This window comes from Lagopus muta, chromosome 12 (genome assembly GCF_023343835.1).
Source record: "Lagopus muta isolate bLagMut1 chromosome 12, bLagMut1 primary, whole genome shotgun sequence".
Taxonomy (NCBI): domain Eukaryota; kingdom Metazoa; phylum Chordata; class Aves; order Galliformes; family Phasianidae; genus Lagopus; species Lagopus muta.
In genome coordinates this window covers 4,718,714-5,007,071 of record NC_064444.1, presented here as the reverse complement: position 1 = coordinate 5,007,071, position 288,358 = coordinate 4,718,714, and the positions used below count along the sequence as shown (strand labels likewise).

Here is a 288,358-nt window from a genome sequence, read left to right as displayed (position 1 = left end):
TCGTCTTGATCTTCTTTTCATTGCTGTGGCATTTCCCCAGGCCACATTTCCTTCTGACCCATGAAGCGTGGCTCATCAGTTCTGAATTAATCATCCCCCTCTCTAAAAACATGCTTCTATTAACAGCAACAGGGTTGTTCTGGGAGTAATGACCCAGATGATACCACTCCACCAATATATGAAGCTCAGACATACTTGATATGATCACAAGAGCTTGTCCTTAAAAAATAATCAGTTTCTATAAAAATGTGGGGGAAACCCACATTTATCTTCAATACACTAACCTGTGTTCTGAACTGGATTTTTAAAGTTTTGCTACAATAAACAAAGCCATTTTTGTCAGAACATTCTAGGAATTTCCTCATCAAGGTTTTGTATGATTGAAAAGGAACTTCTCATCCAAGGCCAAACATTTTTCAAAAATATTTCAAGCAGTGTAAACAGTAAATGCAGTTTTATATATATATACAGATACAGGTCCAACATAATGATAGATTAGTATGTTGAGCTATCATTGGTCTGTGATACTACAATCTCTTAAAAGCTTGTAGCATTTTAATAAGAAGAGAGGCCCAATTCAAAGTAAAGAAAAAACCTTTAAGCTCAGAGTAGACATATATAAACTGACAGACTGACTGTATTATCTGAACTGCTGTTTTATAGCTGTATTATGCACTCAATCTAAAAAAAAAAAAAAATAAAAAAAAAAAGTTAACATAAAAAATGCATAAAGATAAGGCAGTATTGAGGGGTGGAGTTGTGTTTTTTTCATTAGATACATTCTTTGATTTCCCTGCCTAAAATGCTGCAGTCAGCAGTAGCTTAATTCTAAGTTATAATTAGGGTTATGCATTACACCAGGACTCTTGAGCATGTCTAACCTAAAGAAGTTCAATGCATAAATGAAAAACAGACCTGTGGCTGGCTGACTTGGCATCAGCCAGGATACCAATATATAGCAACAGAATAAATTTAAAATGAAAATTAAATGTGGTCATTATAGCTTAAATTGATGTCACATTTGCCAACTGTTTATGAAAGAAAAAATTAAAGATAAGCATGATTCTGGAGGAGGCAGTGTGCCCTGATACACAGCAGCTTGCTGGGGCTTGGGGTGCATTCTAAAGTAACTTAACACTGATTTTGCTGCCTTCAAAAATGATGAAAACTTCTGAGTTGTTTTTTTTTTTTCCTATATTAGTTTGTTCCAAACTGCACATGGTGCTTAAGCACACAACTGCAGAGTACATTTTTGCTAATGAAAGGCTCCTTTTAATTTTGAGAAATTTGGTTGCTTAACAGCACTGGCTATTAACACCAGCAGGTCAAAGACTCAAACACAATTCAGATCTCCAAAAGACCTGAAAGCCTTATGAAATTAAGTGAAGACATCCTGATCAATCTCCGCCTTCTATTTATTCTATTTTCTATTCCTGGTATAAAAGGTGGAAAGCCTTGTATCTTTAAGGACAATTTCCTCCAAAAAAAATGAACAAGGTAGTGAGTGAATGGTGCAGAATACCTTTCAATTTTCTGCATTACAGCAAATAATTCAATTGGTGGGAAACATATTATTTTTGTGTGCTTCTAAGCCTTTTTCGGGAATTATGTTGTTTAGCAACAGAATGCATTTTACAAGCATGCAGCTTAATCCCATGCAAATCAAGTATTAGAGTATGTAATCGGCATGTTAATAAAACCAGATTCACGGAAGGGCAAAACTGGATGCAATCCGTGGCTGAGTATAACTTGCATGCACCTCACAACTTGGGGATACACCTCTCCATCTCAACTGCCTCTCCAAGTGTTTCAGCATATGATGGGAAGAAATCCCATAGCCTTGATTTTATCCGCTCATGGTGAAGAATCATAGAATCACAGAATGGGCTGGCTTGATAAGGGCCACAACGATCATCTAGTTTCAACCCCCCTGGTTTGTTCAGGGTCACCAACCACCAGACCAGGGTGCTCAGAGCCACATCCAGCCTGGCTTTGAATGCCTCCAGGGATGGGGCATCCACAACCTCACTGGGTAACCTGTTCCAGTGCTGTGCATGTTCATATTCAATGAAGGCATCACAGGAGAGGCTGAGAGCAGAAAGGAGAGGAGCACCCCTCCTCTGGCCTCAGTGTTATAGCTCCTATCACACATTTCTCCAAGCATTTAAAGGGTTGGAAAGAAGTGTGAATTTCTGCGTTCCTGTGCAAAGTGGACACAAACCAACAATGGAAACATTATTTAGAAAAGGTGGAGTCTTCCGCTGTGATTTCTTTTTTCTTTATGATTCTATTTGCTCAGTGAAGAAACAAAGTGCTGCTCTCTGGCAGAGGCCCAACCATTTCTACATGGCTTATTCGAATATATAACATAGTGTTTAAGCATGAGCTTAATTTTAAGCAAAAGAAGTCTCTCTGAAGTCATACCGTAACAAGTCACGCACCAAATGTTAAAACACATATTTAAGTGCTTTCCTGGACTGGAGCCAGAACGCCTAGCTTGCTGGATCCAGCCTTCAATATGTAGGTTTAGATCTTAATTTACAGACTTGATCTTAAGGAATAAGATTGTGCAAAACTGAAAAAACTTGCTTTGTTATCGCAGCCATTAACCTCCTGAGTCCTTTGGAAACACATCCCCTGCAATAAGCCCTGTGGACATGCCTTTATACACACGGGTGTTGCAACCACACTGAAAAGTTGGCCAAACTTCAAAGAATATAAGTTTGATTTTATGTATATATATTTGCATGCGTATATATATATATACATATGTGTGTGTGTACATATCTATGTCATGTATATGTATCAGCTGAAGAGGCAATGAATTAGAGTTAAACATTTGTTTTTGTAAGTCATATTGATTGCATCAGTGATGTTTCCTAAATAATTAAAGGTTTGCTTTGATCTTTGATTGTAGGCTTGAGTTTATGACAGTTAATGTAAGTATCTTTAAATGAAGCCATCCCACACTTAGCTATTATACAGCCTCGCATAGGATCACTGGCGTTCATCTGACTAAAATGAGTGAATTCAGGAAGCAAAACTATTATGAAACTATTCAGCCAAGGAGGCAGGGCGGGATTGGGTTTCCTGATAGCTTAAATCTCTGTAATGAATCACAGTAAGGTCTAACCACCCTCCCTGACACCAGGGAAGCCACCTAGGCGCAGGGATGGGAGCAAGTGAAGGGTGCAAGAGAGCCTTCCCTCTTGTCTTCCCTTTCTTGAATCAAATACTTAAGGAAAAGAAGACTAAACAGAACTCTTATGTAAAATAACAACTTTCCTTGGCATGCTCTTTTTTTTCCAGATAAGATTTCTAGTTAAAGAGATGGGAGAAGAGGTTAATCATCCACGGAACTGACTGCTAGCAGCCTACCAAATAAGCAGGGATGAGCCCAGAGGACCTCAGCTCATGTAAATCAGCATCGTTTCATCAAGCTCGGAGCTTACGCCATCATGCACTCACTGAGGATCTAAAACCCAAATCTGTAAATGAAAATGATGCTAATTACAGTTCACCACCGAGCAACTGCCTTAATTTTAAGGAAATGAAGGGAACGGGCTTGCTACATGACAGTCGATATCATATTGCTATACAACTAACTTGAAGTTGTATAAGTTAGATTATAACTTTTGAAGAAGCAATTATGATTTTATTGCACCCACTCTGCTGATGATTAATGCAGAGAGCCTAGGGGAAAATGCATCCTATCATTTGCTAACATGCACTATAATTATGCATACCTCTCCAGGTACTGTAATTTAGGACTTAAAAAGCAACATTCTGAACGAGGACTGCTGCACTTGTAAAACATTACAGATGTGTTATCATATAAATGAGGTAGCTTTGACATGATAGTGTTCTAATAAATCCTCAGCTCAGATTTGGAGACAAGATATGTCAAAAGCAAAATCCAAACTGTCTCTTAATCTTCTACATAAACTGTTTATTTTTTCTGAGACCTACAATAATACATGTGTCAAGAAGGCTTTGATGGCTTCTAGATTAAAGTACTGTTGGGTTGGAGTTTTCTCCCCCATTGCAGGTCATCTTAAGAAGGCTCATTTTAGTTAAATTAACTCAGCTATTTGCAGGTTTTAAACGCAGAGCAAAATAAAACTGTTTTCACCAAATTGGGGACTTGTAAGATGAACTTCATAAATAACAAACTGATTTCGCTCCATTTCGGTGGAAGTTTTTAAATAGCGAATGCTGAATGATCTTCTGTCAGCTGGAGAGCTTCCTTTCACACCATTTGCAACAAATCCAGGAAAAAAAAAATTAAAAAAGCCAAATACTTTGTATTCAGGGAGATGAATTTATGAACCACCCCCAAACTCAGCTTACCACCATTCTGTGTATTTTTTATGTTGTAGCACTGACCTGATGCCTCTTGCAGGTTTGGGCCCTGATCTGCGACATGGCAGAGTGGAAAGGGGCTTTCCAACCCCCTGCACAGTTTGGTTTAAAGTCCAGCCTGTCCAGACAGAAACTTGGGAAGACAAATAGTAAAGAAAAAGAGGCAACAGTGCAGGCCCATTGGCAGCTGGGAAGCTAAAACTAAAACCTGTATTTGTTCAATCAGCATTTAGTCATGATACTTCTCCGTGCTCCTGATGCTGGCCACTTCTACATTCCTCATCACCAGCAAAAATTGAGCTTTCTTTTTATGAAAATACACTGTAGAGAATAGATCACACACACACAGACACTCGGAGCTGCTCGTGGAAAAAGCAGTGTGTGCTTTTGGGGTTTTAGTGGAGCATCTCTCCCAGCTGTCTCGGTAAGTGGTAGGGAAGGAAGAAAAAACAAATGAAAAAACAGAAAAGGCAGCGTTTCTACACAATAATGCGTGAACAGCAGTTGCATGTTACGCCAGCATCTGCTCTAATTATGCTATATGAGTGGTTCGACAGCATTTTGTGGTTGACTGTGCTGAAAGCCTCCCATAAGTTTGGGTTGGTAGAATTCAAGATTTATTGCTATTCCAAATCAACGGCTAAAATCAACATATATCTGTAGTTATTGATTCCAACTTGCATTGTCAGCCGTTATTTTTCATCAATTTCATTTTTTTTTTGGCCAAAACAAAAACATAAACTTAAAAGCTTTTTAACAACTTGACCACAGGAAAAAAAATCTGAGCGAGATATTTTATTTGATATATTACAGACAGTCCCTCTCCTAAAAGCAGATTATTTTCAGGTGTATCCCACAGAAATTATCTTTCAGGAGCTGGCAGAAAGACATGCACTTTTCTTCCATGAAAGTTAGCTAACTTCTTGCTTTGAGCTCTGATTTTTGAGGCAGCAAATCAGAAGTTTTCATTATATGCTCTTCAAAATGAAGCTAAAGAAGGAACTTTTTGTAATTCTTATTTCTTTCTTTTTTATTTTTTTATTTTTTTTTATTATAATCAAAATTATTTATCACAATCATTTTGATAATAATTTCCCATTTGCCCAATCTTGTCTGAAAAAGCTTGGATAAAGACCTTTTCTGTGACTGCTGGAATCTTTATTCTTGCAATTGCTCAAGTTGCAGGCAATGTCTTTGTGGAAGTAAAGCACTTGCAGCTGTCTAAGGTGCTTATAAAAAACACAGAATTCTGTCCTCAGCTTTCTAAAGCTGGGTATACACTCAACATCCCCACACATCTCCAACTCAGATAGTTCTGCTAAGGCCAGGAGTATCAGGCTCTGAAATTGACTGCTGCTCATTTTGCCAGAAATGCAGCAGTCTCTTTGTACCGTGGTATTCTTCTTGTCAGGCACAAATTAAAGCCAGCCTCAGTTTTCGCATATTCACATTAAATACATTTTATGGGTCTCTTTTAAATATCCTGTCTTGCAGAAACTGATCTGTTGGTAGATATTTTTACAAAGGAACTCCTCAGGAGAATTTTATATTCGTAATCATTTCAATATTTGTCTCCAGAACTGTAAAGCTATAACCCATCACTTCCTATTTGATGTCACTTGGACGATGTTGGTCTTCAGTTTCCTTCGACAAGAAAAATTAGAGTTTGTAGCAGTATTGTTAATGGCACTGTTGCACACTTCTCTCGTTAGGGGAAAGACTGACCTCAAACCTTTGTGACTTTTGCAATATTCCAGAAAAAATAAAAAAAGAAAGAAAAAAACAAAGCCTTCCAAGAAAATGGGAAGGAATTTGCAATGGGCAATAGTGCACTTGAAAGGGACCCTTAGCAGCTGACCCTGCAAACATCACTGGAGTAGCTGACTTCCTCAGACCAAGCTGAATCCCTTCAGATTTACCAAAAACCCCAAAGTAAGAAATTCCACTGCAGTAGAAGTTGACCTTATACACTCTCAGCGTGTGAACTTGCTGCAGGAAGCCTCTCCAGCTCTGGACCACCACCAACAGAGAAAACTAAATGGGTAAATACTTCACAAGTTAGTTCTTATGCAGTTATTATTTGAGACAAATGTGCAAATTACTGACTTGCAAGTAGAATTAGATGTTCTCATACTGCAGAGCATGCACTAAAATATGTGCACGCGCCATCACAAGATTTGCTTCATTACAAATATGGCTGAACTTGTTTCCATAATGGTTTGCATTTGTTCTTTTCCCTCTTCACATTTAGTTGATGTAAATTGCAGGTTTCGTGTGCTCTGAAATGATGTTCGCCTTATCAGCATTTCAGCTCTATTTTATCTGTATATAAAGATCCAGCATCTTCACCCCAACACTCTTCTTTACATTTTTTACCTCAGATCCTTTATGCTTTGTGCAACGCTCTTCTAGAGACTTCCTCCTATGACTCATCCCCGCAAACCAGCACAGCAATTTGGTGTACCACTCAAGCAGGTTTTGCACATGCCTGATGTTACATCACTCCCTGTTGGATGATTTAACAGCACAGCACTGCAAGGTAACCGAGATCATCATGACAACGTCTTGAAAGAAAAGGAGAAGCACATAACCTTGCATGTAGTTACCACATCTCTTCAAGCTAAAGAAATGTATCTACCAATATTTATCAATTTTAATAGCAATCCACTCTGAAGACGCTAAATAACAGAAATACTGTCCTTATTTTGTGAGTTAAAGAATTATTCTCTCATGCTGTAACGGCTTCCGACCTCGGCCTGCCTGGGTAGATGTAAATTGGCCTGAATGACCTGCTGAGGATCAGTGAAGTGCAAAGTTGACCTGGCCACAATTGTGTTGAATGCTTTGTGGCTGTAATTCAATGCAAGACTGTATCTCCTCTTAGTGGATGGGTCATGTCCTCAGGACTGCTCTCATGATTGATGCAGACTTCTCTCAGCAGATAATGCCAAAATGTCTGACATAGTCAACATTCACGACCATGAAATTGCACAGAAGTCACAAAGTGAGCAAACTGTATTTCTCATGCAAGGTGAGATATTACACCGCTGTTAATCCTTCGGAAGCATCTGCAGGGATTTTTCCAGCTAAAGCCAAGAATTTCATAGCACGAGTAAAGAAGATAATTTTACACTGCTGTTAGCATCAAAGCAGCTCTGTATCTATCTTGCTTGAAATTGGCCTTTGGAATTCTCCAATAAAAAGAAGAATGAAAAATTGAGAAATATTGATTAATGGGACCACAGAGTGAGTGGGACTTCAGATCAGTTCAGTTCAATTTATTAGTCAATTCAAGCACTGTGTTCATATTAGATTTACATTTAAGGTGCTGGGCAATCAGAAACAGCTTAAGCTTCACATGAAGATGCTCAAAAATGTGTCAGTAGTGACTTGCTTTATTTCCCCTACACCTGCAATGCCAAAGTCTCAATTGAAATTTCTCCTTCCAGAAACAGAACAGGAATGTCTTTGGGACAAGATATTATTTTCACTTAGATGGCAAGAAATATGAATATACACTTATATCCATTAAGCAGAGATTGGTTTTTCACTGATTGCTTGAGATGGCAAAGAGAGGACTAGAGTTTTGAGCCAGAAACTCCCCTTTGCCACAGAGAAGAAAATACTGCATTGGATGTTACAGAAACATCCCATGTGACTATTTGGACATGAAGTGATAATTCAAACAGACAGCTTTCCCCATTAGGCAAAAAACAAAAGCTATGTGTTCTTGAAAATACGCACCCTGAGACTGCCCTAAGTAAGACCAAGTATGAAGTATCTCACCTGGACAGAGGTCTGTTTCATAAATAGATCTGTAAACAGACACCACAGGATGCTGTGTGAACATGTTTAGTAAGGCAATACTCCTGAAAACCCAGAAAAATATCCCCAGTGTTCAGTGCAGTGAATGTGCATTAGGGCATTTTCATTCTAGTTTTCTCAGAAGAGAAAATTTAAGCAGGCAGCACGAGCAAAGGCATGTGGGAGCACAGAGTACACATACACCACTGTGCTACCAAAGTTACAGCAGCTCAGCCCACTGTCTGAGTTGCCAACCCGCTTTTACATCTCTGGGCAGAAGTGTATTGAAAGAACAAAAGCACTGTGATATTTTGCAACTTAATCTTTAAAAAAAGAAGCCCAATCAAGCTAAGGAAATACCCCATCAGATATCAAAAGGTTACTTGACAATAACTTCAATTCTCACTCTGGCACACCAGCCATTCCCAGTCCTCCAGGAATCTGCTGTATTGCTCTTTGGAGAGTTCTCAGAGTCCCAGCACACCAATGGAAGGTGGTTAAGTTACACAAAAATCTCTGCAGTGTTGCTTAGGAGCCAATCTTTGCAGTCTATAATGAAAATCAACATCTGTGCATTCCAGAGACTTTGAACTTCAGGTGTTTCACACTTCCTGCTACTCAATTTATGGAAAATGCAAATGAAAGTAAAGCAGATAAATGTTCCTTAACAACAGGAGGGTTTTGTCACGTTTGATATCGCATTGTTCTGAAGGAGTGGATTAATTTAGCCACTACCCAGGATATCAAAGGTTATGCTTGTAGTGGAGACAAAATAGAACCTGCACATATTTTGATAAGGTTACATCATCAGGACTGTAACAATAAAACCAGCTTGCCATTTCTGTACAGTCCAATTTTCAAGCAGGAGGTGCCTTGTGCTCCCCCTTATAATGAATCAGGCTGACTGACATTTGAAATGGCAATAATTTCCCCAGGAGATGCAGCTGCAATCTTAGTATTTTCTGTTCTTGCTCTCAATCTGATTTCTCTTATCCACAGTATGAGGCAGCTGAGTATAATGCAAGAAGCATTATCAGCAACAATGCTACAATTAATGCTGAAAGAAAATGAATATTTGTCTACCAAATAATAGATTTTAGAATACCTAGGGGAACTACTGTACTTTGAAAATGAAGCCATTTTGTGTGTTTATTGAAATGTACTCATATTTCCATGGCTATACTCTGACTAGTTAACCATATCAAGGTAATAAGTGCATAGACAGTTTTTACTGTCCTGTGTTAACGCTGTTTACAGAATGCTAAGTAGTCCAGTACTACCCACAAAAAACAGTCTATTTTGGCTGTAATCCATCTGTATGTCTCCACACCTCACTTCTTCCATTATTAAATCCAAGGACTAGAAAGGTCATGGCAATATCTCTGTGATTCAGAGTTCTAATGGCAGAGGACATCTCAACATGGAAACTAACAGAAACGGAGTTGTGTGCTCTGTTATTGGTGGATGTGGAGGCAGACAGATAACAGTTTCCCATCTTTACTTTCTCAGGATGTCTTTTCTTTTTCTAGTGTTTAAATGCCAGAGTCATACAACTGTCCCTTTCAGCTCCCTGGTGAAAATGGGAGAAAGGAACACAAGCTATTGGAACATTCAAGCTTGCAACCAAAGCCCAAACTAAAAGGTGCTATTAATAGAGTGAAACAAGCAGCTAGACTTCAAACAACTCTGGATACAATAAGGCTTTGCAGTAAGCTAATGCCCCCTTGACCATCTGCATATCATCAATCAGGTCATCCAAGAAAAAGATCTATAAATAACCTATCTGACCAACTCTGAAAAGGCTTTTGATACAATCCTTCATAAGTGCAAATGGCAGCATTTAGACTACCTTATTTGTGAGCACAAGAGTCATTTGTCCCTAGCTGGTCAAAAAATCAGTTATGCTTCCATTTGATTGTATCCACAGAACGTTTCAAACAACAAATTACAGTGAGGCAGCTGAAATCCTTCCCTGAGACCTGCTAGTACCAACAGAAGAGCAGAAGTCTTAACCCAGAAGGTCCACGCATTCAGCTGGACTGAGGTAACTTGCCTCATTGCTCAAATGCAATAGAGTCACATACATTTCCTATCAGTCTCCTTACTTTGTTAATCAGGGCGCATCATTTAAACAATGCCTTTCCAAAAAAATAGCAAGCATGTGAAGCATGAGAAAGCTCCCAAGCTCATCAGCCAATAGGGCATAAATTAAGAAATACCCATTCACTTCTTTAAGAGTTGCCAGGGTGAGCAGAGAGATGCTAACTTGGGAAATCTCTTTGTCCTGAGACATTAATGGAGGAAAGGCACTCAGGGAAGAACCAAGGCTGAATTCCAATAGAAACGATGGCATAAGAATCTATTGGATTGTAACTTCTCACTCCTGCTCAGGACTGCACTGCATATACGTTCCATGCTATAGGCCTGCCTGCTGGCTCCAGGTCATCGATGGGCCAGCACTGAACTCTGAGGTTCACCTCATCCCTTCTTCCCTGGACCTCACAGCCCCAGGTCTCTCAGCAGTTACGCTTCCACCTGCAAACCTGGAGCTGTGCACCTGCACCGGCAATCCGAAAACTGCTCAGGGCCTTGGTGTACAAGAACATGAGCAAAATCCTCTTTGACATGCCTAAGCTGGTCTTTAATAACGTAGCTTACAGGTTAAATATTATATTTGATGAACTTGGCGTGGTTATTTATTATTAATTTACTTCTATGCAAGAAATGCAGGTCATCCACCGAATCAGGCACTGTCACAATCATTTCGAACTCACCTAGAAACAAGTTCTTATTTATTGGAAATGTTCATAATCCCATTGGCTTCAATAGAGTTTCATGAGCCAAAGTCACCAACTAATCCATATCATATTTACTGACTGATGATCCCTTAAAGCAATTAAAGCTTTGTCCCTCAGATGACACGTTGTTTGTTACAAGTAATTCGGTCGAGATGGGGGATCGATCACTTCTCAAAGTGTTATGATAATAAAATTCTGAGAACATTCCCTTCATACAGAATTATTTTGTTTTCAGTCTCTAAGAAAGCCTAACCATACACAGTCTTCCTAGAACATCTATTTCTTCTCTGACAGCACCACCATTTTTATTTTTAGTTGATTTCTGTGGATTTATTTTGGTCCACCAGTGTACTCCTTATGGATCTGCTCAATGAAGTCAATTACAGTTTGGTGGATGGGTTTTCTTTCTTATTTGTTACTCCTCTTTTATGTTCATGAGCTATAATAATAATGAAACTCTACTTAATGCTCGTATTATCTCCCAAAGACTACTTTTCACTGAATTAAATGTAGGGATGGATTTTTTTTAATGAAATAATACTGTTTATTACAAAAAAATATTTAATCATAATTACATTAGGAAACATACATAAAAGGTAAGTAATAAAATAAAATTAGTCGGAGAAAACAAAAGGAAAAAAAAAGACAGAAAGGATTAAGTAGAGTCATACAAGGAATAGATTCTATTTAATGAAAATTTCCACAGTGTTCAACATTTTTATTATGGTTAATAGCACTGTGCTTCATTTTTGTCTGCAGTAATTGTGTATTCTTAATGAATGGGCACTCTTATTTCCCCATTGAGCACTGACAGAAATTAATAAACCTAATTCTGTAGGTTTAAGTTTAATTCTAGTGAAATATATAAAGCAGTTACATTTTCACTTAGCTACTAACTGGAATAGAAATGGGTTTAAGCTTTTCAGCAGCTTAATAGGGAACAAATTGGGTTTTCTTTTATTTCTTTTTTTCCCCTCGTTCAGCACTTGGGTCTATTTTTGTTGCTACATGCAAGAAAGGACATGTCATGGCTGGTGAGGCCGAACCGAGCCTACAGTGACAGTTGTTAATTTTTTTTTTAAATACAATTACCAGACTTAGCCCTTTATGCCAGCCTTGCTGTTAATGATTGGTAAAGATGATCTCCTTGGTTTGTACTTTGATAGAGACTGCAAGCAATAGCAGACTTCAGACTGAAAACTCAGCCATCATAGTACTCAGAAGACAAATTATCAGGTTTTTATTTATTTTTGTCTCATTATGGAAAGTAAAAAGCAAAGAAACAGCCTAAAGCTGAGCAAGAACTGAGTGATATCGGATATAATTACAGATGGTGTTTTTCTTAGAAGAAAAACAGGATGCCTCATGAAATTTCAAAAAAAATTGAAGTGCATCTCAAATGCTGTAAGTTGAGTGCACACATACACACTGCATGAACAAAATCAATACATCTTCCTACTACAACATAAGAGACACGGACCAAGTATAAAATAAGTAATAATTTCATATGAGTTATAAGTAGACTGCCTTGGCCCCGTAATGTAAAGCCTTTGTTAATCGCTCTTCTAGCAGGAGGGCAGGTTGAACAGTTCAAACTTAAAACCAGAGTGAGTTTGGAGGTAGGTAAATAACTCAAAACCACAAAATGGAATTTAAGGCAGAATCTGACTGTGAGTCACTAAACTCCAAGGTACAGTGTTCTGTGGCTGCTGAGACCTAGGCAGTGAAACAAATGTGGGCTTTGTGTCTTTTTGGATTTACAGTTTTTAAGAGAAACTCCAGGTGCTGAAGGGAGCCATTTTAAGAGCCACCACTGAGTGCCTTAAGGACTTGGCATGTTCACTTTGGGAAGAACCAATATTGTGACCACAGGTGGGCAATAATGAGACAATCACTTTCTAAAACACATTATTTTAAAAACAAGAATAGAAACATCAGTCTGGCATCATGACAAAAGTGCTCTTTTGGGAATAATTATATGGATTCTTCCTATCCTATAGTTTTATTTTAGAGTGGGCCAAATCCCCAGCTGGTTTAGATCAGCAGCTGATTTACTCCAGCTAAAGACCTGGCCTTCTATTTCATTTCTATTATTACCTTATCTTTTACAGTCCCCACTGTCCTAATTTATCATCTGTGTTGGAAATTCCAGGAGCACACTAAGGGGCAACCATGAACAAAGAAGAAAGAAAAGGAAAACCTATCAGAAAGATTAGAGCCGAGCCACGTCACGAGCTTGTTTGCACACCCACCCGTTCATTTTGCTAAATCACGAGACTGTAATATAGTTGAATTGTATTTAGAGAACTGAAGACAGAGGAGATGGTGAGAAGACAGAGTCAATAATCAGACACAAGGAGGGCTCTGAAGTACTTAAAAGCAAGAAATGTAGGAGGGCAGCAGGAGAGAAGACAGAGCTATTAGTAGAGGACGTGTGGATGGTGCAGAAGCGAAGGACAAAAGGGAGTCAGCAACCTGAGAGATGCTGCAGGGCAAAGGCATGCAGAGGGGAAGGACACACAGCTTCAGCCTCCATTGTTGGACTCATGTGAGGAGTGGGCAGCGTCTGTCTGTGAGCTGGGAAACTCCTCTGTTCCTGCTTTCACTTTGGGTTTGGAAAGCCACGCTTACCCCACTGGGAATCCAAAGCAATACCACCTAACTTTGGGTGAGCAAAGCAAAAACAATTGCAAAGGAAATTAAAGAACAACAGGATCTCCTCATTCTCCTTACACTATAGCACACTGATCTGGAATAGACTCCCGGTTCAGGAGTAGCTCCAGAGATAAACAAAATGAAGTAATATGCTATTGTATGCCTTCCCAAAAGTAGCCTTTTCTCATGCTTCCCCCAGGGAAAGGGCAACCACAGCTGAGAAGCCTAACCTGAGCTGGCTCTGCCAGTTTCTCTCAATTCTGTAAGTCCCCAAGGTTTTTAAGTTAAACATTTTGTGAGGGATTAGTGTTGAAAAGAAGTGAACGCTTACTAAGCAGCAACAGGTAACACTCTTTGAGGCAATGCAGAAGGATTTCTTAAAACCATATGGCTTGTGCCTCAACCACCCCACGCAAATTAGCTCTGAGCAGCATGGCCCACACATAGCACATACTATAGGCTGTGTTACTTCTGGAAAAAAAAAAAAAAGAAATAAGGCAGGAATTGCATACATAATGAAACAAAGCAGAATTGCCCCTCTTCAGGGCAATTCAGGATCTCTTGCTACCTGGTACCAGGTGGTGGATGATGTACACTTAGTAGCTTAGGCCCTGGACCACTAGAGGATGATAATGGCAAGATCCAGTCATCTCACATGCCCATCAGCTTGTATCTGAGTGCTGAAGTGAACACGTCAGGCATTTAGCCAAAGATTCAGCTCATAGGATACGCTGCTCTGTAGGAGTTGCAAGAACTAAGCAGCAAGAAAGGCTTGTAGCAACATCTTTCTCACCAAAACCACGCAGAAGAAAATTTACTCTACCCAAACAGTTTCTGTTGTCTAGAGGAACACATTTTAGGTTTTAGGCATCAATTTTCTCAGCCATTTTCACACCACGACAATTTAATTCTTTTTCCCAGATCATCTAAATAACCATTTGGTTAATGACAAGTAGCTAACAGCTTCACTATAATAATCCATGTATGAAATTTGAGGTTACATCTTTCAGTTAGTCATAGAAATGCATTTTCCTGCCCTGGTTCCCATCACTGCTCCCATTAGTAGCAGACTAATAAAGATGCCCTGCAGCACCAGCCACCCAGTTAAGTAACAGGGAGAAATCTCCACCCATTTTTTTCTAGTGGAAGACTAGCAGGCAAACACCTCTGCTGCTTACCGCCTCTATAGGTGTCCCAAAGGACATACAAGTGTTTAATTTGTAGATCAGATGCACCCAAGTCATTATTATAAGCCGCAGTTTCATACTTATTTAAATTTCATTTTTGATTTAAGTGTATCATTTCTGAAAGTTGCCTTTAAAAAAAGAAACCTAACCCACCACGTTCTATTTAGAGCAATGAGGGAACAGCACAGGTGCAATGGAGACTGGATCTACCAGCTGAAATTCAAGTTTGTCCACTGTGATTGATTTGCTGTCACTGACAGGACCTAACAAAGAAAACATTGGCTCCTGTTTGAGAGTTGCACCTACTAAATATCTATGCAATTTTACGAAATTAATATCTCTTCATTTCTTTGGAGAAAACTATTGTTTTCCCAAGGCTGCATTTCATCACGTGTCCTACACATTTCCCAGGCAATGGAATATTGTCATGTGAATCTGACAGGCATACTCCTTGGTATGCTACTTATTAAATCTGCCCCTACATGTTGAAGATCAAATTCCACCACCTAATACACAGTTTTAGCCCTTTTGATTACATCAACACCCAGAAACTCCAGGAGATGCAGCTCTCCTGCAGCCACAGGGCTCTCTCCATGAACTATCAGGTGAATGGTACACCACCTCCTGTCCCCCTGACTTTTTAACTTAGCTTCAATCGTGGCAAAACTCTTGGGCATGCCTGTTGGCAATGCTGTGAAGCTGTATGGGAGTATTTGCCAGAGGAAACCGCACACAGTAGTGGTGCTACAAGTAAAATCTGAGGGCACTCGAATACAAGCAGAGCCAATGTCCAGCTCCAAATGATTGTCTTTATTCTCTTTTTGGACTTTTTGTTCTTATTTTTTTCACTGAATCTAAAAAGAAATTGATGTTTAACTCTAGGAGCACTTGAGGACATGTCAGGAAGGCTATAGTTTGCTACTGTCCCCAGAACAACGTATTTCAAGGAGGTAATAAAGCAATCAATGAAGCAGCATGACATGGGACAGTCTAGAGGCTCCAAACTTGGTTTAGTGTTCACGACAACAATAATTAGCCAGGATTAATCATCATAATTGTTTTTAAAATTTAACTTCAAAGTGGAAACCAGTTAGATCAGGAATTTTGCCACTAGAATTCTAGCTCCAGTGCAGTCCACAGTCATTACAGCTAAAAGCCTCAACTCTTTTATTAATCTTCAACCATTTAAATAAAATTAATTGATGGGACATAAGTGATTCGTAACAGATCGGTATCCATAGAATGCAAATGAATTTATCAGAATGAGAATATCCACCAAAATCACAGGTTGGATTGAAAACTAAGTCTTTTCTTCAGCCATATTGGAAACTCATTAAATGAAGACCTTGGTACGTGTGTCTTCAGACATACAAAGCCCTTAATTAAGAGAAAAGATTCTGAAAGCTCTCACAACTGATAATCTGAGAATCAAAGTCATGCAAGTACATGAAAAGAAAAGCAAGTCCAGACTCCAGACATACATCCTGCTTTGACCCTGCAACATGAAACAGCCTTGGTTGTCTCCAATGAATGTAGCATCCATCAGTTAAATAAAACTTAACATGATATCTATACAAGGTACGCATTAAGTGATTTATATAGCCAGGGAACCAAGATCAAAGTATCAAAAGGAAGTAAGTGATAAATACTTCCCATTTGTTTTCATATCTTTGTGGAGATTACATGCAGACACTATCTGGGTTTTATACAGAAGCACATGTAGCTTTTGGTGCCCAGCATCACACTATTCGTCTTGTTAGGAGAGTTTGCTGAAGAAAAGCCCCTGTGGATATGGGGTATAGAAGTGCCTAGAAATCATTTTTTCCAGTGATTTTTCCCAAATTAACCTATTAAACATGGTGCACAACAGGCATAGGCTGAGCAGAAATCACTTTTAACTTCACGACCTGAGTACAAATGATGAAGAAAAAATCAGACCATAATAACATCAGCTTTTACATAAGAGACTAGAGCAGAAAAGCAACAAATGCAAGATGATAAAGCAGCAAAAATGAGGGCAACTTCTGCCTTTGAACAATTCCTTGCCTGAATAGGGAAGAACTTGAACAGGACCACAAGTTACTTTAAGTCACTTGGGCAGTACTTCAAAATTTACTTCACTTCCAATATTTAGATCGGTTTCAGCTGATAAAACCAAACCTTGTAAAAAGTTCTGCTTTTTCCCCTTATCTGTTAAATAAGCATGTAAAAAGAAATGTAAAGAAAGGACTCAAATAACTGATTTTTCATGTGATAGGTTATTTCACCAAGGAACAGTTAGGTTTCATAACTGAGAACACCCAAGTACCCCTCACAAATTCACACGAGCAAACAGCAAAGTAACAGCTGAGATTTGTTCCTGTGAGTCTTCAAAGCCGAAGCTGCAGCCGGCTGTGTTGCCAACAAAGTACAGGTGTAGACCATATGAGCTGACAAAAACAGGATTCTTGGGCACACAGTCACTTTTATGTGCACAACACAGCCATGCCACGGCGTGCTTGAGCATCTGGAATTCACCACTTGGTTCTGGAGTGCTTTTTAACTAATTTCTGAGAGATTTAAGCTGCCAGATAGCTACCAGTAAAGCTGCTATAATGAGTTCTAGAGGATTTGAATGCCACTGAAATGCATGGGCATGCAGCTGCAGTGAGTCAGTTAAGAGGCTTTAGTGATAAAAGTGAGGGTGGCTGGCTGCAAATTGTCGGAGGTACAGAATTGGATGGGATCTCTGCTCAGTGGTTTGGATAATCCTTTCACTCCTGTACTTCAGGGAGCATCAGGGAGAGAGGACGCAGTCATGAACCGAATGGCAGCGTAAAGAAGCTATTGCCCATGGGATGGAATCAACACCATGCATCTGCTCAAGTCACCCTCGGCCATGAAAGCCTCTTTCCCGACATGGAAATATCCAAATTCTGTCCGTGTTGACACTGAAACTAGACATGAGGTTTGGTATAACACAGCAGGCGCCTGCTTTCAAGTACGCCATTGGTTTCTACATCACCCAGTGCAAATCTGGGTCAGGCATGAATACACATGACTAACTGAATTTTTGTCAGGAGGCCAGAGCATTTCACCAGTTCAGGTTGTGGAATATCCAAAAGAGAGATTATTTTCCTGAACAGCACAGCTAAATGAGATTGTGCTCCACTGGAAGCCACAAGGTCAAACCAGTGGCTGCACAAGACCAAAGGTACTGGTGGTGCCATGTCCCATATACAGCCCTTGTGAGCAGGAGCCCAGGGCAAGCAGATGCTGATACCTCCCCAAGGCCTCCTCCACCCTCTTCTTTCCTGGCCCAAAGGTGCTGACCTCTTACAGGTAGATTTCTCCTTCTTGACCATGTCCAGTTTCTGTATGTTTCTCTTCCAGGGCACATACAGGTAGCACAAGAGCATGTGAGCTCTTGTGCACATCCCAAGCAGCTGGTGGAAGGGCACTCCCTTCCTTCAGCTAAAGTAAGTGACCTCTCTTTTATTCACCACGACCCCATTTTTATTCCTGCCACCAAATGCTCATTTTATTAAAGCAGGAGAAGAAATATCCAGGCCCTCTCTACCAGGGGACTACTCCACATAAAAGGGAAAAGGATGGGGGTTTATTTTAACTCTTATTTGAAACAACAATCTTTCAGGTATAAACACAGCTGTCTGTGCTAACACAGAAATTCACTTAGATTAGATTAAACAAATAGTCAAGATCAACCACTACTAGGCGCTTCAAGCCTGAGCAAGTAATCTCTTATTTAAATGAATCACTAGGTCATTTTAATCAGTTAAGTGGCTTAGCACAGGAATGCCTGCCATTCCCGCAGGTTCCAAGAGCTTCCTTACCTGCGCTCACGGCTACCAAAATAATCGCTCCACTCCACCCAGCTATTAAGCTCCAATTCATCAAAATCGATGAACCAAAAAGTGAACTCTCCGTGGCTGAGATGCCCCTTTAAAACTGAAGGATGACTCATAGATGTAACCATCTGCTTCTGGCTTTTTACTCTTGGTCATTGCTAGGCAATTTAAATGAGGTGGATGAAAGTTACTGATAGCACGGAATAAGACTCAGTAAATTGCTGATGCGTTGCACTGGCACTTTCCTAGTAATAAAAAATAAATAACTTAAAAATAGAACAAATGTATTTGAAGCACCACAGGCTCATTAATTCACTGGCTGCTACTTTATCTTACCATGGGATAAGCTGGAGCAGAGGTGTAAGGAGTAATCTCAGCTTCTGTTATTAAACTGTCTGGAAGTGGAAATGTCCCAGGAGTTGAGAGCATGTTCCCCACACACACTTATGTATACACACACATTATGTGGCTTGTGTTCAAGGCCTCTCTATCTCTGTTTACAACCCGGATGTTGGCACAACTGTAAAGGTTTGGCCTCCTCCTGATTCAGGTCATTTTATTTGTATGTCCCTTAAACTTGTAAAGGTCCTTGCAGCAGCTGGGAGGAGTTCTGGAGAAAGGGACACAAGGGAGCTCCAGAACAAAAGCAATCAGGTGAGGGCTGAAGCAAACAAAACACAAACACGCTGAGAATAGCAAGGCATGGTTGCAAAAGGATGTGCTCTTCTGCATGTAGAGTTACATGAAGGATTTTATTTTGTCCCTAATTTTTAGCTGTATCAGATCTGACTGTAAACTGCTCATCCTGAAAGACTATTGAAAACACAACAGATAGAGAACAAAAAGTATGAATTATCATATAAGACACATGCAAGCACTTCTTTTAGGGTTAGAAGATCATAAGGAGCTTTAAAGTAAATGAATTTCAAAAATATCTCCCACTGCTCTTCCCCAAACCTAAGCTAAGGTTTTTACCACCACTATTCCCAGTGATGGCAAAGGATTCATTGTGCACACAAGCATTCAGAGGGGGATGAATCTCTGCAAGAGCATGACTACTGATATCTTAGATAACAGAAGAGGTTCTAGAAGTAGATTGTTAGAACTAGACTGTTTTCAACTGTAAAAATGCACAAAGAAGAAAAAAACAGAAGAAAAAAAAAAGTGAGGTTTCTGTCTGAGAATTCTGTCTAAGACCTGATGGAAGTTGCTGATTTCCTGCATGGCTCCAGACAAGATACTCAGTTTCCCATCACTGAAACCAAAGGAAAGGCATAAGAGAAGTGAGAATTCTTCAGCCATTATCACTTGTTAAGTTTGATGTTTTTCTTTTTGAGGAATAAGTGAACTACAGAAAAGCTCATAAAGAAAGATAAATTTCAAGAAGGAAGGAAGGAAGGAAGGAAGGAAGGAAGGAAGGAAGGAAGGAAGGAAGGAAGGAAGGAAGGAAGGAAGGAAGGAAGGAAGGAAGGAAGGAAGGAAGGAAGGAAGGAAGGAAGGAAGGAAGGAAGGAAGGAAGGAAGGAAGGAAGGAAGGAAAAAGAAGGAAAGAAGAAGAGAAGGAAAAAGAAGGAAAGAAGAAGAGAAGGGAAAAGGCAGGAGGGCTATCTATTCAGTGTATCTATCCAACAAAAAACAATTGTCTTACAAGGGCAATTGAAAATCAAAGTGAAAGAGTATTTATAGCAACTGAACTGTTTAAAAAAACAAACTGAAACTGCAACAGCAACGACTTCACAAAATCATATTCCTGAAGAAGGGGAAAAAAAGATCAAAGATCTGCAAGCAGCCAGCTCTGCATACAAGTGGCTTTATCAGCTCTTGGCTGTGCTAAAGAGAGTCAGGCATTCTGAAAGAAAAAACATTTAATGAGGTGATGAACAACACTTTCTTGGCCTTAATTATAAGGATAGGACTAAGCAACAATAATTGCAGGATAAATTATTGTCAAGAGATATTTCCAAACAACAACAAAAAACCCATGTCATTATCAAACAATTATTTTAAGTCTCATTTACATATAAAAAAGAATAAATGGAATAGTCCTCTTTTTCTTTTCCATTTGTGGGGGTGGTGGAAATTTTCAGGGTGGTGCATGGGAATTAGATGCACTACACCCAATATTGCTAATGACAGATTAATTCTCTGCAGATCACTCTGGGAATTGTACATTTGTATCCAAGGGCACAATTCAATCCAACAAAAACTCAAACCTCTGTGAAGTGCCCCCAAAGAGTCACACATAGTTAATAAAAGGAACAGAAGACCGATTTCCTCACAAAGCATCATTTCAAATAAACAGCAGAAAAGTTCCATTTAGGACAGAGAGAATTAAGCTTTAGGTACGACAAAGTAGATATGCAATAAGCTAATCAGACCTTATCAGATGAGCCTTTAAAAGCTCACATGAAAGAAATGAGATGTATACAGTAGCCTTGAGTCAAATAGGATTTCAGGAGCCAACAAGTGTATGTCATACAAATGGAGACAAAATGAGATCATGGCAATTGCTCTCAGGCATTTATCTCAACACTACTTTGTGCCTACAGATCCCAAGCAGTGGAAGACCAGTAGGCTTTTGGCATTAGAAGAGGTGCAGAGCTGCACTGTTTATTTTCCCACATTAGCAAACGGAGCAAAATACAAGGCAGATTTTCAATGTGGTTCCTGCTGAAATATTAAAGTAAATAGTCATGTTTTCGGAAGAACTCAGCAGCTCAGAAGAACACTAGGTGCCACTGGTTTCTGAGCTTTTATTTTTAAATCCAGCTACTTCTGGCTTATATTTGCCATTATCATCTTAGTGAATCGGGGTGGTTAAACCAGAGATTTTTTTTCCAGAAGTTGAGTGTGTTTGTCTCCTTGAATGCAAAGTCTCCTAATTTTTATTTGTTAGTTATCCCTCCAAAACACAATAGTACTGAAAAATGGGTTGCTTGGCAAAAAAGTCTCATGCATATGTATATGAATATATACTCTGTTTTGAATACAGTACCTACAAGGAAATGCGATAAAACATAGCGATGGTCTCTGAATGTCTTTCCTGTGTGCAGATATTTTGGCAAGTAACTTACCCACAGTGACCATCAGTTATGCTTAGAACAGATCAGGCACATTATCATAGGAATAAGCACAATATGAATCTCATGAAATAAAGCTGGGTGCTCTCAACACTTTTCTTTAGTTTCATCCAGAACATAGGGGCAGTGATAAGTACTATTGTTTGAACAGATTTTCAATCAGAATAAAGGCAAATACATTTTAGACCTTTCACCCCTTCACTCACAAAGTGTAAATCCATTGCATAAATTAGACAAGCAGTTTTCAGCTTGTATTTCGGAAGTATTATGAAGTCCATAGGATACCTCAAAGCAATCTAAACAGAAAGTTGCCAAGTCTAGCATTCTGTAGGCTTACATTTGCTTACTTGTTAAGTCCATCAGATCTCTTCTAGTACACGGAACGCTCCATTAATTCAAAAAACTCATTGGCTATATTGTCCCAGCTCACAGCACACACAAATGAGTGCATAAGGTGCAAACAGTTGAGAAGAAAGTCCTGAGATTATATAAATACATATAGAGCTACAAGGAAACACGAGACAGGCAGCTTAATCAAAAGTTTAATAAATTCCCAGATTCTGGCCAAATCAGTGGGATATGAATCAGACCCTAGATACTAACTTCTTAAGACTGGGATTACATTAGTGACAAGGACAGAATAGAAATGTGTTTCCTTCTACTACTTTGCTTAGTGACATGAGACAGCACACTAGCGGCTTCCTTTCTGCCCTTACTGCACTTATTGTAAATTAAAGCCTCAGCTCGCAAAATTCAGAGAAAAGCACAGTTTCTTATTTCAAAAGCTCCCTCTAGCTTTTCCCAACTGTTTGTTACCAGAATTTTCCTGATGATCTGCTAGAAGAAGCAGCTTAGAGTCAAAGGTGGTCTCATCAGTCTTAGAGAAACACAAGCATATATTGTATAACCAATTTCAAGTAGGTTTTTAATTTGTAAAAGCCGCACAGTTAAGACGATGCTGAAAAGCCCACCCCTTTCCTTTGATTTAAGATCAAAGAGATTGTTAGAAAAGTGACATAACCCTTAGCTGTCCCAGAAAACCACATCTGCCACAATTAAGCAGTCTCGGCCTCCAAGCCTCGTGCTCGTGGAGCAGCACGTCGGGATCAGAGGGGTTGTGTTGAAGTTGTGGGCATGTTTGCAATAAACAAGCACAGGTCAGGCTCCCCGCAGCTTCGTCCCAGCCTACAGTAAGCAGGGCACACAAAGGGAGCTGGGGCTTTGGGGCTGTGTGGGACACTGCTTTTTGGGTACAAATGCCGAAATCCAGTTCTGCTTATGTGGGTATGTGCATGGGAAAGGCTGTGGCCACTCAGAAAGCATATATGAAATCATCTGTAGTACATACTTTCCTCACTACAGATACTACATCAGATAAAGACATGTAAACTCCAGCAGGCACTATTGAGTGCTCAAGCATCACTCAGAGACTGGCTAGAAACACAGATACCTTCAGGAGTAAATTGAAGTGAGGGGGAATTTCAGTCACTTTGCAGATCAACGTTGGATAAACCGTAGCCCACATCTTGTGAAATGCTGATATAGAGGACCAGAAAATGATGCATAATCTTGTATATTCTTTCCATATGTTTTAACTCTATCCTACCTTTACACATATTTTCAGAGATTTATAATTTCCCAACATTAAAGTACTCCATGTGCTATAGGAAGGGATAAAAAGACACATTATAAGCTTAAAAACTGAGAATTTCATGAGAATTAATATTGTCACCAAGGGCACACCAGAAAGAATTACTGCATTTCTCAGGCTGCTCTAACATTAAAGGATTAAATCAGAAAAGCAAAGTCTTTTATAAACTGAAGCAAACGTACAATGTCAAAGCTATTTGGCCACAAATTGGAGCCATCATTTCCACTTTGAAGGCTTGCACAAGAAGCTATTCTGCACTGCAACTGCCAAAAAAATTGAAGGGAGAAAATGAATGGGATAAGGCAAGTATGGACATTCAATTCTGAAACAATATGAAGTGCTATGTAGAAGCCATATTTATATGAGCCACTGGAATGCTGAAGATTTTAATACTGCCTGTCATGGCTGCACTTGTCACACATATATAAGAACATAAGTGAATTTCATCGTCCTCTGCAGAATTAAACTGTTTTTCCCATACAGAACATCTTAACTCCTCTTCATTAACACTGGAATGATCTCAAACTCTCTGCCCAGATTCCAGTCTGTACTTGTGGCTATGGACACATCCATGACAGGGACCCTTACCTAATAAAGTCAGCAATAAAGCAGAAATTACAGAACCACTAAGTCTTTATTCCACAATATGCAGTGGTCCAATAGTGGACCAACACTCAAAGCACATGTGACAGCACAAAATCTATTTTTTTTTTAATTTGTAAACTGTTCTGTTTAGAAATTTGTTCCAAGATTACCTGCTAGCTCAAGTTCCATGGGAAAGAAAGCTGAGATACCTAACAGAGAAAGTTTCAGATCTTCACTTTTTGCAAGATGTTCACTGTCAGCTACACACATCCATTTATTTCAGTGTTCACTGTATTCATAGTAACTTCAACCACAGAATCATAGAATGCCTTAGGTTGCAGGGGACCTTAAAGATCATCCAGTTCCAACCCACCTGCTGTAGGCAAGGCTGTCAACCACTAGATGAAACCATCTCACATGGTTTTGTCCCAGTATACTACATTTACTATTGTAATTAATTACAATAATCCATAACTGTGAAGACAGAGAAAGCTCTGATCGAATTGAGAAGCCAGAAGCAGATAAGAAAATGTTCCTCTTGCAAGCTCAATAGAATTGCTAAGCATCAGCTATAAGAGTGCCACTGCGTGGGCCATTAGCAGGTGTAAAAAGCCATGAAGCCGTGGAGCTATGGCACCAGACAGCAATGCTCCATATGAAAACCAGCTGTACACACACACAAATATCCACCAAACTCTGAACTAAAGAAAGCAATGGGTCCACCTGAATGACTGCATTCCCTAGAAGTCTCCCATGGTTGCATTTTGCTGTATTCCTTTCTAAGGACATTTGTTGCATGTATATGTTTCTATTTTCCTTGAGATTTCAAAAGAGTTGGCATTTTTAGAGTATTGCTAGTTAATTGTTGGCGAGAAAAGACAAATTATGAGCAGGGGAACTGTTCGGGGAGGATTTAGTGTATTTGAATAATTTAGACCCCTGCTGCCAACGTGACAGGATTGTTTTTCTCTTGCAGTAGCCTGCTGCTGCAAGAATTAAAACTGTCGTGGCAGGCTATAGCCCACGCTAGGCCTTAGTAATGAGCTTTATCAGTCAATAAATGATTTTATGCAGCAAATTAAACTGTAAATTTGGTTTAGGTGGTAAATATTTAGAGAATAAAGATATCCGGCTAATGAGGAGGACTGGGTGGGGAGAGCATGTAATGCAAATGTCAATCCTTTAAATCTCTGGGAGGCTCGGGCTTTGCAGAAAGTGTAGTGCTAGCCTTTTTTTCTAACTTTTGTGAAGAGCAGGGAACACTATCTCTGCTGTATTTGCAGTGCTAAAGAAGGAGCGAAGACCATTGCAGGGTTCTGTGGAAGCCACAGGCCCATGGACACATTTGGCGCTCAGACCAAGGCATCAAATGGGCTCACGCTGAGAGCAGAAATACTGGAGTGTTGCACTCACAGCAGCCAAGCACAGTAAGTCTGATAGGAGCCGAGTTCCCAAAGGATCAGGGAAGCTGGGAGCCTGTTCCTGGCTCAAGTCTGTACCTCTACACACAGCTCACGTGAAAAGATCTGCCTGGTCCTCAACTTGTAGCAAGGAGAGAAGCAGCCCTTAACAGAGGCAACTGATTTAAAACCTTTCCCTCTCAAACAGGAGACTACTTCTTACACCATGACCTTTCAGCTCTGGAGCTGCTTCTCCCTTAAGGCTCACCCAAACCCCACGCTGCTCTGCTGCCCACCCTTGAGGGCACGTACATGGAAAGGGATTCTGAGAACGTGTTTTTAGAAGGCACATCTGGATTAACATGGATGAAAGGACCCCGAACAAATAAGTCGCATTTGTTCAAAGGTCAGGTGATTAGCAATATGCTGCTTCAAAAGCAGATGGGGAAGCATTCTACCAAAGCTGGTTTCCAGGATGAGTCCTTGACTTCCAGCTATGCTCCAAGGACTATTCTTTCTCCAGGGAAGGCCTGGAAAACTTATTAATCTTGGCAAGGGCATTTACAATGAAGATGAAAATTTTGCATTGAAGTTTTTTACTGTGGCCAAAAAGTCAGCTTTCAGAGGAAAAAAGTATGGGATAAAAATGTCAGTCAGCTCCATAAAGAATTGCTGGAACTCTTCCTAAAGCTAGAAGTGTTAACCTTGCTTTCCTTTAACAGTAGTAGCATTTTTTTTCGTGCGTGATTTCTGCTGGATATATTATTCTATATTTTCTGACAAGGAAAATATACACAACCCTTGATAGGATAAGTGAAACAATGGCTTTATTTATGCCTTCCAGGTGACACTGCCAGATGGTAAAACCTCACACAAACAAAACCAGAAGTGCCTGTATGCAGCATAGAGCTAACAAAGAGCCTACTCCAAGGTGGGGAAACCATCTCCTTTTGTGAGAAACACAAACCAACCAAGAATCCATGCCAAAAAGTCCTCTTTGAGCCAGTTCCAGACTCAGATGCAGCACGGCTCACAGTGACAACACATGGAGAACTCCAGCTATGCAGAGAGCTGTGTGGACAGGGATGTCCCTACTGGGGTGACCCTAGTTGTGCGAGCTTCTTGCTGGTACTCAGGTCAAGGTCAGCTTTGACATTCTAGGCAAAGAGTGACGCAGTCAGCTATGAAAGGCTTTAGAGCGAAATTTGAAAAGGACACAGTTACATATTGAAAGGAAATTGAGCCACAGAATATCCCAGTAAAACTCGGTTGGACCCACACATTGTACGCTCCAAACAATGTGCTATTAAGTGCAATAAGTCCAAACGGCACTCTAGAGATTTGTTTGGGAGATCAGAATATATAGTATAGATATGCTATGGAAGTCTGTTTTAAACACGAAATCTATTCAGTTGCAAGCTGTTGATGTTAACCATTTCTTGAAAGACCCAATACACTAATGCAGTTTATTTACATGGCAGAGAATGAAACTTCATGTATCACCTTCTCCAAGCCTTTCTTTGATTAGATTGCCTCAGTTTAATTACCAAAGTCTGTTAAAGGACTTTCAGCACAAATGTAATTTCATGCAGGTGTTATCTGGTGTAATGAAACCAGATGTTTCTATCGGAATAGGCCTACCTCATTTGAAATGTGTTGCTGCAATAGCCTGATATGTATATCCATAAGTTCAAACCAAAGAAGGAAAAGAGCGGTTGGGGATGTTAGGTAAGTTCACATTTTGAGTACAGAATGGGAAGTGCCACCTGTTGTCTTCTCTTTTCCAATTGTACGTAACTTCACTTTTAAATATCCCTATTGTCCCAACTTTGATTAATTCAGCAGGCTGGCCAGCTCTGCAAAGCATTAGGAGCATAATGAACACAGGCACAGACTTGCACATGAAAAAGACAAGGCTGTTCTTCACCGGGCACAGTCTTTTTACTGTCATCTTATCCTTGTGCACGTCATATAATCCATGAAGCTCTCTAACCAGTTTCTGCAGAGAACTAGAAAGTTCTTGTCAGGTTAACAAAACATATTTATTGAGGCATATCAGCAGCAATTTAATAAAAATAAAATCAAAACTAAAAACACTTTCAGTTTTCATTGTACCTTTGAAAAGCTTTTGAATATCCATGGGTTTCTAGTAGTACCAGAATAATATACTTAGTACTAGAAAATAACTAGGAAGTTATTTTATAGGTGTTTTTAGAGCTGGTAAAATGGCATAGAATAGCATGAGTAGTCATAATGATATTCATGGAAACTGCATGGTCAGACCTGTAGTTTAACTAACACTTTGGACACACAGTTTGTTTTTCATGTTATAATACCCAGTAAACTATAGTAAGCTGGCTGCTGTTGTGAATACAAAGGAAGTACATATTCCTTGCATGAGACAGTCTCCTCATTTTCCATCACAGACATAATCATTAGTGCTGCTAATTTTATCTTCATTATCGTAAAATCTTGACTGGCCAAATGATAAACTAAAGGCTTAACGCAAGAAGAAGAACCAAGACCACACCATGCCTAAGCTAACAGCAATGGGGGCTAGTTTCTATAGCATCCAAATTTTGAATCACTTTTCTGATTAACCCAGTTCATCACCCACATAATGGACACAGAAATTGTACACATCAGCCAGTACTGTCTGACACTGGAGAAAAACTCCTCAGCACGGTGCAGAGAATAAAAATGGGGGAATTTGATAAAGAAGCCTCTGCCAGTTTCAAACTCACACAAAAGGAGCTGTGATGAAATGTTCACATTTCAACCCAAAAGGAGCAAACCCAGCCCCAGCTGGCCAGCTAAATGACTCCAATCGGCCATTCAAACATGAGCCTGAGTCAGAACCCTTTCACATTTCTCCCCATTGTTCTGTCAAGCCCTGATGCTGCACAGACGACACAAACCCAGCCCTGGGACTCAAACTCAGGGGACTGCAGTGCTCTGAACAATGCAGAACAAAGGGCCTATGGGCATTAACAGAAAGTTCACAAGTAACAGCTAACAAGCAGTGGCACACAAGGCTTGCCAACCAGACAGCTCCAAACAACCAATGCACCCATTCTCTGTGTTAATTCTTTTAACGTTAAAAACAAACAAATACAGAAGATCAAAATATGAGTAAATCACACTGCCCTCTCCTACTCCTCCACCTGTATCTCACACTAACCTTCAATCCGCTTGGAAAGCACACAAGCACTGTGGTAGCAAAATGAATGGGAACTTGCAAGGTGGGGTCTTGAACTGCACATACAACAAACAGGCAGAGTACACGAACATACACAAGTGAGCTCATGCACACGCACACACAGATATTGTACATTAACAGCTTCCAAACCTCTGCCTTTACAATCACCTTCTCGAAGGAATTCATTTTTATTTTGTGTTGTTTTCAGGTTTACTTGGGGGGGAGGTGTGAGGAATGGGGAGATGTAGGTAAGTCAACTAAACTACTGTCTGCCCTCATTATTTCAATTCAGGGACTGACAGTACAAGACTTAATATTACAATAAAGCAAAACTGGTGTCAGCAAAAAAAAAAGTTTCGATGACACACTGATATGGAACACTATGATACACTGGTAAAAACTATGTGAAAACCAGAAACACATAAGACTGCAATTTAATCTTTTTATTTGAAATATAAATATTGTTACTATCAAGCTTGACAGTATAGAAAATGTGTGCCCTGCAGCCTTCTGACAAAACAAAATTTATATTTAAAACTTCCTGAAATAATGCCTTTCATATGTGGAGTTTTGTCACATTGCAGCGGCTCTGAGCCTACCTTATGGTCCTGCACCTTTAATTATTTTATGCCTAGAAGACACATTTTAAATAGAAGAGGCGGGTTACAAGAGTTTTGACAGCTGTGGATGATTAAAATACTGACAACATGCACTATATAAAATTCCCTGAGGTTTTAGCTGGGTACTCACACGAAAGTTAGCGATTAGATTCCCTCCCCCACATCCCACCAGCATGAAATGCTCTTAGCACCAGTCTGCTACCCCCTCCTTTTTAGTCAATGCAAGTCCTCCCACCCCCCCCCACCTCTTTTTTGTTTAATATCTCAAGGCCACATACTTGAAAATTGGTCAACAAATTTGATTTAGTAATCTGTTCCCATTTTACAAATATGCAGCCAGGTTTCATGACCAGCTGTTCTGTATCATTGCATGAATGGAGGAAGGGAAACCATTTAAAATGTATGAATGGTTTTAGGTTTTGTTTCCACCTACCCCTCCTTTTACAAGAGTGTAACAGCTTGTACTGATTTTCTGGCCTTTCGACCTATGTGTTTTGGTTGTGCAAAATATTATATTATGATGGGAAAAAAGTGCTCCCCAGTTCAGGAAACCACTGATATACATTCTTAACTCTGCTAGCAGCCTCCTGACTTGGTACACTTCAGTAAGGGACATATGTATGGACTTCGGTTAAACTGGGACTCTACCTTCTTCACATTAAAGGCTACATATGAAATAACAATAATTACAGTGACATCGAGCTGTGGCTATCACCATGTCAGTCTGTCTCTCACTTTATAACACTACTGTCTAAGAAACCCTAGAAGAAGCAAACTAACTTCAAAAATACATGAGTAATAGCAGAGTCAGACTACCAGGATGTGGATCTTAAAAGTACTGCTTTAAATTCAGTACTTAAAAGTACTTAAAAGTACTGAATTAAAGTATCTTTAATTCATTTTAATTAGACACTTCAAAATGCACGGAAGACAAAGAAATAATCACTCATTTGGATGCTCCTCGACCGCAGAAGAAGGAGCATTGAGAAGGCAAAGATGGATCTGGGATGAGCCAGTTTCTGCACTGACAATAGAAACATTATCCCTCAGTCTCACGAAGCAATCTGACACAGGTGAAGAGTTAGGATGGCCAGGAATGAACAGACTCCAAACTCCATATAAAGCAGAGATGACCCAGAGAGACGTGCAAGCCAGGAAGCAAGATTAGCAGTAAGATTAATGTCATGGAAAATGCAGACAGAGAACCTTGAGAATAAGAACAAAACCCACACGGCCGGGTGGGACTAGAGCTGGGTTGAGTCCTGGCTGGGGCAAGGACAAGATCAAATCTGTGGCACACAGGATGCAGCACACCCACCCTGTAGTTTAGATGCAGCTATTGGTACCTCTGTATGAAGAAATGTCTATTTTACCACTCAAGAAACCTCTAATAGGTTTGATGCACACTCCTTGCCATTCTTTGGGAGCAACAAAAGGTGAGGCTTTGCTGTACAGAACACAGTCGTTTAGTTTTCAAGCTTCTGCTGTCCCAGAAGGTGAATGGTATACCTGCAACTGTGCAACTGTTATTGTAGGGCTATGTAGTGTGTATAGATTAAATAACTCTGATATTAACAAAGACAGGGATTGGAGAAGGTTCTTCTCCTTACAGCCAGTGCACGTTATTGATGCAGAACTAAAACTGTAGAAACAGAAGCCAAAAACAGTTGAAATATTTGTTTAAAGAAGTACAATCAAATTATTATGTTTGGCCAAGATACAAAATACTCTTTTAATCTTCAATGTTTTTAAATACAGTGTCATAAATATATACATATATTTTAGATTAGAAATAAGGAAGGATTTTTCCTTCCTTGAAAAATCACAATTCCACCAGTTACATTCGCCAGGAATGAGCCACAACAGCAGAACTTCATACAGCAGTACTTTACTTCCTATGAAAGATTACTTACAGCAAAGTGTTTGGAAGATGAGGCCAATAACAAGTGCTTTCAGCCACAGGCAGTGGGGACTTCAAAGTGCATCAGAGAAGCAAATAGGATCTTCTTCCCTCACATTCTTTTTCCAGATATGTGTAGGCCCTGTGCATTCCTCACCCAGTTCCCCATACTTTGAGTGAGCAGAGTCTGTTCATAGCCATGTTTGCCACTAAAAATCTATGGTTTGGTATATAAGATGGAAAATTCAAGACTTTAGCCAAAAAGTGTTTTATATAATAAATTCAGGATACAATCACACTGAGCCCCTAATGAAGTCTAAGTACTACAGATGCCAGGCTGATTCCGCAGACAATGTGGTTTTGTAGAACAAACATGAATCATATAAAAATACAGCTGAGAATTCATCTCACCAGGGTGTAAAGGCAAACTCAGCCAAAGGCCAGAGACAATTTGCTGGTTTGCCTTGCTGTGGCTGGTGTTTTGCAGGGTAGCTCTATCCATGTTGGAGTTCTCAGTACAGCGCATGTAAGCACAGCACCACACACATCTTTTTAAGCCCCAAAAGAAAAAGTCTTAAGCAGTGAATAGCAAATTGCTACAGCTGTGTGAAGGACTCTGAGCACCTGGCCATTTTGAGACAGGAAAAAACAAGCCATTCTGAACATCCTTACAAGTAATTGGAAACGCATCGTTCTCTATCTGTATGGTCACCAGAGTCAAATATTGACAACAGCTCTATGATGAGCATAACCTGAACAAACACAGGTGGTAATAAATGGCAGAGGCTGCTCACTCCTGTAAATATACCATAAACAGAAGTACGCAAGGGAACTGCTCAAATCTCGGGTCGTCCACCGCAGAATAAGATAAGAGAGCACAAATCTCTGCAAGGTGGAAGCAAGGATCAATGATATGCTGTGCCACTGAAGATGAAAATTGTACACAGCAAACACAGGAGTTTTCAGCCTCTTCAAAGAAAACAACAGAGTGCAGGACCATACAGAATGAGTCCTACTGGGGGCCTCACACGAACAGTTGGAAATGACTATGGTGTACCACTGTGGTCTGAAACTGAAATACTTTGAGTACCTGACAGCCATCTGCTGACATCATCCAGCATTTTAACCTTAAAAGCCAATGAGAAATAAACCACAGATCCAGTGCCAAGGAACCAGTTGTGCAAAAGACAGTCATCTGTGCACCTTAATTATCTTGTCTATGCTGTGCTGTTGTGAACCCAGGCCAAGCTGAAAGTAGGGAAGATGGGTGCTCCTCCACCCCTTTTCCACCACTCAGTCATCGCTGTGCAATCAACAGCATCTGCTCATTTCCAGATCCTAGGCAAAAGACAAACAGCACTGAAAATCACTGCCCTTCAGCTAGCCAGCACCCAACTTGCAAGCTGAAATCCTCAGGGCTGGGGACTGTGAGAGAAGTGCCTGAGAATGAAAAAAAAAAACAAAAAAACAGAAATCTGGGAGTATGTCTTTTCTTAAAAGACTCAGGGAATATTTCAACTATCCCCACCACCCCACCCTTGGGAAAATGAGTTATTAAAAATGCTGGAATGCAATCTGTGTCAAAGGAGACATTACATCAGTCACTTGTTCGCCTGCTTTTTGTTGTTGTTGAAGTTCTCAGTAAAGCAAGAGAATGAAATACATAACCTAGTGTCCTTGTCCTCAAACCTTCATTGTTATATATAGGATATTGCTGAGTATTTTATGGCTACTGCTGTTTCCTCACTAGAAACTATCCAATACAGATGTTCAAGCATTGGTCTGTAAAACACAGCATCTATTAGAGCAGTTAAGCCACACAGCTCAGCTCTTTCTAGCTTCCCAGTTCGTTACATATATCATACTGTACATTATTGGTTGAATCATCACTTTCCAACTGATTTTGGAGTTTCACAGTGCTCAGCGTCTAACACACACGCTGATGGGCTCAGAGTGTCTCTCATCTTTCTTCGCACAAGCAGTTACAGCTTAGCATTTTTGTATCCAATTATGAAGAAAGATGAGAACGAAATGGGAAATAAAAAAGTGACAGGTAGAATTACAGAACAAAATGGTATTGTATGCTTTACTTGATGCTAATTGGTTTTCTTAACTGTTTGAAATCTGTGGCTTAGCATACAATAACCCAATGGGAGTGGCCTGCCAGCCATTTCAGACATGTTTTTTGTCAATTTAATTTATTTAGAGGCAGCTCTAATGCTTTTTGGCTGCTGGGCAACTCAACAGACATAACGAGGACGATCTTTATGGCACACAAAATGTGGGGGGGGGATTAAACAGGAAACATGTTTCTATCAAAAAAAACAAGATGTTTTGGATTAGCTGAAGTCTCCTTTAAAAAAAAAAAACAAAAAACAAACTTTAAAAAGTGCAATATTTTATTGTTTAATGAGCTAAATGGTCAACATTTCCGAGCTCTACCATCACAAAAAAATATACTATACTTCCTTTCACGTACTTCTGATTCTTTCTACTGATAGAACTTTTTTAGTCAAGTCAGCTGAGACTGCAGATCGGTCACTGCTGATGAGCAAGCGGAAATGTGAACAGCCAAGTGACAGCAGACCAAAGTAATATCCTACACCTGAGTAACTCATCAGTACGCGCTGCCTGGCTGTGATTATGAGAGTACCTCACAGATTCATCAAGAGTAATCAAGAACTGTTGAAATCTCTGCTGAAATTTGGATACTGCAGTCCTTCTGCTGTTGGCATGGGGAGGCAGAGGTGAGTGGCGGGTCCCTTCATCTGAGGATATACGTCATTTCACACGCTGAAATTACTGCATATTTGGATAGGTATCTGAAATTATACTTTCTCCTGGCACTACATATGCATATGATCTATAAAAATGCAGGGGAAATGTGTCCACTTCTGAAAATGTAGATTGTATATGGCTGAGGTGTAACAAAAAAGGATTGGCTAACGCCTGGTGACATTCAGTGAAAGCTGGGCTCAGAGGCCAGCACTGCTGGTCTTTTTTCTTTATTGACACCAAAGTGATGGAAGGCAAAGGGGGCAGGGGAAGAATCAGAATAAACTTTCAAGTGACTTCAGACATATAACCAGATTTCCAGTTTGGGCTCTGAAAGCAAGATGGATAATAAATTTAACATTTTCTCTGGATGGTGATGTTATTAAATAATAGGCATAAAATCAATAACTACCACATTCTTTGGAACTTTGTGAAACTTACCTTGTTCAAATTTGAAAGCGCTCTCAGATCTAAACAGCCAAATGCTGTAGAAAAGCAAGGTACATTTAAAATTGAACATTTTGGGCTTACTTTATGCTCCCAGCTACAGCTTTTGGGATTCTGCACATTAGCTCTACTTATTGTTTTTCATATTTGTAAGAAAAATGGGCCTCAAAAGATAATGGATAGCATGCCTTACCAGAAAATATACAAGGGCTTCTAAAAATGGCACACTTGTAAATTGGTATAGATATTTATACTTGCTCTGATCCTCTGAGATGTACATTGAAATCTGTAATATAAACAGCAAAGGGTTTTCCAAGACAAGCAAATTAAAATGAATTCTGCATCATTCTCTCCTGTCCTATTATTATAAGTTCTCAGGAGGCCTACAAACATTTGTACGTGAATTAAAACTGCATGTGAGTCTAGTAAAAGTTACTTTAAAAGAATCTAATCTTTTATTAGATCACAATGTAATTGATGTTTAAAATAAGAAGTTAGGCCCATTATCAGAACGTTTAAATAGGCTGTGATAGTCTATCATTACTATGCTATGACTTTAAAACATTTCACATTGTTTTCTATAGATCTAGAAATCACCATCAATTTATAATGACCAAACTTTTTTATTTAGAAAGTAATACCATCCCCACCTCTAAGAGCAAGCTATTTATCACCATCTGATAAGAGCACGATCCATTCCTATTCTCTTGGCAGCAGCTTTTCTCTTGGGCTGCTCTTCACAGTTAATAACATAGGCCAGGATAGGACCTCCCCAGCCTTTGAATCATTAGTAATGCCAGACTCCCCCCCTTAACATCTGTCTGCCCTGTTCTGGAAACCCTCTGATGAAGTCTGCATCATTACTCAATTCCCCTTATGGTTAGAAAGTTTTCCTCCCAGTCATCCTAATGCATCTTGGCTGAAAATTAAATTGGTTTCTTTTGAATTCCCTCAAGTGGAAAGAGAACAATAAGCACCATCCTTTGCACAACGTTCTCATATTGAAAAGACCATCCTGATGATTTCTCTACAGTCTTATCAGTTCCCACAACTTTTCTTCATAGGTCATCTACTATAAATCACAGATTTTCTTGTCACACTCCTCTCAATTTAACATGCCTTCTTAATTTCTAAATAAGGTGTCCAATGCAGTTCTTCAGCTGTGCATTCTCTATTGGAATTTTTTTTCCTACCTTTTCACAAGGACATCATATGAGACAAAAACAGAAGCTGAAATCATGATATTTCAGCAACATCCTTCCCCCTTGCCCCGGCAAGTTGTTCTTTCAGAGAAAGAAATCGTATGGATTTGCTGAGAACAAATCACTTCAATCTTATCCTATCTTTTACAACCTCCTTATCATTTGAATGGCTAGAAAAACATTTTTTAAAGATTTGTCCCAATGAATTTCCAGGGATAACTGTTGGGCTGACTGGCTTATGAATTCCTGGTCCCTTCTTTTTCTCCCTTTAAAAAGGTAGGCATAACATTTAATCTTCTCCCACACTTCGGGGCTTTCTTTGTCTTCTATATTATCAAATAATTCTGTATCTTCAGCATCATTTAGTATACGCTTAACAAATTGCATGCTGCTACTTCCTTTCTAATAAATTGATTAAATTCACTCTGAGACATTCCTGGAAAACTAAACTGGAGATCAGCTGAACATTCTTAAAAGACCAGTTTGAATACACAAAGCAGCCTGACATGCAACCCCAAGCACAAGGTTTCCCCTTATAGGTGAGGTAGTGTTCCACACACTTGGTCAGATATGGCTGGCTCTGCACATCCAATTAAAGAATTATCAAATTCAGGGAGCTACATTTGCAGAAAACTAAGTACGGAAAAAATACTTTTCTGCACATCCCAGAGTAGCTGTGCAGTAGTGCAGGTGTAATATAAACAGCAGGAGAAGCCAATGAGACCAATATGATGGAGAAGCTGGGCCACTCCTTTGCAGCAGCCCTTGGTTTTGCTATAAAGTGATTTCTCATCAAAATAAAAGGAATGCACTACCAAATCCTGGCTTACTCTCAGCAACAAAAAAGGGAAAACTTCCAAGCCAAAGAAAACCAAGAGTCCAGATCACAAAAGTTTTATCTTTTAGGTTCATTGCTGCAATGATCCATGACAGTTCATCTCTTCACCAACTCACTGCCATGGGGTTCCAACAAATGGCTTTGATCCTTTTTACTCTTTAGCCTTCTCCTGTCCCAGCTCTATAAAGTGCCCAAAGCTACTGCTTGCTCTGCATGCTTGCTGAGACAACCCTTCCCACACACTGCCACCTGAAGTAATGGGTCAGAAACATTGCTGCAGTTTCTCCTGTGCTCAGTTAGGCATGCAAGCACAGGGTTTGCAGGAGGAAGTTTGCAACTGAGCTTGGTCAGTTTAATACTGGAAGGCAAGAAACATGAAACCTTCAGCAAGCACTAAATGCTCTTAATAAAGCAGAGAAAGAAATTGCTCTCTTTGTATGCTGCCCTGTGTGAATATTTTTAACATAACATGTGAAAAACGAGTCTTTCTGAAGAGTTGATCCATGCATTATGTCACTTGTGAATTAAATACTATGTTATCTTCTGAAAGTACAGAAAGGAGGAGATATTTTTAGTAATTGCTGGCTACTCAAGCCACCAAAAGAAAGCATGTTTCTCTGGGTACAACTGATTCTGTTTGTGGTTTCAGAAACCACTGCCAATATTTCAATAATGTATGCATTACGAACTGCTACAGCTGGCAAGGTGTATCTGTGTTGTCTCTTCCAGGGAAGGATTTTGCTGCCTATTCAAAATGAATAGATTCAGAAGTGGAATCCAGCATGGAAAATGAAGGAAGGTCAGAGGAAGGGTAATATTTAAAGAAGATTGAACATTTTAACATGCTACTGGCTTCAGGATCTGCAGTCCCTAAAAATACTGGGTTTTATGCACTGGAATTCTGAGCAGCCTGAGTACAACTATAGCGCTTCTTTGAGTGCTCAGAAGGACAGTTGTTCAGTATTCAAAAAAGAAAGGAAAGAGAACTTTTTCATTTTTATGACACTCTGAAGCATAAACACTTTATCCAAATAAGCAACCCAAAAAAGGGATTTTCAATCGACCAGAGCAAAGCTCTCTGAAATATCTTGATCCTGGCAGTTAGTAAAGCAGATGCAGTACCTGGCCTCTTCTCCCTGCTTCAAGCAGGAAGTTGCAACATTCTGAAATGTTTGTGTGGTGGGGGACTGGAGTGCAGGGAGGATTGAAAGATGGGTCTGAAGGTTTGGGAGAGGTGGGGAAGGTACCTGAGAAATCGAGAATTGCCAACCATTACGAAGATGCAGATAAACAGTGAGAGTTAAAACTCCATGGCTGAATTAATTGCTTGGAAACACATGGCAAGCTGAAGGATGTGGGAGAACTATTCACTGCCAAGTTCAAATTAGATATGCAACAGGACTATAAAAAAATCTTATCCTTGCATGACCATTCATTGATCTAATGACCAGCCTGAGTACACCCCGCCTATAAGCATATAAACATCTTTCCACGTTGGTAAGGAGATGTGTATGGTCAAAGACTGCATAGGCCATGAATGCTACACAACATCTAAATCTAACATTCTAAATCTACAGAGCCATTTTGATAGGAAGGAGAACACAAGTCCTGTAAACAAAGAAATATGGAAAATTGTCCTTATTGGTAAGCAGGTGAAAATAATTCCCATAGTTTCCAATCTCGTATTTTTAAGCATTGAATTCAGAGGGTGGGAGAGAGAGAGGAAAAAGCACAATAAAATAAAAATAGTAACTGTAAAAATAACCTTGCAGAATGAAAGGAAACCCATGCACTGAGTAACAGTGAATCAGAATTAAGAGGCATATATACATATATATTTAAACATTTGCTCAACATCTGTTCCAAAGAGTTCCTACTAATATCATAAATTACACACAGAAAATACTCAGTATTTCACACTACCAACTAAGACATGATTTTTCTCTTGGTTAATTCAATGACCAAACTTGAGTTTGCTTCAGTTGGAGCACACTGGACCTCTGACTTCTCAGATTTATTTTCATGTGCCTGGGAGCAAAATTCTAGTTATATATCTACACTCAGGCATAACTTTGCTCTCATCAAGAAACCTCTCTGAGCAAGAAATGAGCACTGCTCCAAGACTCAAGGATACACTGGTAGCTCCTACACCCTGCTCTGTTTCTATGCACGTTTTTTTCTTTTTTTTTTTGCTTTAGTATAAGCTGACTTATAGGAAGCTTCCAGTAGAGGAAAGCTGTAACTCATCTGAAAAGAATCTGTGCTTTAAGAAACTGGCACCTTCTTACTGGATCTTAAATAATACATCACATAATGCAATTATTCTATGTCTCCTGGTCATCACATGGTCTGAGGAAATCATAGGCAGGTTTTTAATATTGGGAATGTAAGAATCCTGTGGAGTTACAGTATACATACAACCCCATTTTCTCTTTCTGTAGTGTAAACTCATATTGGAATAAGTATTTTTCTAAGTATCTATTCTCCATTTCATACATACATACCTAATTATAACACGTAATAAATGTGCTTTGGGATGGTTACTTACCCAAAGTATGTCAGACAGTTACACTCTATGGTGTTTCACTTGGAAACTCCCTCTCTCAAAACGTCCTGTCTGAAATGTGTGACACTCCTCTGCACTCCACTGCCAAAGTTGTGTTGTATTACAATCACATCTCATTTTAAGAACGCAGCCATTTTTTCCTAGATCAGACACCTGCTATCAATTTGAATGGTATCTGACTGAATATTTGTGCAGGAAGGACAAGAATCAATTATTCATGAGTACTAAACAATAGACTGTACAAACACAGTTCATGAACCTGAATCCTTTACAACCTAGCTTATCTTCGATACATTTATAAGGGCAGCCCCATCTTTCAAACAACTGACACATTTATGGTACAAAAAAGGGGGAACAAAGAGGAAACAAATGTTTTTGTTTAAAAAAAAAAAAAAAAAGTGAAATGTTTTGGATGATGTGGAATTTCTTCTTTCACTTATAAAAGTGATAATATTTAACCATTTAACAGAACTTAACCAGGCATCTCATGTGACAGCCCTTTCCCTGAGACTTCTAGCTCAGATTCTGCTGACCCAGGCTGTTTGGGTAATCCACACAAACACAGAAATACATGCGACTTTTGGATGCTTACCCAGGAGTGTTGTGTGAGTTTTGGACTCCTACCTGTTCTTGGCAACTTACCAGAACAAAACATTTTGAGGTTCTCTTGTCGCTAGGTCTTCTTCACTGCAGGAACCTGTGCTCTTTCCCTGGCAGCCTCTTCACTTTCAGCTTTTAAGTGCAATTCAATCAAACTCTGCCAGGTCTGCAGTGTTGATCTCCCTCTAAGTACTGCATTCTGTAATCCTTCCCCATTTCAAACAGGGTTGTGAATGCTGCTGTTGTATTGTACACATTCTAAGGTAGACTCTTTCTATTATCTTATAGCAATGGTTTAAATTCCGGTACAAATGTTTAAAGCATGTGGCATTCTGAAATTACAGTATCCATATCTGAAGTGTCACCACTGGTGACACTTCATCCCAGTGGTGAGTGCCCAATCTATTGTGAAACATAATTTGAATTAAAATCAATCCTTCAGTTGACTTTAAAGAGGCACCCAGCGCTGTTTATTTGTTTCCATGGAAAATAATACAGGAAATTAATTTCTTTCATACCTTAAAGTGTTTGAGTTACAGAAGCCTGTAATGTAACATGGCATGCTTGATGAATAACATTTGCAGTGATTTAGTTTAGAGCAAGTGATTGGCAGTCAGTGATTTTGATAACAACTTGCTGCCTGACACGCAAAGGGCAACTCAGCTGTACAGCCAGTTCAGTGAGAACAGACGCAGGGGGAAAAGAATTTCTACCGTGTTACATTTTATGATGGGGATTCAGAGGGAAGGAGGACGTAATTCTTTCCGAGATCTAGTAGCTGCTGCTTTAAGAGAAGAAATGACAAGGTTATGGGCTCTCCCTCTGCCATGCATCTCCTTCATAAATTTTAGCATTAAATTATAAATAAAACATATGAGGACTCAGCTCGATGAGAAATATGTCTGGACTTTGGCACTGTATAGGTCTGCACAGATCCATACAAGCTGCTTAACATTGATTTTCTTTGGCGTCTTTTGCAGCCCTATGCGGGCTACACAGTGCAGAAGGCAGACATGCCTTTTATTGTATCAGGCCCTTTGCCATTAATTACAGACATGCCTTTCCTTAATGACGGGGCACCACTGGCCTGCTGATTCCCAGACTGGATCACCAGAAGATGCAATCAGCAGAACGGAGCAGGGTTGCCAACCATGGGCTCTTCCTGGCCTCCTGTTCTCCCCATCCTCCATTCCCTTTGCAACTGAATCTTTGAGGCCACTGAGCATTCCCATCACACGTACCATGCCCCAATGGCTGAGTTCTGCTTGTTCAACTATTCTTCTGTACCCATTGCCAAAGAACCCAACATACATCTCCACTCCCCTTCACGCAGAGTTCACAGTTGAGAAAGCAAGAGGGAAGAGTCATCTTCCATACACCTAGAAGTGCAAAACTCCACAGCAGAGCCAATATTATACTCTTGCTCAACATGGAAAGCTAACCAAATCTCCTGAGTCTGCAAAACGGAGTGGAAAAATTGCAAAAAACAAATTTTGCCTGTGGTATTTTCACATCTTTTCTCTGGCCCTGGCTAGAAAAGTAAATGGTCTCAGTGGTTAGTGCACAGGGCCAGAAGTGAGGAGCCCTGGGCTCTGTTCATACCTCTGCTACTGACTCACTGCAGCAAAGTGTTTGGACAAAATTCTTGAAAAGCACTCGCTAATTTTGGGAGCCAATTTTTTTTGCATAAACAAGTAGAGACATGTAGGCGCACCGTACCTACCGCTTCTCATAAGGCCCGAGGGAGAGTCTGGCACACAGCACATCACTGTCAGCCATCCAGACCAGGATCTGGACCTTCGTTTAGGAAGACACAAAGCACTCTTCCATCTGAGTCAGAAAGCTGAGAGCTCCTCCTGGGCCCAGCGGATGCTATTCCAGAGATGCCAGGCTCAGCATTTAATCACAGCACCTAAAATTACTGGATACACTAGCTTGAGCACTCCCTGTTTCTCCCATCTGCTAAATGGGCATTATACATGTGTCATAATAGTCCTCTGACCTCCTATTATGGTGTGTCACAAAACCCAGCAATCCCACAAGATGAGATCTGTTTCAGAATATCAGAATATCACAGTAATATTACCTTAGAAGAAGGTTTCGCTTAGATTTGTGCTTCTTGCAAAAGCCAAATTGCTGTTGGAGGATGATTTTAATTTTTCCAGATTAGTTTACCCACAGTAATATTCCCTTGTGTATGAAGGATTTGTTAAGTTGCTTTTCTTAATAAACCTTTCATATCAATTTCATCCTAATGGGTAGATTTTGCCACTTTAGCAAGACCTACTAAAATATGTATCTGATTAGGAAAAAAAAAATAAAATACAAATGTTCATATTAATTCCTTTTTTTTTTTTTTTAACTTTGACATATTTCCTAGAAGATCTACCACTAACAGTTAATCCCTGCAATCGGCCCACGTAAATAATAACTGCTGAGCACGTAAAACAAATTGGGCAAGACCCTGCCCTAAGAGCAAAATCAATTCTCTCCCAGATCTAAAGGGTCATTCATAATTATGCACATGTATCTAAGAACAAGATTTCCCTTATTGAAAGATGTTGCTGCTTCACTTGCAATAATGTAAACGGTAAAAAGACAGGATTAAATGAGACATCCTTGCTGTTGTTGTACCAAGTGAATGTCGTGTTTCTGTCCACAATTCACCTTCTATTGAACTGCCTGCTTGCAGCATTTCAAAACTTGATGCATTTTCTTTGCCCAGGGCAGTTTATACATGGCATGTTTCTCCCCTCAACCAACTTTACAATTCTTGAGCTCCCAGAGAATTCTCACCCAGGTGTATTCAGATTGCATGGGAATTCTGTCATTAATCAAAGAAAAACAAAGTATTTGAATATTAAAGTATAGATGGGAAGTCCTGAGTCTCTTGTTGAAATGCTTGTTCAGTGGATCTGCCTGCTCTGTTACAGTGCTAATGGATCCCCCACTGTCACATTGCTGATCCCGGATGGAAAGCCTTTATCTCTAGGGGACTAAGGTATTTCACCTCCCCTACTTCTTTCCACACCTCTGAGCAGATCATTAAGAGAAAAAAAAGAAAGGCAAAGGGATGCTATCACTCTGTGAACAGGTTACAATCAGTGACATTGTTACAATTTACAGTTTAAGTCCAAGAGAAATATGTTTAGAGGAAAAAAACAAACAAACAAAAAACAACACAGAAATGAGAAAATCTAATCAACCATGTCTTAAAATGCATAGTGAACACATCCCCTGCCTTATGTCCCTTATGGAAATTGTGCTTATACAACAGATAACTCAGCAATGCAGTCAATAACTGCAAACTCGATACTTCCAAAGGCACTAAAGGGGAATGTCAACCAGCACTGATGAGCAGCTTTGAACCCTTGGCATTTCAGATGCAGACTGACAAGTTAACAGGCCTTTCTTCCTCTGAAGGGAAGAGGGTTTTCATAGCCTGATTCCTTTGAATAAAATTCAGTCCAAAAGTGCTGGGCACGTGCCACATTTCTTAAAAGGGCAACGTTACCAGCCACTCTTGATAGACTGGGGGAGGCCAATGGACGTTTGCACTCAGCACGGTTTTTCCAGTGAAAAAAAAGGAACAAAAATATGCACAGAATATCTTACACCTGGGTAAGTACATCCATTTGGCGGGGAAACAAAATGGAGTCCACTTCAGCTAATTTCTCCTCACTCACTTATATTTAGCCCTGCTATAATGGTCCTGCAGCTCCCATCCTGCAAAGGCTCAGCTTTGCCTCTTGAAATTAGAATGCTGCTGGATAACAACTCCAAGAGCTTTCTACGTGTGACTCTGATGAGGGGAATCCCTTTATTTTTTTACAAAGCAAGCAATGACAAAATACAAAGGGTTCTGTTAGGCTGCATAGTCAGTGAGATTAAATGAAACCCATGGGTTAGTCAGTGTTAACTGAGGGGAAGTGAGGTGTTTATCCCTTTGGTCTGAGCAGCGCTGATGAGCTCCTGCAGAAGCAGCAATCCCAGGGTGAGCAGGCACATAAGGACCATGCCTGCTGCTTGGCTTGGTTTATCTCTGCATCCAATGCCTGCAAGATCCTTCTCTGCACACGTTTAACTACTTAGAGAAATGTCCATAATGCACTGCTTGAAAAAGCCCTGTAAGGCATCAAGGTAAGCTTAAGAAATGAGACAATGCTTTTAACTCTCCCAGGCACCAATTGTACAGCTCTGATTTCTCTTTTTCTTGGGTTATCTGATGTTTCCATAGCTATAAATGTTAACTGTGGTCAGAAATTATCCTGCCCTCTTTTTATCCCCATATCTCACACACATCGTTTGAATTTTAAATTTAATTCTAAGGATCCTGTGAATACTTTTTTGTTCATAAAACCAGTATTTCCATCATGTCATTAAAAAAAAACCTAAATATTTTCAATTTTTGGAAGTAAAAAGCTGAAGCATAGGCTGAGTAACTTTGAGAAGTGCAGTTCAGTGGTGCTTGGTATGGGATCCCTCAGAATGTGTTCTTTAGCAACTCTGTTGTTTGTACTGAGATATCTGGTAAGGTCTTTTGGGAAAACATACCGCATATCTCTTTAAGGTCCAACCAAAATATCATCTATCCTGCCCTCAGTACAACGGCCTTACTGAGATAAACAGTTCAGGGGAAAAAAAGACTTCCACTGTAAATCATACTAACCAAACAGTGGTGGGCCAAATTCCCTACCCTCCACTCCAGCAAGATGCTGTTTGCTCAACAGGGAGTCTGATTATTTGACAAAATTTAGGAGGTTAAAATTAAGACAACATAACTGTGGTCCTCTAAGAAGTTATTCTGTTCTTATTTTCTTGCCTCTCTTTTTCTTGGCACCAAGGGACTTCAGGTCAGAGCTAAAAAGCTTATGAACTCATTTCCTAAAATTTTCAGTCTCCCAAAAGCTTGCTTTCCTTGGATTATTTTTAATTCAGTCAATTTGTAACACATATTCAGCCGGTATCCTCCATAATATTTTATGATAAATCCCATTCAATTTCACATGTACGGTTGCAAGCTTTATTGCTTAACAAACATTTCATCTTCTCTCCCATAATTTATATCTGAATGAGTTTATTATAGACATAGCATTTCATTCATTGTGCAGTTAATTCTGTAACATGCTGCCTGTTTTCTGTATGGCCGCTCTACCATTATGTGCTTTCAGTACAATTGAATTTTTCCTTGGGAGCTTTATAAAATGGTTTATGAATATGTAATACAAATTGTATTAACAAGGCAAATGTACTCTTTATTCCTTTTGTGAACATTTCCACTCAATGACTAGTAAGAGAATGAGCATGGTAGCATGCATCTCCCTCAACTCCTATTCACTAGGGCTACCCATGCAATATTATTTTTTAAAGCCTCATCACTTCAAAAACAAAGGCGTTTTAAAATCTTGGTTGATGCTGCAGTCAGCTCCATGGAGGAGAAGATGAGAAAGCTTTGCAAGACACAATCTTTTATGACATTCATTTCAGGCAGCCTTATTACCTTGATTACTATTACATATTTGTCTCACTTTAACACCTAGAAATACCAGTCCTTCTGAATTACATGCCTACAGGCATACATGACAAAGAGGTGATCCCTGCCTTAGAGCCATCACTGACCATACTTCTCTAATGAGACAAGAACTGGATCACAGAATGGCAATAAGAACAGGGTTAGAAAAGGTTATGACATACAAGAGGAACTGTATGTAGGAGGCATCATTTTCAGAGCAACCGACATAGATGACATATTCAGTGTGTGCAGCAGCTGCTGGGGGGAATATATCACGCAGGGGGTAGTGACAGATGATGCTTAACAGCCACACAACATTCTAAGGGAGCTCCCAGCATGACTTTCACTGTATGCATATACTTGCAAAACAAGAAGCAACATGTTTCTTTACCTCAATTAGCTTGCTTCCAGTAGACAGAAGACAATTAGCACACCAAGAAAGGAAGGTAGGCCCCTGGCCCCCAGGAACACTCAAAGTTTTGGTATAAAGAAGCTTATTTTACACCACAGCCTCAAAGCTCACCACAACACCCTTGTTAAAGCTCACAAGGAGATTTGTTTGTGCCACTTACTTGCTAACTTCCTTATCTTCTGCTCTGTCTCTGATTTCACCTCCTACATACACCTCCTATTAAAATCTCCATCCTTCCATTCACTATTTTGGCCATTTGGCCTTTCTAGAACTGATCTGTGCCATTGTTCTGGCTGATGGCTATTGGCTTGCCATGTGTTCTTAGTTACAGCATGGGGAGCCATTCCTCGGTGATGCGACGGAAAGCCTAGAGCCTTCGATAGGAAATAACGTGGTACTGACAGAAGAAGGACAAAACAGAAAAAGTCTGAATATATTTCTGTTCAACTGTACTGATTACAAGGGATGGAGCAAAAATTTGCTGCTGGAATTCAGATTCTTTTGATGTCTACCCACAGGCTCAAGAACTTCTATACTGTCTATACTGGGAGGCAAGTAATATTTAGCAGGCTGCTTTACTACCCATGTTGGATAGAATTACAATAAGACGATCTATAGAGTAGGGTTTGGCTAGCTTCGTCTCTCAGATCCTCAGATGGATATGTGGAAGAAAATCCCCTGGTGTCATTCTAGATTCCTAGAGCTATTCTGGATTTGATGAATAGAGAAATCATCATGAATTAAGAGCAAGCCAATAAACAAGAAGGGACTTTCACATTTCATGAAACGTGCTTGTAGAAGCATTCCCATTTTAGGAGAGGAAATAGCCCTGCTTTTAAAGAAGGGATCTTCTTATCTGCCCTCTCTATATTTGCATATGCAAAGTGGGGTTCAGTAATACCACTCAAGCAGAGAGTCTCATGATTTTCCAGATAAGATTCATGAAAGGACTCAGAACTAGCAGCATTGCTGAGCCATACCCACTCCTTATTAAATTCCTCCAATGACGATTTTACTGGAGTTTTATATTAGTGTTAACAAAGGACCTGAATAAGATATAAGTAAGAGATGTTATATTTTAAATAAAAGTCCAGGTAATGTGCCACTGGGGACCTCAGAATCAAATGAGCTTTTATATTTTTATGTAGAATATAATCACTTTTTTCATGATTGTGGTTGCTACATTACTGTTATTAAAGAGCTTATTATCCTTTGGGGGATACTGCTCTTCGGAATTACATGCTTGCAGACCAGAAGAGATAGTGTAGCTTCATCCACTGATCCACTATACAGCATGGGACAACAGAACAGCAGCATACTGGGATTGGCATCGCATGGTACCAAGCCTAATCCCACTGGTACTGCAGGGAGTCAGAGTGAGATGCAATGGAAACTGGAAAGTCATTGTTATATGGTTATTCTGTTTGCAATCCTGTAGTACATAATGAGTCTCAAGCTTTTCAGGGAAATTGGCCAAAATGTAACACGTAAAGAGAGGGCAAATAGGAAAAAAAAAAAAAAAAAAAAAAAAAAAGGCAAGATATTACAAGAAATGGAAAATTACCTAACAGACCAATTATCCCCCTTCAAACTTTGGAAAATCTTAGCACATCTTCCTAGACTATTATATATCTATCATTTATTACCAAGTCGACCTTTATCCCTCTCTCTACCTTGGCAGCATTATGCTTTCACGGGAATTACTTTTTAACAGAGTATTCAATCTATCAGAAGACCCATTCAGGACCCACTTTCGAATCAAAGGGGTCAATACCCTCTTCCTGCTGATCCGTTTTTCAGCAAGTGCTATGGTGAATGTTACAAAGAAAACAGTGCCAGCTCCTGGGACAACCCTACTGCCTCCTTGCACCCTAAATACATCTTCTTCCGTCTCAATTTCAGACTGCACTCCAAGGATCATCATTAGGAAACGGGCTCATCCCACTAGATTGGAGCTTCTATGCCTCCCATAGATTCCAGACTAACAATATACTTAAATGCATACATCTCAGAAAGCAAACATTACTACTTAAGTTTCCTCATTATGACTCTGGTGATGTAAACACATGGGTGGTGCTATTTTTTGATATTCTGCTTGTTTTCAAGGGGGAAGATAGCTATATGATATGTTTACACTGGAACGTGAATATCTGAAGGCAAATCAAATATATTAAGTGCATCCATATCATTACCTGTTGCTTCACTGAGACAAGGAAGGAATCTCTTCATGAAAGATGAACAGGAATGTATTACCACAGCATCTTAAGAAAAACAAGTGATCCACAGTGCCCAAAAAGGTTACAGGAGGTGACACCTTTCTCTTTCTCTCACCACTAGGAACATCTCCTTGCTTCATTTCCCATGAAAAGCTGTCAAGCAAACACCTATCTAGAACATAAGAGGAAACAACTCATCATTTCCACATACAGTGGCTGCTTACGTCTCCATGTCACACTGCTAGTAGTGGTTCTGAGCACACAAAATTCATAAATATCAGCAAAACGTGTGAAAAACGATATTCTGGAACATATATACTCATGTGGGTATTATCCATGGTATCTGCTGTCATCATTTATCAAATTTGTCTTTCAAAGATATTAGACTTCACGTCAAGGAGAAATGATATCCAGGACAGGATCATCAATACTACCATGCTGTCTACTACCATGCTGTCTACAGCGGAGGAATTAAATTAAATTGCTATTTTCAATCTCAATCAAACAGAACTGAGACCTGGAGACTTGCCCCAGGTGTCAGTGTAAGGGAGAACAAGGAGGCACAAGCAGTACAAAGCCTAACAGACACGTCATGGTAGCATCTCACTGAACACAGGGTGGAGAGTCCTGGTTACCTTGTTTTAAGATGACCCCACCCTCTTCCACTGTGAATTAGTAAGCAACTTCCCCTCAACCTGTTGTTATTCAGTATCACCACAAATACTTAGGAGTACACAGAATGCAGTATCCCACATCAGCACTGGTACAAGTGCTTTTGCAGGAGAGAAGGGATGCCCCGTGCCCAGAGCATGACCACATTGGCGTCTTCCAATAAATAGGATAACCTAGTAACATATTCTCAGCTCCTGCTGTGCTTTAACCATGCATTCCATTTAGCCTCTCAGGCAAGGACAGGGAAGTAGCGAGCAGTTTCTTGACTCTCCAGAGTTAAGATTTATGCTCACCCATACAGCATGTACACAAAATGAAATCAGCCTTTATACAGCCCCCCAAGTGGGAGGCACCCCGTCCTTGTATACCCATTCACACACCACATATCATGTAGCTCATAAACCATGTCACACATTAATGAGATCCAAATAATGCAGAATCTACAAAGTAGTAACATCTGTAGTTACACTACTTAGTTTAAGTCACAAGGATTAACAGTCCCCATGGTACTAGAAATACACTAATCACTTGCAAGGATCACAGAAGAATTGTTGCCATCTTGTGTTGCCTGGCTGGCCAAGTGATTTTAATCTTCTTTTGAGATAGATACTGGATCTTATAAACCACTGGTCTGCTGCTTTAAATAAAGAAAGAATTCTACAGCCTCTGTCCACCCATTATGTCCTTTTTGTGTAAGAGGCAGGAAAATCATGTTGTAATGTGAAAAATTTAGTACTGAAGAAAGAAAAAAAGCAAAAAGCTTGCAACCAAAGTGAAAGAGCTTTGGTTTTCATGTTAATGACTCTTCCACAGCCTTATTTAAGAAAATGCTACAAGTAGGAGATAATCTAACAAATCCATGCATACCTAAAAACCCAGTGTTGAAAATAGATTGCAAAACCTTTTCCAACCCTCTTTAAGTAACAAAAATGAAAAAGAAAAAAAAAAAAAAGAAAGAAAAAGAAGAAAGCTTAAAATTCTGGATGAGTTTTTCATTTTTTTTTAAATTAGAAATTTGATAATTAAATAGCATCTTTTAAAATCCTTTCTATAATACTGTATTTGCAATATGTATATAGATATGTGTACTGAAATGTAATAGATACATTATTTCACTACCACTTTTTTAAGGAGCAACCAGAAATGATAGCATTCTTTTCACTGACTTGTACAGGCACCCAGAGATCATCCAAAAGAATGACACAGAAGAACAGCATTTGAATAATCCGTACTTTGAGTAATAGTTTGAACATAAAAGATTACTGTGCTGATGGCAGCCAGTGGACATATTTCATACTACTACAGTAACTTTCTTTCTTATCACTTTATTTAGTGATATCATCTCTCTTGAAAAAATAATGCTGCATGATATTTCTGTCTCCTGGAGTCGAGATGAGCATAACGATTCTATCAGGTTTAATACATGATAGCACTCCTACATCAGTTCTCCGTGAAAATCCAAAGGATTTCAAGGAAACAAACCTATATACCATGTTTGTCCTGTGTATGTTTGGCTTTGTTCTTTTCTGCAGTCTTTTCGTTATTGCCAGTGTGCTGGCCGAACCCTTTCTATTGCAAGAATAATCGTAAATCTGCATGAAGTTCATGATGATTAGTTTCTCCTGGAGTTGGGCCAAAGAATAAGCCTTTCTCCAATACAGCCTTCACATGCAGGCTCAGTCAAGAATTCGTTTATTAATCCTATCAAGCCTGGATTAAGCCACCCAGAGGCCCCAGTGACATCAAGTAACTCTGCGCCTTGAGATAGGCCTCCCAATCGAAAGATCTCCAAAACAGCAAGTTAGAGGTTAGCCCTGAACACAGACCACGCTGTATCTCTACTTAATCCCAAAGTGCTGGATCAGGACACCCACATCGAGGCATCTGTCTCCCCACTGCAAGCACTAATAGCCTGTGCTCCAGTTTAGGACACAAAACGCAAGCGTGCTGCATGCTAAAGGATATAGGAATATTTAAAAGACAGAATGTGTTCTAAAGGATATCGTAACTGAAGATGAGAAGATAAAGTCTAAGCAACCCAGTAGCCAACCTAAGAATTTCTTTACTCATACCCTTTTATTCCATAAGCACATTGGTGAAAAGATTTCAGCAGACATTTCATGCATCAAAATCTTCTACAAGTTTACTTATCCATACACAGTATTATTTTGGTATCAAGAGCAATCATACCTTGATTCAAATAGTCTTTCTACAAGCTGTATTAAAACTATCACTCCATTTCCTGAGAGCTCAGCTGGCTCTTTCTTGGCTTCCCAGTTTCCTAGCTTAAATTCTTCATCTTTCATTTTAAAATGCAGATTTTGAGGTTGATACTCTACTTCAGAAGCAAGATTGGGCTAAAAACCTGATTTCCGCCTTCTTTTATCTATTTGGCCATTTCATGTCAAGAGCATAAGCACAATTTTCCTACTGCAAAACTCCCACCTGGTCAGCCTTGTTAGAAATGTCTGTGCCTCCTCTCAAACAGATCCTCTCCCCCCCTTCCTACCACATCCCCCTCTCAATCCAGGCGAGATTTGTTACAAATATTTCACAGAGCCCTAACGTTGTGTGAACTCTTGCTGAATTATTGTTGTTCCAGGAGTGTCCTGGGGGGATTTTCAGAGCTGCTGTGAGACAGTGATATTCCTTGTGGAGGACTAATAGATTGTCACTGCTTCCACTGGGAACAATGAAGGTCAGATGTGCTAGCTAACCTATGTTAACACGCAACTTCCTTGCTCTGCTCAGGAACAGCATTGAAAATAATACCATGCTTAGGTATCCCTCATTGCCATTTCACATACTGAATCAGTCCTAGCAATGCAGGGCTTTTGGCTTCAGCCTGACCCCTGGCAAATCAACTCACTAATCCCACAGGATCCACTACTTCACCTGAACCAACAGAGCGAATCTCAAAAGGCAGAAAGGAAGAAAAATGACAGGCGGAGAAGTCATCTGCTCAAAGCATCTCCCCCAGGCAGCTCAGCCCTGAGCCCTTCCCTCCTCCTGCAGCACACTCCTACTTATCATCACACACACCTGGATTAATCTCTAAAAACTGTTGTGCTTTCTTTTTAACCAACCCACCCTACTTTTGTTTTGTGTTTTTGTGTTCCTTTTCTTACCTGTCACTTGGGGCTCTTCCAGAAGAAACAGACTGCACATTCACAACCTGAGAGGCTGGTAGATGAATTCCTCACCCTCTGGATCTGGACATTTCTTCCGGGTCCTGCAGAAGCTGTAGCCTTCTTGCCCATCTGGTGCCTTATAAAAGACAAAGGTTTTGTTTTGAGCATGTATGTTCACTATTCAGTGTTGTCCTTTAACACATCTGCATGCATGCATCTGTTGATCTTCTGTTTATCAATACGATCCAGTCCAGCGTTTTATGACATTCTGAAAAACTTAGGAGCAAATGAAAGCCTGGGCAGGAAAGGTGCATTCAGAAGTTTTGAAAGAAAATCTAATTCATAAATATTAGAACTACAAGGGAAAATGAGCCACAGCTTGATCACACAACAAGAATAGCAATTAGGAACAATTGTTGAATTTAGTTTAGGTATGCAGCATACGTAGGTAAATACACTGAATGCTAATGGTTTTATAATAGTCTTATTAATTCACACACATAGTTAATGTTTAAGATAAACTCCCCATCTTTAGAGTAATTTATGCATTCCACTTTTATAGAATTCCAATTGAATGAATATGAACATAATCATTTTGCACAAATGTTCTCTAAGGAGTGTGCAGAGAGTCTGAGGCAATGCTGAGGCTCCCCACAGCTTTATTCATAATGGATCAGTCTATTCATTCCTTATTAATTTAATGGAGTACAACTGAGCAGTCTAGCAGCTTGAGCTTATGAGTGTTTCACAAATGGGGCTTTTTGCCTGTAATCGCTTAATCCTACTGGCTAGGCCTCATAAATTGAATAAAGGAGTGAACTAGGTTTTAATTAAGTCTAAGGAATGAGCTTGTCTGAAAGATACTACAGCCTCTTAAGATCACAGTGGTGAAGTGTGTTTGTCCAGAAGCCTGGCGGGGGCAAGCAGCCTGGGTTAGTTAGGGTAGAGACCAGTTGCTTTGATGTGAGGTATTTGTTAATACCTTTTCTTTTTAATTAAAAATCCATTTTCCACTGTCAGTACCATCCAAAAGCATAAGCGAGAGAACTGCAGCAAACCTGACTGGTTTGGGGAAGCAAAAGTGCTTTGGGATTCATTCTTTCTGACTCCATAAAGTAGCTTACAGCCTGATGCTGGCAACCAAAGAACAAATCATTTGGCCAAGCGGTTCTGAGCTATTCTGTGTCAGGGTCCATTGCCTCGGGTTGAGCCAAATGCATGCAGAACTCAGGAGCAAAAGCACAAAATGGGGAGTTGGGCTCTCACCCCTTCGAGGGGTCCTATGCATCAGGTCAGAGGTAGCAGGCTCACAGCCACCTGCCTGCTCCACTGCAGAGCACAGCTTTCTGCCCCAAGCATCTCCACACACCAGCTCGGGAGGAACAACTCAGTGCTGGTTTCTGACCAAATCTGAGCAAGACACAGGAATTAAAGCTCCTCTCCCGTGCTCTCCAAGGCCCCGTCCTGCCAGCCTCTTCTGAGAGAAACACAAACAGAGAATCACTCCTGCAGCAAAATGTATTTGCAGCCACTTTCTTTTACTGTTCAGCTGCTGGAGAAGCAATTCTGTCCCAGGCTGCAAACCAGCCTGGCTCTCAGCTCGGTTAGAAAGAGGGGCCTTCAGCTCCCTGCCTCTCCACAACAGCCTCCAGGGACCAAAATTCACCTTCTACACTCCTCCAAACTACCCAATGAGGATATATCCTATGCAACAAGGATTTTGAGATTCATGGTGATGTAAAAGCTTTACTGATGAACATTTTCCATCTCCTCCTCTGGTGGGTTCTTTAAGTTAGCCGTATTGGATACAGAATAGATGCGAGGCACTGAGCTCAGGTGCCCTCCTCCTCCCTGGGACCAAGGCTAGAATGTAAACAGCACTGCATTCTGTTATAAAACTATCAGTTTGGTAAATCATCATTCAGGATGCAGGATTTTCTTTTTGTAAATAGAGATAAAGGACAGGATTCTGGGGAATCTGTCAGTTGCTTTGCAGTGTAATGAAGGGAGACAATGTACTGATCCTACTGTGATTTGCAGTTCCAGTGCAAAGTATCTGAAAGTAGTCTGTAACCCAGGTATGGTTTTCACACATCCATGCAACAGCACACTGCAGTCCCAACAACAGTCAGACTCTTTTTGCTGAGAGTATGTACATACATGGCAGAGGGAGCCCCCGACCCCAGACTCCCACCTACGGGCAGTATTTCACAGGCTTGGCATTCATTTGTCATTTTCCTTCCATACTCACAAATAAGAAATGGGGAACTGTAGGGCTGGTGAAAGGAAGGCTAATTTGCCTAGCTTGCTTCTTGTGGGTTTTACTGAATTATGCTGCTGCCCCTGAGTCATGCTTTGGTATTAGGTTTTAGCTGTAGGTTTAAGTTATGCCAAAGGCAGGAAGGAGATGAATTTTAATTAGGCACCCATCTCTTGATGAATTCTCCTAGGATGCTTTGAAAATCCAGGCCCTAGAGCTGTCGTGTGTGTGCATGCTTGTTCCTGGGCATGTTGTATATATCTGTGCATACACAAATCTACATAAATAAATAAAGCGACACGATCAGATGTTCAAAGGCATTCAATCCTGAGCAGCACCCTGTTGTTCTTAACAAGGGTTGGTGCCTGCTGAGCTCCTCTGAAAAGCCAGTCCAGGTCTCTGACTGCAGGGAACGCTGAACTTTATACAGCTGAGATGAACGTACACCATTTCTGATGAGAATTAAGTTTTAATTGCTTTGCAAGATCTGGATCTGAGTGGGGTAGAACACTGCATCTCTCTAATCGTTTGGCGTTTCAGTTTCAACCCACCTCTCCCAGCCTGGTGATGACTTCAGGCACCATGGCAGCTTGAGTCCAAAGGCTCCTGTCATGGCAGTGGCAGAATTCAGAACGCCTGCTGCAGATGGGGTGAAAAAGGATTAAACAAATACCAGAAGTGCATGTTAAAATGTAAATGCAAGCTGTATTTATTTAAAGGGCTGTTATGATTGCTTAATTAGAGTTCTTAAAACCTAAAAAACTGTCTTTTAGTCCTCTAAACAGCTTGTGTTCTACACACAGCTAGAAAGGCAGGCCAGGCTCATCTCAGAGTGATGGACATACAGTGGACATCATTTTCAAACAAGTATTATTCAGGATCTGAGATTATTTTCTGTTTTGATTAAATTTTCTAAACTACTGAAAACTCTTTTTTAATTATTCATACAAGCAACAAACAAGTGGGCTCTGGTATGTGAATATGAAGGAGTGGAGGCCTCTAGATGTGCTTTTGAGAGCGCTCCTCATGTCAGCACACTCACTGGAGTTCATCTCCCCAGGGTCTGAAAGGCAGACTGCATTGAAAAGGAATCAGAACCATGAAGTTGCAAAACCACAAAATCTGACAAAGACAGAGGACTCAAATGATATCTCTCTCCATTAAAAAAAAAAAAAAAAAGACTTGACTCCATTAGCAAGAATTCAGTGAGGGGCAAAGAGCTGGTTGGAGCAATTCAGCATCTGTACTTTGCAGACGAAAAAACTGCACCACAGAAGATGAAGTGCCAATGGAGTCTGACAGCCATGTGTGACCCTGAAATGCCAAAGTGGACATTAGAGCCGGTCCTCGGACTCACAGATCCCTCGGCAGGGATCCCAAGCAGCCTCCCATGGTAGCCAACACATCTATACAGCTCAACCCTTCCCCTCCCACCCCATAATAAGATCAGAGCCCCTCCATTTGGCTTGCCTCTTGGGTTGCTGTAGCTCAGCAAAACAGACGATTCATGTATGAAGAAAATCTGTGGAGCTGCTGGAACATCCCATAGAGTGAGCAAGTCAAAAGGATCATTCTATATCCTTGCTTTTTCAGTGTAAGTAGTTAATGGGGAAATACCTCAGAAGTACATTTATACTTAATAAGTGGAAGACTGCAGGTACCTACCGTGTCAGCAGTCTGCTGCATAAATGCATAAAGCCATCTGTATCAAAAGTACTACTGATCTGTTTTTAAAAATGGTTAATTATTCTCACATTTTAAACCAATGGCACTTAAAAGAGATAGCATATAATAGACTGCAACATTTTCCAAACTAGTGCAATTTTTAAGGTGCTGCTAACACAGATCTATTGACTGATTTGCACTAATTACTTACAAAAGATGCTCCAGGGCAAATCGCACACTCTCACTCAATTTACAAAGGAGGTCTTTCAGCAATTGACAAGGTGTGCCCCTCCACTTGAACAGCTGTTGGATTGGAAGGAAAATAAATACTGAACTCCGAGAAAATGGAGAGAAAATGTTGTCAAGCTAACACAGAATTCTCTTCATGTTGTTAATTGTTAACACAAAATTCCCCTGGTTTTCATCATCCTGCAAAGGAGAAATGCACAACTGCCACAAATGTTAAATCTGTGTAAGAATTGGTCCTAACGTGCTAATTTGTTAATCTCCTTGTAAAGTATTTTTCAAATTTCTGTGCACACAGCACTTAGGACCGGACAGGAACCAAGGCAGGTAACTTCCTAGGAGGAATACATCCAAGGAAAGCACAAGGGGCCATCCCTTTACTTTTTTTTGTGCATGGGAACAAGGAAATTGTACCTAGCTATCTGCACTAGGCCCAATCAGCCCAATGGGCTCTAGAAAGAGGCTGTGGCCAAAAGCATCCAGCAGGCTGCTTATCAGCAGCATCTGGACAAAGCTGGATGCAGTCCCTCACAGTGCCCACCAAGCTTCCTGACTCACCATTTCTAATTACACATTAGAAAGCTGCACAGACAGGTGAGACAGAATGGCGGACAAGTTAGGAGTCTTTTTCACATTCCCACACTATGGTAGAATATATACACAATCAAAAAGCAATTTAAGTGAGCATTAATGGTGAAAAACAGGATGCCAGCATTGTCTACCACAACAGCTGTTCAGCATCTGAATGAAATACTGCATCCAGCGTTCACCCATCTCATAACATCCTTTTTGTAAGTCTCCGAGGTCACCTAAACACATTTATTGACTTCATTATTTTTATATAGGGGGAAAAAATGGATGCTGCTGCAGAGCTGAGCAAATATCTCACAATAAAATCTTTATTCAGTATATTTCATCTTTTTTTTTTTTTTACTGTTCTTGCAACACAGTGAAATTCTTACATTTACCGATTATCTAAAATCACTATCTGAGAATTTCTGCAGTAAATTTTTTTATGCTACAAGATGTTCTTGGAAAGTTCAGGGTGAATATTTACCATTAAGTCCGTGCTTGTTATTTAGATAAACCATGCAGCACTGTTTCTGTTCTCCAGTTGACTTATGTAATTGATAGGACAGCACAACTTGTGAATTTTAGTGGTGAGCATACATGACAAATCCACTAACAGTTGCTTAGAGTAGCTCAGATTCTAGGACATGACAATAATTAATTGCTTGAGGAATAAAATTAAAAAGCAACTTAAAGGATCACATGCCAGGTGTCCTATCCAGAAGAAACAGAACCAGAAAATGTGATAGCAATGCACAAATCAGAGGTTGATTAGTTGTACATATTGTGAAATGAAACTCCCAGTGCCACATTACATGAGAGTGTGGGTAAACTTTTTTTCCTGTTTTTTCTTCTTTTTTTTTCAAAAAAAAAAGCATTTTTAAAATGTATTTAAGAAGACTACTTAATTCCACTGAGTTCCCATTTCACTCATGGCCTGAATCAAAGACAGCCAGATCCTCAGATGCTACCAGTCACCCCGTGTCCTGTCGACATGTTGATGAACTTTTCATTTGCATGGAAAGTGTAGCTCACAATGTTCTCAGGTGAGATATATTAATAGGAATCCAGATGAACCCTAGATCGTTCAGGATATGATGATACTAACTCCTGCTGATACAGATGGATACTGATTTCACAATATAGAGTTCTGAAAAGTAGATTTGCTTCAGCGAGCTCATATTTGGATCTTGTTTTGAAGCATGCTAAGGAATTCAGACATCCTCAGGTACACATATATATAATTTTAGAGTGCTCTTAGCAATGAGTCTCTTCAAACTGAATGAGGTCTGAAATTTGCTTGACCCATCCCTATTAAAACAAATGAACCAACAAGTGAAGTACATAGCTCATTATGAGTATAAAAATAATTCAAAGCAAGCCCCCCACTGGCTCAGCACAAAGGGATGGCTCCTTGGTTGGTTGCTCAGGGCATAAGTAGCAATGACACAGATGCAAATTGTATTGGGGGAACAATGATGCAGAGCTATGTATGTGGGGAAAAGTTTCATCCTTTAACTGCACACAGGGGATCGTTCAGACGTCTGTTCAAAGGAAATTAAGCCACGAGCTCTGAACAAAAATGTCTCTTCTATGATGGGCAGACAGGGTGCCACAATTTCTAATGAGCCAAGTTTTATCCAAATGTTTTCTGAATGTTTGTGTATTTTTCACCAAAATAATTTTATTTAATTAGTACAGGAAATCCAAGTAAAGCATTAATGGATTTCTATAATTGCCAGAAACACATCAAAAGTAACAGAAGTCTTGATATGATGGCACGAGATTGACACTAAGAGGTACCACGTTCTCTTGGTTTTGGACTCCTTATCTTTCCACCAGTGTGCAAGTCAGTAAGTCACAGTTAAGTTCCAAAACCTGTCTTCATTAATACACAAATACAGGTCTAGCTCTATGCTAAATGTTTTTTATGACATTGTCTGCAAAAGAAGACAGTGTAAAAACTGCTGAAAGAGATTATGGTCACTTCATGTGCCCTGCATACACTGTACAGGAATGGCAAGGAAAAGCTCTGAGGCAGCTGCCTGACATTCAAGTTCCAACCATGCTGGTACAACTGAAATAAAGGCATTAGGACACTGCCAATCTCCCTTTCTTTTTAGTACTGCAAGTGATGTTTCAGATGATCACTCACCAGAGGTTCAGCAGCGATGCCCATGCTGACACCCAAGTTAATGCAAAAGACCAAAAGGAACATATCCCTCCAATGAGCTCCTCTAGATCTGACATAGGTGACATTCACAGTGTGGTCTCATCTTGACTTCCAGTAGTCACATGTATCTCTCAGTTGCCCAGCCTTTGGGACTAGTCCATCTGTGGGCAATCTCAAAACGGGAAATGACTGACACGAAACACATGGAGTAGCTTGCTGTCTTCTAGAGTCTGTTGTGATAGGACAAGGGGAAATGGTTCCAAACTAAAAGTGAAGATATTTCCAGTGATTGGATATATGGAAAAAGCTATTTATAATAAAGGTTGCCCAGAGAGGTGGTGGATGCCCTGTGCCTTAAGACATTCAAGGTCAGACTGGACCAGGCTGTGAGCAACCTGATGGAGCTGTAGATGTCACTGTACATTGCGAGGCAGTTGGACTAGATGGCCTTTAAGAGCCCTTTCCAACACAATTCTATGATTCTGTTCTATGATTTTATTTGGTGATTCTTTCAACAAAACTCCAGAGGTGACACAAAGAGGACAAAATCCTTATCCTCCTGAAAACAGTGCGATCTTTGCCATTTACTCCAGGGGGAACCAGGATTCCTTTTCAAGATGCATTGAAAAAAAGATTGCAGTCTCATTCTGAAGTATTAACTTCTGTATCTTCAATAGCTGCTGATTTACACTTCCTGAGAATCTGACCTTTCAATGTTACAGGGAGCTTGGACTCGCTCTACTGCTTGCTGGCATTGCTACTCACCAGCCCAACCCTGTGCCGTGGATAACAAGAGAGCTTTAATCCCCAGCACTCTCAATCAACACCTTTCACCAGTGTCGAATTCACATTTTGTTTTGTTTCCTTAATGGAAGCTCACAGAAGACCAAAACTGATAAACTCCCTCTTGCTCAGACTGCAGGAGCACAGGATAATATACAAGTTAAATGAAACATTAGGAGGAATAGAAAGCACTTTAGAAAACATGCACTGCCTCTTTAACATTTCAAATTTTTCTTTTAACATAAAATTACAGCATAATATGAGAAAGGAATTCAGCGAGATGCTCTATCACAATACTTGGGCAACTTTAACTCATCTCAAGTGTTATTATAAGAAATAGAATTTACTGGTATGGACTTATATTCAATAGCACTCCTTCCCTTTTTAATGAAATGTCATTATTCCAATACAAATCCTTTCATTCTGCAACCCGCTCCCCCCTTCATCTCACTATATTTCATTTCCTGCAGTTACGTGATATTATTGCCTTTTTTTTCCACAGCTATTGATTTAGGTGTATATGGTTATTACAATGCAAAATAAAACAGTTCCCCCATCCATTCTACCTTGTACCGTTGAACATTAACTTAATTTGTTTCAAATCTGCATTTGATTTGGCAAGGAAACCATTTATCTTTATGAAGAAAGCCCTCATAAAGTAGGGACTTCAGGAGATCACTGCTTTAAAAATTTAATAGCCTTGTGTCTTATACACTAGAAAAATGAATTAAACCTTCAAATATTATATGTCTCAATGTAACCTTTTTGCATTTCATACTATGTTTAATTTATTATATCCCAGGAAGAAAAAAAAACCAAGACAGATAAAGTCTCATTAGATTTAGGGTGGTAGTTGGTTCTCAGTTTTGTTTTGGCTTGGGTTGGGTTCTTTACATTCCAGGACTAAAAGTCTATCAACTTGATATTAGCAGTGGGATGTAGCTGAATGTGGTCAGGCTGGTGGTGGTTCTTCTATGTTTGATTTTGCTTGATTTGGTTCTCAGTACTGACGAGAATCACTCAGCTCTGAAGCCACCTACAAAGTTGACCTTCCAAACCATATGTAACATGCAGTGTCTCTAAGAATGATTTCTGTGGAATGAGCACAGGACAAGCTTTCAGAGTCCACAGCAATCACAAATCAAAATAATTTATGCATTCTCACTAAAACCAGAATGTTTGGATTGCAATGTAGTGTGTGATAACTTTGGCGTGACTGGTGAAAGAATGAGGTAGGAAGAAGAAACATCCGTGACTGTAATGGAAAGGTTCTGCTTTAAAGAGCCAGTCACTTGTATGACTAGGCCGATGAACAATCTTAGCCAAAGAAAAGAAAACATCGTGTTTCCAAGACTGATTCTTGGGAAGGCCAATGTCACAAATGCAACCCTTGGTAACAGTATACTTATTCTTACTCTGAGGATAGACAGCTCATATGGCTTGGTCTGGGTGAATATGACATCAAGTTTAACCCCTAATTAGCAAAGTAGAAACACATTGACAGGTCCTCTAAGCCTAGAACTAAAAGCAAATGAAACTGTGAGCAAAAAATCAGAGCACTTATTTAGATGACAAATTATAAAGGTAATATCTAACTTTAGGACATGAAAGACAGAATTTTAATATATTTTAATATAGTGCTCAAAATAATTTGTTACCACTCCCAGTAGTGAAAAAATCATTGTCAAAAGATACCTTGAAAGAAGAAAGAGCTTCAAGCAGAGAGGCATCAAGAAAGAACCACAGTACACTTAAGCAGAAGTAAAAGCATCTCAAAGGACTCCCTTTGGGAAGCCAAGAAAGAGAAGGGAAGGTGGCCATGAAAGAGCTAAAAGTTGTGTAAGCAGGGAAAGAAGGAAGCTCATAATGCTCAAATGTAAAATAAATTCACCATCAGGACAACTTCCATCAGCATGCACCGCCACATTACTGAGCTATATTATTTGGTGCACCTAAGTTTTATTGATTTTACAACCATAAAGTAAACAACAGACACTAGAAATGCATTGAATTGGTCTCATTACAAATCTCCCTGCCTGTATCTTATAACATTCTTAAGCTGCATTTAGCAAGCAACCTGGAAAGAGCTGATATACTGTGTAAACACATTAGAAACATGACTGTATTTGCCTATTTCTTCCCAGTAGGTAAAAAAGGGCTATTTTCATTGGATGATCTCCAGAAGTGAAATCAGAGCACAGCATTGTGATTAGTCAGCTCATACACTGAATTCCCAGTTTCAGTAAGAATAAGTAACATTCTAATTTAAAGCTGATATTTGACACCGTATGAGAGGGAAGGGGTTTGCTTTCCATTTTCTCCATGGACAACAGCAGTAAACTGCAAAACTCCCTGCTAAAGTGTATGATCTTTGGAGAATGCTAATTGACCTACTAAAGTTGGCTTATTTTATTCGATGAAATTTGCTTATCACAGGCCTCTAGGTGCTTTACACAAACAATATAAATGAAAATAATGAATAAACCAAATACCTAAGTGACAACGGGGACCACATCAATAGCTATCTGCCCAACAGAATATGGCTCAAAAGAAACTATATTATAGCATCCGATCATCTCCAAAGAGGGAACTCTCCCCCCTTCTGAGGTTTGCTTTATTTCTAAGCACAGGGGGATTTGTTAGTTTGAGGCAGATCAGGTATATCCGCCCCTTGCAGACTGCAGAGCACGGCAGTTCTGTGAATAAGAGCACGCATGCAGAATTGATGCCATCCCGTGGGTGTAGAAAGTGGATATACAGGGAGTGCAGATAGTGATGAGAGCTCCTGCACTGCCAGGACAGAATTCCTCAGTGCGGTGGCTGGGCTGAGCTTACAGCACAAAGCTGCACAGCTCTCAGGCACCCTCCTGTTGGTCCCCTGCTCTCATGCAGCCTGCGGGGCAGGCACAACAGCAGAAAAGCTTATCTCTGATTTTAGGCATTTTCTGAAGTACAGAGTTCCTCATAAAAAATCCTGTAATCATTTTTTTGTTTACCTCTTTCTCTTTGCTTTGATTACATTCTATTTTGTTGCTATTTCTGCGTGTTAGTTTCCTGCTCAGGATGAAGGGAGCAGCTCTCACGGAAAGGCTCAGCCAGCTCCCATGTTCTCTCGAGATCAACCAGGTCAGAAAAAAGCCTGGTGTAGGAACCTGGGCAGGATCTGAGAGCACAGCCATCACCTGGTGTGAGTCACAGCAATGCTAGAGGGATACAAATTATGAGAGTGTAAATGTAATATTGAATTAACCAGACTAGGCTCATGCCAGCTAGCTAACCAAACAAAGCTCAGCATGCCTTAATTCACCTGTCTGTCTGGGCAGCTCTGCTGCTTGCTCTGAACTTGTCGGTCTAAGGCTGCCGGAGTCTTTGGTATCTGAGAGCCCACTGTCCCAGCACTAAAGACCATGCTCTGTGTCAGGGTCCTAGCACTGCCTGCCACACACGTGTGTCCTGCTGTCGCCACTGCCTGCAACGAAGGGTTCAGGCTACGACAGGAACTGACCAGCTGCAGAAGTGCAACACACCTTTCGCTACATTCATGATTCCCAAGAACTATGCAACTGACCTCCTTTAAAGGTATCCACTGATTCTTTGGCTACTGACAGTAAAGCACACCATAATACTGTTCTTCACTTATTCCATCCCACTTAACAGCAGGTATGTGGAGAAACATAGCTCTTCTTCATAGATTTAAAAGTTCACATGGGAAGAAGCTTCATTCAGTCTTCTGCTAACATGAGATACACTTCACAGCTGTAATTTCCTGCAGCATCTAAATGTTTCCTGTTAATATTTTCCATGTTGTTGCTGTTTTTATGAAAAAAAAAAAAAGCCTTCTAAATATTAACATCTTTAGATGGCAGAATGGAAAAAGCTAACATAACTCTTAGAGACACCACATACAAATCCAGAAACAGATCTGAAGCCAGATTTCTCAGCACTCTCTAAATTGTGTCACAGAGGACAGACCAAAAATCCAGTCCAACTTTCTGCTTTTCCTCACACAGTGCTCCAATGTTGTAATTTGACGTCAGTTGCAGCCAGAAGACAAGCCCCATTTCTGTGCTGTAACACAGATCGTGCACCTTTATTTTCTCATTTATCCACATTCATTCTTCTGCTGCCTCCTCCTCACATTGCCATGGCACATAATAATCACACCGCTGCTTATAATGCTTGGAGGAGAAGCTTAGGCTCCTTTTCTTGGAGAAAAAAAGAAGTTAGTAACTATTAGGACAGCTGCTCTGTGCTCTTGGACTGGAAGTTTTTAACTCAATGGGAGATTTGAAAGATAGGGAACGCTAAACACAATAATAATACAAAGTTGCCAAAAACAAAAACTAAAATTAAAAAACACAAAAAATTGGATTTTAGTCCTCTAGTGGTTCTTGGCCATACTCACAAATTCCATTTTATGCCTTAATGACTGTCATACTGTGAGCAGCTAAAGGATGGGGATGTCTACCAAGACAGAAGAGCAGAACTTCTCCAGAAGTGTGCCCAGCATTTGCCAGGAGTTTTATTGCCCCCAAGAAAACTGGAAAACGCCTTACCCTGGTAGAGAGCAGCAACATACCAGTAAACAACTTCTGTTGTTATGTTGTTCCTTTGTTTGTGCTGCCTGGAAGGCAGAACCAGTTTTGATGGTACGAGCATTTCTTGGGCTATGCTGGCTGCCCAGCCCAACAGCTCAGCAAAAAGCACTGGGCTCCTTCCTCCCCTGGTACCTGCAACCCACAGGTGTCAGCCTTCCCCAGTTCTTACTTCTTCTCTTACTTCTTCTTGCTTACTTCTTGCTCTTGCAATTAGTGTCAGCTGAGCTGACACAGAACACACGTCTCGCTACACACAGGTCTTGCTAGATCTCACGTATCTCTAATTTCAGAATACTTTGCTACAAACTGGCCTAGATCGTGGTCTGTAGGAGCAGTGAGAAAAGCTCGCTCTGCTGGAGCCACGCTCAGGATCAGACAGCTCGGATCAGACACTGCTCAGCTGACTGAAATACAGCTTTTGAAGATCTTTGCAAGCTTTCTGATTAACATTAGAAACAAAAGTGTGCTTATCATTTCAAATAAGAAACTCCTTCTTTGAGAAAATGCATGCACTGTGGCTTTGTCATAAATCTGTGAAATTTCTAGCCAGAATTCTGTTAAAAAGTGAACAGAAGGCCAGTTCCTCCAGTCATACTGAGCCAGAGCTACAGTGCCTGGCAAAGCCTTGCTTTAACAGGAGCCAAGCGTGACCCTGTGGGTTGCTCTGACTCTAGCACCATCCTCCACATATTAAGTCAATTAAACCAATGAGATTGCATGTGGACACAAGTGAACCTCAGCAACCATCCCCTGACATGGCACTCTTTATCTGTTTGCCTTTTTCCATAGGTCTGCATGTGTTTCTGCCAATTGAATGTACAGCAAAGCATGGGGCCCACGACTGTTTGTACATCGATCTTTTCGAGTGCCATTTCTGTCTTCTCCTGTGTGAGATCACACAACCACACTCTCCTAGCTCTCTCATTCAGCATGTTGATTATTTGTATGCAAATCCATATTTTAAACACACGTGAGCAAAAAATAAAGCGCACAGAGTCTTTGCAAGTGTCCATGACATGAAAGACTTCCAGTGACTTAAGCTATTTTCCTTGCTGCCATGCTGTCAGATGATTTTCCTGCCATTAACACATGCCTATACAAGCCAAACTAATGCTTACCTATTGGGAGATACATGAGGAAATAAATGCAATTACGAGCTAGATGTAATCACAATTGCCTAACTATTAAAGCTGCTGTATGCTCTCATGGTTTAGTTAACAATATATGCAGAAGAGTGGAATTGCTTGATGTTCCCAGAAAAGGGGAAAAGAAGGAAAAAAAGATAAATATGGCCTCTTTCATTTATATCTGTGAAAACACAACATTTAAATGCAGAATTTGACTTTCCAAATATCACATCAAAAACCTTTTAACAAAAACAGCAGGAAGAGAAAGCTCTTTAAACCATGATATTCCATGAAGGATTATGAAAATAGAGGTCATTGCAAGAAAGAGAATTGCAAATACAACTTGAAAAGCTTCTCACATTTGTAAATACATCGAAGAGAATTTATTCCTCTCTGGTTTTGCTACCAGAGGATATTTACAGGTTCCCAGGGAAAAAGGAAGGAAAAAAAAAGGACATCAAATTTGATATACTCTGTGTGGTGCAACATGCTGATGTGTCGTAGTAACACTCAACTGAGCTTCAAAGGAAATGAGTTTTTGAGGCTGGAGTTACACATTATGGGCCTGATCCTGACAGCACACTGAGTGTTCCCTGTGAGCCTCTGCCTGCCCTCAGCTCCCACTGAATTCCGAGACAGCTTTTGATTTTGTTTGGTGCAGAAGTAATGAGGCAACATTGCAGTGTGCTTCACAAGAGCCAAACTGCATCTGCTCACAGAGCCCAACTCTCTGGGGCCTGGTTCCTTCATTAAGGTTCGAGAGTATAAAACAGTAATAATTATGGCAGCAGTAATAAAGTAGGTCTTTGTCCCTGACTCTGTGCAGGGATGTTTCTTACCCAGCTGGCACAAAATACAGCTGGGTGCTTTCACATGTGCTTTGGCTTATCATGGGCCCCCAAGCTTGTGTTCCTCAGCCTTTGCCTGACAGGCACTGCTTGCAGCTTTCAGACCTGGCTCAGCAAGGTCCGATTTTCATCACACCCCAAGTATTGGCATTCTTAAAGATATAACTCTTGAAAGCATAGGCTTTCCTATTTCCAAGCACAAACCTGCTACCACTAGCAGGTGATGTGCACACAGCCCTTTGGGCTCCAGCCCTGGGAGGTGCTGATTTGGGCAGATCACACCTTTCAGTCCATTATGGAGGAATGGCTCCCACAAAGTCCAGCTCAGCTCCGCTGGTACACGCACTCACAGATGAACAAGGCATAAAACTCCTTCTGACTTAAGCCAGATTACCTGAAACTCCAGATATTTCTATGGCTGCACCATGAAAACAGACTAGAATCAAGCGAGACAGGAGAAGCAGCTTTCCTGGACCAAACTTGTGGTGAATCAAAGCTGGAAAAGATCTGCTTCTGTAGTCTGCAGCACAGTTGAGGTCGTAGTTACCCATACTGGAAAACAAGTCCAACCAGTGCTGCTCCATGCAAAATGCTGTATGTTTGCCTTTTCCAATCAGGCTGTCCAGCTTTGCTTGAACTTCATGGCTGCAAGGTGAACACTGATGGCTGAAACTAATGGCAAAGCCTTCAGAGGTTTTAGTAGAACCAAGACTTCACCTTATGATTTCCTTCTGTTAAAGCAAATCAAGCAGAGACACAGCTCAACTTCTCACTGCCCAGACATCTGATATCAATAAGACTTTTTTACTCTGTCCAAAACTATATTTAAATTGCATTTCTGGCAGGTTTTGAGATGTGTGATATAGATCTCCTGCTATCACATCAGATGTAGTTTCCTTCAGAACTGTTGAACCAGATGTAAAATGTGAGAGATGTAAAAAGTAAAATAAAAACCCTGCTCAGAGTAAAGTGTTTCTGGCATGTGGCTATTATAAATGGGAGTTTTAGATGTCTATCTGCACTCCAGCCATTTAAGAGGGTACACAGTACCATAACTCTCTTGGAGCTGATTAGTGCCAGCTACTTGTGATCAGTAGGAATTTAAAAACCAAGGGCTGCCAAACACTAACAATTTAAAAACTGTATGCCAGCAATGTGCTGCAACTGAATATTCTGTAGTGCACTTAATTTCAAAGTAGAGCCATATTTAGAACACTGGGGGGGAAAGCTAATTTATCACGTCAATATTTGCTTTTCAGCACTTAGAACTATGCATGTGCTGTTTCTTACTGACAAAGAGAACTGGAGGCACAGAGAGAAAGGAATTCTTGCGAGTATGTCAAGCATCAGTGCACTTACACAGACAACAGGTAGAGCTGTAAAGTACTTCTCCCTTTGCGAGCACAAAATTGTCTCGTTTGAATCTCAGTTGCAAATGTGTGCAGGTATAGAACTGAGTTACAAATGGAGAAAGGTGAACAAATACTTCGGCAGCAAAGGTGAGTAAAAGCACGGTGACAGTGAGGGAGAAACAGCTGCACCCCAGCACATTCGCATCCTGGCTCTATCCTGCACAGCACAGACTGAACAATCGCTTCCTTGCATGACATTCAGCACCACCTGAGCAATGAGGGGATTTAACCAACTGTGTGTTCCACAGAGATGGGCAGTAATTCTCCTGTCACTGTTTTTATCTCTTTGCAACCTCTTTTTATTCCAAAGAAATCACTCCTGATTTATTGTACAGAGTGAAGAATTAGGCTGAGTCTGTTTCATCACAAGACCACAAAGGCAGGGATTCCCACCTCACAGGGACTCAGTTTTTGCCTCCCTTGGAGAGTATGTATCTATTAGCACCCCAGAGACAGTGTGCTGCTCAGAGCCTTCAGTTAGCTACTGCAGCTTGAGCCATGCTAAAAAGTGAATGTAATTGCATCTAGTGGCCAAACCAAGAGAAAAGAGAAGAAAAAAGAAAAGCCATGAAACCATTTCCTTCGATCATCAGGAAATAAAAAGTGTTTCCAAGAAATAAAATCTGATGAGAGGAAAGTTCTGCCTTGTCCCAGGGGAAAGGCGATGGCTTTGTTGTGAGCAGCACCCTGACACCAGCTCAGAGATGCAGGGATGGGTGCTGCTGACAGTGGCCACAAAGGACTGAATCTGCTGTGAAGAAGGCTCCTTCCATCACTCTTGATCTTGAAAAATCCCCAAGGGATTTTCCTTTTCTTCTTTTATTTTTTTTTTAGCACGAAAGACTTTCATAGTTTATCAGGCCAAAAAGCCTTACTGAATTGAACTGAGTTAGAAGCACCGCCAGAGTAATAAAAATGATCCACAGTCCTTGTAGTTAGTCTGTATCTACACCATGTTTTCTGTTAGTACCTAAACCCCCTTAAGTAAACACGATATATTGAAAACTCTGTGCTTAGCCAAGCTCCTTCACCAGTGTGAGCAACTTGTAGGAGTTCAAGAAAGGCAAATGCTAACAGCTCTTTGACAAGCTGGTTTCCTCCTGCCAGGCATGGGGCAGAGGAACCAAGAGAACAGCCCCTGCATCACTGCAGAGCAAAGAATGTGCTAATTCCTGGCCTTGCTGACTTCTGGCAAGGGCTGCCTGGATCTTTTAACATCACTGCAATTTGTAATTGTTCAAACTGATGGCATCCTAGTTAAAATGAACAATAAAAAACATGCATGAGATGAGGCTCAAGGTTTGAAGACATGGTGGTAGGATGGAGAGCAGGGATTTGGGCGAGGGGAGTTAAAGAGGTCTCTATGTTCCATACAGAGGGGCTAAAACAGGGCCTGCACTCCAGCTGTGTGGATGCAGAGATCTGTGACCGTTCCTAATTGGGAACAGTGCACGTCCCGTGGAAGACCAAACACACTGTGCTTGCAGGGAGCTGCCATCCACCCTGCTGTAGCCAGAGGGCCTGAACAGAAGCTGTGGAGTTATGAACCTACTTGTGATGACAAACGCAGAGATTCCTCAATCAGTATTTTAATTTGTGATCCTGCACTGAATTACTGCACCTCACTCATGCACACACAGAATCTTAGATACGGCCAATGCTTCACTAGCTGGAAATCCAGGTCTTCTCACTGCACTGGAAAGATCACTACAGATTATGTTTGGTAGATGCCCACTATGAATTCTCACATATTCTTAAAGAAATTCTGTAATTCTAAAAAAACCCAACACCTTGATTCTAATGGTAAGTGACATTTTAGCTCAGTCGCAATTACAGTCAACGTGACTTACTCTTCACTGTAGTAGCAGGATATGATCCTGAAGTTCATACAGGGTTAAGTTTGTTATCCTCAGAGATTTCTTAATGACTCTTGTTATCTAAGCCTCATAATGGTGACTGTGTATTATGTTTTCAGTGCACATCCTCAGACATATTAGGACATGAAGTGAACCTGACAGGGAGGAGAATATTTCCTTTCTCCTCTGAAGTGCCCCAGGAGGGCTTTCTGCAGGTGACCTCCTCAGACCCTGGCTCTACATTAGAGTTATTGTCCTGAGAGAAGATTCAGTTAAAACACCCAATTCATTTCATATAGTGCTCTTGAGTTTATTCTTAGTGGCAGCTAACTTGTAAAATTTTATTATGGATTCTTCTTTGGTTTGCTTGATGGAAAACAATTGTTCTATCATCACATCTAAATGCTGTTGTGTGTGTTTCTTATATACCTTGGTGGAGCAAGCAGTTTTCTTTCCATTCCTTTTTTCAGATAAAATGCTAATTTTGGTTAAAAAGAAATTCAAAATATCCATCCTGGGATGATATTATCAGTATCTTAATTTAGATTTCACACTTCTATATAGCTGTGTTCAAGTTGGTCTGCCAGCCTAAAATAAGCCTTGTGGCTTGTGAACACAACCTGTGGACCAAGTAACGTTATTATTAGTAGTAGTATTAGTATTAGTATTATAGCACCATGTTGATTTCTTTTAGAAGGGCAGAGCTCACTGGTTAGGCATCACACAAATGCTTGGTAGGCTTCATCTACACTCAGAAGTGCTCCTGCTGTTCACAGACAGAAGACACAGTGCCAGTGAGTCGTAGCCCAGCAAGGGGAGCTGAAGCACAGAAAAAAATGCATGTTCTGCAGAAACAAAAAGCAATCTCTGAAGAAGCAGATCTCTACCAGCTGCACTGGGACAGCCAGCAGCAGAGCCCTGTCGGACTGCAGTGCTTTACCAGCTCTGCTTCTGAATGCACTGACACAGCCATGCTACATACGAAGACAGTCTATCTAGAAGTAATTCAGGGACCACTGCACGTAATTGTGGAGGACAGGAGTACCCCATGTTCCCCCCATGGGGCTCAGGAGGTGTGGGAAGAGCTGTGCTGCCACTTAGAACCAAGACAATGTCAATGACAAGAGCTAAACCTGTACAATTCATTTACATGGATGTTTTGAGAGGATTGTAGAGCAAAACTTACTTTGAAATATACTGCTCTACATATGACTTTGGCAGTGAGCTATTCCTTACCCTACAATAAAGTGCTTGGTGCCATGACATCATCCAGTTCAGCCCACCAAGATGGGCACAAAGATGAGCTACACCTCTCCCTTCCCTTAGCAACATGTTCTCTACAATCAGAGAAATAAAAATGGACAATGAATATCACTGGAACCTTTTAAAACTTGCCTGAAATTGCAGGGGGAAACAAAAGCCAACAGCTTGCAAAGTGCAGGAGGTGCCTTCCCTCCAAGTCAAAGATGCCTTTGGAAAAGCACAGCTTTGAGTTGGATGGGAGGTGCTATGTGCCCTCCCTTCCATAGGGATACACACATTAGAAGTCTGATAGAAATTTAAAAATAATGCAACATTGCCATTGTTTTCTGTGGTTTCAGGTGAGGACAGTCAGAGCGCACAGGAGGTCGAACCTGAAATATTTGCAACGTTGTGCTGCCCATATATCAAGCCTTTTCTCTTAAATCTCTGGGCAACGGGCATTTAAATCGAGGCTCAGCACTTATCCTAAAAAATTGCTGTTTGTAAGATGCAGTTTCTAGTAGAATTTTCTCTTGCAAAACCATTTGCTATCTACTGAAAAATTCACAGATCCTTACAGAGCCATTATTCACATATTTGGTACATATCAAGTGAAAAATACAAGCCACCAGAAATATTATACAGTTTCTTCAGTGCTCAACAGTCCAATTGCTCTGATGAGGTGGCAGATGCAATCTAGGAAATTAAAGTCAAGCGAGTGCTGCAGGGTTGTATTTAGAATCTGGCTGAAAGCACAAGGACCATTTGAAGCAGCTCTGTGCAAAACCTGTTCACAGGGAGGAATCTTGTTTCATAGCAAGAACCATGGTGGGGTTAAAGCCTTTAAAAAAACCCACGAACAAACAGGTCTCCTAGAAAAGGTATGCAATGTGATTTTAGTTAAGGCTTAATAGAAACTCCTAGGAGATCACCCAGTGTTTTTCATGCTTGCATATGCACTTGAACATCATTTTAGAGGTATGTAGAATTATGCAATACCATGGATATTAACATGGTAATGAATATTAACATGATAATTAATAATATACTTAAGTGTATGTCATGCAGCTGAGTGAGCCAAGAATGAACCAAATGTATTGTACCAACTAACCCCCCACAGTTACAAGACAGAAATGAACAGCATTTTGTAATTATACACAGTGACATATTTTCTCATATCTACTGCCAAAAAAAATATCACTTTCTGGAATTAAAAGAGAGAGCAGCAAATAGAAACAGCTATGTCATCAGCAATTGCAAACATGTTTTCAGCTCCAGCTTCTGATAACTATCCAAAGACGTTCTTTTAATTGGTTAAATTGACAACTGTCCAAAAATGCAGGGCTGTGTTCACTCCTAACAAGTCAAACAGAAATCAGAGTGCCAGAGAAGTTTTGCAAGGAGACAGGAATTAGCAAATGGGTAGCACAACCCAAAAGTGAATGGTGCTGCTTGTAAAGGAGCATCTTAGATATTGCAAGACTCTATTAACTTTGCCCCATGGGGCCTGATCAAATTGCCCATGAGAGACAGATGACAGACTGACTTACTGTATTTAAAATATAGCCTCCTCTCACAGGAACACTAAGAGGATTGCTTAAGACAAGTCTTCTTAACACAGGAGCTCTCTAGTATGCCATAAAACAAGCTGGTGAAATTCAGAGCAACCTTTCAGCTGACACAGATTCAGAGAACTAGGTTCCAGCACTTTACAACTAAAAGATGTCTTTGTAGGGCATCATCGTGAGGTGCAGGTGAGATTTCAGTCTGAGATGATGTCTCAAATGCCCCAGCAGCAGCGGGAGAAGCAGACGATGCATAAATGCTCACCCCACTCAGAGGTAAATTGGCTGGTGTAAATGGGATCTACAAAATGATCCAAAAGCAGGCAGAGGGAGGCTCTGCCAGATCTCCTCTGCAGCCAAAGAGATATTTCACCAGCCTGATCATGTTTGAACATTAATATTACTAACAAGGATTACTGCTTGATAACATCACAGGCCAGCAGGAAAGCAAGGTCTCTGCTCTGAAGTTTCTTATCCAAAGAAATTTTGTCTTTCAATAACAAACTCTATCCATATTGAACACTGAAGCCAGAAGAAGACCACAGATTCTGGTACTCCTGAAGGACACTGAATACTTTCAATATTCAGAATCTAGGCAGCCCAGAAACCCAAAATACCTACAGATCATAGATGACATATACAGGTAACAAAAAATAAAACTAAAAAAGACAGTGGTAATAGTTTTAGTGCAAATAAATTCCAGTCAGAACTGACTCATGCGAGTAGTCAGCAAAAATAAGTGTTTATTCACCTGCTTGAACAACCAGGTATTAAAAGCCTACATGATCTAGAAACTTCTGTCCACAAATCACAGATTTCTTACATCTCTTACCATATTTTGCCATTTGCTACTAAAGGTTGTGGGTGTAGTAAGTTGCAAGTAACTTTACAAGTCCTAATCATTACATTCAAAGACACTGTCATGTTCTTGCTCCTTGAAATCAGCATTTCTCCCTATGATTAGCTGCCTCCTGTCTCCTCGTGGTGATTAAACTATTAAAAATACTGTACTACAAGAATGCTGAACAAAGCTTTTGTGGCCCAAGTGTTACCATAGAGAAAGGTTTGTGTACATCTTAAAGTATGTGCCAATATGTATTTGGACAGTTGTTAAAAACATGTACAAACACTGCAGCTCCTTCCAAACAGTATAGTTTAATGGCATAATGCACATTTAAAGATTTTTAATAGCCTGTTTTATTTATGGTTATTTACTCAATAGAGTATATCAAGCCTTCACAACCTTTGTGGACAGTTGTGCAACCGAAGTGAGCATTCACACAGCTTTAAAGAACGTGTCCTTTATGCAGTGCATGGATCTGCAGAAATCATTACAGTCAGACACTGCACTCAATACATGAGGGTTGGGTTACCTGAGGAGAGCTACAGCAGTACTGCTACACCCAGAAGGTGCAATTCTGCCTTCAGGATGCCAGTGTAAATTCAAAACCTTTCCAGCGCTCTTACTCTGGATTTTTCTGTCTTGAAAGAAAAGGAGGAGGAAGATTTCCAACAATTCAATTTAAAATACTGTAGAAGCAAGCCTTTAGTAAATAAACTATTACAATTCTCTGTTTTAGCTGGCCTCTTCCACGTCAAACTTGACCCGAAATTTACTTTCTCAAGTTTTATAACATGCTCAATTCAAACGTGGTGATACAATTGGTAAAGAAAGAATCCAACAAGTAGCACACCACAAGCTATTTAAACATAAATTATTTTGAGGCATGCTCCCCGTTGAGTAGATCAGTCACAAATACCTAGTTCCTAGCTCAGGACTGGGTATTTCACTCCTCTGTTGGCAGTTCCCAGGCCATCTCATAGCTCACCTCTGTTCCTCCCCTATGAACCCCTTTGCAATTTGTTCTGAGATAGAACAATGAAAAGAGTTCTCTGAAAACAGTTATGATTTTTTTTTTGGCATTGTTACTGTTGTTAAGCAAAGTTCTTTACATGCTCAAGCTTCTCTTCTTTCTTGTGCAGATCCTACTACAATAGCATCCCAGATACTATTGCATTACAAACGAAACTGGAAAATACTCAGAGCACTTAAGAGATTTGCAGAGACTCAGATTGAAGAGTGTAAAGTGCTTCAAACAATTTCTCACAGGCCTATCTATAAATCACAGATATCAAATTCAACTTTGAATGTGAGAAAGGAAAAAATGAGAGCTGAAATTCATATACTGTAATTAAATGGAAAACACATGCAGAAAAATAATGGAAACATGAATCGTGTATATTGCATCTGTCTCTTATTATGGTAGGAGTGGCAATGATTAGTAGAAATAGGGTTGCAAAATGATTTCTTATATAATATCACTTCCTGTGCCCACAGGGTAGCTGTAATAAAGACAATTCACCCTTAGGCAAGGGCAAAGGCAGAAGACACAGACCTTTCTGCAGAAAACAGAAGCACTCAGTTGCACAAAAACCTTGCCAGCCAAAGGAGGTGCTGCTTTCTCATCCTTTGAAGATAGCAGCAAGCAGTCTTGGAACTCACCTGAGAGAGCAATACTGCTGCCAGGCATCTACAGCCCAGATGATCCAGGTCAACAAGAATCTGCCTCACAGTTGTCAAGCACAAGGGATGAACACTAAGAATGCTCTAAAAGCCTTAAAATGATGACTTTTCTGGACAGTACTATGCAAATTCAATGAATGGTACAAAAATCTGTACTTTTAGATATACACTGGGAACTTGCCATTGTATGCACATGTATGAATGGCTCCAGTGACTGCAGCAACAATATTCCCATCCTCAGCACTGCTCATCGGTGCTGTCTGTACTTTTTAAGGAATCAAGAGTAAAACACCTCAGCTGATGTACAGGTGTGAGAGTCTATCAGGGCATGTATACTCTCCAAGTAACGTGACTTCAGTAGGTAGCAGTTGGCCATAAATACATAATTGTGATGTTCTGCACTTTTCCTTTAAGATTGTAACCCTGAGGTCTTCCAGAAGCAGAACACATTGCCTAACACCACAAGATAAAGCAGTGGCAAGCTTGAGCTGGCAATCTGGGTGGATGATCTCCCCTTCCACCCAAGCCTGACTCACTGCAGCTCCCTGCAGTCAAAATAGGAAGGGGCAAGATCTTTGTTGCCTGTTGACGCCAGCAATCCGTTTGGCTGCCTTTATGCGCTGCAGTGCCCAGCAGTTCAGTCCTTCCGTATTCACTGCTATGAGCACTACTGCATTAACTTTACTAATTTACACCCTCCTGAACTTCCATCCAGTGTGCTGAGTTCGAGTTTGCAAGGTGCAGGGAAGAGGGCATTACTCTGCAAACACATAATTTTCTTAAGAGTAGTCACCTTTTGCTATTACAAATACAAGAGCAACAAGAACACATAGAGGCCTGAGTAATAACAGAGATTCTGGCAGATATTTTTTTCCCTATCATAAGCACACTAGTCCTATAGCAAGTTTTTCCTTTATTAAATAAAGAAAATTGAAAGGTAGGGAGAAAAAAAAATCCTGCATCGCTTCTCAAATTACATAACTTGCTAAACATTTGGGATATTCTTTACCACAAACAACTCAAACGGATGAGGATGAGGTTTGTCTCCTTGACAGTTCACATCCTCTTGTGGCCAATCTTGCTCCTCTGGAATCTCACTGAAGTCAATGATCTAGAAGCAGGGATGACAGACGAAGCTCAAGATCCATGTTTTAGAGGTACCTACCCACCGTTCATACAGATCAGCTCAAGATTAAGATGCAAGTGAAGGCTCTGCAGGCTCAGGTTGATGAGATGACTAAGACAGTTAGCAGAAGCAATCTGAAATCTTTGGAAATGTGTGTTTAATTCCACTTCCAGACTTTTGGCTAGAAGGGACAGGCTTGAACTATATAACAGTAACTAACATTGTTTTTCAGTATCTGCTTAGAATGGCTTGTATTTCTGACTCTTTTTTTTACCAGTTATGGTACTGAGTGGCAACCCTGCATTCTCACTGCATGGCTGGCTATCTTCGTTGTAAAGAGCAACGTGACAAGTAAAGGTCAGCCAGCAACAGGTCCTACCTTTGCAAATCATCAATCCAACACAATTTTTATGTCCTTCAGAGCTCCAAGAAAACCTCTCCAGCATTTTGAACTGAGAATAGGAAATCTGCATTTGATAACAGGCACGAGATGAAGCAGCTCAAGCAATCTGAGATCATCAGAAACCAGGAAAGAAGCCATAGCTGTAACCATCCACTCAAAATCAACCTATCGGCTCTCAAGAAAATAACTGCTATGTTAAAAGCTTTATCATGTTAGGTGACTTGTTCTCATAATAATTAAAATACAATACTGTAATATAAGAGTTTAATTTATATTTTGATAGTCAGGTTGGCACTTAACTTGATTTGGGGCTGTTCTCAATTAAGAACTGTTTATGGTCTCCAAAATCCCTTCTTGGATGCTCCTGAGGCCCTGCACCACACAGAGGAGGGGAAAACTGGCAAATCGTAGTAGTGATGTGAGAACTGTGCTAGGGAAACAGGCAGCAACCTCGTGGAATTTGGATTCCAAACCCAACCAAAGCCAAGCTGTGCTGAAATGTAAACAGTTTGGCCAACTTCCTAAATTCTAGTATTACAATTTTCATTTATATATATTTTATTATTTTCCAGCACGTATGGACTTGACTTTGGGTAGAACACTCCGTTTCTAAGACAAATTTTCAATTTGCAAAGTTTTCACCTGCACTTTCCCACTCCTACCTACCAGACTGAAACTCCTGCATCCTGCCCATGGTGGGCCAGACCCCTAGATTGAACAGGGACCCATTGCCACAGCTCTGTCAGCACAGCAAGGATGAGCAGTGCTGTCACAGCCCCCAGCACCCAGCCTGTGCTCACTGCAGGGCCTCTCTATCTCACGACATCTCTACAGCAGGGCAGAGCATGGTGCACACCCTCTTATATCACTCTGCTCTGCAACAGAGGAAAGGTGAGGACATGACAAAGAAGCAACCATTCCTCCTTACTTCAAAAGACACCGTGGTGCCACTAGTAATTCTTCCAACTTAAGTAACAGCCTGCTTTATAAACAGTAATTACAGATGCCTTCTGGTGTACCTGCAAAGGAAACACTGTTTTTATTCTCCACAAGGACCACATTTTCTTAAGTGACTTTTCATTAACGAAGTCAACCTTGAGCACAAAAGACTTAATTGTCTGAGGGACAAGCAGTTACATGTCCTGTTGTATAACCTCTAACAATGCCTCCTAACATCAGCTAAAAGTTAAAGCTTGAGATTTCAAACGGAAAACCCCACAGTCTTTCATCTCCAACCTTCTACATGCTGCTAATCAGCAACACTGCAAAAGAGGAAGGACTCCTAGAGCAAAGCAGTGTGAGATCTGTTAATTATTTTTACAAAAACCTCGTGTAGTCCTCTGACATTTATTGGAGTAAACATACCAGGGGATGAATTAAACCGGCATTCAGAAGTTCACAAAGTGCCCGTACTCCTCTTTTAATTTTCAATCTCAGAACTGCTCGGAGCTCGCTCCAAGCACCACTGACTGTCCAAAAATTAAGCCTTCTCTGAGTGCTTGCTAGGAGTGAAAACTGGTGCCAGTCACAGCCCTGCCTGCTCAGAAAGCCCAGCCTGGGTGAGCCCAGAGACGCAAAGTCACTGCTCTGCCTAATTACAAACCCGAGGCAGATTAACCTTTGATGACTAAATTAATCTTCTAAATAAAATGAATATGCATCAGCCTGCAAATTAGGATTAAATGCTTAGTAGAATCTTTATGTGATCAAGCAGGTTTTGTGGTGCAGATGTTAACCATTAACATGAAGCAATAAAATCATTCTTTTTTCTTATAATAACACCTAACAATTCTAAAGACACCTTTCATCTGAGAATCTCAAAGGGTTTCATAAACATAATTAATTAACCCTCTCAGCATCCAAGACAAGAGCATAATAACATCCTCATTCAACAGCTGAAGAAACAGAGGCCCGGAATAGTCCTAGACCACGTGCACTGGGTGGTGTGTAATGGGGATGTTGGGTGCTTTGATGAACTGACAAGGTTCACACTGGCTTCTCCTCTCACGTAGCCTTTCTGCAGCACTGCAGGGTGGTTTCTGACCAGCACAGCCACACTGACCTGCCCAGCAATCTTGTCCCCAGCCTTCAAGTGCAGGCACAGCCCCAGTTCACCACTGGAAGACAGCTCATGTTTTAAACTGGGTACTGCGTCCTTGGCATATCTGTTCCTTGCACGTAGCAATAACAGAAGTGCAGTCACAGGAAGACACAGATTACAGCAATACCACTTCTTTTTGACTGCTGGTGGAGCAGTTGCCTGTAAGGGAATTCCTACATCTATGTGGAGTAGAAGTTTGCATGAAGGCAGGAGGGGGAGTTGTGGACATGTATGGTTGAAACTAGTGATCTCAGAGGTCCTTCTCAACCCAGGCCATTCCATATGATTCTATGATTCTTTCTTTTCTCCTGGAAGATGAAATAGTTTCAGGGAAGCAAGGAAACCTTCTGCTGAGGTCCCCTTCCTGCACTCCTTCATCCAATGGGATATGAAACCCATTTCCAAGTGTTTTGATTTTTCAGCCTTACTTTCCTGATTTTAACCTATTAGTTTCCAACATTATGAGCAACAAAACGGTAAAATTAAGTTTCAATTTTAACTATTTTTAACTATACATCGAATCAAAACCAACGTAAAGCTTCACTGAGTTAAGGACAGGCACATGAGAATTCATACTAATAATGACCTGGTCTGTTGCTGAGCTTTGTTGACTGAATGCATCAGCTTCTCCTAGTAGGTAAATTTTTCTTCTGATGTGAACTGATCTGATGGTGTAAATGGCTGTTACTGCCAAGATGTATTTTTCAAAGAGTATCAGGTAAGTTCTTCAGGTCAACTAAAATTTCTTGGCTTCTAAAAGGAAGCTTACACTAGAAATGTGTGGTTATTTAAGAATACTGACATCACATGTACAGTTATAATACACAAGAAACTTTAACAGCGCTGTAAGTCAGACATGTAAAGGCATTTGTTGTTTCGGGGCAATGGCTGCTAAACTTCATGGAAAGAATCCAAGGACTTTAATAAGCTTTAGATTGGCCACATTATTCCTATGACTGTAATTCTTGATTCCTCCTGTAACATCTCAGGCCATGTGAGAAACTCAGGAAAAGCAATTAACATTCCAACATTCACTTTTGTATTTACATTTTAAATTTACCACTTAAGACTTTAATTCTCCATAAAACTGCTTAAATATACATAACTTCAGTGTTATTTAAATGCTTTATGATCTTCATGAAATGATTAGCTAATTAAAATCACTTATCTAATTTAGTACCTAAAATTTACCTTCATTTATTTGGGAGGAATTGGATTTAATGTGCAGCTTTGGTCTGTTTTCTTTGTCAGAAAATCTTAATTTAGAAGGAAAATTGTGATTAAATACTGGGGGAGGGGAACACGTCTTCTAAGGCTGCAAACTTAAACTAGTGGTAATCATTAGCTACCATGTATGACACGGTGAATATAATTAAGAAATAAATTTATTATAGGAACCTGGAATTATCAATTAAAAAGTAGTCAGTGCAGTCCCACAAGGTCCAACTTGATTACTCACGTTATCTGGGCTGTCACTTCCAATGCTGGTTTGAATCTCAAAGACCTCTGAGGGGTGCTCTGTGTGTCAAGTTAAATAAGTGAGACAACCTTAGTGGAAAAATGCAGTGATACAAGCGGGTGCAAACGCAACTCTTTTAGAGGAAAATAAAGATGTCAGCTTCAGCTTGAATATTATTGGCAAACTGTTTTTCCTTCCTGCTGTACTTCTAAGTTGACTGACAGAACAAGTCAATCTGCGGCTGAATCACTGCCCGTGTGTTGGGTTAGGAGGGGAAGAACCACAGGGGCATTGGAGGACACTGCAGCCTGTTATATTTTTTCTTAATTATTACCTTTGCAGACTTTGATTTTTCCCTCTTAAGAGATTTCTCAGTTCAGAAAAGACCATTAAATTAGCCAGTTTGACCTTGTATACATGCTAGGACAGTAGGCTACACTCACTGACCCACCCTCCATGCACTGTCCTCCTCCTTTCTCCAGGCCATCTCTCATAATACTGACCTACAGGTCTATCTCAAGTATGAGGCAACAAATCAGTGCCAAAAAGTTCATAGCTTCTTCTATCAGCCCTTCTCTCTAAAATCCCAGCTGCAGCAAAATGATTCTGATGCTCACTCTAAATCAGAATGAAAAAATTGGCAGGCACTGAAGAGCCAGGTTTTGTTTCTTGTGTTGAGTGTCTCACATCTCTATTGCTCTGGGCTCTAGCTCAGAGTAGAAATAAAATTAATAGAAAATGTCACCTTATCATATATTTGACCTGATGGGTGTAGATGGACCTTAAATATTTCATACTCAGCTGTGGAGGCCAGGTACACCTATTTATGAATTCAGAACAGAGTTAAAGCATAAGTTGTTTATCCACGGGCTCACAATAAAATCCTAATCTTTTCTAGCACTACACAACTTTTTCAGACCAGCATACATCAAAAGACCTAACACCTTCCTCACAACTCCAGAATCTGTCTATGCAGGAAAAATTCTGGCATTTACCCCAAACAAGGGGAAAAAATAACCGTACACAATTAACTATACTGTCATGTAGAGTACAATTTGAAGACTTTATTTTGGCTCTGAATCTAAGACCACTGTAGACACAGGAATACTGACAGATAGTGATAGTCTCCTCTTTTAATACTAAGCTGACAGCATCAACACCGTTCTTCAACTTGGTATCAAGGAGTGTCAGGAAGAGTGAAATACAGTTTACCTTGTCACATCATGCAAAATGTAGCATCTCTGTGTTTCCCTAGATTCACTCCCCCACCAGTGTTCCAAAACGTGCACAACAAAACCTCATGAAACTCAGATGATTTCAGATCGTGTTACAAAGTCAAAACACAGAACAGATTCACTGGAAGATTTGCTAAGGTTCACCAACCTGTTGAGTGAACCTGGGCCCAGTTCCAGGCAAATCTGGATTGATTAATGTTTTCTTTAAATCAACATCACCTGACATTGTTTGCTGCTGAAGTGAATCTCAGCTTTTTCTTTTCTCTTTGAATTTTGGATCAGTTTAAGTACGGAGCTGAAAATAGCACGTGGAAAACAGATCTGTCCAATACTAAATAAAGAGCATGTAGAATTGTTTCCTGCAAAGCAATGAAATGCTGCAAAACCTGCACCCTACCAACTTCATCAGCATTTCACAGTGTTGTTAGCCTTTTGGTGAGGATCAGGCATAGGGCTTTTTTCAAACTGTAAACACATTTACAAACAGAACAATACACAAGCTTTTCAAACATGGGACCAAACTGATACTCAGCTATACAGAATGGCACCTCTTTCTGCTAATGAACCCCCTGACATCAATGGAAATACATATGCAGTGATATACCACTACCCGTTGTGAATAAGAGCTACTGTAAATAAGCTCTGGAAACCATATTCCAGCTGCAGTTGTGCTTGGTGGCTTGCTGCATTCCAGCACTTGCTAAATACAAATAAATGAAATAAAGTGGGAGATAGCAATACTCTGATTTCTGTCAGCACCAGCTATACATTTGTTCCAAGTGTCTGAGCAATCATAAGACTACATAAATACCTTACCATGCCTGTGGCATCCCATGCTAAGTTATAATCCATCACTGAAGCAGGCAGCAGCTCTTGAAGACATACTAAAGCATTTCTGAGGTTGAATGTAATTCACTGCTACACTCTCTGGTTGCATGTTTATTTCATGTCATAGGAAGAAGTGGCTACCTGTGGAGTGCTTGTATGCTGTAAATTTCACTTAAAATTTGTGTCATATTAAACAATTATTGACCAAAGGCTCTGTAATTCACCAGCTGATTTATTTTACTCCTTTCTATAAGAACTCTTTGACAATAATCTTTACATTCTGTAGGACTACCCTGACACTCAGCTTAGCTGTATTCCTATCATTACTTGAAAACTGCAGGACTAAGCCATGTAAAACCATTCAGACAAAACAAAAATCTGCTATATTCTGTCCTTTCTACACAGATGTATGTGTTTATAAATATATATATATATACACACATCACATGATTGCTTTGTTTATTTGGTTCATTTCTGACAAACAAAAAAACTAAGGAAAATGTTAAAGAACTGCCAAAGTTTCTGTTGAAATGGAAAAGGAAAGGAATATTGTAAGACAGACTGCTCCCTCAGTCTCTTCTGGCCAATTTGTAGTCCCAGTGGACTCACACAAGCTTTGAACAAGCACAAAGGCCTGGCAGTGTTGACATGAGCTGAACTGCACTAGCCTTGTGAAATTCAACCACTGCAACTTCAGGATCAGCTTTGGCAAAATGCAGATATCAGCCCCAAAGAAAAGAGATTTAAAACCAACCAGATTCTGAAAGAGAATTTTTGTCAGCAACTGAAGAAGTCCCCAAAGTTCCCCATCAGGGAATGTTCTAGCAGCTTAATTTTCCCCTTATTTGTTTGTATTGCACTGAAGTCCATCCAAGTGTCCCCCCTTTTTCTCATTACTACTGATTTAATTGTTGGTATCCACTCAGGATTCAAAAAAAAGGAATCTTTAATGTTCAGGCTGTAAATACACCACTGGGTCCCGACAGTCTAGGGATGTCAAAGGCATGAAATGATGACCATGAAAGGGAACTCTGCATCTGTGTTTGCTTAGTGGAACTGCAGGGCTGACCTGCGGACTGATGTGGCTGTTTAATATGGTCTCTGCAAACTGTTCAATAACAGCAGAACTGCAGTTTAATCCTCTTACCATTACCATTGACATTATTTCACGTCCCACTAACTCCAACCTGTCTGCAGGAGAAATACTTACCTCTCTGGCAAGATGACAGAGAGGGCCAAATTTTTTAAAAGGCTGCCACAATCTTTCAGAATTTTAATATTTTTTTTCCCATGGTAACATTTTTGCAAAGCACCACAGTCTAAGTTTCATATCAGTTCTATTCCTGTAGTCGGGGTAAAGGTAATGCATGATGAGGATCAGGGCCTAAAGCTCTATGAAATTGAATTTTTTGAAGCAGATACACAAGGATATTCTGAGACCATATATTCAAAGGATCAGATGCAAAAACCTCAATTATTTGACTTTCAGGAGAACAAAAAAATATATTCAAACTAGAAGGAGACAAGAGTGAGATTTGAAAAGCTTCAAAAGTGCCTGTAATCCTGCTTTGCAAATTCTTGTTCAGTTTTTGCAAGGTTCTTCCATTTCAGTTGAATTCCCTATGAAGAGTTCACATGACATGACCAAGCTTTTGACACAGTGATTCCCAATTCAGTGCCCAACATTATAAAACTGACTAAAAATTACTGGGGAAAAAAAAAAAAAAGGAAATGATTTCACAATAACATTAATCATTCTTATTGGTTCTCCCATATATTTTAAGAGCATCACAAAGAGTGCCAAACCTTGAAGGTGAAGGATTAGAGAGAGTGAAAACCTGCTGGCTTTGGAATGAAACACTTTTGATGCTGTATGATCATTCTTACCTCTCCCTGCAACCTTTGGGGAGTCACAGTCTGTCCGTGGAGAATCACTTATTGAATGGAGCAGTAAGAGCTCTGTGCTACCATGTGTGTCATGTCACTGTCTTCTGGCGGAGGACGCAAGTGAGTCTGAAACCAAAGCAGACACCTAGTGTGAATGAACTGCAAAAAAATCCCAGCATATTACAAAATCTGGAAGACTGGTTAGCAGCACTGTCCTACTCAGAGTATATACACCACAGAAACGGGTTGAGGGAAGAATGTTTCTATATACAACACACTCAGGCTCCCACTATCACTTAATCCCTCTTCCATCTATGCTAAATTCCAGCTGCAGGCTGTACTCGCCTCTGAAGAATCACAGCTAATAGCAAAGTAACAGTCATATCTATTGGCTCTTTCACCATCATTTCACAACAGATATCACATGATTAGGTGCTAAGTGGGACTATTTGCACTTTTGCATATAGCACATGTGATTATGTAATTCTGTGTAATGCCAAAATGGCTATTTAAGTAGCAGCTACACAAAACAGAGATACTGGTGGACAGCACAGAAAATACAATCTTAAATAAAACTATCACAGTGAAAGTACACAAATGCATAAACATGTTTGTGTACTTATGCACCTTCCATAGAATGTTTTCCAAATGTGGACACATTGAGTGTTTTTTCCCAAAAAGACTGAGTTAACGGTTCTAAAGCAAGACTCTGCCTCTCTTTCTCCCCAGAAAAGTTGTGCTTCCTTACAATACAACTTGTGGTTTGACAGATCCTTAAAACCTAATGGATGAAATCCTTTGAGTTTGTGATCTCATCTGTCAGCTGCTGCTGATGTTTGTCACCATCTGGCTGGCACTAGATGGCTCTGTCAGTTTTAGGTGAGGTAGCACTGCACGTATTTGAGCACCGAGTTTGCCAGCGGTTTAAAAGCTCTATCTGGACAGGCACTTATGGGTAGCTAAGTGGGATGTGTGCAGACACACTGCATAGAGTCACCCTCTGTCAAGTTCCTCATATGGAACTGGATGAGTAACTTTCCTTGCCCTACAATAATACACAGGAATCCCGTTCACATTTATTACTTTTCAGAGGAGATACAACCTATTTTCATGGCATAGGAGCAGAGCTTCTATGGGCTTTGATTCAGCATACCACAAAGTATCAAGGTTAGTTAGAAATGCTGCTATATTTCAAAATACGTCCCTCTAAGTGTATGGGGTAAGGATAGGAGTTTGCCACCGAGGTGCTCCACAGAGGTCAAAAGAAGATCACCATTTGTTTAATTTAAATAAATCAATTTGTTAAACAAGGAGCTGCTGAGATTATACAGTTAGAGGGGGGAGAGCAAAGAAAGATAATTATTTTTGTTTGCATAAATCATTTTCTTATTACTTGGGGATCAGGGTGGTATTGTTTGGGTTTGAGAAAGGAGGGCAAAAGAAGATAAGTATATCAATTTGCTGATCAGGGTTACATGGGATTTTGCCTTTGGGCTTGGCTAAAGGAAAGAAGATCATTACTTTTATTTAAATAAATCAATTTGTTGTGATCAAGGATCACATGGGGTTGTGCAGTTTGCAAGGAAGGCACAGGAAATTCTCTTATGGATAGTTTGGTGTAGAACAAATATTCAAACAGTCCTCTGATAGAAGGAGAAAGGACCAAAAAAAAAAACAACAACCAACTTCAGGACCCCAAAGCTATGTTTGGATTTTGTTCTTTTTTAAGATCCCATCTTTGCTATCTTGTGATGGTCTCCATTTTGATTTACACTTTTAACAAATTGACTTATAGATTATGTACATAAAACACATATTTAGATAATGCAGATAGATAAGCAGACAGACAGAAAGACAGCAGCTAATAGGACCTGATCCTGCAAAAGCTCTCATTGCTGTAACTAACGGGAAAGCTGTAATTGCCTTCCCAGGAGGTAGGACCAGTCTTCCACTGAGGAATATTCACTGAAATCAATGGCCATTCTGTGCACAGACACTTTGAGGGCCTGATATTTGTTGCTTCTTTTCTGAGGCGATTAATGAAGCTCTGTGTGTAATTTTAAAGGCTCTTCATGAACTAACTGGAAATCTACAGCACTGAACATCAGCGAACTCATATCCAAAACTAATAGGCTCAGTATTACTGCCAAAAATTGACTAAGCGCTCTTTGTGCCTGCAAATAGGGTTCTGTAGGCAGTATCCTTCTATCTGCCTTCAAGGGATAATCTCCTCTTACAAATAAAACAATTGTTTCATTTGCTCATTGCAATGGTTGAATGAGGCTGCAGAAATGAATGTCACTGGTTTTGAATGTTCCAAAGTCAAACAGGGGAGAACTTGGGGAGTGGGGTTGCATTCAGTTAACATGTATTGCTCTATTCTAAGCTAATTTAAAAATGCATTTTCACAGGTTTGAAAGCAATTCATGCAAACTAATGAGCAAACCATTCTTAGACACATATTATAGATTCATAGAAGGTCTTAGGTTGGAAGGGACCTCAGGGTCCCCATCCAACCTGGTTCTGAACGTCCCCAAGGATGGGGAATCCACACCTTCTGTGGACAACCTGTTCCCAGTACCTCACCACCCTCTATGTCACCAGTGCCACTCAGGTTGGTGTCATCAGCAAACCTGCTGAAGGTATACCCAGTCCCACTGTTTAGGTCATTGACAAAGATGTTAAACACCAGTCCACAAGATGGAACCCTGATAGACACTTGTCACTGGCCTCCCCTTGGACATAGAGCCATTGACCACAACCCTCTGGCTGCAACCATCCAACTAACTCTTTATCCAATGGATAGTCCAGCCTTCAAATCCATATTTCTCCAATTTATAGATAAGAATGTGGTGCAGAACCATGTCAAAGGCCTTGTACAAGTCCAAGTTCTTCTCACTATATCAAATAAAAAATGGCCCAAATGTACCACTTAAGTAAAATGTCCGTATAAGCAGGAACAAGGTGTAGCATACACTACCTTGGAGTAAAAAGAATGAACAATCTAGTTAGCTCTTTAACAAATTAAACAACGTTAGAGTAATTACAGAAAATAGTGGGCCTTAACCATCCCTTGGGTGATTTCAGAGCCAATGGTGCAGTCCAGGGGATGAATTTGCATTTATAACAAGAATGATAAATCTAACTAAACATCTTTATTTTTACAGTACGTTAAAGAAGCATTTTTATTTAGTGCAGTCATATATCTCCACATTATTTTGAAGTATGCTCCTTTATTGCTTTTATGTCTTCAGAATTGCCTGAGGAAAGCATCCTTTTCTCCCTGTGTTTCATTGTTGCTACCCTTGTAGAGCATAACATGCACAAACTTGATTATGATTAATTGAGGGCTCTGGCAAATTATGTTTTTATTCATTTCCATCTAAGTCTTCCATCTGCTCAAGGAAAAAGAAGGAAATTTTACATTTATAAGGACACTTAGGGCTTTGTGAGTAAAACATCAGAACAACATGTTCGGTAGTAATGGCTACAAGTGAAGACAGCCTTTCTTCACTTGCACTCTTACTCTTAGATCATCAACACAATGCATCCCCATCCTACAGGGAAGGCTGACGATAACTAGTCAAACCGCATTTGATCCAAAATCCTCCTGCAGAGCTGGAATTTCAAACTGAATTAAACAAGTTTAGAGTATTGCTCAATTAGATCCTACCACCAAAGAATCACTTAAAGGAGTTAAGTACTAGGTCTGTAAATATAAACACCTGTGTCCTTCGGCACAATGCATGTAACATCAGGCATGCTATTTATAAGAGGCTCTGATGAAGTTCTTACCCAAGGTGATGCAGCTGCATAGACCAGCCCCATTAGGCCTGGTGTACCACATCAGATAAGGCCCTTCCTTCAGGGTTTATGATTCAGCTATACATGCTTGCCATCCCTGGAAATTGGCAAATGAGGTTTCACTTGGCAGTCTGGACTTTGCTTAATAGGATGAATGACAGAAACAAGAAGTCGTGTTTAACTTGTATGAATGCAGGGAGGAAAAGGCAGGGCTTCTTCATTTAAAGACAGTCTTGTTCTTCAGCCTTGTTGATGCACAGCATGGAGTGGTGCTGCTGGCTAATGAATGAGCTAAACTATTTAGAGATCTGCTTCTCCAAGACCAGGGACTTGAAATAGCAAAACAAAACAACAACAACAAAAATTTCAGCAAAAAAATACAGACATGTTCTGCCAATTGCAAGCCACATCAGACACAGCTTGTGCCAGATGGCTAGCAAGGATGTTACTTCAGTGCTTCTGCATACAGGTGGACAGAGGGGAGGCTAAGTATCAAAACCAAGTTGTCCGTGGTCCAAGCAAACCAGGGCACATTTACGGTAGATACAGAAGCTACAATTCCTTTGCAAAGGTTTGCAAAAATCCTTGTAGTACATGTACTGACAGCAATGCTGTAAAACCTCTCAGCAGTACGCTGAAAGTTATTTTCTCTGGTAGCCTCAAAGTAGATGAAGAAACCACGTTTTCTAACTGACATGGTTTGTGCAGTACAGCCGTCTCTGTGGGAAGGTTTTTGGGTCAGGCCTCCTCCAGGATGAGTGAACCAAGTACAGGGCGGCAGATGAAGGCCACAGTCACTGCCAGGTCTACAGGGAACATAACCAGCAGTCTGTACTTAGCAAGGAAGGATGTTCTTTTAAGTCCAAAAGGGTTTCAGTCCCAGCTGAGTTGGCCAAGTCACTTAAGCATTTTGGTTTCTGGGCTCACAAAACAGAGAGGCTGCACTTACCCACTGCAATGACACAGTTGCACTGGAACTGAGAGATGCCCGATGGCTTTACCAAGAAGCAAACACACCTCCAGGCTCAAACAGGACATCACACAGAAGATGTGGGGAAATAAAGTAATTTGATGACAAAGCTACTGGAATGTGGACTCAGACGCCACTGGAAATGTTGTTCCAGCTGGCTCAGGGTGCAACACAAGCATCTCGCTGCTGCAGTCCCCGTTCCCTTGCACATGGTGCACACACAAGGGCACAGGAGTTCATCCAGTCAGTGTGTGAAGCTCTGCATGAAGCCTCTTTAATTGGGCTTTGTGTGCATGTGTGAATATCATCCCGGTACTTACAGGGTACTTGGGGAAACATAAGAATGGCAGCACAGCAGAAACGGAAAATGTATTATCATTCAAATAATACATTTGATACCCACCATCCCCCTTTTTATTTGTGATTGTATGTGAAATTAATTTCTGAAGAGTTTAGCTAATAATTAGTGGTGACAAGATGCTGTCAGTCCCTCTAGAAAACAGGAAATGGTTGTGGCTGACAGTGGGTCACGTGAGCGCTCCACTGCTCTGAGTTAATAAATATTAATCTCTGTGTCTTTTAGGAGTATTGTGCAATATCTGTGATTTGACATGGGAAATGATCAGTACATGCCAAAACTATTCCTGTTATATAAAAAGGCAAATTTTCCTTATTTACATTCAAGATGATATTTTTCAAATTAAAATGAATACACACAGAGATTAGATCTTCTCTTACACAAATCTATGCAGGATGCTATTTAGGGTGTGCCTTTTCTCCTAACAACAAATTCTTCCAACATCAGATAAAACAGATTTATCATCATACTCCTATTTTATCTTCTAACTTTCACTCAGTGGGAAAGCATAAAAGAGACAGGTGATCTTCCAGAAAAAAAAAAATCTGCAGAAAATGGATTTAAATCAAGGCAAAAACCCACAAGATTGCTTGGGAGTTGCCAACTTTGCCAAAGATTTTGCCTTGAGCAAACTATTTTCCTTTTCTGTGCCTCAGTTTCCCAGCTGGAAAGCAGAAGGTGAAGGAAGGTATCACAGTGCTTTCCCTTCCTCTTTCTATCTTGTCTGCTCCCCCTGCAAGCTCTCTGCACAAGCCTCATTATGCTTATAGCAGATGGGGGCTCCAAACTCAGCTGGAGCCTTCAGGCATTGCTATAGTATAAATAACAGTAATGATGATAGAGTGTTAAAACAGACAGAACGTGCTCTTTGTTCTCTGAGATGGGATTCAAACTGTGGCTGGACTCTTATTTAACACTACCAGCCAGTTTATTTATGAGAGGATTTATCAGAAGTGGTCCAGTTTAATTTTCTCTAATTCACACTGCATGAAAAATGGCAACTGTCTGATTTTAATCTATAACCTGACGATAGGGCTTCCCAGAACTAACAAAAATACCACATTCGAGGTATCCAACAGCACAGGTTGATTATGCCTGCTGCCTCACACCTCTGCTCCGTCCCGTCTCTGCCTCATCTCTTCCAATAGGATCTGCGAAGGCCAGAACCACTGAAACAGCACATCAATTATTAATGGTAATTAAAAAATCTCAGGCATTCAGGATCCTTCCTGGGCATGCTGACTCACAGAAAGAGTTAATCTTCTGTTCTTACACAAGTCTTTTTATTTTTTAACCAAGTGGATCTGTGTTTGTTAAACTAGATCTGTGTTTGTTAAGCTGGCTTCTTCCTAAGGAGGAAGGAGGAGGGAGAGATGGTGAAAAAATGCTGTCATTTTCAAATGGAACAAATGCATGAAGTTAAATCCAAGTGTGCATTGACAAGCTCACAGATTATCGTGCGGTGAAAAATAATAATATAAAAAAGATGGAATCTACAAACCAAAGAAAACTGAAGAAAGATTCAAAAGCAGGGCAATCAATACCACCCTGAGATCAACAGGAAATGCTAAGAATAACTGTATATCATGTGTGGCTTCAAATTTATAACCAGGACATATAATCCCATTGTAAGAAGAGAGTCAAGTTCAAGAACTTAGCCTCTACAGTAAAGCTCTCATTTTAACTAAAGAAGCTGAGGTCGACGGCCTCTCAAATGAAACAGATAAGGCGACATAGGGTTCTTGTCAGAAACAAATGTTATGTCTCTCCCTACTGAAAAGCTTAAAGATATTATCAGCAAAAGCCTAGTTGGGCCTGAAATGGGTCCCAGAGAAGTAATATTAACCAGGCTCCTGGCAGATCATTTATTTATCTCAAGCTAAATTCAATAAAGAGAGCCATATATAAGTGAGGGAAAATAATGCAGCTGCTAGTAATTTATCATTGGATGGAAAGTCATTGTTATCCTTATCTCTCCAATGATGTTCTATTTCCAACTGGTAATGAATTATGGGGCTTGCCACATCTTTACTATGTGACAGGTCAACACTACCTCATGGGTACTGTACTGTATTTATGCAATCAATAGGGAGTTTGCACAGAAAATATTGGCAACCATTTTGTGAGTGACCTGGAGCAGTACGGATCAGACCTTATGATCGTTGCTGGTGGTCAGTGGCCATAACAGCATTTCTGTAAGCCTTTAAAACAAAGGCTTATCTGAATGCTTTAAAAGTATTTTTTCACTCTGCTCTCTGTAAAGCCGTGCATGTAAAGTGAGCCGCTGGACTGTTAATTGTAAAACATTCTGTTCACTTAAGATGGCTCAGCCACTAAAGAGATCTTTTCTGTTCTTTTGTTGCACTTATCAGAAGGATTTATGAAATCAAACTTCAGTACAGACTTCTCAAAAATTCTTTGTGGCACAGCAAAGCACAAGGAGCAGAGGTCTGGCCAGGCTGCTGCTAAGATATAAGGGCAGGCTAATGAGCAGTGCTGGGTGCCCCACAGCTCACCAATTCCCAGCAGTTTTGAGGGAGTGATGCAATTCAACACTGTGTTTGCCTTCCCCAAGTCAGCTGTGAGGGACCCTGCAAGAAGAGCAGTGGAAAACAGAGCTACCTGATGGATGGCTCCAGGAGGAACATCCCCAACGCTGGCACACCTTGCAAGGACACTGCTTCTGAAAGAGTCCCTCCCTGGCTCTGCTCTTCTCTAGTTCTCTGCATTCTGAAGTTGGTTTTCATTACACAAAATAAGATATTGTGTGATCTGAAAAGTTTGGTTTTATACTAAAAAATGAGAAACACACTTTCTGAGTTCTACATGGGTTTGAGAGGTGAGATAGTTTCCCCTTGAGCCTCCTTCCCCACTGAGAAACGAGAGATAATCCATTCGTGACCTCAAGAGATGAACAACCCAGAAAACCCCATTTGGCTACAATTTTTTTTTTAGTTAAAATTTCTAAAAATAGAAAAACACAGCTCCTCCAAAGCATGGCAGGAACGTGTTCTGAAAACCAAAGGGAATGAGCTTCACTGAAGAGAAGCAGCAGCCACGTTGATGGGAAAAGTTCTCACAACCATTAACTTAGTGATTTGAAGCCACGCAGTGGGATGTCCAGGGTAGTGGGGTCACCGAGACTGATCTCACCAACATTTCTAAAAGAGCACAACAGGACAGGATCGTCCCTGTGACACATCCAGTTGGGGCAACAAGAGGAAAAGTAAAGCTGTCGTTTCCCATTGTTATGGGAAAAGGAAATTGGGATGCACTGGCCAGCTACAGTTCACTTAAATAATGAATTAGGTCACCTAAGTGATATTAGGTAAAGTGGCTCAGATTAATTCAGATGAGAAACAAAGGTGAAGAGCTCTGGCCATTGTTATGTACCAGGCGTGCTTCCTGGTTGCAGAGATTCAGCGTGCCTGCTGGCATGCAGGCATGTGCAAATGCGCCTCTTTGGCTCTGCATGCTTAGGAAAGTCTTAGTAATGGAAAAACAAGGGTGTTGGAGGTGAAGCCTGAAGTCCTTTGGCAGAGCAGCGTGTGCAAGAGTTTGACCAGAGCCTGCTGGCTCGTGCGCTGGCCCAGCCTGTGCTGTCGGCCTGTCAGCTCTGCCAGCGCTAACACTCATTCACAAAGATTCAGAAAGTCAATGAGAGCATTTCCATATCCTGGAATAAGTAACGTCGCTTTCCCATATACCGACAGAGATATAAATTCCATATGGTTTGGCTACACAAGGAGGGGTCTTTCCCAGCTCACATTAACACATGAAAACATGATAGTTTCCTATCAAGAAACTCAAGGGGTCATCCAGCTGATGCCCTTTCTTTTAATTGCTGAGAAAGTGCAATGGATTTTTACAATTTAAACCAGTAATGTAAATAGCGAAATCTAGGTGTCATATCTCATGTAAACCGAGATAATCCAGAGAAATAAACTCCCAGAAATCAACTATTGATTTCTGAGTCTATCAGAGCCAGCAAGGAGTCTGCTACTCATCAGATACTCTTTCTCATATAGTTTTAAACACACTGTCAGAATCGTGTACAGTTTCTAGCTCCCAGGACTTTGACTTACATACCAATCACTCAATTCACTTTTTAATTTCCATTGTTTGGTGTCCTATCCTAAAAAATAAATAAATAAATAAATAAAAATTAAAGAAAAAAAACCAACAAAACCTAAAATATTGACTTAAAACTACTTAGGTTTACAGAGGTACACTCCGGTAAGAATGATGTATGTGTTTAATAATATGTTCCCTGGCTAATAAAATACTAGATTATTTTTGGACTACAGAATTTAAATGGAAGGAAGTTTAACCATTAGGAACCTGTTTACTATTACCAAGGGAATGACTAGTTGGCAGGTCAATAGCTATCAGCAGAAATAAAGAACCACAGCAGCCACCTGTGCTTACAGCTTGTCGCTGTTAGGAAAAAAATAAATGAAAGAGCAAAAACAAAGAAGTAAAGCTATGGCATAATGATTTTTTCAGGTTAGGAAAAAAACAAAGAGAAGACACTGCTCTGGGACTACTGGTTTCAGTTTAGTAGAAATGATAGCCAGCTCTTCCGTGCTGTTTAAGATAAAATAGGCAGCAAATACCTCTGTGAAACTTTTTCTCTAGATGAAGAGTTGAATCTGAAACACACTGCAATATCTCAGACAGGTTCTTTGTGGCATGGGTATTAGTTGTAAAAGGAAGTGTGCATGCAGGGAAGTTTCCCCTTACTATGTGAATAGTCCCACCATGTAGCCAGTTGGAGACTGGCCACCGAGAGTTGAAAAGGCCAGAAGACACCTGCTTCAAGAGCATCCTTCCTCTCTACCAGATGGAAATATTTGGAGCCTTGAGAAAGTTCTCACTTATTGTCATTTGAATGGGTCAGAGACAATCACATCTGCAGAAGAGCTGCACTGTGTCCCCCGGGCCAACAGACACTGGGCTGAATCATAGTTCCACTGGTGTCAATGGGACTTCTTTTGTGAAACTTGAGGATAAGGCTATCTATTGCCAGCAGTGAACATTTTGAGAGGCAGTGAAATCTTGCTCCTACCCAAGACAAACTTCAGTCCTGAAATAAAATGCAAAGGAGAGGTTTGGTTTTGGTATTTTTTTTCCTCTGATTTTTTATTTCCACATGAAGAGGATTTTTCTCTCCTTTACCAGTCAGTTGTGGTAAACACACTTTTCACTGTGTATATATACGTGTGTTTGTATGCACTGTGTTGACATTTACATTTCATTAAAAATGAATTAGCATCATTTGTTGATTCAGATATTCTGTACTATAATCATAGCCATCAACTGTATTAGAAAGTGAAAGCATGGTAATGGCAAGTACCCTACATAATATGTACAACATTGTTTACTAAAAACACAGATGATAGTACCAGTATCACCTAATGCTGAAATATTCAATATCTAGGTGATAAGATGAAACTACAGAGGAACTGATTTATTTCGTTTATTTCTTGCCAATGAAACTCAAAGAAACTTGAAGTGCTGAAATTTGGACAGTTTCAAGAAGTTGCACTTTTCAGAAAGGAACAATTCTTCACTTAGTAAAAACCAGAGTCAGAAAGCAGAGAACAGGCTTATACTTCCCAAAGTCATTATGATTGATCCAGTCAAAATGAGGCCTGTGGACGGGGTTTTTTCCAGATAATTCTCTATAATCACAAATTTTCTATGATTTTGCATGTCTGCACCTGCAGAACACTCCCGTGCTCCCACCCACCTCCTGGTGTCAGCTCCTAGAGGTCTGTTGAAGTCAAATGGCACTTGGCCAGGTTTATACCAGTTATCCCATCTACAAGTTCACAGTGGTTTAGCAGCTGTTACAGATATTAATGGCAAATCAATTGCTATTGATACAATCATTGTCCTGATCCACAAGCAAAACCTTAAATAAATGGACAAATACTAACTTAGGCTCCAGGGGATGAGGACTTTTTCAGCACACTTGTTAGTACAAGCTTCCCTTTGAACTTCGATAAGACACAGAAGAAAAAAAGAAGGAAAAGATCAAGGAAAATGGTTGCTGCTATGGACAACCTGCATTTCACCATCCCAGGTTCTTAACTTTGACTGTCCAATGCTGCCCATTTTTGGTGCCTTGCTCCCTGTTTGCATAGATGAAAGATGACCGCAATGCCAGCTTGCTCTCATGGCTCAGAGCCAGCAAATGGCCAAGGAGCCCTTCATTATGTGAGCCAAAGAACACTTCTACAATAGTCTAAATTAATAGGCAAGGCAAAGTGTCGTGTTACCTGAAGCTTGCCACTTGCCAAAATGCTATTGCTAATGAGTAAGCAAAGGCTGAGAGCGCTGCTCTGCAGCATGGTGCCATGTGCTCCTGTACTGAGCAAACAAGTGCACGGCAAGGCATGAAATCTGCATCCTGGGGCCTCATTTCTCAACAAAGAAATGAGAGCAATGGCTTCAGCAAACTTTCAGAAGAATAAGCTCACAAGCTTTGACCACTGCAGTCCCAGGGAACTGCACAGATCTAACTAACAGAGGTTGACTGCAGCACAACCAATGTAGCTCCAAGATGCCTTTTCAGCTTGCACAATCTACATCTTTATTGTTAACTTCTAGTTTTGTGTTGGCTTGCTAAACAGCATTAATATCTTTCAACCTCACCATTTCCCAGGTTGAGGCCTCCAAGAATGAAAAGAAATACTTCAAGTGCCAAAAAGCTACGTCATTGCATAGCATATAGGAACTTCATTGCAAATACTTAGAAGAAAAAAAAAAAATCCTGCAGTGTGCATTGTTTTAATGCACAATTTCTTAAATTCTGAAAACATTTGTGTGCTGATTTGTAAACAAAACATCTCAACATTTGCAGTCCTTAGTTCTGCCTGAGGTAATATGGGAACTGTGGAGAGAGACATTAGATTTTGCTTCCTCTTCCCATAGGGCTCAGGTTCTGTAAGCCAGGTAGTTGATCCATAGAAACAAGCCACAGTCAGTAGTAAACTATCCAGGACAAACTCCTAATCACAGGAGTCTTTAAATCAAGGTCAAACATAGTGCTAAACTATGTGCTCTAGCTCTACCACAATGCTGGGATCACCAACTGAAATCCTCTGGAATCAGCCAAGATGATTAAAATGATTCCCGCTGGCATAAAAATCTGTAATATAGGTGAAACAGAAACTAGGGGTGAAATTTGTCCAAATGCAAAGCCCTGTGATAAAACTTTGAACAGAATTCCAGCCAAAGTGCTTAGAAAGTTCTGGCCCACCCTGCATCCAGTGAAATTTTTAGGGAAAACCCCCTGAACTACAGATGGAGCAGAACTGCTATATCAAGTCTGATTAAGGTTTTGTTTTGCATATGTGAGAGGAAATAAAAAGCACTGCCTTCTGCCCCAGGGTCGCTGCTGGAAGAGAAAGACCAGCTGGGACCTCTGGTGGAATGCAGAGGAAGCTTAACCTTTATCTGCCTGCTCTCCTTGGTATTTGGTGGAGGAGCACTTAAAACATGCATCTCCAAGGGAAAAAAAACCTCGAAGGAGGCTCTTTTGACCTAGCAGCAGGTTTCAGAAGGGCTGCAGCCAGCAGTGGAACTGCTGCATGTCCTCTGGGCTCCACCAGGCCCTGGTGAGTAAGGCAAAGGCGCCAGCGTAGGACGCGCACGTCAGATGTGGGATGTGAGAAACTGGTCTGGGAGCCCAGCAACTTCTCTGCTTCAGTAATGTCTATTGTAGAATAAGATTTATCGAGGGAAATGCTGACTCCACAACACACTAACAGAAATAGTTTGTTGAAGGGCAAAACACATGCAACTGTGGTTTGGGAAGCACATGGTTTTAGCAATCCTCATTTGGCCAAATCATATTTTTGGCTCCCAGAATGGGCAGGTGTCCTCTGCTGCTTCTTCACCAGTACACAGCACCAGGCAAGTGGGCAGAAAGCAGCCACAAACTGCACAGGGGTGTTAGCAAACACACAGATTCCCCCACAAAGGGATTATACCGCTCTTCCCTGTAGTCTGGAATGCACATTATGTTACCAAACAAAGGAAATTATGCAAAGATAGCCCCAGAGGCAGAATAACCATGATCCGCTCATACTTGTGAATACTGGGCAAATATTTACTAGCCACAACTAATTACCTGTCTCTGCTCATTTTGTTAAATGATCAAAGTAATCCATCCACTCACTGCGTGTGAATGTGACTATTTCTACGAAATCACATCCATTTAGTAGTGCTGCAGGCCCAGATCCTGCAGTGTATATCACTATTCACATACAACTGATCTTATTGAGGGAATTGCTTCTAATCACTTAGTAAACACCAGGACTGCAGGATGCAGCCTGACTCCTGCAATATTAAGGTGAGAAGGATGTATAGCAGAGCAAGGGTAGGATTAATTGTTCTTAGGTTTCTTCTCTTGCTCATCAGCCCACCTGACACACATGAAATATTTGTGAAATCAATTTCAGAATGACCAGACAAAGCACAGGAAGTACCACAGTCAGTTCATCAGCTGGCTCTTCCAGGAACACTTCAGGAATTAGGATGGGAGCACATTACTCCCTTTCCCACCGGAGAACTGCAGTGCATACAACAGTAACCCTTGTTCTCAGAGATGCTACCTTGCACACTGCCTCACTCACTCGATGAAATGAACATCGTTTGCCCCCTTTCAGCAGCTGCTGCGCAGACCATTCTAAAAGCTTAAACTTTCTTTTTCTCCCAGTTTCCTCAGCGCAGTGCAGTATTTTGTGTCAGCACTCACTCATGCTGAGGTCCTTCCAAATAAGTTCTCTTGAATCCATTACTCTCATACAATGGCATTTACCCCTTCAGAGCGTGTCAAGTCAGTTCACCTCCTGCACAGTGCAGCAAGAACTGGAGACCTCATTTCTGAGTTTGGCTGTCTGCAATGAGAACTGTGCTCTCAGCTCACCTGGAGCAACAAGGACATCAACAAGGCCTGATTCTTGCGCCACTCCTCAGGTACTTTTCTCCTGCCCAAAACAGGTTTTGGAGGCAGACATTCCCATCAAAGGCTGTCCAGTCTGTGTTTGCTTCGAGTATGCAGCACTTTCAAAGCCCATGGTTTCCCTCTCCTAAGGAGAGCTCCACATACGCTCTCCTGGCACAAAAAACAGGACAGCTTTGCAATAAAGGTACAGAACAGGGTTCACTGCGATTTTTTGATAAAGTGCATACAAAAGGAACTCTACTTATTTATTTATGAAGTTTCCCTTTATTTCAGGAATTGTTTGTTGCTCTATTTGATCACAGTACTTTGCAAGCTCCTAATACTTTAGCATAATGTTCTTGCCTTCATTTGTAATCACTCTTTATTCGGTGTGGAAGATGGATTTTTCCAATTTTGTGCTATTATATACCTTAGCGTGGAAAGGATTAGATGGGTTTTTCTTTTTCCTTTTAGTCCTTATTTAACTGCTTGTGCGCTTCAGGGATTTATATCCCAGTAGGTCTAATTCCAGGATTATAGGTATCTAGATATCCAGTAAATCATTTAGCAGCATATAGGCTTAAGGCAACTCCAAATAACCCCTCCAGCTAGCTCTCCAAGTTAACTACAAGTACTAGATTTGCATGAGAGTTATAAAGTAATGTAGAATCACCAATTTAGAGTCTGAATCCACTTCCTCCGAAGTCACTCATAAAATTTATACCCACTTCAGTGCAAATATGGCAAGGCCTTCAAGTCCTGTTGTTTTAGAAGCTTTCCTTCCTCCTAGTCAAATACTAATCAAAGTCTCCTCCTCCTCAGATTTAGGGTTCAGCTCTCATTCCCATAATGTTATATGTTTATTTAGATAAATACTGTCAGGTTGAGTTGACCTGAAATTTAGATTTATTAAAAATTAAATAAAATGAGTAACAGAAAGTGTTCTGTACTTGTTTTTCTAAATTCCAGTGAAAGCAGCTTCTTGGTTTGGACTTCAGTTTTCCTTGGCATCATCTACAGCCTGAACATTGCTGCACTGTGCTCATACGTGAAAACAAATAGAGGACAGACAAAAGTGAAATTAAGTTCCAGGTTTTTTTTCTTGTTTCAGCTTAGTGAAAAGTAAACATGTGGTGCTAAACATCAAAAGCTAATTTGGTTTCCGAGGATCTATTATTCAGAATAAGCAGAAGGAAGACTCACAGAAAAGATGAGGAAATCAGTGCTTTTAACTGTGTCTTTTAACTTGCTCGTATCCCTTTAAACATGGCAAAGGGAGTGAGAAAGACTGCCCTGGCAGAGTGCTAAGCAAAACTATGATCTGTGCCAGTTCTCACCAGGCGTGCCTGCAGATTTGTCATTCTGTGTTTTGGGTTAGGTATTGTTCCACTGGCAACTACACCAGAAACTCTGGAGAGGTACAGGTGTTTCAAGGTCAGCTTTCTGGTTTGGTTTGAGACGTGTGAGGATGTTAAGTACATGACTAAAGATACTTGCAGCATTGGCTGATGCTCGTTGACATGTGAGAGAAGGTGCACTGTACCTGACCATCTTCTTGCAGCACAGATCATGGAACAAGAGGCTGCTAAGAAGAGAAACAACAGCATGGCCCTCACCACACAAGAGGAAAGACCCTGGTTCTCTAGCAGGCCCTGGGGGAAGCCAGGACTGCATCTGGGGCGCGGTAAGGTGATAAACCAGAGCACCCCTCCCACCCCTAGGGTAAGTGCTTGTTTCAGCTCTCTTTATATTGGGTGTGTCAGAGGTGTGGGCCTAGAGGAACTGCCATAGCCAGAATTAATACGTGTTCTTCTGCAACACAGAAATGAAAAGTCCTTTCTAGACAGAGGCTTTTCACCTCCATGAGTGTCAACACAGAGTTCATTTGAGGTGAATTCTGTGGTGAGGAGAAAGGTAAGGTTAGGTGAGAAGCCTTCCCATCAAAGCAAACTTGACGGAAGGCCAGGACTGCAGGGCTGGATTAGGACTGGGCACATCCCTCCACACAGGGCTGTGAGTAAGCTGCATCAGCTCAAGCAGCCATGGAGCTGTGGGAGCGCACCTTGCATTTGCAGTTCCGTTCCTCACAGAGGATAGGAAGGGGAGATTACTAATATTAGTAGTTCGCTAATTTTTGGTGCACCAACTACCCTAGAATCAGAGAATCATTAAGGTTGGAAAAGACCACTAAGATTATCTAATTCAACCACAGAAGCCATCACCATCACGCCCATTAAGCCATCCTGTGCCCTGGCTCAGGGTGAGCAGTCACAGCTCCGCCTCCAGCAATGTAATCATGCAGGCAGAACTGGTCATTATTACATGATCCTGGTAGCCAGCAAAGGGGACAATGGAGAGTTCAGTACATTTTTCTGTCTCCCATGCAAGAGAGAAATGAAGTTATCGCGTAACCTTCCTTTTCTGACCACTCAAGCTTCTTGCAAATCATTCCCGACCTGTGGCGATAGCATGTTCAGTTCAATCCTTTTAAACTGGCTTGAGAGAGCTGATCTAGAAATGAACAAACACTGAATATGGAGAAATAATGCACTCCCTTGGTGCCACATCATCCTGGTCTATCACCCATAACATTCCATGTTCGTGTTGGCCTTGTCAACAGATCTGCCTCAAAGGCTGTGCAGGATCAGCAGGCTGCAGATTCAGAAACAGGCAACATCTAAATTCACCGCCAATTCAGTCACATCTCTGCCTGAATATGATAGATAAGGATTTCAGGAAGGGATGTCAAAGATAAAAAGAAAGCTACCCTTTGCTCTTGTTTAATTTCCCTTCCAATTTCCTAAAAGGTCTGTTGCAGGAATGACTGTCACCAGAAAGATACAGGGCCCAATTTACAGCCATAGTACAGAAGTGCAATAAGCAGTTGCAGTCTATAATTTTCAAGTAACACCACATTTATGAAAACTGCAACAATCCCTTTTTGCTGTGATTTGTGGACTCGGATGCCAGAAAAGCCAATTCCTCTCTTGTAGCAGAAAGTAAGAAGAGAGAAAGTGAGAGGAAGATGAAGAAAAACAAACTGGCTGCTGCCTCAGCACACAGACTGCAAAATAAATAAAAAACAGTCTTAAAAAGTGTTAATAAAATATCCGCTAAGAGTAGAAGGGAAGATTAGATCTGACAAGTTGGCCATAGGGCCCTCTTCAGGCTCTTCCCGTTAGAACTGCGACAAGATGACAAGTTGAAAAATTGAACTGTGTTGACATGGCCTGCATTTTCATAAATTTCCTGCTCCTTTTTTTATATTAATAAAAAAAATCTATAAAATAATAAGGATAGAATTCAACCTTAGGCCTGTAATACTTTGCAGTTCTCCTAAGCATCTTGTACCAAGCTTTGGAACAAATGTAAAAGTAAATGAAAGACCTGTAACAGATAATGCGTTGTATTTACTAAATAATCAGCTGCAATTTTTTTCTCCAAGGATCCTATTTGAGTGGAAAGACTTCAGCATGAGTTGGATGAGGTCCCAGATCATCCTGTAATATTTAGGGAGAGCAGCATTTCTACCATAAGAATGATCCAGAAAATAAAGTGATTAGAGCTCATTATCTTCTGCTTTTTTTTCAAAATCCTACCAAAATCAGCAGAAGAACATTAATTAGGTCTAATTCTAAAAGCCACTTAAATTCTTTCTAAATAAGGATAAAAATTCTGGGATTTGGGAAACATTCATGAAAAAAGTAGGAATACTGTTATAAATGGCTGAAGCAAGAGTTTACTTCCCTTATATCCACAAGGAATCAAACCCACAGTTCTATGTTATCACTATTTAGCTCTGTCCGTGCTTCAGGCAACTTCCACATTTAAAATCTGAACTGTCTCATTTTTTTCCTCAAAGAATCAGCCTCATAATTAAATAAATAAGAACTATACTTTTAGTTTTTCTGTCTGGGAATTTGTTTCCCAATCCATCTTTGGGATGGGACTCCCAACCCAACTCAAAGTTTTTCTCCGAATTGCTAATACTAAGTAAATGTAACATGAGAGATTTTCCTGTTACATCACTTTATTTTTATCATCATCATGATTATGGCAATCTTTTCTTTGTCATTTTCATCACTGCCTCACCAACATGCAGAGCTGCATGGCACACAGTCTGCTTTCACATCTCAAATGAGCACAGCTGTGCAGAGATTAAAGGTGCAACAAAGAGTTTATCAGAAGTGCATCTAGTATTGTTTCTAATCAGTGAACTGAACAACACCAAGTACAAAGGCTAGCAGGTTACAGAGGTGTACCTCACACAGTGAGTTCAGTAATAAGCATGCTTCAGAAGGAGAGAATGAGCTTTTATCAGCTTCAGTCATGCATTCAGTTGTGTTGCTGTCTTGAGGGGCACTGCACCTTCTTTGAGGGGTTGCAGAAGAAGCAAATCTTGATCCCCCAGCACAGATGATGTCCAGACAGACGGCAAACATTTGTCTTACACAAAGGAGGTATTCTCACTGCTGTGACATTAGAGATGTCAAGGGGCAGGCCTGCAGCAAGCTTAGGCAGCACGGCATCAGCAAGAGACCAGACAACACCAGGACAGTGAAAGCTCTCTTGCTCACTGGTTGTAGTCATCTTCTTGCCCAAACAGCAGGTGGGACTCATAATGAAAGACGTTATGTAAGAGCAGAAAGTTTGATTCACCAAGCTGCCACACTGGCAGCACATTTACACAACTTCTCCACCCAAAATCAGGAGGTTTAACTGTAGGGATAATTGCACCCCTTTGGCAAGGGCGGTAGAGTACACTTAAAAGGGCAATCAGAGGAAAAGGGAAAGGAACACCATTTTGAATAATTGGAGCAAAGAGGTTAATACATATCTCAGTGTCACAGCAGAGACTGGCCAAGGTAATATGCACTTGTTCTTATCAGAATTGTATTTATCAAAGTAAACCATGTTTGAGCTAAAAGGGAACACATAAATCTTCTCTCATTGTCGTCTTGAAACTTACAGCAGCTGTTAATTATATTATAGATCTTCCAGAAGGATGTACAGTAATTAACAGTTTCAGCCACGTTATTAGACTTACAGATATATTTTGCATTTTGCAAGCCTGACAGGAGCAAAGGGTCACACAAAAATGGTGTAAATCAGCACAGAATCAAGAAACCAAATGGGAGTCCCCAACTGTACTGGATGAGCTCTGATTTGCACTGGATGAAGGCATAACCTTTAAGATGTTCACTGGCTGAACTCTCATTTTGGCTCACTCACTTAAGCTACAAGTCACTTCAGGCTTTTCCATGTTGCAAGTTATCATCAGGGTCTGACCTGGCCCCTCTCAGTATGTTGGAATTGGTGACAGCTTATGTTCTTTACGTCTTATAATCTATCAGAAAGAAAAATTATGTTGTTATCCTTAAAGCTGGAGTACGTTCAATGCCTCTGGAGTTCTCATGAGATCCTTGATACTGCATCCACCTGTGGATGAATTTGTCAATTATATAAAGAGGTAAAAATAAAATTTAGCTAACTAACCAGGGTGTGGTTATGCTAACCACTTTCTCCATGTAGCACAGCTGAAGATAAAAAGTGCTACAGGGCATAAATGTAAGTATTGTTTATATGTAAGTGTATACATGGGAAAAACAACTTGTATTACTAATTTGTTCTATTTGTCTGATTTTCATATCAACTGACAACCAGACGAATACAGTACTGAGTGAAATCAGTACTGTGCTGAGTACTGAGTGAAGGTCTTGAACCAAAAGGAAGTATGTGGGTAAAAGACCAAAGGGCTGGCAAGGTGGAGTTTTCAAAAGCATTACGTGACTTATGAGCTGAACTTCCCATATGAAGCTTTGTTCTGATAGCGTGCTCTTAAGTCTTGCATACAAAAACACAGAGGCACTAATATGCGGGGGCTGTTCTGAAAGCAGTAGCTCCTATCTTATTCTGTTGATCCATGACGTCAGAGGCAGATGGTGGTGGTATGGCAGTAGATGTTGAACCCTCCCACCAATACTGCATTCCATTTTGTTGCCGTGTGACAGATGGCAGCAGAGGGAGAGTCTGACAAAATGGCATCTGACATGGAAGTGTGTATGAAGCAAAGATGTGTCACTGAATTCCTCCATGCAAAAAAAAAATGCACCCATTGCCACTTGCTGACACCAAACACTGGATATGAGCAAAGTGAGTGGTGGGTGCTGCGTTTCAGCAGTGGCAACAGCAACAGTGGATCACCTCTGCTGGTGCAGATTTTTATGAGTGCAGCATGCAGCTCTTGTTCATTCAGGGCAAAAATGCAAAGCCAGTGGTGTTGACCATGTTGAAAAATTGTGTTTTGTAGGTGAGAATTTGCTTTGTCAAACAGTATCTTTGCACTCTTTGGGTGTGTTGTTTCCATGGAAATTAATAAGAGGCATTACTTTTGGAGCGACCTACATATATTCTCTCAGAAGCAAACTTTCTTATATATTACAAACCCATATGGAATGATTATTCAGATCTCTGATTCTTCAAGAAGGTGTTAGAAATTCAACAATGCCTAAAAGAGTAGAGAAGCGATTAATATATTCTGTAAGGCCAGCTGGGGCATTGAAATATCATAATCTCTTCCCACCTCAACAACAGCCTTACAATCTTAACAGCAAGATAGAAGTACGTACTTTTTTGTGAGTTATGATTTGAAAAACATTACTGGATAGGTTTGATGTGAGCACAAAGCTGTAATTTCAATGAGAATAAGCCATGAAGGTCTTCTGCTGCTTCAGTGTCTACCCTTGCAAAGCGATGCGTTTCCTCTATTCTCATTGTGATTAAGAGTTAAAATAAAAGTGGAAAACTTTCTTCTGTGCCCAGCTGGACGGGCAAGGTTTAATGTGAGACATCCTCCATGGGAAAAGAATCTAGAGTTTCAAGATTAATATCCAATTTCCAGGCTTTTACACTACTCGGCAATCACTCAAATCTAACAGTGAAGCAAGGAAAAGATTAAAAAGCCAAAGGCCACAAACCTGTTTAAACTTGTACAGCGGGTTCAAAGTTTCCTCTGAGATCTCGAGCTATAGTTTTCAGATATCACAGAAGTACAAATCCTAGACAGTCCCACAGATAAGTTCCTATTTACTCTAGATGAACTGAAGAAATATAACGAATCACACTTTGGACCTTGTTCTTAGCTATAACTAATACCTGGTTATTTTGGTCACTCGCTGAGAAGTGACTTTCAGAAGCGTTTAGGAGTAAAGTGAGCTCCAAAAAAGGGAAGCTGTTGCTACTGGAGAGAAGGATGGTGGGAAAATACTTGTGGACCCTTGCCAAAGTGGGAATGCATTACAGTCCCTGCAACTGCTGATGGTCCTGTTGCTGAAAACTTAGTTGGAATCCCACTGACTTTGGAGACAGCAGGCAGGAATGCTGGCAAACAAAAGTATACATGTGAAACAAAGCAGAGGGAAGAATGAAGCAATAATGCATAGTCCTTATTTACCTACATTTGCCATCTACAGTCCTCTGGTTACTACACTGCCTTGTCATAGGTTTTAGTTCTGCTAATCAACGTGAACCAGAGCCTTCTGCTCAGCATGCAATCTGGGAATGCTAATAAGAATCTTTCCTCTCTTTCCAACCATCTTACAAGAACAGATATGGCCCATTTTGATGAGAGCAAGCCATTTAACTGTTCCTTCACATAATGCACAGCAGAAATCTATCTTACCATTCTACAACTGAAGGTACTGAGTCTAATAATGAAGTTATATTCTCCTCCCATGAAGAAGGGAGGAGAATATAACCAGTACTTATTATGTTCCAATAGCAACATTAGTTATATGGCTGCTACTCCCACATACCAGGTACTGAACAGAGGTCGGGGTCTGTTACTACACTCCAGAGCACGGTCTGAACAGACAAGAACTAGCAGGAAAGGGGACAGAAGACAAAGAAGTTAAAATCAGCAATTTTAAAAATCAGCTTCATCCTCGAATGGCAAAATGTAGACTTTTTCCTTTTAGAAGTTATCTGATGTCCTCAGATGATCTGCTGAAATCCTACTTTGCAGGTTTACCAAGATCTAGGCTATGGCACCTTTTGTCAAATTCCTTTTCCCTTGTCAGCAAGCCCTTTCCTACAAAAGAGAACTACACTAACCTTGTTGATAGCTAAGGAAACCCAGATGCTTTCAGCATATATGAAAGAATCTTATATTGGAAGACAAATATCTGTCCTTTGCAGTGAGGTTCACAGGAACTCATCTCTTGGCAGCTGATAAACAGTTGTCACAGCTGGGCAGGCTCAAATTCTGAAAAATATCCATGGAGCTTGAATACGATGACTCTAAGGTCATCAAGAAACCGGTTCAAAACAGGAAACAACTCTAACCCCATGGATTATAAAGACTCCATATAACTGTAACAGGTGCTTACAGTAAATTCCATTATAAGGAACCTCCGCCAATAGCTAGAGCCGTCAGCTCTTAAAGATGGGGTGTATCACTCGATCCATGGCATCAAGGACATGTTTTAAATAACAAATCAAGATGAGCAAACTGAAGGAAGGAGAGGAAGAACGACAAGTTGTCCATTATTTTAGCAGGGTCTCATCTTTTTATAGCATTTTAACATCAAGTCAGATTTTATTCTGTTGAGTCCCACTGCACCATCTTGGAAGAAACAGCTGTCATCAGTTCTACAGGTTGGTATTTCATTCTGTATTCTCAGAGGGTTGTCACTGACCTGTCCTTCCTGGTCCCACTGAGCAATGCAGGTAAACAGCCATTGCCTTTTGCTGTGAGTGGCTGTTGCTGGCAACTACTCCCAGTTCTGGAAAACAAATTGCAGACCATTATCAGCTCTTCTGGTAATTGCTGCTGGATGGAAACTGAGAGTGCAATAAATCACAACATCATTATACTAAGGCCCAAATGGTCTGGAATATTTTAGCTTGGGATAGTTAATATAGAAGTGATATAGACTGCAATGGTAGATAAAAATATACTATGTTGACTAGCTAATATGTAGGTTTTTCTGTATATTTTAAATTAAAAGCAAATAAACTTTAAAAAAAGAAACCACTGCAACTTATCTTCAGCTACAACTTTAACATTTTGCTTCTTAACCTGATGGGAAGGAAAATCTCTTAGACTTCAAATATGTGAGCCTTGAACTCTGCACAAGGCATTATATTTATGACAGAGATACCACACATAATGATTGTAGGCTAAAGGTTGGTGTATTTTCATTGTTTGTATTCTCTCTTTAAGGTAAATGTCTATCATCCCATTATATCTCAGTATTCTCGTGAACACAACAGTTTCCAGCAGACTTACGCTCAGGCAAAATGGAATTGCTTGGTTTGAAGCAAAGTTCTCCAAAGTCCAATAAAATAAATGTACTTCAAAACTCAAATGTTAAAAGAAAGAAGCTGTAAAACCAGGCAGTTTCATACAAGCACTGAGTCATGTGAACAGAAGAAGTTTGACAGGATCTCCCTTGGGATATTCCACGAACATGTACAGTCCCAGGCACGGAGCCAAAAGATCCAGGCGTATCAGTTAGGTGCAAGATAGGGAGGAGTTAGCAGTCATGTTCGAAAATATGCATTTAATGTTCAGCCAACAAGCGATATTAACAGCCCTTGTATATTTGTATATTTGCCCAGAGAAAAGTGTAAGGATGGAGTGGAGTGAAAGGAAATAAATAAAGCTGGAGAGGGAGTATCATCTCTAAGAGAATTTTGTTTCTCCGTCTGGTTCCAGACCAGCTCATCAAAGCCGAAAGGTAATTCCACTCATTGCAGTGTCTTCCATCTTGTTCAGATTTCATCCATGAATAAGCAACTGGATTTCTACCAGACAACTGGAAGCCTACCAAAAGCACAATCCTCTGACGTGCTAGCAAAGCTGGAATTAGATAAAACATTCATGAGCAAGACCCACAGATTTAGTGGATGTGACTCTCATAAATGCTGATGTTCAGAAAGAGCAGCTTTATAGAAAACATTTGCCCTTAGTTTAAAAAGTCTGTGCTGAAATGAGTTAAACTACCTCATTATCAACTGGGGTTTTTTTGTTCCTTTTTGATGATGGCATTGTTATTAGTTTCATTCAGTTAAAAAAAAATACAAGGCTCTGCAGGGCTTGTATTAAATTGTTTAGGATTATTATAATCAAATTTTGATTGAAACACTATTAATGATCTATCTTGGGAATTTAAAGCATCATTTTGGGGTTGATAGCATCTTTGTGATGGAAAGCGTATTTTTTTAATTGGATTCTTGGAGAAAGTACTGTAAGGCTTGTTCAGTTTATGTTTTAATCCAGACTGCCCTGTACACATGTACAAGGTTGCAAATATTCATTTATGTTCATGGCTATGTTAGACACACTTCACAAGAAGAAAGAAACAGACCAAGCAGCAGAGGAGGCAACCTGCCTCTTTTCAGCTGAGATCATGAAAATGCTGCTTGATGCCACCAAGAACAACAGCAAGCTTGAGTCTCATCAGTGCCAGACAGTCGTCCCTCAAATCTGCGACCATGGTGAACCAGGCTGCACTTCAGCCAGGAGTATTTCCTCTGACCTCTGTACAGCAATAGATCTCCCCTGGAGAAAGAAAACATGAAACGTTCTCTCTCCTCTTAATATTCACAAGTTTGTGTGCTGAAAACAACTGGTGCAAGCAGAATGTTCTGAGCAGCACTGCCTGCATCCAGGAGCTGCCTTGGCACTAAAAACAATGGGCTCACTTATCTAAAAGGTTGGGCAAATACTGTCATGGAGTGATCCCTGCATAACTGAGAGCTGACAGCTATTTACATCACCAAGGATTTGGCTGCACTGTAACTGCTCTAGTGACAAGCCATGAAGCTTTGAACGCTGGACTGTTTGCTTCCAAATCTTTTACACCTTGACAGTCTCCCTAATCATTCAGCAAATAAATGGTGGAAGTTCCTGAGCAGCATTTTCAAAAATGACAGCTTTATTGCTACCATCTTCACATCAGCTACTGTAGGGTGACTATTATTTCTGGAGATGTTGGGGGTTTACTTAAAGAAAGGAAGAAGAAAGAAACCATGCTGCTGCTAGCACTACTAACCCAATGAGCACTGCCTATCAAACCCAAATGGTGCAAAACTTCTATTATGGAACAGTCAGTACTGGTGGCTCCTTTGCTACCACCTACCTGTAAATGCAAATTCTGCTAGTGGTGAAGCCTAAGATTACATAGTCAAATGCAAACTACTACTTGCCAACACTTTCAAATTACTTCATTGCTATCAAATTGCTGCACACTAGTCATAGCAGAGCAAAATGTCACATCCAGTCCGAATTTATATCAGTGTGCCTCTTATGGTGATCATTCTTACCCCTCCTGATATTGCTGAGTACGAACTTGTGACAACACTCAGCTAAAATCAGCAGTGTCTTTTCATATTTGGGCTGCAGATGAGGTAGAACTTCCTCAATCCACTCATACTCTTCAGCTATGCGCCCAATCCCACTTTAGGCCAAAATCCAAAAGCACCTCCGACCTAATCTTCTTACTCATTTTATTGTGGGAAGGCATCCAGGTGTGTGTGCTGGAAGGAATTTCCGTGGATGCCTGTGGTGCTCAGATCCCAGCATACCACCACTTGTGCAGCTGTGCAGTTCTCACCACGGCCTCAGCGATGAGGGCTGCAGGAGGAGCAGGGCACACAGCACCAATCACACTGTTACTGCAGCTGAGGCACTGGAAGGGCTGAGGACACTCTAGCTGCCATACAGTCCCACTGTGTCCCCAGAGCAGGACTGCTGTCCACAGCATCAGCCCAACCACGGTGTTGTTGTCGACCTCCACCCTCCTTGGAAGGAGGCTCCAGCCATCCTCCCCCAAATGCACCAGGACACAGGAGAAGTTGGGTGGTTCAGCAGTGCTTGTTGGACCAGGCTTCTAAGACACAACCCAAATGCATATACTTAGAATTGTAATCAACTAATAAAAGATTTCTTATCTCTGTGCTGCACAAGAGGCATGATATTCCATTGACAACGACTGAAGAATTTATCACTTTATCACTTGTTTTCGTCGCTGAAGAGAGTCACTTATCAGCAATGTCACCTGGAGAAGGGTGGGTGTTGTCTGGGAACCAAGGTCCAGCACTGGGGTGTGTAACAAACGTTAACCACTTCATCTCACCTCACGGGGCACTATTTTAATTTCATCTTTATTGAGCTTAATTATCAGTTTACAACACTTGTACGTTATAGAAGACATAAACCTAGATCACCTCCTACAGGCCAAAGAGAAGTCCTTTCTCCTTGCCATGAACAGTGCTGTTCCTGACCTGCTGGGCTTTTGAAGAGTCAAGCAGACTGCTCCAGCAATGCTGAACTGCGCTTATTAATGTCAGCATTAGATCATTATGGAAGATTATGGCAACCCTGCCCATGGCAGGGAGTTGGAACTAGATGATCTTCGAGGTCCCTTCCAGACCAAGCCATTCTATGATTCTATGATTTTATGATTCTCTTCTAGCACTCTGAATTTTGGGGTTAGTAGCAAGCTTCCCCATATATTGCATATCAAACTGTACAATAGAATGCTTTAGGAAATCAAACAGACTCATTAGTGCCTGACACTTAATGCAACCAGAAACAACCTTTGCACTTGAATCCAGACTTTTTCTATTCCTTGGAATTCTTTCCTGCAAAATGGGGTTTCTGCAGACTGTCATAAAATACTGTGAGAGAAAGAGTAATAAGCAAAATTTGTTCTTGTTACTAGTGACAATTTGAGAGTTAAAGTGTGTTTGAAATGCTGTGTTTTGCAATCTAGTCTATGTGATAAGTGATAAGTTATATAGCTGTAATAAACAGTAGCGATACGTAAAATGTCTTACATTCTGTACAGACCCATTTGCATTGCAAAAAATCTCCATTTAGATTACAATGAACTCTAAATTATAGAATAAACAAGTTTTGGCTACATCTCGAGGCCCAGCAGGGAGGAAGGCATCGTTTGCCACCACAGCAGAGGAATGCTGTTTACATCCAACAGAACTGCGCAAGGAGACTTTGCAGCTTTAACACACAGGGACTGTGACCAGGCCTCCTCAGTGTCTTTGCTTTGTGGTTTTCATTGGATGGCTGTAGGCTCTCTACTTACTACCAGAAGCATTGAGCAGTGCTTTACTTTTCCCAGAGCGGTTAGGCCTCGGGGGATCAAGCTGAATATAGCCAACCTTTGAGCCTGCTTGCTGTGTAGCAAGCCACTGAAATGAAGCACTATTGTGTGCTCTCCTTAAGAAACAAGGGTGTAATTTCATCTGGGACTAGTAACAGGTAAATGACAATAGGATATTTGCTTTAAATGTTGCCTTGTCTTCCCCCTGCTGAAAATGACTCTCAGCCTTCCAGGGGCTCAGCTAACCTTGCCCTCTGTCAGTCTGTGCCAGCACAGGCACTGCACTGGCTGTGCCAATTGTGATGGTTGATGATCTCTGAGAGAGTGGTATCAGGAAAATACAGATGTTCACACTCAGATATCCAAACCTTAGCAAGTCACATGTATCTACCTGACACCATTATCAATTCTTCTGCACCCTAAATTGGTCTTTTACAAACTTCCAGCTTGATGCTTCCTTTCATTAAATGCGTATGCAATGCTATTAGGAGATAATATCAATCCCAATGATGTCAGATGAAAATTGTGTCTTTCTTTGACCTTGCAGGGTAAGATCATGTCTGAAAGTGTGACAGATTGTGAAAAGCAACCAGGGAGGGCTCACGTTATCTGCTCCAGATATTGGAAACTGGTTGCCACCTGGTTTCACAACTGACAGAACTCGATAAGATCCCCAGTTCATTCCGGAGATCCCACCTCCCACAGCTTTTATTCATTTGTCTAGACCAAGAATGACATAAGATCTTTCCTGTTGGCTACCACAACTCACGTTTCACACAATGATCTCTTGGGAGTCGCATCCTGAAGTCATCCTGGAGGTTGTGCAAAAGGCATCAGTTCTCTTTTCAGCCACAGGTCCTTTTGTAGACCTTAACAGTACCAAAGCAGCAACTTCACACCTGCAGCACACAGCGGTGTGAAGTTTTGCCTGTCTGTGGGCCCCAGCACTTAATACTCATTTCAAGCTCCAGCCCACTCTAATTAAGACTGGGAACCTGTCATTTGAGATATCTGAAAGAGGGAGTTGATTCTCTCTCCTTTATCCAAAGTACTTCAAAATACTTATTATTCCAGATGTGCTCAGATTTCCCTTTCTGGAGGAAAGAAAAAGAGGCAAAGGCATCTTCTGAAGAATACAAGCTGTTTGGATAATTTTTGTTGTTGTTTTCTTTGGTGTATTCCACTGATAAGACTGCTGCTTTCTGTGCTAAACTGGGCTTCCAGTACTTGTCATAAATCATACCATATAATTAAGATTTAGGAGACTAACATTCAATTTTCATTTTTTTCTACAAAACTTGAGACAAAACTTGAGAGATCAGCTATGAGTCTTTTCTTAGGAATGAAGTAGAACACTCCACATCTCACGCATGCACTCATGGTGGCTTCGCATTTTCTTCTGCATCCTCCCATTTACTGCTTGTATTGGGATCTGAAGTGCAGAAGAAGCCCGAGTACATGAACACAACCAGTTTTTTAAAAAGCACAAAACAAAACAAAATAGGTTTGGTGCACAAGCTGAGGTGTGCCTATGCAATAAGCAGGCATCAGAATCTTATGGTTCAGGTGACAACAGAACAAGGAAAACAACTTGTTAAAACATTACCTGGAGCAGAAGTTCCTAACTCTGCGCCAGGTGTGGCACATGCTTGAGCAACTCCTTTCAATTAAGCTATCATCTTGGAGATCCCTCGTGGGTGGTACGGCTCCGGCCTGTCCCTTGTGTGGGTTGGATGCTTTACCACATGACTTTGTGCTAATTATTATCTTTGCAGTCATATGTGCTCACCAAGAAGCCATGCTCGTCACCACAGCTCCTGCGAGGCAGGTGCTCGGTGGGCACTGTGCAGCTGGATGCCTTGGTGGCATGAGCAGCCAAAGCAGGCATGGGCTTCTCTTCTAAATTTGCCAAAGGCTCAAGACTCTCTCATGAAGCAGACATGTGCCACCAGTGATTTTTATGAAACAGCAGTTCCCAATTTAAAAAACAATGTTCTATGCATTAGGTTTGTAAAGTTGAGGACAGAATTACTTAGCGACTCCTGTCCTGCCTGGCTGCCATTTCCCCATCCACTAAAGAAAGTGGTGAAGCAACACATCGATTTGTCCTGGAAAAAAGGAAGACTTCCTGGCTGAAAGAGCTTTTCTCTGCTGTCTCTAAAAACAAATCTCTCCAAAATATCAGCAACAAATCAATTTTACTTCTTTTCAGTAGAAAGCAAGGAATTACCTTTTTTGATTTCAACCTTATTCCCACGTCACAAACCCATCAGACCAACTAATTTTAGCAGAATTTACCATGTGTTCATATTGGAACCCAAAAATGGGTTTATTTCTGTTCAGTCTTTGTCCAAAGCCACAGAATGAAGTTTGTGTTCAAGGTTCCTGAAGCTGGAACCTCCCAACATTTGAAGAGTTTAGGTCTCTGTTTTCTGTTCCACTTCTAGTAAAAATAAATAAATTTAGAAGTAAGGATTAACGATTTATGGGGTAGTAATCTATAAAAAGCTCTGCATTCAAGGTATTAGGAGGCAATATAAATTCTTTTGTGGAAATGTAAACGGGTATTTAAATGTAAGTAGGTGTTATACCCAGTTGGTTAGATGGGGACAGGGAGAGGTCTCCAACTGGCTTGTCTGGGAATCAGATAGGTCCCTAAATCATTAACTTAGTATTAAATCATCTTAAAGATATAAATAAATTGAAAGACTTATTCAGGGATGTCTTGCAGAACTGAAGTAGTTTCTAGGTGAATGACTCATAAGATCAAAGTCAAGGAAGACACCCATTTAATTAGGGAAGAAAGTCTTGGCAAACCGTAACACCTTTGCCAGGGACAAAACTTCTCTGTGCTCCAGTTTCATCCAGCTGTTCTGGAACAGAACTGCCCCCAGACTATCCTACGAACACTGAAATGAAACTGGGAAGCAGCTGATCTAGTAAGGCTCCTATTAATTCCAGAACAGTGCTACACCAATAAATATTCAGGTTCTTCTGCAGCACAAATTATCCAACAGAACAGGTTTGTGATCACAGTCCAGCCTTACGCAAGTCTGCCTTCAAATTCCATGGCGACTTCAACATCTTCCCTCTTTGGCTGACGCAGTTCACTGGGTAACTGCATGGTTGCTTTGCATCACAGATGATCTCTGTCTGGCACAGTTCATTTTCTCATGACATAATCAATCATGCCATTAAGGAACAACTCATCCTTGATGGCTTATTGAGAGCTAAGCAGAAACCACAAAATTCTTTTGCCATTCAAAGTATGCAGCGCTTTCTTTCCTCTCCAGACACCGATGTGTTTTAGCTGATACTTGATGCAGGGCACTTAGTTTCACTTTCCAGTGGATTTTCAGAATTAATTTTTTTTTAAAGTATCCGTTCTTCAAGTCAGCACCAAAAAACACAACAAAACAAGACAAAAACCAACAGAACCACCAACCCTTTGTGCTTCTCTATTTACATGAAGTAGGAAGTCTGGTATGACAGTAAGGAGAAAAAATTATTCACTCTATTAATTAATCTTGTGGTAGTAGTGAATTTGGCAGGTGTGCCTCCATTATGGAGTGGAAAAGTCATAGTCTTACACACTTTACTTTTACATCAGCTGCTTATAAAAGCACATCAAAGTCACTGTTAGTGCTGGTTTTAGTATCATGGTAATTGAAAAGTGATTGTCCTCCCTGCTGAGTTCTCTGGGTGTACATCGTCCGTGTTCACTCCTCATTGCAACTCAAGATCTTGCTTTCCTGCTCCCCCTGCATCCATGCTGGACTGTCCCCAAGTCCTTTCCAGGGAACAGCCAGATTCTGTCTAAATCTCTGCACTGGTTTGCTTCCTTAGTCTAGCCAGAATACAGAAGAGCGAAGAGCAGAGTTGCTATGCTGCACTGCTTCGTAAGTTCTACTGGATATCACTAAATTCATGTAAGAAGAAGCTGAAGTTCAACAGTTAATTGCAATGTGTCAGCATTTAGTTCATGATTGCTTATAAAAGAATGATCTTCCTCGGATTTGGCCGCTAGCTACTTTGGAATCATTGTAATATGAAGAAAACACTAATGCAACATTGTGATACTTTTCTATAGGCCAATTACTTTCATCAAGCAATATACAAAGTTTTGTTTCCTTAATGCTGCAGAAATTCAATCATGCCAGATATGGTACATGTGGTCAAATTTTCAAGCCCTTTTCCAGGCAACACGTAGCTCAAAAACTCTCAGTAATAATGACAAAGAGACGTGCAATAAGAAATAACTTGAGACACACATGGTACAGCAGAAAGGATCATTATTTCTGCTCAGCCTGGGGAAATCACAGACAGCTGTATGTCTTCTCTCCTTCTCCACTCACTTTGACCAGCGCTCTTTCATGCAGGAAACGTGCAAGTTACCCTCATCTGAAAACTGCCGAACGTGAAAACCTTCTGCACTGTCTTTTCCTTTAAAAATATCGTTTACCGCAGTGCCTCCCCATCCCTCAGCAGAAAAGTGGATCTGGGGGTTTTTAGACAAGTCACAGGCTGAAGCCTTGCGACAAAATTATGGTGCAGTGTTAATGTCTGATCTGAGCATGTGTTCCTTCATTGCCACTGCTCCCAGCACTGGTAGAGTGGAAGCATCTCAGCAGAATGTAAGACGGCGTGATGAAGACAGCTGAGATAGGATGTGAACAGTCTGTGCCATGTTTGGATATAGACTGCCGTGATCTTTTCCAAGCACATTTTCAGTCCTCATCTCTCTCTATTGTAAAATATGAAGAAATAAAAGTAATAAAAGCAGGAGAACAAAAGATAGGCATTTTGGGGAATGCGGGAAACAAGAAAGGAGTGCAAAGAAAACAGAATCTCAGGAAAAAAAGGACGCATCAATGAAAGTAATTACACCTTTTTTTTCCCCTGTAGTTATCTAATATGTTCCTCTGCTTTTTTATGCTTACTTAAAACAAAGGTATGACTATTCTGATCATTTACTTTCCTATTACTGCTTGCTCTCAATTTTCTAGTTAAAATCAAGAAAATACATATACATGCCTATCGGAAATCACTTAGGCAGAATAGATTTGCCATTTACCACATTGTACATGAAAGCCTGGCATTCCACAAATAGAGAAAAGAAAATAGTTATCTGTTAGGCTTATTTAAGGTGTGCAATTAGTAAAGCTGTAATGCAAACACTCTCTGCTCAAACCACTGTGGGTGTATATATGTATGACATATCTAATATGAAGCTGAACATCTAGCCACTAAGATGCTCCCATAAGCTGTACCACAATCCTCTTAAGGATTTAGGGAAATCAGAGGCTCAGCTTTGCCATCTGTGGTTTAATAAATATTTTCTTCACAGGCTTTGTGCCTTGTTTTAGGGACCAAGAAAACAGTCATGCAGTAACTTCTCAGTTATGGCATTACTACAGAGCTCCTTTTCCTCTTTCCTCTCCTCCACGTTCAACATCTCTTTCCTCAACAACACATTCCCAACTAGACAACCTGTGGTGGGCTGGCATGTGACCCAGCAAGGCTTCACTAGACCAAGGGCTTCTGTGCAATCTGGATCCCATCACTGGGAGAAAACCATCAAAAGATTCTCACTGCAAGGGTCCTCTGAGTCCCTGACTGACTTACTTGTAGTCCCATAGCAAGGCAGAGTGATTTCTGAGGGGCAACTCGACACAGATCTCACATCCTCAGCTCTTACAAATGTGATGCATCACAGCTCATCGTGCAAAAATTTTGGTATATGACTCAAAAGAGCAAAAATAATCCCTTCCATTTTTGCTCAAAGGCGATAGAAGCACTATTTTTACCAGTACTATTTAAGCAGCATCAGAAGATAGTTTTGTAGTTCCTTTATCACACTCAGTGGTGGAGCTCCATCCAGCACTAACACCTCTGAGGAATTTGATTTTTTTCATGCTCTAACTGTGCTAGCAGTATCCTCAAGCTCTAAAGCTTCCAAGCTCTCCAAATCTAACTTAGAACAAAGGAAATCAGAAGAAGTCGGGCAACTTCTAAGAGAAGGACAAATTAAGGAAATAAAGATGAATAGTATTTCCCTCTAGAGCCTTAGATGAAGATAAAGAGGGCTTGCACGGGCCAAAGGATGTTAGTACAAAAGGTGCTGAGTTTTAAGTGGATATAAAAAAGCTTCCTTCTAGGGAATTCAAAGAATAAGTTAAATGATTCTGGATGTTTTCACAAGAATCTGTGAAAAGAAAGAGAGAGACACAGAAATCAATATAAATAAAGTATGGAAACAATGTATTATTCTATTGGTGTAGGGACAAGGGTAGAAGGTGGAGAGCTAGAAAACCTGGCTCCCAGAGCCATCATTGCCACTGACTGGGTGCATGGTACGCCCAGTGTCTGAGATTGGCAAAATTACTCCCTCTTTCTGAGCCACAGATTTCCTTCACACACGCATTTCAGACATAATCATCCTGAAGAGTCTCTCCTTTTACTCACGTTTCATATTTTTAGGGATTTCCATTTCCGCTGCAGGCTGCAGCTCTTAAGGTACAATATAAAAATAAAAGCAGAGCAGAATGGAAACTATAAAATGTAGTTCAGTGGGTTGTTTGGATTCTGTAACTGCCTCAAAAGCAACAGTAGTCAAACAATTGCTCTGTTTGCAGAGTCAGATCCTGGACTTATACAGCCCGTAGATTTTGCATGTAATTTCAACAGAGCACAATGTATGAGGATGCTATATGTTAACTTGAAAACAGACTGTGGATGGTGTTTCAGTGCACTGCACTTAGCACATGCAAATCTTAACAAGCACGCTCACAACTGTTTCAGAGATGTTTTGTGAGTAGAACTGCACGTGAATGAAATGCTGCCCATAGGATATTTCAAAAGTCTTTTCTGAAAAGCCGTGTCCTGGATTCCTTTGTACTACCTTACATCAAAGGGGAGAATAAAAAAAAAAAAAGGAATCCCTTTGAATAATTTGTTCTAGGAGAAGATCTGTCCTTGTCAAATGAATGCACCTCCGTCTGTAGCTATTAATTTCAAGCAATGATTGAGACATGCCACTTATTTAAATTGAAACGTGTACTTTGCTCTGGAAAGCAGGCCCCACGCAGGAGCCCATTTGCACAGCAGCCAGCTGAACCCACGCATGCAAACCACAGCAGCTTTCCCACTTTGCATAAGGCAGCGGACAATCCTGATGGGCTTTATGTGCGGTTACATCAACTGCACACGTAATCATGGTAATTGCATGCAGAATTTGAATGCAAACTGCACAGCTAATTTGTTTTTTAAAAGGGGGTAATCTTGCCACACTGTATACAAAGGAGTCAAACAGTAATTACAACATGCTTTTCAAACCTCTTAGAACAAACTCAGTGTTTCCATGAAGCTGTGCTAAAATATTTTCCAGCTGCCACTGCGCCTGCACACTGATAGGAAGAAACTTTGTAAAAATCACTGGGAGAGATGGATGAATTTCATTTGTTTGACAGAATGTCTGTATAGTATTTCTTAACAAACAGTATCAACATCAGCTTATATTGCTGGGATAAGGAGAGTGGGTCTGTGGCAGAGCTCTTATCAGATCCATAAATGCATTAGAGAGCGTGGCGAGAAGTCAATGGAGTCAGAGCAGTTTGGAGGAAGGCCTCAGCTGAGACTGGGCATTTTGCCTGGGATGGCAAACTGAGGATTAAGGGCTTTATGGGACATGTGAACTCCACTCAAATGCAAACATAAGCATGATTAAAATTTAGCAAACTATGATGTGCAAGCCCTTGGGCAAAATCCAGTAGACACAGCTGTATTTATAGGTTGATACAAAGAAGATCTGTTAGGCTTAACAGCAATTCAGCAGCACAGTGAACAGAGAGGAGACTGAGATCTCTCCCAGCTAAGCAGGGCTATGAGTCTCGATCTAATGCAGCATAGCTTTCCCTTAACTACTCCCTCTGGCAGCTCTGACCATACTGTTTCTAAGCAGGACCATTTTTCCTATGGATCAATGCATTAGCAACTATAATTAGACTCATAGGAGAAAACTACATCATTCTTTCAAAGACCAGGTGTCTGCACAGCTATTGCGATCATTTCAGGATCTTGGCTGAGGGCTGCACTTCATTGGTCTGCACTGATAATTGGAACAAAAGAAATTTGGAAACAATAAGAAAGATTAATGGATAGGAAGGCTCTACAATCTAGATGGGCTGCAGAGCATCACATACAATGAAGCACTTCACCAGGAATGAAAGCACTGGAATCACTGGAAATGAGGCATTAGAGTCACACACGAAAATCAGAACTTCTGCCAGCAGTTCTCTGCAGCAGGGAGAAAGGATAACTCAGAGTGAGGGGGGAAAACACTTGGGATATGCTGGTTATGAGATCTGCACGTGCCATGCTGCTGTTTCTCCTTTTGAGTGACAAAGGTGAGCAGGAAAAGGGCTGTTATTCTGATTTGGGCATTATCAGTCCTCAGCATCTCAGTGTAAAACAGCAACTGCGGAAGTACCTATGCCTCCTGCTGAGCCTCAGATAGCAGCGACAAGTCACCTGTGCTGCAGTGGCACTAGGAAACAGATATCTTCTCGTGACAGAGAGCTGCGAGACCCTGGATTACATGCTTGTCATCACTGCTTATTGGCTTTTGTTCTTCTCACGCAGGCAGGCAGCAGGGAGTGGGGTGTCACAGGGCTGTGCTGGGATCACAGAGGACATCTCAGTATTATTCTCCCCTTCTGGTATAAGGAAATCTCAGGTTAAGGAAAGACTTTACTCTAAAACAGAGTCCTGTGTATAAGCAGTGAGCCTGAGAAGCCCATGTCCTTGTAGCCAGGATGCAGCACTCACCTTTCCACTGAAAGGGCAAATTCTTATCTGTTCCAGGGCTCCCACACTGTGGGCTTCTGCAGTGCTCTCAGCCCCCCAAACCCCCACCAGGCTGAGTCCCAATCTTTCTAGAAAGCAGATACGTGTTGCTCTAATGCATGTAATTGTTGCTGCATCTTACACACAGGCATTTTGTCATGCAGTTTTTATAGGGCTTCATTCCGTATTCTTTCATTCTATTCATTTGCGCGTTGGTTTTTAAATATTTTGAATAAGCTTCAGAGGCTGACTTATTTGCAAGGAAAACAGAGCCAAAGAGACTCTCCCTCTCCAGTTTCAGTGTGAGCCAGATGGCCACACTTTAACCATTTCCCTTAAATCAAACAAACAATTGCTAGTCAAGAAACACTGGGACAGCCATGGAGGCAGGCAAATTTACAGTGGGCGAGCCGCTCCTCCTACCCTGTGTTGCAATATCTGGGGATTTTACTGAGCCTTGCAATAGCTAATGTTTTTTTGAAGTGTGGCTTAAATCAAGAGAGTGCATGAGAACCGAAGCTTGGGTGGCTGATTTTTGCATTGGCATTTTCTTAAGCTTGAATTTCTAGTCCACATGGCTGTAGAAAAGCTGGAAAACGTTAGGTGAGCACTATGATGGAAAAAGAGCCATCAGTGTTAAACAAATCTCAAAATCATTACTCTTAATATTCCCTGTGTGTTTTTTATTTGGGAAAAGAGTTTGTTCAAACTGAACAAATAATAGAGAAAACTTTAAGAACATGTTCCTAACTCTCTGAAACGAGCAAAGCTGAAAAGGTGTTGAAGCTGGCAAAGCAGGGCCTGAGGTGAAAGTTGAGGGCAGCATCACTACAGTTAGCAGCACTGCAAGGAGGTGAGGGTGTAGCAGTAGGACATGTCCTTCTTTTAATAAAGGAAGAGAACATTTCTCATGTGTTTCACAAAGTTTGTGTTACCTTCTTGTCCTGGTACTTGTGCTGTGCAGTGGGATAAGGGCAGGCAGGTGTTCTACTTAATGTTTGCAGCTTCTTAAATCCCAGCAAGACCTAAATACCATCAAATTAAGAATGGGACAGGATTTGACAACTGATTTCTTAAAATGCATAGGAGCTGCAAGAAAACATGACTGGATGGTTCTGCTCATAAGCTCTCTTGCAGGAACAATGCTTCTCCTAAGATCTGGAGTTCCCCAGGCAGTGATCACCTCTTTTCCTTCTTGTTGTTTGTACCCCTTCTCACTGGCAGTAGAGAAACTTATGCATTATCAAGGACTGGAGATCGAACTACTCATGTAATTCAAATGCAGTATGTCAATAAAGGATGAAATTCGCTCATATGCACAAACTGGGAGTACATTCCAAACCTATCAACATAACACATCAAGGGTTGAAAGAGAAATTTGCTCTCTTCCAGCTTGAAACCCTTTTCAGAACACAAAGCAAAAATGGTAGAAAATCCTGCTCCTTTGTCCCCTAAAATTACACAGAGCATAACAAAAAAGTGATGTGCAATCAGCCTCTTGATGTTTCTAAAATAGTAGCAGGAATTGATACTGCCCAGAGCAGCAATGAGCTTCTGCATCCCACACGTGGTAAGAGAAACTGAAACAAGGGGTGTATGGAAAATCCATTACCAGAAACCTATGTGGAGACAAAACATTTTGGTTTTTGCCAGATCTCGAGAGGTCCAAGCACAGCAAGCGGATGTTTGTGATACAAGTCAGTCAGTCTGCAAGCTTATGTTATTTTGTTTTGCTAAAAGAATATGAGATGTTAGAATAAAGACTGGTGTTTTTACTGACTAGCTCTCCCTAGTAGCTCCTCTTATGCGTAGCTGGTTTTAATTTGTAGAATGAGGGTGGGCACAGCTTAACGTTTCTAAAACTCTAATTGAGAGCATTTCCCTAGCAGAGAACAATAACATGACATTTATTTCTTAGAAGTTTTTAAATTAGATGCTTGGATTTTACTTGGCAAATTTCTGGACTGTTATTATTCTTTTTTCCTAAGTCCTTTGCTTTTACAGTATGACTAAATCCAAAATGTTTGTACCATTCAGATGACAGATGACATGGCCCAAAGGCAAACACACAGATCATCTATCAGGTGCATGGCTCTGCTGCTGGTTTGCCGTGTGCTTTGCCAGCAAGTCTGAGCCCTTGTGCACTTCTGTTCCTTACCTGTAACACTGAGATAATGACGCTTTACTCTCTTTCCCAAAAGCTCTGACATCTTTTGTATATAGAAGTGCTACACAAGACTAAAATACTAATGTAAATGCCTAGATAACCCTATCTCAGTAGAAATAAAGAAGAGTTGATAGGGAGGGAAATAGTAACCTTTGTCTCAAGGGATCTGGGTTGTTTTTGGTTTCTAGTCTCTACACATTTCTTTCTGTCTTCCAGAATTGTCTGAAACATCTGCTGAATTGGCACAATTCGAAGGGAGAGATTTCACCTCATCCTAATTTTGTCCTGATGCAGAACTGTCAATGTCTGGTGTTTTCAAAGGAAACAATTTTTTCTGAGAGCGGTGCCAGGAATAATCTCTGCTCTTTGACTCAGTCTGTAAGCCCACAGGGTTATGTATTTATTTACTTATTTATTCTGATGTTTCCAAAAAATTAATGCATGTTGCTCTACCAGACTGCACGCTGTAAAACAGCGAAAGCAAATAAACTGCAATTGTTAATGTTAATTGGACTTACTTTACCATGTCATTTCCAATTTTTTTCAAAACGGAGATTAAAAAGGGTTGGAGAAAAAGCTGTGATTTTGTCATAAGCAATCCAGTTAGCGGAGTGAACTGAAGGGATTTGATTGTTCGGAGCCCTGCACAACCAGTGAACCACATAAATTCACATTAATCTGTCCGTCCACACCCCTCAGACTTGTCTGCACGGCCCTGTGTTTCTGCACACAGCAGCCCTGTAGGTCTCAGGCTCCACAACCGCATGCAGAAGGGCCACGGCTTTTCGGTGCATTTTGCACTGCTCACTTACTGCACACATCTCTGAAAACAGGAGTGCTGAAATTTCTGTAAGCACATAACTGAGGCCTCAGAATGTTTCACCCAAACGGCAAACAAAATCTTGATGTCTCACTGACGGTTGACATGGGGCTTGCTCAGTGGAAAACCCTGTAGCACCATATCTTGCAGACTGGAGAAGTTCACCCAATATAAAAAGCAGTCCCTCACCCAGCCTTCAGCACAGCAGCAGAACTGCACCCTGCTGATGGCATTCCCCAAACTGAATTTAAAAGACCGAGGGGAGAGCGCTCCAGCCTAAATGATCTCATTCATTCAGGACGTTTTCAATAATATCCTGCTTCAATTTTCCAGTTGATAGTTTCAGTTGTATTATTCTTAGCACTCCCTTAATAAAACCCTGTATCTTTTTTTCCCAACGTCATGGTGCCTATGCCTTTTGCATTCCTACGCACTCTGTCTCTACTCATTCACACTCGTGCCCTCAGTTCCAGTGATTGTCAGAGATGGAGCTACTGCCATTTACTTGCACATGAACACATTCCCACATGCACACAGAAATGTGCAAGTTTTCTCCGAATTTCCACTGTAGTGTAGTCCTGAGGTGCCCAGAACGAAGCACACTATGCTGGGCAATGCCTTACCAGAGTCTCTAGTCCTGCTTCTGTTTCCCATTTCACATGGCACTTTCTTGCTGCCATGTCATACAACCATAGAAACATAGAATGCCTTGGGTTGAAGGGACCTTAAAGATCATCCAGTTCCAATCCCCATGCCATGGGCTGGTTGCCACCCACCAGATCAGGCTGCCAGTGCCCATCCAGCCTGGCCTTAGGCACCTCCAGGAATGGGGCATCCACAGCTCTCTGGGCAGTCTATGCCAGGGCCTCACTGCCCCCCAAATAAGGAATTTCTTCCTTGTGTCACTAACACACATTTAATGAGCTGTCATCAAGCACTTCAGTTCTCTGTAAGTAAAATGCTCTTCTCGCTTTTCTCCCCAGAATGAGGCTTTCCTGATGAATTAACATCACATATTCTGTCTCATATTGTGTTGTGTTCTGCCCATTTTCTGTGGGTCTGTTTGCACACATGAGCAGCTTCACTGTCCACCCAACCTCCCACATCACTGTCATCTAAAGATTGTATTACCACAGCTTTCTTTCAAGTCAATACCAGTAGCCAGGAATCACCATAAATCCCATCTTGATGCTAAAGACATCCCAATACACCTTGTGTTTGTTTTGTTTTTTTTTGCTGTTAATAATTATCCTTCAGCCTGTTTGCAGACCTTACAATACAATGTGTATACACACAAACTAGCCCGTAAACTTATTTTGCAAATAGGAATGTAATGAGAAACCACACCAAATATATTACTAAGACCTAAATCATCAGTATATCCAGCAAATTGCCTTTTATTAAATTATTTTGTAATTTTGTTTTTTTAAAGAAGTTTGGAAACTTTATTTTCTATTCTTTCCTTGCTACAAAGGCACATCTTTTCCTATTAAAAAAATTCATAGTTGTTCCTTTTTTCCATTCCTGTGCTTTTTCTCAAGCTTTCCCAAGACCTCTCACTAATTAGCTAGAAAGACAAGATTTGTCATAGTTTACCCCGTATCACAAAAGCTGATGATAAATTCACTATTTGGTGCAGCTGCGGAGCAGATGTGGGCCTCAAACTCTGAGATTTTTGTTCCCTCTGTGTAATATGATTCAGAACTTTAGTGTATGTGCCAGCACTTATCAGAATACAATACCTGAAATGCCTCAGTATTTGTCTTTTGGGGGCAACATGATTTAGCTACGAAGTCTCAGATGGCAGAACGTGACACAGGAAGGGAATTCTACCATTTGCTCTTGCTGATGTCTGGAAGTCATGTCACAGAGTGGTTTAGGCTCAGATCCAGCACTAGAGTCCAGCACTGGACACCAGCTTCCTCAGAAGTGAAAATGGCTTCTGGCATGGATGGGATGAACGTCAGACAACGCAAAGGCACCCTGAGCTCACAAGGCAGTAGGCACGGACTGCATTGGGAAGAGCGAGTTACCGACAGGCTGAATTCCTTCAGGTCCAAACACAGAGCTGGAGACTTGTTACAAACCTCCCAAGTGATGATAGGATTGCAGAAGCAAAACTGTCAGAGATTACCCATTCAGATCATTCAAGACCACATATTTTGTCCTATTTAATGGAAAAAATAACTTGTGATTACATGAGAGGAGGAGAATAGGTAGGAAAGTTGTCAGGTCTGCAACTGGGTACAGCAAAGGTTACATGTTCTGCCAGGGAAGACTCCTGCTCCCAAACCCACTACAATAAAATTTACTGCACCTTAGAAATAAGCATGGAAATCAAATACAGAGAAGTGGAAAAAGGATATGCACAGACGGCTTGTTCATATGGCCAACATATGGAAATCAAATGGAACAGCTACTGCTTTCTAAGTTTCACAGAACAATGAACTGAAGAAAAGCAAAAGTCTCCTTTCTCATTCCATTGATTTCCCTCAATACCCCACTGCCTTCCAGCCCTCACAGCATGTACAGCACTTACCCTGTCTTTCAGATATTTGCCGTTTATCTTGGAAGCCTCAGATTGTTCCATAAGTACTCTCACTCCTTTACTATAGTAAAGTAAACCACATAAAGAAGTAGCAGATGAAAGGTAACAGAAGGATTGGCAGGCAGCTACCTACAAAAATCTCCGCAGCCTCCTCACCATCAACACTGGGCTCATTCCCACAGCTCAGTGGAAAGAGCAGCATATGAGCATCACTGTACACACACACACAATGTGTTTATTTAACCACACACGTGTAAAACCCTGCTGAAATCAAAACACGTCTTAATTCTAGGCAAAACTTCTTAATTAAAGAAAACATATTTTCCTCATTAATACATTGTATGATGTACCAACAACCATGACATACTCCTATGGCATGTTTTTTTCTTCTCATTGTGTGAACATCTGTACATTTCCCCAGAAGCTGAATTTGACACATGTGATGCAGGAACAGAAACGCTTTTTCAGTGGAAGGAGAGAGCTAACAGATGTGTACAGCATCTGCCAACAAGTTACAGGGAAGTTGCTTCTGCTTCAGGACATAATAACCTATGCACCTCTGCTTAGAAGAATGCTTGTCTTCTGTAGAAAAGGCAACTCCATACTCTGAGATGTACTTCATTGTGTGGGAAGTACAGGATCGTGGGTTTGCAAGAAGACTTCCAAGGGTTTCTAGGCAACCCCTGTGCTCCAGCAGGGTCAGGTTGCTCAGAAGCGCATCCAGAGGGGCTCTGCTTATCTCCAAGGATGGAGACTCCACACTCTCTGGGTAACCTGCTGAAGTGCTTCACCACCCTCACACCAATAGAAATAGATATTTATGTTTAAACTGAACTTTCTGTATTCCAATTTCGGCAGTACTGAGAGGAGTTCAGCTCTGTCGCCTTTACTCCCCATCATCAGACACGTGTCAGACTCTCCTATCCCTTACTCACCTCCACAGCCCTATACTGGACCCTCTCCAGTACACTCCTGTGCTCACAGCTGGATGCAGCACCCTGGATATGTCTCACAAGTGCTGAGCAAAGGAGAATAATTAGTTCCCTCAAACGTCTGGCAATGCTGCTTCTACTTCAGGCTGGGATGCTGTTGGCTTTCTTTTTTGCAGATTCATAAAGCTGACTCGTGTTCAGTGTGCCATCTACCAGAAACCCCAGGCCCTTTTGTCAGACTTCTGGCTTCTGGGTAGCTCTGGTAGACATGGACTTCATTTTCAAACCTGCGTATCTAGTCCCAGGCACATAAATCCACAACGAGCATCAAAATAAAAGCAGGTTGCTATTCCAAGGCACTATGTACCTACAGCTCCCAATGGAGAAAAGTGGAAGAGTTATGATTAAAGCCCTATTTCATGTTTCCAGGTTGCCTGCAGCAGAGCCTTCATCATCAAATTTTGTATAAACAGAGCCCCTGTAAGATGCTACATTTCAGCTAAGCTCTAACAAGAACCACTCAAGAGAAAAGTGCATTTCCTTCTAGTTTATTCCTTTGGTTTCAATTGTGATAAGTTACAAATCTATTGTAAGATAGATACCATGCAACACAGGGGCATGCAGCTCGAAGACAACTCATCGTAAAACAGTGATCTATGTGGAAGGTTAGATAATGCTGCATAATGCATGAGGATACAAGATTCTCTATGAACAGACCCCCACTGCCATGTGCTGGGAGATATGAATTAGACATGATGAACAGAATAAAGCCAAGATGTCTGTGTTTAGGATATCTTTTTATAAAGCACTTGCCTGTCCTTGCAGTCAGAATAGGTAGCTGCATCCATTCCCTCATTAACCATTACAGACCTTCATTTTGGAACTCTCTTGTTAAGGTGAATAGCAAAAAAAGGAAAAATAAGATCTTACTGCTAAAGCCCAATTCCTGGCCCCGAGGGTGCCTAGTTGTACAAAATGGTTGCAGAATGTAAATGCTGAAATGAGCACTACAGAAATGCTTATGGATGAAGAAACAATATCATGAATTGTGTTATGTCAAGTGAGACCCAATTTATAAACAGACAAAAAGCTTCTTGATGTGTAAGTAAGTGATGGGAGGCAGGAGATTGTTCATTGTACAAATGAGTGCAAAATATGATAAAAAGGAACTGCAGGGCTCTCAGGAAGAGTAATGTACTTACCATTATCACTTTGACACTAGCACATTCAATGGTGTGGAGCTGCAGTGAATCTGTGCCTATCATTTGTGAACTCAGTGGAAGGCTCTACACCTGGTATGCTTTTGGGGTTGGTCTCTGGAACATCTGGAGTTTCTCACTAACAGCACCATCAAAGTCAGGGGCTTCTGTGTGCCAAGGGAGGATAACAAAACACGAGTCCTGATTTGGAAGTGCCAGCTCTTGCTCTCCACATGGCAGAGATGTTTACATGCTCAAGTTGCCTTGAAAGCCGCGGCTGGAAGGGCACAAAAAGGCAGGAGGCGGACAGTGGGCAGTGTTTCAGAGAGCAGCAGCAGCTCAAGCAAGTTATGTGGAGCTATTTGCATACAAACAAAAAAGGCAGAGACTGAATAGAAGATGCCCGTTGTTTCTCCAGTGGTCTTTAACATTGCTTCTTTTATCCCTTTAGCAAATGCAGTGATGTGCCATAGTGATCCTTTATTCATTTTCTTTCTACTGCCTTCATGCAGTCGCACCTTGGACAAGCTCCTTGAAAGGGAAGCATTCAACCAAAGCTGTCTGTTTACAAACGTGTAAACCAAGTACCAGCTCTCAAGATGAGACAGCAAGGTGCAAGACAGCGTCTAGCTTCAGTTTCGACTCTGCAGAGTCTATGTTGCAAACCTCAATTTGCTGAGAGCAGTGTGGCAAAGTTGGCTAGATGCTGCCATAGCAATTGTTCACAGAACTGCGGTGATGGTGTTTTCTGGCACCAGACATTATAGCCTAAACTCTACATAAAGCCCCAGTGCTTAAGGAAAGCTAATTAGTTCTGTTCTATTGAATGAGATAGGTGTTACAGTGACTATACACCTTCACACTGCCAAGGTGCAGCTGTGTTTTAGAGGCTGAAAAACACTAGCAGAGGGAGGAAATAACCAAGATAGAATCAAAGTCAGTTTACTCTGACAGACTACAGTGCCCTCACGTCTGCTGTACAACACCTACACATCAAGTTTAACATTTCCAAGGGCATCGATGGGACTTGGAAATCCAATCCCATTCAAAATGTACACTGCAGGAAGTTAGTGCTGCACCGACCACTGCAGACGAGATGTAAACAAGGGACACTGGGTAAGACGCTGAATTTGCAATGCTAAATATATTGGTTGCTCTCTGTCACCGCTTTAATACGAGCCACTATAAAGGTGGTGTTCAGAGTCAGATTTTTTCCTGTTGCACTTTCCTAACCTTGCCAATCTCGGAGTTGGGGCTTAGAGCAGTGAGTAGTTATCTCTTCTGAAGAAGTAACAAAATGCCATGGCTTTCAGACCTCTTATCTCATAGACCCTTATCTTTTTTACTTCCAATTGTGCCTGGGGAAAGGATGAGGAGCAGATGAACACTCAGGAATTTAGCACATTGTTAGTATTTTTTTAACCTAGGGGCAAGGAAGAAAACCAGTGAGCTAAGTGCTGTGAAGCACGGCGCTTAACTTTGCCTCCTGATCTCTGAATCCTGCACATTAAAGGCTGGTGCTGCCGTTTGATACCTGCTGCTGCTAAGAGAATGCATAATGATAAAACCACCAGCTAAGCTCTTACATCATTTTACAATCAGGCATCTCAAAAACTGTTTATCTGATCAGCACCAAATTCTGTCAGAGCATTGACATGTGCATTTCTAAATAATTTCAGTATGTCAACCTGAATAGACACACAGAATCAGAGAGTTAATTATCTTTGACAACTTTGCCAGCTAATTTCCTATTTATATGTACCAAACTAGGGGCCTCTTTTATCCTTCCTTGTCACAAAGAGTTTATCAATCAAATCAAGGCCTAAAATTGGCTGCCAAGGCGGTCTGCCATCCCAAAGGGGAGTTTATCTGTTTGAAATCTTTCTGACTACTTCATGACAGCAACATTGACGTGGAACATAACAGGCACTGTTTTCTGTTGTTCCTTCTTCCTCCTCCCTTCCCCTTACACCCAAGCACACCCTGTATCTCTGGGACAAGACGCAGTTCCAGCCTCACTCCTGCCCTCCCACCGCTCCCAGCTTCCCAACGATGGATGCAGCTGTCAGGACCTGGTTGGAGACACACACAGTTCACCTCAGGATGTGAGATGACAGGACCTGCCCGTGTCGGCTCCATCCTTGTCTCTGCCAATTCAAGCACGTTCGCTGAGGAATATGAACAGCATTAAACACTGCCCGTTCCCGCTGACAGGCATTAGATGGCGGAGCTTTCCGTGCATGTTGTCACTACTTTTCCCTGACAGGCAGTTATGTTTTACTCTAATAGCCATATAGCTCCTCTCGAGTTCCCTCAAACTGGGTGGGATTTCACAAGGATACCACTGGGCTGTCACTCTGTGCACAGCGGAGTCAGCCTTCATCGGGGAGCTCCCCATAACATGAACCACGTCAAAACACAGCCACATCCCACGGCAAAGAAGCACTGTCTTTCTCTTCAGTGATACATGTATACATCCAATTCCAGTGTTGGGACTGCCTGCCTCACCACAGGTGGGGAAAAATGGGCTGAATCCCACTGTCCAGGTGACACCACAGAGATCATTTCTCTAGCAAAGTTATGACAGAGAAGGATCTTCCTCTGAGATCAGAATGGCACAGCAGCCCCTCTCAAGTACAGATTAAAGTGGTGAGATTCATCACACATATTGCTGGCCAATCATATCACCCTTAGGTGTTAAAAATAAATTAATTAAAATTATAGAACTCTCTACAAACTTTGAGTTCTTGCTTAAGAGACCCACTACTCCCAGTCTAAGTCACACAGGGAAAATTTATTAAGTGAGAAAAGGACAAAAACGTGGTGCTGTTTGCCTTCTTAGGGATGGGGCTGTTTCTTCCCCATCAGTGTCCAATACAGCCACGATGACTAAAAGTGGAAGATGCTCACTGCTCTACTTTGCATATATGCTGTTCACTGCAGATGCAAAGCAGATAAAATGTCTCCCTGACCTCTGAGGCTCAAGGTTCCTCCCCAAGAAGTCAGCCAGTTACAATCACAGTTTTTTAACACCCCAATAACCTCTTAAATCTGAAGGTGTCTTCCATTTTCAGAGAATGGCTCCACTGCTAGTCACAACCTTTCATCCCAAAGGCTCTCCCTTCTGTCCATTGCAGTTTGAGAACATGGTGGGCAACATGTAAACCAGTCCCCTTGGCTAAAAGAATACCTGAGTTGCATTCTTTCTGTAGATAAGGTAAACAATTGAGATATGCATCCTATCCATTGCAGGATGAGGTCTCACAGAAAGTACAAAGCATCTGGAGTGAAATGCTTCATCGTAATGAGTTCTTGAAAGCAGATTTTGTTATTTTATTACTTATTATCTAAAGGAAGAGGCAAGAGGGGGAAAAAATGACTGGCAGATTCTTTAATGTCACCCAAAAGCCTCAAGAGCCCAATTAATCAGGAAATGTTTGGCTTTTGGACTTCAGTTGCCCATTCCCTGAGGCTTCTGCAGTGCGGGGGCTGGACATATGTTACTTGCTCACGCTCTATGAAATTATATTTGCATGGGGAGTGATACCTGCTAGTCCAGAATTAAGATGTCAAGACCTTCTCTCATTCAAATGCCAGCGCTCTCAGCTGGAATGTGTCTGGAGAGGGCCCACGATCCAGTAGAACAGCTTGGTTCATAACCTTCGCCATTCCCACGAGAGTCTGTGTGAAGATCCAGCTGTTTGGATAGCACAGTGGAATAGGAAATAGGAGAACGTGCATACTTACACCCTCCTAGATTCCGGCTGAAGAGTATAAGGCAACTCATCACCAAATAACTTAGATAATAAGAAAAAATATTTCATGAACTCATGAATCTGATGCTGATTCAAAGCCTTCAAACCTTCTGAACCAATGGGAAAACTCCTTTCTCTTTTGAAATCAGTGATAAAATTACAGCAGGAAAAAGTAATTCATCCAAAACACAAGCCAGGAACGGCCTTAAGCAGCTAAAATTGAGCTGGTTTCTTTGGAAACAATTAACATCACTTAAAAGTTCTCACCTGCATTGCTTGAAGATATGCAGCTTTTCGAAGGTGCCAACAAAAACTAGTCACCATAGCACCATTCAAGGCCAGTTTGTATTCACAGAAAATACTCCAGAAGCCTTAAAGTACCTTTTGCTTACTTATTCTAGGATGCACAAATAAACTTGCAGTCTGCTCCCTGGTCGAAGGAACATATAATTTAATTGGTAAGCCCTCATGACTGCGGGATTGAGTTGATCTGCGGAGGGATCACAGCAAATCCCCACTCTGAGCTCCCACTGCCTACAGAATGGTGTGTTTTCAGCAGGAGTGGCCGAGGGCCAGGCATACACAGACGCAGGTATATTCAGACACATTCGCTGCGCTCTGGGAGACTTACAGTGACAGATCTCACACTAACTCCAGCAGCAGAAAAAATGGCTCATGACACAGCTCGGGGAGTGATAATGTGGGTTAATGTTGTCTTGTGCAATGGCTATTATTTTTATTTCCCTGTCTCTGGAAGATGAACACTCAAAAATATTTTTAAATATGGAGTGAAACGACCATGTCCGGGCCCCAGAGAACAATCCTGTGTGATTAATACTGACGCCCTGGTTGCCAGTAGCCCTGTTAGTGCTGTAAGGGCTCCTCACCGTTAGTGAAGGATTGCTAGGGCTTCAGTGAACACACACAAAAGTTGCTGGGCAGGAAACAATGAAAAGTGAAATTTTCATCTTTCCACTGCATTAATAAAGCCACTGTAGCAATAGCGCAGGGTCTCGTGCACCAGAGAGCCAACTCTCAGCAGGGAACTCACATAAAAAGAGGAGATTACTTCTGGATGCTGTCTTAGCCGACTCCCAGTATAGCCCATGGGTGCTGCAGGTGCTTATCCAGTAGAAGCCAGGCAGAGATCAGCAATTCTTTTCACATTAGCTGGTATTGAACATCAGTCATTACAACCGGCACGGTCCAGATTTGAGCCAGTGACCTACGGGTGAAAGGCTGCAGCTTCCCCAGCCACTAATCATTACGTTTTGACACAACCAATTATTCAAAAACAGTCACTCGGAGCTCAATTAAAATTTCGGCAACTTAACCTTTTCTTTGCTTCTCCTTTGTCTCCTGCATGCTGTGTTCCTCAATCTAAACAAACCACATGGAATAACTGCATTCAACGAGCCAGCATCTCCTGCGGTCAACCTCTGCCACCACTCCACCAGCCCTCCTGTGTGCTCACAAGCCTCCAAGCACATGTGCTGAGGCAAACTCCTTGCAAAAGGAAGCAAAAAACCAAAGAGGTGTACAGATGGGTTGAGTTACCTTGCTGGTGTGTAGATGTTATAATTAACTCTGCCTAATGCTGAAAAGCTATTGTTAAGTTTCATGGCCTTTGAAGATTCACATTTGTAACAGCAAACCTCTCAAATGAACGCATTTAGCAATGACTGCATTTTTCAGTGATTTCTTAATGTTGCCAAACAGAAGCGCTGAATATTTATAGAGTTACTGTCAAAAAATTACACGTATCATTGCTTGTTTTTGCTTTGATCTAGAATGTATTGTCTATGAAGTAAAAAAAGACAGAGCACTCCCCCTGCACACCTCCAATGTGCGCTGACTGCTGGAGGCACTGCGTCAAGCAGGTCACCTCCGGCTCCAGAGCAAACCTAATTAAATTAATGCCACCTCTTGGACAACGCAGGATCATTACTGCTGCAACCATTCTAACATTTATCACATCTCTGCGGTCATCAATCAGAAGCTAAATGCTTAGTCTCCCACTCTGTGCTCCCCCACAGTGCATCCAGCTGCATTCCTTCTCTCCAGCCGCAGAAAATTATCACAGACTGAGCCCTGGTTTGATTACAAGCCGTGTGTCCAGCTCCCATGCTGTCAGCAGGGGCTGCTTTGCAGTGCAACAGGTAGGTGCTCTGGCCCTGGAAGCTTCAACATCTACTCCAGCCCTTAGGGAGCGGTAAGAAGCATGGAGGGCTATGGGTTCTTGGGGCTGCCACCAAAGGTGGGATGCATGGCTGGGAAAATTATCAGCTTGAGGCAGGAGGACTCAGCTCCACATTACACGGGGAAGAAACACAAACAGCAGCTAAAAAGAGGGTAGAATCTGATGTCTCCATTTACAGCTGCTTCTGCTTCTACCAAGCGGGGTCCCTCAGACATTCCAACCAACATGTAATTTGTAGCACCTCAGATTTCACCTCAGATTTGGCCCAGTGGGTAACTTCCTAACAGGGTCACAGGTTTCTCTCTTTTCTACGAATGCGTGGGGATAACACAAATCTCAGTGCACAACACGCTCTTCACACTGCTGTTTCTGAAAGGCAGACCTTATGAGACTGTCTCTAAATAATACTGTCAGTACTGCCATATCTATTGCCTAAACAGCTGCTCCTTCCACTTCTCTCTGGAAACATGGATGCAATCAGTTATTCTGGATTTCCACCTGCCAGGATAATGATAACGGACTCAACGAAAGGGCTCCAAAGGCCATGTCTGTTGCCAGACTGTGCACAGCTGAGCAGGATTTTGGTCTTTCAGGCAGACACAGCTCAGCAATCACAACTTTCCTAACTCCACGTTGCAGAAGTGTTTTAGCATCAGCAGGACGCAGCAGAAACAATGATGCAACTGACAACTTTCATTCTGCGATCTCAGAAATAAAGGGGAAAAAAAAACCTGCAGTTGGAATTTACTTCCCACCCCCTGTCATTACCATTGTGCGTTCGGATCTTTTCCATGATTAACTTCACAATACTCCCATCTTCATCAGCTCTGCAGGCGAACTCAGATTTTTAATCACTGCAGTGCCTGAAACAAAGGCTCAGCCATCCTGCCTTGGGGAGATGACGGTCTGGCATTTTAAACACTTTGACCACACACTCCACGTATTTCCTATAGAGCTATCTAGAGTACGAGCAGAAAGGATAATCAGAATTATCTTTCTTCTTTTATTATAATGATCTTTTCTTTAATCCTGCAATTGATTTTACATGAAATCCTGTCAGTACTCTTTTAGCAGAAAACAATCTATGAGGGTTTGTTGTAATAATTATTATAGTCCTCTGGCCTGTCCTACACACAGAACACACTGGTTCTGATGAAATACAGCCCAAGATTGATGTCAGAGTTGACACACTGATCTGTGTTCTGGACAGGTGAGGGCTGTCCCTGTGTTTGCCAACGTGGTTCTGGAGCTGAACGCACCATATTGCCACAGTAAGTACTGCACTGTGTTTTTGCTGAGAAGTATTTCTTTGGGGGTTTATTCTGCAACTTGCTCATAAACATTTGCTGGAAGTTTGGTGCAGAAGCTGTAGAGAACATTAATTTTAGATAATAATAATAATAAAGCACTTGAGCTCCTTTAAACTACTGGAGTATTAAGAAAACACGAGTTAAGCAGTTTATGAAGCTTAAATTTTTATAACTGTTCTGGGGTATTGGTATAATACTTAAAGTTCTTCTTTCAATGTACATTTCTGTAAAATGCATAACAATACCTGCTTAAATTCAAATTTACCCAGGAGACCAGAACATCTTTGAATTGCTCATCTGCTTTATCATGCAAATTTTTTATTTATCCTACAAACATTGTTAGGGATAAATAATATAAGTTTTAAAATGGTATATTATACTTTAAATATACGTGCAAAGTTAGAGAGAATGAAGACTGTGGATTAGTCTTTCTGGACCAGTGTAAACTGAAAGGCTTCCTTCACTCCAGTAACACTTTCTCAGATGTGGCATCTCCAAATACAATGGTGAATTCTTTACAGATTATGGCACAAGCGTTCATTATATCCTTTCTAGCACGCAACTTATTGATATTCACTGCATTCAGTCTGAAAATGTTGCATTAAAACTTGATGTTCTTTATAGTTCTGAGCCTCAGAAGTAACTGGAGCGGTGACCACCAGCAGTGCCTGCTTCCTAACACAGTCTGACACGTGGGTGCCCCTGAGACAAAAAGATTCCTTGTGGAGCCTACAGATGCCCAGTCCACAGCCTGCTGGTGCAGAGTGCCCCTTAGAAGACATACTGCAGTGTATCCCAACATCTGGTTTTGATATGGAAAATCTCTTAGCATTTGTTATCTAGTATTTAGTCATTTTCTGAGATGCTTGCTGCTGTGTATGTCTGAAATAAGATATTCTGCTGCTCCATCTCCTGCTTTCACCTTTGCATACAGAGAACTTTTTATTTGGTGAAGAGGCATCATTTGTTCTTTAGGTTATTGAGATGTACAATGAAAATGTAGTGAGTTCAAATGCTACAGAAAGCTAACACAGACAGTAAGTTAAGTACACTTTTGGAGAAGTAGAATTAATTCTTCACCTCCAGAAATACAGGCTTGTCCCATTTGATAAAGGCAGATATAGAGGCAAAAGGAAAGGAAAAGATATCAAGCTAGCCTGGAAGCCACAGAACAGACAAGTGCCTTGGAGAATGTAAAGTGACTCAGAGACTTAATTGTTTGCTTGAAACAGCCTTCCAAGCCGCTTCTCACTAATGCAGACTTTTAACTCCTTGCAACCTTTGGAACCAAAGTGGTTTCTTTTTAATAATAATAACCACCAGCAATAAAAAACACTGCTCCCCATCCCGACTCCCAGATGACCAACAACAAATACAACCGTAAAATTGAACTTCAGGAACGTTTCAAATCACATCTTCAGCTGCCATAAGTCAGAAGAGTTCTATATCCACCAAGAGAGTTGCACTGATTTTTATCACCTAAGAATCTGATCGCTGTAATACAATATACAGAGAGGAAATCTAATGTTATATCAGATAAGTAGTTAACCAGCCCTTTGTTTTTCTCTCTGATATCCTGCCTCTTCAATTGCTGCAAGCAATTAAGTGCCCACCACTTGTTTGAACAACCAAACCAAAATAATTACAAATGCATGTTGCACTACAACAATTGCATATTAACAAAGGCTTGGGGCCAATTAATCATTACACCGTCAATATCTAATTTGCATAAAACTATTCTCTTTAAAGACTCCATGTTTGGGGTGACAGGGTTACCTCATTGATTATGTAAATGCCCCATCAAGATTTGCAGAAGCAGTCAAAAGAAATAAAAAGGCTTGTCTATTTCCAGCCAAGTCCACATCTCACAGCTCCGAGGCAAAGCAAAGTGGAAAGGGAAAAGGGAAAACAGGAAAGGGGAAAGGATAAAGGGAAAGGAAAGGGGAAATAGGGAAAAAGGAGAAGAAAGATAAAAAGGAAAGAAAAGCAACAGCATAGGCCAGGTTACAGCATAATTATGAGCATAAGGCTGCAAAGAGAAAACTCAGAGCACGCTAATCAACCAGGCACAGGTGGATTGAATTCTTTACAGCCCTGTCATCTTGCAAACCCCACTAAAACAGCTCAAAACCAGTGTTAACATTTTCTGTTTTACCTAGAGCTTCCTCAAAGGTACATCCCTCAGAGGAGAAATGCCTCTTGAGACAAACTGAAGTCCCACAGATAAACCCACCAACAAAACGATGCATTCCCCTTATGATGTAGAATATTCATTTTCCTGGCAGTTTTCTCTGGCTTCTTAAATTAGCAATTTTCTCATGGAGCTATGAGAAGAGTTCTCACACTGACTGTGGCTGACATTAATAATTGCAATATTTTTCTTCACGCAAACTTGTCCAATTAGGCTGCAAATTCAGCAGGCCGTGAGCTCAATGACAGCAGCATGGCTCTGTTCTCCTCCATGCCCCAAAGACAGGGCCATGGCAGAGCCTGATGTCAGCTGCAGGACAGAGTAGAAGGAGCAAAGCACTGCCTGCTTCCATTCATCCCACCTGCATTGAAACAAGGCATCTCCTGACTCCAGTTGCAGGTTAACCTTGCATTAATAAGAGTTGCCTATTTTTGCCAGGCACGTGCAAAGCAGGAAGCGCTGTGTGTTATCTTCGAGGAATCTTTTTCCCCTCTGAGTGGTAACTAATAGTCATGAAATGATATAAACAAGCTTCCTAAAGGATAATTAAATGCTTTTCCTATGGTAAAAGAAAGCACAGCAGATAGATTCTTCTTGCCCCAGAGTTACAGAATGAGTGTCTAACATGAAAACAGAAAACCCTCGCCTCTAAAAGCTAGCAATAACTGTGGTTGCATGCTTTTAGTGCTGCAGTGTGGTGGAGAACAAGGTATAAAACAGCTAGGCCAGGTTTCACACTATCCAAAGTACACACACCTACAGAAGAGACCAAATATTTGGAAATTCCAAATAGTAGGAGTCCAAACAAGACCACCGAGTAGGGTAAGCAGAAGACTTCCTATGGCACATACTGCAAAAAGGCATCAGGGGGTAACATATATCATACCTGCAACACACTTCATGCTCTATTCTCCATGGAGGGCTTTTCAACACCAAAACGGGGGACAAGGTGAAGAGAGGGGAGTTTAAAGTGCAAGCTGCACTCTCTGCTCCAAAAAGCACACTATGCTGATTCAAAAAAAACATTTTCAAAAATGCCTGTGGGTAAATTTGAGCTGCCCACAGCTCCCCAGGGGCAGCCGAACTTGCTGTCGAGCCATTTATGTGGATTTCAGTCAAATTCTAATTTTAGTGTTCATTAAACATGGGTAATTCCCAAGCCAATCCCTGCATCACCTAGTATACATAATACCTCTACAATATAGGTCATCCTCACTTAGAAAACGTATACAGACATCAAAGTACCACTATTTCATTATAAGTATTAACTTTATAAATAATTATGAACTTCATAATTCTTTACAAGATGCTGTATAATCATAAATGTTTAAAAACCATTCCAGTAGGTAGAGGGGAGGATGGATGTGGTTTATAGGTATGTATACGTCTATAACCCCCACACATACACATAGATGAGAAAAAGGAAAAAGGTCTGAATACTCACGCACGTACTTCAGGCAGAAGGATGTTCTCCTGACATGTAGGCTACTGGGGAGACATTCTGGCCTCTACTTCAACTAAAAAGAAAGCTCTGAACCTGTTGTCCTACTGGGGGTTCTCAGGACAGCTCTTCTATGCAGGGAGGTCCTGACCAGTCCAGACATCAGCTCCTGAGGTAGGACCTGGCAGCAAGGCATCAAATTTGAGTGCTCTCCACAGAGATATATGAGGTGGCTTTCTCCTGACCCTATCTCCATCCATGTGACACAGATGTTGCCAGGCAGATGCTCCAGTCTGCCTGTATCACACTTCTTTTTCATGTTGCTAAAGAAGCACACACGTTTGTATATACTTTTTGCATGCTGTAACTGAGGAATACAGAGACTCATGCTTCAAGAGGCTGCCCTGAATTTGATTGATAGGGCAGCTGGACATGGCATTGCTGCTGTAGAGGGGATCACTCCATGCACAGCCCCTACATCACACAGCTGCCCCACTCCTAGCACCAGGCCCTACTGTGTCCCACCTGTAGTAGCACGCCTGGCTACTACCTGGCAGGAACACACACCAATCTGCTGCTGCACACACAGTGCTTAGGCCCAGCTGGCTCCTTCAGTTGGCTTCAAAGAAGCCCCTTCCAAAAGAACTTCCAAAAGCCACTTATTGGCTCCTTTGAGCAGCCCTGTTACTAATCTAACAGTAGCATTTTAAATATGCACCCTTGCACTGCATTAACGTGAGAAAGTGGATTAAATATAGTATGACCGCTTGCATTTTAACAGCTCCATAGCTAATGTTGTTATAGGCTGCTGGGTTTCTTTTTATTAATTTATATTGATTTGAAGCACTCAGAAAGGCAGAGCCTGGCAGAAGGAGTGAGGCCCAGCCCAGAGCAGCAGCAGGCACACATCCCCACACCACACTGCAGGGGAAATCATTTGCAGCGAACAACACTCCTACTGCTTGCTGCCAGCCCCACTAACATGAGCCTGTTTCTCCAGCCAGAGCACACATTACTTTTCCAAAAAGTGAGCCAGCAGCATCCTGGAGATCCTAGAGAACCCCTAGGCTGGGGTTACCCTGCTTCTCTTAGCTCTGGTTGAATCTAAGGGCGTTTTTAGCTCTGCTTGCAAGAGCTCAGCTATGCATATTTGTGAGAACCAACACAGAAATATGAGGGTCCCAATTTGAGAAACAAACAAGCAGGGGGAAAAAGAAAAGAAGATAAATTACTGAGCAAGGATCTGCCTTTCCATTCACAGAAGTTTCCATACTGACCGCATGATGAGCTGATTCGTGTGCATTTTGCATAGATACAACTCACAGCTATCTACTTTCTACCACAAGAAATGCATACAGGCCATCAGTCCATCCCGTCCCTCCAGGTCTGTGTTCAGCTTAAATAACCTCCCCATTCCTAGGAAACTCAGGTAAACCTGGCTAATGACTGCTGCTTGTACAGCTGACTTATCCCTCTCCAATCTCACTTAGGAAACTGCAGTGGGATTGATTATTTGGGATGGGATTTCAACCCCTCATGCTCCCCGCTGGGTCACATGTTGTGGTGTATTTATATCTACCTCAGTCATCCTAAGGACAAGTGGAAATTTGTCAGTCATCAACATGGGGCATTCACAGAAAGTAAGAGCAGAATCAAATGTAGAGGACATCTTCAGGTTTCTTTCTGTCCTGGCCCTGAATCTGGCTGGTTTGGCACAGTTATTGGCTAAAGCAATCTTGTCACCTACACCAGTACTCAGAGTATAAACAGAAAGTTGTGATTGATACCAGCAGCATTACTAATTAGCTCAGAAATACAGAATTACTAAAGAAGGATCCAGTGGGTAAAATGAAGAAGTGAAAGAAAAGCAGTTACTCACAAGTAACAAATATGTATAAATAGAATAGATAACAAATGGGGGAGGAAAGAGAAAGAGAACTGAAAACTATGGATAAAAATGAGAAACTGAGAATTGTGGAAAACTGATATGAGAGTGAGAGGATGTAAGGGTCAGCAGAACTAATGGCAATAAGAAGAATTTATTAGTAGTATGTTAAAAACATATGGAATCCTAAGAATGAAATGGAAAGATGCCAAGGAAGGCAGATACGTTCACTAACAGTAACAAGCTTTGTTCAGGGCTGCAGGAAGCACAAATATTGGCCAACTGACAAATATTTACCAAAAAAAAATCACTTGCTAAGTGAAAAAAGTGTGTAATTGTGGAAAGGAGTATGTGTGGAAATGCCACCTTCCGCGCGCACAGCAGGCTGGGGCTGAGCAGCTCTGCTCACATGCGGTATGCGCTGATCTGCTCAGGTTCTGTGTGGAAACCATCACCATACAGCCATGTGCTAATAGGGATGCAGCACTGCTGTGAGAGGCATTTTAGCCAGCTCTAACAGAACACATGAAATATAAATCACAGAATCACAGAATCGTAGGGGTTGGAAGGGACCTCCAGAGATCATCGAGTCCAACCCCCTGCCAAAGCAGGTTCCCTACACCAGGTCACACAAGTAGGCATCCCAGGCAGGTCTTGAACATCTCCACAGAAGGAGACTCCACCACCTCCCTGGGCAACCTGTCAAATCTATCGCGAAACTCAGAGTACCTTTCTGATCTGGTTGTGTCATTGCACACAGCTCATTCTGCCTCTCAGCTTCCCAGTTTGTAAAATGAGTGAAATAAAAATCCTGTCTGCCATGTTCCTAAAGCTAAGGAATCAGCAGAGATGCCCTGTGACTGGCACTTTTGAGCATTTTGTAGGATGTGATACATTATCTACATCACCCTTCTAAAGGAAGAAAGATTTGCCCACCACCTCTGAGCTCCACACATTTCACAGCATTTGAAGGACAAAAGGAAGGTAGGAAAAAGGATCCACTGAGGCCATTTCAATTTTCCAGCAAACCAAGAAAGGGTGCCCCGCAGCCCCTGTCAGTTGGAAGTGGGAACCTACCTCCCTTTGAAAAGCTCAGCTTAAATATTTCTTGGTTTTGACTCAGTAAGTTCTGCACAAAAATGAATACCTCACTTCAGTTCCTATCATTTCTGCGTCCCTTCCTTGCTGGCAGGCAAATATTGAATTCATTAAATTTTATTAAAATATACATCTGGTTCCTGCTTTTACAAGGCTATGAAATCTGCGGGTCTTTACAGAGCAAAATCAGCTGTTCCCTGTTTAATATGGCTTTTATTGCACATGGATGCTAGAGCTGAGTTACAAGATCCCCTTACCCAGCTGGCAGCCAGCGGTTCCTGTGCACAACAGCAAGCTCACATAGAGACTGTGGAAGATTAAGGCTGGCTTAATGATGATGAAGCTTGGTGCTCTGGTACGTGCAGCTCTAGAAGCCTACAAACTCCCATAGGACACCCTGAACGTTCAGAGGTAGAAACCGATTCCACGTCAATGGGATCCAAAATGCAATTTGGTTCGATAAATGGCAATCGTGAGAAGCCCAAGTGGAAACAAAATACTTAATTTGCTTTCCCCGGTGGAGGATGAATATTTTCTGACAATAATGAAATTTCATTGCAGAAAATTCCCTAAATCATGCTTTTTATCAAAAGAAAATTTAGAAAAATCTGTGGTAGAAAGTTGCAGCAGCAATCGGATGCCTCGCGGGATGCTGCACACACTGGCCTATATTGCACACACTCTCAGATGCACGTAACTGAAGTGCATTGCACTAACACTGACAAACGCTCCTTTGGCAGCTCCAAAATGCATCATTTTGATTTAAGAAAACGTCTGCTAGGATACGTTCACAGGGAATTTGCATTCCATCTGAAGGCTGTGGGAACGTGCTGACTTCTCTTTGCTTTCTCTGAGAGCAAATGGTGTAGGATCTCATCTCAGATGTGGAAGATTCAAGTTGAATTCCCACTTCTGCAAGAATCACAGTAAAACTCACCTTACAGTAGGCTGTTACTCACCCTACAATAGACTGTTAACCACAGCACGCTTCCCAGGCCAGAGTCTGGAAGAATCTCTTTTAATACTAATGAAACAACTCCAGTTCATTGAAACAGCAAGTGTACAATGCATAAAACTACTGCAGTTTTATCAGGTGCATGTACAGATCCCACTATAAAGTGATGTAAAATGCTATAAGTACCACATAATGGTTTGGGTTGGAAGGGACCTTAAAATCATCTGGTGCTACCCGCCCTACATAATAATGCTGGAATCGGATTCTCCCTCACCCATGTAATGCAAAGAAACGTAGGAAGCTATTCTTACCCTGAAAATGCAAAGATTACTACAAGAGTTTTAAAAAATAAGCACTTAACCTTATTTGCAAAAGCTACAAAATCCCTAGAATAGCACAACCCCACTGAACACACACACACACAAGCACTGCCACCACCAGCAAATCCCACAGACTTCTCCTTGGAGTCAGCAAAAGGTCATGCATTTCAAAGTTGCTGTTCCTTCCTTACACTAACAATGGCTATTTTCCACCTCCTGCGACCTTGAGAAGCTGTTCCCTCCCGGCATGCCAATAGTTGTAAAACAGGGAGTGCAGCAGGAAACGGATATGGATAGAGCGAAAGTGATTCTGTTGTCCTTCTGCACACCCTCCGTGAGATGTTGAATGCGTTTGAATGTGATCCATCAAGACATCGATCCCTTGGGGAAGTGGGGATGTGTAAGGAAACTTCAAGTGCTTTCTAACTAGACCTACCTACAGGAGGATGTACTGAGCAGTACAGTAAGAAGATACATTATTATCAATAGTTCCATGTCATGGGACAAGTCACAGCAGAGGTGAGGGGAAATCAGATGTGTTCTGGGGCTCTAGAGGTTATACACTCACTCGAAACAATTTCTCCTTGAAAAGTAACGAGCAGACTGCTCTCTGTTGTGGTCTCTCAAGCTACACTGTGTTAAAATCAGCTGCAGAGAAACAGAAATGCAATACAGAACAATGCTTTTTAATAGAACATTTTACAGGTAACACTGCAGAGATGGCATTATATTTAAAGCTGCCAAACTCTATAATTAAAAGATAAATGTATGATTGAGAATTTTCTGCTTATGCTTAAGACCCAAAGAATTAAATCAAAATCCTTAAAAGCTATTGCTAAATGAAGGAAATGCACGAGCTGGCCCTAGCAGCGAAGTCTGTCACCAACACAGGCTTTACCCAGCCTAAGCCACTTCATTCTTTGATCAGAAAAGAGTGGCTCGAGTGAGTATTTTAGCAGACTGGCAAGCATCTCCAGCAGGACAGCTGCATGCTCTGAGCTCAGCTCAGGAGTGAGCATGCCTCCCCTTCGCCCCCACCCAGACACCAGGTCCAGACCTGCGCACCCATCCTTGGGGCAGCGCATGGGCAGCGTGAGAACAGAGCTGGCAAAGCCACTGCTGCTGCACTGCCACTACAAGATCCAGAGAGATGAAGGGTGTAGAAGAGTTTCTCACTTGGTGCTAGGCCAGGCTAAAAGGCTCAGCTAGCCATGCCAGCAATACACAACATCTCAGAGTGTAGCCTTAACAGGATTAGCCAGAGTGCTGAGTAAGTTGCAGAATCAGGCTTAATTGTCATAATTGTATTACAGGGCCAAGGACCAAAGCCTGCTGGAGGCTGCTCTCTCTTATCTGCACTGGTATGCTCTGTGGGCTGAGGGAATGGAGAGGAACTTTTGCATCTAACCCCAGACATCAATGGCAAACCTCTTCAATCTTAATGGTGACAGAGCAGAACCTCTTCACCTAGGAAGAGGTGCCTGTAGGACCATGTGTTCAGCTTCTGTCTTCTAACATGAAGCCAAACAGCCCACATAGGTGCTCTGCATGTTTACTTTCCCAAGGTTTAACTTTTTGCAGTGGTTGTTATTCTTGGTAATGCAGGTCTTCAGTGATAGAGCTTTGGAAGTAATTCAGATCTAAATTACATTGGATAATTCATCAGTTAGGTTTCTGGAGAACCTGGAGACCCATGGAGCCCCTAACCATGAAAAATGTGACTCTGCTCTTTGATTACCAGCTGGGATCTCCGAGCTCTTTTGGCCTACAAAGCGACAGTTTTTCAAAATATACACCAACTAATATTTCATTTCAGCTGGCAGGACTCCATAAAACGGTTTGGACCTTACAGTGCACTTAAACCTTTTGATAAACAGACTGTATAGATTGAGCAGATGGCGGTTCAGGAGTTCAAAATGCTCAGGTTTCCAGCTGAACATACAATAACCTGTAGGCAGAAGCAGAATAACATCTGAACAGGTTGGAACTATAGGATGGTCTGTTCTTTAAAGCTGAGGGAGAGCTGGTCTGAAGCAGGCACACAGAATTGGTTGGGATAATCCTTTTCTGTGGGAGAAAGCAGTCAGTCCCTTGAAGCCACAGGCAGCTGTGTCATTGCACAGCCTTTTTACAAGCCAGCCTAGTTTCATCAGAACAGCAGTTGGCTACTGTGACCCCATCACTTCATTTGGAAAGCTGTATGAGAACCTAATTGCTTTAAGGGACAAATACTGACATTTAATCTACCTTTTAAGAGAATTTACATTGAAACTGAAGCTTTAGCCTGTCCTCTTCACCTTTCAGAGGGGAGGTCTGTGGGAAGATAAGACACAGTCAAGAGTGAAAGAGCCAAGACCGGCTTTTCAGCTGAGGTGCAGAGATATTAAAAAGTAATTCAAATTCTGTATGCTGCCACTGTTGCATGTGCACAGACTGAGCTGCAGCTCCCACAGAGCCTACAACTCCAAGGTTTCCCAGAGTACAGAGTTCAAACGCGCTTCGTGCTGACATGAGAGCTCTGCAAGACTCACCTCAAGCACGCTCCTCCAATGTTTTCCCATTCCAGGATATCTCGGAAAACTTGGCGGGCTGGGTAGAACACAGGTGCAGAGCTGTTTCTTTGTGCGAGTCACATTTTCCTCCTGGGATTCTAGTGCCCCAGACTGAGCTCCTCCTGCAGGAAACTACCAAGTGGAAGGCCAGGAGCTGCCCATTTCCAGCAGGAAAAGCCAAAGCCCTACACATGGCAGGATCCTCCAAGCCCTTACTCTTATGCACTGTCTTTGCTGAGTCAATGGACCTGCTAATCTGAGTGCACATCACTACAGGAATAAGGAATACCAATTCTGATTATAACTTAGCAGCAGCAGTTGCAATGGAGAAGGAAAATTAAGACCTTCTCTGCGCCAAATATTAAATATCCCAATGCATGAACACTTTTCTCTTTACAGAGCTGGATTTTGACTAGTAGTTACACCTGTAATAGAGCCCAACAGAAAAGCAGCCTGGTGCTCTTTTAAAAATGGGGAGTAAAAAAGGATCTACATCATATGTGCACATCTAGTGAGTCCTGCGACCTGACTTGGAAATGACTCCTAGGATGCTGAAAAACCCATATCTGAGATCTGCTCCTTGCAGTTGAGTTTCAAGACATTCAATGAGATAGACGTGTTAAATCGTTTGCTTTTTCCACAAACAGAGGCATGCTGTGGTGTTCTGGCACCCCTCTCACATCCAATGCTCTCCATGATTTAGGTCCTCAGTGAAGCCCAAAAAATCAGCATCTAATGGCTGATGCACAGGTAGCAAAGGTCTGCTGCCGGCCCTGGTAGAGCTCGGGCCATTGACTAAAGCAGAAATAGTAGAGTGGGCCTTTGATTTTACAAACAAACAAAAAAGGAAGGGTGTTTCCAGCAGTCCTTCTTTCTCTCTTTAAATCAGCCAATATGAAAGTCAGGCTTTTTGTCTTCTCTACTTTAAAAAAAAAAAAAAAAAAGAAGAAGAGTAGGGAAAACGAATGTTTCCAGAAATTAAATGGCAAGTTGTGTTATTTTTAGGGGGTTAGATGACAGGAGGCATCACATTTGAAAGTACTCACTTGATCAAAGAGCCCTAAAAGGATTCAGCAGCACTGAGAACTATATATCAAATAGGATTATGACAGAATTAAGGGACTGAGCCATTTATAACTTAGGGCAGTCTCCCTCTTTGAAGCCTGCCTTGGTAATTGATCCATTTTTCTATAAACCAGAACCATAGCATTGCATTAAAAATCTGTATCTATTCCAAAACTATTAGCTTTGTACAAGATAATCAGGGGAAAAGGTAACATTTGTATGTGACACTAGAATTTTCACTTGAAAAAGAAAATAGTCATGACATCTAAATAGAGAGAACATTTTTCTATCAGTATTACCGTGTCCAACAAATTCTCTTCTGCAGCATGTCAAAGCACTAGCTGTGCATTATGGAAACACAAACCACACAATAGATGTGGAAATCATTGTTTTTGTTTTACACAAATAATTGAAAATCATATGAATTCACCAGTGGCATTTATTTTACCTCTTGGGACATTCAAATAGTGCTGAGATGAAATCTGAAGACATCCACCGATCAATGCTTGTGCTCTTACTCATGCAAGTAACCTTTCTTTGTGTGATCTCCCTCCTCAGGTAAAATGCTGTAATGCTGTCCCTGTTCAGGTCAACAGCAAAACTCCACCAGCTTCAAGAGCACCTACAGATGTCAGTGGGATGTGTGACACCCCGGCTCCTTACAACAGGGAGGAATTTGAGTGCTCTAGACCTCAGACTTGAGGCACACACGTAGGCTTGATGCTGTATTTTTTATCATTTTGGCCCACGCTCACTCATCACTTGAACGCAGCAAAAAAGAATGCTGCCAGCCTCTAGATGCACTGCAAAAGGCTGCGCTAAACTGCAAAGCAGTGCGTGGGAACCAGCAGTAGAAGTAAGATATTTATCCGTGTCATTACTGTAAGAGAGGCAGGCAGAAATTATTAGAAAATAATAAATTCCAAAGCTTCTGATAACTGATGTCTGCCAACCTGATGCCATTAGCACATGGTCTGGCTTTCTAAAAGGATTCAGCAAGCTCAAATTCCGAGTCAAAATGAACTCGTGTAAAGATGGGTTTGTTGTGCCATCACTGTGCAGATTCTAAACCGGGCAGCCCACAAGCCACACAGACAAACCCACAAGGACTTGAAGACAGGGTATTAGATCACCCTTCCCTCCATCCCACCCTGTCATTGGACGTTCTAAAAACATTTGTTACATCTCCTTATGGAAGATTTGAAAATAATAATAAAAAAATCTTCAGCTATCACTGGAAAAAACATCCTGTGGTACAGAACTGAAGCACTTTTTGACCACAACCAGCCTGGTAGGCGGCAAGCTAAATGTACACGAGAATTTAAATTCAAAATTAAAAGGCTTGTTTGGCATTAAGATATCCTTTTACTTCTTCATTTATTAGATGCATTAGAGTAACTGAAAAGAAGGACTAATTCCAAAGTGCAGATTCCAAAAGCCACGGCACTTATTAAAGCACTTCGCTCAGTCAAACCAGGGTTTTACTGAACTGAGTGGATGAAAGCACTGCCGTGTGTCTATCTCACCCCACAGCAGACAGACCCTACCTTTTCAGATGCTGCAGACATAAATAGACCAATGTTAGCATGCCTGAAATTCAGAGAATATTTTCACCACCTAAAATAGCTGCTTGTAGAAGAGGTAAGAGCCGGACTTGACTGTAACAAGAACCTCGGAAACCAAAGTTCAGAGCGAGTGACAAATGCCAGCTCCTCTCCCTCTGCACATGGCTTCTTCTTGGGAAGTCACCTCTGCAGCTGAACCCTGCGTATTGTCTGGGTAAGTGGCTTTGTGTACACACTTACAAACACGGGAGACACAGCCGTCAGCTCTTTCACTGCGTTGTGCCTTCACTTAAATTCAAGTTCACTTGAATTTTCACTTTTATTGACTACCCTTGGTATGATTTAGCCCATTATATGGGAGCGTCTCACAGCTCCATTACGTACAGCAAGCAGAGGCTGTGCTGGAGGAGAATATCCTCTCCTGCTATTAATAGAAGGTGCACCTGGTAAATTCTTAGCTGCTTCTACACATATTTTATGCACACACACATACACACACAGAAGAATCTTTACTATAAACATTATTGGAGGTGGTGAGGGTGTATGTAGACAAATCCATACATGAATGGCAACTGCAGATTATCTGCTGCTTTGGATCCCACCTTTCCACATTAATCTGTAATGTACTATTTTTGGAGCTCAACTGCTCACCCACTATCAAATATTGTGAGAATCTTCTCTGCCAATTCAAATGGGTGCAGAAGGAAGATGTTGGGCAGCAGCTAAGGATCAGCTCAGCGTGTATCCAGGCTGAGACAGAGGCAAAAATTTGCCTTATGTTTCAGGGCCCCTTCCAGAATAAAAATGCTCCTCTTGCTTTTGAATTGGCAAAATTAGAAACACATACTTTAAATTTATTTAAATATGAGTAACTCTGTGGCACTCCAATGAGTTAAATGTTCCCATTTTGAATAATAAAAAGGAAATTCTGAACCTGAATATTCCATCCAGGCATTTCTAAACTTGTGGAAAATAGAGGCTTTTGCTCACACACCATACAAAATAATCATTGACTACTTATTATCCACTTGGGTTCCCAGCCAAATTCACCCTGAATGTCAGCAAAACCCACTCAGCTTCATAGACTTACACTGCAAATAAATTTGTCACTCCTGCCTACTCTGGGGGCAAACAAACACCATTTGACCTCGTATTGATTTCTTTGATTAATCTCCCATTTAAGCCCCATTCTGAGGAGTTTAAATGGGATGTATGAGAGCCGTGCAGTTTGTGCCATGATAAACTGAGTTGGCTGTCTCTCCTATTGCACACTGGAACACCAAATTACAAAAACTATCAGTTGTCAACCATTCACTTCAGACACAAGGACCATAGGCTCCACCCATAGCTGGTTGGGTTCCTCTGGCAGATTCCATGTAAATCAGAAAAGCCCAAACTACATTTTACATTTTCTCTGTGTTCTTCCCATTTAAAAACATTTACATAAGCTTAGATTTCAGCATTATTTACAGTTACAAAATACCATTTTCTGCCAGGACAGCTCATCCCAGGCTATGCAATGCTGTTCAAAATGTCACTGAAAACGTATGGCAAAGTTTAGCTTGCTCATTCTGTGTTCTGTTTGCTTCTCTTAGAATCAAGTGAAACTTTACCTGTTTGTTTTGCACAAAGGCTTTGAAAACATCCCTGATACTTAGGGGAAAATCCATTGGGAAAATCACTTTCTCTAAACTTCTTTCCTCAAAGCTGTGTGTAGCAGCATCAGTCCTGTTGTGCAGGGATGAGTGGGCCCTGCATGGAGATGCAAGCATTGCTGCAGCAGCCTGATGCAGTAACAAAGCTGGTGGCAGGGCACAGGGAAACACTGTCATTACACCACACACAATTACACTATCACCCAGATTCTCCAATTAACAGTACAGTCTCATTGTACAACCCTTGCTTCAAAGGGAGCCTGATCTAAAAGACAAGGCAGGTAACTGAAGCCTTAGGTTATACACCGTACAACTAAGAAATGAGGCAAAAGTAATTAAGTGACTTGACCAGGATCATACAGGAAATCTTTGGCTGAACCAAACCCTGAGTCCCATTCTGCTCCCCTGCCTGGAGCCATAATTACAGCAGCATTCTTCTGCCCTGACCTCAGCCTTGCTGCAGGCGCATGCACACGTCGCAGGCATGGCTCCAGTTCCTTCACCCTGCAAACCTGCTCTGCAGGCACCAGGGAGCCCCAAGGAGGGGACGATGGCTTCCAGGTGTGTCACCCCTGCCTCACTGCCCCAGTGCAGGACTCGAGGTCCCCCTCACCATCCCAGGGCTCTGGGTGCTGTACCCAGCCTGGCCAACTTACAGCAGCCATAAGCTAACCTGGCAGTTGTAGTGTGCTAAAATCACTGTGTTTAAGATGTGGTGGCTCCAAGAAGATATGATTTTTTTGTTTGTTTTTGAGGCTTTTTGTTTGTTTGCTTGTTTTTGCATTTCTTTAGTGATTAGATTGTCACAGGAAGTCTACTAAAAATTATTAGCAGTGAATTGGATAAATGCAGCCCTGAAAACATTAACCAAAGCTCGGAGCTGCCAACATTGCAAATGATCAGGATGGTCTATAATTTCAAGGAAAAAAAAAGCTATATAGCTGGGGATTTCAGTAAGTGTACTTTCTTTTCTTATAAGGATGACATTAGGATGTACCTGACATATTTCTTGCACCAGTTTTATCTCCTAGTGCAGTCTATGATGACGCTAAATAAACTTAATTGAAGAATATAAATACTTTTCTCTCTTTTCCTCTTCCTTTCTGCAAGCACTACTGGCAAAATGCTCCTGGATACAGTTTATTGTTGTAATTAATATGAAACAGTCCAGTCTAAAATCAGGCAGCATCAGCTCACCAGCACCTACAGACAGCCACACTTCCACTAATGCTCAGTGTGGCTGAGCTCTCCCCCAAAATGTCTGAAAAAATACCATCAAACCAGACGTGGAAAACTCGCCCACACAAGCAGCAAGGGCACTGTAACTCTCAGTTCCTATGCACTCTTTCCTTTTCCTGATTGATTTTTATAAGAGCAGATAGAATGCAAGTCCCTGGGTCAGGAGGCTGACAGAGATCCACCAGCAGATAAGTGTTTTTAGCTTCACTCTGGAGGAATTAATTCACAAATTAATTCCTCTGATATATTTGATTGAAACAGAAGTCTGCTGCCTCGAGTGGGGATCTCCATACCTTTTAATTTCAGGCAGTATTTCCTCTCTTGGCGAGCGTTCACTAGCAAATGAAGTCCTGTTAACTGGCAGGATGTTGCACACAATTTTATGGCTGAGGTAGTCAGGAAGAAACCAGCTCTGCAATGTGTTACACCGCTGCAAAGCACTATGGGGTTAACCATGATAATCTAACATCACAGTATATCTTTCCCCACATCTACACTGACAGAAAACTGTGTTGAAAACTGCTGATGACAACATGTCCTCCAGGCTGGGTTTGAACACATTAATTTGCTTGAGTTGGTGAGGAGCAGTGAAACAGAGAACCCGTTTTTGCCCAGGCTCTTCCCGTTGAGATACAGTTCTCATATATCCTTTTCCTTTGGGCTGGGCAAACTTCAGCACACTGGAAGGCTCTGATAACACAGATCAACCATGAGCCCCATTCTGGAAACCCCAAGCACACGGTATCATGACTTCACCTTCCACCAGGTCTCGATATCTGTGACACCATAAAGAAATACATAGATCAAAAATAGACACCTCGAGGATTTACATTAAGATGCCACCTAAGATGCATTATATTTTTTTTAAGCGAGTGAGTAAGTCATCATGAATGAAAGGCAGAGACTGCAGATTAATTATCCAACTTGCTCTTCAACTGCTTAGCAAGATTATGACTGCGACTCTCACAGAAAGGGGACACTGCAGTTTAATTGTCTTAAAAGCTCTCTGTAGCTTAGTGAGATTTCGGCTGTAAGTGCGACAAATCTGCACTAGGAGAAGCAGAGCAGGTCCCACCAAGCCCAGGAAGCACTGCCTCACCGCCCTCCCTGATGCAGCATCAGCACGGAACAGGACTAAGACGGAGAGATCCTACAGTGATATCCATTCTGCATGTTGAAGGCAAAGCCAGGCTGACTGATTATGTTGCTGATTTAACCTTAGCAGGCAGACTGAGCATATTTCAGGGCTATCCTTTACTCAAGCTTCTGAAAGCAGGAACTGCATAAAAATGTTCACATTTTTCTAGCAGGCAATTCTTCTAAGATTTATAGTGACATTACAGTTTGTTTATCGATTGATTCATAAAGGAACGGAAATTAACACATCACTTCCCCCCACACCTATGCCCTGTGCCAGGTTAATCCTTTGACGTGCCAACAGGTGAGCTGAGAGCATAAATTCCATACTGAAAACAAGCAGCACTGCCTCTGAATTTTTATATTAATGTTACCTGCAACAGGGACAATTGCTGAATTTCTTTGGAGATCGGTACGTAATGCTGCCATTCTGGTCCTAACCACAGGAGAGAAGAGGCTCTCATACTCCCAAGTCACTCTGCTGCTGCTTTGCTGGGCTTTGCTCATGACAAAGGAACATACTTTAATTGTTTTAGTACACTCCTGTTATTACAATCATTTCAATTAGAAATACGGTGTAATTAATCCAGGTAAAGCAGCTGAGAAAATCATGCAAGCTTTATATCTCCTCCAGATTACAGTCCAGATTCATCAAGTAATAGCATATGATTTACAACATACAGCCTCTGCTACATACTCGAGAAGCAAATGGAATCTCTCCATCTACACAGCCTTTCAGTTATTGACCCAAGTGTTAGTAGGGCCAAAAAGACAGCGACAGCAGCGAGTAAAAAAGGGATTGAACAACATTCATTGACAGAATTCAGCAGTCCCCACGGACTGGCTGCAATTGGCAGCAACTTCTCGTTTTCAGTGTCCAAATATAGTAAGGTAAGCACAGAGCTGATGCATCCGCTGTCCAGGCACCACTTATCAGCAACTTTTTCTTTCCTTTTCTCTTTTACCTTTGAGATTTAAAAGCGTAACACAGAGAAGAGTTCAGGGGCAGAAATTTTAAAGAGAAACAAGAAGGAAAAAGAAAGGGGGAAGATTAATACAAACAATAGCGATGGAGATTTTACTTATAAAGAAGAGGAAATAAATGCCTTACTTAAGCACCCTGAAGTCACAGAAAAGATTCCTGTTGACCTCTCAGGGGAACAGATTGGGTTCTTAAAGATGTTACTAAATGCCTAAGGAAATGCTTCAAATCTTTTACGATACAGCCTTGTCCTAAAGAGAGCTTATGCAGAAAAAGCTCCTGTGTTGTCTAGGTGGAACTCCTATTCTAGCTGCAAATCAAATGTCATCTTCAAAAGTCCTAAGGAGCCTCTCTCAGGCTGCACTGAGTTACTACAGATACCTCTTTATCCAGAATAAAATCACAGTCACAAGCTTGTTTGCTGTACCAGTCAATACCATCTTCCAAGAGCAAGGCCTGACGCTGGTCGGTCTGTAGGACCTTGCCATCACACACTGCCCGGACGTGAGTTCTTCCAAGACCCACTTATAAGGAGTAAGAAAACATCTATTGCATATGTCGTGTGCACGAAAAGTACAGGGCCAAGTGTTTTTCTTACAAGAATCACAGACCTCAGTGGTAGTACAGGCTTTTATCCTACTTCTGGCGTAACAGCCTCACTTCATGTCTCACGTACCATGGAGTCAGATCTCAAAATGATTTCATTTCTAAATGCAGTAATAAAAAAAAGGGAGAAAAACTTTCTAAAGCCTGTCATTTTCCCTTTGCTGCCTCTCACACACATGGAAACAATCCCTTTACAACGCAGACACACTCCTCCCAAATGTAGGTTTCTCTCCTCCCCATCCAATCTTCGAGCAGTAATAAAGTAGTAGTGCAGGATTTCCACTTTGCTGTAAAATACATGGAAATAAAAGAATCCCAAAGTATCAAGTAGAGACAAAAATAGGTAACGCTTTAACAGGGCTGTCATGCTTTTCTGTGGGCATACTTCTTCAGATTGCATGAAAGACAGGTTGTTGGATTATTCTAAACCAGTGCCACGACGCACACGTAATTAACAGCACTGCTGCCGCTAAAGTGGCTGTCGAGAAATTGCAGGAGATGTCATGGACTTCTGAAAGTCCTCAGCAAAATCCCTGTGCCCAAAATAACTTCTCAGAAAGTAGCTGGCGGTACTGAAGGAGGAAGAGGGGCATTTGGTTTCACTATGGGTAAGTTAGTTTGGGAACATTCACTGGGAATTCCGTGTCTTTCAACATTTGTATTTGTTACCATTTATCTTTAGGTTTTAAATTCTACTCTTCTTAATGTTTTCTCTTTCTTTTTTTTCTTTTTTTCTTTTTTTTCTTGAAGCTGCTTCAGAAGCAACACGCACCCGAACGAGAGAAAAGTAAACTTCAGACAGAGTAACTCTGCGTGGGTCTATTTTATTAAGGCTGTAGAAATGCAGGTGCATTCTTCAGCATTTTGTCTAATCACAGCCTCCTATATAGCCACGATCGCCTGCATCCACGCTATGAGAAAGGTTTCTCAAACCCGTTTGAGGCTCTAAGCCATGGTTAGCAATTAAAACTCTCACGGCAGTTTCATGTTGCTCCCCATGCAGCAGTGGGCAGACGGCCTCATTAGGGATGCACACGACCTCTGTGCCACGGAGCTGCCGCGCTGCAGGGAAGGCGCAGCCACGGTTGGGTTTCTGCTTCCGTCCCAATCTTTAAACGTTGGCTACTGCTGCTTTAAATATTTATAGCAGATGCAGGAAGTGCGGCTTGAATGTAATAGAAGGGGAGAGATGGTGAGAAACTCGTTCTCTCCAACTTTTGTTTCACTTTAATCCCTGGTTGCTAGAAGTCAAGAATTCTGATGCGGTATGGTAGTGCTAAGGGCGGGGGCTGCAGACTGAGCAGACTCCTGGCCCCTTAGCATAGGGTAAAAGTCAAAAGCAGAGGAAGAAGCTGTCTGTGGTGAATGTGAATTAAGTTTTCTTTCTTTCTCACTTTGCATGAGAAAAACCATCACCAGCAAAAGCAGAAATTTCTGTAGCGCTATGTTATACCATATAAAGTCTGCTTCAAGACACTATAGGGCATAATCGTCACTCCTGTGCTGCAGCACTGCCTGTGAATCAAGTCCAGTGGCATCAGACACACTGTCTTGACTTCAAGTTCTTTGCTTAAAATCTCAACCTGTCTTTCATCATTTATCCCCCTCTCATTCTGGCCTTGCCATACATAAATAAAGCATTATTAATTACATTAATCAATTACAATGCATCCTGTTCTTATAATTAAACCCATTTGTTGCACTGGAATAATCACATACATACGCTACAAGGCAGTTCAGCCAGTTAGTCCCGGCCAATAACAACATTAATCGGGAATAACACATCCCCCTCCTTACCAAGGGAGCATCTTTATTCTGTGAGCTCCAGCTCACATTGGCAAAGGAGCTCCCAGCTATTCCCAGGGAGGAAAGCACAAGATTAGAGCTATGATGGGCAGGAATCACAACCTGCACTGTCCAGGCTGGGGAATTGAGGCACGGGGAGGTAGTGAGAACCCAATGGAACGTGCTGTCATGAGTGCTTGCAGTCAAAGTGCATCTTCCTGTTGTAGCAATAGGACAAAATCCCACATCTTACGTTTTTTTTTCTGAAAACAAACATACCCTCACTAGACCTGACTCCAACAAGGCTGTGTTACATTATGATGACAGCGAAGCTTAGTGAACAGCAAATAAGGAGCTGGTTGAGCTTGAAAAGTTTAGCTTGAAAAGAAAGAAGTGGAGATGTCTTCACCCCTATTTGTCAGAGGATTTGACAGGATCAAGAACAAATGGATATAATTGATGGCTTCTGAAGATAAGGACTTCAATTGCCAGCATTCTAGATATAGATATGAGGGTCTTTGTCTCTGGAAGTCTCATCAGATGACAATTCAGAGATATCAGTTAGGAAGGGCAGCACACAGGGGAACGCTGCTTTCTGTGGGTATTGGAGCAGATCCCATGGTTCTATCTGCTGCTGACTGCTTTCAGATATAGAAGATGGGGCTCAGGCTTGATTCCATGGCTCACCGTTGCCTCAGGGAAGACCCTGCCTCGGAATTCTTCAGGCCACATCCACAGCTAAAAGACCAAGCTGTGCCTTGGCTGATAACATTTAACCTTGACATCCCATGGTCTGTCAAATGTTGTGACACAGGCCTCAAAACTCAAGCCACTGGGAAGGGAAGCAACAGGCACACGCACACTAACCTGTATGCACAGATTATTTCTCTGGGCAGCCTGGTCTGGTGGTTGGCAACCCTGCACATAGCAGGGGGGTTGAAACTCAATGATCACTGTGGTCCTTTTCAACCCAGGCTATTCTATGATTCTATGTTAAACAGAGTGATGAACATGCTCTTAGGAAGCCAAGACATAAAGAAAAGAAAATGATAAAAGTGCACAGGTAATAAAAGAAGAAGGAAAACTAAATACTGAAAACTCAAAGTTTCATAGCAGCGGCTGCAGTTGTTTCATAGAAAAATTCCAGCCTTATTTCACAGCACTAAACTTTGCAAATACACATAGAGGGAAATGATCTGAAACCCTACTTGTGCTCAGGCCTTCTCTAAATGTTTTTTTTTTCACTCACAAAGAGCAGTCCAGTTTGCAATGACAAGAAAATAAGTACATGAGGTTATCATCTGCCTTTGTTCTGCATGGGGAAATTCCACAGAAGATGGAGCTGCTGGTTGTTTCTATCCTCTAATTAAGACACATAACAATTCTGTTTGGCCTGAAGTACACACTAAAGTATAGACATGCCAGAACTATGAAAGGGAAGAACTCTTCTTCAAAAGGGGTTTTCTAAAATCCTCCACAACAATACAGAGAAGAGCACTCTGGTCCTCTCTGACCCAGCACTGAGCTGCTATACATGTATGCAAAGCTTGATCCAAGTTCACTGCTGTCACTCAGAGTCCTCAACACACTCAGCTTGGATGCAAAACAGAAGGCATCCACCACACAGGTTCATTTGCTTTCCCCTTTTGGCCATTTTGCTGCATGCAACTGCTTGTACAAAGCCTAGCAAAACTGGAACATCACACAAGTGGGTCATGAAGTGCCTGCATCAGATAAATTACTGAGCCTGTCACCTGAACACAAAGCAGAGCTCCAGGGGTCTGGGCTAACAAGATTATAAAAGCTGATGATGTATAAGGATGGTGAATGTTCCTGCAAATGCTTAATGATGTGAGTAACCTAACTTACACATGGCAATCCTTTGAACAGCATAAGAAGTTGCAGCTGGGCCCGTGTAGCATTTGCAATTCTTGGGCAGCATCTTGCATTGTTAATTTTAACTGAAGAGATGTCCATCGGTGTTCTAGGCCATTTAGCAAAGGAAAATTAGATGATAAATCCAAGCTCTTTGGGACTGCAGCTCTGAGGGATTTCTCAAGGATTTCAAGGAGAACAGAATCTGAGTTCATACCTGGGGTACAGCAATCAGGCCTTGAAAAGTGCAAATATCCAGAGTGCTGAATTCCAGCCCAACAAGTGGTGCTGCTTGATGAGGAAGGTGAGGGACACCTCGATCTGCTGGGGACACAGCTGGGACAGGACACTGCATGGTCACACGCATGCTGCTGTAACACGTGATGCTGCCCAGAGCAGCACTATCAGAGGGGATTTGTATTCTGCTTTTCTTACAGCCAAATCATTTACATTAATTACCAAGGAGACAACAAACACAACTCCACTAAATTCCATCTTGATGGGGGTCTGGTACAGCCTGATTTAGTAGCTGATTGAGCGGATGGTAACCCTGCCTACAGCAGAAGGTTGGAAATGGGTGATCTTTGAGGTCTCTTCCAACCCACAACATTCTATGACTCTTTAAATCTCCGTGCATAACCTGAGCACAACTAACACAGAGCCCTTTTTAAAACCTCAGCCAGCCAGAGGTCTCCTCACCTTAAAATCCCAAGGTGGAGTTGTTCAGCTTTCCCCATACACACACCTGAAAGTATGAGATAAATTTTTCCTCTTGAAAAACAAAACAAAACAAACAAAAAACCATATTTGGAAAGGAAGGTGAAAAAAAATTATAAGTTAGCTCTGCACCTTTGTCACACATTTTAGAAGAGAAGGTATTTAATTAAAGACAACTGCTCACCTCCAGAGAATCTTAGCTTTCAGCTCCCTTGGGTACAGAGATTCGGAGGGGGAAAAATTACGAGTGGTGCTTAGAAATGTGAGAGTGAAACAGAACTACATTTATTATTTCTGTTGTCATTCAATCTGCTGTTCTTTGAGCATTTGGGGTTGGCAATATTGCTTCCCTGATGGGCAGAACTGCTCATTAATATATGTGATACATCTGCTCTTCATGTTGTACAGAGAGCAAGCAAAATCAATCCTGGTTTTTAGTCTGAGCTGGGAGACATAATGGGGGCTGTACCAGACAGTCTAAGCCCAATTTCTCCATTTCATAAAAAACATACGTTTTGAGATCATTAAGATGTGGTCTCTTCTTCCATTCCTGTCTGCTCGAATATTACAGGTAAACAGAGAGCTTTTTAACTGAAAATTCTGCACCTGCTTCTCTCCAAGTGATTTGTAGCTGTTCACACCTACCTTTGCTTCACTTGGGATGCCCAACCAGTGGCATGGCCAACCAGCCTGCAGTGAGGGCTGCTTCATGGCACACTGCTGTTTAATCACAGTCACCAATGTCTCACAGTGTGATGTGCACCTCGTCAAAGCACCACAACTATTTTTTCAGCATAATGTAAGTAAATTTATACTTCAGTTATTCTAGCATCCATCACAGAACAAGATGCCTTGATTATTTAGATACCTCCAGTCTGCTGGTGTATCAGTTTATCTGAACAGCATTCACCAGGACAAAAAGAGGAACATCTTCAGTAATAGTGCTGCATCAGTTATCTGGTGCTTGTAAACCTGCCTTCCCGACCTCTTGACAACCAGGGAAATCAGACATTTTCACAGCAGTGGAAGAACTTATACAATTCTGTTTTATGTAGAACTCCATTTCAGGCCCTAAGGAACTGCCTTTTCATTCTATTGTTGCCCTCTTCTCTTCACCCCGACCTGCCTCTGTATTCCCAAGTTGCTCAGCCTTTATCTTTGCATAAAGAGGGCAGAAGCATGCTATGTTGTGCACTATTCTGAGGGGGGATTCCTGTCACATGAACACTCCAGCACTGCTACAGTTTGACAGCCATATCTCTTTGAAATATTATTACTGAGCACTCGCTACATATTAAAATGCACTAAATGATATGTTATCTGCAGAGGAGAGAGAAAACGAATAAAGGTCAATAAATAAATTTTGAAAAGCCCGTAGCCTACAGGTTTCCATTTATGCCTATTATAGCTTCAAAAATGGTTTAGGAATCACAGGTTGCTGTTACTTAGAGTAAAAAAGAACTCTGAATGTGTACATGTGCAAAACCACGAGACCAAACACGTAACGCTGCTCACAGCACATCGAAAACAAAGACAGCCCCAGAACTTTGGGACAACACACTTGGATTCAAGTAAACTTCTTCATGTTCAGTGTTTGAAAAGCAAAATGACCCCAAAAAAAGATCAGCTCCTGGGAGCAATTACTGCAAGGAGTTAGTTCAGCCATCCACCTACACATCCAGCCTTCCTATGCTTGTAACGTAGGTCTAAACTGCTTGCATTGACAGATTTAAAGCTTTTTATAATTTTATGTATGAAATAGTTAGCTGGGCAGGAGAGCAGATATCTCACTAGTCTGACAAAACAATACTCTGCAATAGCATGTCAAATCAGCTATGGATCTCCTCTCCCACTTCTGCAGAGGGTTGGGTGCTCCTCTTTTTTTGCCACTCATCCTCAGTGCTGCTGCAGTGCCACGTATTGCTGGCAGAACTGTTCTGCATTTGCAGCACAGCCCCTACTGGAAATAAAACCAGCACCAATCGTTCTGCTCACCCAGCAGACTCTGGAAACATGCACTCCATGTCCTTACCATGGGATCAATGGGAAATCTCCGAAGACCTTCACCAAATGCACACCTGCACCCATTTAATTCTGTACCTTCCAGGCCTAACCCATGCACAAACACACAACAGCCAGCACATAAACACCTCACAGCATCATCATGGCCCAGTGTCATAAGTCATTCCTTTTACATAAATAGGATCCTAAATACCAACTGATTGTTAAAAGGGCATTTACCAAGGTTTACTAAGTACATAGAACATAAATCCATTTGGCATGTAATTAATTCAAAATTACATGAGCACTAAATGTGCAATTAACTCTGCAAGGAATGTTTAGGCCTTTAGCTGGCATTTACAAAGGAAGTTACAAGTTTATTAGCTAGCAATTTATTGCTAAAATACTAGCAATTCATGAGTATGTTGATTGAAATCTAACTTACTATCAGTATATCGTTACAGGGCAATTAAAGGTCTAAACAGCTCTTTAAGTAAATTAAGAAACAATGCAAGTTTTATGCATTAATAATAATGCTGTTAACCACACAACTAACAGGTCTCTTATGCAAGCACAACAAGTGAGCTTCCCACCAGCTGGGAGAACCTTTTCAAATGCACTCAACTGCCTCACGACGCGCTCCTGAACACCAGGGAGCTACTAGGAATGCTGGGGCAAAATCCTACTGGTGGGATAGAATCACAGAATCATTAAGGTTGGTAAAAATCACCTAGTTCTGAGTCCAACCATCAACCCACCCCACCACGCTCACTAGCCATGTCACTCAGTGCCACATCTCCACATTTTTTTTAACCCCTCCAGGGTCAGTGACTCCACCACCTCCCTGTGCAGCCTGTGCCGATGCATCACCACTCCTTCTGAAAAGAAATTGTTCCTAATATCCAACCTGAACCTCCCCTGATGCAATTTAAAGCTATTACCTCTTCGATCCCATCGCTAGTTACCTGGGAAAGGAGCTGACCCCCACCTAGCTACAACCTCCTTTCAAGTAACTGTAGTTCAGGATGCCGGTGCCTCTATAGGCACCTTGCATACCCCACAGATACTCCCTACCTGCCCCACACGTATCCCGTTTGTACCCATGAGCAGGAGTGCTTCTGGAGGCATCGCCGGGCTTTGCTTCTCACTTTCTTTAAGAACCATCACAATCATCACAGCTCCAGCTCAAAACAAAAACAACGGTTTTCAAATCTGCTAAATCTGGCAAAAGTTTGGATCCGAGCCCAAGCGCACGGCCTGGAACTCTTTTTGATGAAGAACTAAATACTGAATCTGAGAATCCACACATTTCTTGAAAATACATACTTAATATGAACTTGGAGACTAACCCCATTGTCCAAGTCTATTACTCAAGTCCATGGACTCCTCTGGCAGGACATCCAGTTTATGATTACTCTTTTATCTCTGTGAAACATAATCTGGCCATAGCACTGTCAACAGACAGCCATCTGCAGCACATATTTTGCTTCCACTTATAGCCTCCACCCTATGATTCTCTTCATCTAAACTAATAATCAGCTCCCATGTGTCAGTACTTTATTGGAGGAAAATGAGAGGTTAGGAAAAAAATAAATAAAAAAGGAGAAAAAAGCACTGCAATTGATATATAAGGCAGGCAGCACATCCCTGAGATGCCAAGTTCTAAGATACTCTGGGCAGTTTCCCTACAAAAGGATCCACGGGTGTACAGCATTCAGAGTCTGCAGAGCAAAGAGCTAACACTGAAGGATCTGAGCACAGAGCGCTCCAACTGGAGCTGTTATACTTCCAATCTTAACGTACATTCTTCCCTCCTACACACATTCACAATTAAACCCAAAACTGAGGAAGAGCAAGGCAAAAAAGGAAATGCCTTTGTTGATTTTTGTTATTTTCCTTTTGTTCCTGTATTTTGAAAGGGGCTTGCTTGCTTGCTTTTTGAAGAGTTTCAGCTTTTGCTCTGTTTGGGGACACTGGAATTAAATGCAACTCCCACAGCCCAAGGGCTGCAGCACTGGCTACTGTTTCTCCCCCAAAACCTGCATGCATATGTTACAGGTGACATTACTTTGAAGTTCTATTCTTAGTTCTCCACAATGCATTTAATGACATCCAAAAACATTATCCCAGGCAATACAATTAAGCCTCTCTCAAATCCCTGAACAAAAGATGCCCAGCGCTGAGCTGGAGATGCAGCTCACTGTCAGAGCTCTGCCTGTACCCACCTCCTGCTCTGAGCACACTCGGCTTCAAACTTGGTTACAGCTGACCTGCAGACATCATCAGTGTCTTCCTGGGTGTTCAGCACACACCAGGATTAACTTCTCTCCATTTTCCAAGCAACAAACCAGCAGTTACCAGGGTGCACGCTGGATTTTCAGTGCAAAGTGGCAGTCGAGCACATCAGATATGGAGAGAGAGAGAGATTTAATCTCAAGGTGCTGCTGATGTTACACCCAGGGTCCACGCGATGCTTTGAGGGGCCATACAGCAGGGCAAACACTCTCTGCTGAGCTTTTGTTTTATACATTAATGCTGGCAATTTACATGCAATCTTCATTCGATCCCAGCCAGGCCCTATTTTCCCAACCTCCACCTGTTCCTAAGCCACAGGGCGTTCGTCTCTGCCCAGATTGATCGAGCAGCGGGGGAAAAGTTGATGGGGGCTGCTCCATAGAGATGCCTAACCCCAGAAGATGTTGAAGAGGGGTTTATATGCACAAGTACATTCATGAACAACAACAAGAGAGCAAGATTTACTGGTGCCTGCCAGCGAGCCCTGAGTTACGATGAGGACTGTGTCAGTTGAGCTATTTTCACTGTTCTTTTGTTTAGGGTTGATTAGAAGTGCAGTCTGAGCCACGCGGCTCCCACTGGCAGCCTGATAAATACGGGCACGGCAGCTTTGTTGATTGTCCTCCCCTCCTCTCCCTTTCACTCCCTCTCCTTAAAAATGCATTTCCAAACCCGCTCCATTCATCCTAAAGTCAGGCCACCAAAGGCAAGCAGAATTTACTGGAAGGCCTCTTGCTTTCAAAAGGCTATTTAGGGAAAGCATGAGAAAAAAAAATCCCTTGGGAAAATCTTGTCTGAAGAAATAACACAGCGTGTTTGAAAAAAATCAAATACAAACATGAGCCACGAACATACCAGCATGCCACCAAATAAAAATAATCCTCAGAGCTTGCACAGAGCTTTCTGACTCTGCAAAGCAAACATTAACCAATTAGTTAAAGCTCACACACGGGCTTTCAGGTCAGCTGCGCACTGTAAGTCTGAGTTTTCAGACTTTGGGTGTGCATTGCAGGCTGTGTACCACAAGAACGTGGCTGGGCTGCGTACGTTTCTTCTCGGGAAGTGCAGATATCCAGGAAGATTCCCCCACTGCTCTTCTATTACTAAATTTTGTAGTGGATAATACTCCATCTCCACATACAAAAAATAATCTTCAGTAAATACGGATGCACCACCCCTGTTCCCTGCAGTAGCTCTTAGGAGCAAGCGATTCCTCTTAAGCTTGAAGCTTAGCAGAGCTAGGAAATACCTGAAGAGCAGCTCACAGAACCTGCAAGTCTTGTGGCTCTAAAACAAACACGCCTCTATCTCTTTAAATCTGCTTCCTCATAACCACAAACATGTATGTTTTTCACAAAGCTCTGGAAATTGTACTGGACCCCAGGGAAGGTACCAAGTGGAAACCCTGATATCCTGAGACCAGAACTCTACTAGTCCTGCGGTACAATGTGCTGTTTGTAACAATTATAATAATACACCTGTACTACCATTGTCAGTGTGGAGTAGCCACATGGGGTCTCATTAGTATTGTATTAGGACTGCATGGGGAAACGGATAATGGCCCATAATGAAAAATGCCAAATTTTCTATATAATAAAAATGAACTTGATTAATGAAAATCACTTTCAGGGAAAGAGTTACAGCGTTGTTAGAAATAAAAAATGATGTATTAATCCGACACTCTTACAGATGGTCCCAACCTCCTGACAACTGCTATTCATTTGAGATGCTATTAGCATGCATAATTATGCTAATTAAGTTGTAATTAAGCACCAATTCTTCAGAGGGCTTTTTTTGTCTATCATTTAATACAACTCAGCTTCAAAGAGTGCTTAAAGCTTTACACAGTGTTTCATGAGAAAGGGGTTCCCAAGTTTCTTAGTAGAGATTTAGCAGCTGAGCTATGGAACGGGGCCTGTAATCTTTGTTTTGGTTCAAGGGAAACCAGTAAATTGAAGCAGGGTCTGCCAATTGTTGATAAAATAATTAACACTTTCTGCTAAAATAGCACAGTTCACACTAGGACAATTATGAAAAGGAGAAAAATGGTATAATTATCAATGGAGCCAACACCAGTGGTCTATTATGGCTGCTACCCTCTAATTTGAAAAAAATAATTCATTGAAAAGTAGATTGCCATAAATAATAATAATGGTCCTGACTTGGATAGACTTGCTCGTATCATATACTGTCCCTCATTCCAAGAGTACTCCTGCAGGCTTCATTTAAATAACAGAACTAAGTGCATGAGCTCCGTTTAAATTGATCTGAAAATGAATTTAATTAAACCAGGGCCAGTCATACACCTCTTTCCAGTTGATCCAAGATCTGATCCAGGAAAGGAGTTGAGATAAAGCCACTATTATTTCAGGATTCCTACTGATTTAATGCAATTTTCCCATTTAAGAAAGGTAGCTAAGGGCGTCAAAATCAGATGCAGAAATAATTATCCTTTTTTACCATTCCTTTCCAATATTTCTATTCAAACTTTTACTAAAAGGAGAGAAATCTCTTACAGACAGGCAGGAGCCCAAACCTCTGCTTGCAATTGCTGGCAAATCCTTTCCTCCTTTTTGGAACAGGACTGGGCAGCATTGTGAAAGCCATATTCTTACAATTCCCCATCTCCCTCTCCATAGCACAGCAGATATCTCCTCCTCTTTGGGCAAAAACTTGCTGCCACAGTAAGTCAAAGGAGGATTTTTATTTTTCACTGATTCAGCAGGTTTCTTGTCTTGAGAGCAGAGCTGAAATGGCAAACAGCTTCTTTTTAAAAAAAAGATTCATGATAAAAAATAAACTATGTACTGTACGTGCAAGTTGACACTGTGAGTATCCAGGCTTGGCCAATTTCCTGGGACCCAAACATTTGGCTTTAATCCTCATTTAAGCAGCCTACCGGACCATTTTTGCTTTCGCTCTACTACAGACCCCATCCCAAATATTAAATACCTTTGCCAATAAACCCTAAATCATTTTGCCTCACACGGAATATTAAGTGATATATAGAGATAGATCTAAAAGTACGTAACTGCTCTTTTAAAGTAAATGGAGAACATGCACTGTAAAATCAAAAGCCTCTGCGCTAATCTTCAGATAAACACAACTGGTTGTTGTTAAGAGAAAGGCCCAGAGGGGATTATCTAAAATACTGGTATGCTGCTGACAACTTGGCTGTCTCTTTATTAGTATTGTTTTTATATTTTTTTATTTAGTACTCTACCGTGTCATCTGCTGTAGGTTCAGGTTGGGCTTTACTTCTCAGGTAACTGAAGTTCCCGAGCGCTGGCTGGGCTGTTTGGCTCAGCTTTCAATTAACCAAGTAAAAGCAGGAAAGCCCACCTCTCTGTCCAACTGGGCTGCTTTACCCTTTGGGCCTGCAGGAATGAAAAAGCAAACTGGAGACGGAGGATTTGACTTTTTGTCTCAGAACAAACTAAGAAACATTAAATAGGCTGGACTGCTTTGAACACCGCTGATAAACTCCACTGAGCCGGATGCCAGCCAGAAATCCCCTGAACAATGTCTGGAGCCAGATTATCAGATTCTTACATGGACAAGTTGATAGGAAAACGTGCATGATCTCCATATGTATTTTTCCACTCCTAAACATGCAATGTTTGTAGCGTCACACACAGACTGAACCTTCTTGCAAGTTGCTACAAATGCAGGCTTACATGTGTTAATAATGTCTAACATCAGGGCCCTCGGTTTGTACTTTTGTTCAAAAGCAAATATAGGTTCTTTAAATGATGTAGGAAAAGCCATCAAAACAACAGCAAATGTGCATGCTGAGTAGTCTAGCCCAGATTATTCACTGTTTTGTTAAACAAAATACCTACTTCAGTAACAACACTGCTTCACCCTGCGTTAAATACAGAGGTGGGCACAGTAAAGTAATTATCTCAGGTCTGTAACCCCAAGCATCCCTCAATGTAAGACATGACTGCAACACGCAGTGGTAGGAAATCCAGCACCAAAGACTTTCTGCTGATGAAAAAAAATCTCAGATTCCATCCATAAACATTTCATTCATCTATGGATGCACAGAGGCATTTTCCCTGACTTGCACCACTGCCACTGACTTTCCAGAGGTCATCTGTAATCTATAGCAAGGAGAATATGTGGAGTTTCCTATATTTCCTCATTCCTTTGCAACGCACCATCACCCAGCAGTGCAATTCAGCAGGACCCCAGCTGCCAGGTGTTCCACCTCAGACAGATCAGACCTCCTCAAAGGACAGTGTGACACCAGCCACATTAGGGCTGCAAAGAAATCCAGGAGGAAATCTCAGTGTTAGGGAGAACACTGCCTTCTGAACCTTGCTGCTTAGCTGAGCATCAACTGAACGCTTCCGCACTGCTGAATTCTGCCCCATGTCCACGTCTCTCCTATTCTTTATACAGTTCCTAAACATACATATTTCAACAAATTTTACCAAAGAGGCATTTTACCTTGGACTTGTGGGGGGCAACTCTACCTCAACTTTAAAGCCTTTGGCAAGACTCCAGAAGAGTTTATTTCCTATAGTGCTAAGCACAGACAACATACAAACTGCTGCCAAGCCTGGCACCACATGCTGCACGGTATTCCAGACCGGAACAGGAAGGGCACCATGTCTGCCTGTAGGGAACTCCACCAGCAATAAATCATTGGAGCCATCCGTTTAAGTCATTCTAGTGCACATCTGTCCCTTTAGATACGTGCTTCGTTTTCCAGGGTGGGCTAGGTTGCAAGACAAGTTATCTACAAAACCAACACATGCAATAAATTTTACATGCTCAAAAGGAACAAATAATGTTTGAAAGCTTTTAACTCAAAATACTTTGTGTGTTGGGCTTAGTATGCTGTATGTCAGCTACCCTGAAAACTACCCAAACTACACGAAGCTGGTCTGAAGACAACAAATGCAAGTTTTTCTTTCAATGCAGATTGTATTAAAAGAAATCATGTGTTCTCTGAACGTCAACCCCTCGCTGAGTATTGGCAAAAAGCAATTTCTTTAATAGCAAGGTTAATTGAAATACCATTGAAAACTGATTTCTATTGCACAATCAAAATTAGTGGCTTTATCTGAAAAATCCAATTGGCATTGAAAAAGGTTGCTAGCTGATCATAAACTGATGAGAAGAACGGTGGCTGAACGAGTGAGATCATGTACAGGGAAGCAGAACACTCCAGTTCCATCACTGCATGACTTGGGAAATCAGGGATTTCCCCATGACAGGGATCTCTTGGAAAGAGTCCAGCGGAGGGCCACGAAGATGGTGAAGGGCCTGGAGCATCTCCCCTATGAAGAAAGGCTGAGTGAACTGGGTCTGTTCAGCCTTGAGAAAAGGAGACTGAGAGGGGACCTGATCCAGGTCTATAAATATCTGAGGTGTGGGGGGCAGAATGGCGAGGCCGGACTGTTTTCAGTGGTGAGTGGAGACAGGACAAGGGGAAACGGCTGGAAACTGGAGCATAGGAAGTTCCGCACAAACATGCGCAAGAACTTCTTTACAGTGAGGTGACGGAGCACTGGAACAGGCTGCCCAGGGAGGTGGTGGAGTCTCCTTCTCTGGAGACGTTCAAGACCTGCCTGGGATGCCTACCTGTGCGACCTGCTGTAGGGAACCTGCTTTGGCAGGGGGGTTGGACTCGATGATCTCTGGAGGTCCCTTCCAACCCCTACAATTCTGTGATTCTGTGATTCTGTGAAAGCAAAGGTCATTTTCAATCTGTTGAGGACTTTGGGACCTTTGGGTGAGCCATTAAACATGAATGTCATCTACTGCAAGAACATGATAACTAATACTCGTGTCAATGGTGAACCTATCAAAGACATTACAAAACCATGGGATATTCCAGACTCCCAAGCAGTAGGAAAGCATATCTCAAAAATTCATCCATCTTAGTAAGAAAGATGTAGTGGAGCCATTCTGCACGTAATAAGCTACCTTCTCTTCCTTCCCTTCCTGGTAAGCATACTGTTTAGTTCTAGCGTTGTCTTTATGATTCAAACTTTATCTATATTCCTCTGACACCATAATAAGAATTTCTAATGCAAGCTCTACAAAGATCGGTATGAATTTGGAGTTCGTAATGGAATGTGAAACCAAAAGGTATTTTTCTTGTAGGATTTTGTTTAAATATGAAAACAGAATCTCTAAAAAGGATCTGATCCAAACCTCAAAGTCAATGGCAGATTTTCTACTGCCCTCACCATGGTTTAGACAAGGTTTATAAGAGCACATTTGTTCCTGGCTTAGGAAGGATCAGAAAGGAGTCTTGCTCCCCTGTTCACTTTCTACCTGAAGACTCGATCACAAAATAAAGCTACTCTTTAAGTTACTGAACTTGGGAGTAATAGTACTTTCCTGACTTTCCCAGAGACTACGAGAGTTCAAAATGCAGGGATAAATCAAACACATTTCTCAAAAGAAGCAGAAATAAGCCATGCGGTCTGATTGCCCATACTCTGAAAGAATCTTCTCTTGACTACACTTGATAGAAAACAAAAATACTACTCAGTGGGCTTTCTTTGAAGAAGAAATAGGCAACAATCAGTACGTTGCTTTCCTCGCACCTCAAGGTAAACAGTGGGAAAAGGAAAGCATCACAGACTTTACAGATTTTGTCACTTTCAAATCAGGCTTCAACAGCAGCAACTGATACAGGGAGGAAATAAAGGAATGAGAGCTGAGAAGGAAGGTTTGTAAGTATCCTTCCCTAAACTCCATCCCCATGCAGTAGAAATCCAGAGTGACTAAAAGCTCTTTGATTTTATAAACAAAAGCATGCGATGCTCTTTAGTGACTCTGGAGCTGCCAGGCTCCTGCAGAAGACACATGGGATTGCTCTTCACGAACAAACACTGATGTCCCCTGATGTCAGAATCTGTCCTGGTGGTGACATTTGGCTTTTTCTCGAGGGGAAAAATTTTTTCCAGCAGTTTACAAACTGCATTTATCACGAAACACAGAATAGGTGACATTAATATTCACTTTGTGCAAAACAACAGCTCTGATGACGTTTCGCTCTTTGCTCCTACCACTATTCAGTAAGATTAACACTCCTCCACTGAAAAGTGCATTCACAGTAAAGTCAAAATGAATTCTACTCAGCAGAGCAATATGCCCTGAATACAAATAACGCTCTTATAGTTTTGTGATTAATGTTATTTCTTGCTCCCAGCACACTGGGACAGTATCACATGAGGAACTGGGAAAGTCCCAGTAAAACTAAAACATATGGTTACCATAAATAATAGAAACACATACAGCAGACAAAAAAAAATAATAATAATATCACAGGAATTGCACACAGCAAAATGCTTTTCCCAACACCTTTCTAGGACAGGTTCCCTCGAGCACACTTTCTGCAAGGGCAACCAGTCTACTCTTAAATTTCCAAAGCAATGGTGTTTCTACAGCCTCTTCTGACTGGATTTATGAGCTTCCTGCATATATTCTTTCCACTGCTGCTTTCTCCCATCAGTGCCTTATTACTTCAGACGTCACCACGTAGCTGAACAACTCTCAAAGAAGAATTGGAACGTGTCCTTTGTTCAGACACTGGCAGGAGTCAGGCTTTCATGTTACCAAATTAAATCCCTTCAGAAATCCCTTTGGTTCTCTTCCTGCTTGCTGAGTCTGGTAGTTGAGCACTGTTACTGTGATGGCTAAGAGTATCATTTTCACAGCTTGCTTTCAGAGAGCACTCTCATCTACAGAGTGCTCAGAGAGTCAGGATTGCTAATTCTTAAACTGCACATTTGCCTGCTTGTCTGATGCTGAGCTTGTCTGATGTTATTTAGTGCACTCATCAACATAACAAGGTCACTGAAGTTAAGCAAATGCTCATAACTTCTTTTTAATTGAATTCCAATGGTTTTAACAAACATACTGGCAAATACAGGTATTTCACTTTACCAAATAAACTAATGTCTTAGTAGTATCCTGTACCCTTTTTAAAGGATCATCCTTACACAAATATCATGTTTCCTAATTAATTCCTGCTGGTAAAGCCCATTACAATCCTCAGATAAGCAGTTCTACATCAATTCAAATAACTGAATATTCCGTTTCCATTTTAAGAAAATCATCCAAAACTTTATAGCCCTTCACCATACAAAGGCATAGCAGCTCCACTAAGTTTCCAAAGCAGACATACATCCAGGTTCTTATTTGCTACGGTTATATTTATCTGCTCACCAAATGAGAAAAAGAAAGCACATTAAATACTGCTAAGGGATCCTGACTATGAAAAGGACCCACACAGAAAGCTCCTAACCATGCCTGCCACTTGACCTAAAATTAACAGATCCGCCAAGTTCAAGAGTGAAGTTTCCTCATTGGGAAGAGGGGAGGGAGAGGCATGGGGGGAAGAAATAAGAAACCTCTACCTTTCTCTTCCTAGTCACTCGTTCAAGGAAAATCCTGAAGCCAGAATAAAGTTTGCAGAGGGTTTTAGTTACAGTTAATGTATAAGCCAACAATGTTTACTCAATATTATATAGGCTTTGCAACACACCATGGCAGTAAATTAGCTTGATATATTAGCTCTGTGCTGAGAAAATGAGACCGTCTCCAAGATCTGTAAAGCACTGCAAGTATTTCCCTTCTGGTACAAAGATGAGTTCGGGTCACAGCAATAAAATCTAGGCCAACGTGCTGTGCTGAACGCAGAAGAAAAACAAGCTCTAGGATCCCTGTTGCCCTCACGTCCACGTGTAGGAAACATCCACTGCCCACCACGGTGGCAACACTTGCCAACCATAAGGACAGGCCCTTTTTTTCCACTTCTCCTTTTCACCCTGACACCTACCCGAGTGCTCCATGGAAAACAGCAGCTGTATCATGACTCATCTTTCTTCCAATTTACCCTGCAGGTGAATTTCTTCAGGAATTAAAAAACAATGACAACAAAAAACTGCATAGGAAAGGAGAATTAAGGTCAGTGGGATTAAGGCATCTCCTATTTTCTTGTCTGTGTCTTTCCACCTCACACTGCCTAGAACTGGCCCCACTTCACTCATCACTAACATTTATTATCAGATCCTCACTGAACAGCATAACGAAACTGAGGAACTGAGGCCTTCACATAGGTTTCTGGTCAAACACCAAGATGCTGGTATCTCTTCTATGCACCAATTACGGGCTACAGGGATGTCCTCCAGCTGGTCACCCAGCATTGCTGCCTATGCTCTCAAAGTCAACAGATAACCTGAAAAGAGCGAACTGTTTGCCAGGGGCTACAGATGAAACTGGGATTTGGTAATCCAGAAGACCAAGACAGCAGAGGTGATGAAGACTGGGAATTTCCATGCTCTGTTCTTCCCTATATGTATTTGCAGGAGGGAAAAGAAACACTTCCTTGGTGCAAATGAATGCAAGAAGTTTCACATGGCAGATTTCTGAATGACTGCATAGGAGCTATTTTGTAACAGCCAGGTACTCTCAACAGAGCTGCAGTTTAAGGTATGTCCCTATTTACTGACAAAGCCTCTTGTGTTACCTTCCTTTCCTAGGCTTGTGGGTTGTCATTTAGGTAGAAAGTGATGAATGCAGGCATAGTGAGCTGTTCATTTAAAACCCAAGACCTTGGACTGAATTGTCACCAATTTCTACCAGAAGAAAGAAAATATCATAACCAAACCAGGCCCAGGTCATGTGATTCTCACTACTGTACGCAATGATAACAGACCAAACAAATGAAAATATCTGGAAGGACATTAATGTTCTGCAGCCTCCAAGCAAATAACATATTTTGCCCAATTGTAACATTTCTCACTGGCAAACAATCTCTGACACTGTGATAACTGTTGGCTTGAGAATCTCATATTGCTTCTGCAAATCAGACAGTATAAATCCACACTAGAACATGGGGTAGGCAAGTTCCACATTCAGCAGTCAATGAGTGCTTTACTACATTCTGAAGTACTGTATATATTACCTCACAAGCCTGGGCCTGCTATCCCAGAGGGAAAAAAAGCATGTGCAATGCAGGCATTACAACTACCACTCAAACATACAACCTTCACAGTGATGCTCTTACCTTCAGCAAAAGCATGCAATGCTTTGACTGTATCTCCTTGAAAGTTATTGTTGGCAAGGCTGTAACAGCTGCTATTGGACTACAGGACTCAAAATGTGTATCTGCTGAACAAACAAATGGACCTTGCTATCAAAGCACTCAATACCTTGTGAAACAGCAGGGCTATGGTTGGTTAACATAAGTTAGATGTGCTGTCTTAACCTGAGGTGAGGATTAATTCATTATCTTCCCATTATTCACATCTGGTAAAGCTGTGATAGCAATTCCAGGACTCTCTTGGGGGCTTTGGAAATGGCAGACAATGTGACAACCAGTGCAAGGCCAGGATCATTCTGGGTGCAGCTTTGGTTCCAAAAAAAGTCAGTGATTGCTAGAGCAGCTCCATCCCCCTTCAGATGAATAGTTTGGAAAACAGAAGTTGAGATGACCATGACTCAGACAGGTCTGAGTATTAGATTCACTTGGGACTTGTCTACGATAGCAGATAAATCTTGGTGGGTAAAGCTAAAACCATGTGTTGTCAGATCTTAATAGCATATGAAACAGTTTCATCTTGCACTATAATCTAGGACACCATTCTTTTCATAGTCTGACCCTGAGCAGCACTCTCTTTTTAGTACTATTTGTACACCTGTCCTGGTAAAAATTTATTGCCTAGTCATTATTTTAAACCATCAGCACTGCTCAGTGAAAAGGTTTAAACCCATTAGCACAATATAAATAGTACCAGTGCTAACAGATTCCAATCTTTTCCATCAGCAGAGAAGATATCGAATCTACTGTTTAAAACAAATTGGGGTTATTGAGGAAAAATAAGCTCCTGCCCTAAAACAGGACTTAAATGCCTAAGCAAATAAATTTAGAGCTCAGGAAGGAGACAAAGAGGGGTGACTAGAACATTAGTGAGATATCTCAGCAGTGGCCATTTGAAACCACACCAAAGGCTGTAATTTTTTCTGACAAGGCTTCCCATGACAGCATTAAGAAGCCAGAAGGTGATGAGTATGCTCCCTTAAAGATCATGCATGTTTGGTTACTATCAACTGACCTTAACCAAGTTTCCTCACAAATGACACTGTAGGGTACAAGTAGGTAAACTTAATTTCTCCATTCAAAGTTGCTAAGAAAATCTCACTGAAAACCAGTACAAAGCCAGAACTGCACTCCAAGATGTGAAAAGTTCTGATAATTATAATCACTTAAAAACAAACAAACAAACAAAAAAACACCTAGCAAATGAAAAAAAAAAAAAGAATTTACCTTTTCTTACAGTTTTGGACAGTTTGGCATTTGAGTTCACACACCATTACTTGGTCCAGAGAACCTGTTTTTGCAAGGAAATGTGTATGTTTTCCAGGTTTTTGCTCTCCAGCTCAACAACAGTATATGCAAAGGATAGGCTGGTACAAAACTGCTCGCTGGCACAGGACGGGAGTAAGACTTCTCAAATGTTGCAGTTGCCATCCACATTTGGATTTAATATAGATGGAATGGTGACAGTAAATTCCCACGTACACAGTTTTCATGTGTATTAGCTTCCTATGAAAACATGCCCCAATTCTTGCTTTAAAGGGCACACATTCACAGAGGACATCAGTGGAGTATGCTCTGCCTTCATGCTTAAAATCACCACGCTTACTTCTTCATATATGGAAGTCAACACTTCTTAGCAGCGTGTTTAAGCCCTGGCACTGCTGCCCAGAGAGACTGTGGGTGCTCCATCCCAGGCTGGACAAGGCCCTGGGCCCTCACCAAGGATGTGGGAACCATCCCACAGCAGAGGGTTGGAGCTGGATGGGCTCTAAGTTCCCTTTCAACATAAGCCATTCTATGATTCTATGATTTAAAAGGTCTGAGAAGACTAGATCAAATTAATTATTCCATTAATAACAAAATTGCTACAGATATCAACAACTGTCTAACAGCCTTTGTTTTGCTAGAGGATTCATTACTATAGGATAAAAAAAATAGAAATAAAAAAACCCAGCTCCCACTGAAACCAATAGGACTGTAGAACATTCAGCATACTGTGATCATCAAGGCCCACCCCAAAGCATCACTCTCCCACTTTTTTTGATGTAGAGAATCCACGTGCACAACACCAAGTAGCATCATTAGAGATTTCTTATTATTTACTTAGGAATAAATTGATCTTCATTCATTAAATATTAGGACACAGGAGTAGTACATTTACTGTTTGTTTTTCTCTAAGCTATAGGCATCTACTGGGAAAGCTTTTATACCACTTGCATGCCACCAGACCTGTTAGATACTCCCAGGCCAGCACTGTGGATCTTGTGCTCACATCTGCTCTCTGCAGTCTTGATAAAACATGAGCAACAGTCCAAACCTGGAAGAGGAAATCCAACTGCCCCTTTTGTATCTTTTACGTGCAACTGCCATGACAAGTGCAAGTCAAGCAATGCAGATTTTAACAACTAGCTCACTGCAGATTTGGAGAAAGTAAAATGAAGTACATCTCCATTAACCGCAGCAGAGCTGGATGGACTTTCAGTGTCAAGTTCATTTTGCAGTAGTATCCAGAGACCTCTGCAAGGCCTCTCTCCAGGTCTGAAACTAACCTGAAGTATTTTCTGTAGATGTTACTGCAAATACATTTCCATTTGCTTAATAAGCTCTCCTACAGCTGCTTTGAAGTGTTCATAAAAGATGAGGTTTACAGAATACTGATATTATTATGCAATTATATTGTCATTCTCTGGTTCTAAACTACATATTTCCTTGTCTATATAAATAACAATAGTAATTTATCTAATGATTATTGCATCCATGCTTACAGCTAATTTTACATATAAAATGCAGGGCAAGCTTCAGTTATCACTTTTTTTTACCTATTTTTATCTGCTCTATGTACTTGTTTTATTACACAATCTAAGTTATTCTACCAAAGAGTGTGTTTGAGAAGGAAGATACCACAAGGGCAAAAGCCACTGAAAAACGTACATTAAGTTTAATGTTCTTTTGAGGAGACCTGCTTAATTAAAAATGGCCTTTGTTACATGAGGTTGCATAAAATATCATTTCAATGGAGTACTTGGGGAAAGTTTCCCTGACTGTGACAGTGCTGCCAAAATCTAATTAGAGATTCATCGAGTCATATATATCAATGTTATTGTCTGTCAGGCAGGCACAATGTATCATGCTTAAGTGGATTTTTAACTGTCTAAATCAGTCTGTCTAAACAACATAAAATAGGAAACAAATCAAAAGACTAGTTGAAATCATAAAAGTGACACATATTAATTATGAAACATCATTTGTTGTATTAATCGCTTTAATAGCAGGGAGGTAGAGCCAGGTGTGTCAGAGCAAGTGGTTTTCTGCACGAGGACGAGATCAGTGCTAACAGAGAGACAGCACTCTTCAGCCTTTGCAACTAATAGTGCCCTGTGCTGCGTTCAATCCACATCCCTCACAAAGCAGCCCTGTAGTACCACAGTGTGCACAGAATGCAGCCAGCTGGGCTGCAGCATCTGGGCTGCCTCAGTTGCTTGAGCAGCCCAGTCAGCTCTGGGCTCCTTTTGAGGTAAGGCAAGCAGCTGTTTTTGAGAGGAAAGCCGGACATGAGACCAAGCAGTCATTCCTGTGAGGAAAGCTGGGCAGGATGGCTCATTCCATGGTTCATACCAAGAAGCATGGCTGCAGGCCATCCTTTCTTCTGCCCGTGTTCCCACACGTGGGTGACGTAAGTGCCTTTTTTACCCTCTCCTTTTTTTATAACCGAGGATTACAAATTGAAAGTTTCACTTTTGAAAGCTTTTAACAAGGATTTGGCTTACGTATCCATGAGACAGAGAAGCTGACCAGCCCTGCTGCTCATCCAAGGGATGATTTATGTTGAATATAAACCAAAAATACCACTGACTCAGACATGAAGATCATCTGCAGGACACAGCCACGCTCAGCCCAGCACCTGCACTGAGGCTGCCACTCACTGACAGAGCCGCTTAGTCCAACAGTCACAGCAAAGAAGGTTTGGGTTCCTGGAGCTGAACACTAAATGGTTATCATGGCTGAAAGGCCTGTATTTTAAAGGAACATTCATTCTTATGCAATGACATGTCATGAATTTTGCATGAGGCGTAGCACTTGGTGTCAGAAATTATATCAGCTCCAGCTAGGGGGACAATGATACATATGTTTGTACAAAACACGTAATATGTTTTATTTAAAGTGTGCCATAAATATTTTTGCCCTGAAGCAGGGTTTAAAATGAGCTCCGTAAGGTGTCATAACAAAATGTATGTTCAGAAAGTAGAAAGAGGTGCATCTATTCCTAAATGTCTAACTTCATCTGAAAAAATTGCTGGATATTCACTGATAAAGCTGCCACTCCACTCTGAGATGGCTGATACTAATAGTAAAGCATACAAGCCACGCTTTCTGTCATGGCTTACAATTTATGCATCAAACCTTTTCTCCCTCAAGATTCTGAAGAAAGCAGTACATTGAGAAAGGCAGCAAATCATATTGCAGATTATAGATGCACAACATTCAATGCTAAACACCGCTGAGAAAAAAATTAGTAACCTGGTCTATAAAGAAAGAAAGCCCCACAGCAGCCCTTGCCAGAACCAAACATCACTGAGCAGGGTCAAAAGGACTTGCCCACGCATCTCCTCTGCTCACTGCTGTCTGCAAGTATCTACTGTAATTGTATTTATGTTCTTACTCAAGCAGATAATGGAGAATGCGGATCCTGGAACTGCTCTTGATGATGGGATGCAGCTCATCAGGCCAGCTTGTGTTGCTGTGTCTTTCCTGGAGGTTTGCTCAACAGAAATAATTAAAAAGAATAATTCAGCCTCTGGGACATCACATTCACTTACAGTACTTGGATATCTCTGGATAGATCACTGATTGAGCAAGGATCTGTGCCGCTTTCCTCAGCTCTGGCGTGAGATTTGCATTTGTATGTATGTACACACAGAAGTACACAGACACAATGAGCAAAGTAGGAAACAAAGCCAAAAAAGCTCAAGGCAGCCTGCCATGTGAGTTGCACTCCATTTAACACTAAGTCACTCTTAATAAATCAGAATTGCCTGTCTCCTTTCTCCAAGAAATAGCTTAAATGATTCCAAAACCCTAATTCAGTAACTAACCCTGAAACTGCAAACTGCACAAGGCAGTCTGTGAGCTCCCTGATCACTAAGGAAAATGAAAGTTAACACTGAATGCACAAAGCAAAATAACCACAATAGGATGCTACAGTCACAATATCTGGGAAGCATCAGTGTGTTCACAGCTATAAATGAGGCCAGACATAGAGCTGTGGCCAAGGGGTTCTTCTTAGGTGTCCGTTCTGTAGCATGTCAGTCCAGTTCTCATAGACTGAAGTCACAGATCTCATGGCAGTGACCTCAGCCTCATCTGTCATTGCAGGAGGTTGAGATTCTGCTTTGCAGCTACCAAAACAGCACCATAAATCAAGGATGGATTCTCAGACACTAAGCATGTGCTTGCATTTTCCATTAAGGAAAGGGCTTCTAAGCCCTTTTACACCTGTTCTCAGCCTCCACGTACCTGTCTGAGTTATAATTATCTAGCCAGATAGGCATAAGAAACAGAACGTTTTTGTTCATAGTGATTTAGATTTGCCCAAATGACATCATCAGGAGTGCAAATTATGTATTATATAAAAATATATTATATCCAAAGCTGGTAGATAAGAGATGGAGCTTAGGCCTGTTGCCCTAGACAGGAGAGCACAAAGTCATTGACAGCAGATGTCATTGCAATTCATTTTAAGCAAAATTACAGGTTAAAGAAAAAAAAAGCTTGCAAAAATGTCAGCAAAAGGCTAAGTTATGATGCCCCAAAATTAATGTGATCTGAATCAAAGCCCCCCACACTTGTCACCCAAGAAGAGAAAATCATGGGAACACAGAACAGTTTGTTGTAGATTCGTCCTGCTTGTCTGTAGGAGAATTCAGTTCTTAAAGCCAAGGAGACCCTTGGAAGAAGGAACACCTCTCCATTTTGACATGCAGCATTTCCATTGATTCTGAACCATCTTCCATTAAATCAATGGCAGTCTTCCCATTGACCTCGATAGAGGTTGGACAGGACCCACAGGGGAATAAATCCCATAGGTAGTAAAACAAATGAAGGCAATGGATTTCTTCATGAGTTAGTCACCAATAGAATTAAGCCAGTCAAATAGAATCAGATAATGATTTAAAATTCAAAATAAAGCCTTTCTCCTTAGCCCACACCTGTCATCTTCAGATACACAGACATTACAGATCTCACCCAGCCTCATTCAGTGCAAGAAATCTAAATCCTACAATCCCTGCATTCCTGTGGTAGCTAACCCAGCAACACTTGTTCTAGGTGGAAACTGAATAAAATAAATATTCACATCACTGGGAATTAGAGCTTAGATAGGCCTTTAAAAAACCCAACTTGTATTTGTATTTTTGATGTGCAACCTAATTAGACCAGAGCATCTTTAATTAAGTGTGTCAGCCCCAGTGGAAGCCACAGAGTTCAACACTAATAAAGCTGATAAGGTTTTTATTTTTCAGACTTAGTTTATTTAATGCCTCATCTATGTTAAGCCAATCTGTAACATATGGGCAGTTCTCCCACTATGGATTTATCGTTTGGGTGTTTCTTTTTTTGTGAATTAATGCAATCAAACTCCTGCCAGTGTTAATTATTTTTCTCCAAGAGCAAATCCCAGAATTGAAAACACACACACCTGTTATTTGCTGCATAGGCCATAACTGGAAAATAAGTTCAAAAATGCTAGGAGAACACAGAAAGTCTCTGGATTGTATAGAAGAGATTTGGAAAAAGTTCAATAAAGTTCTATTTATGTTTCTGGCCTTATAAGACAATCAGCAGAAGTGCAAGGATACCCAAGTCCATATCCATGTAGAATGGAAGAATTATTTCTGTCTTTAGAGATCTCTTATTTATAGTCTCTTCACGTGAGATGGTAGGAGGAAAGCTAACCAATTACTGGAACAGGTTTTAAAGTGATGTAGCAAATTATTTAAGCATTGTAAAGCTAAAACCAAAGCCTTCTTTTGAAAAGGTGTACTTTGGTTCAGTCACACAGAACAGAACTTAGAAAGAAATCGCTACTGAAATTGTACAGCCTGTGTTATCCATCACAGTAGTCTGTCCATCCTTCCTTTAGATCTGTGATGGGATCTTCCAGCAAGACACCTCTGGGCAAGGCAGTGGCGGCCATGGGCACTCACACAGAATCAACAGCTCTTCCAAACTGTTTTTCCTTCTTGTTTAAGCCGTAAGAACATTAAGTCTGGAAACATGATTTCCATGTTTGGACTTCAACAAAGCCACTGATCATTTTCATGGCTCATTTGTGCAGATTAATTGGTTAATATCTGTGCAATATTTTGGAATTGGAAAGTACTCAACTACTGTTCTCAATCCTGATAATCCTCTGCTGCAGTCTCATCCTCTCATCTCTAGGCTCTCCATCACTATTTCAAGTCTCTTCTGTTCCATACTTGCTCCTCTTGCAAGCGAGCTAATTACTGTCATATATAACATAGGAAATATCCCTTTGTAGGGGGATGAGCTAAGAGGAATTCCCATTTTTAATATTTGGCATCCTTTGATTAGCAGAGCTACAGAGCACTGACCACAGAATTGTTCTTCCTGTTCTCAGTAATGCTGCTAGTAGACAGGCAACTGTGCACCTCAATACTTGCAAAGTGCTCACTGCAACCCCTGAGAAACTTCTTGCATTCTTGCTTCTCACTCAGTTCCTCCATACCATGCACCAAACAACACCAGCTGTATCTTCCCATAATTTCTACACTGAGCAGGTACTGTTCTGCATGGAAAGCCACCCCTGAACAAGCATGTAGCCTGTCCAGGATTTATATTTCTTCTGAAAGCTCATTTCTTCCATGAGGCAGGCAGGTAGCCAGGAAAACTACACGAACCTGCTTGGACATCCCACTTGTCATAGAAGGTCTTGACTTAAATATAAGTTCCTTGTAGCAGGAAACAAGGAACTTGTTTCTTCTCGTAGGTGCAGACAGAACATCTACTCTCTCCCAGAGCTGTAAAACAACAGCTCTCTTTCCTATACATGGCTACACTGAATTCCACAAATTTATCTTTAGGGATGCTGCCTGCTCCTGCAGTTTTGCAGTTATACAGGATTTCATCACCCTTCTCCACCCTTTCAAGCATATACCGCAAGCACCAAAAAGGTAGCACTGACCCACAGCCTGGCAGCAATTTATTTAAGCTTGCTGCTGTTAACAACAGTTATCTATTTCCCCCTTTCAAGCTATGACAGCCTGTCAATAAAACAAGGAGTTCAAAAATCTGTTTAAATCCAGGTCTGTTCACTGATGTTTTACAGAAAGCCCAGTGCAACCTCCAAAACTGATTTCTGTCATTGCTGTGAGAAGCATAGCATCCTCGTATTTAAAATTCTTTTTGACTTATTCAGCTGCTGGTCTTCAGAGTGCTTTGCACCTGCTTTCCTTACTTAAATTGCAGAGCTCCCAAAGGAGGTGAAAAAATGTCTTGTTTTCAGCCCCAAACAGGATCTCATCTCAGACATATATTCCGTCTTCAATTCTTCCCTACGAGGGTTTGCACCTGCCTGGGAAAAATGAACTTATTTCTCAGATAGAAACGCATTATTTTTTTCCTTAAGTAATTCTATGAACTACTTCAGTGATAACAGAAACCTTGTTTCTAGGGGCACACAATGAAGAACTGCTGTGATGAGTGACGGAGCTGCACAGACTTGCCGTCCTCCGAGCGCAGGATTCTCTGCAAGGAGAGGACTGGGCTCACACAGGTTATTTGCTGATACTGTTCTAACAGCAGGAATATTAGTACACCTCTTATTATTTATCTCAGGGATCCTAAAGCAAAGCAGCTGAAAAAATAAGTGCAAATGCAAGGTTAGAAAAATAGAATAAGGAGAGCATGACCGCTGTCTTAAGCTGTGGTTTAGCTGTTTCCATGACCTTTGCAATCTCCCTTTGGTGTCCTGCTTTTTGCAGTCCAGAGATACTGGGAAGATAGGAAATATTTTACTTTGCTCTGCCATTTTTACCACTAAAATTGGAACATTATTTTAGACATTTTCTTTTAGAGGTTCTGATTAATGACACTAAAGGCTGATACACATATTTTTATATATTTAAGGCTGACTTCAGTTAAAGTTCAAGTCTTGTTTATACTTAAGTTGTGCTTTTTTTAAAAAACAAAACAAAACTTGTTCTCAATTAACAATTCTGTTGTAATTTCAAGGTAATTTGAGAAATTGGGATAAGAAGTTCCGCTGAAGGACAATGTGAGCTGCACTACCGAAGGTACACATCTTTAAAGAATTCCCTGAATCCTCTGTAAATCAGAGGACATGAAAACTCACAAACACATAACAGTTACACCGTTATGTAATAGTACTATCTGTACCTTCTGAGCCATGCAGGAGATCTGTCAGGAATCCCATTATGAATCACACAGCCAGCCTCCTTGTAAGTTCATTTTAAAACTGTCCTGCACATCTGACTTGTCACAAACCACGAACACTTCATTGTGCATGAAGTTGTTACTTACAAGGATTCTGTTTATTAAAATAATCAAAGCACAGAAGTCAGTACTGAAAGCATGGGAGCAATTTGCTATGGTCTCCAGACTGGTGTGGGATGAATGCTTGCCTTCAGAATAACCCCAGAACCAGAGGAAAGCTTCAACTTCTCAATGCCTACAGTTATCTAAACTGCAGGTGAGAGTGGCCTGCAGGACGTGGCAGACAGATCTACAACAATCCCCTTCCCTGCCTCTTCCTATTCACCCAGATATGCTTTGGAGAGGTGAGAAAGTTAGGTAAGCACTGCTTGCTCCTTGGATTTTCTTCCCTCTGCATGAAATTCTTTCAGTAACAGAAGGGAAGGAGGGCATTCGAGCTTTTGCAAGACTAAGAGCTCCCAGATGTGCTTTTTCAGTTTGCTGCATAGCCCTGCACAAGAAACACAACTGGTCTCACGCAGGGCCCTTGCAGCTCATGTGTGCAAGGAAAAAAAGTCAAGCTAAACAGGGCTCTGACACAGACACAACTGTGCAGCAAAGCAGTGGAGGCCATCAAGAGCACACAGTGGGTTTCAAGCTGTCTGTGGGAACCCAGCAATGGAACACACCTAGAGGAAAACACAAAACTGTTCTTAATGCCATCGTTCTCCTGCAAACAGGGATCCAGACAGCCAGTTAACAGCATACTAGGCTTCTTCCTATAGCTTTGCTGCCCAATATGCTTCTGAGCATTGGAGTACTTTGTTGTTGTTGTTCATAAATGAAAGCTGCTATTCGCCATATGGGCTGAGCCGGCAGTCCCTCAAAGCCTGAGAAAGGTCCTATTTTCTACAGCACACAAATAAATGTCTTTCAGTATTGAGGTCTCCTGGGCTGGGTCAGACCTCTGAGATCTTGATCTCAGAGCAGGAGATTCAAATATTTCATTTCTCGACACCACACCACAGCCCTTGCCAGACAAAGCTTCCCTCTACCCGCATTACACGCTGATATTCCTGCAGCCATTGATCAAACAAACCAGGATGAGGCTGTTTATACTATTTGTTTACCTCTCTGAGAGAGGCCTGATGTTATTTTACTGCACACTACAATTCCCCCTTCTGTGTACACACAGCCACCCTCTCTCATGGCACGGCTGTGTTTAGGTTTCCTGCATTCCCACACTGACAGCCAAGCGCTCGCCAGCTAGGAATCGCATTAGTTACAAGATACTGTTCATCCCCCATTACTGCTTCCATTAGCGTGGACAGTTCAAACTGGGCAAAATGCATATCTCATGCATAATTTAACAGACTTCATATAGCGAGTCAAAACCTGTAAGTACAGCAGCGTGAAAACCAGAGCACTTCTTTGGAGACACATCTCTGGGAGATGCTGAAACCACGGGGATTGCTCCGTGCGATGATGAGTTGTCCCCGTGTAGCAAGTTGTTCCCTTTGTTCTAAATCATCTGAGCTGTTGCACCGATACCCTGCAAAACCTCTTCTGGACCAAAAAGCCATCCTCCTCCTCCCTCTTCAAAATCTCCTGCTTTTCCTTCAGAAAGCCTTCACTATCTGAATATCTCCAAGGCCTTTTGCTTGTTATCTGAGTGGTCTGTATCTGGAGACAGAACATAAAGCTGAGCTGGGGAGAGTTTCTGGCTTTATGACAATTTTACTTGTTTGTTTAAAGAAAGAAACTCAGCTTACAGCCAAGTAATCCACAGACATAAATAAACCAAAACCCCATGTAGAGTTTTCCTCCTAAATGAAAGCTATGATAACCAATCAACTAAACTGAACAGGGATATTTTTAATTATTTTACCCAAACCAGTACCACCATCATTTTTAAGTAAAAATGGCTTGTACTTAACAGAGTTTGACAGAGCAGTATCGCATCCTCCAGCAGATACATTCACGTTATTCCATATGCAGTTCTGTCTGCTGCTGGAATAGCAGTGTCACCAAGCATGCCTCTGGCATTCCACGGATTTTCTAGATTGTGAAAACACAAAATCTCATAAGAACCAATGTTATTGGGTCTTGGGTCAGCAGGGACACACACACCAGAAATCTTGGGAGTCCTCATGGATCCCTGTAGCGTGGAGAAGTTATTAATAAATTGCAGATGATTCCTGAGTGGCAGTGAGCACAAGTCTCACAGCACGACCTCAGCACAGAAACGTCCCCCTGTAATACTCCTGATAAGTGCCTGAATAGCATCACACTTGCCCATTCTGTGCCTGGGTGTCCACGGATCTGCCTTCTCTCTCTAAGCAAAGCACTCGTCTTAGTATCTCAGCCATCCCTGTGTTAAATAGAGGCAACAGATTTACCTTCTATGAAAGGCATTTTTAGACCCTGAGGAAAAAGCTTTAGGTGAGATCTGAGCGTTAGATAAAGACCTGCCACATAAATTTAAGAAGCAAACAAACACGAGCTGTCATTCCTACAAAAAAGAGAAAATAAGACAGTTTGATTTCTGAGCTCAAGCTGTGATATATAATAAAAGATGACCAAATACCTGACAATGGGAAGAAGAAAAAGATAGTATTTTTAATATTAAAATAATGTTAGGAGAATGATAGCTAAAAGAGGTCAAGAGAGAAAAGAAAGCTGTGATCTAATAAGCAAATGGTAGGAACTGGGATGTGTAATGTACAAATACACGTCATACACTGTGTGTATTTACAGGGCATAGATTTTTTTCCCTTTATTTAAATTGCTTCACAATAAGGCAGTATCCTTCTCACCCATCCATGGAGAAGGTTCATAAGGCTAATGTGAGCGATCGCTTATGAGACCACTGGCCTCAACTTTAAATGAATGTGACTTAGATAATGATTTCTCTTCAGCTTCAAAGTCAAGGCTCTTCAAAAAAGCCAGCAGAAACCATACAATAGATCTGTTTTGAAGATAGAAAACAAGAATCACTGTTCATGCACTTTCTTTGCAGTCTCCCAGCTGCCAGACCCATTCATATGAACAATGTTTGAAGTAAACTACCAGTCCCAGATCAAGTACACTTGATGTCAAAAGTGACTGACTGAGGCAGACAAGTAATGCTTGGTGCCTGAGCTCCAGAGTCACAGAGGGGCTTGAAAAAGATGAACTGAAATGGTGGTGGATGAAAAAAACATGAGCCTTCCTTCCTGAAGCCATCAGATGTCTCTGGAATCCTTGGAATCAATATTTCTTCACAGATGTGTGCAAATGGACAACTGAAACCTGTCCTCAGCAAATGAAAACCCTTGTAGGAAATGCACACCAGTCCCTTTCTGGTCCTGGCACCCTTTCGTGAATGTGTATCGATTTTTTTTTTTGTGCATCAAGCAAGTTGACACAAATACAGTCATGGAAATTGGGCAGAAGGAAGTGCAGGTTAGGAGGAAAGTACTTGGATTACACAGTGGTCGAGGAAACTTTTGTACACAGCTACAATGACTGTCGGTGATGCTGAGCAGCAAAGCCAAGAATGTTCCTAAAGCAGGGAAACATCTGAACTTCTACCTGAGTTTGTTCTAGAGAAGGGAGATCACTGTGAAGGCTATTTAACTTCAGCCCTGGAAGGGAATCCTGCCCAAGGATGTTAGACATTATAACCAGAAATTACAACTACTTTGTCTTCTGAGTGACTTATTATGTTCCATGAAAGCAGGGAAACGCTCATGTTCTCTGTCCCAGACACTGCAGAGCAGGCTGCTTTATTGAAGTGCTCCGGTGTTTTCTTTCTGTGATTTATAACCGTACATATTCCCACAAGTACTGAAAGACACTCAAAATACACAGGCAGTCTTCAGCCTAATAAAAAACAGATACTATTTCAGCTAACTGGATTGCCTGAACAATCTCCATCTTAAGAAAACAATGAAATTGAGGGAGCACGAAACGTAACCCCTTGCAACCGGGGGTAAGATGACCATTCTCAAATGATTTTTCAGATATCATCACAATCCTGCAACAAGCCACCACAGCTCAGACTCAGTCAGATAAATATCACTGAAACTCTGATTTAAACTCACCTGTGACCCAAGATTGGACCACCAGATAATCGTGAAAGCAAAGGCAGCTCCTCCTTGTGTAGTTCAGAAAAAAAAAAAGCAAAACAAAGATGAAAAAAAGCAAAAACTAGTGATAGAATGTCTGTGTAGGAACCAAATATGAGTTACAGAAGGAAACAAAGACATTACCTTAAATGTCACTTACAGTACATGTTGTGAAATACTTGAAATGCTTTTTATTGCAAAGAAAAGCTACTTCAAAAGGGTATGCTATAAATATTATTCTTCTTTTTGCAAGTACAAATGAAACGGAAAATGGGGAACAAAGTTGTAATATGAGACATTAAAACGGAAGTAAACTCAAGTTTAAAGTCTATCTGTGGGTCTTTCAGAGTTGTATTATTCTGAGGATTCTTTCCCCACAGGGAACTTTGTTTTACTGCACCAGAATACGGTGTATGGTGCACCTCTGAGCTTAGCAGGAATCTAAGCACCTCGTAGTGAAAAGCTCTTTAAAAAACTACATGAGAGATTCTCTTCTTACCCAATTTGACAATGGGCAAAATAAGTTGCTTTAGGATAATTAGTAAATGTATTCTAGAAGGGCTTTCCTAAGTTCACTCAGTTCATGTCACAGGATATGCAAAGAGAATGAGAACACTTCTAAGGGAGCACTGTTGGCTGGAGCACACAGACTACACCAGCGTGAGCTCACACTCAGCTTTGCCTTTCTGTTCCCCAACCTCCCCCCAGTTTCTGATAGGCATCCAAATCAAGCAACCATCCTAACTACCTAGGCAATACTGCTTCGTCACTGCATGAACTCAGCACCTTCAGCTTCAACTTTACCCTCCCGGCTCCCAAGCTGCAAAGGAACATCTCGATGCTGTCCCACAGCTGGGAAATGCAGACAAAAGGGTTGAATTAATTGCCCTCAGTCCGAGATGACAGCTGTGACAGAACCGAGAAGCGGCGTTTGAACCCCCAGACCAACTTCACTACCTTTAACAGCAATGCAGCAAGGTGCAGAGCATCTTCTGAGGCTCACGGAGACATTGCTTTAGCCTGAACTCAGATGCACAAAACCAACAGCTTCTACACAACATCTAAATGCTTCTTTACTACATTATTTTACTGTAGTCTTGTACAGTAAAACAAACAAACAAACAAAAAGCATTTCCACAGCAATTCTGCTTTTTCATGAGACTGACTAGCTGCAATTTCATATCCACTACAGAAGACTCATGATTCTGATTTCCTTTACAGTCATACATGCCCCATTTTATAGGCATTCAACAAAAGAATCCTCAATGTCACTATATTTATTTTTTTATATTGAAACGACAGGAACAGGCATATTCAAATCTTTTCTCAGCACACATGGGTTTATGTTCAGCAATCCCATTAGAATCAATGCATAAATCAAGGTACAAATATATTCCCACGGGACTGATGGTAAATGACAAAAATGGAGAATGTTTAGGATTTAAAACTACTCCAGCAGCCTGGCACCATGGGGCACATTTCAAAGCTAACTGTACATGAATTTTCTAATTAAGTTCAGTTCACAGCCCTTCTACTAAAGTCACATGGGGCTTCAAACAAGAAGATCTAACAGCAATATGACTTGAGAGTCCATCAGTTACAGCTACCAGAGGAGGGTGAGCACCGGGACTCAGCATCTTCCATTCAGAACAACACCTACCATGAAACAATAACTGAGAGCCAAGAAGATTCACTGCCAGAGGATTTTCCTGGCTGTTCTGTTCTCTTGAGCTCGTCCCAATGCTATTAACGGCCTCCACTAAAGAGCTCAGAAGCCACCATTCCTTAAGATTGTCAGAGAGCTGAATTCCCAACGATGTCACTGGCTACAAGTTGTTATTAGCAAAGAATTAAGAATCATCCTCATTTATTCTTCCCCCAGAGTCCCGATAGGACTGCTCTATCCCAGCAGGAGATACAGATGCCTTGCCATTCACCCCAGGCTCTGAAGCTGGTGGTTTCATGGCTGTCAGTGGAATCACAGCAGCTTTACCTTTGTGCATGCAATAAGACAATCGGCCCCATGAGGTGCTCAGCTCACTGCAGCATCAGTTCTGATGTGATATTCTAACAAACATTAAAAAAGAATCTCAATTACAATAAGCTACATGCACACAAAAAACGAACACTTTGTTTTCAGAGGATTTTCTACAAGGGTGAATTTTATCTGTGCTCCCTGGGATTCACACACACACAGTGAATTTACACCCAGAATAAATTTGGTCTTTCCTGCATATATACTTGGCAGTGAGGAAAATTGCACAAACTCCAGTAAGTTGCACAGTTTGTCCTAATCTGTTTTATTCTTTCACATACACCTCAATTTGAGGCGAAAAGAAATAGATATCAGATGTGACAAGTGTATGGTTTTTTTTCCCTGATATCTGACTGTTCATTTTGCCTTGGAAGGGCTGGAGCACCTTTCAAAAGTTTTAGCCCTCTGTTTCTGAGGAACTTATCCTTGTGGCATGTCTGTCAGTTTTCACAGTGCTCAAGCAAGTCTTTGCAATTTTCACATAATGGCAGTTGTTGACAGGTTGTTAGGGCTGACAGTGAATATGTTTGAAAAACTGTCAAGCTGGTGAAAAAAATTAGAGGGAGAGAGAAGGAGCCTCCTTACATTTGTAACAGCATGTTAAACTGTAAGTGCACTCTCAAAATGCACAGGCCTACCTCCAGTCATGTTACTTGCTCTACAATGACAGCATATGTGAATATATGATCCCTAAAAATTAATGTCAGATTGTCACTTTATAGGTCAGTCGCGTTACTACAAAACTCTGTTTACTTTTATAGAGCTGATTTTACCTTTAATGCTCAGTAATAGCTGTTTCAAGCAAAGAAATTGCTAGAAATATGGTGCTATTAATGCGAGCTTTTAATTAGCATAACGTGGCTTTTCCCAGAGGTATCCTGGCCACTAAGAGCCCACTGCAATGAATAATACCTGGCTTCTGTCCAAAAGCCTGTCCCAGCTCCACAGAGCAGGGATGGGGAAGCTCTGCTGGCATCCCCCACCCGCGGAAAGGGAAATGGCCACCATGTGAATCCCCTGCACGGGCACCAGCTGCACCAACGCTGTGTGTTCCCACAACCCTGTGTGTCTTAGAAATGGTGCAGGCTGCACTGTAACGAGCTTAGTTACACTGATCAACTGGTCATCCAGAATGGTCCCATGAACAAAGCAGGCCAATGTGTAGAGAAGCACCGCTGATGTGACAAAAGGGAATTACTTGGCCTCGTTACTTTAGGAGATTCTATTAATTTTGGCTATCCTGTAAGCATGTAGCCAGCATCTGACATTAAGGAGAAATTTCTTCTTTTACATCTGTTCACTATGCAACAACTTACAGAATCAACTCAGAAAGACTGATTTTTCTTTAGACATCAACTCAAAAGATTGGATTTTCTCTTGATGAATAAGTTTTAATACTCAAGTTATTTCTACTAACCGTGAACCTAATGGTTTGTCATCGAAATTCCCCTTCACAGAAGGCCCTTCTTATTTTTTATTGAGATGTTGAAGACTTGTTCTTGCAGTCTTTTTATAGCACTGCTTTGGTTGGCATTTTAAGGGAACACTGGATCCTGAGCGTCCACAGTGTGCGGCTGGTCTATTTTGTCTAATATTGGAACAGACTAAAATAACTGAGAGAAATAAAGGGCATCATAGCATAATCACAGCCTTGAGATTATTATAACCACGGTAAAAAACTTTGTACAATATTCACAACAACACAATTCTCTTGAGTAGAAATTTGGTAAGGTAAACTGCACAGAAGAAGCTTTCCAAAGACAGAGTTTTGCAGTAACATACCCAGCAGAAAAATGAAGATGTTGGAATGAAGAACTGAATAAATCAGTGAAAGAACTGAAAAGGTGATGTGGAAAATTCCATGGGTGATGTATTTCCCAGAACTGCACGCAGCATCTGAAAGTAAATCCGCTGGGACTTCAAAAGATACAGAAACTATAAAAGAGGAAAGAACATAAAAGGTAACCAGAAGAGAAGAGGAAGATCAAAAATGAATGGAGTAAAAAAGTCAAGGTAACATGACTAGGAAATAGCGAACTGTGGAGAGGAAGGAAGGTCCATCAGGTTGAGAGCGAGCTGGAATCCAGACTGAGCTTAAAACTTGATGCATCTGAGAAGACTCCTTCCAGCTCCCACTGAAGTCAAGAGAACTCCCATTCACGTGAAGAGAAGCAGGATTAGGTCCTAATCCTTCTGCCTCGCTATCCAGTAAAGTGAAGATAATAATTGTATTGACAGGTAATTCTGTCTCACAGGAGTACTCTGAGGATTACGTAGCGTCTATACTGTGCTGTGAATTGCTAAGTGCTAAATATGATTATACAGGGATTTCCATCCAAAGATCTCAAAGCACTTTCCAAACATTAATAATTGAAGCTTTATAATACCCTTAGGACTACACATGTAAAGAAGGCAAACAAGATTCGGGGCTCAGCAAAGCAGGCAAGGATTATTAGACTTACTTCATAGTGGATAAACTGCACCACGGTGAGATTAAGTGACTTGCCCAAAGTCACAGAACAAATCAGTGACACTTCAGAACATAACCCTAGAAGATGAAATTCCTTTACTCTTTGTACAAGAGGAAAGATGAAGTGCAATCAGAGGCTCAAACAGCCTGAGATGGATCGGGCCACAGCAGGGAACTGGAACATCCAGAGAAGACTGAAGAGAGCAAAAGAAGAAAAAAAATCATCTACTTGAAGACTGGTGGGGTTTGTTTATTTTTAGGTACGTGAGTGAGTGCCAATAGTAGAAAAGGCAGTACCTTAAAGCTGCAGAAAGTATGGTCTACTGACAGAAGACATAGCCACTACAAGGAACAACATCAATTCTTTGCCTCACAGATTCAACAAAGAAGATGGGGAATACATGTCAGAATTCAGAGTAATTACCCCAGGGGAAGAAGAAACAGAGAAGGAAATGAAAATCATCTTAGAACAAGGAATCAAGAAGCTAGAATGACTGAAAACTGTTAAGACTTACAGAACAGACTCCTCTCAATCTCTGGAGTGGAAGGCTTACTACTTACAGAATCCTTCAAGATCATCTTCACAGCAGAGAATTACACAACCTAACCTGACACCAAAATGGACTTGAACCTGAAGACGTCTATAACAGTTCTGGGAAATCATAGCAGCCTTGACATATTAAAAAAAAAAAAAAAAAAGAACAAAATTGTAATCAAAAATAGCTTGTGAATCCATTTAAAAATTTATTGTAGTATGTAATAATAAAAGATTTTGTCTAGCAAATATGATTGAATATCAAAAATATGACTCTGGAAGTGAGTTCAGTTTGACTGCATCACAGGATTCAAACAGGTTCAAACAACTCTGTTACAAAGCACCTGATGTTCAGCACATGAGCAGTGACCTTCATCTGGCAGCCAGCAAGACTTTGTTTGAGGCACTGCAGCACATGCTGAACATGAATGTGCATTGTCAGGACCGGCGTTTGGAGATGAAGCGATTTCTCTCTCAGTGCTTGTATGTACAAATCTCTCACAGGCTTCTGAGCTACAGGGGATGTAAACCTGAGCTTGAAACCAGCGCTAAGTGGAGCACGCAGTCTGTGGTTATCTTGACACTGCTAACTCTCATTTTCTTTGTAACAGTGAAAAGAGAGAAGAATGTTTCCACCTCCTCAGTGCAATGCAGAAGAATTGTCACAAGTCCGAGATCTATCCATTTTAGCTACTGGAAGGCTGAAATGAAATACCATAAATCTATAACAGGCACAGATAGTTTTATAAGCAAGAAGGAAATTAAGAGAAAAATTCATCTGGGGAAATTCAGAAGGAATACAGAAGTGTTACATAGTTATGTAACTAGACTGTTACAAACTAAATCATAAAAAAAAGCTTTAGGAACTTGCTGCAAAAATTGTGCTGAAATAAAACTCCTGATTTCAACGTACAGCTCAACTTCAGCAGAATTCCTGGCTTCTCTTCACTTGTTTTCAGATTTTGGAAAAGAAAAAAGTGTTTCCTTAGAAATTTCTTTGCAGGGAAATAAATAAAACACAGGAGAGCAGCACCTGAAAATTGGAAAAGCTGTCTTTTTACTCTTGTTTCAATCTGTTTTGTACCAGATTCTCAGCTTTGCTTTTGCTAAATCTTTCTGTTTGGTGTCATGCAATGTAACACCAGACCCTCAGCTGGAATAGATAATATCTAGTACTTAAAGGCTACTATGAATAATCCCTGGTTAATGCTGACCAAAAGGATAAACTCCAGCAATCTCATTTTCTCCTCCTTAATGGAAGTAAGTTAGAGCTGAGCTAAGTGTTTGATACAGACAGGGACCTCATGTCCAGCTCTGTTACAAACGCACAGCAAACACTTTCAGTTAGAAGTTATCTGAAATTTAGCCAATTTTATGTTTTCCTGCTTAAAAAACTTTCAGGCTCATTTTGAAAGATTCTGGGGATCTGCAGAACACGCTGTTAAACTGCCCTGAAAACTGCCTTGCAGATGTTTAAAGAACTGAACCAAATTCCCTTTCAGTCAGCCCATTCACTTTTGAGGAACTATTGTGAAAAACACTGATGCAAACAGAGTTTACATACATATATATATAAAAGAAATTTTTAATCTCAATTTTTGAAGTTTCCACACTTCCAACTAACTTCGTTGGAGCCTTGCCACTGAATTCATCGGTACCAGGATCAATACCTTGATAGAAAATGATCAAGCTAAAACTCAGCTGTTCTGTTTCCTAAATAAAAACGTCCTCATCATCTGCATTCTTTTCTGAATACAGCCTATTTGGTAAGAAGCTGATGACTTCTCTTTGACATACAAAGGACGTTCTGCCTTTAAATGGGCTACTGCAATTCGGTTTTGATAAAATCTGACTCTCTGCAACGAAAGAAACACAGCAGATATCAAGCCTTCACTCCTGCACCTCTGAGATTTCCTAGATTAAGCACTTTTGCCACCATTACGACCACAGAATTTTACTCAGTCCTTTCCTACATACCGTGAAAATAGTATATATTGTGCTTTTTTATGTGTCAAAAGCACAGTGAACAAAACGATCAAAGGAGAATAAATAAGAACAGTCTCTAATTTGTAATGGATTTCTATCTTTGGAGCTAAGTTACACAGGACTGGACATTTTAAAATCATAGATTTTCTGTGCTTTTCACAAAATTTCAGAAGTGGCATCATTTAAGCTACAGTCCACACGTTCCTTACGGACTTCAAATATTACCAACGCAAAAGTAGAACATCTGACTTTAAATAGGAGTCAGCCAATTTATAGCAGAAAAAAAAAAAGTTGGCTCAGTTAAATGTAAATATTTGTATTATGATGCAACCAACAAAAAAGTGTTCACCTTCCTAATCCATCTGTTCCTTGGTATTTCTGCAGTGCATGTCACGTTTGGCATCACTAACTACTTCATGTCCCAAAAAGAACCACAGACATTATTTTCCACAAACAGATCCCACAGTCTGCTAACCTGAAACAATAATATTAAGGGAAGAGCTACACAAAATAAGCAGATTTCTTTCATTCCAAAATAAGCACTTTTTTTTCCCTTGCTATTCATTGCCATTAAAAAGGAACTTGTGACCTAATAAATGTCACAATGAGTTTCGTTTAATTAAAATAATAAATATTATACAGTAATGCAGATTGACATTTATATCTTCATTTACGTGAAGCTGGATTTATGGTCTATGCTTTATTTGATGGAGGCCACAAATAATGTCTCTTAAACTGCCACAGGATGGACACAAGATCACATTAATGAAATTAGACAAGGCAAGGCACTGATATATGGAACCCTCCTGCTAGAAAATAAAGTAAAGCATGTCCAGAGCAGATGTTTTCTTTGGCTGCAGCTTAAGTTTGCTAAATTTTCAGTGGGCAGTTTAACATCACACACACAAAGGTGTAAAGCAGCAGACCTGCGACAATGCCTTCCGAGACGTTCTATGGTTAATGCCGTACATCAGCTCTGCTTTTCCTGTCAAACACATTAATGCAAGAACGACTTGTAACTGCAAACGAATACCTAAGTACTAATTATTAAACCTGAGTTCAGAAGGCTGAAATAAGGTTTTCTCTGCTTATTCTTGGAAGAAATACCCCATCTCTCTATTTGGCTAATTAAAGATATATCCAGGGAGTTATTTACAGATACATTTGATTTCTATTTGATTCTTTTTTCTTTCTTCAGTAAAAGAAAAATCAAATAGTCTTGGAATATTGGTATCAGAGACCAAACAGAAGGGATCAACGGGAAAAGACACTTCCACAGGAGAGGATTCTCCTCTTACCTCCACAGCTGCATCCGCACCAGTTTTTAGCCCATCCTGGAACAAGATGCACTGGGTGACAGTTCGCTGCTTCTCACTCCAAAGTTTTCCATGAAAGGTAATAATATCACAGTAATAATATCCTCACAGTGCTTGCTAACAAATCAGGCTAGTCCATAGCTCTGCTGCAGTGAATAAATAATCCCAAGTAGCAGAACATTGTGAAAAACAAAACAAACTTGCCTTGTGGGCAAATTATCTAACTGGATGCTGTGTGTGAAGTTCAGATAAACGTTCAGTTACATGGAAAAGCATCTCAAAGTTTGATATTTATCGCTCTGGATTTATTTTCACCTCAGGATCTTCATGTGCCATGTTAATATGATGCCACACAGGTTCAGTGGGGGAAGAAAATGTAAATTGGGCACTGTCATTTGGGGAGGCAACAGAGACAGTAAGAGACCTGAAACAATGATAGGTCATTATCTTTTCTGCTTCTGAACTAGAAAAATGGTTTTTCAAGCTGCATCTGCTAACAAATTGCTTCTTTTGGCCATTTATGCTAAAATTTAAGCATTACAAGCCTGAGGGTCTGGTCTAAGTAACATTCCTTTCATTAATCAATTTATAACAGCTAAAATCCTATTTCTAGCTCTAGAGAGGAATGCAATGTAGTCAGCTGAAATTTGGCCTCATATTCCTTGGGCTCAGGTGAAAGTGACACCACAAACATCTCTGGACAATTTATTCAGTAATTTGCCCAGCTTCTTCATCCGCGTACCAAAGAATACAGAGATGATTTAAATAACAATTTCACATGCCCTGTTCCAAAACCATTTCTGCATTGTTTCAAATTCTCACTTGAACAAAGTTAATTTCCTTACACAGACAGACTATGCTTATGCCAGAGCTCTGACAGGGCTTGGAGTGGCCCCCGCAGATGCATGGTCTGAGGTTATCAGAGGGCCCAAAGTGACCACGTTGCTCCCGTTCGTGAGCCCAACTCTCAGATCTGTCCTTGCAGCCTACAGGAATCGGATCTATGACAACTGCAACCTGCCTAAGGCCTCAACGAGCCCATCCTGAGAAAGAGTGCAATAAATGGAAGGAGCATTTTATAAGAGTATTTCCCTTTTGCTTTCTATCTGCCTTTATCCCCGGAGAGGCTCAGGAATGCCGTGGGTGCAGAACACGCCTGTTTTTATGAGGAACATGAAGCACGGCAGGGCAGCGGGCGTTGGGCCACGTACACATCTCTCACACAGCACTGCTAAGCCAGCCCTTCTGGAAAGGGCCTCGCAACATTAAATGTTTTATCAGCTCATGCAGATGAGTCATTATAAATCGAAGGACTGCTGTCAGAAAGCCGAGCGTCGCTCCTTTACAGATACTGACCTAAAAAAACAACCAACCCTGTCTGCATCAGGTTTCTGTAAAGGGCCCTTAGTCACACACAGTGCCAAATTACAGTCCTGCTGAAATCAAAGCAAGGTTTGTTGTTGTACTGCCAAGGTCTACCATGCTTCTCCTCAGCCATATCACAGCTCAGACTGCTGAACAGAGCTGCTCGAAACAAACAGAACTGTCATACAAGCGGCAGCACTTTCCACTTTCCTCGTTTGCCGTGCAGAAGTTAGGGCAGCATTCCTCCTGTCAGCCTGCTCAGCATGAATAATAGATATGTCAACAAACATCTCTAAGAGGTGCGCTTGGCCCTTTTGAATATCTCCAGCAAATTTGTTATTTGGCATTACACAGAGCACGCATTTTCCAGCTAGCAAAGAAATACTACAAAACACATCCGTGTTAAACCATAGAAATAATTTTACTCACAGCTTATTATCTTTATGTAATATTTAATTATCTCTCTTCTCCTACTCCATTGTTTCAGTGACTATTTGCTCAATGAGGTGCCAAGGAGATGAGAAAAACAAAAAAAAAAAGAAAAGAGGTCAGATTGGTGCAATAACACTGCTGTTATTTGCTGAGGGCTGAGCCCCAGCGGCTGCAAATGGTACAACTCCTGTGCAGGTCATTGAGCTCTGCTGACTTACGCCAGCTGTAGGCTGGAACACAACTGCTGGGAAACAGATTACAGCTCTGCAATCGCAAATGTAAACCAGGCAATATTTCAGCTACAAGAAGTAAGGACACTATAGGAGAGCTGAAACTGTATTGATAGAGTGGCATGAGTTCCCATGCACAGAAGAGGACAAATTTTCAAGCGGTGTAACTGGTCTCACTTCCCTTGGAAGAGTTCAAGGCCACCCAGTGCTTGTGCTGCTGTGGTCTAAATTATTTCCTTTGTAACATCTAGTCTCACTTCGCCTGCCCGGCCCCAACAGCCCATCGAATGCATTTCAGCATCACTCCTCTGGCAGTGTGCAGCCTGATGCCTTGGCAGAATCACCACCCAGCTCCACCTCTGTACAACACACACTGGAAATGAGCAGCTCTGCCAATTGGGCTGTCTTCATGGCCAGGCTCTAAATTAGAGCCACAAAATAAGATAGCTTAAGGATAACATGAAATTGCTGGTGGAACTTAGGGCCCAAACACACAAAAAGCCTAAGAGAAATGGTAGAGTAGGAAGAGGGAATTGCAGCCATGAGACATGATAGAAAATGAGAAGCCTCCAAAGTCAGATCTGGTAGAACAGCATTAATATTCACATGCCAGCAGTAAGTTGCCTTATTTCTTTGGATTACATCTGGGCATCAGTGGCCTCCATTTTTTTCAGGCTTCCATCATGTTTTATACCAAGAGCAATCTGATCTTTGAAGGGTAATCAATCCCTTCCCAGGTGAGGACTCATCACTGTGGATACTGCCAACATTTCAAGTTTTCTGCACTTAAGCCACCAGCAGTAACTTCCAGGACACACAATAACAATTTGACAGTGGCCAAAAAGTGATTGGTGGCAGAGCTGGGACCAGCATTCTCAGGTTGCTACCTGGATGATGGCAAATAACAAAACCACAGCTCTCATGCAACAGCAGGCATGCATCTCTAGCACTGTGGAAGGTGTTCACTCGTGCACATTCAGCCACATCACCCTCCTTCTCCTAGCTTACATGGTTGTTTGACCTGCCTGCAATGCTTTTGCCAACAGGAGCAATGGTGGGCACGTAGCATGGTGATTTAGGAGCTGCATGCATTCATTCTGAGCAAGGCAAGATATCTCTTTAAGAAAACAGCCACCCACATCCCATGCGTTAGAGTTCTCATTCTTGATAGCACCACTAGAGCTGAAAAACTGATAGGAGACACTGGGGAAAATTAGGACAGGGAAGAAAAAAAAAAAGAAGGAATAGACAGCCTGAAGACTGAGGATACCATTACCATAACTTGACAGACCATTAAAAAAAGGTCAGCATCCACTCTAAATAAATGAACAAATTAACACACTACACCATGTTCAGCTACATATTAAGAAGCATTAATGAGAATGAGAATAGCTCACAGTTCAGTTTACTTAGCTCTTTAAATAAACATGGGCTATTGGAAATGTTATACAACAACGCAAGCACCGTAAGTGTAGCTCCAACTCCTGTCATTCCTGCAGATGAGTTACAAATCTACAAGAACTTGTCTGCTCCATGCTTGCAGCCACCGCTAAACTTAAATTAGTAACTATGTAGGCCTCTTCCAAGGCATATCAGAGACCAGCTGTGCAAGGACCTGTCACCTTCTTGTCAGTGAAAGTTTTCTGTCCAAAGAACTTTCGTCATCTCTCATTCCTCAAGTAGCTGGATGTCACTTGAAGAGACAGCTGAAGTCACTTGCAATGAATGGTCTCAAATCAGAGCTCACTGCCCTTGTCACAGAAAGTCTCACCCCGCAGCTAAAACTGTCACTGATCATGTTTAGATATGTACGCTGAGGTATCAGATTAGAAAAGAGTATGCACGAGATGGGAGTTTAAAAGAGGCCAAGTTGCAAGGAAAATCTTAATAGGGAGAATCGAGGGCTTGAACGGTTAGCCCTTTTCCAAACCCAATTTATATTTCCCATCAAATCCAATAAAAGATATCTAGCTTCTAAAAACGGCATGTTTCCAACCAACATATTCAAGAAGGAGCTAAAACTTTAAGTACTTTGGCCAGAGAGCATGTAGTTTGCTAGGATAATATGGCATCTCTGCAGCAAGTTACTTCATTAAGAGGAAAATACCCAAAAGGCATATCCTGACCTCAAGACTAATGCTCAAAATGGAGGATGCATATTCCATTGGGTTTTGGGGGGATTTTTTAATGGAGAAAAAGTATTAAATTGGTATACTCTTAAGAAACTTTTGAGAATATGATAAAACTTCCTCTTTGTTTCTCAACATCTTTCTCCCATTAGCAGTAGGAGCATTGCCTATTGGTTATGGCAAGAGATGTAGCAGTCACCCCACAGTTGCTTTACCAACTCAGCTACTGACTTCTAGGTGACTCCTTCAGATTCCCATTAAGTTCTAGGAAATCCAGCTTAACTGTTGGCAAACCAAGCAGTGCGGGCTTGCCAGAGAGCACTGAGGACACGTGTGACCTCCCCACTAAAAATAGCAATGTTTGGTTTGCAGCTTCTGAAAGAAAGACAAAGAGTATGGAAACAGCCAGAGGATGCTCATTGTGCTGTGCACCACTTATTTTTTGCTTCTATTCTAAGACAGCACTGCACCAATAGGTCATAGGAGCTATATCCTAGGGATGCTCTGCACATTTGCCTTCTGCAGCCTCTGGTACACCTCAGGCCCAGCCCCAGAGCAGAGCATGGCTCTGTCTTAAAAAGTTTAATTAGCCAGTACCTTAATTTTACAGATAAAAAAGAATGTACTCTTCACTCAGAACCATCATAAGCTTCTTTCCTTTTACTCTTGTTCTACTGGCTTGAAAGTGAAATTTGTTCCAACTACAATTTGTAAAGATTACTTGCTTTGCTTCTGCTTAAAAACATGGCCAGAGAAATTTAACTTCTATTTTTCTATGCCAAAACTGTTTTCAGAAATGAAGCTCAGCAGAGTGAAGTACAATAATTCAGTGCAACTTAAGCCCAGAAATTTATTCTTCTGCTTCCAGCTTCCTCAGACTTCCTTAGAATAGTCAGTAGGGAGGGTTATCTTCCTGAGCCAGCCAGACTGGCACGGGTCAGAGTACATATGTATAAAAAGTGAACAGAGTGAACACACCAGGCTGGAGTTAGCCACAACCCTTGTGATCCTTCCCAGTGACTGGGGATAGCCGGGCCAGCAAGCACCAAAGCAGCAATGGCAGCCAGCTGTACCTGATCAGCCGTGTGCTGCCATCTCCACACTGGGTTCGTGGTGTTGCTTACAGGCTGTTGCTGTATCACTCAACTAAATTAAAACCCCATACAACACCAAGTGGCTACAAATAACTAAATTTGATATTGCTTAAATGGAGTGTCTAAGCACATGGTCAGAGAGCACTGAACTCTGCCAGGTAGAATCACTGACTCCACACAGCAGCTCCTGGATGCACACACATTTTGAGGATGAGGGCACTGCCTTCAAAATCTAAACATAGGCTAAGGATCCTAACTGCAGGCTCCTATTTTTGAAAGCCCTTGGTCTTTAATTTTCATAGCATGGTGAAAAAGAAAACCTTCCTTTTTCTTCCCCACTAGAAAGTATTCTGGGTTCAGAAGTTTATTGGAAATATAGCTGACATCCAAATCAACACAGACTGCAAAAACAACAGGGCTGACAAGACAGAATACTTTCAAAACATCACCCTGATCATTAGAACAGCAGAGCTAAACACTAATATTGTAAGCTTTTGCAGACAAGGACTCTGCTCTAGCTCTTTAAGCAACAGAAACCTGGGAAAAGAGACTTTGAAGATAAATAGATGGATTTGCTTTCTAGCAAACAAATACAGGATCAACAAAATTGAACATGATGACTATTCCATAGGCAACAGTGATGCTGCCATGCAGATTTTCAGAAATGTCACTACAGCAAATAAGCCTCTGCTTTGCTCTTGGGAGGAACAGAAAGTGAGAAATTAGAGAAGATTGTGAAGGACACTTAGGGGGAAAAAAAGATGAAAAATAAACTTTGCCCATCATTACACTCAACTTCCATTTAGTGGGTCTCAGGGCCGGGGTGTAGGGTTGTAGCTTTAACAAAACATACTTTTTTTAAATCTTCAGCTAGAGAAACCATAATTTTAGTTCCATGGAAAAGGGAAATAAAACCTCACAAATAGCAATTCATTCAATTCTGATAGAGGATGTCCTAGTTATAAAAGACACGTAGGGTAAAACCAGCCTTTTAGCCCTCAGTTCAAAACCATTACTGGATGATGAAAGCTCATTTCTGTGCTCCACACTGAAACAAATGACAGCTTTTTACCACGATGAAGCTGCAGTGGGTGTCTGAACAGTGAAGAGCCTTTCTGTTGAAGTTCCACGTGTAAAATAACTCCCCACAAATACGAACTCCATACATTTCAGCAACATTTCAGCCTGTAGTCCTTTCACAAACAGACCTACTAATGATCTCAATAGGAGCTACATGCATATAAAATCAATACTGTTGACACTGAATTAACGGCGTGCTAATGTACTAAGTTTGATACACGCACATTAGAAATAATAATTCAGCAGTTCAAATTTCAGAGCTGAAGACTTACATTATAGGTGCTGGGAGCTTCGCTATTTACATTCTTTCATTAGTGCATTCTTTTTCGGAGCAGTGACTTTGACCTGGCAAACACCTTTTCCTTGCCAAACTATGTATATTTACAACAGAGAATCTGAAAAACATCGTTCCACTAATGTCTACACAAGACAGTTTGGCAGTAAAGCATATCTTTATTATCGCATCACACTCTGTGCAGTTATAGTTAAGTGTCTGAGTTTGTCAGCATTTCCATTATAACCCCGGCCATAAAAATGTGTTTTCAGAGAGACTTACAAGTCAAAGGCCCTGATTCTCCTCTCACTTAAAGTGATATAAATCAGGAGTTAGTGCAAACCTGGCATGCGAGAGAAGGGGGAGAGACTCAAGGCCCTGCAGAAAAGGATGCTTTGCATACATGATGCTCAATTTGCAGACATCCACATACAGAAGGATGAGGCCATTTCAGCTCCGTTCAGCTCACACATTTGTTGCATAAGCATCTGTATGAGTTCTACGCATAAAAGATCTTTAAGGGAGATGAGTATGTCATGTTAACTCTAGGCTTACCTGTCTCAGAAACAGTATAATATTGGTAGGAGTGAGGCTGTACGATTGAACTGAACAGGTCAAGTTTGAAAACTGTTTTCAAGGCAAATCTGATTCAGTAAAAAGAAGTACAAGACTATAGAGGAATTTCTAGATCTTTGTCCTATTGCTGCCGAAGATTTGATGAGTCACTTCATGAGAGTTCTCTTACCATTTAGATTATCACACATTCACCAATTTTTAACCAAGGATTCCAGCACTTGCTTACTTTTCACACCAGAGTGTTGCAATAGAAGATGCAATAACATTTCCACGTGTTAAGCATTAGTCAAGCACTTACCAGTTCGGGTGTCTGATTTAATGCTCCCTATTCTGGAAGCCAGGATAGAGTTACAATTTTCACCCTAAGCTTACCTCACATTGCTCATCTTGGTAGAGGAAAGATCTCTCCTAGCTGCACATCACACGACATACTTTCCAAAACCATGACTTTCATGTTAGAAAAGCAAAGCTTTATGCAACCATGGTGTGCAGACTGGAGAGCAAAAGCAATCTCACATACCAGTGTTTTGTTCACATCCTATTAAGATTGATTCCTTTTTCCCTACATATGCTCCCATTTTTTCCTCCTTGGTCATTCTGTCCATCCTTCAGACAGAGGTCATTCTGCTGCTTATGACATCACACATCACAGTCACAGGGGGAACCACGGCATTGTCACAAACAGCAGGAGGAGGAGGAGAGGGAAACCAGTTCAATCAAAAAGAATATTTACACACAAATGTCTTGGCAATCAAGAAGACTGAGAAAGGAAATGCTGAAAAAAGTCTATGACAGTTTAATGAGGTTTTGGTGACATGCTGTAGTTTTCCAACTCTGCTCAAGTGTGATCTTCTTTCTTAAAATCTGATTTTTCCTTACTTTTATGGACTTAAAAGAACTACATCCATTTTGCTCAGCACAGCAATCTGAAAGTTCACATGTCTGATTTTATTATTTAATGTGTAGGAAGAATTGCATTTCAACGCTTGCCGAAGAAACTGCCTTTTATAAAGACAGTCTACAGAGATATGTTTGGAATTTTAAATCCTTGTGTTTTGCCTTTTCTTTAATCTTTTATTAATGGTTTGTGTTCCCATTACTCCAAACCGAGCATTAGGTTGCTTGGGAAAAGCGCCAATCAAACGAGTACAGCGACTGGAACTTATCTGAAAATAAAGGTGGTTTCACTGATCAAAATCAGAGTTTCTGAGATTTAGGCCTGTGATGGACATCCTGTATTGAGGGGAAAGAATAAGAAAAAGGAGAATCATTCTGACAGCAGCAAGGAGGCAGTGAGAGAGACTGGAACCGGCTCCCATCTTGCTCTACGTCTGATCAATCCCAAGAGCTTATGACAGAACCAAATTCAAATGCTGTTTACTTTGTTGTGACAGAGAAGGGCATAAATTAATTCTGCTGTCTGACCTGAGCACAGCTCCTCCCGGGGTCCTTCCCTGCAGCTCACTCCTGCAAAGGTTTTGTGTAATTTGTTTAACTTGAGAGGGATAATGGCTATGATTTGCTTATTTGAAATGAGCCTGTGAGAAAGCGAGACCAAAATTTGCTCTGTTGACACTGACAACTGAAGCTCCATTTTCTGTCCTTTCTCAGTAAACTTAAGCAATTGCTTATCACTGGATTACAATATTATCCCCCAAAATAGTGCTCACTGTGTCCCTGTTGATTTAAGTAGAATTAATAAAATATTAACATTATCTTTTTTTTATAAATAAAATATTTATCTTTTCTTCACCCAAGGACTCACGCAGCTTGGTTGCCCAATTGAAAACAATGCACATTAACTAAACAAAATTCAAACTATACAAATAATTTTTAAAATTTGGCACTAACATGATGTCACCAATTTTCCTAGCTAATATTTGAGGTAAAGTGTATAAAACCAAAAAACATCCAAAGTAGCACTGTAGCACTATTGCAGTGTTTTAATACTCAGTTGAAACTTACTCCATTACATGCAACCAACAAGAGATTGATTAAGCTCTACGAGATAGATATTGAGAAAGGCTTATAACTGTGAGGAATGACATGGGTACACCATGAGAAAATAAAAATAATTCATTGAAGAGGAGGCATGTTGCAATTTAAAAAAAAAATTTTAAAAAAAAAAACAAACAAAAGGCCTTTAGTTATGTCGGCAAAATTCTACAGGAGCCTCTTGCAGCTTGAACACTGACTCTCTCCGCACAACAAAAATACATTCCTAATAAAATGTTATTAAAAGCAGATACACTTAAAACCAATTTTTCTCATTTGGTGGTAGGATCAGCTCTCTGTTTGCCATGTTTTTTTAAACCACCCAGCAAATCAACTCATTTTTCAGTGGTTAAAAATGATGCACAAAGTGCTACATCACACAGCGTATCTGGAACATAATAGAGGAGCCACAGAGAGCTCGGTGAGCTCAGCTATAATGCATGCTTTCTCTGTGAGTTTATCTGCTCACTTTTTCATCTCTCTCTGCCAGACACTTGTTGGTTTGCTTTCACAGAGGTCTGCAGCATTCAGCCCCAAGGTCGAGACTCTAGATGGGGAACGTGACTTTGCAAGCATACATTGCACTTAAAGGAAACTAATGCTATGATACAGATTTTATACTGCATTCACCTACAAAACACTGCACAGAAAAATCTACATGTTGCAGTTGCTGGTCAGGCAAAGAGCAGGTCAGGGGAGCTGGGAACTCAGAGGCAGGAGGCACAGAAGCACATAGTGTGGGTTCTCCCCACTGAGAATTGGGGCTAAGATTCACTGACACCACATTGCACATAGAGAAATTGCCCAAAGGAGACACTAACAACTTGAGTGAAAGGCTTTTAGTACTTTTTCACTCCACATTTCTTATTATATTTTTATTATTATTCTCATAGAACCAACATTAACAGAAAAATCTATTTAAATTAGGGATGCTTATATTTTATTTTTCCTTCCAATTTTGGATAAATAATCTGAAAGTGAGGTTTTTATATGGGAGAAAACAAAGTCCTTCTGATTGCACCCACAATGTAGTTTTGCAAAGACTTTTTTCACTTGAAGCTCGCTGGTTGAGCAGCTTATTTTAAAATATCCATTTGGAATCTTCAAACCCAGCTGTTGAGACAGGTTGGGATAACAGCCACTCTTCTTCTGACTGAGTGATCACATCATACACACAGACATATTCCACTGTAACTCCCCAGGGACTGTAAATTAGAAATATCACTAATAGTCAGATAGAGTTTTTCTTCCTTGCATACACGAATTTTATAAATCTAAGGTTGTTTGCTAGAATATTCCAACAAGGCAAAAACAAAGGCAGTAAGCACACAGACCTGGGATACATCATTTAAAAGCCCATTGAGTATTCCCAGTAGGGTTGTGCAGCATTTCTCCATCAGCCTCTGCCCAGAACTGTACCCCACAGCCCAGGTGTGCAGCTCCCAGGCAGGACTGCCTGCAAAACCACTTTCCTGCACGCCCCTGTAACCACTCAGCTGCACAGTGTGACATTTCACAGCTTTTTTAATCCTGATGCTGAATAATATGAGGCCTTTCAAGCCATTTAGGCAAACTGATCTTTCAGTTGCTTCGAAACCAATGGCTCCTCATTTACTTCCATGGAACGTACAAGAGCTACAAAGAGCACCATAATACTATTTCATAGGGCAAATTCTCAGATGCTATTTTTCAACACAGTCACCACTATTTGCTCTGCATTTTTGTACAGGAGCCTGTATGCCACACTTGTAACAATCTGCACCACTGGCGGCGACCCACTGTTTCACAGCTGCTATAGCAGAGCTGTTCTAGGAGAGAAGCTGCCCATGCAGTCCCTCTTTCACTGGCTGTTTGGTCTCCATAAACGTTCAGCAAGTGCTGATGAATGCTATTGTGTGCAGTTTTTTTATGCAGAGAGGAATTCAGTAGCACACCTTTGCTTCATACACACTTCCATGTCTGACGCCATTTTGTCTGCCTGCCCCTCTGCTGCCATCTGTCACACAGCAACAAAATGGAATGGAGTGTTTGTGGGAAGGAACAGCCTCATCTGCTGTACCCCCAGCATCCACCCCTGATGTTGTGGGCCAAGAGAATAAAACATGAGGCATTACTTTTGGAGCAGCCCTCACATTATTTAAGACAGCCACTGATGAGAGCCCTGTGCAGCTGCATTATAATCCTCTAAGAACTCAATAACAGGCATCTGTAACCTTGTCCTCACCTGAGAAAGGACCCATGGCACAAACCAAACAGCACCATGTAACCTGCTAAATCCACCCCTCAGTGCTCTACCCACCTGCCAACAGACTCCTGCAGGAAAGGAGACTGTGCATCCCATATAAACAACAAAAGCGTGTCTGACCCCTGTGAAAAGCACTGGACTGTAGTTGAACAGTAACTTCTGCTCTTGCACAAGATCCGGTACTTTCAGCATGCTTTGTGGCTTTTTGCTTTAAGCGCCTGTGATGTTTCTACCACCCCAGGCAGGCAGCTTATCCCTAGCACAAGGGACACAAACCTCTGCTGCACCCAGCGCCTCACCGCCTCCCTTGGCTGAAGGTTACCGACACATTTCCCACCCCTCTGTAGCTCAGTTCACTGACAGGACTCCCTCCTCGCAAATCTCTCGTCCTGCTACGTACTCAGCAGTCCTTGAGTGACCTATGCCAAACAAGTAGCTGAGCCGGTGTTACAGCTCTAATTACAAAGGAAACACTACCATCTGGCGGCCCGCTCGAAAACACTTCTACACAGAGAAAAAACAATAGCTGTTGGCCCAACAACTTAGGAAAATACGGTTTTCTTCCCTAGAACTGAAGAAACTTTAAGTATTTGAACCAGAGCAGCACGCATCCTCCGTGCTGCTTCTCTTTCTTTCCCCTGTCCTCATCATATAAAGAAATTTGATTAAGTCCTATTCTGAAATAGGGGTACAGCCCCACACCTCACATAGTTTTTACTTACATGTAGCATGCATTCTACAGTGAAGTCATTACAAAAGGTGGGAGCAACCTTCCTGATAGGACAAACCCTTGGCACTCTCTTGTCCCTGAACATCACTATAACGCAGGGCTCCTGTCCAGCTGTCCCAAACAGAGCACTGAGCAGTGCTCTCCAGCATGACGTGTTACAAAGCAACACCTGGAGCGGTCAGGCTTACTACAGGTGTAACTTCCCATGGCATCTATGCTGCAGGTCATGCAGCTTCAGTTCGGTCACCCATTCACACTATGCGGCCCCGTTTTTCTGTCACTGCACTGAGATGAGTTCAGGTGTCCCTCAGACAGGGTACCACCATCCAAAAGCTCCAGCTGGGAACTGGACTCGCTTCTGCCACTTAGTGAAGAAACCTTTGCTGCACGGGCTTTTCTAATTTATTTCCTTTTCAGAATCTTATTCTTTCAAGTGCACAAGGTTTGCAAAATTCAGCACCACCTGTCAGTACCTGGGCAACAGCTTTCCAAAGACAATCTCCTAAGATAATACAAACTCTGTTGGTTTTTTTTTTTCCTTTAAGCCATTAACTATTTTCATACCCTTTACATCAGCTGGGAACTATATATCACAGACAAAGACAATCTCATTCGTTTTAATGGCTAAGTAAATTCAAAATGGAAATGACTACAGCAATTTGTTCTGGTGCTTTTTAAATTTTGATCTCGTTGCTCATCTCTCCTCCCCAAAAATGCCCTTTCAGCCAAGGACTGGACTTCTGGCAAGCTGCTCAATTCAATATAAGTCAGCTTTAAGCAAATGAAAGATTTGGCCTCAAAAGTTCTTCAACTTCCTAGCACTAGTTGGGATGCTCTATTACTGGCATTCTTCACTTATAAGCCTTCAAAGGCCTTTTTTTAAACAGCCTCCTGAATAACCTTGTATGACTGCCAACAGACAGAGGTGTGACAGACCCTGAAGGGCAGGAGCGGTGGTGACAGCAGTGCTTGCTGTGGGCACCATAGGGCTCAGGCTGCACCTCCTGCCCTGCCACGGCCTGGGCACACTCACCGTGGGCAGGAGGTGAGCAGCAGCTGCTGCCCCTGTGCCCGAGTTAATCCTAAAATGTATTCTGCAGCAAGAGGCTCCAACTGCACCACCCGTCCCTTTCAGCACGTTGCATCTTCAAGCACTTGAGAAGACGATCCAGAGAGCAGTAAAAAGAAAACATTTTGATGTTGTTATCTGCAGATTTAAACACTTTGGACATTGATTCATACATCATTTCATTAGGCTTTGTTTCCTTCTGCAGAAGTTTCTCAAGGGCTCAGGCACATGATTACTAACACATCTATGCCTGTGGAACAACAGATACTTCATTCTTTCGCTATTTTCAGACTACTTGGCACATCTTTAACTCACTGTACAGAGTGTTTCAATCCACACACACAAAAAAACTGTTCAGAACGTGCCAACATGTACATGAGAAGCATAGAGTACCTCAAAGCTGCTTCTTTCATTATGATATAAAATAAAGCAGCAGTCCAGCTCACTGTCCAGGAGTCAGACAGCTGTAACAGAACCGGGTGCAGTTCAGAACTTTCCTGCCCAGCCACACGACCACCAGGCTGGCAATGCAGTGCCACGTGGCACAGATACTGGGGTGCTGCTCATCTGCTGCACAGCCCCACACAGCATGCACAGTTCTGCTTCAACTGAAGGAATCCCAGCAGGCTTTAATCAGGTTGGTGTGGATGCAGAAATTATCAAAATTTGTTGGAACCTGAGTATTGTTAATACGCTTCCACGCAGCAGTCAGTACTACTCCCCCTGCAAACTGAAGTTAAACCTGAATGCCAAAGGCAGAAAAATGAAGTGTTAAATGACTGGGAAGCACCAGTAGAACAACCAGGATGTGATTGTTTCACTCACTCCAAAGTACAAGATGGATATAGCTCAGACTCGTGGAGGAAACCCAACAAAGATGAGCTTTTGAACAGATGTATGATGCAGACAACAGATAACTGCAGGCATTACACAAAGAGAGCCACGTGTGAAAAATAGAACAGTCCGGATAAACTGTGAAAAAGGCAGTTTCTGAATTGCAAAATGAATTTATTTTTATTAAGAAATACAAGAAGGTAATACAGAGAGCAGTGACCAGAGTTTCGGATCATACAGCAATAGAAAAGGAACTCATAAGTCCCCTAGGGACACCAGGCTACCCACCCACGCACAGCTTGTATTTCAAGTCTTCATTTTAAGGCCATGACTTGACCTCTGCTCACAGAGACATATTAAGGTCTTGGCACAGTGTCAGATGCCTAGAATAGTGAAGTATCGTAAACAGATTTAGTGTATGGAATTTTACACTGGCCAAAATTAATTGGCTAAGAGGTCAAATTACAGCCATTAATATTTTGCAGTAGGAGCCAAAGCCTTCTGATTGCCCTGAAGCCTATTAACTGTTTCCATCATTGATTTTCACATTTCTACCTACTTTGTTGATGAAAAGAAAGAGAGAGAAGAGAAGAGAAGAGAAGAGAAGAGAAGAGAAGAGAAGAGAAGAGAAGAGAAGAGAAGAGAAGAGAAGAGAAGAGAAGAGAAGAGAAGAGAAGAGAAGAGAAGAGAAGAGAAGAGAAGAGAAGAGAAGAGAAGAGAAGAGAAGAGAAGAGAAGAGAAGAGGAGACAGACAGAAAAAAGCCATGTTCTTAATGCTTTCAAAAAGTGACAACAAATATGAAAAGTAGCTCTGCTTAGTGCAAATCTTGCTTCATTTAACTGCAGGAGTCACTGCTAAAGACACATCCTGAACGAAAGTGCAGGGAAGTGAGGTGCAGAGCTCACGATGCCACCTAAATCACAGCCCATCCAAGTACAAGCTGTTCTTGCAGCACCACCAGCTTCTCACACGCAAGTCATTCAGCCACTATCTGCACACAGCACTGATAGTAAAGGACAACATCAAAGGCACTGCCACTCTCCTGGGACCAATTATAAACCCAGAACACAGTCTCTTCAGCAGCCTGCCTGACCCCAAAAGGTCTGGACACGCTCCCAGACAGGTCAACCTGGCTGCAACCACCTGCAGGTCAGCCTTCCCCAAGATCCTGCCCCCTTCCCTTCTCCTCTTGCTCCTGTCTGCAAATCCAGACAAGGGTTAAGGAAAAGCTGCCTACTGCCGATCCTTTGGGCTGAGCCCTCTCTGTGCTGGCACCTGGGGTACATACACTCCAGAGTAATAAGAGGCACAAACACACTATTGGCTTTATTGTAGGCCCCCAGGTTTAACACAGACAGAGCACTGACTTTGTAGCCAGCCCTAATTATCATGTGGAATGGTGAGGAAATACTTTCTGGCTCCACTGAAGTCAATGGCAGAAGTCCCATTAGCAGGATTTTAGCTTACAGTACTACAGCTGTATCACCAGATCACATCCTAAGTGTTTATATATTATTGATAGAGTTACGGTATATTTGAGCCAAATTCCAAAATTTAGACTTGAATATACAGCAGTGTCAAATGCAAATCTTACACTAATGATCCCCTATCCAAACTCTGCACCCATATTTCATACCTGAGAAACGAATTGCTGGACCTGCTTCAGTAACTGCATCTATGTCTGGCTTGAGGCCACAAAGTCAGAGATGCAGATGCTCAGGTTTATAGGTCCTGAAATTATGGGTATTCCAGCAACTCCCATTGTTTATAAATTCTGATTTTAATAATATGAAAGCTTATAGCCATTAAGTTTTATGAAAATTTACCCACAAAATCTACTTCCAATGCAGGATGGCTCAGCTGACCCAAGTGCCAATGATGCAGGCTCCCTGTCCTCCCGTCACAGCATCACCACTTACATCTAAGTTGTTGCTGGCTCGCCTTTTAGTGTAACCCAGCAGCCTGTCCCAATCCTCATTTTGTTATCTTTGTTACTTGGAAAGTGAGTGGCAGCATTTTTTCACGAAGCCAGCTCCCCAAAAGGACACTGCCTTGCTTCCTCAGCTACAAGGTAATACAAAAATTGCATCTTTGTACCACACCCTTCAGATTCAGCACTGCCTAAACCTCATTTTTGCCTCCCAGTTGGCATTGCACAATCATCACCTCACAATTATAGATCTGCCATGTGGTAGCCATAGCATCGTTTGCACAGAAGAGGATGACTGGGGTTGCCAGCTGTCCCAGGAGTGAGAATGGATACGTTCTTTGTGATAGAAAAGACAAGACAGACTTTTTCCACTTGTCAAATCACCTTCTCCTCCCACAAGCTCCTTTTTTTTTTCCTACCAGAAACAAACCAGAAAGACTGCCAGATGACCAAGGACACAACCAACATCTGAATATAATCAAAGAAAAAAAAGGAAAAAAAGAGTTCTTGAAATCAGTTGTTCATTGAACAGCCACTTTACCAGTCTCAGAAGGGCACCACTGCCACCTACCCTACAGGACCCACTTCTAAAGGCTCTGAGATAAAGACGAACTCACCACAAGAATCACAATTTCTCCATATTAGAGAACATTAATAGGGCATCTTCTCTTCTGCCTTTAAGAGTGATGCACCAGGCCTAAGATCCTACTATGTGGCGAGGCCAGGAGGTGGAGTAGTAATGCAGAGGGCCACGGCAGAACACCAGAACGCAGCACATCCTGCTGATCACTAGCTCTGCTCTACTACAAAAATGTGCTGTCATTTTATAATCCCTTAATAAAGAACTCAACACGCTGCATTCATGCTTTCTAGATGCTAGTGCTCAGCATCACTGCACTAAGAGACAAAAGCAGAGGGAGTACTTTAAGCCAGGAAGTAACTTAAAAAAGCGACCAAACAAGCCACTAAACAAGAAGTGCATACATTGTTTTTACAGCTTTTCAATCTTTTTTCTAGCTCAGAGCATTTTTGGTAACAGCTGCAAGGAACTGCTTAAGTTACGCTCTCATTTGTAAATGCACATTACAAATGAGTAAAGGCAATATTGTTACTCCTATACAGACCACTGGATAATCGTGTCTACACACGTATAGCTGTTGAAACACAGAGCCAAGCCAGCCAGCCAGAAAACTATGCACTGGATGGAAAATTTGAAACAAAATCATCTTGCGATTACCATCTCAGCAGCGTCCCTTTAAGGCAAAATAAACATTTAGCACCAGTCCATCAGTAATTAGGAGGAGAATATATTTAAGCTGACTCCCATGCGTTGGCACCAGCGTAACAGGGAGGGATGTTAAATATGCCACCCTTTCCAAGCAGTGCCGATTTCCCATCCCAGGCAAATGAAAATGAAAGCACAGAACGTCCCTGAGAAGCCCCAGAGCCTTGCGTTCACAAATGAAAACTGAGTCCTCAGTTAAGACTTGGCAGAAAAGTAACTCCCTGACGTTCATGGGAGATGATGTCGCTGGTGCTGTGACTGTATCGCTTACACTCAGCGCTCAGCTGTCCCTGAGCTCCGACTGCATGCTTGGAGATACTTGGTCTAAGATTGAAACAAGTAAAAATTAAAAAATAAAAGCAAACCTAAAGAAACGAGAGTGTCTTGAAGTTATTATGGACTGAGAATTAAAGACAGTGAAAGGAGACTTCAAGACCAAAAGGTCAATGGTCAGATAACTGGTTGGTTTTTTTTAAAGAGGAAACTTTTTTTAAGAGGAGGATTGTTTCAAATCCTGTCAGCTTCAAAACTTACTGGGATGGCGACTGCAAGCAGGATCCAACTCTAGTAACAAATCAAACCTTCAGCATAATACCAGCACCTGGGAAACCAGGAGAAAGGCACACCGTATACCTGCCATACATTGCTGTATGTTTCAGAGACGTTCAGGTAAGAGCTTTTGTAGCAGAGGGACTTGGTAACTGCCCTGCTGGAAAGAAAAAGCCAAGCATGTTGCCAGTCATGTCGAATTCTAGGGACTGTTCTAATAAGGACTGCTGCCATGGGAGCTCTGGGACTGAAAAGCTAAAGTGAGAAGATTTAAGAATTGCAGACTTGCTTAAGGAGAATGACATTTTCTTCAGGAAAATGGAACTAGCAAAGAACAGATGAGAAGACTGAGCACTGTAGAAAGCACATGATGAAAAGAGAATCAATATATACAAATATAAACGACCAGATAAAATTGAGAAAGAAATAAGAGACAACATTGCCATCACAGAGGAATCTCAACGAAATTGCAGGCATTCTAAAAGTGAAGTACAACTCCTGTTGGAGCACATCACATCTCACAGATCCCAGAAGAGTGAACGGGACGAGCTTTACTTGGGATGAAACTGGAATCTCTTTGAGAATTCTGCTCAACGGGGGCTTGTGAAAATACTGTAAAATCAATGCTTCAGCAAAGTGTATAAGTAAGCAAGAAAGGTACTATTGGATGTTGGACAGACCCCAACTGAAGTGACATGGGAGCAGATGAGTCCAACAGGGCCGTGCACACAGGAACTCAGAACAAAAAAGACAGGAGAGGAACACAGTGGAAAGAAACATCAGGAATGCTGGATTAAGGACAGAATAGCACATGCTGAGGGGGAAGGAATAAGCCATATACTTTGCAGTTTATTCCCTGATAAAGCCTGTAGCTACAATTGTATTGCCAGAAACAAGAAAGCTGGTTGGGGGTGGCTGTGCCATGCCACAACACAAGCAAAGCAGTTTTCAGATCTTTGACAGGGGAAACTGGGGGAAGAGATTAGAGAAAGGAAGGCAGGAGGTGTGGGAAAAGGAAGTGACTCGTAAGCTTGTCTGTTAATAACTTAAATACCTACTTAAAAATATGAGATCTACAGCCACTTAAATGCTATGCCATTAAAAGTGCAGACGATTCACTGCAAGTTATTTCCGTTTATTAACTAAAATATTTAGCAAGGGTTGCAAAACAAAAGGTAGTATCAAAAGCAAATGTTAGAAATGGAGTTTAGGGTATGTATTTTTATTAAATTAAAAAAAAAAAACCACTCTTTCTGAAGTGATCTGCCCAACTCTGACCAAGTTTATCAGATGCCGAAGTTTAATCTAACATCTCTATTGTCACATCTTCCAATTATTATTTTACATAGAATGCTCTGATAAGAATCAACCAGATCAGCACACCAGCAAACGGCTTCTTATTAGGGTATTTCCTACACTTAAAATAGCTGCTACAGTAGACATCACAGGACAGTTAGTACCCTAGGCATCAAATCTCTTTATTATTCTCTGATGGAAATCATTGTAAGTGATAAAAACACACTTGAGACTCATTCTGAAATATGTGTAGGAGGCAGTCCCTCTTTGCCTTTGAGAGACAAATACCTAAGGTTTGCCCATCATATTAACGTGGCTTAACCACACTGTTTCTAATATTCAGCAGATATGTACTACCTTGCTTCTTATACTTTTTCTTTGCTTTTCTCTCTCTTCTTGAATGATCCAAAGTTACAGAAGCTAAAAAAAACGAGTAGTAATGCAGCATAAAGCCTTGCAAAAGGCACCCCAGTGAATTCATTGCACTACATGGTGCCAAACCCACTGCTCAGCCACCATTTACCGATGCAGTTGTGAGTTCCTTCACCAACCAAGAGACGTAGCACAAAGAAATGGTCTTTGCCAGAGCTCCAGACATCACTCCAACTCCTCTTCAACCTGCCCTCATGCAAAGCACAGCCAGAGAATAAAACCCAGAAGGTCTGAGAAGAAAGCAGCGTTCGCTTCTAACAAACCCTGTGGGGAACTGGGCAGGTGCAGGAGCCTACTGTCAGAGAGAGGGGGAAAATCTGTTAATATTTAACTCCCAAACAAATGCTGAGATTGCTGTGGAAAGGCTTACAATTTATAACGCATTGACTCAAGCAGCTGGTGAAGCGTTTAAAAGCCTGTAAGGTAATATGGTCATTAGGACTATTTAAATTCTTTTGAAGGAATTTAGCAAAAGATTCCTGGGCCGCTTCAAACTAAATACTCAAAGGATCTCATTGACAAGCTGTAATGGAAAGGACAGCAATGTTGTGGTGTTGATAAGAGGACCTTTAAAGCTGAAACTTGTTAAGGATAAGTTTTGACAACCTGGATGACAGCTCAGAAGGGAGAATATATCTGAAGAGGCAAGAGGTTTAGATTCCTATCACCCTTCCGAAGAACAGCGAACATCCAGGTTGTGAACAGATCTGTCCAAAGATGCTCTGAGCTATAATGGATAGCAACTGATCTGTACAAGGTGTGAGGAGCGGCAGATAGTCCCTGTCAGCACAGGCTGCTGGGCTCTGAGACGGGAAGCCTGTCTCACTGCTCTGAAGATAGTTATCAGGACCAGCTACCAGCATATGCTGCCCATCTTCTAATCGCCGACAGATCTGGACACTCATAACCCAAACAGAACTTTCCATCTGTTGTGCACTTAAACGAGTTTCAAGTCGGAAATCGCTAACATTTCCACTTTATCTGATGTTCAGTGCCCCACACAACAAAAAGAACCGATCCTTCTAGAAGCTGCATATCTTCACTGCTCAAAAAGGAAATAAGTTTGTAATGCAGCTTATTAAGATGTTATAGGAAACTGTAATTATTTCATTACTCCTGTCAGGCAATGTAAAATTAACAACAGTTTGTCATTCCCCAGTCTAGAAGAGATATGGGAGCCTTTTCTCTCCACACACATGCATCCAGCTTTGTGCTGCAGGACAGAGCAGCTTTCTGGGCCGCCAGGGCACACTGCTGGCTCACCGTCAGCTTTCAGCCAGCAGCAGCCCCAAGTCCTTCTTGGTAACCCTAATGCAACTTCACTTTGTTTCTCCTCACCATTCTTATACTAAAAGAGAGCCTTCATGTTAATGGTTACATACTTTCCTGCAGCACCAAGTGGTAAATGAACAAAGAAGGTAGGAGCCCTCAAACAAGAATATTGAAGCGTGTTGAGCTTAACTGTGCCAGTTTTCACCAGAGAGGCGATGAGGCTGCACACGGCAAGTCTGCTTACACACCTTCTGGTTTCAGTAATAAGACTCAACACCAGGACTCAGCATCAAACTAATTTTGGATGAGAACCCACACAAAGAGCCCATCGTAAACTGTGTGGAAATACATATACATGTAAAGACAGAAGTTCAACAAAAAGGCTCTACAATATTAGAGGTTAATATTTTAATGATCTCCCTTTAAATAATTGATCATCTTTTGAACAAGCTAATACTTAATAGATGAGAATCTTTAAACCAAATGTAATTGAGATACAGTGTTTCTACAGCCGTGTCCCCTCCTCCCAAATCTCTTTTAACGCTCATTGATTTCTGCCAGACATTCATTGGAAGAATTAATTAATTGATGAACTTGTCATTACAAGTCATTGATTAAGATGTCCTTCCTTAAAGATTTAATTATGCCCAAAGATAAAAAATTTGCTAATTATTGCCTTTTATCTAATTGAAGCTTTGTATTACAAATAAAGTTCAAAGGTTTAAGACAGTTGCCCTTCCAACCACTTGGGCAAAGATGAGAATTTAATTAGAGGAGGGACCACGTTCTCAGATGTATTCCTCAAGCCATTCTGGAAACAGAACTGATGACTGACTATTCAATGTGTGGAAATCTCTGAAAATCTTTCAAGTTTTGGTGGGGCTTTTTTGGTCTTTCAAACGCTTTCACAGTATCACACTTCGGTTTGGATCTGTCAAGTGATTCAGCAGTCTGACCCAGCTAGTGACACATCTTGAATCACACATTAATAACTTCCACTTCTCTCTTTCGTACAAGTTCACTTCTTCTTAGACACCAATGAGAAAATGATCCCCAATAACATGGGCTTTTAGCTCTCTGGCAAAAAAGCAGCAATCCCTCACTTAAGAATTGTTCTTCACCGATGATCACAGCAGAAAAACAGCAGTGTCCAAACATCAACATTTCTCATCAATTCAGACCAAAAAGAAAAAAAAAAAGGAAACATCGCATCATCACATGGGAAGTTTCTTTCTGTGTCATTAAAGAAACTCAGGGACTGATAGGCTCATTTCGTAACAACACAAATCAAGACAGACATGACCACAGAAAAGCATTCAAATGACTCCGTGTTTAAACTTTCTAGGACGAGACCACATCTGCATAAACCTGAAGCACGAAGCTCTCCTGTTGGGTACACACACACATACACCAGCACTGCACGCAAATGTCACCTGCAGGAACTGCACTGCAAACGACAGCAAAGATATCACACTGTGCTGGTAATTACCAGGCTTTGTACACAGCTGCAGCTCTGAAGAGCTGGCCCACTGGGATCCCTTGTTTCCCAACAGCATTCAGGCTGTGTTACAGAGAACCTCGGGCTCAGCTGACAATCACTGCCCAGATAGCGAGGCTCCATGGCAGCGCGTGGGCAAGGGCCTGACAGCCCCCATTAAACATGAAATGATTGCTCTGAAACCAGAAACTACTCCAAGTAGGTATTTGGGCACAATAAATGCCCACTAGACTACTAGCTAATGAAGTCACTTGACATTTATACATATAATTAAAAGAAGTATAATCAATCAATCTATCCATATTCAATCAAACTACAGTTCTGAAAGCATCCGTGATTTATGACACACTTTATAGGAAAAGAACATCCAACACTTCAGTGACTCAGTGTTTTCTCACGTTATTTCTCCTCCACAGAAAACACACACTGGATGCTTGAAACAGTGAATGAGCTTTGAGTAACTCTACCAAAATAACTGCATACTAAAATATCTTTTAATTCAAGGACTTGGTCCAAATTCCCTTGAATTTTTATTATTTCTGAGAAGATCTGAGCAGGTAAATTTCCACGTACACAGTGAAGGCACCAAGGCTGAAAGAGGGAAAGCAAAAGGCACTCATCCAACTGTGGGGTGACAGAAGATTCATAGGCTGTGTGTGAGCACTGCCACGACTGCCAGCCATCTCCTATAAGGAATATTTGAAGTGAGATGCAGGATCACAGAGTTGTTATATTTTGAGTCGATGAGCTGTGTTCAGTAGTGCATATCATGACAACTGCCAGTCAGAGTAAATAAAGCAGCTCCAGAAAGACAGATCAGCAAGGCTGAAAAAATATTGTTACACGTAGTGAATTAACTCCTGGAGTCCTGATTGTAAAGATCAGATTCCTGTTAATACAAAATGTTACTAAAGCACAGGAGCTGCATTTTCTTCTTCACAATTGCAGAATTACATAAATGTATCTGCCCACAATTTCTTATAACAGTTTCCAGAAGAAATACCTCCTTGCAAAATGTAAGAATGTTCTGAACCTGAACTCTCCCGCAATTAAATCACATCTTGACATCATCAGAGCTGCAGTGCCCATCTTTCAAACACAGCTGCATCCTGACCTTACTTGATGAAAGGAATCTTTAGAGAAAAATAACTGGAAACTTCTCTGAGTTTCCTGGTTCTCTGGCCTTCTTAATGCTTCTCCTCTGTACCAAGTAATGAAATGACTTTTCTGTGTGTTCAGCACATACGACTTAAATAGGATTCCCAAACTGCTGAGGATGTTATGGTTCAGGTTTTTCACTTTTTCGCCTGTAGCTTCTGGATCTAAGGTTAAATGCCCATCAGCAGGAATTCAGCTTTGCTCCTCACACACATACGGGTGCTTAAACCAAAGCACACTTTGAGATTTGCTCTCCAGAAGAAGAGTTGGCAAAACAAGCAGGGATATGCACAGCCCTGCAGTGCGTGCCACAGCACCACAAAACCCCAACACACAAATGAGGGTTGATGCTCATTTATTTCCAATCAAAAGAAAAACTTAATAATAAACCTGTTTCTCCTCAGAACCTTTCTAGGGGACTCACCACCTCGGTTCTTACTCTTCCAGCTTCAAAGCTCAGCAGTTTTATTTTAACTATGTGTACTGTAGAGAATACAGGTGTTCTCAGCATGCTCCAAAGCATTACCTGAGGGGAATCCTGCTCTCTTCTGAACAGCACTGTGCTGAATCAAGACCATTAGTACAACCAATTTGAACACAGCCAACTTCATTAGTTCTTCATTTATGAGCAATGACGTAAAAGAAAATTGACCATATAAAAAAAAAGTGAGCTTTCCTCCCCTTTTTAAAACGCTGATTAAATATTAATTTTCTTTAAATGAATCAGCATTTAGCACAAGAGACAAATAAAAGCACTTGCTAAAACCTGGAAAAAGTCCATGGCAACTTACTGCAACGCTTTTGCTTTTGTGCACAGGATGGAATTCATAGGACAGGGAGTTGTGTGTGCTCCTCTCTGAACACACCACCCTTGCTAGGCAAAACCAATCAGCTCTGCTCAAATATTACTTCAAATTCAGAAGTGATCCTCTTCAGTTCGCTGCAGTGCTTTCTGCTTTCACAAATATCCACACTGCAATAAATGTCACTGCTGGTGAGGCTCGTTAATGTTGCCAAAAATTCCACAATCTTGTCAACACACAGCACGGTAATTCAGAGTTTCTGAACCTGCTTATCACATAAGAGATGTCAAGAGAGGAGTAGTACTAATAGCAAACATTTGATGAGAAAATAAAACTAAGCACAACTAGAGCAGCTTAAAATTGCCTGGAAAAAAAAACCATCCCAAAGCAAAAAGGAGTTATTCCAATCAACACGTCTTTTATGTTTCTTTAGCTATTGATCATGCTGAATAAAAGAGCCCTCCAGCAGCCAAGTGGGAAGTCCCCAAGGCTCATGCAGCATTGCTGTGAGCAGCTTTGTGAGGCTTCAGCTCATGCTCCCTCTGAAGGCAGCAGCATGCCTCTTGCTTCTGCTACGTCAGAATCCGTGCCTCCACGTTCCACACATACAAACCCCAAACTTCAGATCCTAGAAGCTGCTTGCAGAACTTCTTTCTCTTTTTAAATTCAACATTTGGAAAGGAAACACAGCTAAGTGTGCTTGTAAGAGTTTTCAACCCTCAGCTGGTGCTTTCATGTCATCTTACATTGCGACTCATTTCAGTATGTCAAGGGGCTGCAAGTTAAGAGTCCCTGCACCGCAAGTCCTGCTTCCAGACTGCAAGGAGAAAAGGGAAGTGAAGAGTTCTTACACAGGAGAGAAGCTTGAATCTTGTCAGATTTTTATGTGGTTTATTTATTTTCATAAGTAAGCTCTAGTATCTGGGCATCTCCTGATATTATTTATAGGTATTTCTATAGAGCTCATAATCACAGTATCTGAGTGCCTCGCACTATTTACGATATGCCATTTATCTCCAGAGGGTAGAGCTCTCCTCCTTTCTCCTTTGAAGATGGCTTCTCATAGAGATAAGGCACAGATGATTAACGCCTCCTGCACTTGGCATCTTGCGACACGGCTGCTTGGGGAAATGCAGCTCTTTAATCACATTCTGAAACAGAGGGTTTGGGTTCAGTTTCATCTTTTTCTTTTTTTTGGACTGTACCTTTTTCTCCAAATATGAGAGCAGTCAATTATAAAAAAAAAAGAGCACAGTCAATTAAAAAAAAAAAAGAGAGAGAAGGGAAAAGGAAATTTCAAAAAGAAATCAACAACTGTGTTTTTCTTCCTTGAAAAGTCACACATGACAAAATACCTTCCTTAAAAGAACAGAAATCTAAGCAAGGCCTCCATCTGGTCAGCTCTCTGAGCACACGAGTCTATGTACATTCCCCATGCTGCACAGCGACTTCATTTCAAGCCTGCCTCAGTGCCTGCCGGTGTCCCAGGGAACATTTTTTCCCAGTCTTTCTGAGAAGGTCAGGATGTTTCCTGGAAGGCTGAATGATGGAAAAATGAAGGATCCTTCATCCTGACTGACACTAAGCAGTTTGTCGGCCTGGCATGAGCTCACATAGCCAGTGAGATTGCTCTGAATTGCCTTGATGAACGAACGCAGTTTCTTCGGCCCCAGGATGGACTGAGATCCAGTTCTTTTCTACACAACTTAGAGGAAAGATGCAACCATCTGATAAACAGCAAGCCTCTGATGGCAGCTCTTAGCTTTTAAATGAAGAGGTTAATTTAAAAGGATGAGGTTTCTCATACCTCAGTGCTACTTTGTAAAGTGGCCGAGTTTCAACTGCTGAAGAAATGTAAGATTTTAATCACAAAATCTGTATCAACAGTATATTTAGGTCATTCTAGAGAAGCTTTTTTTAAACCTAACCCACACCCCTGAGGTCTGAGATGACCTTGTTAGCACAGATTAGAGAAAGATCAAAGAAAGATAATGATCAATGAGAGTAACTTCAGTTTTAAGCTTTGTGGCTTCCCTGCTATGTAGCCTCAGTCTGAGGCACTGACCCCCAGCAGCACCAGGATGCTATCAAACAACAGCCATCTCCTCACTAACTACTCACTATTTGCTATCCACCTTCCTGTCATTGACTCAGTGAGCTTACATGGCCTTTGCTAAGACAAATTTCACAAGTATTTCCACAACTGAAAGGACAACAAGTAAGGGATGAAATTCTTGGGAAGATAAGTTAATTCTAAAGATATTTCTAAATAGCTCAAAAAGCCCCACTGCAGACAGGCACTTGCAGAAGCTTAACACATCTATCTTCAGGAAGCCTCACCATAAGTGTGTTCTGAGTGAAGTGGTGTCAGCTTAGGCAGAGATGTGATACTTCTGTGAGTCATGTGCTGGTTGCCAGATCCTTTCCTGGACATCTTTCAGTCCGTTAGGAAAAGGAGTGTGACTGTTCACAAGCAGAAATGCTGCTTATAAAAGCTGGATTCTCTGATATCTGTTGAGAACTTGCGAAAGATCAGGATGACCAAATCTCCCCGTGTCAAAAGAGGAACAAAGCTCTACTAATAAATTATTACCAAGATAACGAATGTGGGGATCCTCTGGTAATCAGCCCCAAGGTTGGAGTCCTTCACAGTTCTTTCTTTACAAAGTCCTCAGAGGTACTGCTCAGTTTGTACATTTCAAGAACGTAAAATGCATTCCAAAAGGAAAATAAAAGACAGAACCTAACCACGATAATAGCCCAAGAAATCACCAAATGCTCACAACTTCGCTTTTAAATCAAAAACACCACAGAATACAGTTGACTCAGACTCCTGAATGCATCTCTCCTAATATACCCATATGTAGGGCACAGAGGGCAGTGCTGCAGCAGATGTGGGCTTTTCTTCTGATTAGTTTTGTGTTGTTTTTGAATACACATGGATGATTCCAGGAGCAGACTGCTAGACCAGTCCATCTCCTTGGCTATCTTCTACCTAGAAAGCCAAGGCCAGGTCCCATTTCCAAACCCAATGTTCCTATTCTATCCTTTAGATATTGTACTGAGTGATGTGGTTTAGTGGGAAACATTGGTGATAGTTGAATGGTTGGACTGAATAATCTTAAAGATCTTTCCCAACCTTGGTGATTCTATGATTCTACAGAAGCACAGAAGAAATCAGTTTAGGCTGTTTAGGAATCTTGTTAGAAACAAAGTTCAAATTCACAATACTATGCATCATTCCGTTCACATTTAGTTTGCAGAAAACATGTGTAAAACTAAAAACTTACAACGGAGGGCTGCAAAAATAATTGAAGTTTTTAGGAAAGAGATGATGGTGAGGGAAGCTCAGCTGGCCCCTATGGGTCAGGAGAGAAGGGGGATTTGATTTAGAGACAGGAGAGGCCAGTGATGGACTGACACAGATGAACTGTCTCTCAGTTGCTGTTCTGAAGAGAGAGAACAATAACAACTCAGTTACGTTTCATAAACTATCTTGGCACAGAACAAGAAGCCCAAGTCAGCAATAGATGTAAGCAGCATAAATCAGATCAAAGAAACAAATGAACGCACCCAGGGCCTGATGTTGTTGTTTGTACCAGCACACAGCAGGGAGGAATGCAGCAAAATAGATTCAGCAGTGAGTGTTGAAGAGAAGAGAATGAGACCTGTAAGGTTTGGGTTGGCTGAGTTTTTTTTGTTTTGTTTTTTATTTGTTGTGGTTTTGGAGAGAGGAGGAGGAAAAGCAGGGAGAACATTTCCACGTTCCTGGGCACACTCTTTATTACAGGCAGTGCTGGCAGGAGGGCAATGCCTGCTGGCATTCCTGCCATGCAGCACCAGTCCCCACTTATAAAAATACTTCTGCAAGGCCTGACACAAGGCTCTGCAAGCATGAGATCCTTACTCCCTCACATTAGGGTGGGACAAGGAAAGGGGTGGGTGTCATTTATTAGCCATTTTAATATATTTTACAGTGTTTCTAGATGTCACGTGCTAGTTCCACTAAGAGCTTGCACACATGCTCTGTGGGCTTAAAATACCTCTTCAATGCAATAATAAGTCTACTAATTTGACAAAAAAAAAAATCAAAAGACGATGTGAAAAAGCTATAGGGCACACAAGGACACTGCAAACAGACTTTCCCATTAGCCTGAAAAAAATAATAGCAAAACAAAGTTGTTGGACTTTTCCCCCCTATGATGTTCTTCATTTAGGAGAATCCTTTAAAAACAACACTGAACAGTCAGCACTTCTTACATTTAAAGCACAATAAATACACGAGCTCATGTTCTCGAGCACTCCTGTATGTGAATTCCTTGCTCAGAACACATCCTTTGGTGAGTGCATGGACGTGGCCAATTTAACTCTCGAGCAGTGAAAGAAATGTACATGGAATAATGTCAGATTGTTTAAACAACAGTTCAGTGATAATTTCTGAAACATTTCAGCAAGCCATGGTATTTTAGGTTCGAATACTTAAAACTTTTTGTGCTAGAGATGCAGCTCAAAAACTGTGGAAAACAATGATAATATGTAAGTTTCTGAAACAGGTTTCTTTCCAGATATTTAAACAAGGCTCACCGACAACCACAAGTCCACGCATATCTTATACAACTACAGACTGTAGAGCAACTCAGTACTGCTGAACATTTCAATCTGAAAAAGCAAAAGAAAGAGAAAGGAAAGCTTTTGTGAACTCTTCGTAAAGACAAATATGGTGCCTCCATGAATGAACTCAACACCTTACCATTTCATGTCTTAGCTATGCAGTAGCATAAGAGATCAATATTTGAAATTAAGTCTCTTAATGGTTTTATCCAAACGCCTAAGTAGTCTTCCCTAGGAAACATACACTAAACCTGAGAGGCATTAACTACAGTACAACTTCATTTTCTGTACTATCATGTAAATGAATCAAGCCCATTTTTTTCCAGAACTGGTGACTCTGAAGAAAACACTTATAACAAAACATGAATCAAGGAAGCTCTGATGACAGTGTGGCAGAAAAATGAAGCACCTTTTTGTTACCAGACTTACCTTTTATTACCTGTTACCGTGATTTATAAGATTACCTAAAAACAGTACATGCATGCACATCCCAGCTGTTAAACACTCAGATGTTAGACTCAAGAAGGGCATGGCAGATTTACACCAGCTTTCAAACACGTGGGAACCACAGTGCGGTTCGAGATGCTGCAGTTATTCCCATGCTAAGTATAAAAGATAACTGTGATAGTTCAAATAGCTTTGCAGAGCAATTGTTGAGATTTTAATGATAACTTTATTAATAATGTAGTAAACTAATGCTGATGAAATTTCTCTAATGTTCTTTTTAACTGCATTGAGTAATAAGAAATTGATCCCATTTAAACTCATTTTCCTGTAAGTTAAAAGGAACTCCATAAAAGCTGCCACTCCTCCCTTAAACCAGCTCAACTCACCTCTTGTGACAGGACAGGACAGCAGTAAAACAACTGCACAGAACATCACTGACAATCGCATGAACGCGCTGCAGGAGTGTTGCAAACCTGGTGATGTAAGGAGGCAGGGCAGGAGAGTCCCAGCTTTGTGAGAGGTGCGGTGGAATAAGGACATGACCTGAGAGAGAAGTCAAATATCCTTGCCCAGGAGGACAGCTGCAGACCTAACTCTGATGTCCTGACAGGCATCAACATTTTTAAATCTTCTCCTCATAGATTCAGAAAAACCTTGTGATAACTGATGTTCTTTAACAACAGCTTTCTCTTCCACAGCCTCCCACCATCTTTTATCCATTACACCTCAACCTGACAATCTACAAATCTCAGTCCAGAGGAAGCAGCTGGACAGCTAAAGGAATTAAGGTTCTTAAAACTATCCACAAAAAGAGTTTTAATGAAAGGAAAAAAAGTCCATATTTTATAAATTAATTTTTATCTTTCCTCAACAGCACAACTTGCAGATAAATCACTGGACAATATAACCAGCTTTAAAAGCCAGCACACCACAAAAACACAAGTTCTGCCAAGTTAGTGGCCTATTGATGAAGGATTAGAACTATATCCACCTGTTCAAGTACTAAATATTTTATTACGTATCACAGAAACACCAATGCACTGTAGAACTATCATCCAGAGCTGTTTTAATCCATTCTGTATCTGAGCAGCTTGCAACATCTCTGTTCAGAGCAGCAGAGTTTGCAAGGGAACTACCACCCTGCCTTCCTTCAGCAGGTCAGCACAAGTCAGTGTTTGAGGTGGCATATGAGAAACACCCCAAGTTCCTGCTGGCTGTTGAGCTACCACAGATCAGGATCTAACTCCAATCAAAACAACTGAGAAAGCTGATGATCTTATACATAAGGCGGCCTCTTTTTATATGCCTTAGTTTTTGTTGTAGGATTAATAGCAGACAGAATCAAACTGGGCCATTTACACCCAATAATGAAGGATGGTCTTATAAAGGCATCAACATAATCGACGTTTGACCAAACAAAGTCAAGGATTAAAGAGGTCAATCTTCAAAGATTTACATCCCAATCATCAACTGCCTGCTTTCAGAAACTACAAAAACTTGAGACTGAGAACGACGAAACATTTGTTATATATAAACGATACTAAAACCACACAGAAATCAGTAGAAAATTATAACTACTTTAAACCAAGCTATAGAATTTTATGGCAAGGATATAATTTTCTGCTAAGTTTTATAGACGTGCCCAGAAATAAAACACCAGGCCTCTATTGAGTTTTATGGGGCTTTTCGGTAAGAATTACAAACAGTGGAATTCAAACAATACTTGTGGATCAGTTTGCCAGCAGCCCTGAAGCTGAAATTGCGTTGCACAAACCAGGCATCGAATAATTTGGGATAATGAACAAATTCATAAAAAGTCAGAGGCTGTTTGTCAGTAATCTGCAAACAGACAAAGCGGTAAATTCATGGAATGGGAACTCCTGGCTGTGAGCAGCTCCCCCAGCTTTACTGCTCTGCCTTTAAGGGACTGCCCGAAGGACTTACAGCTCCACTGCATTCTTGCCAGGTAATTTGTGCAGCATTTTTCAGAAACAGTTAAATTAAAAAGCCCTTATGGGAAAACTCAATGAATTTAATAGAGATGGAATCAATATGGTTCTACAGAATTTACTCCAAACCCTTCAGTTGGATCTTCTCCCCTGATCTCAGCCCCCTTACAGTGCACAGTACCGTCAAAGCCATGCAAGTGAATCTTAAATTGGGGATTACAGCTACAGAGAAAACCTCCAGGGAAAGAGCTGCTAGGACCCCAGTAAAGCTTGTTTGTACCTGGAAGAAGAGGACAATGTGAAACCAAGGAGTTAGGCACATCTTGGAACAACCCAAGGATGCTGCTGCAGCTTAGCAAGGAGTCAAATTATGCCAAGAACCACTCAGCAGCTTAGTACAAGGAAAGCTTAAACGCTTTTCACTTTAGGATTGGAGACGTGTCCCTCCTCTCAAACAGTCCAGGAGCCCATAGAATTAAAACAGGAATTATACCTCAACTAGTAGACCACTATTGGTTCAATATTCCTACAGAAAATTCATCCTACCCAAACACCGTAAAATAATTTTAATTTGCCACTCTCTGTCATGATCACCCCCATTTGCTTAATAAGAAGCTAATTACCTGAAGTTGATGATATGGAAAGCACAACAAATTCCATTCTTTCCCAAGGGAACAAATGTCCTAAAAAACCCAACCAAGGGCCATGTAAAGAAAACAAGGTGCAACATGGGCTGAAACCAGGGGTGCAGCCAACACTGATGGAGCCTCGTGAACACAGAGAGATCCTCAGAAAACTCACTTAGGAAAAAATTAAAAAAGCACATAAGAGGAATTTGCAGCAGAGAGAATACTAGTTCTAGAAAGCATTCCCTCAGTAGCAGCCCCACATTCTGCTTTCACTGGAAGAAGCAAGTCCAACAGATGGAATGACGGCACTGCATCTGAGAGCTCCCATTTTAGCTACAGCCGTGCTTTGCCCCCTTCCTAGGGCACCACGTGAAATAAAGGAAGGAAAGTCTCCAAGACACCCCGCTCAGCATGGAAACTGGAGCAGCACTTCAGACAAGGAGGTGGCAGACTAGATCAGATGGTTCCATCTCAAAACAGTTCTCCAAGGGGAAGTATTTCACTGTTGTCCCTTGACTTCTACCCCTTCTCCTGATCAGCCTTCTAAAGCTTAGTTTTTGTATCTAAGTTCGTCTAAGAGGACGGCCAAGAAAATAAAGTGTAGTTGAAACCAACATGGTTATTAGAGCTGTCTAGATTTTGTAGCTTTGTTTAGCACCAGACTCATTAAAGTGCAGTTATCACCATAATAAATGTAGATATCACTAATTACAATACTAGATTTTAAATGCAACTTGAGTGTCTCAGGTGACTTCTTAAGTAGCATAATACCACAGCCAACACAAATTTAATTAGAACTATCGGTTTAATTTAGTTTACATTTACAGCTTAAAAATAAACCTTTAGAAACCCAAACCTTACAGCCATTCAGTAACTATTTGAAATATTCCTATTAGATATGAGAAAAATCTGAAGGTTTGTTTCCATAATTTTTATTTATTTACCTTTTTGCCCTTCCATATTTACATGTCCTCTTACTCTTTACTTAGTTAAGAGTGGAAAATTGCAGATATGCCTTTTCCTTACTTAAGGGATGTATGTGCATTTTTCCACTCAGTGCTTAAAGAATTGGACAAATAAATCCCAGCAGTAATTACAGCATGTAATCTTATCTGAGGTTCAATCTGCTGCACTAAAAATCTCCCTTGCGACATCTAAAAGGGGAGCCACATATAACAGAAGATTCCTGGAGTCTGTTCTGCTGTCCTACATCACTGAAGCCAACAGCAACAGGACTGGGGCTCGGCAAACTGCCTTGAGCCTCTGAGCACAAAGCTTTGACTTTCAAACAAGTCCATGAAAACTGACTCATTCTTCTGCCCTTTTGAAATTCCCAGCCTGCATTCCTGGTTGTGAGAAGGATTATTTTCGTTTTATGCAGTGGTGGTATTTAGAGGCCCCAGCAGAGACGAGGGCTGTGCTGTGCAAGGCATGGAGCAAGCACAAGCAGAAGGCTGTGCTCTGCAACAGAGTGGGAGGGAAGCAGAGACGTGGGGAAGCAAAGCAGTTTGCTCAAGATCACACAACACATCTTTAACAGGCCAATCCCTTCTGATTCACTGTGAGTCTACAGAACTAAAGATCCCCAACATGAACTCTTAGCACTGAAACAAGACACCTTCTTTTCAGGATGCACATAGCAGTGTTTCTCACTCGTCTGTCGAATGTCAATACACAGAATATTCTCAGACATGAGATACTGGTCAGGAGACTCACAGCTCTGATCCATTCTGAAGTGCAGATGCTCCATCCAGCCTTCAAGATGGAGGCACGAGTCAGGTTCAGGTGCTTACCAAAGAACTTCTGCACACACCAGTGAATACTGCCTGCCTTCACATCATCTTCACTACACCATATTCAGCCCTCTTCAGGTCTTATATATACTAATATGAATTCACTGTTTTCCTGGAAGTGGAACTTGCATCATTCTCTCTATCATTCTAACTATACAAGGCTGTAATGGGCTGAGCCATTGGAAGAAGATTAAAGCTTCCCAGTGATATGGTAATATGACTTGCTCCCCTTTTTTTGCTAAGTTTAGCAAAAAAGAAATTGAGGAAAATGGGTAATTTGTTCTGAGTTAGATGCACACCAGATAGCCCCAAACAATCGTCATTCAATAGAATTTGAGCAGGGAAATGCCAAATGGCAGCAGTGGTACTTGGTCTGCCAAGTCAGTTATTACAGCTTCTCCTAAAAGATGCTGAAGTTTCAAGTGGGGAAGAGTGGAGGAGCTGTAGTAAACTGGCTACAATCTGTAGCTTTGGTTGGCTCTTATTAAAGACCATTCAGTCCCAGCTGGAACTTAAAAGGTTGCACAGAAAAGCCCAGAGTGCTTCAAAGCTTATCTTCCAAAAGTGGCTGGCTAACTAGATACTTACAAATAGTTTACAATTTTAGTTCTTGAGTAGGTTTTCTAAAACAGGTGAAGGCTGTTAACATATTTAAGCTTTTTAAGCTTTAAGCGTTCTCACTGAGCGTAAAACCAGGTCAGAAATAGAGCTATATCACTGTGGTACAACTGGTTGATCAAATCCGAGCTAAAAGGTACTCATGACAAAGATAAACATTAATCGAGTGCCATTCTCAAAGCAGCAAGCATCCTAAAGGTTCCATTCCTAAGGCCACACTGAAGTACTTTACCCAACTGCAAGAACCACCACACAACTTGGTTATTTCTCAGAAAGAGTAAAATTTTCAGTGAGAAATGTTCAGAACATTCTTCAAAGTATTGGTTTTTCTCAGCACCTCCTGTCAGCAGTCAAGGAGTCAAAGCGCACTGAAGGCACAGAGACATGGCAGCAGTTGTGTCACCAAAAATTCATCAGCACTAAATGTAATCCAAGATGATGGGAGGGAGGAACAGAAACTCCCCTTAGAATTTATTTAAGAGGAAAAAGAACTGGATCAGGAGGGAAGAGTGCAAGCACATGAAGAGAGCCTACAAGGAAGCGATTGACTCTCATCACACACAAAGCACTGGGGCACAAACCACAACCACACCTGTTTGCTTATTTCCTTTAGACGTGGAATGGAGGCTCGCCTTCTCATGGCTCCACGTTCCATCAGTCTTGGTTGATCAGTAAGCACTATTTCAATATCACACCTACTGCATCAATGCCATCACTCAGCAGCCCACTCTGGGGACCCACCACCAACAGTTCTCAACGTGCAGCCCTAGGCAGGGCAGTTACGTCACTGTAAGCAGGTAGAGGAAAGCCTCTTAAGAAGAGCTGCGCTCAATACGCAGCATCACACATTATAAACAATCTGCGCTATAAAAATTTCAGCTGGCATTGGATGATCAGTTAAATCCATCCCAGGATCCATATCTAATAGTTGCCAATATTCTAATAGTTTTCCTTACAGCCCTTGAAGCCAAATATCACTCCCACACACTAAAAATTGCACCTGAAGATATCAGCACAATTGAGCCATGCTATGAACGGCAAAATAAGGCCCTCAAATTAAAACCTAAGAGAACACAACATACATAACAGCAGCTTGCCAGATAAAGAGCTAGAAGTCAACTTCCTGAAAAAATGATATCCATCTGATGCAACTTAAAACATATGTATACACATGTTAAAAAACAACAGAGCAAACAACCAAACAACGCCAGTGGAGACTGAGGTGTGCTGCACTCTACCTGCCCCAGTGGTATTCTACCTGCCCAGGGAGCTTGCTGAAACCAGTTACACCTGGTGAGCTCAGCCTGGAGTCACAAATAAAGTTCGATTGTAAATTTGATATGAATGAAAGTTACTCTCAAGTCTTTTTCCAACATTTGCATGACAACCATTGCTGGCATTTCTTTAAGAGGATTTTAAGTGAAGAAATTAAGATATTTATTATGCTGACATGAGAGCCTGAGAGGTTTGCTCAGTATAAACCTTTGGGCTACTGAAGCCAAAAAGGCTCACACTCAGTTGTCGGAGCAGAGGAAGAAGACACTACAACACTGCTGCCAAAGAGAGTCTTACCACAGCAGAGATCTCTTCTTTAATCAAAGAATCACAGCCTGGAAGCCTGTAAATACCATCACTCTGCAGAGCCACTTACAGACTGTGATAACACTTAAGGACTGAATTGCCACTGCACTGATTTTCTCACAATGGCTGATGCACATAAGGAAGCTGGCAAGACTTTTGAATTTTTTATTCATGCACACTCTAGGTGGATGAGATGAGAAACATGTTTAAAAAATTAAATAATGGATCAAAGTAAAACAGCTATAAAAGGAGAGACCAAGAAAAAGATCCAAACACGCAGAGCAACAGAGGTTTAGAAAAACTGCTTAGATGATCAGAAAACTTCTCCAAATGTAGAGAAGAGCTGAAGCTGGATACTGCATAAATGCAGACAGACAGTAGGATGTTGGGATAACAGGACGGACATCACCACCTTCTGGTGCTGCAGATCCCTCTTTCATAGCTTCCCCAAGGTTCAGCAGGCTTCCGGAACGCGCTATCCCTGACTGTAATCTGCTCACACAGCCTGGTAAGTGGCAGCTTCTAAAGGCCAGTTTGCATAGGAGATGAGATCTTCCCAAGAGAAACAAAGCAAACTGCCCTTCCCAGTGAGCTCTCATGAAAACTTATATTCAAGAAGCAAGGTACTCTATTCTGAGAAAACATTAACATGACACTCAAAGCAGGGGAAAGGCCCCGGATTAGATGGGATGGGGATCTCAGCATTCAGCACCTGGCAGCAGCGCTGCCCTCGCACCGTGGATCACTGCTACACATGATGCACCAAAGCATCCACTTGCAAGAGAACACGGAATCCCATGCTCATGATTGATGGTGTAATGCAAGTGGTGTTTGGAGAGCATGTACCCGTGTTTATATGTTGGTTACTTAGAAACCATGTGCCAGGGGCTATATTTTAATTTACATGTACAGCCACATAGAAGCATTTCCACCACATGAAAGACAGCATACGGTATTTCACCGTGGCTTCTGGTTTCACTCTAATGATGTCAAAGTCATATATTTAAATTTACTTGACAGCCTGCCAGTTCCAAGAGCGCTGGAGAAGTTCGTCACAGGATGCTGCTTTGACGCTGCTCCACCGCACATTCGGCACTGCCTTTCTGCTGCAATTTTAGTAAGCCTTCTAGCTGCAGAAGGACTGCACTGCATAACCCGTTTTACTGGTAATCTCACATGGAACTGAAGAAGGTGATCACAGTATTTAAAGGGTCAAAAAGTTAGAGAGACATACGCAGGGAGAATGTGAGTGGTGAGGCTGCAGTGCCGGGCTATGAAATAACTCAGTGTGGTGTAAATCCTTACTCCTCCCAAGGAGCCTTAGTGTGCCCACACATCTCTCCTGAAAGATTTCTGTTTTATTACTGGATTTATTTTTTGCTTTTGGACATAGATACACAATCTTAAGACCCCTAAAAAGAAAAAGGATTAAAACCAATACAAAATAAACTCCCATAACAAGAACACAGCTCCAGCTGCACTAAACCTAATGCATCCCGTACTTCATGCTCAGTTCTGTGAGCTACATTTCAGAAACTCTTAGGAATTAACTTCACAAACTCTCTTTATATCTAAAAAAGCCTTTAGGCAACAACAAAACTGCTCCAGGCAGTCTATCTCTAGTAAGGGAGCTGTTATCATTCTCATTACATCTAATTATGCCCATATGCTTACCGAGGTGTTTTCAGATGTCCTAGGTTTAAAACACTGAGTTTTTATGTTCTTTTGGAACTCCTACTTCTGGATCAAACTGAGATGAAGAAATAACAAACATGAGAATATAGCACACAACTACAGCTCACATTCCAGGGCTGTGTTTTCATTGGAACTTCCATAAAATACACCCAGAACACTCAATAATGGGAAATATAGCTCTTTTCTTATCCAAAAAAAAATGTCAATATGGGTTAATAAATTTTACCTCAATTCTCTACTTGTTTTATAGATGGTCTACATCTCTGTAAGGTTCTGTTACAACAAAGAGTGGATAGTTGGTTCTCTCCAGGATTATACCCCTGTGTTTTCATTATTCTTGTCTCCATAGAAGTTAAAGAACAACACAGCCCTCATCAGCAGCAACAGTATTAACCTCAGTACGATTCAGCCATCATCAGAGCCATTCTCTACATTTTTATTGCTTCAGAGAGTATTCTCCTACCAGAGCAGGACTATGGAACGTTAGTGTATATTGCACAGCATCTTCCTTTGCGATGTACAATTCTTTGTTATTATATATTCATGGAGGACCACACAAAACAACACATTTGGCCATCCAACGCTCCCATGTTTGGGAGAACCACTGATGAGCTGATGTTTCTTTCTGATGAGCTTGTGAATAAACTACACACTGAAATAACCACAGTAGCAGGGACTGTGAGTGGCTACCTTGAGAACACAGGTGAGAAAGGAAACACAATAGAGCAGATTCACATCCCAGCCCCAACTCCAAAACAGAGGGCTTAAAAACGCAGGTAGCAAAGTGCTCACAACTCAGACTTTGCTCAGCTGCTTCAGTACATGGAAAGCTGGCAGAATACCAAATATTAATTTTGACGAAGCTCTGCATAAGCCTTCAGCAATTATCAAATAAAGTGCCTCTACAAGTGAACCAAGGCTATTATCAATTTGCTCTTGATATAAGGAAGCGATTTTCATGTACTTACATCAGCTCTCAGAAGGAACAGAATGGTTCGTAAAGTTTCCATTAGCATACAAAAGCAGTAACATCTGCTGGATGCCTTAAGAGGCCCTTATTGCTGTCACTTACTCAGCACGGCAGGCTGCAGTTGGACACCTCTGCCCACAGCAGCACTCCAGGGATGGATGCACAACGGAGGTGCGTTACAGGCACTTGGGGCGAGGAGGGGATAATCTGACCACAGAACAGTTCCTGCAAGTCTCCGATATCTCTAAAGTCTTTGCTCTGTTCTTACCTATCTGAGGATAAGTAATCAACCTGTGCTGATCATACCGTGCATAAACCTGGAAACGGCAGCCTAGCTGAAGTCGGTAATCCTTTCGTACAATACGCGACTTAAACGGGATGGCCTTTCAGCAAGCCCAAGGATTTCATCCAAACTTACCATCGACTTCACTGGAATATACTATAGCTGTAGCACCATCTAGAGGATTTAAGCTGTAAATTCCTCACACGGCGGGGAAAAAGCATGGGAAACTGCTCTCGAAAGTTGGGAAAGGAATCTTCACACGCAGAGGTTTTGAGTGAATTTCCATTTTACCATTCACTTACACAGTAGCTTTTAAAAACTGTAGGCATATGAGGAACATGGCAGACAATTTAAACGTATTTCTTCAGTTCATAATATTTGAATTCGTTGAGGTAACAGAGGATTAAAATCAAACTTTGTTAACAGACAGTGAGATTGTGAAAGATTTTTTTAAACAAAACACTGAATGATTCCACCTGTATGCACCAAAAACTCTGACAGAATCTTCCTTTCATGGTTAAGCAGCTGCTTTATTAAAGCGCTCTGCTTTCCTACCCAATTATTGTGACATTATAAATTGATTCAATCTTAATTTCAATCTTAACACCAACTGAAACACCAGAGCACGTTCCCACAGAGTCCATAAAATAAATTAACGAGGAGATATCATTACCCAGTACAGCAACAGTTCGCTCAAATTTCTTCTGAAGATTTTTTCAAGCCCTCGATACTACTCTGCATAGTTTTATATAGGAAAAGTGCATCTATAGTATAAGACCACTAAAAAACAGCACACAAGAAGCTCCACTGCAGGAAATGTCTTCTCATTGACCCTCAGGAGCAACAACCAAATTCAATTTGCTCGCGTTAGCAAATTAATACCTTGCAATTCATCATTTATTTAATGGATTTCAACTATTGCAGATCATTCACCACAAGTGTGCAAGTCAGAAATATGTAAGAACTTCTTCAGTTGACATAAGGACTCAGAGCCCACCCACGGCACACTGAAACAGCAATGAGCATCATTCCAAGTCAGCAGCTCCTGGGGAAGGTCACTTTTACGTTTAGCACAGAAGAGATTGCATCACCCCACTGATTTTGTGAGCAATAAACCCCATCTGTATCCCCCATTCAATGGTTGATGCATGACTGATAAGCAATGTAATTTCTAGCGACATACCTGTGCTAAAGATTTCAGACTTCTAGTTCACATGAACACATTTTGCATTTCTCTTTCTTTCAGAACTGCATCAAAATAATCACCTTGTATCAAACCATTTATTTACTGTATATATTCATAAGGGCTGTGAGCTAAAAATCTACGAGCGGACTCCAAGCTTTCAACTACTATGGAACATGAACTGATTCCACTGAATTTCCATCATGGCTATTTATCTAGAAATAAAAACAAACAGCTAATTTTTTCAGCTTTTCCTGTATTATTACCAATCAGACATTGATTCATTTCACTTTATAGTCCAACAAAACTGAAAACTTCTAGAGATCCTAAGTACGGACAAGGAAGGAAGCAGGGAAGCTACAATAACAGCTTGCAGAGCTTTAGAGTTACCTGATACCAAGATTATCAGTCATAAAAGCAATGTTTTTCCCAAACTGAATTAATTTATGCTGTTTCATAATGACCAGGAGCAAAGCAAGACTGTTTACAGCACTTGCATAGCACAGTGTATCCAGTGACACAGCACTTCTCTCCTCCCTCCCTCTTCCTGGGCCTCCAGGTTCAAGAAGCAAGGAAGGAATTAAATTCCCATGGACTTACCAGCAGTCCTCTTCCTTGTTCCCATGAGCAGAATTGCATCTTCTGCCACAGCCTGAAGAATACAGAAATAGCTGTAAGTATTTTCTACCTTTCTGTTGATGCTTTGCCTCAAAATTAATTGGCAATCACAACTTTTAAGAGTTCAAACACCACACTCTCAGTCCAAGCATCTGATATCTAAGGGGTTCACTTGCTGCTTTTACTAACATATTCAAACTCACTGGGAAGCACTCCCAAGGCTAGGAAGCACTTCTGTTTCTCAAGCAGCAACACCCCAGTCCTAATATTGTATTCACTACTGTGTCCAAGATATATATCTCTATATACCTGTTGCTTGGAATCTGAATTCTCAGTATTTCAAGAAAACACCTTCATTTACTGTTATAAGTCTAAATCTGAGCCAAGCCCAACCTGAGCACCTGTGAGGGTCCTCACGTTTCATCCTTTCATCCTCAGCATAAATAACGCTTACAAGAGCGCTCCTGCATCGTGCTAGCTGCCACTTCACGTACTGTTTGGTGGGTTTTTTTGGTTGTTTGTTTTTTTTTGTTGTTGTTTTTGTTTTGTTTTGTTTTTTGTTGTTGTTTTTTTTTTTTTTGTCTTTTTTTTTTTGTGTGTGTGTTTGTTTGTCTGCAAAGCCGAGCTGATATTTGCACTGGTTTCAGAAAGACTGAAGCATCGTGCCTCCATGAAGGAAAGCAGCAGTGTTGAGAGAAACTTCTGGGCCACTGGAACTGCCTGCCTGGTTACTGGGGCCAGGATCACCTCTGTCCCTTCCAACCTGTCACCCTGCGCGTCAGTCCTTTAATTCAGTTTCACACTTGTGCAGTTCGCCAGCTCGAGCAGTGAAAGGCCATTCCGACGACAGCCAGCCGCCGCTTCCCGCCTCGTCCCGAGCCGCACCGCTCCGCTCCCGCCGTCACTTCCGCCGCTCCCCCCAGCGGCCCGGCCTTGGTAATGGCGCTGCTCCTCCCGCTGCCCCGGGACGGGAACGGCGCTGGGGAGGGAGGGGGCTGCGGGCGGACCCCGGGGTGGGGCGGCCGGGCGGGAGCTGTGGTGCTGTGGTGTGCTCTCTACCCGTAGGCTGAAACGGAGGAAACCCTAAAAAAGATTCAAGCGCACAAAGGGGTCGTGGCGACTATGGTTGTCAATGCAGAAGGTAAAGCACCCTCGGCTTTCCCCAGTGCAGTGAACCCAATCCTGCGGAGACAGCGAGGCGATGAAGCAGTCTGCTTGCAGTGCTTTATGAAGACGCTCTCAAGAGCACGTGTCAGGTTGTAAGGCAGAGCAGCACAGCTTGCAGCCGTGTCCTGGTGCCCTCGTGATGCAGGCTACGGTTCAGGTCCATGGGACGCAGAAAGCTGTGGCATAAGCTGATGAAATAACTCATAGTGCAACCTTCATGTAGCTTCAGAACTTAAGTATTGCTAATTATCTCCTTGTCTGACTAAATGGCATCTCATTTTTCAGCACCATAGCTTGAACATCACTCAGCAGGTTACAGAAGGCAGAACACGTGGCACTAAGCTGTTTTGACAGGTGTTTTTCAGCCCCAAATCCTTTGTATTCGCACAAATTCACTGCTGCCTTGATTCTTCTGTAAAGTCAGGAAAGAGCAAACAAGGGGTGATGTGTCTACTAAGTTGGGCTTCCGTTGTTGGGAACCATTCCTTGGTTCTACTGAACACTCAGAAGTTCTTTAAACTGTGTTATGGGGTGAGGAAAAGGAAGATTCTTGTCATGCAGTCTTTGGTTGGGATGCAAAACCACAAGCCAAAGCAAAACTCATCACAGAAACCAGTTTTCAGAAGCTAGGCTTCAGGTTGATCTTTGAATCATTCCTCACAGATCAGACAACGCAGTGACCTTGCCTGAAATTTGGTTCACTTCTACAACACCCTCAAAAACACACTGCACTGCCAGCAGTTTAGCAAGTAGAAACAACACTAAGAACGAAACTTGAATGTTACTTCGTTTTCAGAAAATCTGGACAACTGTTCTGCATGCCTGGGCATGCTAAGCAAAACATGCCCTTGTACACAGAATAGATGCAAGCCCAGAAGCTCACAGCCCAGCAAACAGTAACCAAAAGCCTTCTTTGTGCTCATTTCTGGATATAAGTATTTCCTAACCTCAAAACACAGGCTGTTTTCAGAACTGGTATTGGTTGAACTATTTCTGTATCCTGATTAAATAGAAAGTGACTTATCTACGTAGCTACAAACTAAAAAAGAACAAAATCAACTCTTAGGTAACACAGATGATCCTTGCCCAGTTTACAGACTGATACATTTATGATGGCAAAAGCACCAATGTAATCTAATAGAAAAACAACAGATTTATGCTCAGTATCTTGGCACAGTTGAGTTCCTAGCAAGTAGGTCAAGTATGCTTTTCCTCTCTGGTGTACAACTGCAGCAGTACACTCACATGTACTTACTACTGGTGCAGTTGTGCTATTGAGGGACACTCAGATACAGCTGTGAAGAATTCTCCTGACAACACTATGTGATTTCAAAGGCTCTTATATGCTCCTTCTGTCTCAACTTTGATTTACAAAGGAGGAAGAACACTCCAGAGCACAGCTTTGGTGGGGGGTTTGGGGCATTATACCATTCAAGACAAGATGTAAAGTCTCCCCACCATGTCCTGTTCAAACTTCCCTGCCCTCATAAACCTGCAAAACATGGCCAGACTGAATTCCATTAGGCAGACTCATTCAGGAATCTTGGTTTTAGCTTCTCATTTAGAAGTCTTCCTACACCAACTGCAAACACAACGGATGCTGAACTCCATGAGGATGTACTCAACACACCAAGAAATCAGATTCCACAAACTAAATCTCAAAGCAGATATGTAGTTGCATAATTTCATAGCATGCCTACCCCTAAGCAGCACTGCTCCATCTAAGGAGTGCAGATATTCTTATCTTCTACAAAGGTTTCTTAATAGTATGGGTAATAACTTTGGTATAGCAGCATTCAGATGGAACAGCAAACGAAAGATTCCTGAAGCTAATATTGCCTGTCATTTATTTTAACATTCAAGGTTGAGTTTTTCATTGAAACACCACGCTAAGCATACATTGTTCATTTTGTAAAGGACAGCAACAGTTGGAGATTTTCATTTGTGAAGGATCACTCTGCAGCATTTCTAATGAAGGATTTATTTGCTTCTCTCTAATTTGGGGGGCAGAAGCAAAGAGCATTTGTCCTAAAGTAAGCACAGTTTAGCTTTCATCTGAGAACGTCACTAGTGTCAACTCATTTTCAAGTAATTATTAGACCTTGGAGAATCATTTAACATTTACCATTTTCATTAAAAGTGCTGTATTTGCTGAAGTGGTCATTTAGATAAGAGGTCATATAACCCTGACACATTCACTGCTGCTTGTAAGTGACTTACTATTTAATGCTATGATTATATAGATATTCTCATGCTAATGCAGTGCTCGTGAGCACCTCTTTTGTTTTTGCAAAACCTCTTTTGATCTGCGTAATAAACATTACACACAAAGTACATGCTGGGTCATCCTGTTAAGCTTCACTAAGTATCCCGCCAACACAGGATTATTTCTCATGACAGCACTGATTTCAAGTGATTCAAATAATGCTCTGCTAGGAAAATTATGGAATCGTCTAATATCTGAGGAGGTTCTGTTATTTTTGTTCATTTCCCTCCAAGTCTTTACCTGCCATTCCCTATCTTTGCACGTTAATTCTTATTCCGTAAATCAAACTCTTCAACTTGAGTCATTTTACTCTACGCTTGTATCCCTATCCTGTCCACCTAGGAAAACTGCCTTGTTAACTTCTAATCTATTGTCTTTGTTCGTAGGTCAAATAATTTTTTTATTAGTGAAACAAGCTTATTAAAGCCAAACACTTATTTTACACTTGCAAGATTACTATGAACCCTATGCATCCAGCTTCACTTGGTAGCCTGTTAATATAAAAAGCATGATTAACAAAATTCATTGAAAAACAATGACTCATTGAATCATTGAAAATTAATCTTACATAATCATATTTTAATAGTTAGGATCAATACACTGTCAATATTTTGCATGCAGCTGGATGGTTCCAGAGTGGCTTTGCTTGTCTAAAGCACACACACCACGTCGGCCCTTAGGCTGCTCTTGGTACTTGGCTGGAAGAAGAACTTCCATCACTGCATACCCATTCCTGGGGCCAAAGTAACAAACTCAGGGACAGTGTTTAAACTGAGGAAGCACCGGTGCTGGTTAAGGACTACTGAAGGGAATTTGAATTTAAGAGCCTTGAACAGCAATTACTCTTTCAATGGCTCTATAAGGCAACGCAATGCTTAACTGCCGCTGATTAATGTAAGTTACACTTTAAAAAGACACAAAGATACCTGCAATGAGCAACTCCTTGCTGCAAAGCAGGAGAAAAAAAAACAAACCATGAAAACCTTTGTTGTTGTTGTTGTTTTAAACTCTGCTGTAAATAAATAAGAAACTTAACTAAATGGCCGAACGAGAAAATTATTTCTTTTCAGGAATTCCAATAAGAACAACTCTTGATAACTCAACAGCAGTGCACTATGCAGGTCTCCTTCATCAGCTCACCATGAAAGCGAGGAGCACAGTGAGAGATATTGATCCTCAGAATGATCTAACCTTCCTCAGGATCAGATCAAAGAAACATGAAATCATGGTAGCTCCAGGTAACGTTTCTGTTTAAAGTGACAGAAAAGTTTCTTTTAACTGTTCACCAGTAAAGCTACCATAGGAAACATATTTTAAACACACGTGAAAAGAAAGCTACCTATTCAGCATGGAAACAAGTGCTATTAATGTACCAGATTTACAGCATTCAAGCTTGTGGGCAACAAAACAAGCCCAGAGGTAGACTTAACTTCTTAATTTCTTAAAGCAAATATGACCCTAATAAATTCACTTAAATATTTCTTTTAGAATAGATAATAAATAGCTCTCCAACAGAATTTCCTCAAAAACTTCCCCAGACTTTTAGAATTAGTTGGCAAAGCCTGGCATGCTTCGAATTTATTCATAATAAAGGTCTACTCAAACCTTTTCTGCTATTTTAGTCTCTAAATGGGGTTCTCAATTCTGAATAAAGCTAATAGTGAACTGAAAGAAGTTTCCTGCACCTGCAGAAGAGGCTGCAGATGCCATAAGTTTATTGTAACAAGCGCTTATCTTGTGACCGTCTGCTTCTTGTTTAAATATATTTAGTTTCTTGAAAGCAAATATTCTGCTTGCTAATTTTAAATGTTACAGTTACAATTTTAATCTGAAATCTGGTTGTTGTGGGTTTTTTTTGTTTTTAAAAGGCGTAATTTTGAAAATTACATGAATATTATTGCTTTTTCCTTATATTAAAGAAAAAGAAGATAAATCAACTAAGGACTGCTTACGAGGAAAGAAGGAAAAATATTTTAACAAAGCACTGTTAAATGCTTTTGCAGATAAGGAGTATCTGCTGATTGTTATCCAGAACCCACCCGAATAGACCAGCAGGATGTTATTCTCAGACAGACTCAGCTCTTCTTGCTAAGCTAACCTTCCTTACCCATACTTAGCACCAAGCACAGCACAGGTTCCACACAATTGTTCAGTTGTGACTGAAAGTGCTGCCAGTTCCAAGTTCTGTTGTAGCTGTATCAATTTGTGCTTGAGCAACTCAGAATGCAAATATTAAAATACTGGTTGCCTTAATACTCTGATGAACAATAATAAAGCAAAATGCTCAAACTTTGATTTAATGGATGTCCAAGTTCTTGAAATTAAGACATTTTACTTAAATTTAGCTTGCATGCAGGAGAGATTGTACTGTGGAGGTCACAGAGCATGGGAATGTGTGTGTACATCAATGTGTGACTGTGAGAGAGTAACCATTTACATGCACTGAAGAAAACAAATGTGAACAACATAGTTCATGCCATTATTGCCCTGCCTTCAACTCATGGTTTTTTTTGAGTCTTCCTGGGGAAGAAAAGTGAAAAGCAGGCGTCTTTGCTGTTTTCCACTTCCTATGGACTGAAACATTGAGCATTTCCACTACTGAGACACTGAAGCTGACAAAGTTGAGTTGGCTCTCATATATAAAATTACTATTAGCTTGCTGCTAAACAGTGTTGTAATTAAACCAAAACATTTGATAACTGCTTAAGTACTTAGATCCAACACACAAGCTGCACTCCCCAATGGCATGAGATAGAGGGCGGCAGTTAAAGATCCCAAATCAGTTTCCCAAATCTGGCCCATGTACATTATACACATATATTATCAACAACTCTAACATGTGAAGACTGCTTGTCTTCAGTTTATCATAAAAACGTTTTTTTATTATTATTATTATTATTCCAAATAAAGGAAAAAAGAAAAATATGTGGGATATCTATGAGGATGAAAAGAAAAATGAACCCATTGAATATTGCTTAGGGATCTTTGTATTATATCATACGAATTGTGGTTGAGGTTATGAAACCAATAGATCACCAAACGTCTCAGTGGACATAAAGTCAGCAAGTTGCTCTGAGGGCTCTGCTTTGTATCACTTCAAGCTTACACAAAGGAGAGTTCTTCCACTGAAAAACCAGAGAGCTTTGAGATCTCAAAGGTTAGCAGAGATTCAACACCCAGGAAATGGGCAGCAGAGCCCACAGGAAGATTCTGTGCAGCCGTGCATTGAGAGCAAGTCAACCCAAAGGCACAGAGACACAGTTTGATGGCAATTAAGCACAGCAATCCAGCTGGGCAGATCTATTCAAAATAATAAGGATACATAAACCAAAGGGACAGCTGTTGGTGACAGTATACAGCACAGTGCAAGAAGAATGCTATTACTGCTAGGGTGTTTTTGGAATATGCACTGGAAAATAATCACTTTAACTTGTTATGAAAAAATATACTGACACATGGCGATTTCAATACTACACTTTCTACTTTTCTGCATTTTAATTATCACCACATATTACTAAATCCTTATTCTAACATCCTAGCATGTTAAATGCTTGACAGTTCAAAGCCCAGATTTTTCATTTCAGCACAGACTCAAAAGTACTGCTGAATTGTGACTGCTAGTAATGGGTGTTTGGGGCTAATAGTTTTGTTCCTGTAGTTTTCTCTAACAGCACTGAATTCTATGGAGGTTTTGCTGTATAACTCCAGCAAACTGCCAGAATTACAGCCCCTGTTACAGTTTTTATTGTCAAAAATAATATTGGTGTTGTGATGCCCAGCATCAGCAAAATACATACTGCAGCCCACACAACACAGCAAAGAGAAAAGCTTGGAATCTGGCAAGGCTCCTTCATTTTTGTCCTTCTGATACATGTGTTAGTTCCCTTTACAGACTTTAATCCAATATTTATTAAGCAGCTGATGATTGCTCTAGCTTGATAAAGCACTCAAAAAGACACTTACGCCAAACCGTTCAAATTAAACACTTGCTAAATCATTTTGTTGTGGTATGAAAAAATGGCCTTAAGCAGATGCACGTTGTTCTCCAAGGGTCAAATACTGCTCACAAATTACTTTCTTTCACTGCTCCTACAAGAGGCATAGATGCAGATAAGAGGGCAAAGTTTGGTCTGTTTATAACGATGTGTGTAGTAACAAATGCTGTGCAAACACGTGGGCTCAGCCATGCTTCTGCCAGATACTCTTACAAGGGCAGTCTCTAATCAGGTTTCCTTGAAAGCATTGTAGTAGCATACAGTTTTGGCAACTAGAGACCATAAATTGAAATATTTCATTTCATTTCCTGGTGATTTGTTCCTATTTTCTGCTAGCAAAAGTAAACTGAACGTGTGTAAACTTCTCATTTACGTCTGTTGTTAGGAAATGGAAGTAGCAATAGTCAGTTCCCAGTGGAAAACCCTTACCAGCACATTGATCTAACAAAGATGAGCCATTCAGAAGGAATGGAGTCATACAGGGAAATAATTCCTAAGCTGAGCACCACAGAAGTGTCACACCTCATCATTTAGGCTGTCGTTAATGCGAACCAGCAGAGATTACACTAGTTAACAATTAACTGGAGGAGGCTGAGGAAAGAAAAATATACAGGTGATCATTTTGTTAAGTGAGTGCAGAGGATGTCAAGAATGGCTGCTGCCCACTGAAAGGTGGTTTTTGGGTTCAGTTGTAACATGCTAGTGAGGCATTCAGCCAAGAAGAAAGCGATGTCCATATCATTCATTTGGGATCCTCAAAATAAACTAAAATAAGATCCCACAGATTCAGCCTCCCACTTTCGAAATAAAGCACTGTGGAGTTTCTTGAGCACATAATCTTGCCCAGTGTACGGTCCTTCACAGGACAACAGCTTCTGCCTACTGATTATTTAAGGCAGTTGTTCATTCTCCTAAAATTGGCTTATCTGCCAATTAAACACAGTTAAATATTTTATTTAATGCATAGTCAATGCATTTGGTAGTCCAGCTTTCTCCGATTTATCACTTTGTCCACTTCAAACAGCGTGTAAATACCAAATTGGGTGTTTTTCAGCTTAGACTGAGATGTACATAACTCAGTGACCTAACACACGTGCATTAATTTAACACAACTGTGGGATACAATGAGTGTTTCACAAACTATGCAAGCAGTAATGCATCTGTAAGACAGTAACTGCTAACTAACGTGACACCTGTGCAGACTTAAAGGAACTCAGTATTTGTATTTTGTCAATACTGTTAAATGCATCCTTACAACAGGATGTGCTTACTTGTCCTTACAAGTGTCTGTGCTGATCATAGAATGGCCTGGGTTGAAAAGGACAACGGTGATCATCTAGTTTCAACCCCCTGCTACGTGCAGGGTCCCCAGCCACCAGACCAGGCTGCCCGGAATCACAATCAGCCTGGCCTTGAATGCCTCCAGGGATGGGGCATCCACAACCTCCTTGGGCAACTTGATGTACCAACACAACACAACACTGCTTCAAAGCCATCAGCTTATTGAAGAGGATTTCCACTGTTGCCACACCGATTAATTGCAGCATTTCATACACTGCAACCTCTGTGAAGCCTCCACTTTGCAGGCAGCTGATAGGTTTGTTTTTGCCAAACAGGCTGTTTTACTGGTGCCTCACTTCAAGTAATGCATTTCACCTTCTGCTTACAGTTAGAACAGCAGAAATCGCATCTCACAGACACGAGATCTTGTTCTCAGCATCTCTTACAGAGAGTGAAGAGTTTCATGCACTTTCCCACCGATGATGTTCTAAAAGGGAAGGTACAGTTTCCTATTGTCACAGTTTTATTACTCATTCCATTGATTGGGGGAGGTGAGGTCTGTTTGCACCATTTGCATTCAAAACAGCAGAGCTACATGGAGAGAGGAATTGATTCACACACACCATTAGTTCAGCCAGATGCCATATTAGAAATTGGCATAATCTGTAATATTTAGGTTGGAAGCATCAACCAAAAAAGTTCCTAAGCCCTTTGGGTGCAGAAGTAATTTCCCCTGAATTTCCAGGAAAAAAAAAAAAAGAGGAAAAAGGAGGTTTGTACCTGGGAAAAGGAGTTTCATTTTGCAGTGTCATTTTTGACTTCTGCTGTAGATCATACTGAAAGACAATATTTACTCAGTGTCTGTGAATCAGAGAAGCACAGGGAATAATGCATACACAAATATTAAATGTGCACACTACAAAAAAAAATCCTCACAAGAAAATTTGGCAACTCAATGCTTAAATTAACATTAGCATATTCAAATCAGGGCTTTTGTGAGCAAGCCTGCTATCTTCAGCTTCTGTTTCACAAAGAACAACAAAAGTGGATATTTCTCAGAGCAGAAGAAGGCATTTCAAATAACATTACAGAATTAAAAGCATGTTTCCTAAACAAATGCACAAGTGCAGGCAAACAATGGTCTTTCCTTCAGCCAGTATCTTTTACTAGATATAAGTATTAATGTTGCTCCAGGAGATAAAGGAACCTGGAAGGTGCTTCATAATTCCAGCTCTACTCAGTCATCCTTATTGACAGGCGTTTCTAATATAGATAAGAAAGATGGAGCGGATATTAAACCAGAACATCTCACCATCTCTTCTTTGTTATTCTGGCAGAGATTTACCTCCAGCACTATCTCTGCGCTGCGGAACCAGTGTCAGTTATTGCAGGTGCCATTGTGGCCTGCCCAAGAGGAAAAGGCATAGGTGTGTGCTAACATCCCCCATCACTGTGAGATCTGATATCCTGCACATTACAATAAAAGAATGGGCTGCTGCACGTCGGTGGGGGAGAAGTGGAGAAAACGAACAGAGTAATTCACCTGCTCATAAGAAAGGAAAGTTCCAAATGTCTCAAATTATGATTTTCATTCACTTAAGAGATTGGTATTTGCTTTAAGACCAGCAATATTTAAAAACAATATATTGCCAGGCAAATATAGAATTCTTCTCTATTTTTCAGCAGCTTTCTATTGTGGCCACTTGTAACAACATCCCTCAGCGTAACAGACAAACTTTTGTGCAAGAGCTTGCATTTCTGGTTATTTTTCTGTGTATTTAGCCTCAGAACCCCCTGTGATTCACAGACCACAGGCTGAAACCAGGTTACTTTGCTCTCTTGTCTGGCCATTAGATGGCAGGCAACAGAACAACCACGCTTGCGCATTGTGTCCTTGAGTTTATGAAATAAGCATGAAAATGCTGCTGCTTTCTAAATTTGTTTGCTTCACGTCCACTAACGATTAGCTACTCTGCATCCCAAAGGCCTTTAAAGTCACCCTTCTTCTTTTTGCTCCCAAATCATACGTTGCAATAACCCAAATCCTATAATGAAAACCTAATGGCTATATCTTCCTCTTCTCCCTTATAGTTAATTGCATGCAACTTTAAGCAGAAAGCCTTGTCTTAGCCTCCATTCCCCACCATTCCTGCACTCCTGATTAATTTCTGCAATGAAGTAATTGGTCTCATCTGAATTTCAACTGATTTCCCCATAGCAAGGCTCCTCAACATTATGAGAAAGTGTCTGACACTGCTTTCCTATTAAAGAGATATTTAAACAAGGGACAATAACTGCACATCCACAGCCTCAGCTTTGAATCAGCCCTGCAATATTTGCAAGGCTATTTATCTACCAGTGCCAAACAGAGTTTGCTTTTCAGAAGTCAGTGATAACATCTACACACACCTTCTGACATTGGGAGCACACTTGCAATGCACAAAGATAAATACAAGCATGTCTTATGAATGTAATCCATTCCTGTTCTTCAGATGCACCCATTTGAAGACCCACTTCTCAGTGTAATTGCATTGTTTATCTTCAAAGAATACCAGAAGATTAAGGGAAAAACATTCCCCGCTACCCCATCAACAACAGGAAGTCTCCATCTACCACGATTCAAATGAGGTGTGACTGGCAGCACTCCATATCAAGGTGAGAGTCCTGTGAGCACCCATCAGCTGAGGTCATAGAATTGTACCATAGGATGGCTTGGGCTGGAAGGGTCCTTAAAGATCAAGCTGTTGAAATAGCATTGCATATACATCTTGATTATTTGTGGCCTCTGTTCTATAGAAACAGTGCTTGATCAAGCAAGAAAATCTATTCTTTTGGAGGACTTCCTGCACAGCCTTTTCCCAAGTCTCTCCACAAAGCCCTGCCTCCACGAAGCTACTGTAAGATAAAGGAGTATCAGGTTTATGCATGCCTTTCCAGCAGGCCAACTTCATGAAGTTGAATAATAGCTGTGTGAAGCAGAGCCAAAAGTAACTTAATGGGAGACTTTATCAGTAGGACACATTTAGAGCAGGGGATAATGCAAATACACGTGCACCCACACACACTGGATGTAGTGCACCCCTGTGCTTCAGCATGGAAAGCAATGCCAGTTTTGGCAAACATGGTCAGGGTAAAGCATCTATGGCAGCAAACTTACATCAGACTTAAGGGGCATTATAAAAGTCACAGTGATTTACAGAACTACAAAAAATGAGATTAGCAGACATCAACATAATCTGTTCTTCATTCATGAGCTGAATCCCATCCAACAATCAACTTCCAGAAGATTTTCTTATGAAGTCCAGGGCAGTTTGGAATTAAAGTCATAAGAAATCCCTTCCTTTTCTCTGCTGTTACCTGAAGCACAGAGAGGCAAAGGACATAAGACTGGGTCTAAAATCCTACCAGGTGAACACCAACATAATGCTTGCAAAAAAAAAAAATAAATAAAAAGCCTCTCCCTCTTGCTGTGCCAAGCAAGCTCAGTCTGGATCCAAAGTTAACCAAGAAACCCATCACTCACTCAAGACTGGAGCACGCAGCAGATCAGCCTGCCCACTCGCACACCCACTTAATCAATTAGCTGGGATTCAGTCATCTGCTGTGGAAACCATTACTTCTGCATATTAAACTTGAGGACTGTGCACTACATTACTTTGATCAGAAATTAATACTTTTGGTGTGCCCAGATTTGAAAGTGCGCCCAAGAAATGGAGACCACAGTTGCTAACATCTTGCAGCGTGCTGTGTGAGATTTCAGGACCCGCCTGCAGTTCATGGCAACACATCCTCCAAAAAGAGCACGATGCACAACATGGGCAGCCTCAGCATCCAGCTGCCAGCCTCTGGGTGCGGGCTTTTAGGGAATGCAATGAGGGAATCTGTCATTTGAACACAGAGCTTAAGTTCTCCTTGTGGGTAATGCCTAACGCTACTTTATTTCATTAATAATGTTTTGAGATTAGGAGGTATTTTATGGCCTGCAGTCCACATATCTGGAAATAATTTTAACAAGTACTACATCAGAGTGTTTGCTGCACAACAGACATCTACTTATGCTGTTCGTCAATGCACAGAAGGATGAATATGAATCCCACATGTGGGAAATTCTTAATATTATAGCACACAAGAAATCTTCGTGAATAGTCTCATAATATATTATTCATTACACACAGTGCTTGAAGACACAGTTCCCAAGACTATAGTATGAAACCAGTACATTCAGTGCAAAATCAGTTCTAAACTACAGCCCTGCAAAGCCAGCTTCCCACTGAGTTACCACAGAAGGGTAACAGCACAGATTATTGTTCTGAGCAGGATGACTGAATATGAGTGATACTTGTTGTAGATGTGATCAATTAGAGACACCATGCATCACTTGTGTCTGCAGCTCCTTGGGACTGCATATCCCAGACTTCCAGACCTAGCCCTTGCACCAACATACCGCTGCCTCTATACACCCTTACTTCTCTTGCTTTCATGGTCTATAGCATAGATTATCTTTTAACATACCTTTATTTAGCAGCATTAGAAATCTTAACTAAGCCAAGAAACACTTGCAAACGTTGCTGAATAATACATTATAATGCAGTGCAGTCCTGTCCTGAAGATATCCATACTATGAGCCAGAATTTTGGTTTCCAAGAGGGTCTACGCAACTTTAATGCCTACAAGTTTCAAACAACTTTGGTGTTTTTCTTTTGAAAAAGATACTGAAATCCTGACCAAATTTCTAACTTTCCATTTTATGGGATAAAATATTCCTGGGTTTAACTCTGCATCTTCAACTTAGCTCAGTGGGATGCCTTACAAGTTTTCTACAGCATTAACATGCACGTGCTATCATATCACAGGACTGCTTACATGCTGCCCTTTTCTGGTGGCTCACAAGATCTCAGCTGGATGCTCACATATAATTGTTTTCCACATAGTCATCGTGTGCTTGCAAGGATTCACATTGGCCTGTCACTGGAAATGACTGCTTTAAAATGATTTTTGGCTGATGCTTTACACATCCAATAAACAAATGCACAAAGACTGCACAATGGATAAAGGCAGCTAAAATTCCTCTTTCAAACCATTATTCTCAGTTCTAGACTACACAACAGATTTAACAACAACACTTTGATGATGGAATGGGGCAGTTCCTGCAGCCCTCGCTTGCTGCCGTTTGTGCAAACCTCAGACACATAACCACCCAGCTGGATAAAACCAAACCAGAGCATTGGTACCAAGGCTGTGCAAAGCCAACAGGACAACATCCTCAGTGCCACGCTACTGATTTCCATGGGTAAAATAGAGTTAAATGCTTCTGAGCATCTGGTTCACTCCTACTTCCAATGGAGTAACATTATACTCTTTAATCATGGAGAACAAATAAAATACTGTCTTCCTGAGCACTGCACAGCCTTCTGAATTGCAGCTGAGCAAAAGAGCCCTTGGAACCATACATACCCATGGGATTACAGAGCTTGTGCAAGCAACGTGTGTTGTGCAAACAAGGCACGATAGGGGTGGTTGCACAGGCTTTTAAAGACTGGAAAGACATTGTGCTCCACTCGTACCTGCTGTGGCATCCTTGGACAGCCTCCCCCAGCCAACCAACCCACCAGAGGCAAGGTAAGACCAGCAGCTGGCTGTCTTCTCATTAAACTGCAAGAAGTTTTGCCATTCAGTTCATTAGGAGCTGCTTCAGGCTTCTGAGGCTAGAAATCCTTGAAAAAGGCTTTTAACTATGTGCTTTTCCTTCAGCTAAAATAAAGCATCTCAAGTGCCCAAGAATTTGTATTTCAAGACACTTTCAAAAAGGGCAAAGGAACTCAAAAGAACATTTATTAGCATTATAGCTGGGGACTTGCAAGGCACTTTCAGCTTGGTGTGACCTGAAATGACTGTTTTGTAAACCCAAGAGATATGAAGCTTCTCATGCCAAGAGCAGCTACTTTAAACTTACCTTTCAGGTGCAGTGAGCAAACAAGGACACAAACAGTGCATTTTCACTGGTTAATTGATATTATTTCTGATAACTGTTTCCATGACCACCAGCTACACAGTTCTCCCTGGTTTCTGCTCCTGCTGCCCTTTAAGACACTGAAATCCTCTCACTTTTGAGTAGTGAGAGCCTGTCCAAAATTCTGTTTAAAAACTCTTTTCATTTAATAATAAAAAAAACAACACAGTTTTGTTGTCACACCAATCATTCTGCCTTCCTTTGGATCATCACAATGACTAATAGCATCTATTATGACTTCTAAACTTGGCAGATGCCAGCCTAGCATCATATTGAGAAGATAATCGTGTGTAACTTATGCTGTAACTAAGTAAATTGCAGTAAACAAGCAGCAAAAGTCACTGTCAGTAAACAGAGCAGATGACAATTCTAAAACAAGGCCTGTGGCTTCCAAACTGCTCCTCATTTTCATCTTGAAGAACTGGTGCAGAATAGACCTTTGTTACTGTGTCTCACTTCCTCTTACAGATCACTAATTATAGTTCTAAAAAAAAATTATAATTCTGAATAGAATTGGCTGAATAATTCATAGCAGTTATGCTTGTCTGTGAGTGTTTGCAAGTAGATCATGATCATCTTAGCTGCACTCATTAGTTAAAATTATTTGCCAAATAGTTTCTACAGATAGCTCCTGCTCTGCAGTTATTTGGGAGCTGCTAGTTGCAAATATTTGAGATTTGTATGCTGGGCATTCAAAGCTTGATATCTGGTCAAAAACATACATCCAGCCATTTGTTGTACGTGCAATAAACACACTTAAAAAAAAATCACTCAGGCATTCTCATGTAAACATAGAGGTGAAATAGTGTTATTACCTTCAGCACTGAGCAGCAAGTGAGCTCACCAGGCACGAGCTATGCATTTCCCTGACTTGTGCCCTGCCTGCAACCCAGGCATGCTAAAGGGCATGCTAAAGGCATCAGACAGCACAGAAACAGCACCGTGATCCTCTGCATGCAGGGAATTTGGTTTGGGATCTCATTTTCAGACAAGAGAAAGGATGTGAACCAAGATGACTGAATCTTGTCTTCTCATGCATGAGGCAGAGAACTAAGTGACTGAAATAGAGACAAACTGTCGGCTGAAGCACCAGGATTAAATCCCTAGGAAAGAGATTTAGACCACTTGGCAAAAGCAGGTGCATTCCAGATGTGGGTCTTTCAAAGACTCTTTGTTTATGCAGACAATATTGCTGGAGTTTTAAGTATTTGATGAGCCAGAATATGGTAGCAGATGCTCCACTATAAATCCATCTTCCACCACCACAGCCACTGGAATTACTCTGTGCTTACTACTGCACAAGGAAGATCAGAACAGTTGCGAGTGAGAACTTTTGCTCCTGGATGATCTTTAAGAAACCAGATTTTTTACATATTTTTCTCACAACTGCTACATTTAAGGTTGCAATCGGTTGTCTGTATTCAAACGCAAACAAGCTGCTCTGCTCTAGCTCTGTACAAAGCCTGTTGTTTTCAGAGCAGATTAGAAAGAAAGGTTCTTGTTATTCTAATGCCCTGAAAGAAGGTTTCAGAAGTATAACTTAAGCCATGGGTGAGCGCTGGGCTCGACAAGGGGCACATAAAGGAAGGTGTCAGCAAATTGCTATTTCTCCTGCACAGAAAGAAGATGGAAGAAAAAGAGACGATTGCAGGAGAAATGCAAGAGATCATAAAAAGAAAAAAGCAGTAGTGGAAGAAGTAGAGTTCACAACAAGAAAAGGAGGCCACGTTACCTTAATAAAGCTCTGAATTAGTCAGAATATTTCTAATGGTGTTACGGTTGAAAGAAACATTCCCTGTACATCATGTTAGGAGTCTACAACTTTTATAACAGAAGGTCCAAACCACCAATCTGCAGATATTCCAGAGGGCTTAGATGAAACTGAGGAGTCCCACCATGAGAAATATTGCTCTGTACAGGTATTTTCTCAATGTTTTATTAGGTACAGAACACTAAATGGCCTGTCAACCACAGAACTGCTCCTGTACCATTTGTCAGATGTTGTTGTGCATCCACAGCAATAGTAAAACATGAAACGGTTATTTTTGCTGGCTGCTCAGGAACACCACAGCCCCTGCTGAGCTTTCTGGTCTAATGCAGGCTTTCACCAAGATGGAGTTAAGCAGGCATTAACTGAAGATTTCTATTCTTCCATGAAGAAGAATATACGGAATAAGTCAATTAGTACCTTAATATTACTCAAAAAAAAATCATTAAAACTTGAAGTAGGCAGAGTTTCATCTGCTTGATTCTTATTCTTCCTCTTTAAAAGCAACCAGGGAGAATATTTTCAATTGCTGAGGTGTGACCATCTACATTTGGAGGAAAGCCATAGATAAACTCTGCAGTAAACAGCATGTTATCCAGCTATATTCTAAGAATTTGTATTCAGTCAAAATACTGAGGTATTCTATAATTGAAGTTACTCAATGGCCAACTTTTAAAGTGTTCTTGGAGAGGTGCTACTTCTGTTACTATCTGCCTCATTTAACGCACTGCATCTCAACAGCTCTTGGCTCTGTAGCATCCTCTCTCGACACAACTTTGGTATGAAAACTGTGCACATTGTTAAGCTAATAGTAGTCAATAATTATGTTTCCTTCTTAAATTATTAAAAGGAAGCATTTCATTCTTTGATATTATTAAAAGAAAGTTCTGCACGTACACTGAGGCAGCTCTTCCAGCCATCCACAGCCGCTGTCATTTGTATTTCTGTAGCATGTTAGAGAGATGCCTCCACACTCCCAATAGGATACACGGCTGCAGATTCAAATTTGTCAGGAGCTTAAGAGAGTTCTCATTGGGGATTAGCCCAGACACCATCTGCAAGAATTATAAATCATCTTGATAGGAAAAGCCTGGAAAGTGCATTTAGGAGTACGCAAAGCACATCAGTTTGGGCCCAGCGCATCCCTCCTGTTCCTGAGCACCAAATCTCATCTCTACATCCACTGCAGCCATCCCACCCCTCCAACTATGCCAGCCTGGGCTCCGCTGCTCCTTTCTCCTTGCCAGGGAGAAGCCGAGTACTGATTTGCAGAGCACACCTTCAGAAATGCACATTGTTACGTGCCCAGTCGCTACAGATGTGCACACCTCATTAACTGCATAACAAATCTAGTATGTAGCTACTGTAATTTGCATGCACAAATGGAATTACTCAGTTTTTGCACGCTCACCCTGTTTCAGCACCCAGTTCCAGCACAGAAGGGACTGCACTCTTGGCTCTTGCAAAGAAAGAGTAGAAACAGAAGGAAAAGGGGCAAGCTCTCATATGAACATATGGAGAGAAAGAGAAAGATCCTCCAGCAAAGTCAATAAAGCTACAGTGATTTATACCCCTTGCAAATCAGCTCCTTAATCTACAAAACAGGCTGTCAAAGTGAGACCTGGGCAGCTGGAGAGAATCCAGCTGTGCAACAGCCACGCTGCTCCCCTTTTGCCTCAAGCATCATCTGCAAAGCTGCCAGCTAAACCTCCAGTTCCTGCCCCATTATTGATTATAGTGGTTGCTGATGTATGAAGCAAAACACAAGTTAATTATCAGATTCTGGATCAAGTTCACCTGACTGGCAGTCAGAAGAAACCTCATTTTTGATGTGTAAACCCAACAAATATGTCAAGGAAGAGAGCTGAAAGAAAGCAAACAGGGAACACAAAGAACATGGCCAGTGGGTTTGCCTTCTCACATGTGCAGCCTGTGGTCTGCAACCTGCTCCCTGCTAACAGACCAACCCCACAGCTGAACCAAGCATATGGAGAAGATGATATGAAAAGCAACCGCACTGATGATTTGTATGTCTCTGGATAACTGTTATCAAGCCCAGAGTGCCTTATCTTCAGGTGATTTGTTCATGGCACTATCTTTACAGAACACTGAAAAGTACCAAATACCTGTCAGAATAGCACACAAATATCCTGGACTGTCCCCTTTATTATGGATGGCTTAAAACAAGTAACAGTGGGGAGGGAAATTAATGTCTCAAGAACAAATTAAAAAGGCACTTTTGTAAGCTGAGCTGTCAGCAGAGCCTCTCGGTTATGCACGCTCCACCTAAAGGCCTACAACTCCCATATGTTTATCTGCAGAATGGGGTTATTGCTCTGTGAGCACTAACACCTTTGCTTATGAGAATACAACAGCTCCCCTCTAACAGGGGAAAACACAGGTGGAGATCAGCCCAGCAGGGAATAACGATCTCTCACTTCCAGTGCCTTTCCTTGATAACAGTGTTTACGCCTAAAACTTTGCTTCAACAAGATGTTTTGATGTCTTTGTGTGCCACACACAGTGTCTGGTAACTAAGAAGTATCTTTGTGGTTGTTTTGTGGAGAAAGGAGGGTGCTTCCAGCAGAACAGCTACCTACCCAGGACTGATAATTTCTGACCCATTCCTGACTGCTGACCAGCTCCATCATTCCATCCTTCCCCTCGGCACACAGGGCCGACAGAGATGGGAGAGCAGATTTGTACATGCTTGCTGACCTACAGCAAAGCCCTGTGTCTTCTTCTGTTACCTGGCAGAAGCAAAACCTTTGTGGCCATACGGTGCTCATCACAAGGCAACCCTATCCGAGCAGCGTGGAACGGGTCTGTAACCAAACCCTGTCCTCTGCCAGCCTGGAACACAAAAGGTTCCTCCGACAGCTGCTGGAGCCCACAGCACTGCTCCCACCAGCAGTCCCCTCCTCCATAATTTAATAAGCCTCACTGTAGCAAGGCTCGCCCTCCCCCACCACACGACTCCCCCTCCCATTCCCCAGACAAGCTGTGACACTCACAAAGAAGAAATATTCCCCGGTGCATTGTTAAAGGCCTAACTCCCCAAACCAAAGACAGGCTCAGTTAACATTAAAGCCTTTTCCCTTGTGAGCAACCTGAGCTGAGATTAAGGAGTGAGCCCACTCTGTCAACCTTAACCCTGATGTGAGGCTGGTAACTAGGGCAACAGCATCTCACAAATAAACCACACCATCGCGTCTTGTCTCCTCACACTGCAACGCAAAATATGATAGGTAAGCAGATAGGCAAATAAAAGCCAACCACCACCCACTCCTCTGGCTCATATTTTAGTCCCAGAGTTTAAGAGTTATGAAGGGTTATTTATTAACGCTGACATGAATGCAAAAAGAATCTTTTTCACTCGCTATGCATGGCATAAACCAGATGATAGTGTGCTCCTTTCTCACTTGGACTCCGGTGTAATTATCTGCAGAAGGGAGCACAAAACGAGCTTCCCAATATTAGACTCAAGCAGCTTGTCTGGTTTAGCTTGATCTTTATTTATAGACACCGAGTCTGGAAGCTTTTTGTATGCAGAGCAGGATGTAGTGACCTACTCGGGTTCAGTTATGTAATAGTTTCAAAGCAGTCTTAGTGTAAATTGACCCTAATCTGGTCTTGAATTGTGACACATTATAATTCCAAAAATAAATCAGCATCTATCTCTAAATAACTCATTTATTTCTGCAACTGGAAATAACCAAAGACTGGTAAGCCCAAGTGTCACTTCGTAATTCCTGAAACTTTAAAAGAAAGAAACCCCTCCTGCTAACTCCTCATTAACTATGAATGTTACAATTGGTTAACAGGCTGTTAGGCCACGCAGCACTGGAGATCTCTACAATATTCCCAGCTCAGCCTTAGAGTCAGTTTCCAAATGCAAAGACCAGTCACTGAAAGTTAAGAAAAAAATTTTGATGTGTTTTTTTGAAAGCATAGCCTTAAAATTCACTGAGCCAAGTTTGGAGGGAGACAGAAACCTGTTCACACATTTAAGCATGCAGGTACCTGTCCCTCTCTATCAACTTTGGAGCAGACATTCACTTCTCCTTGCAATTGCAAGGGCATTCCATGGGTACCTTGATTGTACGCTGCAGTAGTATTTATAGGAAAGGAATACAAAAGAGATAGAAATACAACTCAAAGTTAACTTGCAAACCTGAATCAGTACTTGCAGATATTTTTACAGTATCTGCTTAGCTCTTGCTGACAAACAGCAGTGTAGGAAAATACGTACTTAGAATGTTTTCTAAAAGCTTTGAACGATACTTTCCTGCCAAGGAATTGATACAAAAAGATCTTACCACCAATGGAAGAAAGGTCCTGCACATCCTCCCCTTATATCAGTATCTGCTAGTTTATTGGACAAACCCATTATGGGCATTATTTAAGTTTGGCCTTTCTAAAACCACAGCTTGGGTTCCAAGTGACCTCTAACGTGGTAGCAGCACATATTTGTAGTGATTGTTTGCTTGGTAAAGAAGTCCTACACCAGTATGAGCAGATCATCCTTTGCAGACACTTGCCTGCTGAGGTCCTGCACAGATCAGTTTGTGTAGAGGGTAACTAACTGAATTCATCTTCTTTAGCACTGAGCAACACAGGAGGGATTGGGCTTTGTGCAGAAGCAGTAGGTATGCATGCTTTCAAGGGTAGCAGTAAGGTTCCTACTGGTAGCCCTTGAATCATGGAAGTTGTAAAGCATTTATAGATTATTAGAAGCCTTCTGAGATACTTGCCATTTCCTCTATGTATTAAGTTACTTACTCTCTATTAATTCAAGCATAGAGCCTCCCAGTTAGGCACAGTATTTAGAACATTTCACTTTGGTATCTAAGGAGGGCAACATCTCATCCTGTTGCTGCTGTTTCTGAAAAACTAATGGTTTCTTTTGAACTGTGTTCATCCAATACTTACTGCAGTATTATGGTTTTTTTTTGTCTATGTCAGATATTTGATTTTCACACTCAAAAAAACCTTGATGCAAGGAGCTCAGAATGGTGACAGCGCTGATTCTCCATGCAGATTTGTAGTTACTAATAACAAAACACTGTGCCATTTGGAGGGGTATTCTCCACCAGACTTCTTGGCAAAAATCCCTCCCTGGACACTGACGGTATGTTATCACATCTGATCACGCTGTGATGCCCACAGAGAGCTCTGAATTAGAGTTCTTCACAAATGCCTTCCGAAGCATTACCTAACTTGCATTTTCCTGATCCTGATCCTAGCTTCAGCATAGGATTTGTTTAATAAAAGTTTAGAGAACATACAGGGAAGGAAAAAACCTCTTATTTTTGCCAGTCTGGTTTTCACTGTTGCCTTGAGTCCTCCATAGATGCTTCTCTTACTCAGAAGAGGCAGAGGAATAGACTTCAGGCTCTCCCTGCAGCCAAGGGCAGGCTGGAGGTGAGAGGGAGACTGCTTCTCCCAAGGGAAGACATCTCCACAACTGCTCCCCTTCATCACAGCTTTAAAGCCACGTCCTGCCTCCTGCACAAAGCTCCAGGCACACATATGGGATATTTAACAGCCCTCATAGACGACTTTGGGCTCTATTTCTACGCACGCAGTGTAGAAGCAGAATAATAAGTGGGGCTACAGACCAAAATTTAAAACAAGAACATTAGTCTTATTGTATCGTTGTATTGCCTTTAATGTGTTTGAATAGGCACCAGGTTCTCATTTCTTCTTCAGAAATAATCCTTACAAAGATGCTTCTGTTGCAAGAAGGCTTTTTTTTTTTCCAGCAGAACAAACGTAGTACAGAGGAAAGACTTATTATAAACTGCTTTATTTAGGTGTGATTAAGGGGCAGTAGGAATTAATTGCTCTAACTCCAGAAGATATTTGCTTACATAGATTTGGCACGGGTGCAAATAAAAGCAAAAACAGCGTACTTTTTTTTCTGAGATCTTCAAAAATAAAAATTGAAGCTTCCTTTAATTGAAGTACCTTTGCCCTGAATAAACACTTTCATTCTTTCCCATAATACAAAACACCTAATTGAATGTTTACTAATGAGCTAAAAGTAGTTCATCTCAATATTGATTTTCCATTTTACTATCACCATCTACCATTTTAATTGCACTGAAGAAATCGAAAGACAAAAATCATAATCAATACCAAAACACACCTTCAAAGAGATTCTCAAACTACACAAGAAAAACACATATCAAGGAGGAAAGGGAAAAACTGGTGACTTGAGAGCATTTTGTTTTCAGAATGGCTAAGCAGCATTTATTACTCAGAGACAGGCAGCTGGGTTGGGAGAACATGGCGAACTACTCAGAGGTACCCAAGAGTGGTTTACAATTGCATCCATTTACCAAGAAAACAAAGAAATGGTGGAATAAAATAAAGCCACACAAACAATAACAAGCTTCAAATCATACCAGATAAATTAGGTTATCAAAGATGACAGAACCGTACATGAGAGGAAGATGCAGGAATTGTATTTTCCAGGAGCACAATTATTGAAGATGCTTGAAATAGGGCTGCCTAAAAGTGGGCTCCTACTGAGCACTCAACTCAACATGAAATAAGTTCTGGTACAGAGGGCTGGGGAGTCTGCTCTGATTGCACATCTCCATGATAAAATTAAGAATCTGAGATCAGCAACATACAAAGAACGCAAAGAGTTCTCAACTCATCTGTAATACTAGGACTCTCAGATATGCCTTGAAGAAGTATTCTTTACTTATAATGCAGTTCAATATCAAAACCAAGTTTCAGGAGGGAAGAGCTCTCTCCTCTTCCAATTATCACTGTGAGGTTCAAAGTCACATTCAAGCCACCCAAAGTCAGAAAATCAGCATCTCTGGCCTTAATACACCAGACACTTCTTCTCTCTAATGGCATTACCTGGGTGGTTTCTTTTACAGAAGCCCACTCATATCTCAATTCAGTTCCATGAGCTCTTTGCGTATATCACTTTCCCTAGTCTTGCTAACAGCTTCTAGATTATAAACATCTTTGAGATACAGCTTACTTCTCATCTCACCGTTTTTCATGCCATTCAGCAAAAGTGCACTAGGAGCCTCTGCTTGATTAGATCCCAGGGTACTGCTATAACTCAAGCACTTATTAGAAAAATATATCTGAAATCAGTCAAACTGCTTCACTTACCATACTGATCCCTAGTAATCTTGGAATCCTCAGGCAATGCACCTAGATTTTTTTCCCCAAAAATACAGCTACATCAGTCACAAAAAAACCAAACCCACATGATCAAGAAAAGAAACCCATCTGACAGCTCAACTAGTTAGCGAACCAACCTCCACTTTCAAGGGAAATCCCTCTAATAATTCACGGACCTCAAATCTCCAGTCCAAGTAATTCCTGAATTCTTGAGAAGATGCAGTCTGACACCCACAGGCTGCACAGCCTGCTCTGTGCCAGGTGAACTGCTTTATGGGCTGCAACGAGCAACAGCTGTGCCCTTCTCACCCGCCTGCTGCAGCAACACGTGCAACCTGGAGGACCTTCTACTTTCCCTTGGAAGGAGGGTTTACAGTTCCATGCTTTCTCCTCCTCAGCACTTCAGCTTCAGAATGTACTCACCTTCCTGTGTATCTAGGCAATGGTGTGAGTATTTATGTTGTGGGAGCTCAATAACCCCAAGTTCTAAACAGCACTTGAGAATCAGGCTAGGCAGAGAAAGCAACAGAAAGTGACTAAGCCACTTGTGACTGTGACACTGCTCAGCAAATGATCAGATACCAAAGTACTGGTTGACAACAAATGACCCTTCTTTGTATTTTTAGTTTACTTTTCACCTGACAATCTCAAATTTATTGATGAAGAAAGCAATGCAAGTCATCAGAAGCATCATCATCATTTGATGACTCACCATTTTTAACAGTTAGCATCTCACTACCCTTAACAGTCACAGTCTAAAATAAGACAGACAGGAAAAAATCCTACCAAGAACAGGCTCATTGGGAAAGCACCTTCAATGCATCATTCTTACCTGAAAACTACTATCTAGTTTCTGCTGAGATTATAAAGTACTCATATTCCTTTCAAAATTTCCCTCCCCCTGGAGAGGTATCTGTGCTACCAGTTGTGTAATCAACGAATGTACAGATGTTACAATTATGAACTATAGCACAGGTTCAGCTAAGCAGTTATCATACCAAAAGAGAACAGGTAGAATGCTTACCCATATCCTGGGCTTGCTGTAAAACTCCAAAGGAGGGATCTCCAGAAAAGATTCTTCCCCCCTGTAGTCAGCTCTTAAATGGGTCTAGGAGAGGTGCAGCCAGGCTCCACTCCTTCCAGCAGCACAGTGAATTGCCTTCACCTGTGCTCCCTGGCTGACTCACTGCTCCCCTCAGGTGATCAATCAGAGGCTCAGGCCGTGATTCGGCAGTTCCCAAACACCAGTTTCCCAAAGTCCGTGCTGCCTGGCCTCTGTCTCAGCTTGCAGATAGCACAGCAGTGCAGAGAGCCCCTGAGAAATGTTCTTCCCAATTTGTCAAGTGAATAAGGACCTCAAGCTACACTCATCTCCATAAGGAGTAAGTTGCCCAGACTTTTTTCTCCAGGGCACAACGGTTTTGCAGCATATAGCTACCACGTGACAGGCACAACAGAGATAAAAAAGGGTTGAGGAGAGCAAATGGATCAGGAATGCCAAATGGGTGCCCTGAAAGACCTTACAGTCAGGACCTTCGGCTGCTCTGTCTGCACAGCTTCAGCACGCACTGAAAGCCAAGCTGAGCAGTAGTAATGCCTGACTTTGGCATGCCTTTATTCTGTGCAAGGCTTCATGAAGGAACCAATTCCATTTGTCAGGGTAGATTTCAAGTGTCATTTTCAGGTAAGAAAAAATAATTTGTGTTGTGCATTTTTTCAAGTTCCACAAGCATTGCTAGCTCAGTATAACATCAGTCACATCCTTACAGTCCAGCAGTGCTATAATCACTGCTTTGCTATGCAAATACTATCACTCACACTTAGACTGCAACTTTTTTCTCAATGCACTCAGCCTGCTAGAAATTTTGCTTGACAGCTTTTTGATATCTACATAGTATATTTCCAAGCCTTCAGCAACAAAACTGAAGCATACACAATTTCTCATGATGCTGAATCTTATCGAATTGAAGGATTGAGTTTAGGTTCCAATTATTTATGGACTATTAGTTTCTTGAGCTAATCATATAATTTCACTTAAACAGTACAATAGCTCTGCCCTGTAAGACAGTGCGATGCTTTATAGCCCTTCTTGACAATCCACTTCCATAGGCAGACAGAAGTTGCTGTGCATGTGCCATGGATTTAAAACTGATAATGGACAATCAGAAGATAAGCATCAATCTTCCAGACATGTTGTGCCATACAGAAAACACGTAACGACAAAAATGTTTAGGCACAAGAAATGTCTGACTGTTTCAAAAGCTGTCTAAGGCAAATACAAAAAAGGGATGTTATTCTGTATCAGGAGTGGTTTTGGCTATTGAAAAAGTAATCTATGGTGCAGTGCTTAAGGTGGTCTCCCACAAAAATCTGCATATATAGTTACTTGGAGGACAACATAACTGGTCAGGTAAATACAGCACTGCAAGAAACACAGAAGTATCACAGAAGTTAGAAATGTCTGGTGCATCTCTCTTTGGCTTCATTTCTCATTCTGCTCTTGCCATTCATGTTGGCTGGTACTTCACAGGCACATCAGCTTCCTTGTGTTCAGCTGGACCTTGATCACACTCTCACCTGATTTGGTTGCTGTGTACATTAGCATCTCCACCTTCCTTCACCTTGACTACAAACCATAGCCTACATTTTGATTCCCAACTCACTGCCATGCTTGGCTTCTTCAGCTATAAGGTTTGTTTGATCCCAGCAACCAGGATACGAATTCTAGGGATATATCCCTATATAGGGACTACTCAAAAGATATATGGTCTGCTTTTGTGGTGTGTTTCTTGATTATTTTTTGTGTAAGCAGCAGTTGTATTCAAAGCCTTTTTTATTCTGTCATTAACCTCTTTCTGAAGCAAAATCTAAGAATTTATTGAAGAGATTCAACTGCTACAAACATCAGTATTGCAGCACTCATGATAAAAGTGTAGGAGCTCATAGTGCTCCAAAGCCAAAAATACAAGAATTTGACCTAATTCCAGCAATGGATAAAAATGGTTTTCACATTCATACCATTGATTCTTTATTTGTTCTGAACTGTGAGTCTTCTAAGCTTATCTGTTAGCCCACAGAAGCGTTACCATGAGCACAACAATTCATAGATTCACCAATCCTTGGAAAGAATTTTTATTTTTTCTTAATAAAATATTTTTCCACCTAATTTATGCTGATAAATATTTTCATAGGTTGATAAGCTCTTGACTTGGTAAAGCACTAGTCGTGTTTTACAGTATGAGTAAGTATGGGTAATTACGTCCTGACTTTCAAACACAAACAGCAATCTCTGCACAAAACTCTACTTTCTTTCAGGAGCATTTTATAGCCAATAAGAATAGACTTATTCTTGTTAGATTGTGTTAGATTTACAAATCACTACAGTCAGTTGAAAAGGTTCCATCAATACTAATGGTTTCTGAGGTCTACTGTACATTTCATCCCCATATTTCATGTCTGTTGACACATCTATCACATCTATCCTGCCTAAGCCTGACCTGCAAATGACTAAGCATTTATACAGTCAAGACCTCATCCTACCTGAGCCTACACACATTGTGAGGTCAGAAGATGAAAGAGCTTTGCGAGTCAAGCTCTAGTAAATCAGGAGCAGTGGTCTAAACTATTAACATTTCTAGGTCTCTACCTCACCTTTCAGCCAGAGGTTAATGTCAGCCAAATGGGATGTAAGATGCTTGAGATAACACAGCTTATTGCCCAGGGAGTTATTTAAACCATCACTGCTCATTCATGGTTACCTGAAGAGGGATGTGTTGGATGGCTGAAGTGACAGTTCTTTAAAATCACTGCAGTTAGCCAACCAGAACTGTAAACTGCATCTTTGACCCGTCTCTGAAGTTGGCCATTTTGTTCCTGATTTTATTGGTAAATCCACTGAAAGTAATTTACCACTGGTATTTTATTTATATGTTATATATTTTATTTTCAAGGAACAGTATTTTTATTTGCTTCCAGGATATTTTAACTATAATGTATTGTTTCATATTACCAGATTTCAACCATGTTCCGATGCCATTCCCCAGAGACACTGTATTCAGAATACTCTGAATTTCTTTAGGTATATTTATTGCCAGAATTATTGGGTTAGATTATGAAGTCATTTCTTTTAAAATATTTCAGGTTAGGAAACTGAACATTTGAAAATGAGATGTAGAGCCTAAGTGCAAGGATTTGGGTTACACGTTGGCCTTCTTCTTCATAGTAAGAATCCATACTTGCTATGCTATATTCACCGGAGGAACACTGGAAGCTTATTCACAAATTATAATCTGAGTCCAGATTTTTGTTCAAGTTAATAACTAAAACAACAACATGAAGCCACAGCTTAATTTATGTCTGCAGGGAAAACATTTTTGCTCTAGCTCAGACTTTTCAAATATGGCATATCAAACCTTCAACCCTCAGATGATTCATTTCAGACACAGTCACTGGTTATTTTCATGTATCTGACATTACACATGGCAGGTCACCAATCCTGATTGCTTCTGCCCTCCTGCTCCATGGCATATCGAACGCAGCCCCATCTGCAGACCCCAGTGACAGCTGCCATTTTGGTCGATGCCACAGATTGAGGCCTCGAGCACTAAAAATACCCATTGCCACGTCCAGCCTCTTGAGAGCTTGAGCCCTTTTCCTCCCAACATCAAAAGCAACGGGACAGTTTGCTAGCACCAGGGATACAGCCAGTAGGTTTCACTTAAAGAAAGCCGCCTTGCTCTGAGCGCATGCAGAGGCCAGCACCCAGCACCCCGCTGAGCAGCCTTTGTTGCCCAGTGGCAGCCATTGCAGCCTGACAGGACAGGCCTTGCCCTGAGCCGACTGCTTCACTTCCAGGCATTGTGCTCAGGCAGACAGATGTAAACACAGGTCTGGGGCTACAGCAGCCCGGCTGCTGAGCATCGCTTGCATGTCACATGAAATAGTGACAAGGCTTTATGATTACAGTAGGAGACATTCAGTCTGAGAGGTGATAAATCCTCCACTCAAAGCTCAGTGCAGGGTGTGAGGACAATGTGGTTTGAGACAAACTGATTCCAAGATTTTTTGTGCGCTTTGCCTGCCAGAGGTGTCTTACGATCTACTGCAAATGTGGGCATATGCCTGCAGCAGTGGAGAAGCTGTAGGATATGATACCAGAGAGCAAAAAAATAGGGAAAAACATCTCTCAATTAAAAAGATACATGGAAATAATTTCACAAAACTGATACTGACAGACTTCAGACTGCACCTGACCCTATTAACAAGAGACTTATGCATTTGTAAGCAGTAATGGCAGCAGCACTAACAGCATTAGGAACACACAAGCAGTGCTTCATACACGAGGACTCCCCAACAGAACAGCACACAAAGAAGCAGATCTATGCAGACATACCTATGGGTTCTATGAGCCCAACCTGCACAACCAATTTGCAGCATTCTCCAGAGGCAGTGCTCCCCATCCCTGCTCATAAACCCACAATCTGACCCAACACTGGAGGCTGTCGTGCAGCCCTGGGAGGCCAGGCCCATAGAACAGAGCTGGTTTGAAAGCCAGTGCTGATACAAGATATATCTGTGTCCAGAACCAGAGAAAACAAAACAAAAAAAAAAAAGGTTTGGAGCAGCCAAGGGTTTAAAAAGGAAAGCATGTTTACAACTCTGACCAAACACTACCATGCCGAATGGTAAGTAGAAAGCTGGATGAGAAGCCAATGCAAGGGTCAGGAAGCCAGGCAGCATGTACTGCAAGCAGGATCTGCAAAAGGGATCAAAGACAGCCAGCGAAGGCAGCGCAAGCCATGCAAAGGAGGAACCAGAAGCAAAACAGAGACTTACAGCTTAAGCCAAAGGACACATCGACCTGCCAAGAACAACTGGAGGTATTCCCACATCTGGCTGCTGGAAGGGGCAAGCCACTAAGAGCTCCATGAGGAACTGCTGTGCTGGGAAGGCTCCCCACTCCCCACAGCTCCAGGAGTCCTGCTGAAGCCCACAGCAGAGCTCGACTGCCCTTGGCCAGAAACCTGCACCTAGGGGAACTGCAGAGTAGGTCTGGGAATCTTTGGGAACACTCTTCCCAAATTAAACGTCTCCACAAAAACATGAAGGAAACATCTCAGTATCAACAACACAAGGCATTTTTCACCACATGGGTTTTCCTGCTGTTTTTTTCATCTGCTGTTATTTTCCTTTTGAATTCCACAAGTGCTACTCTTTCTAGTAATTGTTTAATTGCTTATCGTCTGTCAGGGAAGATCTGCTAATGCAATGCAAAATTGAGCCTTGGCAAAAGAAGTAACAAACATGTGCACTGAATCTGTCTCCCTCTCCAATGTTTTCAACATTAACTTTTGGATATGGACCTACTCTCCATAAGACATGATACTGTATATAGTGAAACTAATGGTAAGTAAACTGATTTAAACTTATGGATGTGCTTATTAACCAAGAAGATTGACTATTGGCCACATTATCGATTAAAGAAAACATATCAGTGCATATTGACTCCACATTGCCTGTGGAACACCCTAAAACTAATGACTTTCAATTACTCAATGCAGCATTGGCAGATGTGACAATTGCTTATTCAAATATTGATTCCAAACGTTTCATAAGTGACAGTGCTTGAATTTATGGAGCACTAAACTATGTCTTTCAAACAGCAGATGCAGCTTTCAACCACTGAAGAGTTTGTTTATTTTTTGATCGTGGTCAATAACGAGGTGAATGTCACTGTTCTGAGAACTGATTTGCAGGCATCTCCAAAGGAATCTCCATGGAACCTATAGCTAACGATTTACAACACATTTGTCTACAAAATAAGTTCTTAGACAAAGTCTACAGTACTGTGCAACTTTTTTAATTGCTTATTAATTATAAAATGTTTTCACATCATTAAAATGTTCTATGAAATTCACTAATGACAAAAAGCACAGTCATCTGTAACACTGTACAAAGCACTGAAACGTGGACAATCTGTGGATATTCTTAACCATATCAGCAGCCTCCAGGAGTTTACATTTCTGTTCTTGCTATATTTTGCCTGTTTCATTCACAGTGTAATAAAGAGTGCAAGTAAAGTAACTAAAGCATTGTATCTTCTCTTAACTTGTTCAGATCTTTACATTTTTTCTGCTGTCAGATTTTTTGCATGTTATCGTTGTACTGTATCATATAGAAAAATAGGTTAGCAAGAGGACTGAACTATCTAACAAAATGACCTTATTGAAAAAAGCTCCTGCAGATATCCTAGAGAGATCATTTAACCCTGTGTGTGTGCACATACACACTTACATATATATGCATTCATGTCATATATAAATGAAAAACCCTAGTATGGGGTACTTTCTCATTTGCTTTATCCATCCAAGGTTTACACAAAACCGTGAGTAGCTGCCTTACTCTTTAATGTTCCAAAAATTGCTAAACTGCAGTCAATCTGAAGCTCCACACTCACAACCAGTACACACTGGGGTTTGGGTCCATGTGATGCTGAGCTTGATGCACAGTCGAGAGAACTGACCCATGCTGCACGTGTCTCATTAAGGCTGCCCAGATATGTCATTTCCAATTTTTCATCTTGACCCTTCTATCTTCCTTGCTTAGCTGAAGTATTCAGTCAACTCCATCCTGCCAAAGAAATTCTAAGCTTACAGCTGATCCTGAGCTCTTCTCTTGACCCTTGGTAGTGCTTAAAATAGTAGATGCTAAGAAACGTTTCAACAACACTAGGGTTAAATTTTCCTTTTTGTAACCTTTTCAGTGTTTTGTAGGAAAATTTCAATACTCAAGATGACCATAAATGCCTTTAATGAAATAAATCACATATTTTTATATGTGCATATGAGGTTTTGTAAATATATCTTAATAAGATATGCAACAACTGTGGAATATTCTCTAATTAGTAACTTTTAGTTGCAGGATAATCAGCAAGTCCTCTACATATGGCCCTGTGCTTTTCACAACCAAGTCCATAGACTCTTGTTGTGCTCTTGCCCAGCTTGGGGGAGATTGAGGAGATGCTGAAGACTCAGATGTAATTTATGGACCCACTGCTGCTTGCTGCATTTTGCAGAGAATGGAACATAAAGAGCATCTGTAGGAGGGAATGTGCCTCTTAACCTGCTAGATTAGCTCTTTCCAAGCTAAGGGCAGGAGGAGCAAACTCTTACTGCTGCTGCTGCATGAGGACAAGGCTAGAGCTGTTTATGTCACACTTAAATGCAATTACTGCAATCGGGTCTCTATTCAGTGTAGAGTGCACAAATAAGAAGGGTGACCAGCGTGTCAGTCTTGCACCTGATCTGCACAGTGGAGCACTTACCTATCCCTGGCTGACTGCTGCTCTTTCAAATATTGTGATTTCTAAAGTTGTTTCTGAGGACTTCTCTGATAAATGACATTTCAATTTAACACTGTATTACCTGTAAACCACAGTTTGCAGGCCAAAATCAGCTCTCCTTTGTCCTTGCACAGTTTGCACTCCCAGAAATTAACCAGTTGCAGCTTAAGAAATCAATCAGGTGTAGCCTGCTAGGGCTTGCCCTTAGGAAGCCTGGTGGAAAGGGGATGCCTTTCCATGTGAATACAGCAAAACAATGCGATCCTAAAGGCGTGACAGTGACCCACAGACTGGTCACATCACTCTGAGGAGGGCCTGAGCTCCTGCCACTGCTCTCAGCATTCAACATTACATCTCCTCACTTATGCATTCTCTTTGAGTGAACAATGAACCAGCTGGGTAGGTTTTCTGAAATCACACATACGCAATAGAAAAAGCATTTGTATGTCAGAAGCCACAACCAAGTCAGGTGGGAGTGTGCTGGCCTGGATGCTGCAAAGGATGGATGGACAATTGCCACTGATGTCAGTGGGAACATAAACAAATTTGCCTCCTAAGCACATGGCTAAGTGCTCTACGAGGCTCAACTAAGACTGGTCAGCATCTTCCATTGCTTTGACTCCAGATGAAGTTCAGATAAAAGGGAAAATTCTTTCTTTCACAACAGTCCTCGTGTTGCTAGAGAAATACACTTGTGAAATAAAAAGCTTTCGGCTGCCTATAAGAAAATTCCCACAACACAATCAGTGCATACATACTTTTGCTGTAATGTATACAGGATCTCCCACAACGTAGAGTAGGAGGCAGAGGGTAGGAGGAAAAACTGCCTGTCCAAAACATGCTGCTAAGGCAATTCATTGTGCTGCTTTATTCAGATTTGAATAGTCGTCACCCCAGTATCTAAGTGCCTAATTATTTGTTCTTGAAAAACAAGGCAAGTGCTAACAATACAACATTTGTCTGCCAGTTCAAACTTGTTTTTGGAGGGCACTCAATGCCCTTATCAGAGACAACTGGAAGCACAGCTTCACATCACATATGGGCCCAGAAGGCTACTTTATGAATCTCTAAAGCAAACTGAAGTCTTTGGTCTGAGATCATGAAGAGCTCCTTCCCTGCCAGCAAATGCCTCTTCAGACAATCGGCAGTTTCCTCTACTTCTCTTCAGAAGAGGGGATTGCTTCAGACAATGCACAGCTGACAAAAGATACAGCCTCCAACTGCTGTCCCTCCTGCAACAATGCAGTTTTCTGAATTACCTTTAGAGGAGGTAGGCAGTGCATCCATAGTGCGCCCATAGCATTCTGCCTGGAGCAGCATGAAGCACAATGTCAGCTAATTAAGTGCTTGATGCTAAGTGTCTCCATAGCTAGATTGTTGTTGATACATAACAGCAACTGGTTTAATGTTAGTTGGGTATTTTTCATGGCGTGGCAGTACATATATACATATGCACTCTGTGTGTTTTAAAGAGAGCAAGAGTAAGCCATGATACTCAGCAGAATTTTCAAGTAAATGTAAACTTTTATGAGCAAAAGTTGACTTTTGTGTCTTTTGTCACAGTTGGCTATGTCCTTTATTGCTGCTTCCCACTTGAAATCCTTTGGAGGCCATAGAAAGTCACTATTGTGGTAAATGAAGATTTCCAGTTTGAACTAAAGGAAAGGAAATACGTTATCATTGACAAGTACTGTATCATTTTACTTACACCTTGCATGATTCTGGTCTAGTTGCCTTGTTTTTTACTGCAACATGCAAAGATATCATTCTTGTTACAAGAACAATCAATGCTTTTTTGGCCTTACAGAAAAGTGCTGTAATTTCCCGCACACCATTTACCATTTTAGGAACAGACCTTCATAGCTCTTTCTATAAGGCTTGATATTTATCATCAGGAAAAACAAAAAACAAAAACAAAAACAAAAACAAAAACAACAAAAAAAAACCAACTATATCATAGACCTTCGCTGAAAAAAAAATAATGGCACTGTAGGCAATGGCAGACATTATTTTCTCCATAATTTTTTCTTATATAAACAGTAAATTACATGAAAATAATGCCAATTTGCTACAGGATGAAATCTTTCAGCAAAGGCCGATGTAGTAAAGCCAAGTATTTCTTCTAGTAAATATCAAATCAGATACGGATCTGCTTGAAAATCAACTCTGTGATCATAGAGCACTCTATGCTGTATTCTTAGCATTCAGCACAGCTGAAAATTCCAAAGGAAATTATCAGAAAAAAAAATCTCAGTTCCTGATTCTCATTTACAACAAAGCGACTTTAAACTCACAGTGCTATAAAACAATACTGAGTCAGGATAGACATAATGTAGTATGCTGTTCTTCCAAGGGCCTGTGGCTGCCAGCATGGTATAAAAGGGACTGGGCAGTCAAATCTGCTTTACTCAAATACTATGTCATATTACATTCCATTTCAAACTAATGTTTAAACATAACATAACTGAATTGCCCTGAAATTCTAATTTACAGTCCATTGTCCTTGTCCTCCAAGAGCAACAACAAAAAAATGCTGTCAGCATCACACTTTGAGATGCAATCTAATCATGTTATGCAAGTGAAGAAGTCAATGACAGTCTGCCCCTCAACCTGTACCCATTCAGGATTTGGCTTCTGTTGCTTTACACATAAGAATAGGGATCATTTTTAGGTGACATGACTGTGTGCTGATGAACGTGCATTTTACCATTGAAGCTCACCAGTATTTACTCCTGCTTCATTTTAGTTGAGTGATAAAAATAGACTTCTTTTTGAGCTGTGATAACCTCAATCCACTTCTGGAAACACATTTTCACACGGTGTGTATAGCTGTAGTTACGCAGACCCTCTCAGCCCAGCCTCCGTGCCATAATTTCAGCTCATGGAGAATCCTCCAAGCATTGCTCTGTCAGCAGCATCTGGAGTGCTTCATACAGAGTGCCAGAAAGAATAAAAAACCTTGAAAAAGCATGCATCTTTCTAATAAATGATTCCTTTTCACCGTAGATTCCACAAAGGCTTGTTTATCTTTATAGTTTGTCATCACAAAACTATACATCTCTCGGCTTCTGTGTCACTTTGCCAAATGCTCTGTGCTTCGTGAACGATCCACTATTTCTGCACAGGCCACAACCTCATTTATAGCTTCTAAAATCTTTCTGTGAACAGTTTTTAACACACCACGCTGTGCTATGGTAAATCAAATCCATGCTATTGACTACTTTGCCATCTTAACATTCAGAATTTCATCGCGACATAATTCATAAATAGAAGTTTTTATGAATGAAAATTCAACTATTTGTGTTCGTTTTAAAAGTACTTTGACTGGGGGTGTGTGTCAATATTTTAGTTTTCCAGCTAGCACTCCTTCTCAGCCTTGCTTTCTCACACAGCAATGACTGAAGGAGTTTCCCCAACATCACGAGCCCTTGAGCACTATGCACACTTACTCACTAAGAACTGAACAACTGTGTGCAGTGACTCATCCTAAAGAGATAAAGACCAGGTTTTCTAACTCTCTATGACCTACCCTACCTCTCCCCTTTGCCAGAAGCTGCTGCCTCCGTATCCACATCAGCAAGCAGGGATTTTCAGCACAAAGTTAGCAGCAGACTGTGCTGCTCTTAACCAAAGCTGGCAGTAGATTATCCCATCATTTATTAGCATAATTTGACAGAGCTTCTCAGGAGCATCTTTAGGTTGTCAGAACCACTTCATTCCATTCGCCATTGGTCTGGGGCACTTAACTCAGCACTCCCAACTGGACGACCAGAACCACTGCACCTTCAGCAGCAGTGAACAGTATGTATTTCCTTGTGTTCCATGGAGAGGACGGCTAGCAGTGGAAGCATGACAACATATAGATTAATATATAATTAATGCAGAAACAATATATAAATACTTTGTCCCGTTCCTTTCAGGGGCTGTTCCTCCTAAACCCCAGGTAGCCAGGACTCAAAAATAAGAGCCCACCAGCACGGCACCTCCTCCTCTGACACGTGAGCTGGCAAGTTTCATTCATTCTACATCACACAGCTGAACTACTGCTACTCATGGCAATTTTCAATCGTATTTACTCAGATTCCCTATTTCTGCAGATGTTAGAGCAATGTGAAGTCCTATTAGTCTGTTTATACAGCCTCTAACGCAATTCAGTTTCACAGTACATCATGTGTCATTTGATCCTGTAATTTTGCAGCCTCTCCAGACTAAATCTGCCCTTAACTGGTTTGACACAACCAGCTCTGAACCAAATCAAAATATTGACTTTGAGGTTGAATATGCGGTCGAGGGTTGATTTTTTTCCCCTAATTGGGGCTAGAATTAAAGCAGTAATATTCAGTTATAAGGTCATCTTAAACAGTGGAACTGAGATGAAGATTTTCTTCATTCATTCCTATATATCAAATGGAGATGGAAAAATTCCTGAAATGTTTTGGCTTTGGCAGTATATCTAATTTGTCCTCAGATGAGCCTGCATGCATAACTGAAACTATAGCAGCAATACTGCTATGGAGGCTGATATTATACTTGCCTTCAAGATGGGCTGCAATAACAGAAGTGAGAGTATAAGTTTAGCACAGTGAATTACAGAAATGGAATTACATGCGTGCAAACTATCAGAAGGTGGGAATCTTCACTAAGTACGTGATATTTGCTATTACAAGCAGCAATATTTCTTCAAGTAATCTATCCAAAGCCTTGCATTTCTGGATGTTAAAGGAACAAGTAAAGGCTGTCATGCACTTTCCTCTTGCCTCTCTATCTGTCTGGACGGCACTGTGCAAACACTGCAGGAGTTCCAGCAACTTTGATAACATCAATATATCACCTATGACTTATCTATTCAGTGTGATGCTCATTAAAGTTAATTTCAACTTGTAAAAATGGACTCTAAATAAAAAGAATGTGCTGCTGCCTTCAGTCAGTCCTCAATCAGACACTACCAATACTGAATTACCGAATTACTTTATTAAGCAAAGTTTACCTGGATCAAAACAATTCCTCTTTTGGCCTTTTAATCACAGAATAAGATTCTTTTTACTGTTGTTGTGGAATAAACTGATTCCACAAATTTCAGGAGAAAAGCATTTTTGAGGCCGTTGTCTGTTCCTTTTTCCTTGCCATGTAAACTGTGAACCTTTCACTCCTTACTTGGGCTCCTACTGGAAGTTTGGGCTCATCAACTCATGACCACAGCAGACATTTCCTAGTGAAAGTAGTGTAAGACCACAGTGCAACACTAATGGAAAAACATCAAGGAAATTATGTTGAAGGAAAAAAGCAGATGAGAAAATTAGCATAGCTTTTCTGACCCATACTCAAATGCATTTGTTCATAACAAAGAAATATATAAAACTCTGAAAGGAGAAAAAAAAAGGGAAACTAAAAATGATGAGTGTACATGTTGATGATGCCCTGGGACATTTTAACTTGCTTGCCAAGATATGCTGGGTTTTGTGAAGCTATTGTGTTTATTCTTGTTGTTCAATAAAAAATAATTAGTTGCTATGGTAACTGCCACATCATGTCATGCTTATGTTGTTTCTGGGATAAAGAGCACCTTCTTCAAGAAGAAGTCATTGCTTTGTGGTAAAAATGCTTTTGCTTTTTGTCATATCTGTGAGAGACAGTTTCACTCTATTTTAGACTTCCTGAACGAAAAAGACACCATATGGTCAGACAATGTTATTTTCCTCCTCCGTATAATGGTTTAAAGCGTTTGTATCTTCATTAAGGAATTAAGCAACAGTCATGGTAACAGAGGACACAAAATATCTGCAGTGTCTTCATAGACTCAAGGTGACAATTTTTAACGCAATCAAAACAATAAAAGAATTGGCTGAGCACACAATAATATTTCCTACGGTGAGGTGCTGCACTGACTGAAGTGATGTGAAAAGGGAAGTAGATTTTGGAGAGAGTGGTGACAGCTACATACAGACTCATGGGCAAAAGTTTTGTTAACAGTGCAAGTGAAAGTAAGCAAGACCACCTGCAAAGTGCGACTACAGCTGCTCCAGCAGTGCTGTAGAAGGTAGAATTTCCATATGTCCTCCATCTCTTGACTATACCAGTACCAGACTATTGAATATCTTTCAATTTCACCAGGGTCCTGCAGACCTCCCCTGAGGGTTACATAAACCAGATCACTGCTCAAGTTTTCCAGCTGCTATATTCCCTATCAATTTCTCTTGCCATTAAGTCAGTAGCAATCACTTAAGCATACATAGCAGAGCCAAAAAAGTAATTTTCCATTCCCAGCACCTCTGTAACTACTCCACTACCACACTTTTCCTACACTTAAAGCTACCTAGCCATATTCTGTGCAGGGTAAGGTTTTTATTGCTTTTTGTATTGCTCTTTTTGTAAAAATTTCCAAAGAAATAATTAATAAGTGTGTTCTTTCAAAGAGACTAATGGTCTAATCCAATTTTGCATTCTGCTTTGAACAAACAGGCTAACAGTGGTTAATTGTTATATCATTCCAAGCCAAGATTTCAACATAAGTGAGCCCAAGCATGGTTTCTGCATACAAGTTTGGGGTAGTCAGTAACTCAGGCAAGCACAGGCAAGTAGAAGAGCAGGGTGCCACTGTGTTTGTCATTCCAGTCATCTTTCAAGATGCCCATTCAACACGAGCTCATACAATATGAGCTTTACAAGCTATATTTTTGTCATTGGGCTAGCTAAGGCTGATAAAGAGATATTTTTATTCTATAAAAAAGAAATACAGAATCCATTTAGCAATTTCGCAGATCTTACTAATGGCTGGACCCACAGCCATGCTGTTTAAAGGCGATGTAGAGTAGACAAGCCAACACAAATGAGAATGGGGAAGACAAAATTGGAGGAAAAAAATCATATTAAAATACTGTCAATAGGTCAAGCCTTTACTGACTCATGATGAATTAATGCATCTTTCACATGAACAATAAATTGAGATGTAAATTCAAGGTGCAGCAAAACACACCTTACCTAGGTGCTAAAACCAGGGAACTACGTCTTCATTCCACCACTGTGCTCAGCACCAGTTCCTAGAAGTGAAAAGTACAGAGCCACAAAGTATAAGAAGTATCAAAGCCTCAGCACCTGCAAGAGGTGAACATAAGCCACAAGCTTATTTGTATGCATACAAAAAGCCACATTAAAATAATGCCATTTCTGTTTTATTTGAAACATTCCAAATGTCACATTTATGGCTGCATATGCAATCTTAATTTGCCTCCCTTGTGCATCCAGCCTGTGCATTGTGGCAGGCAGTCTGTCAGAGACAAAGTGTGACCATGTAGTCCAAGATCACAATACACACACAGAAACAAATAGAGCTTGCATAGTTACCATCATTCTGAAATTCCTCTACCTTCCAAGTAGATTTTTGCCTTCTTCCACATACTCATTACAAGACTAAATTTTTAAAGTTACAGAGTAAAGGGAACATTTTTGTCCTGCACAACATTTGACACGTTCTCTGCTGTGAATGAAAACCAGCAGAAGGACCAATTCCTCACTATTCAGAAGAGGTTCCCATGACTGGAGAATGGGGCAAAATATATCTGAACTCACATCAGGGGAAGGCTGTTCTCTTGGGAAAATTTTACTGTGTTTACAGCACCATACGCTGAGCTCATACAGCGCTCCAAGAGTGAAACACAAGAACAGATTCTGGGTAAATGAAGATGGGATGCTCAGTGGTGAAGCCACTCAGGCATCCTCAGGACAACGCTCCCAATGCCTGCTCCTGCACTGCCAGCAGCCTGTGCTGGGATCTGCACAGCTCAGTCATTCCAGCAACTCACTGAATTTCCTTGAGGATCTCCTGTGAGAGAAGGGAAATGGTGATTTTTAGCATCTTACAGCTTGGTCTTGAAGCTGAAAGTAATGCCACTGGGCAGAGTAAAGGCCAGTTTGCAACCTTGGAGGCTTGGCTTTCTGCTTTGTCCTCGGGTTGCTTTTCCTTGCTAAGTACATGGAGATTGCTGTAAGCAGCGTGGATGCTAATGCTGCTCTCAGAAATGTTTAGCCTTTTTGCCCCCAGTAATCCTAGGCTGACTGGGTGCAAGAGTTTAGTTCCACTTCTTCTACATTATAGCTATTTTATATATGAACACACACAGTGATATGTGAGGAATATGTTCCTCATAGGAAGAGGACTTGATAAAACCCAACAGAGAAAGAAAGAAAGAAAGAGAAAGAAGAGAAAGAAGGAAGGAAGGAAGGAAGGAAGGAAGGAAGGAAGGAAGGAAGGAAGGAAGGAAGGAAGGAAGGAGGAAGGAAGGGAAGGAAGGAAGGAAGGAAGGAGAGGAAGAGGAAGGAAGGAAGGAAGGAAGGAAGGAAGGAAGGAAGGAAAGGAAGGAAGAAGGAAGGAAGGAAGGAAGGAAGGAAGGAAGGAAGGAAGGAAGGAAGGAAGGAGGAAGGAGGAAGGAAGGAAGGAAGGAAGGAAGGAAGGAAGAGGAAGGAAGGAAGGAAGGAAGGAAGGAAGGAAGGAAGGAAGGAAGGAAGGAAGGAAGGAAGGAAGGAAGGAAGGAAGGAAGGAAGGAAGGAAGGAAGGAAGGAAGGAAGGTAAGGGAAGGAAGGAAGGAAGGAAGGAAGGAAGGAAGGAAGGAAGGAAGGAAGGAAGGATGGAAGGAAGGAAGGAAGAAGGAAGGAAGGAAGGAAGGAAGGAAGGAAGGAAGGAAGGAAGGAAGGAAGGAAGGAAGGAAGGAAGGAAGGAAGGAAGGAAGGAAGGAAGGAAGGAAGGAAGGAAGGAAGGAAGGAAGGTAGGAAGGAAGGAAGGAAGGAAGGAAGGAAGGAAGGAAGGAAGGAAGGAAGGAAGGAAGGAAGGAAGGAAGGAAGGAAGGAAGGAAGGAAAGGAAGGAAGGAAGAAGAAGGAAGGAAGGAGGAAGGAAGGAAGGAAGAAGGAAGGAAGGAAGGAAGGAAGGAAGGAAGGAAGGAAGGAAGGAAGGAAGGAAGGAAGGATAGGAAGGAAGAAGGAAGGAAGGAAGGAAGGAAGGAAGGAAGGAAGGAAGGAAGGAAGGAAGGAAAGGAAGGAAGGAAGGAAGGAAGGAAGGAAGGAAGGACAGGACAGGAAGGAAGGAAGGAAGGAAGGAGGAAGGAAGGAAGGAAGGAAGGAAGAAGGAAGGACAGGAAGGAAGGAAGGAAGGAAGGAAGGAAGGAAAAACCTGTTGTCATTGATGTAATTTGGGAAATGTGATTTTCACAATGTTCCTGTATTATTTTTAAATGCATTGATATAATTGTATGTTGGTTGTTGTTTTTTTTTTTTGCTAAGATTGTTACTTAAATATTTAAACTGAACTTAAGTATCTTAACTAGTCTGTTGATCTTGCTTATGAGATTGGAAATTATCATTAACCATAAATCTCCTTCCCAGAACAAACAAACAAACAACACAAAAGAGCTATTTTATAACACTTGGAATGAAAATAATCTGGAAAAATATAAGAAGATTTCCATGTGTCTGCAGGTTTTTCTGTCATCAAGCCTAGAGGGTTTCTAATAGCCCTCCCACGATGTAAAGAACGACTTTGTAGGACTTCTTTTTAACACACACATTTCACTCACCGTATGCCTCTATACCCCTATTTCTGACCCATGTACCATCAGTTGCATACAGCTCAGCAAACAAAGGCTGTATTTCCTTCCCATGCCTCATGCTCGCTGTATCACATGGCCGTGCAGGATGCCGCTCCACTTTCCCTAACCAGAAACCATGAGTCAGACTATTAGCAAGAAGCGAGGGTTGGCTGGCGGAGCCTTCTATCAGCCAGTTTCAGTCCTGATTTTTATGTATAGATCCATTTAAGGGTTATGACTAATGGTCAACAGAAATGCGAGATGAAGTCTACAAGTAAAAGTGAAACCTCATTCTTCCATGACAGCAGAAACAATTACAGCAGGGCTGGCTCACGGCTTGGTGCTTAAGGCAGAAGCCAGTGGATGCCTCTGCACTGTCTCAGCAGCAGCAGCATAAGGACACACGTGCCCCATGGCAAGCTCTTGTTTCATGTCTACATGTTAGCAGCTCATAGCCTCTCTTGATATTTGCCCTTTAACCTAATTAAATTCTGTATGGGATTGCCTGCTGATGCTGTCCCTCGCTCATAGAGAAGCACACAGGGGTTCCTCTGACACCGGGCACACAGAGGTGCCCCTGCCCATGGACACACAGCTGTGGGCACGAGAGCACAACCACAGCACTTCACCAACGTGCTCGGAGGGAACTGTCAACAGCTGAAACCATTTTTAGCCCAAAGCTAAATATATTCACAGAACGATGCTTACGGCTCAGAAATTGTGATCAGATTACCAGCTCGGTGGAAGAAAGCTAAAGCAGCAACAAAAGCCTTACTTATAAAGTTACGATGAAAAAGATTAATACGAACCTGAAATCAGTAATCTGAAAGACCACTTTATCACACTGCGTCTGGAAAACGTTGGGGGAAACATTGTTTCATCAGTCATTCTGTGTCAGAAAACTTCACACTTTCCACTGCACACCTTCCAAAAGAAAGGTCTTCCCATTTCAGCTCCGCACTGACACTGTTATCCCTGCAAAAATTCTCTCAGCACTGTCTCAGGAATATGAGAATGTAACAGGTGTTTTTCTCTCCTGATGGTTTCAAAAAGCACAGCACGGATCTCCGGAGGCACCATAAGTTGACATGGCCCAAACTCCCAAATGCTGAAGGGAATTCTGAGTGAAGTATCCAATTCTGCCTGGCTGCCTGGAAAATCTGCATGTGAATCCTGTGTCCAAAATACTTTGGGGCATTGTTATTCCGCTGTTTTAACTTCACAAACTACACATCATTTATGAAGTAAGGAGTGTGTTATACTTAATGTGTTAGCATTCTGTTCGGATTTAATTTCTGATTATTCACATTATATATGTCCTTATTAAAAAGATGCAGACGGGAGAATATTTGTTTATTTTTTTCATGTAAATGCACAGAAAGAAGCCAGGCAAATATTTCCTTATAAAAATTAAAGGAGGTCTGCTAAACTGCTCAATGGCTGACACTAACTTCTTTTAATCACCAAGCAAATGAAATATTAAGAAGCTACATTTCCCCATTTATTTCATACATCTCTGTGCAAGTAGGAATAAAGACTTTCTCCACATCAAATTCCAAGACAGTGAACTAAAACTCAGATTTTGAGACTTAATTGGACTCTGTGGTCTCCACCAGAGAGAGCTTTGCTCCAATTCGCTTCTTCTGCACTCGCACTGCTACAGGGCAACACTGCACATAGAGCAGTATGCATGCATATGCACCTAAATCTTATTTTACACCCCATAAGTGATGGCTTGTATTCTAACAAGGGAGAGTAACAGTGTTTATTGCATGTATGTGTAGCCAGCAGGAGACAGCAGGCAAACAGGCACCATGAAGCGTTCAGTGAACACAGGATGAACAATATACTTCTTCTTTCCCAACACACAAATAAATTCTGGCACTGCTCTTCTTTCGGAACAGCACTTGACCCCCAGAGGACCATTCACATCATCTTGAGAAAGGCTTGAGGAGTGTATCCCCTGTGGAGCCTTGGATGATCCAAGGAATAAAACGTTTGAGCATAGCAGCTCAGTTCAACACTGCTCCACTGCTGCAAGAGCAGAAATTTGTCATCATGCTGTCAGGTGAAAGCTGCTGCTCCTGGCACTGTACAGGGCCACGGTAGGTGAGATTCTCTCCAGTCACTTCAATGCAATAACATGGTTGAGAATTTGTTTAATTGATTTTCCGGGAAGAATATTGGCAATTCTGGAGCTTAAAATGGTCTCTGATTTTTTCCTACCATGATATCTCATGACCACCTCCTAGCCTTCCCTGGCTGGGAACATGCTTCTGGCTACAGGCTTTGTCTCTCCTGGGCTTCGCGAGTGCCGACAGTAGGCCAGATAATTGCACTTCACCAGGCTGAAAGCAGCGCTCTCATCTGCTGTGCTCCCTTCTTCTGGGGATGAGAATTCAGAGATCAACGGCTGTGGGGCAAAGAGGGGTCAGCACGGGAACCGCCTTCCCTCTCCTGAAGGCAATTCCAAATGAGGTGAGGAATAAAAGTATCCGAGCACAGTGAGTACATCCCTTTGCCAGTCAGCTCACAGTTCAGTCTCACCATCTTTAGCTCCAGTACAGAGAAGGAAATGGTAAATAGCCTGACCTTAACATCACTGCAACGCTCCTGGTCTGACCGCAGCCTTTGGTACTCTGCTCTCTTCCTTCACCCAGCCCAGGATGTAACCAAGCCTTGCCCACCACCACCATCTGCTCACCATCATGAAGAGATTTATAAGCAGTGTGATTACTTTGCTCCTGCAGCCGGGCCCCCAGAACACCACTGTCATCTTTTAAAACCCATTTCAATCACAGCCAAATTGCTGTGGGCCCTCCCATTGGATCCTGCCTGTGGTATGGTTTCACCAGAGGTTTAGCAATAGGGACAGCAGGGAAACACGTGCTGCCCTCTGCTCTGTGAAAGGGGTGTGCTGGTATAAATTGAGGGATGCCATCTTCTGTTACTGATGTTGTTTTTCACAGATATTGCATCCCAGAAAAAAAAACGAATCTGTGCATATTTCTTCTTGATAGCCAAGTGTTTGCAAAGCCTGCCTTCCCAGCTTGTTCTGCACACTGAGCTTCTGCCTGCCTGTTTTGTTTTGGCTGCTCTAATTTACATAGTGTTTCCTCTCACTGTGTAGATTTCAAGGTTACAAAGGGGTCAAGCTGTATCTTTTTCAAATCAGGATGTAAACAAGTTGGGATAACTCATGTGCTACTGTTCTGCCCACCCCTTTCTCTGCTTTTCTGTTTGTTTTTAAGATTTAGATTAGCATCCAGAATGATCTGGGATCCTTTTAAAGATTCAATTTGATGCGTTCCAGCATCCAGCAAACCAACTACATAGCAGAGAAATGCCAACTGCTCTGAAATAACCACAGTAAAGGAAGCTGTGCTAAGAAGCCCAGTGCACCCAAAACTCATTGCAAGAGCAATGTCCTGTCAACTAGAATTTGCTCACGTAGCAGAAAGAGCTTGAATCTTACGTTCAGAAAGAAACATCTCCATAAAGCACCTTCACTGAAAAAGAAAATAGAAAAAAGGTTTGACTGGGGATGGAATAGGCTTAGAATAATTCTGGCTGGTGAATCCTTGCCAGCTCCACTCCTCCACACATTCCTGCCTGCATTCTGATCTCATTATGAGCTGGGTGAGAGCGCGAGCTGCACTGGAACAGTTCTCACCCATCTGCATCCTCTTCTTCTCAAACTGAAGGAGAAAGGATATTTATAGCCCCACTGAGATGCTGTGAGGAATCACGGTGCAAAGGCAGCACGTGGCACTCGTACACTGGGCAGTGCCACGTCATGGGGCAGCTCACACAGAAGATGCACTCGTATTATTTTGTTCGCACTGCTCTGTGAAGCTGAGGCTTCACTTAAAGTGAATACGTGAACAGCTGTTAACACCTTGCTGGTTCCAAATTAAGACCAAAGCCATGCTCAAATACCAGTTTCTCCTCCCACAGGTATTGAGCATCTCTGGACCTATCAAGCAAGATCTCTGAGGATCTGTCCTGAAACTAGGTTGATTCAGTATTCTGGTCAATGACTCAGCTTGTAGAAAGGACAGTACAAAGGTGCACACACTGAGGAAGATTGCAGATGCTTTTAAAGGTCCTTTCAGAATTCAGAACAGTCTTGAGGAAATGAAGAAACATCCTCAGATCAAGCAAAAATCTCAATTAAAGGCAACTGTGAAGCACTGAGCAAAGGAAGGAGAAAACAGATGAACAAATATATAATAAGAAATAACTGGTTAAATAACAGTACTGTAAGAGGAGTGCTGCGTGTTATGGGGGACCACAGGCGGAACACGACTCAATACTCTGACACACTGCAACAAAAAACGTACAGCTCATTCCATTATGTATTAATAAGAGTGATGCATGTCAAACACAGGAAGTAATCATTCCCTTTCATTAAGCATCAGTGAAACGCATGTCAAACACAGGAAGTAATCATTCCCTTTCATTAAGCATCAGTGAAACTTCTGTTAGGGTGCAATTTGGAACATCATATTTTACATAAAATGTAGACAAATTTGAGAGGAAAACATCCTTCTACAAGAAAAGGCTGAATTTCTTCTCTATTTGTTTGGTCTGGAAAGGAGGAGACTCAGGGGAATATGATAGGAGCTTCCAACATAATAAATAAGAATATGTGATGGATAACATGAGAACTGATTTCATTCAGAGCAAGCAATATAGAGACTATATATTAGGGAAAGTTTTCTAAAAATAGGAAAGAGCTGCAGAAGGATAGCTGCAGGATATCTCTGTGCCTACCTCATTATCCTTACCTCACAGAATGGCTGATTATCCCCAGCTGGCTGTACTGTGCTGGCTGATAGCCTGCCCCATGCCAAACCTGGCTGCTCAGAGCCAGTTGTGCTCACCTCTGTGTGATGCCTCATCACCTCATCACTCTGTGTGATGCCCAGCAGTGCTATGCTGTGCTCACAGGACACTGGCTTCCCTGTGGGATGGCACCACTGTGACTCAGTGCTCAGGCATAACAAGTGTAGCTGGACCCAGATTCCTTGCCTACACCACAATGGCAGAGACAAAGACACAAAAGCACAAAGGGAAGCTGAGCAACACATGAGCTTAGTGTGCAAGCTGAAAATATGGGACCTGTGTCCATGCAGGGAAGGCAGGTCACCAGCAGCATCCTCTCTGCTTCAGAACGTGCACATCCCAGCTCCCTCAGCTTGGAATTTCTGACAACTCTTGCCTCTCAGAGAAGCCAGACCATCTCAGGTAATTATTACTGAAAAGAAGGGAGGATAATCATTCTTCAGCAATAAAATATTTTTTGCTTGTCTGGGCAGCATTCAGCGCTCCATCTTTCCTGTGTTCAGACTGCCCACAAACTAGCAACCATGGCCACATCATGGGGCAGATTTCTCCAACTGTCCCACAGCCATGAGCAGCCTTGCAGGAACATACACAGTGCATCAGCCTTCTTGGGGCAGGGCTCCATGGGTGAGCTGAGGATCCTGCTCAAAGTAGAAAGCTCTGTGGCAAAGGAATGAAGCCCATCAGCCACTCCCTTCCATGCTACTAGCATGGCTTCAGGACTCTTCTTCAGGATCCTACAACCCTTGTCAAAAGCCCAACTGACCTCAGTAGCTCCAGAGAGAGGAAAAAATAAAACTCTCTTTGTCTCTGTGCTGGAATCTGACCCAATGTGTACATATGGGAAAAAATAATTGCAATAGACAAAGCCATGGGCAATTGGGCAGATGATGTGCCTGAGAACTATGAACATCTGTTGTGCAGTAAAAACGCAACCATCAGCTTTTCTCCATAGTCTATAAACAAATTCAAATAAAAGAACAGGATGATGGCTTTTATTTATATGTAACTGTCTATCAGAGGAGTCCAGGAATTAGCATGCACTCGTACAATGGTAACCTTTCACAGAGAAGCTCATTTGCAGACCACTGTGAACTACAGAGCGCGTTTCCCCTGACACAATCTGGATAAAAGAAGGATTCATGGGATCAGCCCTCCTCTGCCCTTTTACTTCTTGGAAATCCATGGCCACCTCCCAGCTCTCCAGCACTCTGATGGACCCACTGCCTACTGAGATCAGCTTCCTCTTGTCACAAGGATGTCACAAAATCACACCATACACATGCTCTCATTTCAAACGAGCAAATCAAAGCTTTCCTATAGGAATATCCATAGCTTCATACTTCTCATTCAGCTTTCTTATACCAGTACTCTGCCATGGTGCCTATAAATAAACCTGTTTGGTTGCTTTGTGTGCTGAACAATATTGTTCACCAGATTCCTCGTAGCCTCTACCAGCATCAGACATGCATTTTTTACAACCCCATTGAAACCAATGGAGCATTAGGAGATGTAGTGCTAAAAAGGACCCAGAAAAACAGAGACCAAAACTCAGAAGCACCCCTCACACTAAGACTGTGAATTACCATCACTGAAGAAATACTTCAGTGTTGTTAGAACAAGTTAAGCATAGTTCATCTAATTCAGCTTGATGGTACACTGTCAACCACAGAGATATTTTATCACTATTAAAGTGTTGCTTGTCACGCATAGATCCTCGGCCAATGGCCAAAGCAAGGCAGCGGCAGAGGATCAGAAGTCTGCTGAGAGCTTAGCTGATAAGAGAATGGGTTAAAGAGAAACTATTCTTATTTGTGTGACAATCATCTTGTGAGAATATTTTTCCGTCTGTGCTATTTTTGGTTCCCAGTGAGATCGTTCTTACAAGAATATGGAATTAGAATTTGAATACAGGCATAGTAAGAGCACTTTGCATGTGTGCCCACACACCCCCTCCCTCCCCACACCTCCATCAGGGAGCTCCTCTGCTGAGCAAGGTCAAATTATATCAATAAGGCACTGCAGGAAAGTCTTTTACATTCCCAGATTGGTTAGAGAAATTAAAACTCTTCTCCTGGGATTTTCAAATCAAGGAATGTTGTTTATTTTAAGGATCACTGCAGCATTATATTTATGACTCATTAATCACCTTGGCTTTAAAATCTATGTCAAATGAGGAAACTACTACACTTACAAGATTTGCACAGGACGGGCAGGTTCTCTCTGTCTTTAACCACACAGTCTAATGGAAAGAAAAGCCCTCCATTTTTGCACAAAGAATTGGAAATTATGGACAAGTCCCTGCAATTATGGACTGAGTTACTTAACCTTTCTGACACTGACTCTCTCCCACAGGTCTCTTTTGGGCAGGAGCAATGCTCAGTGTATGCTTGTGGTGGAAAAAGATTTACTGGAGCGGCTAAAGGAATTAATAACTTTTAGTGCAGTGTGCGTGATGCTGGTGCGGTGTTTGCTGTGCCCACACACGGCTGCGCTCAGCCCAGCTTTCACAGTGCCCTCAGTACAAGGCAGCATCCCAAAAGCAGACCTTGACGGGGACCCTCCTAGCGCTGGGCTCCAAACAGGAGCAGTGTCCCCCTGCAAAGCCATCCCATGCCGAGACAAGAGCTGAGGGTAGGAGTGCAAGCAGACCAGGGCAGCGCTGGGCAGCTCAGCTCAGCTTTCTATTAAGTTAGCAGCCCGGTGCTGGCCGTGCACACATTCATTATGCAGCAGCTAACGTGACCAGCAGGATGGCAGCCTGTTTCACTCAGGACACTAAAAAGGCACTTCACTCACTCAATTTTGTTTTCCACCGATGCAAGTTTTAAAAATTACCTCTCAAGGGAACCAGAGGATACGCTTGAAAGTCTATTCCTGTAAACAGCTAGAAAGGTCTATTTGTTCTTTTCCTGCTGGAAGTGATACTCCTGCTGAAAAATGTAATGCACTTTTTTATCTTCATGGTATTGAAAATACAGGGCATTGATTGTGCTTTCAGCAGAAGTAAAACCACCACAATCAGGTCACACCTCTAATGGTGGGAAAGAACACGGCTGTAAGCTTGGCTTACTGAGAAGTCATTAAAGCATCACAGCTCTCCAGTACACATCCGTAAAGCACAGGGTAGACTGTTGCTGTTACAGGGTTATAAACCACATACTGCTGAACAAAGGCTATATACTTACAGACTTTTCTGAAGAAATTTTAAAATTTATCCTTAATTCATCAGTGAACATCCACATCATAGCAACATTAGCATTAAGCACACAATACTGATTAAGTGTAATTGTGAAATTAATGCTTCAAGTTTCCAAGTCTGCTTCCAGTTAGTAGGGAATCAAACAAAAATCAAACAAGTTGAACTGTTTAATAGAAAGTGTTTGAGTTTTTAAACGCCACAGTAATAGCACTTCTTACCACCTCTGAGCTCTCCATTGGCTTTCATGGTTCGGCAGTGTAGGAAGATTTGGCTCACATGGGTATGAAACAGTGAGGTTCTGCTCTGCCCCCAATGCAGGAGACTCACACAAACGCAAAGCCTCGAATTCCAGCCCCTCAAAACCAAGCAGCACACCAGAGAAACCAGCCCATAGAGCTTCCTGCTCTCATGGCTTATAGGATGGCCAATTCAGTTAGCCAAGAAACATCTAACAGTAAGGAATGACAGTAGAGAAAAGTCAGTGGGGTGGAGAGGAGAATCTCCATCCCAGAAGCACATGCTCAGCAGAAGGGCAGATGTCAAACTTTCACCCACTCACGTGTTTCCAGGAAGAAGCAGAACCCACTTAATTGAATTTTAAAATAGCCAAATCTTTGTGGGAAGAAGTCCAGTGTGATAACTGCAGGCAGTGTCCTATGCTGGCCTTATCCAAGGACTTCCTTAGTTCACCCCATGGATGCCTGTTTTAATGTACTTTGAAAACAAATAAAGCCAGCTCATAAAAAGGCAGCCCTGAGTGGGACGACGGCGCCACGAGGGAAGCACGCACCTTGTGGTCACATGCCATTGCACTGTGCTAAAATTCCCCTGAGGATTCCGGCAGCAGGGTCCAAGAAAGCCCCAATAACATCTCACCTACCGGTGATTAGTTTCTACTAGACTTTGGTTGGCATTGGTGGGGTTTTTTAAGGCTCTCATTAACTCATTTTCATTATTTCACTTGTCCTACTAAGCTGAGGTCCACTCCATTTCTATTTTCTTTGGGTCTCAAATAAATAAACAGGTCTCAAGGCATCTTACCAGTGAACTGAAGCTCCAGATCCAATAACTTTGAAATGGCACAGAGAACATGTTTAATCCTGTGTGGATACGCAGATACTAAAAGGTTTCCTGGTCTGCAGGCTCTGTGCAAAACTTCTCCCCTCTGTAGGAGATTAGGGGAGCTCTGTGGCTATTCTAATTTGCATCATCTGCAAATAATCCCTAGTGGCTAAAATGGAGTCAAAGACAGGCATGACAAATGGGCATCCCTGCATTTCTCACAGGCACACCCCTCATTATCCTGATTTTCCTGTCAGGAGAGAGAAAACGGTGATAAGAGCCACAAATTCAGCTCTTTGGCTGTGTCCCCCATGTAGACAAGGAGACCCTCCCCAGACTAACAACATCTGCTTTAGACACAAATGTACCTGGGAGATTAGACACAAAGAGGGAGCATAATCTCCTTTACATCTCCCAGGGAAGAGACTCAGCTCTGAAATCAGCTCGCTGTACCCCAGCCCTGCAATGCAGGCACATCTAAAACTCCTATCAACCCCAGCAGGCTTTTTGTCTTCTCCAAAGCCAATCTCTAAGGCCACAGATTCTGCTGGGTTTGCTTTAGCTTGGATATGTAGTGTCAACACAACAGCAGCTCCGGCTGCACTCAGATTGGTTGGAAAAGTAGGTCACCGTGTGACAAGCTGCTCTCCGAGTCGCGCTTCTCTCTCCTCTCCCTTCCCTCTTTGCAAATGAAGAGTGCTAAACTAGTTGCTTTGAAAAGCACACACACGTTCACCCTGTCAAACACAAGTGGAGCCCTTTGCTGAATATATTGCCGTTCTAGACTACTATTTTATTATGCAATTTAGAACAACGTGCCGTGGTTGCAATAGACATTACAGAAGAAGCGGCTCGTTAGTGCTAAAATTCAAATTAATTACCAAAAAGATGTTTTGAATGTTAGAAAATAAGGGGAGTATATAAGCAAGACCAAAATAATTATAAATATTAAATGAATATTCATGAAAAATGCAAAGTTCTTTCATTGCTCAAGTTTTTCTGTCGTAGAAAATGAGTTCCACGGTCGCATGCCAAAAGAACAGTCAGAAACTCTGCTTTAGCTCAGAAGCCACACCACCCATTGAAAATGTCCCATTGAAAAGTGTTCATCAAACAAAACAGCTGTAACAAAATCATACAACCTTGTATCCAACCTGCCTCAATGAGCAGCACCACCCAACAGGCACAGATCTGTGGTGTGCACAGGTATATTCTCAATTATTCAGTCTCAGTTCCATTACAAACAACCCAGTTACATGCCAGTGACAAACGTGACAAGACAAAGGAGTGCCCACAGATGGATGAGTCACCAAGAGATCAAAAGGAGCAAATTAATGCAGTGAAAGATTTATCTCTCATGCACGCTCTGAAGGATACTGAGAACATCCAGAAGGTAGGCTGGTGACTCCTTAAAATGTGACAGTCTCCCTGAATGTGGCATAAGATTACCATGCTTAGGAAACACGACAAAACACCAGGCATGTCCAAAAGGGGTGTTACCTTGAAAGGGCTCTCCCTCTAATCATGTATTTAATGAAGTGCCGAGGGCAAGAGTTTTAGCATCAAAAATATCTTACTTTCCTAATTCAAGAAATACTATTAATTCCAAGAGGAGTAATCATGAGCTAAGGAAGCCAAATTTGGAGCTGGATGCCATTCAAGTCCCCTAAAAATCAGTGGAGCCACTTGCAATGATTGCAAAATGAGAAGGATTGGGCTTGTGCCCACAGTTAGTGTTGGACGTGTATTTTTCCATGGTATGTATTTTTCCTATATATAACGCAATTTTTTTTCTTTTGATTTCTTTTTCCTCTGCTTACAATATTACTTGCTGCTAGCCAGTATGAAATCCATCTTACTCTCATCATATCCTTTGATTCTACATAAGTACTTGGGCACATTTTCCCTTGAACTTCTATGCAGTGTTCAAGGGTGAAGTAGGCATAATTTGTTCCATCTTTTGGACACGTGGTACATTTCAGGCAAAGCTGAAAAAGAAGAAATACTTGTTCTAAAAAAAGAAAAATAAGGACCTATTGCTCTTAGATCTATTACTCTTACTAGAGCCAATGAGAAATCTTCCACTATCAGTCCAGTCAACAGGACCAGAGTGGGACATGGAAGACATAGGAACAGTGGAGGAAGATTTTCATGCAAGACTGGTGCAGAGAAAGTGCTGGATAATGAGTAAACAGAACTTTACCTTCAGACTGAGTACCAATTTGTTTACCTACAGTCCTTCGGTACTTCGTTCAATCGTGGACTGGGACTTAACCACGCCATGTCTTGTACAAACAGATCAGAAAAAGCCTGCCCCAAAAATTACTTTCTCTTTTATATATATACATGTATATGTATAATATATGTATATACACTTCCAAGGAAAAAGAAACACTTTATTGTTAATCGTCACAATATCTGAGTAGACAAAGTTCAAGTAAACGAGGGGAGAGTTGACTATTGCAGCAATAAGATTTCCACAGAAATTTTAGCCTACCCGATAAAAAGACTGTTTGGAGCAATGTGAAATATGCTTCAGCCAAATCTAGTCTGTCAGAGTCTTATTTAATTGCTTTTACATTGCTCAAATGATTGCCTACAGGCTCCAGCCAAGATCAAGCCCCACTGCTTTGGTAAATAGGCACAATGCATTATATGTACCACAGGCTGCACCTCAAAATGCTTTCATGACACGTACAGAATGATTTCCCACATCAGTGGTGACATACTTACCTGAGCATTTCCTTCCATTGATGAGATTTAGCCAGCCTTCACTGGAAGGCCTGTGATAATCTAAACAGAGAAGGGGGTCACAAATACTAACCTGGCTGCACCCTAAGGCTCCTGGAGCATAGCTCTGAAATGTTGGAAATAAGAACCTCTCCAGCTGAATTACGTGCTTTTTTGCTTTATTGTAGGTAGTGTAAATTGAACCTTACAGTTAAGTTGCACATACTTTGGGGTTTTTTTCCTTTGCTACTTCTCCCCTTTGCCTTTAGAAACTGTGGTTGTATCTCTCCTCATTAATTTATTTAATACCAGAGAGGGGAGAAGACAGGGAGAAATTCCATCTGATGTGGGAACACTTTTGCCTTTGTATCAAAGAGCCATCTGCTAATTTACAAAATACAAACAAAGTTACTGGATGTGCAAGAACCCCTATTGAGAAGCCAGGCACAAACAGTGCCTGCACCACGCCAAGGAGTGCTGTGTTTGTTCTGGAATGCACGGCTCTTCGGGTTCCTTTTATCTTTGGTATTTTTTCTTCTTTTTTTTTCATTTTATTGATCTAAGTTCAGCATAGCCAATTCATTCCAGCAAAATAATAAATATGGAACA

General features: G+C 41.2%; 1 protein-coding gene and 2 long non-coding RNA genes across 4 annotated transcripts in view; 1 reads left to right on the top strand and 2 right to left on the bottom strand.

Moving 5' to 3' along the window:
- LOC125699472 (uncharacterized) overlaps positions 1–83,486 on the bottom strand; it is a 280,743-nt gene extending 197,257 nt beyond the window's left edge. Inside the window, exons 1-2 of one of the 2 annotated variants that reach the window (XR_007379578.1) lie at positions 83,368–83,486; positions 51,457–51,595 (exon numbers count right to left, since the gene is read on the bottom strand). This is a non-coding gene — a long non-coding RNA (uncharacterized LOC125699472). Of the gene's footprint in view, positions 1–51,456; positions 51,596–54,270; positions 54,359–83,367 lie in introns of those variants that run through there. The other variant, XR_007379577.1, reaches the window with a different exon arrangement.
- Positions 83,487–106,156: 22,670 nt separating this feature from the next.
- Positions 106,157–235,215, bottom strand: LOC125699474 (uncharacterized). Its single transcript, XR_007379580.1, has 3 exons — positions 235,112–235,215; positions 234,331–234,382; positions 106,157–106,238 (listed from the first exon to the last, which is right to left on the bottom strand). It is a non-coding gene; the product is annotated as an uncharacterized LOC125699474 (long non-coding RNA).
- Positions 235,216–235,287: 72 nt separating this feature from the next.
- On the top strand, positions 235,288–239,909 carry DYNLRB2 (dynein light chain roadblock-type 2). The gene is made up of 4 exons (XM_048959049.1): positions 235,288–235,326; positions 235,414–235,489; positions 238,852–239,019; positions 239,785–239,909. Exons 1-4 carry the CDS (start codon positions 235,288–235,290, stop codon positions 239,826–239,828), a joined length of 327 nt encoding a protein of 108 aa, XP_048815006.1. The 3' UTR covers positions 239,829–239,909.
- Positions 239,910–288,358: the final 48,449 nt, after the last annotated feature.

Bases quoted from the DNA above. Each gene is read 5' to 3' on its own strand.
- DYNLRB2 (XM_048959049.1), top strand. From the start codon at position 235,288: ATGGCGCTGCTCCTCCCGCTGCCCCGGGACGGGAACGGC. The intron at 235,327-235,413 runs GCTGGGGAGGGA...CTCTACCCGTAG, and splicing joins TGCCCCGGGACGGGAACGGC to GCTGAAACGGAGGAAACCCT. The intron at 235,490-238,851 runs GTAAAGCACCCT...ATTTCTTTTCAG, and splicing joins TATGGTTGTCAATGCAGAAG to GAATTCCAATAAGAACAACT.